The sequence below is a fragment of the Lytechinus variegatus genome, chromosome 5, assembly GCF_018143015.1.
Source record: "Lytechinus variegatus isolate NC3 chromosome 5, Lvar_3.0, whole genome shotgun sequence".
In the NCBI taxonomy this organism is placed as follows: Eukaryota; Metazoa; Echinodermata; class Echinoidea; order Temnopleuroida; family Toxopneustidae; genus Lytechinus; species Lytechinus variegatus.
The window spans coordinates 22,597,134-22,885,491 of NC_054744.1; the positions used below are offsets into that span (position 1 = coordinate 22,597,134).

General features: G+C 36.3%; 8 protein-coding genes across 9 annotated transcripts; 7 read left to right on the plus strand and 1 right to left on the minus strand.

The window, feature by feature from the left end:
• Positions 1-6,403: 6,403 nt before the first annotated feature.
• LOC121414951 (stAR-related lipid transfer protein 5-like) lies at positions 6,404-64,813 on the plus strand. The gene is made up of 7 exons (XM_041607997.1): positions 6,404-6,706; positions 39,867-39,938; positions 40,644-40,670; positions 42,468-42,517; positions 54,617-54,764; positions 58,532-58,746; positions 63,759-64,813. Exons 1-7 carry the CDS (start codon positions 6,404-6,406, stop codon positions 63,916-63,918), a joined length of 975 nt encoding a protein of 324 aa, XP_041463931.1. The 3' UTR covers positions 63,919-64,813.
• A 16,851-nt stretch (positions 64,814-81,664) lies between these two features.
• On the plus strand, positions 81,665-110,069 carry LOC121415746 (vacuolar protein sorting-associated protein 33B-like). Of its 2 annotated transcripts, XM_041609076.1 has the most exons (21): positions 81,665-81,811; positions 84,590-84,670; positions 85,169-85,230; positions 87,483-87,532; positions 88,929-88,996; positions 89,761-89,806; positions 90,498-90,592; positions 90,900-91,004; positions 91,774-91,951; positions 93,218-93,288; positions 94,106-94,192; positions 95,251-95,344; positions 95,819-95,896; positions 96,307-96,371; positions 97,826-97,840; positions 99,762-99,816; positions 102,411-102,646; positions 103,957-104,055; positions 106,468-106,561; positions 107,426-107,545; positions 108,505-110,069. In XM_041609076.1, the coding sequence occupies exons 1-21, from the start codon at positions 81,701-81,703 to the stop codon at positions 108,579-108,581; spliced, it is 1,887 nt and encodes a 628-aa protein (XP_041465010.1). In that variant the 5' UTR covers positions 81,665-81,700; the 3' UTR covers positions 108,582-110,069. The 2 variants fall into 2 exon arrangements, with proteins under 2 accessions (XP_041465010.1, XP_041465011.1); XM_041609077.1 differs by lacking the exon at positions 97,826-97,840.
• Positions 110,070-111,364: 1,295 nt separating this feature from the next.
• On the plus strand, positions 111,365-145,743 carry LOC121415747 (lamin-B1-like). Its single transcript, XM_041609078.1, has 10 exons — positions 111,365-111,893; positions 125,165-125,354; positions 127,350-127,442; positions 130,441-130,611; positions 132,840-132,965; positions 134,672-134,892; positions 135,815-135,998; positions 139,219-139,446; positions 141,185-141,238; positions 142,944-145,743. Exons 1-10 carry the CDS (start codon positions 111,484-111,486, stop codon positions 142,971-142,973), a joined length of 1,707 nt encoding a protein of 568 aa, XP_041465012.1. The 5' UTR covers positions 111,365-111,483; the 3' UTR covers positions 142,974-145,743.
• A 5,024-nt stretch (positions 145,744-150,767) lies between these two features.
• On the plus strand, positions 150,768-181,600 carry LOC121415748 (survival motor neuron protein-like). The gene is made up of 8 exons (XM_041609079.1): positions 150,768-150,850; positions 162,433-162,507; positions 174,743-174,847; positions 175,493-175,696; positions 176,253-176,537; positions 177,324-177,377; positions 178,578-178,712; positions 179,538-181,600. Exons 1-8 carry the CDS (start codon positions 150,809-150,811, stop codon positions 179,709-179,711), a joined length of 1,074 nt encoding a protein of 357 aa, XP_041465013.1. The 5' UTR covers positions 150,768-150,808; the 3' UTR covers positions 179,712-181,600.
• Positions 181,601-187,467: 5,867 nt separating this feature from the next.
• On the plus strand, positions 187,468-188,601 carry LOC121414952 (QRFP-like peptide receptor). The gene has a single exon (XM_041607998.1). The coding sequence runs from the start codon at positions 187,468-187,470 to the stop codon at positions 188,599-188,601; it is 1,134 nt and encodes a 377-aa protein (XP_041463932.1).
• A 59,790-nt stretch (positions 188,602-248,391) lies between these two features.
• Positions 248,392-251,209, plus strand: LOC121414819 (melatonin receptor type 1B-A-like). The gene is made up of 2 exons (XM_041607875.1): positions 248,392-248,494; positions 249,999-251,209. The coding sequence occupies exon 2, from the start codon at positions 250,038-250,040 to the stop codon at positions 251,199-251,201; it is 1,164 nt and encodes a 387-aa protein (XP_041463809.1). The 5' UTR covers positions 248,392-248,494; positions 249,999-250,037; the 3' UTR covers positions 251,202-251,209.
• Positions 251,210-256,759: 5,550 nt separating this feature from the next.
• LOC121415749 (melatonin receptor type 1B-A-like) lies at positions 256,760-258,376 on the plus strand. The gene has a single exon (XM_041609080.1). It carries the CDS (start codon positions 257,205-257,207, stop codon positions 258,366-258,368), a length of 1,164 nt encoding a protein of 387 aa, XP_041465014.1. The 5' UTR covers positions 256,760-257,204; the 3' UTR covers positions 258,369-258,376.
• An 8,200-nt stretch (positions 258,377-266,576) lies between these two features.
• On the minus strand, positions 266,577-273,246 carry LOC121415750. The gene is made up of 2 exons (XM_041609081.1): positions 272,817-273,246; positions 266,577-269,366 (listed from the first exon to the last, which is right to left on the minus strand). The coding sequence occupies exon 2, from the start codon at positions 269,260-269,262 to the stop codon at positions 267,661-267,663; it is 1,602 nt and encodes a 533-aa protein (XP_041465015.1). The 5' UTR covers positions 269,263-269,366; positions 272,817-273,246; the 3' UTR covers positions 266,577-267,660.
• Between the last annotated feature and the right edge of the window lie 15,112 nt (positions 273,247-288,358).

Sequence of the window (288,358 nt, forward strand, 5' to 3'; positions counted from 1 at the left end):
GTGAATTGTGACAAGAGGCAAGGAGGACTTTCCCATAGGCCATGTACTTTATTATCAGGGATTTTTATCAGTGGTTTTCTCCTCAAGTACCCATTATCCTGGAAAAATGACAGGCCTATGTAGCGTTATGAGGGTGTGAAAAACGATGATTAAAATACTGAAAAAGGGATATATTTCCACTAATTGTAGGGTGTCACAACCCAAATACTTGTTGAGAGATGTATTTTTATAATCTGGAAAAGACCTTCCCTTGTTTTCTTTTCGATACCCATGGTCGCGCCTGGTATCCACTCATCAATGGAAGTGTACCCCCCGGCAAACCCCCCATTTCTGCGGAAAAGTAAAACATACTGCCCATTACATTGTGTGCTAGAGGCATATCGTTTGTGTAGAAGGTGCAGGCAAAAGAAAAAACTCCGCAAATTTAGACGGTTTATGTATGGTGGCCCTGAAGGGACATCGCATATAGACCAAATCGCGAATATTTTCGACGAAATTGGCGACGAAATTCACGACGTCGCCAATTTCGTCGCGAATTATTCACGACGAAATTTGCGACATCGTGAATTTCGTCGCCAATTATTCATGACGAAATTCACGACGTCGTAAATTTCGTCGAGAATTTGTTTTGCTTGCCTGGGCGGTATGCGGCCGGGTTGAAACCAACTCGCCTGCTGCTAATTCGTCCACTCACAACAAGGTCTACATTCATTTAGTATAATGCAAGTCTGTCCATTAACTTTTCGCCTAACAACCATGGTCCAATAACCATTTGGTCCAGTCATCACTTCGTCTTATCACCAGTTCGTCTTTGACAATTTCGTCTCATAACTAGTTGATCTAATATCAATTTTATTTTCCTTAATTTCGCCCAATTAACACTTGGCATTACTAACCTATGCATAGCCGGATCCAGGGGGACGAGGGGCCCGCCCACCCCTTCCCCCCCCCTCCCATTGGCGGAGCAAAAACAGTTAAAAAGGAAAGAAAGAAAAAAGAGGGAAAAGAGAATAGAGAAAAGGAAGAGGAGACGAGTGAATAAAATAAGATGAGGGAAGACATGGAAATAAAAAGAGTCTTTCATGTCACTATATGAATTTTCCGCTCGCGCTTCGCGCTCGCATCAATTGTTTAATTACATAGCTATCCTGTTTATGATTACAAAAATTGATTAAAAATTTTCATTCTTTATGTAGAATGTCAAAAGTTTTTAGCTCGCGCTTCGCGCTCACATCAATTGTTTATTATATACCTATTCTGTTTAAGTTACAAAAAGTCCTTAGAATTCTAATTTTTTTAGGTAAAAGTGTAAAAAAAATCCAGCTCGCGCATCGCGCTCGCATTATTTGTTTTTAAAACATATAACGTCTTCGTGACTAACTGCATGCAGTCTTTAACAGGTACCTTCAATTTCCACCAGTTCATTTCTGCTCGCGCTTCACGTACGTAATAATTATTTATTTGCATGCACGTTTTTTAGGAAAACAAACATTGCAAAGAATGTTAACATTTTAGGAAAAAATACATAAGATTTCCAAAAAAATTAGCTCGCGTATCGCGCTCACATTATATAAATAAGGATTATGATATTATATATTTATGTTGATTTATAAGAATAAAGCTAAGAAGACTCCATCTTCACAGAAATAAAAAAATCATCTTCGAGCGGCCGATCGGGGAAAGAGAATAACAAAGGGAAAGTGAAAGAAAAAGGCAATAGACAGAAACTGATTGAATATTACTGGATGAGTTAAAAAAAACTAAGGGAATATTGAAAACGAAATAAAGGGAAAAAAACTGAAATAGAACAACTTAAGCATGTCAATTAAAAAACACGACCGGGCTGCCGAAGATAAAAAATGGAATACCTCGTAGTAATTCAGGCTAGAGTAGGCAAGACCCTTTCTCTTTATTCCTTCAGGAATATACATGTACATTTTTGTTCTTGTCATTTCAGTGGTGCTGATTACATAACTGAATGATGTCATTCGCGTAACCTCCGCAAAATATAATTTGGCGGCCATGCAATTTACCCAAGTTAATCGCAGAACTGCACACACATTGACAATAAAATGCCTGTAATTGTGACCCAGGAGTAAAATAATGTGTGATTTTTGTTTATACAATTTTTTTTATTTCCTTTATATTGGAAATGGCTGCCTTTAGACCCCTGTATAATCTGATACGTATAACTGTTCAATATTGGAAAAACAATTTTCACAAGAGTGATCACAATAATATATGCAATTGTGATGAAGTACTGTCTGAAAACGTGATTACTAACGATATATATATCATGACTTATGTCATGTATGTCGTGCATGATAAATGCTGTATTCCAAACGGGTGTCATACGTCACCTATAACTATATTGAAAACACGTTGAATGGGAACAAATAATTTTGTAAGATATAAGTTCTGCTTGACTTGAAAATTAATGTTCTATGACCGAAATGCTGTCTTAAAACATGACTTATAATTATATATCATTTCTCCTGCTACATAATAATATATGATAAATACTGTATTTTGATATCTAAATTGGTTGCTATAAGCCATTGCGGTATAATGTGCAATGCGAATGGGGAAAATAACTGTATAGTCACTTATATAATAGAGTGCATTTTATATAGTCACTATAGTGGATGGTCAAGCAGTGCTCGGAGCACTGATTGACCATAAAATGCATATGTAATTCTGACGTGTGAGAAATACTGTATGGAAACATTACTTCTAATGTGTTATAGGTGTTGTATTTTGAAATTCAAAATCAATATTAGCGGGTTTTGCCCCCTACCTGTATTACTGAATGGGGAAAACAACAATGTATACCAATCAAAATTCATTTTCCTTATTCATATCGTACATGATACAGTTAGGGTCTATTGCAGCCATTTTAAATCTCAAACTACTGGCATCATTATATCAGAAGAAGAAAGTAAAGATTGTGTAGCAAAATAGCATTTAATGGTCAAGCAAAACAAAATTCGGGAAAAATTATCTGTCCCCAATCGTAGATAAAATCGTAAGGGCCTATGGTGTCTATTTTGAATTTCGAAAAACCGCATTTATCACAAAAATGACACGAGATGTGATATATTTCGGTAAAAATCCATCTTTTCACACATTTTCTTAATACAACATAATTACAATGCATTTTATAGTAAAGCAAAGCCAAATCTGTCAAAATTATACTAATAGGCCATATGGTGGCCAATTATACATTTTCGTTAGAAATAATGTTATATTAAACAGTACTTCACTCATAGATCACAACTGCATGCATTTTAGTACCCACTCTTGTGATTTTTTTTCTCCTTTCATATTGTACATAATAGAGTACTAGTATAGGAGTCTATCATGTCTATGGCGGCCAATTTGAATAAAAATCAAGAAAAAAAATAATTTTCAGACATAATTTTACTCCTGGTTACAATGCAGGCATTGTCAAAGTGTGTACATTATTTCCATTGGTAGTTTCCATATTATTTTTGGGGGTATATTGGATTTGCCAGTTTGGGAAAATGCTCAAGGTTACGTGGCATCATTCAGATTTGAAATAGACTGGAGCCGGCATTGCTATTGGTGTAACGGTAGCGAGCGTTGGTTTAGCGGTGACTTGAGCGTTGATAGAGCGGCGTTCTGCGCATGCGGGCGTTGGCTCAGCGGGGGTTTAGCGGCATACCACTTTGACCACGGAGCTGAACGGATCGATTTGATAGAAGTTCTGATAGATTCCAAATGGGCTCCTGGTCCATTTATCCCCGTATTTATTGCAAAAATCTGGTCCCGCTCCAACACCTCCATACCAACGCCAAACCAAAGTTCATCACCGCAATGGATCGTTGCATCAACGCGCGACACCGTTCCAGCAATCCAGTGCCCGAACGTAAAACGCTTACAACCGATCGACCAAAGTTTGTGCAACGTTCAGTCACCGCCCGGGCAAAGCTGGTTATACGCAGCGGTGGTAGAGTTCAAGATTTCTGCGTTGGCCAAGCGTCCACGAACTTTGACTGAGCGTTGATACAGCAGTGGTGAACTTTGCCGGAGCGGAAACTTGCCCGCTCCTCACCGCTCGCAAGATTTTGTGCAGCTCCAAACTTTCGGAGCAGTAAGAGGGACCATCAGCGGTAGCCGAGCGTATACAGCGTTGCCTTAACGGCGGCCAACTTCTTTTAAATGGTGGTGAACGGTAGCGTGCGGCGATGATTTTTTTTTCACCGCTCCAGGAAGACTTCATCAAAGTTCTAGCGTTGTGACCGGGCCTTTGTTACAGGCCTATTCAATCTTTGCCCGCATTTCATGCCTACACTCGAATCAATGTAATCGTACCTGCAATATAGCATTGCGCCACGCACGTCCGATTCCGTACACACTTTCAGTGGATTTTGGTATACTTTCCACTCGAGATAATTATGCCGTGTGTTAAGTTTCTATTTAGAAGGTATACTTTTTAGAAATAAATCGAAATGGTTGTATGAAATGAGATTACCATATTATAAAGAATTGGGGAGAAAAATTCTTTAACCATAATCAATAATATATTTTGAGAATTCATGAACTTTTGAAAATTCATGATAATAATGCATCATAATAATAACCAGGCGGTTCTACCTCCCAGGTCCTCGGATTTGCCCCTGCATGCAGCTTTTTACCCTCCGGAAGTATTTCAAGGAATAATTTCCTGCCAAGTACTCATTCACCTTACCTGGTTTGAGTGCAGCGTAATAAATGGACCCACGACCACCGTTTTCAAGGTCAGGAGACTTGATAAACACGTCATTAAAATAACAACAACAATGATAATGATGTTGTTGATTATAATAGTAGTAATAAAAGTAACAATAATGATAATATCTATAATAATGATGATAATGATAACAATACAGAAATCCCGAAGATCTCAAGGAATATTCCTGAAAGCACGGTGTAATGTTTTTTGTTTTTTTAATCAAAACTTGACTTGTTGATAAATGTAATAATGATGATAATGAAAATAATAAAAATAACATAGGCTTAATTATTATCACCATTATTAATTACCCAATGTAGCCACATAACCTCTTTTATCACTTATTGTAGGCATATACTGATCTCCTTGAGGGCCCTGTATAACATACATGGCATAAGGTTATGGCTAGGCTTGAAGCTATATGAAGATAACAAAATACAAGATATTAAAATGTCATTTATTAATGTATTTTAGGAGGATCAGTTGCAGATCGAAATGTATTTTTCACCATATTCTTCCTCGCTCGGATAAAATGTTGAGTGTGACGGTAAATGGAGGAATCTGTAAGACATGGCAGAGAAATGAAAGAATTGAGGTTAGGTGATCTTTGGTCAGAGATCAATAAAATGTACCAGTATTTTATGAAATCATAAAGAGGGTGCCTATCTCTCTAAACAACATTATGAAATGTGGAGCGCGATCTAAATATTGTCTGTATGCTGATTTTAAAACTAGATATTTCAATGGGGATGTATAGGCCCTATCCGCATGGACATGACATAAATATGTGTTCCCCAAGCGCGAGGAGAATTTTTATTTGGACATTCTGACATGAATATTTAGATTTAGCTATCCCCATAATTTTATTCAATTTCCTTTTTCTATTCTAACTTTTCTACCTCTTCTTCTTTTCCATTATTATCATCATCATCTCTTCTATTATATCTTCTTCTTCTTCTTCTTCATCAATCAATTAACGTCTATCTTCAAACTTCTGGGTCATAAATCAAGTTTGGGCCAAACACAGAGGTATTTCATGGTCTAAACAAACCGCGAAGCCAGCACCCAATTATCCCCTGAACTATATTTCCCAGGCGCGAGGTCACGGGAAGAAATTTGACAGCCGTCAAAACAATAGAGACCGAGTCCTCGGTTGACCGTGGGCTCGCCAAAATATGTGACATTTGTCCCCAAGGACCTTCATTTCCATGGAAACGGATAACTCGATTAGCTTCCGTTTGTAAATCGTCTGGAAATACTGTGCCTCTTGTCATGGCTCTTATCCAGTTATCCAGGGGTGTCGAACGGGATGAGATTGAATCGGGGAATGGGATATGAGCCAGTGGTTATCTTTGCTGGCCGTGCGAGAGAGGTGTGAAGGCTTTCACTAACGGTCAGTTTAGCTATTGACTCCCCTTTGTGCTGGACACGCTGTGATTGAATAGAAACGACTTTCTTTTTGTGCATGCTTTGATTGAACAGTAGAGCACATGTGTTTTTGTTCGCGTGAAGAGGACATATTCATACAAGTCAAAGGGGAACGTTTTATCTGTATCGGTTGCTTGGGACTGTGCACCAACTATTGCAACCTCCTAGCTGTAACCAAATATTAGGTTTCCTAAAAATCGCGCTCGTTTTCTTTCACCGTCATAAATTATGCTCGCCCGTATGTCTGCTGGCGCGCTGACGGGGCTGTGCGCTGCTACGGCTGGTATAGTGCACCACCAGCGGCGCGGTACGGACCAGACAGACGAGTCTTCCTCCGGCCAGCATTCAAATCATAATCCGCATTCGCTGCCTCGCACTTCGGGAGACAAGACTGGTGGAAGTGGTATCTCGGCGGCCCCATCGGGTGACGGGATGGAGATATTGCAATCCTCAGAGATGGACTACAATGCATTAGCCGATAAGGTCGCCGAGAAGGCCTTGGAATTATACGATGCCAAGGACTGGATCTTGATTCGAACAGCAGTAAGTCAAAGCTTTATTTTACAACAGAAAAAAGGGGTTCTGATCTCTGAGTGCTTCTTTATGTATAGTTTTTTTTTTTAACAATTGTAATCTTGTAATTATATATATTTTTTAGGTCCACATTGATCTACTTTTTAATGTGTGCAAATTTCTTGATATGTACAAGTATTGTGTTGTGAATTGGTCGTAACCAAATAGAGTTACAATCATGCAATGTAACCCCTTGGGATATATTCGGGACACTTGAAATTTTTGTCTTCATTAGAATATAGGGTCCTTCTTATTAAATTAAAACATTAATACTGGCAAAGGAGCACGTGTGGTGGTGATTGAAGATGATGGGGATGATGATGGTGATGATGTAGATGATAATTTTTATGCCTGTGTGATGATGTACAATGTGAAAATGATGGTGATGATTGTGATGTTGGTGGAAGAATGATGATGACGATCAGGGAAAAAATTAATAATTTATTTTCCGGGGCTATTTTCGAGCTCACTAGCCCAAATATCCTAATTTGTGTTAAAGTTTACATTGGACCCTATATGAATTTCAGGGGCTCCATTTTAGTTTTCCAGGGCTCTTTAGGGCATTTCGGGGGCAAAATCGCCCCGAGCCCCCGTGTATTTTTTTCCCTGATGACGATGTAGGTGTGATGGTGATGGTGTGAAAATTATGGTGATGGATGGGATGGTGGTAGTGTGATGATGGTGATGATGATGGTGATAACGGTTGTGTGATGATGGTGATGTAGATAAATAGCCTATAACTTCAATCGACCAAGTTTAGCTAATGAGTGGCATGATGGTCAGCGGTATCGAGCAAGTTTTCGTGGTGATGGGTGAATGCTAAGGGGTGCCGGTGGTGATGATTAATGGGGGCAATTTCCGTTTCCGAGCGCAAAAAGGGGGAAACCCCTTGGATATCCACTCTCTCGAAGAACAAGAGCAAATGTCCGTGGACCTAGACCCATGATTTGGGCGGGTAACTGGACCTTGGTGGTATATGGTTCATGACTTGTGGAAGAAGTTTGGAGGGTTTTAAGATTTCAGCATTGCCCCAGGGGAGTGTTTCATCAACATTTTCATCCGACAAGTTGTCAGATCTGACATCTTTCTCCGATGTTGATTGGCTGAGAGGTACTGTTACTATGGTAACTGTCGGATAAAATGGGACTTGTCGGATAAAATGAAACGCTCCCCAGGTGTTAACCCCCCTCCCCCTCGATATTACATTTACTTCGCACGTTGAGCAGATAGTAGTGAAGTTTACTGATAAACTTTGAGAGTGGTACCTAGGTGGTTGTGATTTTTTGATGGTTTCTGAATTCGGTGGTGATGTTGATCATTGACGGCGACGGCGATGATGACGACGATCTGTTGCTCTCGACCTCTATCGATGGAAACTTGGCCCAAGTGCTAAACATTTTGAGCAGAAAGGAGTGCATAGTAAGATCATGATCATGATATTGAAATATCCCTGCATGCTATGAGCTATTTTGTCGGTGAGTTTTAAGGCAATTTGCTATAATGGCACCGATGTCTCAATGGATGCTTCTAGAACTGGTATCCCCTATGAAATACAAGTAGGCCTATACTGATGTGGTTAACTTGAAGATATAAGCAGGAATATATCAATCTCAAGTGGTCGATTCTTATTTCTAGTAAAAATGACGATTGTTGCAAAAGACGATTTGCATTTTTTTAATCAAGAAAGGCAAGTTATATTCACTCTGATTGGCGTCGAGTTTAGTATGTCTTTTTGATTGTTTGCTTCACTGACGTAAAAAAATGGGAGGGGCCGTTGGGGCGTGTTCCACCTAGGGCCTATATGATTCACGACTAAGGAAAAAGAGAAAGAAAGAGAAAAAAAAGACAGAAAGGGAAGGGAATAGGGTAAAAAATGATATCAATAATTGTCTTAATAGTATGTCAAAACTCAAATTCTGTCATTTATCATCGTATTTGTTTTTCTTAAACATATTATGTTACATAATCCCTCTTAGAGGAGTGAGACTGTTTCTGAGTCGATACCATGTCTAAAATTTGAGACTCTGAAGAGATTGAACTTGCTATTATTCTCCGCAATTTCTTTCTTTCTCTTTGGAAAATACATTGCTCTTTTATTAATCTATTCACAAGTCATGATCCATGCGGGGGGATTTCGTGAGATTGTGGACCTCTTGGAGAGAGAAACGAGACCACTCTCTCCCTAAAATCTGCATGCTGTTATTCGAAATTTGAGGGGGTGGGGACCCCTCGCGCCCTGCATCGTCGCCCGTGCATGAAGTTATTACAGTGTTTTATTTAGCGCTACCGTTTCCCAATCACATGTGTCAAATAGAAGAGAGGGAAAATCCTGCCTATTGAAAGAGATCGAAGTTAAGAAGATAACGATAAATCTCAGGTTGGGTGATAATCTGAAGTCTCGTCTGTCTCATAAAAAGGTTTATCTCGAATAAATAACATAATGACGGTGAAGACTTTGTGTACAAACTAAAAAAAACACACACAAACCTTAGATTTATAATTGAAAAGGAAGAGTTCTATACGGATTCAAAAATAAATATACTGTATGTGTGTAGACTGTCAACAGTCCTTTATCATATTTCCCATTTACCAGGATTTACACTATTCCCAGTGAATAGTCTCCTTTTTTCCCAAAATATATAAAACGTTTCCATTCTATCCGTTACATCGTACATGTAAAGAAATATCTATGTTCTCTTTCCTTTACCTCCTTACCACACTCCTCTCCTCTGTCATTCCAGCAGATGAGTTTTCCTCTTCATTTTATACAATGAAATTTGTTTCTTTTATGTTCTGTGATTCCATTTACTTTCAAAAATGCTATGCTATTATATTGGAAATAAATTAGTTACAACCTCGCCTCACAATTATTTTTGGTAATCATAAGTATTGGATCAAATATGCCTTCGCTTTTGCCCCTCTTTATAAAATGTAAATATTCAAAACAAAGCAATAGAAATGATCTGCGCTCCAATATGGAAAGATTTATCTTAATCTAATTCAGTTTAAGGGATTGTCCGGGCTGAAAATATTTATATCTGAATAAATAGAGTAAAATTCACAGAGCAAAATGCTGAAAATTTCATCAAAATCGGATAACAAATTAAGTTATTGAATTTTTAAGCTTAACTCAATATTTTGTGTAAACAATTATATATGCACATCGTCATGAATATCCATTAATTAGTTAGGTGAGCTGATGATGTCACATCCCCACTTTCCCTTCTCTTATGTTATTACATAAAATCATAAATGTTTCATTCTATCATACACGTGTAAATGATGTTTCTCCATTATAATGAAATAACTTGCGACAATAAATGACTAATGCACTTAATCATTTGTAAATCCAATTGTTTTATTTCTTGGTAGAAAATGTTTGAATAAACCTAATTTCATATAATAAGATACAAAAGAACAATTGGGGATATGACATCTTCAGCCCGCCTATTGAATATTCATAAAGACATGCCTAGAACTGTTTCATCAGAATAATGCTAATCTTTAAAATTCAATAACTTTGTTATTTGTCATCCGATTTTGATCAAATTTTCAGCATTTTGTCTTGTGAATTTTTACCTTATTTATTGAGATATAAATATTTCCAACCTGGACCATCCCTTAAATAACAATTAAGCAAATCTTGGTTTCTGTTTGTAATAAAAATGCACAGATTCTAAAAACGCCATGCAGAGCACACTATACCTTTCTATCACTCTGTCCAATTTCACATCTTATGTTCCTTTGTTGTATATTGGGTAACCGCACATGCACCCAGAGAAAGGGGAACTCATTCAGTCTTTGAGGCCAATCTACCATCCACGTACCACGGTGTTTTGACATCACCGTAAAACTAATGACATCTTAATCAAGCATGCGGTTCTCTAATTGGTCTAGTCAATCCATGGGGAAATGATTATATTTTTTATTATTTTTCATTGGATGATGTCGGTCCTTACCCTGTCTTTGTGTCTGGAGTTTTGATTGGGTCTACGATTATTCGGAGAGAAACAGAGGTGAAGAAGAGGAAGGAGGGAGCAAAAAAGAGAAAAATAGATTCGGGAAGGGGGGGTGAAGTAAGGGCGACAGACATGGTTTGATAAAGAGCTATGCTTTTTAATAGGCATTATAAATCTCTGGAACTTGTGCACTTTCATGTTAAAGTAGGGAGTCAAGAGACTTAACAGACAGGGACGGATCCATGTTTTAAGGAAAGGGGGCACATTTTGTTGAGGAAAATTTTGACAAGACAGAAAAAAGACAAAAAAAGGGTTTGGATCGTATTTCGTTCACCAAAAAAAAAAATGAAAAAGCAAAAAAAGGGGGGGGGGGGGTCTTCACTTTAAAAAGGGTTGGGGCACATGTTTTAATGGCATTTTTACATTATTACAAATTTTAATTGTGCCTCTCAAAAAAGGGCGGGGAACGGGCCGGCTGTGCCCTCCCCCATGGATCCGCCAGTATTTACAGAGTTGTTATACTGTTTGCAACACCATTAATATTTAAAATGTTATATGAATTTGTTTTGGGGAATGATGTAAAAGTATATGGCCTCTATATTTTGCAGGACCGTTAATCATTCATGTAAGAACTTCACGCGAAGGTTTCAATCATGAAGTTATATATAGACTGATGAAGTCTCCAGCTCGTATCGAAACATTCAACTTTCCATGCTCTTGTACTGATTTTAAGCTTATAATATTGATCCAGCTCTAGTAATATCATTTTATTTTACTGTTTTTAAACGAACATTGGAAATTGTGTCATTATCGTCTTGGTGATTGTTGGTAAATGAATTTTCGTTGATGTTGCATCATTCAAGTGTGGCCGTGATTTCGGTATGAATAATAATTATGTTCTATTTGTATAGCACAGCTACCATTACCCCGGCTGTAGCTGAACCGCCATACAGGCGCTAACGCATTCAAGGGATAAATCCTACCGGGTACCCATTCACCTCACCTGGGTCGAGTGCAGAACAATGTAGGTAAATTTCTTGCTGAAGGAAAACGCGCCATGGCTAGGATTCGAACCCACTCCCTCTGCTTGAAAGACGAGAGTCGTAACCACTAGACCACGATGCCCCACTGGGCACGTCATGAAAATTATCCCTATTGAAAAATCTAAAGTCATGTACCATAAAGTCAGTCAAAATTCACGTCCATATGTCACTATACATTGTGTAATGTGGATATGGAGTTCATTGTGTAACTGGGGCAATGTATACATGATACATGGCAAGTCGGGGTATTACTACAACAGTTGCAGGTGAGGTGGGTGGAACAGGGAGTAATCCCTGAGTGAAAGTAGCTTTAAGAATGATGACATGTAGATGGAGATTCGCATCGAAACGAAACGAAAAGAGCCTACAAACATGGTGCGTCTGCACATGAACGTGGCTGTCGTCTGGCCTTCTCTCATCACGTGACAGCGTTGGATTCCACTGATGAATGCGATGGAAGAGGAGAAGTACATTGATATGGCATGGTGTATTATTTGGCAAGTATGAATGATGGTGAACCAAGTAGGAGAGACAAAAATATTCCAGAAGTAAATAATAAAAAGGACATACAAATTTTGTGGGAGGGGGGATTGAAGGGATTCTCCTCAAACTGTCCAAGAATACCCATCTTACAGTCTTTTTTTGCAAAAGAGTCAATTATTTTATCACAAACGACAGCGCACAATACTTTAAGGCATGATTTCAATAAGAGGTATTATTCTATGCCACCCACAATTGTCAAACAGTGAGTGCAATTCCATGTTTCATCGGACCGCATGATCCAAATATTTCTCTGCATTGTAATCCTAGATGTTGACCACTAAGATGGTGAAGGAACAGTCACAATTGGGCTGTAGATATGCTGGACATTTTGCAATCGAATATACATTTTTAGTACATTACCAATATTGATCGTGTACAGAGCCCTGAACATTTGAAGCAACCCAAGACGATGTGCTGTTCGTATGGCCAGTCTGTCTCCTTTAGGCCTATTCGAATTTCTTGATGTGGCCAAAGCATGCAACTTTTGTTAATCAATGAACACGAAATATAGACAATTTAATTTCTTTACTTGAAGAACTGTCGAGAAAGGCGATCAGGAAAACGGCCTATACGCTCGTTGGCACACAAGTGTGAGAGCCCATATACATGTATATAGATGCAGAGGGAGACCTCAAGGCCAGCATGGCCAGCATGGCCAGTGGCAGGGAATGAGGATCACGGAGCTATTAATTCGTTAATAATCAATTCTCAGCCGTCGATGACCATCCACGCTTGTGCAACTCAAGGTCAAGGTTCCGTGCTGTTTCCCATTTGTATGACGTCATCAAAACAGGTCTTGAGATGATGTCTCAGAAGGATCTCCTTGTCCTTTAAAGGACTAGTGCAGGAGTTGGTAAAAAATCGGTATTTTTTATCTTGGCAAGCAATACTAAATTCTAAGTTCAATAAATGAGACCATTTGGGTAGAGCTGGCACTCTCCACCCTACATTTTGTAAAAATAACCTTTTTCTTGCAATTAGTCACACAATCCATGTGAAGTTTGCGCCAGATCCTCTTTTTGATTTGAGATTATAAACGTTGGGTGAACCTATACGGTAAAATGACAAGAACATAAAGAATATTATTGGGAAGTCATTAGCGTCGCAGTTGTCAATTTGCATCAATTTATGTCAATCAATATAGTATTACCTAAATAGCACAGGCCAATACAGCATACTGTGTGGATTCCTGAGTAACATTAAAACTGGCCGATACTTGATCGGCAGCAGATCGAATACCATACCAGTAGTCAACGGTTGCTCGGTTAGGAATAGTTGTGATCGGGACATGATTGAACGGTAAAAATGCTTGCATGCTCCGGAGGGTTACTGACATGCATCGGGGTGACATGTTTGCTTAAGACGTTTTCTTCTCTTAAAATCTGCAAATATGAAATCTGGAGCGAGGGAATTTTCGTAAGTACAACGTGGGTAAGAGGCCAAAGATCACTATTATCCCTGACTCGGTTCTCTTCTGAAAGTTGACTGAAGTGGCAGTGCAATGCCTCTTGCAAGTTTAAGGATTTGAGGTTGGTTTTGATAATTACTCGTGCATCTGTCGTGAAAGATACTAAAATGTGTGAGGCTCGATTGAGATGTCTGTTAAATTTTCGAGTAGCGCTGGTTTTGGTCTGGTCAATGCACTGAGGTTTATCAAAATAACATAAAGTCAGAAGTTCTTTATAGTGTTATATACTTTATCATTTTATAAACTTTAGTTTTTAATTTTGTAATGAGACCACTCCTATTGATTTTATTGATATTTGTTCTCCGTCGCTGTATAAGTTGAATATCTGTTCTAATTATTGTTTCAGAGGAGAAGAAATTCATGAAAATGAAATAAAAATCTAATCGTCAATTCTCAATGACTGTGGTCGTGCCTCCACGTTTAAAAGGGGTCAAACGTCTAGAACTGTGAGGGGTGAACTTGGTAATTGTTTAGCCACTGGCAAACCTAAAGTTGATCTTCGATTAACCTTTCAACTTGCAAACATTTACCCCCACCTACCTCTTCTCCATTCCTCGGTATTCTTTTTCATTTTTTACACTTTCACAGAGCGTTTCAGTACACGAAACTAAATCGAATTCTTTCCGAAATTTAACGAGGGATCGGGCAAAAATAGTAGAACTTCTCACGTACAAATGTCTAAGATTACAACAGTGTCAATGGCTATCCCCCCCCCCCCCCGCCTGATCACATCTGAACTGCAAGGCAGATACACATTTTTGTTACCCAGGTGTCGCCCCTGGGCAAGACCGCCAGATGACTAGGATATAGGCCCTATGTTCATTAGCAATATTATTTTAGAAATTACATAATATTGGACGATCACTCTTGCACGGACAACAACATTTTCAGTGAATTAACTCAAATTCTCGTACAAATAATACAATCTTAACATGAATCAATATTATGACAAGGCAAGTTGGAATCCGTTAATTGAGTCAAATTTTCAAGTTGATCATTATTTTTTTTACGAGAATTCTAGTATTCTACCAATTATTGTAAATACTGAAAATTGTGCCAAGTTTATTTCAGTCATTATTCCCCCTTCAAATTGTGCCAATGTGTGTGTGTGTTTTAATGTTTTTTGTACATTTTAAATGATTACGGTCAATTTAAGCACATTGTGCCCTTGATTGTGTTTGACGCAGTTGGTTTGTCTTAAAGGGGAAACTGTCGAATACAGACTAACCTTTATATCTAGACATTATGATTATGGGATCATTTTTGTGTTTTGTTTTCTTTTTGTGTAAATCCGTATATCCGCAGGTCTGAATGTGACATTCTTCTGACCACATTGTCGTATACTTCCCCTGTTTCTGGGAATTTAGATTACCGTCATCCACAAGAATGCTTAAAATTGAACAAAGTAAGGGTCGAAAAATTAAATACTATAACAATATCAGGAAATTACTGACGTCACATCCCTTTCGAATGATAACGATTATTAGGTGACTGCGCAACTTCCATGTGATTATTATTTCATATTTCACGGGCTGATATGACAATATTGTGATAAAACCAAAATGTACCGATGAGTCACAGACTTAAGGTCGCATTGTTCTCCCAGTATATTGTTCCAATTTTTTTTCTGACTTAATGATATTCATTACAGATCGAGCATGCGATCTTCACATAGGGGTAATGCCGAAAATTTGTTCACAAATTATTATTACCTCCTATTAAAGCCCCTTTATTTACAGTATATTGTTATAGTGATATTCTTTATAAGAGAGCTGTATTTGATTCTTATATACAGGATGTTCATAAAAATGATACCGAAAACATATTCAGTGCTTTTGGAGGATGAAAATGTTAACTTTTGTTTAATGGCTAGAAAAAAAGAGAACAATGAATAAGTCAAATTGTTGAACTAGGGTGAGACATTTTGATACACCCGTATATTATTTCATTAAAGTTAACAGTAATTATCCCAGTTATCAGTAATGTCTCGAGGATCACAAACTGTTGTAGTAAGAATAATGGCACAAATTGAAAAAAACTTACACAAATGATGACGATCTGCTAGAAAGCCTAGAACCACGAATATCCTGAAAATGATATTTAAAAAATGAATATTTTTTTTCTTCATAACTTTGTATCTTCCAGTCTCCATCAGCATTTATCAGATAACACATCTGGTCGCTGTTGACCCTGTGTTCGTCTCATTTCCCATGGAATGAGTTATGTTGTGTTTTAGCAGGGTTACGACGAAAGTATTAAGAGGAAATAAAAAATGTTCAGCTATGACAATGGGTCATAAATCTAGAGATGATATGAACAAACTAAAAAATAAAGGAGACTGACCTTAAATATTAATTCTGTGTTTAATTTATTTGATTATTTTAATTTGTAAACAACACTCTATTAGCATGATTAGCGTACAAATAAGGGAGAGGACTGCCCCTCCCAGAGTTTCCTGCCCGAGATTATAAAAAGAAATAGGGTAAATGAAGGAAAAGGGGTAAAATATGAGGTGCGATACGTAAGAATCAGTCGCAAAATAAGATAAGATTACGCCACTGCTAGACATGGTCTTTGCAGTGTCTTTCCTTGTTTCCTTGTATGGCTCTCTCTATGGTTCAGTCATACTGGTAATTTATGATGATTTTAAATTGAATAAACACGTCTCTGCACTGGTAATTTCGAACAGATTCGAATTGATAGATCTCTTGAATCTATGACTTTGTTGTGTTTTGTTATATACATGACTTGTATTTGATTATGTTACGTTCATCTTATTATGTACAAATGGGAAAGGGAAATAAGTCAATCAAATCAAATAAACATTTGAATCGGCCATTAAACGATAATTCAGTGTAATGTTGATGATAATATTATCGCCTTGTTCAACCGAGTCTATCATAACGTCAAAGTGATATTGTACTTGAAGGTGAAAAAAAATCACATGAAAACATGTTGTTCTATCAACCAGGTGTGTCATTCCATCTTCTTTAAGTTTTGTGAGAGTGATCAGGAGGTGAAAGGCGAATCAGGTTGGAAGCAAAAAAATCCAGGTTATAGGTCACACAAACTGCTCCCCCAGTGTCGTATGATTGACGCCTCGTCCGGTAATTCTGTAAGAGAAAAGGAAGAAAGAAATCACACGTCTGCTAATACGTTGGTAATCTGTGCATTCGGGTATTAAAATATCATTAAGTTGGTTTGATTAAAAGGAGAAACGCAACCGTAACGCGGAAAATTCTATCCAAGTTAAGTTTAATGTATTAAACATGTTAAAGTGTTGAAGTGTTTTAGCAATTTGATGTGACCAAACATTATTTTTATAAAACTGCGTTTATTGAATCATGGTCGTATACCATCAGGATGGCAGATAAGCTATGAAACTTCATAATTTGTTATTTGTTATCTGTGTATATATTATAGATTATCTTTAAGAAGTCTTGCATTTTGAATGGTATGTAAAACTGGGTTTTAATGGTTCATCGGGAGTCACACCATAATTATGAATGCCCTCGGACCGAAAATCAAGACATTTGAAATTTCAAAGTAAACACAAGAAAATCGTGAGTGTGGAACACCATCGTCAACACACGCTTAATGCAATGCTCGGTGTTGACACGTGTAATCACTTTTCTTAATAGAAATGAGATTGATAATGGAGTAGGGGCCTATACGTGAAACTTTGGCTTATTTCGTTGGGAACGTCTATCACTATTTTCAAATAATGTTTAAGGTTATGTACAGTTCAGCATGCTTAGGGTTGAAAGAAAATTTGGGTCAGGGAAGAAAATGAACGGAGTAGAATCCACCACTTTAAAGAGCCTTTTGTCGGAGAACCACGGTCTCACAAGAAGTTCATTTCACTTGTAGTAGTACAGGACATTGACATGACCGCTGGTAAGATTAAGCAATTCTTGTCGTATTGGTTTACGAGCAACATCAATGGTTACGACAAAGGAAACTCCGGCTGGAACGTACCGAATTTCATTACCGGAATGCATGGTTTCCAGCGTTAGCAATACTTTATTAGCCCCAGTTCATAATCAGGCTAACTCCATTCTCTCTCTCTCTGTCAGATTGAATGAAAGAATGGTTGGTTTACTCTTGACTGGCTTGAACTATGAGCGTGTGCCGGTGGAGGAAAGACACGATGGAGGATGATGTGCCAAGACGCGTAAGATCTTGGCAGTTCTGTCTGGCGGGCAGGAATATTATACCGTTCGGATTCTAGTCAACAATTGCTACCAGTTGTGGAATGCAATGGTGACCCATTTGTGGAGGATTTGAGTCAAGCTAGTACCAGATGTTAACTGTATAGAACCCAACAGTAATACAGATCGCTGCTACTTGCATGATCCGTTGCATGCATTTTTTTTTCAAATTACTCAAGGATATTGGTACTTAACATAGTTAACATTGACCCTACTACTAAAATAGAGAGACGTCAATAGAACGAGACACTAATATAACGAGACATCAATATTATATATCTGCTTGGTGTCGAATTGTTAAACTTCATACGAAATACATTTAAATATAAGAACTTTGAAGGATCAGGATGAGCATTTAGAGAAAGGATGAATTGGTAAATTCGTGAAGGTATGCATCCAGGGATGGTGCCAGAATATTTTGGGGAAGGGAGAGGGGCAGACAAGATATTTTTCTCAGTTTATTTACAGTGGGAATGTATAGTTCACCCCGCTCTTTCCATTCCATTTTTTCGTCTCAATTTTCACTACTTGAAAAATCGCACGGAGTAGGGACGGTCGCCAATGCCCTTTCCTTCAGCGCTGCCCAGCTTTCGAGTTAGAGGCAAATGACACATATTTAACAGAAAAGCACATTTCGAAATAGATAGGGTTTATCTATTATGACTTATCTTTCGCAGGCCTTGTTATCTGTTCACCTTGTCATAAAAATTAGTTTTACGTGGTAAGAGTATCAGACTCGAGTCGTGAATCGGGTCGCTGTTTTGCTGACTTGAGACTTGCCTTGTTAAATGCCCAAATGATTTGGGACTTGACTTGGCCTTTCAACAAAGGACGTGAGACACTTGTACTTGCAAGAAAGTGACTTGCATATTACTCAGGTAAGCAGTGTGAACTACAGATGGTTTCGGCATGGTAGAATTACGCTGAGACTTCGTCATAGCTCCCTTGGACAGTACTATATGAATATGTGAGCACCTTGTATGGTTTCAAAATAAAACACCGTCTTTTTTTAGATAATGATGATATGTTTACCTTGTAAAGAAATGTTAATGCTATTTACACAATAAAAATGTGACTTTTTTGAGTGATTAAATATTGTCTTCATAGGTTATCTGCCCTGTAAACTCGGTAATCGTGTAGGCCTATTGCTTTTTGTCTGTTCACTTGCCTCAGTCACTGTCTGCTGCAATTGAATCTTATGATACCATTTTCATAAGTCCTTGATAATATCAATCAAAGTCCAAAATTATTCGGAGGTCAATGCACGCAAATGCAGTCTTATTTAGAATGAATAATAGTAATGGTTTATCAGTTGAAGATGAAAATAGAACACGGGGGGGGGGGGATAAATTTTCTTATAGAAAATGGCGGATCCAGGGGGCACAGCCGGCCCTTGCTCCCCCCCCCCCCCCTTTGAGAGGCATAATCAAAGTTTTAAATGTAAAAATGTCGTTAACCCCCTCCAAACAGTTTCGAAAGTGAAGACCATTTTTTCATTTCATTTCTTTGCTTGTCATTTTTTTCGTGGACGAAATCCTCTTAACTTTTGGTTGAAACCCTTTTTTCGCGAGTCAAATTTTTCCTCGAGAAGATGTGCCCCCCCCCCTTCAAATAATCCTGGATCCAACCCTTCATACAAACATCACAATCGGATGGTAATTTGCCGGTGAATTGGGTCAGTTGGTAGAGCGTCCATCTTACAACCGGGATGTCGAGTGTTCAAACCCCGGCCAGAAGACGTAAAAAGATGGGAGTCGCTGCTCCAACATTTAAGAGATAGAGTTTTGTCGATGTGGTGCTGCACAGTAGCCTAGGCAAAAATCATTTTCGGAGTATTTCTTATTTAAGATTTGTATTTCGAACAATAATATATGGATTTAAATTTTCATTTTGCGTTTTCGTACACTTTTAATAAAGAAAAGTGTGTGGGAGTGTGAAGCCTCGTCCGTAGTTCCGTGTCCTTTGTACTTATCGCGGCAGTATGTTTCTATTTACATGATTTAAATGTAACAAAGACTTGCCTGTCGAGGACACCAAATGCATGCCCCATCCTCATCCCTGTTTCAGGTGCACCTCTCCACCATCTATACTTTCTACGCAGGTGTTGGTATTAGGGGTGTGTCCTTTACCCTCAGGCGGTGGCGACTGGTGAATGGGGGTGTGTCTTGTACCCCTGTCTCACCTGCTATGTGTTCAATTAAGCATTAACGAGCCCATCTCAAAACGACAAAAGACATGATAATCCTACACAAAATCGACATAGCGCAGTATACTGAGGTGTAATGAACACGCAAATTGGAGTAGTATACAAGTAATTGTACAATGAAAGAAACACATGCACGTTGCTTTGTGGTATTTTTCACGCATTGCTTCAAAATTGGGATGATGTATGGCATTTTTTTTATTGAGTAAATGTAGGTTTTCGGTCAGATTAGTGGCTTGGTACCCGTCATAATTGACCGGAGGGCAAATAATGAAACAGCCTGGATGTATTTGCATGCCTATTGTGCGCTTTTTTATTGACTGAAAATATACCAGAAAAATAATAGAAGAGGAGTTATAGCATTTAAAAGTCACATGTTAATCATGGTAAAAGCAGGATTGACAAAAAGACATCCATTTCTAAAATAATTACTAGTGATTTGTGACGTTGAAAAAGTGGCCCTTTTTAGGTCAAGTACACTTTTCAGCCCCCTTTTTTTTAGATTCGCCTATTTGTTTGTGTTTTATATAAACATATAACATTTATCAATTTAAGTTTGCATCATATACCTTGATAATCGAATAAAAGTTATTTTTGATAAATGCATAAAACAAGTAGTTTTCACATGAAGGTAAAAAGTATTAATTTGTGACGTCACATAGCTTTGTTTTCGTGACATCAATGTAAGCAGTGCCCCCACATGTGATACATAATTATATTATGATAAAAATAATGCAATTTTCTCAGAAACTTGAATGCGATTTAAAAGATCATTCATTTAATTTGACACAATAATGCTTTAGCAACTGTAATGGAAATAAATATTTATGTGCGAAAGGAATCGACAAATTATTCTCATCCTTGGCAAAATTTTTAAAAGGGTAGAACGGCTCTGCATGGGCAACTATAGTTATACGCAATTATTATTACATGTGCCTCAATATTTACATTGAAATTCCATGACATGGGGGAGCTGCTCGAATGCGACATCACTAGCACCCTAAAAAGTTTTGTATAAGTTATTTTTTTTTCAGTCTAACTTCCTTGACTGCTTAATATCATTGTTACATTTAACTCATTTTTTCCCCTCTTACAACCAAATTGACGTATCGGTGGGATTTTCCTTTAAATATTTTAATTTACCTTGTTTTACGGGCGACATGATCAGGCTTTTTTTTAACACAAATGTCGGAAAATGTTAAATTGTGATTTTTTTTCATAAAATAAGAAAAGAATAATGAAATGGCGGACATGACTTTATCAGCCCAACTATTTCAAATTCATGACCGCAGGGTTACCCTTTTTTCACAAAATATTGCCACACATTAAGTTCATCATTTTTATCAGATTTTGATGGAATTTTCATATCTATTTTCTATTATTCCGATATTATCAGCCCATAGTACCCCTTTAAGAAAATGCGTAAATCAGTTAAATGTAAAGGAGTTCGTCGACGACACATGGTTAACGCGTGTCAAGGGGGTTTCCCTGTCAAGTAGGACATTGCTATTTCCTCTTGATGTGTGTATTACGTAATATAATTTCCTCCGCTGAGAAAGCAGACTGAATAAAACAGTTAAAGGCCAAGCCACCAGCCTCAACTTATTTATCCGATGTAAATATATCTAGCAAAATCAAACTAGCTCAAAGATAACTTTCTATCGAAATTGGATGTAAAACATTTATATGTAAAAGGGTTATATATATTTCATGGAAGGTACGCAAATGGTGGAATTCTTGACATCCCACACTCGCTATTTATTACGTATTTCATTTGATTAATGATGAGATATTATATTCTTCCTGTAGTGTTAATCATGCTTTGTTTCCTTGACATGTGGAATAACGAAACTGCAGCATACTCATTGTTAATTTCTGCCAAATATACGTATGTGACCATGGACCTACATGTTGTGACTGCGTGAAGTCAAGTCCCTTATTTGCATATCTTTTTATCTTTCAATATTAACTTCAACAGTTACAAATTATTTACAGATACATATTCACAGGCAAATCTCGGAATGTCAAAAATTTTGAGCTCGAGTTTTGCGCTTGCATTATTTAATTGTTGAGATATGTATCGTCTTCTTATATAACTGCAAACAGTCCTCAACAGGGCCTATTTCGATCAGTCCAGAAGTTTATGTTCGCGCTTCGTGCTCGTAGTTATTAGTTTCATACGCATATTGTTCAAGACCACAAACATTGCCGAGAATAACAAATTCTTAGGACACCAAAAAAATAAAAAAAAATAATAAAAAAAAGCTCTTGCTCCGCTCTCTCACTATTTGAATAAGGCTTGTGAGATTATTGTATATTTAGGTGCGACCGATCGGGGAAATTTTGGGTGAAAAATATTACGGGGCCCCCTTTTGGTGAAAGCTGGATCCACCCCTGCTTATTTGCATACCTTGTTCAGTGACAATATCTCATTTCATCTCTTATGATTAATACTTCCTTGCTGTACAAGAAAACAAAAATCAATCTTGGCACTTCTTTTTAGTAAGAGATCAACTTAAATCATAATCTTAATTGCCATGATTGTAAAAAGGGTGCCCTTTAAATAAGCAGCATCGATATGCCAATCGATAATTAATCAACGTTGATAATAATTCATCGTGAGGCAAGTGATTATGAAGCCTTCGTCTAGTTTTTATCATCTCTCTTAGAAATTCGGGAAATCTAACATGTGCACCCGGGCTCCGTAACACAAAGATTTGCGGTTAATCGCTAATTTGAAAGAACAGTTCTGATTGGTTCCTAGTCATTATTCTGGGAAAAATGTGCATAAAACGAAGGTCTTGATAGGTAAGTTCATTTTTAGCGATTAATTGCTAACCTTTTTGTTACGGAGCACTGGACTGGGTGTAGCAGTGTGCAACAAGTCCTTCCTGAAGAAACTGCGTCATGACAGGGATTAGAACCCACGGACCTCTGTTTCAAAGCCCCGATACATAACAACTCTGCCATAATTTACCATTCTATTCAGTAAAGTATGCATATTGTTTGTGTCTGTATATTGAGTATAGACACACACAGACACACCCACCCCCACACAATCATTTATGCGTGTTTCAGAATACCGATAAGGACCGATTTCATGAGAAAGTCTATTTTTTAACAATGTTGATTATCACTATCGTAGATCTAGATCTTTTACAGTTACATTATCTAAAATCATGAAATCTAAGCTGAAAAAAATATGGCCACGATGAAAATCACTAACACAGATGAGCACTTATCATGCTTATGGGACTGTGTATTGTTTAGAAGACCGACATCGTTTTCTAATTTCATGCTTGCTTCGCTAATTTATCTGCAAATCATACAATTTCTTCAAAAATCCTTTGGCACATTTTTTTTTTCATTCATACAGACTCCTTGATAGTCCTTTGATGAAAATCCTGCGAACACATTTTGAAATTGTTACCACAACTGACATTTATCTTTAACCATAGCCATAATGTTGATGTAAATTGATTGTCGGGTGTTAATGTATAACGCTAATTTTGCACATGGCGATTTGAATCATCTCGCATGAAAAGAATATTGGATGACACGTAATTATCAGTCGGCGGCGTTGAAGTGCATCATGTTCTTACATGACTATCTTTGGTTCGTCTTACTTTTCATGCTTATTGAGAAGAACAATCCATTTGATGAAAATCGAAAGAGACAAAACCACCAAGAGTACAATACTTTCCAAACTTGGTTTCAAGCACGTAGCAGGTCATTGTCGAGTCTTGTGAGACATGCCACCTCTCTGGGTTTTCCGCGGCTGACGGGCGCCGCTCTCTTGTTGTGCTCCACGGCAGCGAAATTAGCGCTCGTTCAAATGCCAGACTTGGCCGCAAATGATCGCCTGCCGAGCTAGAGCCCAGACGAGATTATGTAAACGTTTGAGAAAGGCGGGTTGTAACATGATCAAGGCAGACTGCTACATCTGTCTGCTTTAAGTTGACTGGATTCATAGGATGCTCTCAAATATCGCTCCAACCATAAACCGCATGATGCACGGGCATGCACCGCTGCGCGCAATGTCAGGAGTTGTCATTGCGCTCATGACGTTTGTCTGCAGCGCCTGCGAGCGCAGTCAAGCTGGGCGAGTTGCACAACGGAAAAACAATAGGTGAATGCCATCGAATACCGACTGCCATGGGTGTTCCGCGATCGGGTTACGCCAATCTGACGAAGCATGCGATCAATGATCTTTAGTAGATGTTAAAGAATTCAAGTCTGAAGGAGGCGTAGAGCTTTGGCTCATCTTACACATGAAGCAAGAATATTTAACCTACATCTTGGAACTTAACTAATTGGACGGTGAAAGATATGAGTTGATGTTCGCAGCTGGAGACTGATCCGACCTTGGAACATTTTCGTTATTTCGTTCCACATCCTGCCGACAACTTCCCGTTCCCTGTCGGGTAGTATGGCAGGGGTGGGGGGGGGTGTTGACGTTTCATGAAGATGCTTGAAAGTTACCCACTACCTCACAAACGACCAGTCCCAAACATGCATGCTGAATGGAGCGAACCAATGGCAGTCTCAATAATTTCATGAATTTTAAATGCAATGTCTAAACTTGAATGAGGCCAATCTTTATTTCCATTTTTATTTTCAGTGTTGAACAATCATTATGATCATAGGCTTACATTCAAATCGTGGCCAACGACAATAAGATTCAATTGAATAGAATCTTTGAAAAAATTAACACTTTACCGTTTGCAAAAATAACTAATACATTTACCAACAGTTAGTACGTGATTGTCGGGGGAAGTGAGCTAAATAAGCATGACATTAATTTTGGTTTAGCTGCACTTGCCTTTTTTTTAAATAATGATAAGGTTATGATACGTTCTCACATGTACAGTCTCTGCCTGTGATTTTCAGCGTTTTCGTATTCAGTCGAGATCCCATTGTTTCTTATTTGGTCAAGTAAAGTTTGCTAGACCAGCACGGTATGCAGTCATGACAATTGTGATTTTGAAAAAAATCATTTTCTTTTGAAATTACCACTCACTGCGAGTGTATTTATTCCTATATAGCTTTAAAAGTTATTTTGTCTGAAATTGGCATTTCGTCACTTTTGTATTTTTCGAACGTTTTTTTTTTTAAGGAAAAATGACAAAATTAAAAAAAAAACTTTGAGTACATATATCTTGACACTTCATATCACTGTAGTATATAAAGTCACACATTAACGAAATACTGTATAATTTTTAGCAGCATAACTCGAGAAATGTCTTTATGTCTACCATGAAGCATTACATTTATTTTGTTCATAGTCAAGATCACCAATTCAAGTTTGAGCGATATTGTAACTTACCCTTTTATGCTTCTTTTAATACAGGAATTCGTTAACTCTTTTCATTTATTGCCGGGCGTTGACAATGTTGATTACTAAGACTGTGTATGACTATTAAACATCGTAGATGAAACGGGAATGGAGTTGAAAAAGTCTCCTCACAGTTTGTACTCTGGTGGCAGTTCTAAATTGTCTGAATGTTTTTGAAAATAAGCAGACGACGTAGTTTACATTCAATGTAAACACCGGGATGGATGATTTACCGAAGCTTATACATCATTTAAAACATGCTAAAGGACGGGCTGCAAATCACTACCCCACGCCCTTATGTTTATAGGCCACCCCCCCCCCCCCCCCCCTCCCCCGAATGCTCTACATGCTCTATGTGAATGATAAAGATCCACGCGTCCCCGTCATTTTCGCGATCCGGACGGGATCATTGATGGGTCGACCTGTGTCGGTAATTTTTTCAGTAGATCGTAATGCTCCCCAGTCTCCCTCAAAGGTCTGCGTCCCAGGGAAATAATGACATGCATGTTCTCCTTCGAAATGCTCAAGTGTGGCCAAGCCGAAGATCAATGTCATAGTCGCGACGGGATGCGAGATCGTGCATGGCGGGCGGGCCAGACGGATGGCGCGTCGCTCGAGTAGTTCGATCTAACTCGACATGAAAGGCAATCTCAACTCAACCCACTTTTTCATTCGCACATTCAATCCAAACAATGCGTGTGAAACGATGAACCCGCCGACATCGATCCACTACTAACAAGCACCCGACATACTTATTATGGATCGAGTTTTATTGTCTTTGAAGCCGATATTGTCTGGTGGAAAGGATGATAATAGCCGAGATCCATGCAGAAGATGCCGCCACGAAAAATGTCGCCTTATCTGTTTATGGTAAACTCGACTTTTATTTACACTGGAAATACATTCAAAGGAACATAATGGGAACAAAATTACTGAAAAAAAGATTACATCAGAAATATATATTTAAAAAAAAAGATATCAGTAGAAGATCAGTAATAGAAACAAAAGGAACAATAAAAGAATAGTCGGCTCATGCAGCAGGGTCCTAGAAGCAATTTCTTTTTGACTGGGGGTGCTGATGTAAATTTGAAAAGAAAAAAAAAGAAAAAAATGTTTCCACTACAAAATGGATATCAAATTGTTCCCGAGAAATGTAAAAGGGATTAATCACATTAGTATGTATCCTATTTGCCTTGAATTTCCGAAAATGATTTTTTGGTATAAAGATATTCCAAATAAGATATATATCAATATCTTCAAACCCATGTCTATCCATGTCTATCTGAGCTCCCAAAGTCAAATTCAGTCTTACCTGAATATAACTAGTTCCCGTCACATTCGCTTATAACTTTCATTTTTTGTGCATTTTCGAATCGCAAAGGAAATAGTTAATGAATGAAACTACAGGCCCATAGGGATGAAGTGATGGCAATTTTTACCTGATTGGTGAGAACGCTTGAAAGCAAATCGAGAAGGCTTCAGCTCTTTTCCGAAGAATGAGAGCTAGTGCATTAGAGTCGAACCCTGGTCCTCGATTTGTGAAACCACTGCTCCTATTGTAAGAAAGACGTTTCCGATATTGTAAGAAAGACAATTAGGGTGTGGAAATCTGTGAAATATGGGGAGCGTTTCACGAAAGGACTTGCCAGACGGTTTATCCGACAGGTACCATAGTAGGCCCTAACATTGCTTCTCGTTCAATCAAAATCCAGGAAAGTTTTCAGATCTGACAATTTGTCGGATGAAATTGTTAATGAAACGCTCTCCAGAAACCAGCAAACTACTTGTCATTCTAGTCGTATTGTTTTATCTAACATGACACGGTGTTACTCAATTGAGTAATTGTGTTATGCAGACTTGTCACAGCCAATCGGAAGATGCCGATTCGATTTAGGCAGACACGCACGTGTAAGTTGAGATGCTCCCGACGGTCCGACATCATTGAAGTGTCAATACAATGGAGAGGCGGAGTTCACTCGATAACTTGACATTTTGAACCGCGGGAAGAGTTGTCTGTACCCTTACTTTTGTGTTAATATGATGGGTAATGTATGTCTATGTAAACTCCGTTTCTGTATTGTCTCACCTGCGAAGCAGAGTGAGACTATAGGCGCCGCTTTTCCGACGGCGGCGGCGGCGTCAACATCAAATCTTAACCTGAGGTTAAGTTTTTGAAATGACATCATAACTTAGAAAGTATATGGACCTAGTTCATGAAACTTGGCCATAAGGTTAATCAAGTATTACTGAACATCCTATGAAAGTTTCATGTCACATGACCAAGGTCAAAGGTCATTTAGGGTCAATGAACTTAGACCATGTTGGAGGAATCAACATTGAAATCTTAACCTGAGGTTAAGTTTTTGAAATGTCATCATAACTTAGAAAATATATGGACCTAGTTCATGAAACTTGGACATAAGGTTAATCAAGTATCACTGAACATCCTGCATGAGTTTCACGTCACATGACCAAGGTCAAAGGTTATTTAGGGTCAATGAACTTTGGCCGAATTGGGGATATCTGTTGAATTCCCATCATAACTTTGAAAGTTTATGGATCTGATTCATGAAACTTGGACATAATAGTAATCAAGCATCACTGAATATTTTGTGCAAGTTTCAGGTCTCATGATTAAGGTCAAAGGTCATTTAGGGTCAATGAACTTTGGCCGAATCGGGGGTATCTGTTGAATTACCATCATAACTTTGAAAGTTTATTAGTCTAGTTTATTAAACTTGGACATATGAGTAATCAAATATCACTGAACATCCTGTGCGCGTTTCAGGTCACATGACCAAGGTCAAAGGTCAATGAACTTTGGCCGAAGTGGGTGTATCAGTTGAATTACCATCAAAACTTTGAAAGTTTATGGATCTGATTCATGAAACTTGTACATAAGAGTAATCAAGTATCACTGAACATCCTGTTCGAGTTTCAGGTCACATGATCAAGGTCAAAGGTCATGTAAGGTCAATGAACTTTGGCCATGTTGGGGTTTTTTGTTGAATAACCATCATCTCTCTGTAAGTTTATTGGTCTAGTTCATAAAAAGTGGACATAAGAGTAACCATGTATCACTGAACATCTTGTGCGAGTTAGAGTAGTATTCAAAGTCAGCACTGCTGCTATATTGAACCGCGTGATGCAGGTGAGACGGCCAGAGGCATTCCACTTGTTTAAATACTAAAGGGCAATTCCATAAAATATATATGTCCGAACCCCTGTGTGGGACCTTCATGAAATTTTCTGAAAGTCTCTGATAGTCTCTGATTTCTTGTTCATTTGACAGTCTGTAATGCTGTCAAGTGACCATCACTTGGTCATTTTATGAAGTGAAGTAAAACTTGAGAAAAATGGTGGTCGGACGTACAAAAAGGTTGATTATTTTTATGGAATTGCCCTAATATCAAAGCCAGTAGAATACTGGTCTAGATATGACATACCAGTCCTTGAAATGCGTCGTTGAATTGCTTTATTTTGCTGATTTTTTAAAGAAATTTTTAGATGTTACTACTGAGGATAACCCACTTATTCTTAGAAGTACACAATATGCAAATTATTTTACTTTTAATAGTCCCTTGACGATTCAAACCATGTATTACTTTATTTGAGAAAAAAATTAGAATGCCTGAAATGTCATGATATAATAAGCTTAAATGTATGGTTTGTGACATCATCGAATACTTCATTTTGCGTACTACCAGAGATATCTACATTATCACCTTTGGTTTGTAAAACGAATAACAACCAATTTTGAGAAAAAAATCCTACGCGATATGTATACCGGTATATTGTTAAATTCAATTCAGTTTGTTTGGGTGGAGCTTGTCTTAAAACAAAGGATGACGTCTTAGCCGAACAAACTTGTAACCAAAGTATACCTAGTTGCTTTGGTTTCGATTATAAGACCACCCCCCCCCCCTTAGCCCGAGGACGTATTTTGCCCGCACAAATGTTCTTTTCAGGCTTAAATATTCATGTTAATATTTCTTTTCACATCTGTTAAGTCTTTCGCGCGATGATTATTCAGTCTGCAGCTGGGATTAAACTTGAATTGCTTCGGGCTAAGTATTCCGAATGTTCAATATTTGCTAGTTTTTGTCCTTTGAAAACGAGAGAGTTTTAAAGCGTAATAAGCAGAGAAAGAAAGATAAAGAGAGTGAGTGAGAGAGAGAAAGAGAGAGATTCGGGGCGAGAGAAAGAAAGCAAAGTGCAGAAGGAGAAAGGGGGTATTTAATGCATGAAAAGTCTTGACCGGGCATAAACTGCGCAGTTCATTAACCCTTTCAACAACCGGGTTTCTATGGAAAATCCATCGTGACGTCATTTTTTTTCTAATATAGGCAGCAAAATTAGAGTATGAAAAATGAAAAATTGGTGAAAAACAACAAAAGAATAACAGAGATATGGAATATTCATTTTTTATCGTGTGACGTCACAAGCAGATTCTCCCTAACTTTAATTTCATAAATTGCCATTAAAAAAGTTGTTTTAATAAGTGCACTTCCAAGAACCTATAATCAAACACCTAATTCCCTGCGGCTTCTCTGAAAATGGACTTGATATTAAGGCGAAAACTCACCCTGATGATCATTTGGTTTTCCTTGAAAAAATGTGAAGGTTTGATTTGTAAAAAATTCATCAAAAATAAGAGATTTCTGTAATTCAGATTTTTTTTATTTGTGACGTCATATGCGAGCAGCTCAGTCCCTCGTTTACTATGGAATGTAAAGTCCATTTATTTAATGGAACATAATGAATTAATTTATTTCTTTTTATAGAAGTGGGTATGTGCATGTCTGATATTCATCCCACAAGTAATATCACTTTCATTTTTGCTTTTGTCAGAAATGCATTTTTCTGAAATTATTTCACACGACATAGGGATGGTCGTTCTTTCGTGATATCACTTTTTTTTTTACAAAATCAAATGTTTATAAATACATTCATAAGTCCGTAATTTTTTGATGGATATGACTCAAATCATAACCAGTATTTTTTCTCATTTTTCTGCTTTTATTAAAACCAACTTATCAGGTAAAAATTCTCTTTTTAGAGTTATTTAATATTTCATGAATTTGTTCTGATGTGAAAACTGTAATTATTGTGTCATTTAGACTAATTGATTCCTCGTCCGGGAAAATACTGAATCTCCAGGGGCGGGGCTGCTCGACGTTTAAAAAAATGAACAAAAAATAACTCATGTTATTCTTTGGTTTTCCTTCACCAATAATAAATATTTTATGTATTTTTTTAATTCTATATTTTTTTATATTTCGTCAATTTTTATTGCTTATACTGTAATTTAAATTGTTGTACTCTCTTGTTATTGTATCCATATTATCCTTGTACATATGTTTGTGTATTGTAAAGGATGTCAAATAAATGAATTGAATTTGTCTTTACGTAAACATACGTTGTGGAGTTCGCCTTTAAAACTCAGAGAAATTCGTGTATTCATCTTTTGAATGCAGGTCCATGCATGGTTAACGTAACCGAACACTGAAATTCGTCTTTTTTGGTATCAGAACTTCAATTAATTTTTACTTCTGATGTATTCGAAATTTGTTAATGTTACATTCTAATAGTTCTTATTAATTTATTCTTCATGCGATCCTACGCCTCCGCATTTTGGTTTGGAAATCTGTGAACATTATTTCATACAATACCACAATGAAAAACCACGTAATATATCAATATGTATCTAACTACGAATGCAGAAAAAGTCAAACATAAGTGATATTTCGTATTTCCAAAATGATAAGTTAATAAACTTAATTTTGAATGTTAGACGATGTGATTTCTTTTTGTTATAAACTTTTATATTACGTGCCCATAAGAAATTGGAGATTTTTTCATTTATTTGTATATTCGGAGCGAGTGAAAATGTAATAACTCATTAGAAATTGTGTTGACCACAACTTTGTGTTGTCTATAATAGCGTCTCTAATATGCCACTTGCTGAGGAAAAATCTGATCTTTCTCAGATCCTACCGCAAGAAAATGGAAAAAGAAGATGAAAGTGGAAGCACGCTCTTATACCCTCGCATGCATCCATGTAAGAGATGAAAAACAAAATTATGCAACACAGTCAGGTATAGGGATAGGGGGAGATGGGTGGAGAGATCAAGAAAAAGCAAGAGAAAGAGAGAGAAAGGGGGAACCGAATAACTTGCAATCTTCATAGTCCTTTAATTCTTCAACTTGGAGGCCTAAGAAAATAGAATCAATCCTAGGGAATTAGGTGCTGGATTCACTAATATTTCTTCCACATTCCTGGCAATTTAAATGTACCAATTGATTGATTTTTTTACATTCTTTTTTTTTGCAGCAGTATTCTTAAGTTGACAACTGGCACTCCATAAGACTAACTAAACCATTGCTTTTAGAATACCACCCATAGTATATCCGTTTGTAGTATGGGTATTTATGATCCAAAAGAGAGAAGGGTTGAAGGGTTGGGTCAGACAGTTGAATAATGTGGTTCAAAATTGATTCTACCCTTTGTCCTTTTAGTTTTCCAAATGGAATAACCAACACCAAGATCGTAAAAAAAATGTTCTCATGACAAGCTCAGGCGCTTTGCTCGCTCACCTAATCATTCAACATACTTCCCCCGAGGAGTAAATTTTCCATGAGCACATCTCAAGTTACGCTTTTAGTTATCTTGAGTCTTGGTTTAAATTTAGCATTGAACTATTTGTCTGCGCATGGGCAGAAGAAGAAAGTCGGTCATCTACCCAAGCGGCTTGCGATTCTGTATGTTTTGATCGCCCGGAGGAAGACAACATTCTCGATTACCTCGATCATAAACACCCTATCGGTGATCGCTTTCACGTTCTCGTCTACCCTGATGTTCCTTGTTTGACAAAGATGAAATGCTTCCCATTCCGTTTGGAAATTGATAGAAAAAAAAGAAGAAAAAAAGGGGGTGCGGGTGGGGGTGGTGCTACAAAAAGGGGAAAGAACGGAAGAAAAGACGTAAGAAATCAAAAGAATAAAAATAGGAGGAACGAACGAACTACAAAGAAAATGGAGACGAAAGGAAGAAAGAGGGGAGGAAAAACACGGGAAAGAAGACACAAAAAAACAAATTAATAAATTCATAATTAAGACAAAAATGAAAACGAAAATTAATTCATTTTGGACAGGTAAAATGGATACTCTAGCAGAATTAGAAATTTCTGGAACATGTTTTCATGCCTTGGAGCATTGACCTTATAGGTCCAAGCTTGGATAAAAGACTCGCGTAGTGAACGAATAGCATAGTAATCATGCTAATGAATGAATTATTATCTTTGTTTCCCATTTCTGTAAATATGTTTGCAAATACTTGTAATTTCTTGCTGCTTCTTGTAGTATAACTTCGTGATTGTTCACCAAAGTTGGAATTGGTCTTTAAAATCACATCCCCAGACACGTGTGTATTAAAAAGGCAATCATTTTGCGATCGTATGTCTTGGTGATCGTTTCATCCATAATTCACAGTAATAAGCAGCTGAATGTTCACACTCGTGTCTTGAATACTTATTACACAAGTGGCGTGCATGTGACTACTTCTGCCCAATTAATTACCATGCCCATCGGCTTTGCTTTTCCGAGTCTTCTCCTTTTTTCTTTCCACATTTTTTCCAATTATGTTGGCTATTGTTTATTTTCTTCCGTTCCGTGACTTTTATTTGATTTATCTTTTTTAATTGAAAGCTGTATTTCATGATTCATCGTCCATCGCCAACTTCCTACGTTCCTTTTTTTAAAGTTACATTTACTAGTCTTGGTGGACCATATTATTTGCTCCGCTCTTAATTGAACACAATAGTCGAATAACCACCCTTGGGTTTCATAGCCTACCCTAAACGTAACCCTAAACATGCTAAACCTAACATAAAACCCTACCATGCCTATTGCAACACTAACCCTACATCCTAGACGAAATTAATTAAATTAAATTTGTCTCATTTTCTTTCAAAGACACACGCCTAACACACATACACACCCCATACGCACAACCTCATCCATATCCACACACAATAGCGTACCCTATGGAGGGGGTGGGGATGACTCCTGACAGGATGTTGAACTGAGTTTTTATTTGTTAGAAATTCACCCCTCACCCCCCTTAACAAGAGTAAACCCATCTTAGCAACGGATCATAGTGAGGAAATCGGCTTACACAACATGACATACATGAGGTATGTTACAAAGTTACTGCTCTTCATCGGCATAATCCAATAAGCTCGAAATATTTGTGAAAGTTTCCATTTCGTGAAATACCGCATGGGATTGATTTAGAGCTCAGTATTGGTATTAGTGTAACTGTTGATGTTGGAAGGGATCTCTATCTCCTACATCAAATGCTGATTCCCCTACGAAAGTGATACGAATCAATAGGCCTATCTCAACAAGTAACGTCGGTTCAGCACCAGATCCCTTCAAGTTTGGTGTTACTGATGGAGTTAAAATAGGCTCAACACCAACACGACATGCCAACCCTGAATGTAAAATCACTCAGTGTCTTTTTAACACTATTCCCTGATTACGACTATCATTCTTCTTCTTCTCAATCAGTCAATCAAGATGGTAGAGTAGCTTCTTGTTGCACTTTGCCTTTAACAGTTTAACCCTCGTCTAATGATGACCGTCGTTTCTTGTATTGCTGCACTTCAAACATTTCAAGTACACGTGAAAAAGATGTCTCTGGCTTGCCGATCAGGTGCAAACAATTTGCTCTGTAAGTGGAATGATCAACCTCATTTATGGTGAGACGAATTCTTGATGAGCAGGATGAGAGCGCCATTGTTGGTTCATGAGTAGGGTTTGATACGGGCGAATGGCGAGTGAAGTAGATGGTACTTCCCACGCACTCCATGCGAATTACATCTCTTCAGTGGCTGAGGAGTTTTCCAGTTGTCTCGATCGACGTCTCGCACGCTTCAACCGTCCTCCTAGATTACCAGGGCCAGACGAGCAAGAGATTGTCGGAAGACTGGAAGAGGAATGATGTTAGATGAGGTAACCAAATGTGTGAATAATGTGCCCTCCTGATGATAAGTGATAGGTCTACATTGCATGCTTGATGAATGTAAGATTAAACGATAAGCAATTGTCACGGGAGCGCTGAATATTAAGCGCACTGCGACCATAAAATGCACATCCTTCTCTTTCGGGCGTTTGTAAAATGCGTCCACAGAGTGTGATGGCCTGATGTGTTACATAATATTCGCCAACTTCTTTGGTGACCTGAGATAACTTTTTTTTGTTAATTATGTAGAGTTAAACAATTGCTTCATAGCAGGACTGTCTTATAAAGGATATGAAATTTGATAAAGATGTCTTAACGATTGGTTGGATATCCTTTTCAGTGCATGTTTAATATCATGCAGGATCGGACCTCTTGAAGTACAAACTAATTCGAAGGTATTTAGATGCGAACATCCCCATGTATGTGCACATAAAAAAAATCAAACCAATCTGATATAATTCTGGAACATTGCCACAAACACTAGCCGTGATGTCATCCATGATAATATTGCACCAGCAGACTATATATTACGTGAAAAAGGAGTATTTCTAAAATATAGATGTATCGGGAATTCTTAATCAGCGAATGGATAATCCTACTTCACCTGCTCTGTGAACGAGAAGCACCAATCAGTCAATATCGACCTTCCTTTATGTCCTCTAGTCTTGATATTGGCCCGCCCTTACATGATAACAAATTTACTGGTATTCATAATACTCAATAGACAACCATAAATTTGTAAATCCCGGTTAAATGTGATTGTAAATGAGATATGGTTTCTGCTCCAAGTGAGAAAGATCTTTCAAAACCTATGTAAATTTTGGCAGATCTTTAAGGGCTTGATATTTACCCCTTTTAAAAATACTGCATTTTCTTTCTTCAGTCTTTCCAATTTTGCCAGTCTTTATGAGTATTGCCCTCTTTACATGGCCGAGTTCTACCAGTCTATTATGCACCTTGCCCCAGTTGCGTCGTCGGTTAAGATGTTGATACTGATGACAAATGGCAGTATTAGGCCAAGGTTAACGACTACGAATGTTGTGCTTTTTTAGGTCGTTTTAGAAGCACTTGACTTTTAGAACCAGACAGTCTACCTACATAATTAACAGCCCTCGAGATAGTTATGATCCCTGATAAATCGACACCCGAACTATTGGCATAGTTATGCATGTTTTAATTGTCGGAAATAGGATAGATATTCATGTATATCTTATACGTGTTATTATATCATGATTTAACCCTCAAGGAAAATATACATTCGTCGTCAACAATTCTGTTAAACGAATACGATGCATCCCGGGATATGGTACGAAATACACATCGAATCGATTATCTGATTATAGACATGATAAATGGGGCTCGTGTTACTCGATTTGTCACGGTAAATGTGCATCAATAAGAAAAACAGTACATTTCGCGATATGTTTGTGTTTTAGTATGTTGCTATCTACTGAAGATAGCAGTCCAATTGTACTTCCTATTGTAGTTTCCTGGGGTTTCTGTTTGTTTCCCGATTTTTTTCAGTTATTTATATAAAGAGTGTTTTATAGAAGTTAATATACTTTATTCCTCATACTTCATAACTCCTTCCATTGATTTAACTTTTATTCACTGTTGCTCGCTTGGGAATGCACACAGTACGAAGACAGTAAGACCATGGTTTGTCTAATGTCATCTACGTTTTTGTCATTCCCCTGAGAACACAGAAGTGCCATTTGTCCCACTTTTTAATTGGTGAGCGACACACGATATACATGATATAGTGGCCACTTTGTAGAGTGCTTACGTGAGATGACTGAAAACTTCAGCACGTTAAGTGGTCGATCTTGTGGCCCATAAAGAGTTTTAACTATTGCGACTTTGTCATTATGGAATATTATGGCATTGCTGTGACTTCCTCTCTCAAAAAGATTTAATTTCAACTGCATTCAGTTGTATTATTTCATAATCTTCATTTGTTTTACAGTTCTCATAGTATGTCGGAGCAGGGATCGTGCTCTTTGAAAGAGCACCTGAGTGGTCCGGACAAAACTAAATATATATCTGGTGAGAGTTTCGTGCTTCATCATCATGACAAAGAATCTTGTCACTCGATCGAACCAGATGGAGTGAACGGTTTCCGTTGCAGACAATGGCGAGACAGTCATGAATATTCATGAACCGTCGTCGCGCCCTCGACTCGTTACACCACGGATTCATGAAAATGGCTGCTAAACGATCGATGATTGTTCCACCGTGTTGCCTTAAGGCATATGACGGTACATCTATCAAAGGGGAGAGACAGTGAGTAATGAGGGTTGTTAAGAGGCTCTAGCGATCAACTACCAATTTTAAAATGGAGACAAGTCCCACAGCTAATTCGACAAATTGTAACGAATTTTGGGCAATCAAGCTTGAACAAAATTAATATACTGGGAACGAGTCGTCCCCACTTCACTTGGATATATATATATATATATATATATATATACATATATATACAGTGCGTCCCAAAACAAACGAAACCGAGATTTAGCGATCATTTATCATAACTTAATCATAAATAGAATAGACAAATGACCTACCAATTTAAAGCTTAGAATCTCCTCTCATCTTATATTACTTCGGTTATTTCTTATTCACGCATGAGTGAGCAAAAACAATTTGAAGAAAGGATACCAAAAACTCATTTGGCGGGGGGTATCTGGGTTCCAAAAAGAAAACCACATTTCTGAAAAGTTCAATATCTGCTCTTTAATTTGGTACCTCAATTACAGAAAATGGTCAAGAAATAAAAAAGTTCTGGTCATTAGAAATAAGGCTTGTATTTCCATAATTTCATGAGATAAAAGTGTTTTCATCGGTTTCCCACAGAAGCTTTCGCACGGTGAACGAAAGATTTAATGCATGGCTGATTGTCAACAAAACGGAGTGTCGAGTGAGTTTGAAAGCCAGCCTGGAGAACCGCTTCATTTTATGAAATTATTGAAATTCAAGCCTTATTTCAAATGACCAGAACTTTCTTAATTCTTGACCATTTTCTGTAATTTAGGTATCAAATTAAAGAGCAGATATTGAACTTTTCAAAAATGTGGTTTTCTTTTTGAAACCCAGATACCCCCCGCCAAATGAGTTTTTGATATCCTTTCTTCAAATTGTATTTGCTCACTCATGCGTGAATAAGAAATAACCGAAGTAATATCAGATGAAAGAGGAGATTCTAAGCTTTAAATTGGTAGGTCATTTGTCTATTTTCCTTATGATTAAGTTATGATAAGTGATCGCTAAATCTCGGTTTCGTTTATTTTGGGACGCACTGTATATATATATTATATAATGTTGAACAGCATATCAGATTTTCGTCGACGTATATTACTTTATTAAAAACAAACGATATTTTTTATATTTAAAGAAGTATCATTATTATAAGGACAACCACTTTCAAGTAATTCGAGAATTCAGATCAACATGAAAGACCATAACTTCTTTTTGATTGATACATTTACAAATTGATCTCTCGTTCATTTACACTTCTAATAAAATAGAAACCTATGAATATGTCAAATGGTTCCTCAGCATGGCGATTAGGACTCTTCAAAAAGGTCGAATGGGTGTCCTATGGAGTTGGGCCTCGTCCAGTGTCAATGCAGCGAAACCATCAAGATTTCGAAATGCTCTGGTTTCGGCATATTCGAGATTTGATATAAAATTTTCGTAATAATCAAACAATAAGGACACTGCAAGAACATCGGTGCTAATTTCAAGCGTACGATTACTGTCTAGCCTAAAATTGTGTTACGGGGCCCAGTTTAGCAGTTTATATTGAAACTGTTATTATTGTGACACTGACTAGTGTTTTTAAACACCTATCTGAAGCAAAAGAGGTGTTGGTTCGAATACTTCTCTGGTGTTCTCTTTTATCGGGATGGTATTAAATCAACACTGCCGTTTCTGCAGTAACCATAGACTAGCTTTGTAAAGATTGGTTTCTCGTGTATGGAAGTCGCCATTAGCGACCAAGGTTCTTTAAGAAACGTCGTCACAGTAGGTCCATGCCGCAACCGACCAAGTATTCCATCCCTCATCACCTAGTTGAAGCGAGAGTTAGGGAAGTGTGCTCCAACGGAGTTACCTTCTGCTTCTCTACGTCTGGTTGACTGTGATGTGAAAAGCGGTAGAGGAAATTTCCGTTAACTGCAAGATCTCCTAGCAAGATAGGAGGACCTTGCAGTGCTTTACTCTTTAAAACATTTATCATTTGGCGATCATCTGATCGCAGGTCTCCGATTACCTGAGCCCCTTCACGCGAAGAGTTGCGATTGACTCAAATAAAAAAAAACTTGCGATTGATCTAAATATCTTTAGTCAAGAGTTGGGTATTTTAGGTAAATCACACCGTGGATCTGTGGCTACTCCTTGTAAGACGGGAGCCCGGATCACATTTCATCCATGACATATTTTCTTAACTCACACACACACACGCCCGCGCGCGCGCACACCCCCTCCTCTACAAACCTCCACACAAACTTGCTTCCCACGGCTGTGAATCAATAGAATTCCTTGACATCTCAGCTTCCCGCCCCCACAGGACTGTCTGGATGTATTGCCATGATTGCAGACCTTGATTGATGATTAGCTTGAGTTCGTGGAGTTTGACGAGAGCGATTACTGACATGTACGTTAAGCAGCCCTGACCTACAAAATACACCACACTTAAGGTGGCATGTCGCAATAAAATATGGAAAAGATTCTTGATAAAGTAATTTCTTTCATGAAATAAGGAATTAGGCGAATGTGTTCAAATTTATTGCTTTCTTAGATATTGTTAAAAACCGTCAAAATGGTCATGTGGTCGGTTGATAAAATCAATTGATATTAGGCCACGGAATGTCGTTCAACTGTGGTGGCAATTACATGGAGTATTCAAATTGTATCCTGGTTATCCATAAAAAAATATCTCATACTCGAAATATTAGATAGGTTAGAACTATACCATCTTTACCTTCGAATGAAATGATTGAATTGTATGTATCGTAAATATATTCTGTTTAAAATGTAGGGTCGAAACGCTCCACTGAGTCATGAATTTCAAATATCGATTTCTTCTAATTGGGATTACATCCTACCTGTGACATGTCCGATACAGAAATTCGTGAGCCACATGCATGGTGTCCAACAGCACTGCACTGACTGACATTGATTCTAAGCTTGCATATAGCTATTACCATCTCATAGACATGATAGAGTGTTTGTCAAAATCTGAAGTAATAGGCTTTGTCCATGTTTTTTTATGCATAGATCATGACGTAATGTGATGAACATGACTGGTGGTTATTTATTTATCTATTTTATTTTTCAAAACAGTCCTACTCCTCAGATGCAGGCTTAGATCGTCAATCTTCAGAAGTTCGGGATATTTCCGGTTCGGGAGTGCTAGTATGTCATGTGTTTTGGAGTGTGATAATAACATGATTCGGTGTTTGTGAGGTGTATTGTGTGTTTGACTGTGCGATTAGTTGAGCTCGTGATTGTAGTAAAACTTCCAACTGGAATCTTTTTTTCGAATTGTCTAAAACACCGTTCTTTCCTTTTTTGTTTTTTCGCTCTTCGTAGTAAAAACTATTTGATATTGTTATACAACGCTGTTTACTATAACAATGGCAGCAATTTACACTAGTTTAAAATCTTAAACTACAATGTTTAATTTTCAGTAATAAATTATCAATAGATTAAGCATAGTTGATTAAACTGTTAAACAACTACTGTAAACTGCTGCCATTTTGTCAGTGGCGTATAAAACCAAATTGATTCCTGTTGGGGGACATAGGTGGAATTTCTAAACGGGTACATGTTCTTTAATCCTCACAAAGGCGCAATTCGTGTTCCTGTTCATTGAATTTTGATTGAAACAAAATAAACAGCAGCCTAATTCTTTGATAATATTGATCTTGTTCCCCCTTTCATTTTACGTAAAGGTATCCTGTTCAAAATTATCTATCATTGCGTCTTTACTTTTGATTATCAGAGTAATCCACAGGGATAAAAAGTTTGCGATGACTAATTCATGGAATTTAGATGTCGCAGTTCAAAATTACATCTATCATTTATTGTTGTTGTTTTTGCACCTAATCATTAAACAAGGAGGAATGCACAATTGAGGACTTCAAGGTAACTCGATAAGAAATTGTTCTGTGCAATCTTACTCATCTTCTTTATTTTTCTTGCATGAATTTCATTTTATGTGGCACAATGATGTGACATCCGTATTCCTACAATCCTATGCAAAATTTATTTTTATTCAATCTTCCGTCCTTCCTGATGCCTTGCACATAATCTCCGTGGGAGTGAAGATGTTGCATGTTCAGGAAATTGAAAAGAAAGTTTGCAAATCCGCCATTCGTGCTCAATTGTTTACTAACTATTTTCCTTTTTTAAGTGTCTTCGACTTGTTTTACCACAAATTATCAATGTCAAAATGTGTCGCAATCTCCTTTGCAAAATGCCATTGCTCCCAAACAAATGTTCTGAATACATTTTAACGTGTTTTATTTGTATACTTTATATGTATATGTATGTGTTTCTTGACAACTCTCCACGTATTTATTCAATGTAACTAGTAGTAAAATATTTATTTATTTATTTAATTATCATATAGTCAATTTGTTCGTTTATGAATATCCCACAACCGCGGTCGTTGTTTCAACGTTTTCTTAATTTTAAGTGTTCACATTTTATTTAGCTTCAATCCTGTTTGTTAAGTTAAATAAATAAATACTTTGGATTCATTTATACAGCCATATATTCTTTTGTTTTTCATATTCATATGTGCCAGTGTAGCTAGTGAATGCAAACTAGGACCTGCAGTTTGTGTGGCATCGCGCCTTTGTTTTGAACAAATTCAATGCTTGATCATGTTGATTGGTAATTGAAGTGTCGTTTAATTCTTTTTCCAATATCAAATACTTTGATTATTTTGGCGATACATAATCATTGATTGAAATGATCTCCCACGAATTAGTTCATGCATTTTGTAAAGGAATGATGAGTAAATGACATGTTTTCGTCACCAAAATCAGAATGTTTTGTTTTCTTTCTTGAGAACCAAATGTTCGAACGCACCAGTAATTAGGAAGTTTTTGAAACTGCGACGGGACGGATTTAATAGCAAAGAAAATCTGTTGACAAAAGTCCTTCATGACAATGCAGTCTTTGTCAAAAATCAATGAAAGAAAACAGCAGGATCGTTTTGTACTTTTGACAAACGACATATTTCGAATTTTTTCGTCAGCTCAGAATCGTACCACCATGACCACGATCAGCTGTCCTGGTTCATCATTTTTCGACAAAGACCTCTAAGCTGTCCATTATAATATGATGGGCATTTTCAATAAGTTTACTCTGTTGTAGAATCAGTCAACGTTGCAATCGCAAAATCTCGCTACTGCCTTGCATGTTACAGGGAGAGTATTATATATATATATATATGTATATATATATATATATATACATGTATATATATGTAATATTATTTATAACACTGAACGCTAGCATTGATATTTAAATAATATTTTGCATCCTTATATAAAGAAACTAATATTTCAAAAAGTAATATGAAAGTTTAGGCTTAAAAGTGGAAGGCAAATTTCAACACTGTTCAAACGCCGATCGTTAAGTAACACCAGTCCTACATCTATCATAGCCATACAGGAAAACACCAGAGCTGTTTAAACAGCACCAGTTTTGCTCTTGGCTAAAACCGGATATGACTTTGAATGACACTAGTAAGTAACGTTGGTTTGATTCTTAACTTTGGTTGTTTAAGCACTTCTCTTGTCATGCTTGTGTTTTCCGATATGGATACCGGCTACAGTTAAATTAACACAGGTGTTTTTTGCAGTGATTATTTGATTGAAATATTTTGTTGGCTTCCAAACTAATAAATTTTCCGGTATGATTGTATTTCAGAAAGAAGTAAAAGTCATGTACAAGAAGTCTTCCGAGTTTGAAGGTCACGTGTAAGTATTTTTGTCTATTTCTTCGTAAGTTTGTTCTAAGTGTTACCAAGGAGCTTCTAACAGAAAGCTCCTTGGTGCTACCCTGCAGTAATGCTCCCTGTATACAAACGCACGACAAATAAAAAACGGATATGTAAAATGTAAAGTGGGGGGGGGTGGACACGAGACTTAAATTTCGAGAGGACAGGGCCGCTTCCAAAAGGCACTTTTTTATATTTTAATGCAAATGGGGATAGTTACCAAATGCCATATATTAAGAAGGCCATTATCAGGGAATCCAAGGCTATAGACACGCGATGCGCTTCGACATGTTAGAGCGCTTTTAGAGTGACGAAAACCCAAACATTCGAAAAGGAGCCGTTTTGGTTAAAAACAAACAAGGGTCTCGTGTGTGTACAGTCGCGATAAAGTTGAGTGTCATGATGCTCATCCAGAAACGAGTGATATCAATCACCAAAGGTGGAATGAATTCTAGGGCAAATATGCGATATGCAACGTAATATATTCCACTTACATTACTAAGGAATAATTTCTTATCACAATGATCGACAATGTTCGAAAATGAGGTGAAGAATGTATTTCGCCTGGAAAGCGAATTACCTAGCTCCATTATTACTGCTAATTCTTTTCATTGTTTTGGGAGTTTGGTCTTGCCCACCAGAGGTGAAGGCAAGTCGTCCGTCGTTTGTTCGTCACAAACCTTATGACAAATAACTCCACAACCGTATGTCGCTTTTCAACCAATCTTGGATGGTAGATGGACTGGGGGAACTGCATGTTATGCTGCAGTCAGAGGTCACAGGGTATGGTTAAATGTCATTTTCAGGTCAACGTTAATGTTTACATGCAAGTCTATCTAACGACACCTAACTCCGCAACTGTAAGTCACGTTTCAACCAAACTTGGATGGTAGATGGACTTGGGGGATCTGCGTGTTATGCTGCAGTCGGAGGTCACATGGTAAGGTCAAAGGTCATTTTCGGGCAAACGTTAAAGTTTACATGCAAGACTCTCTTATGACACCTAACTCCGCAACTGCAAATCACTTTTCACCAAAGCTTGGATTGTCGATGAAGTTATGATACCTGCATGCCATGCTGCAGTCGGAGGTCACATGATAAGGTCAAAGGTCAGTTTCAGGTCAACATTAAAGTTTCCGTGCAAGACTTTCTTATGACACATAACTCTGCAACCGTACATCACTTTTCAATCAAACTTGGATTGTAGATGTACTTAGGGGTCCTGCATGCTATTGTGTTGGGAGGTCACATGGTATGGTCTAGTTCATTTTGAGGTCAACATTAAAGTTTATGTGCAAGACTCTTATTCCATCCCAGTCATTTCACAATGAAGTTTTGATACAATTCTGTTGCGTGCCCTCGCAAATCACGATATATCTTGTTATTTTCATAAGTGGGCGAGACACAATATCGCTTTTGCCTTGTGTTATGATCTACACCCGCCGACAATGCACTTTGCTGGGATAGCGAATTACTTAGCTGCATTATTGCTGGAATCTTATACCAGTGTTTTTCTTTGTCTTTTCAATATAATCTGAACCCCGTAAAAGATGACGAACACATGCCTTAAGTATGAGCAGTATACTTTCAAGTAAAACGCCATTCAACAGAGACGGCTCGGCTAATCAGATACACGTCACATGATTTCGAACCGGCGTGTGAGGCGAGGACAGATCACACTTTCCCGTGCATGACATCATCGCACAACTAATCAGACAGCTTTATGCTAACTAATTAATCCTATTGGTGCACAATACAGTAGCATCCCAGGCAGCCAGACGGACAGCGGAGATTAATGAAGCTGTATTATGTCCGAAGGGCTAGTTTGCAATAATTTGAGTAAAGTACTCGTAAAACGGATCAAATGCGAGATGGCAAATATATTAATCTCACAGAATAGACCGAGACGGACTAGTCGTAAATAGTGAGACAATGGGAGTAATGACGCGTTTTACATTGAAATCAGGATTCCATGACAATTGCTCCCATGGAAAATCTGCATGTTAAGCCATAAAACCTAACTTCCTTGACTAAATAAATCCGAATTCTTATATTTCCATTATCTTTCCAAAAACTTTATCCTCACTATAACCCTATGCCCTCTGATATATTAAGACAGTAGCATAAGTCGCAGGAGCAATTGTCTTGTTGAAATGGTAGCTGTTTTCGGCATATTTACATGTCACTTAACGTTCTCTTTCCAAAACATGCAGATGTTTTCCAAAACATGCAGATGTTTTAATCGTCAAGGATAATTATGAACAATCATTAATATGCTTTATATAACATAGAACCATGATAACTTGATCTATTCTGTTGATGTCAGAGATTGGAAGAAAGTTTATGATCACGTGCTTCGAGTATTGCAGCATGGAATGTTCCCTTGCAGGAAAACTTTGTGAACCAATCAGTATTACTATAATCTGACAGTAATATCTCTCTGCATCAACAATACTATTACTGTAATGGAAACGTTTCTGTATTTTCTACCCAGAAGTTTGATGTCGTTTTATTTCTAAAATTGTATTCCGTATTTGAAGAACTGACATGCTTGACGATTCAATATTTTGCGAAATTCTTTTGAATAACCTGGGATCCGTTGCATAAAACCTTTTACCTGAGAAAAGTCAGGTTGTTTTTACCGGAGTTTTTGCCCTGTGTTAAAGTCAATGGCAGAAATCAGACTAACCTTAGTTTTCAGTTTTTACCATAGTTTTCCCAGGTAAAAAGTTTTATGCAACAGGCCCGAGAAGCCTCTGTACAGAACTAACTTAATTCATATGATCGTTGAACTAGTATCCTTGATAAGAATAATATAACATTTCCAGTGGCATGATGAGGCAAAAACTATTTTTCTAGAGAGCCCGATATTAAGATATAGTCCTTTATGTTTGAATTTTGTTAGAGAACGGAACAATTAGCAATTAAAAATAAAAGGAAAAAACGGAAGGTTTGGGGGAGTAATTTGTTATTTCATTGATATGACACAAGTAATAAGTAAAAATCAAATTCCTTTGAGAATGTTAGGGGTCTTTAGCCTCTAGCTCCCACCATAATCACGATGAAAGTTTCATATTTTGAATATTATGATGGATTAATTGGGTAGCATACATACATGATCAGGTAATCCTTCAAAACGTGCTTGGTCGGCTCATGAATTTGGCAAGCTTTCGTTTCTCTTCTCGAGTTCTCGGAAAACAATGATCGTGCAAAAATATGAGATTGGAAAACCATGAAAAGTGGGCGAATTTAAACATCAAAGTTAATCAAATATACTATCAAATTCCGTGCTTTCTGCGAAAAGATTATGGTTCCTCGGCAAGCTGTTAGACTTAATGAGAAGTTATCCTAATTGATGTAGATACTGAGGTTGATCATCTAGGAGGGAAAGTGGAATCCCAATTTCTTCGAAATAAATTATTTGTATTACTTTTATTTTTAATCCATACAAGCTCATAATATCCTGGGAATGTTAATAATATTCTGTCCGTCCTCATATTTCCTCAGATTGAAAGGGACGACCTGTAACAAGATTGATTTCCCCGTCTTGCCCGCTTACATGTCGAGGCCGTCTGTCAGCTTTTTTTTGTCTGTTAATCTTGAATTGCTTATTTTAATTTGAAAATTATCTCAGTCTACTCTAACATTGTTAGTGCATTCTTTTGTAGTGTTTATACTGAATAGACTTGTATTCGAATTAGTTTAATCATAAAAGAGAAAGTGGGAATGTTGATTACGAAGCTTTATATTAGTATGAAATATCTAACCAAAAATCGACCTCCTCTTCTTCATAAGCTTTCATTATTGCCGTTTTTTATCTGCCGTTTTACCATTTCAAAACAGTTATTGGTTGCATTGACTTATCCATTTCTTTCGATTTCTTTGACCACAATATTCCGATTCGAAATTAATTTAATTTAATGCCGTACTTTGCATAAGTGAGTTCAGATAATTGTTTGTAATCCGCTTAATGCCTCCTTATATAATGAAGTGCCTCAAGGCACACAGGTAGTCCCAATATTAGTTTTTGATATGTTCAATGATGTATGTCAACATAATTTTTTACCATCTTTTAAATGTATCGATAAGATCTTCTTAAAAAATATGTCGGCATTTGTTATTCCTTCATTAAAAAAATTATGTCCGTGTTGCAACGTCAGCTGTATCATGCATAGTAAATTGGTCCTCTGACAATCTGAACTTAAAACCAAGAAAAAGTTACTTTTGCCAAAAATCCACCTTTACTTTAAACATGTATTGGAAACGGGTTTCTGGAATATACAGAAACTGTTAGATTACTTGTTTTTTAAAACAAATTGAAGTGCAATAAGCACATTTCCAATATTCTGGGCAGATGCATTGTCCAAATTTACAGTGCATACATTCTTTTTTGTATATGTATTACTATTGTGTTTTGTTTGGGGTTTTTTATATCGCCTTATAACGACTGGTAAAATAATGTACTTCATTGTAAGTATGCCGATTTACGACTTTCAGATTGGTGCTAATAACATGTATTGAAATACAAAAAATGGCACATTATTTCAGCCTGTCACTCTAACAGCAAGTTGTTTAAACTTTTTTTTCTTGCAAAAGTTTAAACGATAGTTGCTAGAGTGATGGGCTTAAACAACGTGCTTAAAATTTTAAACATCATTTTTAAAGTGTACGTAATACATCATTACGTGGATTGAATTGAGTTGATTTCGCGTGCAGTGCTATCGTAAGGTCACGTTAACTGGGTTACACAGTAAGCATGGTAAGCCAGCAGTCTTCCTATATCTCTGTATTCATCGAAATTCGTTTGTCTTCCCGTTTATACATTCACATTCCCGACCTTTCGTTTGAGGACGCGGACGCTTATTTACAACGGTCGTTGACTTTGGAAGGGATTTTTGGGGCCCGTCATCATGGTCGTAAAACTCAGTCCTGCAATGCAAATTGTGTGACATGAGATTTTTTTTTCGTTTCGCATCTGCGACGGAAACATTCAATATGCGTTTCGTGTGCAAAATTCTGGTTGCTACTATGGTAACAGCGATTTATCCGATTGAGGACGACTTTCCAAAGCCACATTTGACTCCTCCTAGAGCTCGAGAGGCCGCCCGGGGGGCCCACTTCCATTGATTAGTGGATACCAGTAGCGACCACCCGTAAAAGGGGACAGAGTGGGCAGGTACGTTACGTATATAGGCCTATGTAACGTTATAAGGGTGTCAAAACGATGTTTAAAATGCTGAAATAAGGGATATATATTCAATACTTGTAGGGTTTCACAAGCCAAATACTTGTTAAGAGATGCATTTTCATAATCTGGAAAAGAATTGCTTCCCTTGTTTAGCATGTTTAGGGTACTTTTCGAAACCCCATGGTCGTGCCTGGTATCCACTCATCAATTGAAGTGGTCCCCCCGGAATTTGAATCTAATCCCCATTTCTGGGGAATGTAAAACATAATGCCCCTCACATCGTGTGCGAGAGGCATATCGTTTGTGTATAAGGAGTAAACAAAAGAAACAAAGAAACAAAAGGAAACGAGTTCAAAGGTATCGCATATGATGTGTACATATCAACGCATGCGAAATGTTCGGCTGGAGAGGTTGATCTTACCCATGAAATCAATTGCCAGTGATCCACCAATAATCCACATTAAATGTAATATCGATTCGATGGACTGTAATGATCTATATTTAAGCCTTCATTCAGTAAGTTTTTCCTCACTCAATATGTTCTCGATTTGTTTGAAAAACCACTTTCTTCTCCATGTCACAAATCTATTTTAGGTCCTGCATTTTGAATATCTCCAGCCATCAGTCGTAATATACATGCATGTATGCGGTACGGGTGTCGCGGAAAGGGATTTTGCACACGAAAAGCAGATTTGTAGGGCCTGTAACCCCCTGTTACACAAAGCTTAGCATTGATCGTAGAGCAGTTTTCTACGTTTGATTCTTTTCACTGTAATGCACAATCAATCTTAAAAATCAAGTGTATGATTAAGCGTTAACTTTTGTGTTAGGGGACCCTAATACTAGCGTCCGTGATGATTGCGAAAGGTCCCAATTGTGTACCAAGAACGTATCTTTTTTTTATGCTTAGGATCCGTATACGACCCAACTTTAGACATTCAGTACATGAAGAGATTTAGATAAGGGGTAAGATGAAGAGATAGACAGATTATATATAGATCCATAAATGGATATGTAGAGAGAAACATATACTTATATGAAGACAGAAAATGACTAGAATTGAAAGATATGAGGATAATTGTATAGATATTATAGAGATATCTTTTTGAAAAATTATTAAAAAAACACACACCAACATTAGCTGTAACGAAGTTGAAACAGAAACAGCTTCATTTTTTATCACGGTTATTTTCCATATATCTATCATATAGCCCCGTTATATATGCATATATATACATCATTAGAGATGCATCATTAGGAATACATATGTAAAAGATATATGGGAAGATAAAAAGAGATGAACGGATTGGAGAGAAAAAACAGGGGACAGAGAGTGGGATGGTATTTTCGTATAAAATCCTTCCCCTTTTCATCTCTGTTCATCAGAATCAAATCAAAGGCCTATTCGTATATACAACCTCGCATGTTCATTATCCCGCAGTGAATTCTACATGGGCCTACATGGCATTTCTAACAAAAAATCTGGTGAGGCTTCTTGATGAATCCGATGACTCAGCCACAGGCTTAATCAAGTATGAAATCCCTTCAATGCTTCGGAACATACAGTTGGGATGAACACTGCCTGCTGCTCGCTTTATAGCGCAAGTATGGGGGTTACCGCCAACCTATATTGGCGAACATGAGGGCCACAATTAATGAATGTTGAAAGTAATTGGCAACCCCAAATAATCGATAACATTTCCAAGATCTCGTTTAAAATCAACATGTTATGAACACCAAATGTTAAAAATATGAATAGTATACTAAACCTAATCAATAGAAAGATCAGATTTTTCTTCTTTTTTTTAACGAACAAAATACAAGCAAAAGTTTACTTATTTTTCAAAAATATGAGAGCCTATGATGATAAAGTAATAACAAAAAGGCATTTACAGTGTGCCGCCTATTGAGAAACAATTTCGCATGTATACCCCCATAGCAATTAGGTTGATATGGGCGCAATGTGTCGTCATAATATTATGTCAAGCTTTTTTTTCTTCAGATTATTCTTATTGATTCCTGTTTTATTGAACAATCTTTAGAAGGATGATTGTTGATTGAATTTATGTTTTATGTAAGTCCATTAATATTTGCTCAAATGATCGCCCATTGATTTTGTTGTCAAAACTTCAGTTTTAGCTCTGTCGTGTGAACAGGTCCTCTGGAACAAGCATGCACAGAGTTGCTCACCTGCGCTCAACTCCATTTATGATCAATGAGTAATTATTGAGCACACATATAGCATGTATAGTGTGATTTCAAGTCCAGTGTTGGCCTTGGTGTTGGTGTTGAAATTTAGATTGCTTCCCTAGTTTTCGGGAATCATAACTTTATGTTTGGTGTTATAATCGTGTAAAAATTAACCTAACACCAACACCAAAAGGTCAACACTGACTTGAAATCACACACAGTTTGGGTAAATTCTGCAATATGCAGGCTAAAAAACGAAATCTTCTGGAAATACAGATATGTGAATTCATGAACCATTTTTGATAATCCTAAATCGTTTTAATTGTTCATCAGTTTCAGAGAAAAACAAACATGTATTCCCAATGCTATGTTCAGGGCTTCCATCTAGAGTATAGAGGTCCCCTTTCGAAATAATATCTTAAATGACTCACAACCAACAAAAATACAATATACCCAAAGAATTGAACAGGTACCATGGTTCAACTGAGCACTTTCAGGAAAAGGCACACCAGGGACATCTTTCATGGGTGCAAAGTTGCACCTAGAATGAAGGTGCTTCAAGACCAGGAAGGTTCCAATTTGCACCATCCTCTTAAAGTTGCTCCCTGTGTGACATGAGGTTGAACCTTTTAAAGGTGCAAAGTTGAACTTCCCACCTCCTCTCAGAATGTTGATAGTAGTCCACAAAAAGCAATGGTTTGCACTGGTTAGACCTCGTTCGGGTTTCTCTCTTTAATTACCGTACAATCAATATACACTGTTAGAAAAAATAAAAGAAGTTCCTGCAGCAGAGTCTCGAGAACACCTGTAATCTTACCGAATTGCGTAATCTTTCAGGAAATTGGTATTTGATGTTAAAAAACCGTGATTTTACAGAAAATAAACAGAAGATTTTGTAGAAAGCAATAACAGAATCATTCTGTAAATTCATAAAACAAGAATTTTTCTGCAATTTAACAGAACAGGTCTGTTTAAAAAGGGGAAAAGGGTGTTTTATTCAAGGAAATTTGTAAGATTCCATACATCAAATACCAATTTCCTGTAAGATTACGCAATTCTGTAAGATTACAGGTGTTCTCGAGACTCTGCTGCAGGAACTTCTTTTATTTTTTCTAACAGTGTACGCTCACGCCCATACTGTTATGGAAAAAAATACGCCCACGCACACGCACGTGCACCCACACACACACATCCTCACAACCCCCATCTCTCCACACACAAGATTCTACCTTTAAGCCAGTACACCGTGGAACCGTGAAAACCAGTTCACCGATAGCGATTCATGATGTGTTTTACTTGTATACAAGGACTCGTCAGCTTTAATAAGTCTAATAATAATCAAAATTCACCATAGCCACGTATCGCAACAAAAGTTCCCAACTTGAGTAATTCTGGCACTGATGACAGTTGTAAAGTACATCTAATTCTTCTTTTTATGCTTCAAGTTCATGTGCATTTGTGTTTTGTGCTTGGATTGTCGTGGCGCCGCGACGGAGGCGCCATTCTTCCATTTGCATGATGTAACAACGTCAAACTTTTGTTTCTTCCATCCTTTTCTCTATGTTTTTCCTTGTCTCTGCGGGAAAGACTGAGTATGTTAATTTATACATGCCTTGACTTTTGCAATTACATTAACTTGTGGCTAGGGCACGGTTATTCATTTGTAAAATTAAAGATCACAATTACAAGCAAAGGCCCAAAATGTGTCTGCTTGAGTGGCAAAGTTATGAGATAAAACGCTCTTCTCAACCACTTGATCAGGGTATGTCAATGTTGGAAAAATAAAAGTATTAGTCAATTTCCAGTAAAGATAAAGAATTGGCTTGCAAGGGGCACGCTCCACTGAATGAAAAAATGTATATCCTGTTTCTCCGTTTGATATAGAACGTTGTGTGTGTGGGTGGGTTTGATTGCTTTTGAATGTTTATAGTCAATAGTTATCACATCCATTTCAGAAGCTAATATTTCTTAATCAATAGACAGAAAATTCATGAGAAAGTGGTGAGATTATTTTGCCTATAGTTTTTGAAATCGTGTTGCCAATCCTAGCTACAATTTAAGTAATTATGCTGACATTCCCATTTTACAAACAATATTGGATAGATTTTCTTTAAATTGAAATTCAAAATGTGATCGTAGCCAAAGGCTGAATTGCGATTTTTTTTACAAAGTAAAATATGAAATATATACAATATCAATAATCGTATAAAAGTAACATGTGAAATTAATGATATAGTTTTTGTGTGTTGACAAAAAAGTAGAATAATTGCATATATGGGATAACGGTTTTCTTGGATATTTGTAACCACAACATGATTATATGGGAATAAAGTAAGAAGAAAATTAATGTGCTCCCATGGGTAAAATAAAAGAACAGAAATTATAAACAAAGGGTATTTCATAAAAAATGAAAATAATATATAACAGTGCCGGAATGAGGAAAAACCAAATAATGTTTATCTCGATGTAATAAAAATCAAATTTGTAGGCAAGGTTAACTAATCCCACGATCAATGTGATCCGTCGAATGTCAAGGGCACACTTTTTAATTTTCTCGTCTGGGAATATCTATCACGATACTGCACTAATCCCGATTGACGTATGCTTTCAAATCCTAGATTATTTGTATCGTACCTACTTAATCATCCGCGGATTACGATTCCAGAACATTCTCAAAATGTCACGAAAGTGTATATGTTTCGAAAAGAATGTTTCATTTGATGACTATTATCATTTTAGATAATGAAAAGAAAAACGGCTCGCAGTGATTGTTAATGTTCCTGTTAAACTTGTTTTTGTCATTCAAACTGGATTATTCGCTTGTGAGGCGGCTCCATCCAAATTCAAGGAATGAAACAATGGAGTTCATAGACATTGTATTCTATCAAGCAAATCAGAGGCGATCAAAAAATTATAGATTTTCTCCCATCCCTGCAATATTTTTTTCCAATTACACAATTCTTTGTAAATTGTTTTCATTTTTTTGTAATCTCACTGAAAAAGTGGCAAATTTCCGACACACACAACAAAATATTGACGTCATAGAATCCTGAACTGCATGCAGTACAAATGGCATTGAAAAAGTCAATATCCGAGGCTTACGAATTTAAGTATTTGTAGAGCAAATATTTATGTGGTAAAATTTTCATGGTATTAGATTCGGATCGTTGTATAATGAAGGTTATCATCTTTTCATTGGTGTATAATTCATCAACTTATCTTTTCCTCCACATATAAGATTTTCTTAAAAGTGGTAACGTTTCCTTAAATCATGAAACAAATAAGATGTTACTGCTTGATTGCTTGGCAGCAATCATAATCAGAGTTGGCATCGTCATACATATCCAACACTTTGCTCTGGTGTTGATCAAGTTATTAAGCCTTCTACATTTTTATTTTCGTTATGGTAAGTAAAAAGCGAAAATTAATTTGTTAAGTGATATTTTTAAATGAAAACTTTGCTTGAAACGAACACAATCTCTTTGTCCCCTTCTTTTTCCTGAATATGGTTTCTCGTGAATCAAAGATATGGATCTATTATAGCTCTATAAAATGCATCTTAAATATATAAAATTGATTTTTGATTAGGTAATCATGAAATTGAATGATTGATATTTCTGAATTCTGGTTTCGTTTCTCTCGTTGAGCCACAGTATGGTGTAGGCCACTGACAATTTAATATGCCAGTAATCTTGGCCGAGTGTAGTCTTCATTGAGCCAAATATGGTGACAAAGTCTGACACTTTAGTACAATTACTTTGCTCGAATAATGTATTTTGTTAGAAATTTAAGCATTTTACCACCGTGAGGTAATCTTTGTTGAAAAAATAGCAAGAAGACTGATCTATATTAAGGTATCATTGTAGTCACTTACACGGCTAACGGGGTTCTGATAAGCCGAAGGCACAACTTTATTTCCCTGATGAACTTGTACGAATCTACGCAGTGTGTACACAATGAACGGTACCACTGCCTCGCCATTCGTTTAGCACCACAACTGTCTGAAGACATTTGACAAGTGATGCATGCGATATTATTCTTCAATAAGTGGATCGTTAACCTTCGTGCTTGCTTAATCATACTCTACCATCCATTTTCTTACAAAACGTTCAATTATAACAATTAGGCCTTCGCTACCATCATAATTACTGTATACTTTTGAATAGTATAACCTTGCTTTTCATTAAAGGCGATTCCAAAAGCGTTTACAGTTTTATTGTTCATTGGCGATGCTCCTCTCATGTACAAGGCTGATTTAGTATGATAATTAGGAATCAACAATATCTGATGTAAGCTTTCGATTGAGAGCGCGTTCGAAAAGAAATTGGCGAGGTGAATAGCCATTTCAGGGATATTTAATTGCTGTTTTACGAGCTTTGTTAATGGGGTATAGACGTGGGAATTAAAGTATCAATGCTGGATTTAGAAAATTTAGGAGCTTTGCAAGGCCAAACATTGTTTTGTTTAAACATATTTACTTTTTTATGCATAGAGGCGATATTAAACTTTGGAGTCTAAGAATCTTGAACAAAAAAATGTCAGATAAATGATTCCATGAAGCGCAGCTGCAAAATAATTTTTTCATAGATTTAATTTTTTATTAATGCATAAACGATATACCACTGTATTGTCTTGTGGAGGCTAGAATGTTTTTCTCGTCTTATTATATTTCTGTTATTTTGTTTTATAACGCCTATACAGATATAGAGCAGAATGTACGCTAGATGCTACGCCAGAGAAGATCATCCAATATATACTTCCAACAAGTGAACATCAACTACCAAAGGGTCTGAGAGGCATATGGGACAAGAACGTCAAAGCTTCAAAAGTCATCGAACGTATAAATGACGTAATTATGACTATTCTTTATATTATTTTTTTAAGAGGGCGATATTTTTGCTTTATTATCATTTATTTTTTTTACTTTGAAGTAGAGGCAAACCGAAATTTTTGGGGTTAAAGGCAGGGGCGAAAAAAAATAATGTGTGCCGAGAAATCGAGTGCGAATTGCGAGCTTTAGTGGCTGGGGGATATGACGATCGAGGCCCCAAAAATAGTTTCTTTATTGTTTGCGGTCAAATTATGTGACATGAGGAAATTAGTTATTTTAAAGAGGGGATATTGTTGGGTATATTAATCAAAGCATTAAAACATTAACGATGGTTCTCTTTCAAACCAATTGTGAATTTTCGGGAGATGTTGAGGGGTTTGTGTGTGTGGGTGTGCGTGTATAGCGAGAGGGTATGCGCAAGGAGCTTGGTGTGGGTACAAATGCATATTATATGGTTTCTTTAATATATGAATTGTGCTGTCATCCAGAAAGAACAATGATTAATTGGTAGGAGAAACATGCCTAGCTACTGAACTCTAAAAGCACAACCGGGAGGGTCGTATGTTGGCCAGCTGTGTCTACGGCCAACGACTCCGTGAACCCGACTAGAGATAAAAGTCACTACAGCTACTCAGCTAGCACAGTTTGCCAAAGGAGTAATAAAAATACCTCCTTGCTTTATTTACCCTTATGACCAGAGTCATCAGACATGACATTTCATGTATGATCTGCAGAAAGCATTCGCCCAATATTTCTGAATTAAATCAAAAAGGATTTTTCATCGAACATCGCCGCGGCTGCTCTTCTCATTTAGGCCAGCGGTAATATATCATTTTCATAAACCAAAATACATCTTGCGTATGTCATCGATCGCACAAAGCGAATGAAGTTAGGATGGGGTTATTGCCATTCCTCTCCTATCTCCAGTATCCATCTTCTGTTTTACCTCCTTATTCCTTTTTTTCCTCCCTTTCTTTATTTCGTTCCTTTTTTATTTGTTTTCTTTGTTTCTTTCCTTCTTTTTTTTGTTTCTTTCTTTCCTTCTCTCTTTTTTCTGTTTGTTATTTTTTCTTTCTCTTTCCCCTCCTGAACGCTACTTTGCCTGCTTATCAGTCCTTTATTCTCCACAATTTCTGCCCTTCTCTCTCCCTTAGGAAGAAAAGTTCCGCCTTCATTCAATCTTTTACCCGATCACGGCCCAGTCTTACAAAGAATTTGAAAGAATTTTGGTAGATTCTAATGAAATTGACATTGCGATTAATTTGAATTATGTATTGAGGAGGTTTAAGATACTGATATGAGTTTCAATGAACCTATCTTAAATTAATAAGACGGGGCCCTGTTTTCCCTTTTTCATCCCATCTCACACTCCCTCTTCCTCTTACTCTGTCTTCTTCCTTCCCTTCCTTCTCTTTCTCATTAGCTGCCCTTTTCTCCTCCTTCGACCAGCTCTGATGTATGGTTTTTAGTTTCATCAATTTTCGTAGATTAGGGATTCGTCGTATAATCTAATTGCGTGCGCAAAGAAGCTCCCGATCTCTCGCATTTGTGCTTGGATTAGCAATCTTCGATGTCGAGATGCTTCCCCAAGTCTTTTTTAAGACACGGATGCCATGGTTTGGCCTTGAGTAGTAGACTAATCTAGTACGCAGACAGTGCAAAGTACGCTCACATTTATGTCAAGATCCCGTACAAACATTTTTCTTTCTCCTTCTTTCAATTTCCCTCTATTTTTCACCTTCTCAGGGATGAGTCAGCCCCACTTTAGCAAACATTCTTCCGTATAGTTCCGATGAAGGGGTCATTGACAAGTTTTTCAATGTTCGCCAATAATGAGAAAGTTGATGGGAGATATGATTCTAGAATGGGCAATATGAATGAAGATTCCTGTTACGTTTTGTTGTTTTTTTCTTTACCAATGTGGCTGTTACCTGGAACGTGTTTAGCAAAACATCAGACCAATCGTTATCTCATAATTCTTGTTTTATCTACATAAGAGGGTTATGACATTTATGTTTAAATGAAGTCATAAGTGATAATGGACTATTTGATTTTTTCTATCATGATATTTGAATCGTAGCCAATTCTTTCACTCAAGACAGCAAGCTTTTCTCTATCTTAGAGCATCTGACGTATGTTCCTGTCACACGTGTAATGCATGTTTTAGGGTGCGCATTCCTCTATCATAATTATGTATTGCTGGAAGCTATGGAAGCTATTTGTTATCATCTAATTGAAGAGCTAAATGGGTAAAGCTGCCATAAGTTTGTGGTAGACTTCTAAAGTCATCGCTTAGTTAGCTTTAAAGTTCCATTGGCCCCTTAAGTTGGCGAGATATGATTTTATCTTGCAGAGTCGACTTGATTAAAGGAAACCAAAACCCAAGCAAGTAATCTTATTGGAAAAAGGACAATTAGACAAACGGTTTTAAATAAGTTTCATCAAAATTGGGTATGAAATAAGCAAGTTATGGACATTTAAAAAGTCTTGTTGAACTTTCTAGGGGATCCTCAAATTGGCAAACGTGCTTCAAAATGGCCGACTTTGTGGACAACTCTCCATTTGTTTTATACACAAATTTTCAGATTTCCCCTTTATTATACATATTTCACATTATCCCCTGCTGACCTTGAGATCTATTATTATATATTATTGGTCTAACGCTGCCGGGACTTGATCCCCGACCTCCCGGTTGTGAGACGGACGCTCTACCAAATGAGCCAACACACCGCGGTATTACGTCAACATGGCAAAATAAAAATCTGTAGCCATCTCGTCAAGTCGATGCCACTTTAAAGCTTTTGTAAGGTTGGTGTTGATACAATTATATGTTGCCAATAAAGGACAGGTCCAGAGGGGATTGCCCTTCCCACTAAACGAATTATAGAAGTGATTATGGATTTGAACTCTTGGACTGTATAGGGGAATACGATCGCAATTCTTCTTTGCTTTCTCATTATGTCTTATTCTATCTTCCAGTCTACACCTACATGTATCTGTCTGCTATATCTTTCTATCTATCTATCTATCTAAATATCTAATTCTCCATCGATCTTTCTTAGTCTATCTACCTATCTGGTGATGGCATGCTATTCTGCCTCTTTCAAGATTTACGATTTAATTGCATCCGTTCTGAGAGGCGCCATGGCCGAGTGGTCTAAGGCGCCTGACTTTGCAAGTCCGGGGTTTGATCTCCCGTCGAGGCACCTATGCCCGTGAGCAAAAAAGCATTCAATCGAGAATCCTCTTTTATCCTGCATTCAAATAAATTGAAATGCTAAAAGCATCTAGGTGTGCATTCAAAAAAATAAAATGAAATAACGATATGTTTCCGAGTGGAATTGCGTTGTGTGAATTATTATACAAAATTATACCTTTTCCAATTTTATTAATTATCATAGTTTTATTTCCTCCTTTGTCTCCCATCCTCTGTCTCTTTCATTATCTACATTTCTATAACGATAACTTCCAATATCTTCTACCACTTTTCTCTGTCAACGTATTACCTCTCTACTTTATTATCCTTCTTTTTTCCCTATCCTCCTTTTCCTTACCTTTTTATTTTCTTCGCGTGCACTATGCAACTTCTATATACAACCACTACTGCTATAATGGCTTCTACTTCGTCATCCTTATTTTGTTATTTTCTTTTTCCTTATGCTACTTGCTGTTATTTCATCTATCTTCTTCTTTTCCTTCTACTTTTCTTCTTCGTATTCGTATTCTTTCATTCCCTGAAAATTTCATCCACTTATTTCTGTTTCCTGATATCCCTTCCCCCATAGCATCTCATCATTGCTCGTTCAGCAACGTACAAAGCCGCCATGGGCCTGATCGCATCACGTGACTTCGTGGATCTGATCACGGTCAGGAACTACGAGAATCGTGGGATATTAGCTACCAGTTCCCGGAGTGTCGAAAGGAAAGATATACCGCCAAAGGACGACTGCGTCAGAGGGATCAACTACCACGGGGGCACTTTCTGCGCTCTTATAGAAGGGTACGTCCTAGCCGGTTTCTTATGCTACTTTAAGCCACACAATCGAAATCGACCATTGCTGTGCCATCCGAAATAATGGCTTTGTTCTTTCTGGAGTAGGGGGTTTTGTGTGTGTAACTATAGCATCATCCTACTTTTATTTCAGAGCACCAACGAGCCGACGACGTATTTTATCGTTCAACGTATTACGTCGGCAAATAATATAAGTCCTAAATCCGTAACAGAAATTAAATGAACCCCGTCAGGCTCGTCCAAAATGTGGGTTATTTGTACACTATTTAAAATCGGCATGCTACGAACAGAGACTCCATTGACATGAACAGGCGTGTCACCTCTGTGATTGGTACTTATCTCAGTTTGGGTGCGTTTCCTCTCGGTTTTCCCGCTTAAGAGTGAGGACGATGGAAACAATTTCGAGTATGTTCCCCCTGCCAACTCTCCAAAAGTTCGAGAAGTATTTTCTGCATGCACAACATGAACATTTTAACCTGTTTACACACGACCCGTGTGTTGAATCCTCAAGCAGTGTCGAACGCTGCGAAGAGGGTAACTGTGATCGCGTTTATACTGAAACAAAAAAGACGAGTTCGACCCTGCCCGCGGATGACGAACGGAAGTAGAATAAACGTATACGGGATATGCCGAGTTTGACCTAGGTCATGTGGGTTCGACACGGCTTTCTGTTCACACACGAAAGTATGTCATGAAAAACGCTTTTGAGTTTGCTTATTCACAGATTTATTGAATTTGTATTGTTCTCTCACCCAACGTTCAAGCTCCCGTTTTTAAAGAGAAGTAGTTGCAGTAAACACTGATTTCATGAAAAAGTCTGTAAAACCAGGCTTAATTGTCAGTATATCATCGAGGATCTAGATCTGGTACAGTTACATAACTGAGCTTTGTGAAATCTTGAAATCTACGCTGAAAAATGTTCACAATGAAGATCACCAACACAGATAGGCACACGTGGGACAGTGTATTAATATTGCTGGAATAAAGACCCGACGGAAGTGACAGAATCCGCGCTTATTTTGTTTATTTCTCAGCAATTACACCATTTCTTCCAGAATCCTTTGGCACATACTTTTCATTCATACAAATATACACTTGGGTGGTCATTATATTAGATTCCGTCAAAAGTCATTTTGAGATCGTTACCAAAACTGGAATTTATCTTTAATCGTAGGTTCTTGCTCTCTTCTTAACAAATTTGTATCTGCAAGATGCTCTAACCTGTTTTAGACCATTGCGAACATGAGTATGGTGTAGTGCGATGTCCGCGTTTGATGTTCTATTTTAGAGCCACTGCAGCTGGTTGTAGACAATCAGTTTCATACTTCCCATATAATTTACTTTTTCGTCATTGATTGAACATGGAAAGAGAATTATTACACTAAAATCTGTTCAAGTGAAAAGAAAGGGTCCCAATATAGGCCCCTGTGGTAATCTACATAAAAGAGTTATGTAAAGCATTTTCAATTCTTAAAACCCAGTGCGATCCTTCAAGCACCATGAAGTTAGGCTTCGATAGCAACATATCATGGGATAAAGTATCAAACATTTATTCGATATAAATCTTATGTACTATCGAGAAAAGAGGGAGCATTTTGATGGATAATGAAATGGAAGGCGGTGGATCTGAGGCTTCCTGCTGTGGATTTCTCTCCCCAAAGCGAATGTTGACGTAATTAAAAAAATAAAGTGTTTGTCCTTGAGCGGGATAGTAGCACCAAAATGTTCATGTTTGTGCGTACGTCCCACAAATCTGATTCACTTTGACTCACGATGTGAGTTTACGCACGGATAGCTATGTCTTCGGCGATGACAAATCACGGGATCTGAAGGTTTTGTGCTTAAAGTGCACTGCTTGTTGCGACTAGCCAACATTTCCCTTTACTTATCATCACACATTGATCAGAAGTGTACACATTCAAGTACTAGCTCTATGGTCGTACCATAGCGATGCAACATCGCAAAGGGCTATTCATGGTTTCTTGTTGATCATAACAAAACTTTTCTATAGATTTAGATATTAATTTGATATATTTAGATTTTTCCGGTCATGCAATAAACCGTTGTGGTTGATAAATTGTAACTAAATCTCTGTAAAAACAAAATTAAACAAAGTATTTAAAATATAAAAAAGCGATCTATTAGTTACTTGAGTGTTTAAGAAGTGAACATTGTTCAACTGTGAAGTAATAAATATCACACATTGAATTTTCCTGTATAACATTTTGTTTGAGACTTACACAATACTTTATCAGTTTATATCATGATGTTAGGTAAGGGACCAGGTTGTATAAAACGTTTTTACTGTTAGATTAGCAGGACTTTTTATAGAATCCTTAAGGTTCTACATTAGCTTTTGTGCCGTGAAGTCAAGCCCGAACCTGAAGGAGGCAAGTGGTGGAATCATGATATATAGGCCCTACTCTGGTAGTGTTCGGTTCCCTTTGTAAACGCAACTTTTCAGCGTTTCATTTATGCATTTTCAAAGATGATGAAACGACGAAAAAGGGATCTGGCAAAAATGATTTAAAGATAAATACCAGTTGTGGTAACGATCTCAAAATGAAAATGGGTTTGAATAGAATCCAATGAAATTACCACCAAAGTGATTGTATGTATATGTAGGCCTACAAATAAAAATATGTGCCAAATAGCTCTAGAAGAACATTCATAATTGCTGAGAAATTAGCAAAATAAGCACAGGATTCCATCATAAGTATTTTTCGAAGCAATATTAATGCACTGTCTCACATATGCTTTTCTGTATTGAATTATTGATTTGGGGCTAAGATTTCATGAATTTACAAAGATAAGTTTAGATTAATGTACCAGATCGAGATATATGATAATATTTTGACAATCAACCTTGATTTAGAAGACTTTCTCGTTAAATAATTGTGTGCTGCAACTACTGTCTTTTACCTTTAAACTCTACCGTGGATTGAGATGAACGGGTTTGAAAACATTGTGTCCCAAGTTTAAAAAGAGCCAATTGAACCCAGCCTGGGTATATTAGAGAGCAAGACATTTCCTTCGATCTTGAACATGCTTATGAACGTGCCGACTTCCTTGTTATGACATGTGGTTTAGCGCAAACGGGATGTAGTAGGAGGGTCTGCGAGGGCGATAGGGGAAACTCACAAAAATACAGTGTGAATCATCGAAGTAAAGACTTGTTTTAAGTATAGCATAAAGGAACAAGCTGTCAAGCTGTTAAGCTCCTCCGACCACCCCGAATCGAAAGAAGAAGGAATGTGCTTCGGGCATGGTCATACATACCTAATAATATTTGTCCTCGGAGTAAGTTATGATACACAATACAAAAATAATAATCCATACTGCAATATGTTGCAAGCACGCTTGATTTATATTTACACATGGACCCAGGCAGAAATACCTCTGCCCTTCTGAAAACAGACCGAAGAGTTTACGACCTATACAGGGGTGGTATTCTGAAGTTGTCTTAACTTTTCTTATAACTTTTCTTGTAACTCGGCAAGATAACAGCTCCCTAATATTTTCTTAAACATGTTAAAGGACAAGTCTACCCCAACAAAAAATATATTTAAATAAAAAGACAAAAATCCAACCAGCATAACACTGAAAATTTCATCAAAATCGGGTGCAAAAGAGGAAAGTTATATGACATTTTAAAGTTTCGCTTAATTTCACATAAGAGTTATATGCACATTCTGGCTGGTATGCAAATGAAGAGACTATGATATCATCCACTCACTATTTCTTTTGTATTTTATTATATGACATTATTGACATATAATGAAATATTCTAATTTTCTCCTCATTGTAAGTAATACAACGAATAATTCCTCCCTGAATATGTGGAATCAGCATTGTTTAATACCATTCAGTCAAGGTGGTCCTTTATTGTCAAATCTATAGAAAATTAAAGATTGTATAATTCAAACAATAAAAAGCAAAAGAAATGAGTGATGGACATCATCGACTGACTCATCTAGTTGTGCATATCACTGTTTTGTGAAAAATGAGCGAAACTTTTAAATTTCATAACTTTCTTATTTTACATCCGATTTTAGTGAAATTTTCAGCACTATGCTTGTTTATTTTTCTCTATTTATTCAAGTCAGCATTTTCTGGAGTGGACTTGACCTCTAAATTGGTATTCTGAAATTGTCCTATCTCTGTAAGGACGTCCCCTATTTTATCGCTGGCACGTCCAATAATTTACCATCAACCAATCATTAAACTCTTTACTTGCTTAGGTCAACCAATATAGCATTTCCTCTGAAAAAATAACTAAGCGCAATGTTGTCATGAGGCGTAATTACACTTGCTCCCCTTGTTGCTTATGCTTGTGCGCTACTGTGCTAAAAATACACGTGGCTGTTCTCCGAGTCATATTTTCTTTGAAAAGATTCATCAGCTCGAAGACCAATTTTTCATCGTTGAAAGTCTACCAATCCGTCTCTGTAATGTTTACGGAATGTCACATTTTGTTGAACAAGGCGTTCTTGCGGGATGCAGCAAAAAAATTATTATTTTTGACCGATAAATATTGCATGCACCACAAAGTTACAATCATGGTTATAGAGCCGATGCATACCGCGCGCCGTGGTCATGACATCACTTTGCAAACAGATTGTATTACATGTCCATGTCGGTGTGATACGTTATTTCGACATGGCGACAAATCGATGGCACCTAAATTTATTGGGACGAGATCCGGTATATTCAGCTTGGTATGGTCGTAGGAATTGGGTTTTATTTAAGTTCTGTCAACAGGAGGGGGCGCTATTGATGAAGCGTATGAGCTGGGGTCTTGAATGTACTGGTGAAAGCATTCACCTCTTTATCAATCTTAACATAGGGAAACTTTTTCTAACCTAATGTTATGTGCATTTTTATCTCCTACTGATCTTCTTCTCCTCCTCCTTCTTTTCTTCTTCTTCTTCTGTTTTCTTCTTCGTCTTCTTTTTTCCCTTCTTCTTCTCTTTTTTTCTTCCTTTTCTTTATTTTAATAGGGAGAGCAATAAGAGTCACGTGGTCAACATAGTGCAGTCAGATCTTTGTGGGAAGTTGCCCCAGTCGCTTGTCGAGTCTGCTCTACCAAACAATCTCATCGAGTTCTTTGTGGATTTAGATAAAGCACTGAAGAACGAATACTCATCAACAGGCGTTTAAGTTATCTTGCCAGTAACATTGACTTTGCAGCTTTTTGTTAGTTATTACTATATGATTTTGATGCATTGTTGGAATATAGCAGTATCTTTTAATATACATTATCATGATTATGTTCATATAAATATTAAAAGCGGAATCATCTGATAAAATTTATGGCACTCGTATTTATTCGATACGACGATCAAAATAAATTTAACAATGTAAATGATCAATTAAAAGTTTGATTCAAATCATTCCACTTTTAAAAATTGAATAAAATTCACTTAGAGTAAAGAGTGAATAACATTCACTAGATTGAGAGGGACTTCCACTGTCATGACTGTATAGCTGTTTAGTCAATTTCATCCTTTTAGCAAGTTATTTTTGTCAAACGTATGTTTTGGTACTAATGATTACTCTAAATTCACTCCATATTGAGTGATCCATGTCGTCACTAACACGGAGAGAGAGCTGAAATCACGTTTTTTTTAGAGAGAGCACATTTCAACTTGGTATTTGTGTGAGCATCGATCTAGTGGTTCTGACTCTCGTCTTTCAAACAGAGGGTCGTGGGTTCGAATCCTCGAGGGTTTTCCTTCAGCAAGAAAACTTACCGATATTGTGTCGCACTCAACCCATGTGAGGTGAATGGGTACCTGGTTGTGTTTATTCCTTGAATGCACTGAGCGGTTACGAATAAGTCATAGCTCGAGCTATTCTGGATAATAATAGGAGCGCTTTGTGTCCTCGGGCAATAAGAGCTATATCAATCCAACTATTATGATTTAGAAAAAAAAAACTTTTTATTTAATTCAAAGAATTTTCGAATATCGAATATTGCATACTTTGTTTATTATACAATTATGAGCGATGAATGTAACACAATTTTATTTCGCTATGAATTAACTTTTCTCATTCTTTATTTGAAAAAAATCCCAATTTAAACATGATGATATATATTGGAAAAGAGACTCGTGTAATTCATATGGCTTTGCTAAATTTTACTTCAAGGATTCCTTGTCGCTGGAGTAATACTGATAATTGTATTTTTTCTTGGATGTTTCGTAGAAAGAGTAACTGTTGTACTAAATAGAAATTAATAAGATGTGTGATGGTTTGTACTGATCCTAATGCATTTTTAAAAATTATGATTCAGAGCTTGAAGAAAAGAGATGACTAATCTTTGTGAGAAAAAGGGCGAATTTCAGATATTCATGACATCGTGTGTAAAATAGTGTTATGATCTCTTGCTGAGGTCCTAACTGGTACAAAATGAAAATGACAAATAAGCTGTACATTTAAATGACGGGGATAGCTATAAGCACCTAATTCATTTAATTCGTATAATGTCAAAAAAGTTATGTGTAGAAAAATGTGCAAATTTAGGAAGCTGAAAATTTCGATGAGTCTAAATATGATGCAGACACTATAGCAAACATCGAATTCATAGGTAAAAATAAATAATGCTGCAAATTTATTTTTTTATTATGATAAAAGTTAATTGTTTATTATTCACATAATTGTCGTTGCTTTCTCTGTGAAACTTGTGACAATGGTATATGCTCTGTCACTCTCTCCTTTGTAAACAATAAATGTAGAAAACCCGTTTATACTGAATAAATGTAAATATTTATAGTGGACTCACTCTAAAAATAAATATTGTTGAACGTGAATGAATAGCATAGTTCTAGTAGAAATGAAGTAAACTGTCGGTGAAAATAAATGTACACTATAGTTAGTAAGTATATGAAAACTCACACAAATTTTTAACACCCCCCCCCCCCCCATTACCCCGAACAAATATAATTGAACGACAAAATAAGAAAACATTTTTGCTATCGGGTTAAAATACATTTCAGACAATTGAATTTTATTCAAGCTCAAATATTGTTACATCGTGTCATTTTTCCCATAAACATAATGTGTACTCGCTAAAACAAATTCCAAATATATATATATATATATATATATATATATATCAGCTATTAAGTGTATTGGTATGTTACCAATTCCTTAGCTAGGTCTTGGAGACCCCCAAACAGAGTACCGTTATACGATCTGCGAATCTGTCTATAAATGTCACCTGTCTCAAGTGGTCACTTTACTTGTTTCAATTTGGATGCCCTGATGGACTGAATATCAGTTTTCTTTACGGATGAAGTATACAATACTCGCATTTTATTTTCCTATCATTTTCCACTTAATATTCTACTTCAGATCAATTATTCTTCGCTTGTTTTCCCTTTAATTCTCATTTGTATGTCATATTGAGACAATTGTCCATTCATTTTCTTGATTTCCGGTACTGGCTTTGAACTCGTCATTGATTTTTTTTTACAGCATTAGTAAACTGTACAACTTGTGGTCATTGATACTTTGTAAATGCGTTGTTTAAAGTTGTAACCATGGTAACGATGTTGTGATTTAGGACTCTCTCCTAGATCCTCTCAACGCGTAATTTCACGTTACTCAGCCCTAGGTTGCTGTAGTGTACAATATTGCACGTTTTTATTTCTGAAATGCGTGCAGTAGCATACAGCCATCCATTGCATTTTTGTGTGGGTGGGCATTGGGCCTCCATTCTACAGAACGGAGACCATTGAAATACCATTGAAACTTGAAAGACTTAAAATTGGCGAGGTCTTACAGCGGTCTTCAAGATCACTGAAAGTTTTCATTTCTGTGGAATGGATCAGAAAACCCCCTCAAAGAACTCTGAAAGACTCATGGATATTTCTTGTCTTAGATCTTTCAATGGTCTTTCAGAGATCTTTATGCAACAAGAGATCTTTCATAATTCTTTCCTTTGACTCTGCCTGGTCTTTAAATGATCTTTGAATGATCTTTCAATGATCTCTCATGAGTCTTATAGTGATCTCTGCAATAATCTTGAGAGACTGCCGAAAGATCATTGAATGGAAGACTATTAAGACATTTGAAAGTTCATCGAAATACCGCTGAAAGACAGCTGAGAGATCACTGAAAGACTATTTTCCTGTAAGACCGTTGTAAGACTGTTTTGAACCGTTTCAAAAAGTTTTGGAGCTCATGAAGACCACGAAGACCACTGAAGGATTGGTCAGGACTCGTGTAAGACCTCAAAGACCACTGTAGGTTCATGGAGAGACCTCTGAAAGATCAACCAGAATTCATTATCTTTTCAAAGGTCTTTCAGCGGTCTTGTTCTCTGTGGAATGGGGGTTTAAAGGCGTGGGTGTGTGTGGTTTAGGGATTGATGCGCGTACTGCTATTAGAAAGGACAAGATATTATTCCATCTATCCGCTCTCGTTGCGAGCTATTACATACACAATCAGAATTTGCACGATAGCTCTCACAGCCTTAACTCTATGCGTAATTAACTCGTGCGCATGTAAAATATAAAACGAGTTCAGGATGTAGCCAGAATACAGTGCGTATCAAAAAAAGTTTACACTTAGAAAAAACCCTGTAAATATATATATTTGAAATATCATGAAGATTTTGTTTACATTTTAACATTGGTACAGATCCATTTATGCAAATTACGATATAACTGTCGAAAAATATTTCCTCTTGAATGAGCAGCACTTACTTTTGAAAAGTTAGTGAAAAATGATTTGCGCAGAACTTTGTAATAGTTATGCGAATAAAAGTAGACCTTAATCATGATGAACACGTAGAATTTAGCTAGTAAGTTGATTTGAAGATATCTTTTAGCTTTTTAAACTTGTTTCCTTGCCCGAAACACTTCGAAGAGTGCATTTCGCCCCAACCCACTCCCCCCATACACCGAGGCCATCGTGACGATATGTGCTTTACACTGAGCTGTGATTTACATGAAATGGCTACGGCTTGATTTTCATTTTGTTAATCATTCTCAAGCTTGGGAAAAGTGTGGAGAAACAAGTATTAAATGAAACATGAAATGTAAACACCCTTTAAATGATAAAAACTTAGTGAAAAAATGCTGGAGATGTCTGATAAAAACTTTTGTTCAGATTCAGTTATGTCCTCAGATCCAGCTGACACAAAAAGGGTAAAGGTTGTGCTTACTAAGTGTTGAAATTTCAATTTGGGTGGCAAAATTGTTACAAAATGCTTGAATGTATCCGTTTTATTTAAATTGACTAAAAGTGCAAGGGAAATGTATGAGAAATGTTTCGCAGGGTAAGTTTGATTTCGCCCTTTCCCCTTGACACAGCGTGAAAACGACCATTTCTGCGCAAACAGATTTCTGCGAGCTTTACAAAAATGGACCGTGCTCACTCAAGTGTAACATTCTGTCAAAACTTTTACTTTCATCGGATAAATGAGACCCATACCCAATATTATATATGAAAAAAATTACCCGCATGATGTATATTTTTTAATTCCCATGGCTTTTTCAAAGTGTAAACTTTATTTTGATACGCAAAGCGCTAAAACCACCCGTTGGTGAATTTATCCTTCGCGACCTTCCAGAAGTTCTTGAAGAAGCACTTTTCAATTTGTTGGCCTCTTTCATTTGCGATCTTAGTCATTTTTCGGGGTTTTCGACCTTTTCTCAGCTTTGAATTCATGTTGTCGACCACTTTTATAAAACAAATAATGCACATGTTTATGTTTGTGATATGATGTACCTATACCCCGAGCCTATATCCTCCATTGCACCCCATCGCCGTTAACCTTAAGGACCATCTGTTAAGCTCCTCCGACCATATTTTAAACCATAGTGTCGGTACACTGTATTCATTAGTTGTATCTATTTAGCTTTAAAAGCTAGTCGCTATTATTAAAAATACTCTCGTACTGTAAAACTTGTATATTATGCTATTGCTAATTGTCATGTTGAAAGAAAAAGATATGTAAGACATATGAAATCTTTGTGTATATAATTATGATCCACGAACTATTTGTATCGTAACCTGTTGATTCAAAGTTGCATCACTAGATGTGCTTCATAATATCTGTTGACAACGATAATAAACGAATATATTGTTCAGTCGCTGACACCCAAGGCTAAGCTTGTATTTTCTTGGAGTGTGTGTTTGTTGCTGTAACCGCTTCGTCTTACTGAATGAATGACATAATGATCTTATGTGAGTTATGGGTCGGTATGCAAATGAGGAGACTGATGATGTCATCCACTTACTACTTCTTTTGTATTGTATTATATAAAATATGAAATATTTTAATTTTCTCCTCATTGCCAAGTGAAACAACGATTAATTCCTCCCTGAACATATGGAATGAGCGTTGTTTAATACTATACAATTCAGTCAAGTTGGTCCTTGTCAAATATGTAAAAAATGAAATATATAATTCAAACAATACAAAAAAAGGGAATAGTGAGTGAAGGACATCATCGAATGTCTCATTTGCATGTCACCAAATTGTGTATATCACTGCTTTGTGAAAAATAAGCGAAACTTTAAAATATCATAACTTTCTTATTTTACACCCGATTTTGATGAAATATTCAGTGTTATGCTTGTTTGATTTTTCCTTATCGTTTCAAATCAACTTTTTTCTGGGATGGACTCAACCTTTAAAATGTTGGGAAATATACTGTCCACTGTGTTTGGAAATGTATGTTGATGAAAATATGTATGTATTCTGGGCAATTATTATCCAATTGAGCAAATTTATTAGTTTTTATTACCCAATTTGGACAGATTTATAGCAATAAGTTGTGAGGACAGTATTTGCTGCCATGGGTTGGTTAAAAAGTTGGGCCTTTTTTACCAACTACTTCAAGAGTACGTAATTACGCAGGAGCAATTAATTTGGTTTGATGTACTCAACATGATTAATGTGTCAATATTTCTGCCCTTTTGCAGCAAGCCACTATTTCTACATCTACAGGGCCGGTGTTCGATCAAGCACTGGCAAATGACTGGCGTACGGGGGGGTGACAGGGTTTAACTTAACCTAGGCTCATATAATTTGGTGTGTATAAGGCTATCGATTTTGAAGTAAAAAGGTCAAATTAGGTGAAGGTCACAGTGACATGTTTTCATCTTACTCTTCTGCAGTCCTTTTAAACCAGATAACTTCAGTTCAACTTAACCTGTAGGCTCATATAATTTGGTGATACCATGATGGATCACAGAAAGCCTAATAATTTTTAGGTCAAAAGGTCAAAGGCCAAGGTCACAGTTACATGCTTTCATCTTTCCCTTCTGCGGTCCTTGTAAACGCGATAACTTCAGTTTAACTTAATACCTAGTCCTATACACTGCAAAAATACGGTGTTGATTCAACACCAGCCCGGAATCTACACCAGATAAGTATTAAAACAACACCAGTTTGGATGATCAAACCGATGTTTTTTTTTAACTAATCGGTGTTGTATAAACACCTATCTGGTGTTAGACCAAAACGAAACTGGTGATACTTCTCTGGTGCATGTGGACATAATATTCCGGGCTGGTGTTAAATCAACACCAGAGTTTTTGGAGATGTATTTGTAATAGTTGTATTTGGTGTGTATGATACCACCATGGACCCTAATAATTGTGTCGATTTTGAGGTCAGAAAGTCAAAGGTGAAGTCGCCACCTTCCACTTTTCCTGCTGAACCAATAACTCCATTTTCAGCGTTTCAGGCGAGCGTATTATGTGCTCGCCTTACCGACACTCTTCTTATAGTATCGATCTATTAAACAACTTGTAAGTATTATTTCAGGTGCTTAAAATTAATTTCCGTTTTCCCGTGCTTATATTCCGCTTTTATAAAGAGAACAGAATGCATAGGAACTGTGTCTCTAAGATTCATTTCTTTCTTTCGTTTTTTGTCTCACCTGCACAGCAGAGTGAGACTATAGGCGCCGCTTTTCCGACGGCGGCGTCAACATCAAATCTTAACCTGAGGTTAAGTTTTTGAAATGACATCATAACTTAGAAAGTATATGGACCTAGTTCATGAAACTTGGCCATAAGGTTAATCAAGTATTACTGAACATCCTATTAGAGTTTCATGTCACATGACCAAGGTCAAAGGTCATTTAGGGTCAATGAACTTAGACCATGTTGGAGGAATCAACATCAAAATCTTAACCTGAGGTTAAGTTTTTGAAATGACGTCATAACTTAGAAAGTATATGGACCTAGTTCATGAAACTTGGACATAAGGTTAATCAAGTATCACTGAACATCCTGCATGAGTTTTATGTCACATGACCAAGGTCAAAGGTCATTTAGGGTCAATCTGTTGAATTCCCATCATAACTTTGAAAGTTTATGGATCTGATTCATGAAACTTGGACATAATAGTAATCAAGCATCACTGAACATTTTGTGCAAGTTTCAGGTCTCATGATTAAGGTCAAAGGTCATTTAGGGTCAATGAACTTTGGCCGAATTGGGGGTATCTGTTGAATTACCATCATAACTTTGAAAGTTTATGGATCTGATTCATGAAACTTGGACATTAGAGTAATCAAGTATCACTGAACATCCTGTGGGCATTTCAGGTCACATGACCAAGGTCAAAGGTCAATGAACATTGGCCGAATTGGGTGTATCTGTTGAATTACCATCATAACTTTGAAAGTTTATGGATCTGATTCATGAAACTTGGACATAAGAGTAATCAAGTATCACTGAACATCCTGTGCGAGTTTCAGGTCACATATTCAAGGTCAAAGGTCATGTAAGGTCAATGAACTTTGGCCATGTTGGGTTTTTTTGTTGAATAACCATCATATCTCTGTAAGTTTATTGGTCTAGTTCATAAAAGTGGACATAATAGTAACCATGTATCACTGAACATCTTGTGCGAGTTAGAGTAGTTTTCAAAGTCAGCACTGCTGCTATAATGAACTGCGTGATGCAGGTGAGACGGCCAGAGGCATATGTTACACCCACAAATGTAATAATCGCCCACAAATGTAATAACGCCCACAAATGTAATAACACTTTACCCACAAATGTAATAACGTCCACAAATGTAATAACACTTTACCCACAAATGTAATAATTTTTGATCGCCCACAAATGTAATAACACTTTACCCACAAATGTAATAATGCACTTTACCCACAAATGTAATAATGACTTTACCTACAAATGTAATAAATTTGAAGTGATTTTTGGCGAATTCGTTCTAAACTAATATCCTATAGTAATGCGTTCATATAGCACAAAAGTTCAAAGTCTTTTTTCCAGACCCGGTTAATGAAATATTACAGTACAAGTCCAAGTCTTTTTCCAGACCCGGTTTTTCAAAATTATAATATACGTCCAAAGTCTTTTTACCAGACCCGGTTGTTTCAAAATTATAATGCAAGTCCAAAGTCTTTTTTTTTCAGACCCGGTCGTTTCAAAAGTTATAATATACGTCGGTGAGGGGTAAAGACAACACTCTAAGCCCAAGCATTTTAAGTGGGTTTAATTTTGAAGATTGGTCTCAGCTGTCATTTTTTTCAATATTTCTTTATCTTTTAAATAACCGGGTCCAGACGAAAGACTAAGCATAATACTCGTGTTATTCCACAAGAATAAGAATATGAGTCTTTTGTTTTTAGGATTGTTTAAATCATTTTTAAATCACCGGGTCTGGAATAAAGACAACGCTCTAAACATGTGCTTTTCTACATGCATGGTCTTAATTTGGAGGATTGTTGGTTCTTAGATTCGTTGTTGGGGGTTGAGTTTTATTGATTTTTGGGTATTCGTTTTAGAATATTTGTAAAAACTATTTTATTTTTCAAATAGTAACCAAGTCTGGAGAAAGGATGTCTGCTTTACCCACGCGTTATTACAATGTTTTGTAGGGGTAGTAGTATTATTTATAAAAAAAAAGACATATTTTTACTGGGTGAAACTTTGGAAATTTGGTCTTAGATTCGAAGTTTTTCAGTTACTTTTTTTAATAGCCGGGTCTGGAGGAAAGAGTACGTTTTAAAACTCGTGTTATTCCACGAGAATAAGAATATAAGGTCTTATGTTAGAAGATTTTTTTTTCGTAACTGTTTTAGGTCTGGAATAAAGACAACACTCTAAACCTCTTTTAAAACAGGTTCTTAGGTTGAAGGTTTGTTTGGTCTTAGACTTTGATTTTTTTTTTAATTCTTACTATTAGCGTTTTTTTTTTAAAGAAAAAAATGGTCGGGCTGAAAGACTACGCTATATCCAGCATTAATAAGATTATGGGGTCTTTATACTGTTTTTAAACTGTTATTCATAATGTTTAAATAACAGGTAACCGGGTCTGGAGAAAAGACTACGCTTGATTCTCAATTTTCTCTTAGTGCATATATTCACAATATACACCGTATAAGTTGAAACAACAACAAAGACATTAATTCCACCAGTTTTAATTAACTGGGTCTGGAGAAAAGACTAAGCTCGATTCCCATTTTTTCCACAGGAATATCATTATCGTATCTTAGTTTGGACTTATATTATAAATTTTGAAATAACTGGGTCAGGAAAAAGACTTTGGACTTATTCAAATTCTTGAAACAACCGGGTCTGGAAAAAAGACTTTGGACTTATATCACAATTTTTTAAACAACCGGGTCTGGAAAAAAAAACTTTGGACTTTTATTATATTTTTTTTAAACAACCGGGTCTGGAAAAAAGACTTTGGATTTATATTATAATTTTTGAAACAACCGGGTCTGGAAGAAAGACTTTGGACTTGTACTTTGATGTTTTATTAACCCGGTCTGAAAAAAAGACTTTGCACTTTTGTGCTATATGAACGCATTACTATAGGATTTTAGTTTAGAACGGATTCGCCAAAAATCCCTTCAAATTTATTACATTTGTGGGCGATCAAAAATTATTACATTTGTGGGTAAAGTGTTATTACATTTGTGGGTAAAGTGTTGTTACATTTGTGGACGTTATTACATTTGTGGGTGCAACAGGCATTCCACTTGTTCTTTCTTTCTTTCTCTCTCTTTCTTTCTTTTTTTCTTCTTTTTTCTTCTTCTTCATCATCATCTTCTTCTTCTTCTTTTTCTTCTTCTTCTATTATTATTATATTTTTTCTTCTTCTTCTTCTTCTTCTTCTTCTCAAGTACGACCCAGAAAAAAAAGGAAACTCGGATTCCCTTATCTTTTTTTTCTTCAGAGGCAAATGAAATTTCATTTACATCATCAAACAATTCAATTATTCCTCTACCCTTTGATACCTAACGAACATTGCACGCAATGATGAGCAAGGCGAGTTTGAAAGTTTAATGTCAAAATCAGGTTGAGCAGAGAAAATTGACAAGATAGGTCCATCATTCGACAAATGTGCTTTTTTGACGATTGCCTCATAATTTCTTTTGCATTCCTTGATATGTTTCTGACCCCTGAAATGAAAGTGTATTCAGATTAACACGTGTTTTTCTGTGCAAATTCTTTCTGATATACAGTAGGCCTCACTTTTTATCATTTTAATCTGCCATGCATAAATGATTTCCTAAGCTGTTTGTCTCAAATTAAAGATATTCCACTAATATTAAAATTACCATAATAATCAAATTCATAGTATATACATGTTTAAAATTAGTGTGAAATCTCTATCTGAAAACGAGTTTCCCTTTTTGTTGGACGCAGTGTACATGCTGTATAACAGCTAGGCCTGCTTCGTAAAGTTATAAACGAGAATTCACCAGAAATGCGTAGCGTAATTAAAGTTTGTGTTTTTAAGAGAACTTAGATTTCATATGGTTGTAATATTATTTTCTTGCCATATGGGACCAGGGGAGATCCCCAATCCTTTTGCTCTCCGCTTTACTTTGTTCTTCCTTTCACTTTGCCCCCCCCTTCGGTCCATTGTATTAGGCCCCGACATATTGAATAACGCAAATTGGGAAAATTACATTATATATTCATAAAACAATATTATATAGGCTAAGCCAAGTTTAGTTTGATAATTGAGCCATTGAAGATCACCCCCCCCCCCCCACCATCATGATTTTTATCACTAAATACCGGGGTACACAATCGTAAATATAGACAATGCATATACCGTAACATTCAGGGGCGTGCACTTGCTCACCATGCCCACCGCAGCTATATAGCTTTCTTGCGAAGTGCTGCGCAAGGTGTTTTTTTTTAAGGATATTTTATTGTATTCTCTCAAATCAAAATACTCTTTCACATTTCATGAACAGGTTGTACGAATTATTTGAAACATGATTATAAATTATACAACAAATCCATAACCCATATAATTATACAAATTTACATCAAACTTCAAAGATACCGGATATTAATACTGACAATTACTAGTATGCGTTTCAACAATTACAAAATGAAATATTAACAAAATGATAACGTAAGAATTATTAATAATACAAGTTACCGGGCTCATTCTATGCCACTCTTTTATTCATGTAATGTTCTACAAATCCATGATCTTTATGCATTTAACCTTGGAATATTTATGTTTCAACTCTCAAGAAAAGAATTACCTACCACTCATCTTCTCAATTTAGAAGGAATGATGAGATTCACAGCTATCCTATATACTCGTCAAAGTCATTATCATCATATATACTCGAACAGCTTTTTCACATAAAACAATTATTGTCACAAGTCCATTATTTAGGAATGATCTACTAACCGACTTTAAAGATTGCATATACTTTTAAACGTAAATTGAACATTTATATTTTAAACAAATATTATCTAAATGACAATTCATCGGCTCCCTAGTACGTGTTCCTCTTAATACTATTGTCAGTCCACCTCCCTTTGTTTTTTTTTTCTTTTTGTCTCCTTCTTTCTCTCGTTTTGGGGAAATATTTTTTCTCTCTCTTTCTCTTTCTTTTCTTGTAACATACTGATATCAAAACAAGTTGACAATTACTAATAATTTTGTTAAAAGGGAAACTGTAAATTACAAGCTCTCCTTTTTAAATAGTTTGCCCTTCATATCCTCATCTTATTGATATATCTGACTCAAATCCGAACGTTCAATTGTATATTTGTCTCATTTATTATGAATTATGGTGATGTATTGTATTATTTTAACGATGGACGTTACATTCAATTTGATATTTTATGATATATGAAAATAAACCAAACTGAAATGAACTGAATGATCAGGTATAGAGCACCCTCCCCTTTATGCCTCCTGCCTACGCATTTTTTCATCAGTGCTTTTTATCTGCAAGAAAAAAAATAAGAGAAACACATGTGTTTTTGTTGGTTTTTTTTGTCTCTCGCTCTATATATAACTTTGCCTCTCTCTCCCTATATATTCCTTTGATTTAGATTTTCTAATTTCCTTAAATGTATAGACATCATGCCTCTATCTAAAGCCAGCCTTTTTTCTTCCCATTCTTCTTCTTTAACCCTAAATAGACTGGGCTATTTCGACGCCTAAGAAGACTGGGGGGGGGGGGGCTGATTCAGCCACCCCCCCCCCCCCCCCGTTATGATCTCGGCCGTCGATCGCACGATCGCGACAAAAATTGGCACACGCGTTACCCATGGCATTATCTACAAAACTATAACATCAAATTCTGCAAAAAATCTCATGTCTCATTAATTATGCTAATTTATGCGTAAAATCATAAGTTTGCTCTAATCAATAAAATAATGCCCTTGAAATGCTAATTTTTGTTTCAGATACTCTAGATAGGCATCTGATCAAATTGATTTAAAGAAAAATTCAAAATCACATTCATTTTCTTATGTATTCTATTGTTTTCTAAATTTCTTATGTATTTCTTTGTTTTTCGACTTTTTGTTTTTTTCAATGGAAATTGTCGGGGACTTTATTGTGACCATAAAAAAAATAAAATTGATTGATTTTAAGCAGTAAAAGGAAAAAATAATGATACATTTATGAAATTTGGCTAAGTACACTATTTGCATTGGATTTGTACACAAATTCACGTTTATTTTGGGTCTGCATGCACTTACGAAATATTGCGTAATTTTGGAACCGCGTACCCGGGGGTCACAATTTTGGTCTCAAAAGTTGCGTGAGACTTGAAAGTAAAAAGTCAACGAGCGACGCGGCGGTCAAAAAATTTTGCGCGGCGGATTAGTAGTGCGAAAAATGTCGAGGGGGGGCCGGCATCAGCCCCCCAGTCTTTTTATGGTTAAATGTCCTTGTAATTTAATCCATGGTTATGAGAGCGCTCCCCCCCCCCCACCCTTGAAGATTATTATTTATTAATATTATTATTTTTTACGAACATTACAAAATGATTGAACAACTGACGTTTCTTTCCTTCTTCCTTTAGGGCTACACACATTTCATCCCCAAATTAAATGACCGATATATATAAAACCAAACATCTCCTTACAATTATTCCAAACCAAACAAGCATATTCACATTCCAAAAATAGATGGTGATATGCATGTTTCCTCTTTTTTTTATTTTTTTTTACAGTAACATCAAATTTTATTTTCGCGGCGAGATTTTAAAACGGAACAAGTGTTGACTTGTATTGCCGTGCAACATTTTAAATGAAGTCTCTTAATTTGCTGTTCAAAGTAAATTGTCTTGGTCTCATGAAAATATGTTCAATCTTTTCACAAGAAAAACCATATTTTTCAACTTTTTCGAAAACACCAGGTAATGTGAAGTTACATTTCAAAAAATCTAAATAAACATTTTTAGATCATCTAAACTGATAAAATTCTCTTTTTTACAGAACCATTTCATCCATTCCCTTCCTTGTTTCTATTTGGCAATAAGTCATGGTTGACTATTTTTGCCACTCATTGTATAAAGAGAAGCGTAACAATTTTATTCATTATTATTATTTTCATTTTTTTATCTTTGTTTTTCCCCCTTTTTTATATTCATTCTTTTTCTTCTATGAAAAAACGAACAAAAAAAATATTTCATACATATAAGAAGAAAAAACGATATAAGTTCGATTATCGACGATCTATGTAATATTATATAAGAGAAAATCATTCTAACAAGAGGGCTAACATTTTAACAAGTTTTTCGGTACTTTGAATTCTCAGTGTACCAAGCATCATTTGTGATATATTCAGTTTTTTATATTCGATATTTCTTCCCAGGCGCGTACGCAGGATTTTTGAAAGGGGGGGGGGTTCGAGCTGATTTTTTTTTTAAATCTCCCGCCCAGTCTCTAAAAAGTGATGAGCGGGGGGGGGAGGTGATGAATTTTTTTTCTTTTTTTTCAGCGCTGCAAATAAGACAATAACATTTAAGTGGGGATGGGTATGTAACAGTGCGGTCATGACCCGCGAGCGAGCAGAAATGTTCTCGTTTTTGCGTTGCGCGAAGCTTTTAGTGTTTCATAAATTAAAATGAAAAGGAGCCGTTTCTCTTGTCTCTAGTACCTCCAATTCGGTTGACTATATTGCGATTTTGAACCTTGTTTTCAAAAGTGATTGTAAACGCACAAAAGAGGTATACAATGGAGGAAATTAAAATGATAATAACTCCGCGCGAAGCGCGGAAGCTAAAGTGATTTATCAATTTTTCTTGCCATAAAAAGGGTCCCGAGAAAAGGGTATTCTCAAAGATATATTGAAACTTTCTTTGGAAAGATCAGATTTGATTACAAACAATTTAGCATCAGTGCATATTTTTAACTTGCAAAACAGAGGAGAAGATTGGTAGAGGAAGATATTCCTCCCCGCGATGAGCAATGAAACTCTGAAATTTCAAAGGGCGGACGTTTCATCAAATGTAGATATCTCTAATACCCAATCGTTTCTAATTCAATTGATTTTCTAAGATTATTGAACTTCATTACAAGGAAAATAGTGCGCATAAAGTTGAAACTTCTGTGATTTATTGAAATTATCTATCTATATAATAAAGGATGATTAATTTTTTTGACTTATCCTGAAGCGCTTCATTTTGAATATAAAGAAACTTAAGTGTCATTCAAAATTTCAAACTGAGGGCGCAAAACAGGACAGGAGATGAATGTATACAGGGAAATGACATGAAGTTTAATACAATTTGATGAAAAAAATATTGTACTTTTTTATTTAATACGACACGAATTCCATACCTTCCTCTTTTTAAATTAGGAACCTGTTTGCCCCCAAATTATGGTTGTTTATAGTAATGAGCTGAAAAGCGGGAGAAGCTGACTTTATGGAGGTGACGGCAGAAACTGATATAAAGATTTTACCCGCTCGGAGCCGACCAGACCAGAAGTTGCGCGATCAATTGAAAAAAAAAGATAACTTCATACATTTACTTCGGCCTAACCTTACTCAAATTCATGCCCTAATGTATACAATTTTAACTTTAACTGGCAAGAAGCACATAGCTGAGGTGGAAAAACAGGGTTAGAGAAAAGGTGGGGGAACAATGGAGAACTTCAATATTGTCATTTAACCGCGCGCCGCGCGGTTAAAGCAAAATTCATATTCATATATTATTTATTTATTTTGTTTTATTTATTTTATACTGCAGGGTAGGCCTGTTCAGTTCTTAAAACTGCTTTACAAAGGCGCCCTGCAGTTTAAAATACATGTTAAGATAAATATAAAATATATCATCAAAAAACATTCAACGTCAAAAATACAAAATACAAACTATTTAACATCAGAAACAATTAACATAAAACAATTAAGAGTGGGAAGTGACAATCTAAACATACAAGTACATAGCATTGTAAATCAATGGAATATCATTTCGCTCTTCATCAATTCGTATGAAAGGCTTTGCATAATTTTTTAAAAACTAACAAGGAGGTACACGTACAGGCTTGTAAATTTGAAGGAAGTGCATTAAATAATTTGGGTCCGAAATATGCGAAAGATTTTCTTTTATATTCAGTTCTAGCTTTGGGAAGCTGAAGGGGGCATCGCAAAGAAAACCGTGTCCTGTATTTCACGGGCCGTTTACATACTAAAGGTTTTAAATAATTTGGAACTAAATTGTTCATTATTTTATATACAAAAACACAATACTGATATTTTATACGCTGATCTACTGATTGCCACTTCAGTGACTGCAACAGAGATATTTGTGATGTATTATAATCTTTTTTCAAAAGCATCCTGGCATATTTATTTTGAAGTTTTTGTATCTTATCTAAATGTATTTTTGCACTGCTTCCCCAAGATGTACTACAGTAATCAATGTAAGGTAAAATCATAGAAAAGTACAGCTTCTTCATGATATCAAAGGACAGTAAATGCTTAATCCGCCTTATACAACCTATTGCTCGAGATATTTTACAAACGATATTAGTAATATGTTCACACCAAGTCAAGCCCGGATCGAGCATGACACCTAAGTATTTAATCTTTTTTACATTTTCTAATTGTATGTTCCTGAATTTCACTGGCAAATGAGCACCCCTCAACTTTTTCTTTTGACCAAATACCATATATGAATTTAAAGCAAGAAGAGTGAAGGAGTTTCTCTTTTGAGAAAAAAATAAAGAATAAATAGAAAAAACACAAAGCTACCTTTCTTCTCTTTCCTTCCTTCCCTTTTCCTTTTCTCCTCTCCTTTTTTCCCTTCTTTTTTTTTCTTTTTGGGGACGTTTTTTTTTGGGGGGGCGACCGCCCCCCCCCTGGCTACGCGCCTGGATATGGCCTTGATCAGAACACTAGAAACTTGAGAAATGTCATGAATAATTACGAGCGAGCGGAGCAAGCGAGCCGAAATGTTTGCGTTTTTCCGTCAAAACATACAATTCTTCTCAATAGCTTGTTGGTAATGATTACATATTAGTTGATGATACATGTCCTTCTGCTCGTAAGTCTCATGATATGGCCTTGATCAAGAGACTAGAAACTTAAGAAATTTCATAAATGATTACGAGCGAGCGGAGTGAGCGCGAGCCGAAATTTTCGCGTTTTCCCGTCAAAACATACATTTCTTGTCAATAGTTTGTTAGTAAATCAAGTATTAGTCGATGCTACATGTCCTTCTATTCGTAACACTCATAATACGGCCTTGAACAGGAGACTAGATACTTATGGAATTTCATAAATTATTACGAGCGAGCGGAGCGAGCTAACCGACATTTTAGCGTTTTCCGTCATTTTGGTTTTCATATTGGTAAAACACATTTTGTAAGAAAACGTATGTCTTTGTCTTGGTTCACTTGTATTCATAAGTATACATCATGATAATCATGTATGGCCTTGTTAATGGCGATACCGTGATCATGTCGGCGACATGCGGAAATAAAAGATATAATAAAATGGAGCGAGCGAAGCGAGCGGAAATTTTTTCTGTGTTTTTCGTCGGAAACATGAGATTCTGTTCATTATTGCTGTCATATACATTATTGGTTAGGGGAACTGTCCGTAACCAGACCAAGGAGTTATCAGGCTCTTGCCCGATAACTCCTTGACCAGACCGACCTCTGGGGAGACAAGCAAAAAAAAAAAAAAAAAAAAAGGAAACGAAAAGGGGGGGGGGGGGGTTTGAACCCCCGAACCCCCCCCCCTTGCGTACGCGCCTGTTTCTTCCCTATAGCCTCTTGCGATCTGTTTTCATGATTTTTTTCCAGCTAACTGGAATAGCTATATAAAATAAATGATCAATTTTCTTTATCAAATGAAAATATCACTTATGTTTAATCACTGTCTGACTCTTTGGAAGTATGAAAATGATCTTGATTTTCCATCATATTAAATCCATAACAATCAATCTGTAAATCACTAAATGTGTTTTTTTTCATATAATTTTTGGTCAAATATGCATTTCCCCTTAATTCGTACAAATTTATTGTTAAAAAATATCTTATTTCCTTTCAAGGTTTTCAGATTTAAATCGAAAGTCCTTCTTATCCATATATATACAAGTCTATATGAATTTGCGGCCTTAGAGATAAATACGGTATCTCCAATAATCTATCTCGTTAATTCTCGACTCGACTCGCGATCGATCGATCGCTCATCAGCTGAGCTGTTTTAACGAAGATGGCGACTTCCATGGGCAGCAATGGGGCTACGCCTTCCGCGAGCAGGATGCCTGATTTCTCAATTTTGAAGCAGTTATCGAGAGAACATTTAGGTCACCTTCTTGAGTCAGTAAGTTTGATTATTGCATTTATTCTATTCGACGTGAAGACGACTAAAAAAAATATACAAATAACAGAATAAAGTTTGTTTAGGCTATAACACCAATTGCAGTGAATGGGACTGTAGTAAAAATTAGTTGATGGGTGTCCAGACAGGTTGTGTGTATGGACAGTCGATTTTAAACAGCCAATTGAAAAAGTTGGCATTATCGTGATATAGGTAACCACCATTCACTTCATACAGCAGCGCTTCATTCAGTCGCACGCACGGTTCCCTATTTCCACCTCCATTCAAGTTTGTACACAAATGCGCGTACACAATGCACAAATCTATGAGTGGTTTCCAAAACCACGATTTGGCCTAATCGTTCACAATTAAAATCTCTTAAATGTTTTAGTGGGGGCACTCAGTATATAATGCATAGTCAGTGGGTATGTGCCGCGGAGGGGACCCCTATTTTGCCCCTATTTTTACATTCAAATTTCCGTTCCAAATAATCATGCATAGCCTATTTGTCTTGAGAAAAAGAACAAAGAAAGCCGCTCCCATTGCATTTTCTTGTCGAGAAAAAAGAAGAAAAAAATCCACCCCAAACTGAAATTTAAAGCTTCACATATTTTCTGGTCAAATTGATCTGCTACAATGAGCCGCAATTTTGGTGTAAAGCGGCCACAGAGCGCTGTAGCTGTTCGACCATCGCCTCTGCGTTAGCGCACTCTGCGCCCTACCTCAAGCGAAGTTCTTGCAGACTCCACTTCACTACTGTTACACTATGCTCCACCTACATGTACCCTAACTTCTAGACCGTGAACTCGATCTGATATTCCAAGTGTCAAAGGTGGGATTTTATGGGGAGCAAATATAAAATTCATGCGACATCACGATCTTTAAAAACAATTAGACTAATATTCTTACTTTACACAAAGTTTCACTTCTTTTCCATGCTTCTATTATTCTCATATTGGTGATTTAGAGCCATCATGAAGTTCCTCACACATAAATAATTCGCTGCTGATTTCAAAACATCGCATGCGCGAGGATCCGAGCTCAGACCCGGTACATCGCGCATATATCATCTGCATGCAATGTTTTGAAATTGGCAGCGAATTATTTATATGTGGTATTTTGCTGACTCACCGATACAAATTTACTGATAAGGATACAAAAATTTATCACATTTCCAAAGATCTAGATGTAGATCTACATGTAAATCTATGTAACATGACCATTTGTACACTTCCAAAATTATAAACTCAGTCTCCTATGCTCTCATGTACATTCAATCTCCTAAGCTCTCCTTACTTTAATTAAACTAAAATGATTAAACTGAAGATAGGGTGACCACAGAATAAATGAGAAGTTAACATGATGAAGTCCAGATCAGCACTGCCAATGTACCCACATTGGATAATCATAGAAATCAACCAATCAAATACAAGGCAAATAGTATGAACTATAAAATGAACTAACCCTATTTAAAAATAAGAACAAATCAGAGAATAGAGAAGGGTGGTCATGAGTTAAACTGAATCCTAATGAGAAATAAACAATAAGACCATGGAGGGGAAAGCTAATGGAAAACCAGGAAGCATGACTGAGGGAAACTGAATGAAAGAATGAAATGCAATGAACCTGTGTTGCTATGTGAGATGTATTGTGGAGATTTGAATGAAAGATGAGATCATGACAATGCATGTGGATTGTGAGGATGGAAGAAGGATGAGATGAGTTGAAATGGAAATAAACAAGTTGAATGTAAACAAAGTATGGAAAGCCAAATGAAAGAGTACAGATTAAATGAATAAACGCAGCAAAATTTACTGAAATCGGCAGCGGATTATTTATATGTGGTATTTTGCTGACTCACCGATACAAATGTACTGATAAGGATACAAAAATTTATCACATTTCCAAAGATCTAAATGTAGATCTAGATCTACATAGAATGATAAATATAAATCTCTGAAAAATGACAAATTTTATAAACAGCTTGCATTTAGACTTCAATGTCATGTCATATAAATAATGTCTCATGTGTATGATGCTGCCTCATTCTAACACTACAGTTAGTATTCAACCTCTCATATTCGGTTATGACATTGGAATGTAAAGTTACTCCCACTTTATCATTACAAAACTAGATTCTAGATCTACATGCAACTTGATCGTTGCTAGTGCAGTTTCGTACCCTGGCTTTGACTGTAGAATGCGGCCGCACAGGCCAGTAAACTTACCTAAACTTTCTCATGTAAATGCCTTAATATTATTACTGGCTCTAGACTGGACCATTGTGGCATTGATCTAGTGTAGAGTCAAAGAAGCTGCGCCTGCAATGTTCAGCAACACCTGGGATCTCCAAAAAGTTATGGAACATTTGTTGCAAATATCATCACGGTCTGTTGTCTTCAGTTCGGTCTAGGCCAACAGTACTTTTCCCTCTCCAAACAAATTCTGTTGCAGACTTGGCCAGTGATCTGGTCTATGATATAACGTTACAAGAAGATGATTCAAGCTACATGTTGAAAATTGAGAAATCCTGCTCAGTCATTTCACTTTCAAAGTTGTACTTGGTTGAGTAAACTTTGATTTATATCATGTAAAAGTATAGCTATGGAAATTTAGGTCTGAAAGTGGTTTAATATGTTTCTGACACTGATTTTCTTATGCATTGTTTGATATCACTCGTTGACTGACTGGTCTATGGCTAAAAAAATTGTAATTGAGCTCTTCTTCAGGTCTTTCATAATTTAATCAATTGATTTACATCTGTATTTATATTTTCCCCAGATGCCAAACAACAAAGACCTAGTGATTGAACCTGATCTGATGAAGCCGCTCGATAGGATAGCTGGTGCACAGCTCCTAAGGGTAATACTAATTGGGAAATAATTCTACTTACGCTGTATCCATTTAAAAAGTTATGTATTGTAATATAAAACAAGTAAGTTTCATGTGGATAACAATTGCCCTTTAATTCAACTTTTTACTTCAATAAATTATCTCATTCAAGATTGATGGAAAAGAGGAGGTGCTGCCGTGCTGGTCAATGCCTGACTGAATCGGAAGTACAATTAAAAGACTTCTTGTTTATGCATTTAAAGCATAGAATACAGCTATTATTGATTTATCAATTTAATCTATACATGTAGGGTATACGGCTTTAACAATATTACTCGCCAAGCGAAAGTATTAGAGTGCAGGATAACATGGAGTCAATAAAATTGGGGGGGGGGGGTACAAAAATCATGATTTTGCCAAAATGTATTAAACTTTGAAGCAGCAAAGCTTAGCGATTGATTGATATATGCAATAATCAAATGTAAGGGCCCAGATCTCACTTTCATAGTCTATTTTTTTCCTCTCCAGAAACATGGTGTTGAAAAGATTTTCAAACTAGATACAGACACACTAGCTGGAGGAGGATATGGGTAGGTACTACATATTACCTAGTTGTATTAACATGTTTTGATTCTCTAAATATTTGCATACCAAAGTAGCAATATACATGTATATTAAAATTGAATCCCATACAGCTTCATTTTTTGTGTGGCTTGATAAAGGAATATATTCAAATGCGGGTTAGTTGCTCAGACCTTGGGTTCCTCTCACAGCCAAAGACTTGAAAATCAGACCTACTGCCGTCTTGTCAGGTGCTTGATATGCATTTTGTTATACAGGGCCTGTGCAAAGAATCCAAAGTGGTTACCATGGGTTGCTATCAGCCTTATTATTTTTTAATAAATTACCCATAAATGATGCACCACGCCGTACACCGGGTACCGTAGTACCCCGGGTTACGGCGTTGTGCAGCGCCATCTCGTGTTGTAATAGTGTACAGTTACATTGTTGTCATGGTGATCACGGTCGTACGATTGGTGCGGCAATCATGACAATGAATGGGGACAATGATCACAGCGCCTATTTCTCCTTTCTTTGATACAATCTAATGCCAATAATAGTAACAAATTAATATACTTAAAAATTTAAGTATACTTTTCGACAGCTAACTTACACAAAAGATTAGCTTATAGTCCCAAAACTCGCCCTGGTACACGTGGTGGGGGTGGTGTAGGCTTATCACACCCTTGATTTTCATTCACTCACACAGTGCTGGAAAATTAATGAGAGAAACTGACACTGAAATGTTTGATAATGAACAAACATTAATTTCCAATCTCATTCAAATATTCAACTAAATAATTGAATTGAATTGAATTCAAAGACATAAGATCAACAATGACAACTACAGGTATCATTATTGAACAGTGAAGATTAGAATAGAACATGAAAATTAGAATAAAGTTATCATTTGCATGCATTAATTGTTACATAAGATCACTAAAAAGAAAAAAATATACTTGTACACATTTTTTGGTAACCCAGGGTACAGCGCAAAAAATAAAATAAATACTTCAACAAAATAGCGGATTATTATTTCGTACCCCAGGGTACCAAATACTGCATCAAATATTCACTGAGGTGACGTCAAAACCATGAAAATCATGATCCTTTTTTAATAGCTGTGATCATGTGATGGCATATTTACTTAGATACATAACCTACGTAATATTTATGTAATATTGACTGGTTTTGATGGAGATACCATTTATATTTCCTGAAGTAGTCTCATATTGCCAGAGTCCTGATGAGGGCAATATAGGTCTACTGAGGGAAATCAAAGCCACTCAGCATTGTTATTATTATTATTACCTGTAGGCCTACAGCTGTATGATGTGTAATTTTATTCAAGCTATAATTTGTAGCAACTTCTGTCTATTTGCCTGTTGGTATTTCTGGCTTCAGGTTATTCATGGACTCATTGAAGTACAATGTAGTCCTCACTAAGTAATAGTAAAATAATCCAACTGTCATGGTTTCAATGAGTTAATGAATAAATAAATAAATATTTAAATAAATAAGTTAATAAATGAACAAATGGATGGATGGATAGATAAATAAATAAAATAGTGACGTACATGTAAAGAGTATATAGCGCAGGTGTGCACCAATTTTGGCATACACCACTTTTGGCGCATACATGTACTTTAACGTGTGCATGACTCAGATTTTGTTTGATGAAATAGGAATACGGATATTATGGACAAATAATTTCCTAGATAGGGGAATAAGGAAAATGACAAATTCCTGGATTAGGGATGTATGAATATTATGGTCCGTAGTCACACATCTGAACCCTGGCTGGCCATTATGATGTATTTTGTATTGAGTGACTAATCAATTATAGACAAAATACGCATTTATATCCTGTGTCCAAAATGCCTCATTCAGGTAGTATTATGCAATATCTCCTCTGTGATATCGGAAGCTAATGTTCATGATAAGAATATATTATTTCTAACATTTGGACAAAAGTATATTTTTGGTGATTGGTTATGGAATCCTTAACAGATAGTTTCACTGTACATGTAGATTTCTGATGGATTTCCATGTAGACTGTTATTTTCTTTACAGAATTAAAAAAAGGTGAATTACTTTTCCTTTGAATTTCTACTTAGAAGTTAATATGAAATTATCTGTGATGTTGAGTTTGATGCGAATATTATTCTTTTGATTGCATAATCAATACAGGTAGTGTATTGGCCAGACCAAAAGCATTTATGCCTGATTTTTAATGTGTGGTTAATTTGCATTAATTGATAATGCCTTTTTATGTTTACAGACGCATGTATTTGGTCAGGCCATCTGTCCCAGTCGTGAAGCAGATAGCAAGTAAGTTCAATATCTGTGTACAGAAGGAAATGAGAAGGAAGTTAGTTTTAATTTAATTGAAAAGATGGTACATTGTATCTTTTGTGATGAGTAAATTAGGGACTTACACGGCAAAAAAAAGATTCATGCAAGAAAATCATATTTGCACTTTCTTTTTTAATTATCAGCATGTATTACCATCCAATATTGAAAATATTGGACACAATGAATATTGTGCCCCGCCCACAAGCTAATCATTGGTTAATAAATGATTGTGCACATTAAGCTATTGTTACGTCACAATGAAATAGAATTGCATATTAGTTGCCAGGAGGTGTGGTAAAGGAGTGTCAATTTATTGAATTCAAATGTGCTTGCACTATATGCTAGCGCAACTTTACTTTATTACAGAGATTTCTTTTTTTTTCTAAATGACAACACTAAGGCGCCATGTTCACGATTTACAGGATTGCCAAAAATGATATTTACTAAAAACATTTTCGGGGGGCTTCATTACTTTTTGTTAGATTTGTGGGGGTATCTAAATAATAATAATAATATAATGGATGACCAGTTTTCATGGGATGCGTAGAAATATTGTTACTTGCTGAAGAACAATATTGGATTCGTCTCCAACTCATCCAATATTCCTCTTGAGCTCGTACAATATTTCTTCGCATCCCACTCAAGGCCATCCAATATTCCCTAGATATTGGTCCTTGCTGTTAAAGATGATATTGGATTTTTCAATCATGAGTCCAGTATTTTATACAGCTGTACATTATCCTGCACAAGGCAATCCAGTTGAGATTTGTATCCCGGTATTTCCTTTTATTCTTTATTTGTACCTGACTCATTTCCTTCTTTTTTTATGCCCCCGCAGACGAAGTCCAGAGGGGGCATTATAAAGCATCGCCCATCTATTCGTCCCCCCACTTGATTTCCTCACAATAACTCAAAATATATTTAATGATTGAAAAAAAAATCATGTGTAGGTAGATGACACCAAAATACTGGCTAAATTTGAATTGGGAGTCTGTAGGTCAAAGGTCACAGCTCATATATGTGAGTTGGTTCAAAGGTCTAAATTTGTTCATTATATATATGCATATTGGTTTCTGCATGATATTAAATTAAATCATATTGAATGAATTTCTGATTGCGTTAAGCGGGGGCGTCAAATTTCTAGTTTTGATCTCTCTCTTCTTCAATTGCTTTGTGAACATTCTAACAGATTTGGTGCATTATAAATAATATGTATTATTATTATTGCTCTTATTATTACTATTGATGTGTCATTGATTTCTTATCATTGCTAAATATATTTAATGAAAAATACATGTGTAATTGTGTAGTTCTAAAATCTTAATTTCATTATTTTTTATTTTGAAAAAATTGACTTCCTTCCCCTTTACAGGTCAGATTCGGAGTGACAAAATAAACGACAGGCAAAGGAAATATTCAATTATTTTTGTTCCAAGAAGGGTAAACATTACAATAAAAAAAAAAATCTTCTTGCATTGTTTAATATTCTTTTCTTGTTGAAATATTGATATACTGTACTGTATTTTAAGTTTAATTTATTTAATCTATGCATTAAGACTAATTCTTTTGTTACTCTCTGATATTTGTTAGCAGTTCTTGATTTGGCTGCCACAGCTGAGATTATAAATCCAGCTAAATGTTTATTTTTTTCTATTTCAAGCTTGACAAATTTCAAATGATATATATAGGAAATACACTTTTAATGTGCTTGATATCAGGATAGGGTTAAGATGACTTTGCATGATGAGGTAAATATTCGCCCATGTCAAAGCAATTCTTTGAATCAGGGGGGGGTCTTTCACATAAATTAAGTTTGAATGAGAATCGCATTTAAATTTACGGATCATGCATACAGGACACACCACTGTGTACTGAGTAGTCAGCAAAGGGGTTACGATTGACTTGTTGTTTCTTCGAGCTTTTGCCTACAGGTTTCTGCAGGCTTCTTCAGACTAGATCTGACTTGCATTAGTTGCCAATAATTCTTTTGGACTGTCACACTGCCAATACCCATCTATGGAAAGTTAGTGCTGGTCTGAAAAAACTTTCAGAAAGCAGTAGGCAAAAGCTAACAACAAATCGATTGTGAAAAGATCAAAATCTTTGTTTGTGTTGATACCTCTTCAAAGTTAATAAGTTTTTTTTAAGTCAAGCGGATTTCTGATTTGACTTAGGCTTGTATTATATTTCTTATTTTCCTCCAGCTTCATGTTTGTGATCTGATTTTGGAAGAAGAAGGTGTCTTTGCAGGTAAAACCCTAATTTGATAATTTAGAAAAGAATATGAAAGAGACAAATCAAAGATTTGGGTGGGGGGATTGGGCTGTTTACGAGGTGGGCAGGGAGATGAACAGATAGGATCAAGTATTAAGATTTGTCTTGTAGAGCGAAAAATGTTTTGATCATATTTTCCTTGACTGATATGATTTATTTGCTTGAAATTCTGCTAAATTTAGGCTATGATAATGACATTAATTGAATAAATACATGTAAGGGCCTTATTTACTCTTTTATCCTTAGCCTTTCATGTTGTATTTCACCATTGACTACTATTGTATTGTGTATGTCAGTATTTTATATGTGTCATTTTAGAAACGAATTAAACAAACAAACATACAGTGTATCTAAGAAGTAATTTAAATGCTCATTAAATCAGATTCCAAATAATATTTTAAGACATATCTTACAAGTTTGTATTAGTGTTTGACAGAGTTTTGCTACTTCTGTCATTAGATTTTATCAGTCATGCCTCCACACAATAGCATCGCTACTGTTTACCAAACGTAGGAAAATTAAGATTCTGCATCTGCTCTTTTGATGGAGTAAAATTGAATGCTCATTCAGTAAAATATTTACATTCAAATTTTGGTGATGTCTTTTTTATTTTGTACCTCTTATCCCAACATAAGAAAATTATATTTTCATATCTTATCATTTTAAGATGTGACGATGGAAGAGTTTCATCTAGATCTCTTTCCTCTGGACTATGACATCCTATCGCTAGAGCTACCAAACTTCTTCAGATTATTCTTCCTCGTAAGTAAACACATTGATGTTAAAATAAGAATGTCTAAACAGGTTGGTTGGATGGGGCAAATATTGTTTTTATTTACAATTATCCTTCCTTGTATGTTACCCCATTGATGTAAAGATAAGTTTGTACATTTTTGGTGGGATGAGGTAGGTGTTGTTTTTATTTATGTCTTTGTCACTAATATGTGTATTTCATAACTTATCTGAAGCCAAGTATTTAAGGACACACATCTTCCATTATGTTACTCCCACTTACTGGTATTGTAAATAACATGATGTAATTTGTAAAAATCATTGCTATTGTTTACAGGATGGCGACCAAACGTGGATCCATTCGGTATCTACATCCTTAGCGAGCATACAAGCCTTATATGGAACCATACCCCACATCTACTACACAGGGAGGTGTTCTAAGGTAAGATGTTGTGGTTTATTATCAATTGGTCTAATGCCAATTCGTCCAATTACCAACTCGTTTTATCATTTGGTCTACCATGAATTGTCCACTATCCACATGGTCTAGTTGCCATTCCGTCCACTCACCATTTCGTCTAATATCCAATCGGACCAATGGCCATTCAATCCATATACCATTTGGTCCAATTGATAATTGGAAGATATGAAAGAAAATTAAATGGATATTATACCAAATGATTATGAGACAAAATGGACATAGACAAGCCTGCGATTAGATGATAACAATGTGATTGGTCACATCTTTATATTTACAGGATTGTAAACTGGGGGTGCTTCGCAAAGATTTAAATGTGACTAAATGCACAATCTCATTGATTGATACACAGTAGTGTGTGTCTTCTTAGTGATTGTGACCAATGTGGTGATGTACTGCATGCAAAGTCTGGGAAGTTTAGTGCCAATCTGTAATAGTCACACTTAACTCTTTGTGAAACACCCTTGTGTCATATCATATCATATACCGGTAGATGTGGTGTAAGGCTTGGGCATCAGAGCTGTGTAATTGAGTCTACGTGATTATTGCTGCCCAAGTCTAGGAGTCAATTCCCATTCTGACAAGGCTTATTACCTGAGTCGGAGGGATCTAAAATTCTTCAAAAGAATTCAAATGAAAGCCCCTGTACAGAATGATATTGACCATCTCTTCTTATTCTATGGAACTATTACTACGTCATCCATCATCAAAATTTCTCTTTTACTTCATGTAGATGGTTTGGGATATGATGAACACTTTACAATCCCTCCAAGGAACTCCAATGAAAGCTCCTGTGAAGAATGAGATTGGCCATCTCTTCTTGATCGACAGGGAATGTGATATGGTCACCCCCATGTGTACGCAGACCACCTACGAGGGCCTTGTGGATGAGACCTTTGACATCAGCAGTGGTGAGTCTGTGGTGAATAGGAATCAAACCTGTAAAATGAGTAAAGATAAATGATTGCAGTTGCTGTAAACACTGATTAACAAGAAAATCTTTAGAACCAATATTAATTGTTACTATATTATTATCTTAGATCTAGATCTAGTACAGTTATGTAAACTGAACTTTGGGAAATTATGAAATTGAAGGTGGAGAAAAATCAAATTCAAGATCCTCTACACAGATAAGCACATGTTTCAGATTTACCAACTCTCATGTCAGATCGCAAAGCCTGGCGTAGCATTGTTGATTCATTCTCAGATGCGTCTGATTTGTAGTGTTGTAGTAGTACATGTGGGACAGCGTGTTATTACTTCTTACCACAACTAGCCTAAGCTTTAAGCCTTTTGGGGTGAGGGTTACATCTTAAATTCCTTGATAATATTGACCTCAGATCCGTGTTTTGTTAACATTATCCTGCTCCATGTTACAAAGTCAAATAATCACTGTATGAGTCTGAAAAAATACACATAAAGATAACCAATTTAACAAAGAACCTATAATATATATCCTGAAAGACTATCTTCTCCCAATATAATTTGATGTACCATTTTCATATATTGTTTATTTACCCTTGTGTACTCTGTGGCCCATTTCATTTCATAAAAGTTGTAATAATTGTTTAAAGCTACTAAAATCCATTAATTTGATTGGCTGACAGTTTACCTTATGAAATGGGACCAAGGAGGTATTCTTTTTTGTGGTGTAAAATAAATGAATCCAGGGCCCCGTCTTACAAAGAGTTGCAATTGATGCTATCAATTACAACTATGGACGGCCAGCAACATCAACATGTATTATGCGTGTTTGTTCAAAATATTTTCTAACTATGATGTACATTCATGCATACATTGCTTACTGGAAAATTCAGTGTGCTCGTCTTTAATTACAAAGGACATCGTGTATATTTCCTGTAGAAAAAATTATGACACTGATGGATTTCGATATAGTTACATGTACGATTGATTGGAACAATCGTAACTCTTTGTAAGTCGGGGCCCAGATGTCACTGTTATAATTCTACACGAGTGGCAAAATACATGTACCTTTTTGAATAATCGACATGAACTTAGTATCATTTCTCAAATTGATTTAATTGCACATAGTAGGTCATTATCTTTCTTTTTCTCTCTGTGATTGTTACCAAAACAAAATTTATCTTTAATGAAAATTAGAATATTATCATAGCATCAAATGCAAATTATAAACTACTCGTCTTTTTTATTGATAGGTTATTGTGAATTCGGTCCTGAAGTGACGGGTGGGAAACCTCTCAGACTGCTTCTCACTGTTGAGGATCAGGTAAGTCAGTTTATGGCACAGTTTGTCCCAGCTCAGTCATATTCAGACCGACTCTATCACTGAACTTCCCGTAAATTGACCAGATCTTCTTTTCAGTGCTCAGAGTATTCAAATTAACTTTTTGTTGGGGTAGACTTGCCCTTAAGCAAGACCAAAACAAGGTAAAAAGTTGACCTTGAAAGGGACCATCCAAACTTGACGTTCTAGCAAGTATGTTCATGCCTTAGTTCGGTGCTCCCAAGTACCACTCCTTTCAAATTATGTTTCGATAACAGAATTTATAGTAGAAATTGAGGTTCATGGCTTATATCTTGTTCTAAACCTGATACTTTTTTAACACACCATGTAAGTCTTTACTCCAGTTTAATCTTGTTATAATAATACATTTTCAATAACAGTTTAAAGCTGCTTATATCCTTCTATTTGATTGGCTGAATGTGAAATTTTAATAGAAATTGTGATTTGATACTAGAACAAGTCTTTAAAAAATGGGGCCTAGATGTTATTTTGAGTTATACAGTTTCTCCGCTCTTATCTGGTACAGGAAACTGTCACACCTTGTATATTTTTATTGATATAAATAGATGTATATGATAGGTATGATAGGTATACAGTGGAGCATTTCACAAACAGTGAGTGATCTTCTCTGCTGATTGTTATAAGCTACTGCAAATCCTTGCATCTGACTGGTTGAGAGAGAATTAGCAAGTGAAAGTCATTTTATGGAACTCTCCATGAAGTGCTCCCCTGGACAGTCGTATCTCACAAGTGTGATTTTCTTTGAATTTTATGCTTTCTGCTTATCCCCAATCACCAGCTCTTTGAAGACATCCGCAACCGCCATATATCAGATGTCTTCACTTACCTGAGTTCTACAACAAAGACAGTACAAACGGGGTATAATGTGAGTTTATCTGGAGGCAAATGATGATGATGATGATGCTGATGATAAAGATGATGATGATGGTGATGATGCTAATGGTGATGATTCTGATGCTGATGATAATAAGGATGAAGAAGAAGAAGATGATGAAGATGATGGTGATGATGATGAGGATGGTGATGATGATGATGGTGGTGGTAATGGTGATGATGGTAATAATGGTGATTATGATGATAATGATTATGATGCCAGCAGGGAATGATTATGACAATGAAAATGATGTGATAATAATAATATGGATTAAGATGATAATGATCTTTACTTCAATGACTGTTTTACATTCTTTCCTTTCTGGAGCCAAAGACTACATTCATTTATTTATTAGTAGTAGTAGAAGTAGTAGTAGTAGTAGTAGTAGTAGTAGTAGTAGTAGTAGTAGTAGTAGTAGTAGTAGTAGTAGTAGTAGTATCACTATCATCACCATAATTATTATTATGTTGAAATAGAATTCTACTCACAGATTATCATGCTAAAGTAACTGAGTGATTAGCATTTTCAACCAGAATCATTTGGCATCTAACTTTTATTTATATAATTATATACAAACACCTGGGAATTCATTTTGTTGCAGTCTGTTTGTGTTATTTTTTGTAATCATTACCACAACCGGAATTATGGGCTTGTAAATTGCAAGAATATAGATTTACATGCACATTGAATGTATCAATGTTTGAAAACTTAAGGTCAATTCATATTCTGTGGTAAGAAACGAGTAATATACATGTATCGTCTTTCAGCACGTAAAGGACAATATAACACTATTCCTTGTGAGAAATGATACCAGTTTAAATTGCCCTTCCTTTAGCCATAATTGGCAATTTGACCTTCATATTCAAGTTTGTGCAAATTATGGTGATTTTAATCATTTTGAAGATGTCACCAAAAGGGTTTTCAATACCTTATCAGAAAATTCAAAATATCTGCAATATTACCCTTTTAACTTCTGTGTCATGATATAGTGATATGTCTCTTATTCTTCTTCTTACCAAAATGTTTGATTTATTTTTTTTACTTTGCAGAAAGGGAGACAGTTAAGTTCAGTGAGTGACATGAAGACGTTTGTACAGTCTGAATTGAAGGATCTGAAGCAGAAATATAAATCACTCACAATCCGTAAGAGAATTTTAAACAAATAAATATATTTGTTTGATACAATCTCACTTTATTTCTCAAATATAGCTGGAAGAAAAGTATTACATTATTTCATTAACCATTAAAAAGTGTGAGTTTATTAGATTTATATTACTTAAAATATTCTACACATTGCATGTGAAATCACAAAATCAATCTGGAAATTCAAAAGTGTACATATTTAACTGATAATATTTTTGTCATAACATTACCAGCAGCTTTCCCTCATCTTTTTTCTTTCATTTCCATAATGCACATTGAGACCTTTGAAAGGTATAATGCACTATGCAAGAACTGTTCTATTGCTATTATTATTATTGATATTATAACTCTCTTATAATTCTTTGATTGATTTCTTCAAATCTTCAATAATAATCTCTATTTTAAAAATACTTTTATACTTATACTTTTGTAAGGATGATCATCCCATTTAATAATATTCATTTCATTAAACAGATATTGGAGCATGTGAGGTGATTATGAATCAGAAAAATACTCAGCTGGATTTTGATGAGCATCTTCAAACAGAACATGGTGAGTTGATTATTCTGTTGAACTTTGGCTGCACCAACCCCTGCCCCTAAAAAACACTTGAAAGGCAAAAAAAAAAAAAAGTCCCCTACCCCCGAAAAGTCATTATTTTCTGCATTCAGAGTTACTAAAAAAGGAAAATAGATTCTTTTTTGTTATCATAATCTTGCATTCAAAGGGAAATAACACAAAGGTAAGTAGTTGATTTGTACACTTGATTACTCTTAATGATCAATGCAATCAGTTATGATAATCAGACTTACATGTACGACCAAGTGCTAAGCTTTGTGTTAATGATATAAGGTGGTAATTTATTATTAATGATACCAAGTAATATGATCAATATTAGAATTGAAAAGTAATCCTTATTTCTGCATCTTGTTTGATAATTGCATTCTTGTATATTCCTACAGCGTTGCTTGATGGAACAAATATGAAAGACAACTACACATTCGTTGAGGAACAAATTGACAAACAGGTATTTATTGTAATGCTCACCTTGAAGTTGATAATTTTTGAGGTGTACCAGATTTTTAGCATGCTTGAGATTATTGGGAGATATTTTGACAAAATCTGTTTGGTACCACAAAAACTAAGAATGGTTGAAAGTAGAGACATGCTTGAAATTGGTCAAATTCCCCTTATTATGTGCAAGAATGGATAGAACACAAAAATCAATCGAATTCATGTATTATTTTATGTTACTTTTTTCTGTATTGTTTTGGAGAAATTTTGAATAAAGACTTGATTTGACGAGAAAAAAAAGTGAAACACCGGCTAAAATGAAAAAGCAGCATAACAAATTAGTGAGTTCTGATTGTCCAGCAAAGATAATGGCAAACAACGATGTACATGTAGTGCCAGTTGCTTGTAGCGGAAAACCACTAAAATTATACAAGGTGGAACAGGGAATAATTTCTCTTTAACAATTTGATTAGCATATTTGGTCAGTCTGGGAATTGATGGCACTGTCATTCTGTACAGTTCTGTATAAAAACGTGCTACCTAAAAGAAATGCGTAGCAGAGTGGAACAGTGATAAAAAATGCATAGCAAATTGCGATACCAGGAAAAATATTCCATGCTGTATCTTTCTGTTGGCATAAATTTTGAGCATGTCTTTGACCGCCCCATTTGGAGATAGGATAATATCAGTAGCATATTAACGAGAAATGCTCATTTATCCTTTTTTTTTTTACCTTCAAGGTCAGGATCAGGGTTGTGCAGTTCAAATAAAACTCAAAATGACACTGCATTGCATTGCAATTGTTCATTGTTTCTTATGCCAATCATTGTCATTGTTATAACTTGTAATATATTCCTTCCATGACCCCAGGAGGAGCCATTATTGAAATAAAATTATTGTCATGTTTTAGCTCCAGGATGTACGACACAAAATGAACAATGCGGATTAAAACTAACACCCTTCTACCTGCCAACATAAACCTATATTGACCTACATGTACTACTGCTCTTCTGCCAGCCAGAAGACCATTGAGTAGTGTAGAGAAAAGAATCTCATGTAGGGCCATGTTTTTTTTTTCATTGGACACTGAATAAGACATACATTCTAAACTGTTTATGTTTGCAGAAGATGTTAAAACAAACATTTCCTTCTTTCACATTCTTGTATCATAGCTGGACTATTAAATCCATGTGTCTCAAATTGGAAAAAAAATGATGGCAACTCAGAAAACTCTTTATTTTGAAAATATGGCAACCTCACATTGTGTGAGCATAGCTTCCCAATTTCTGTTAAAGAATGTTGCCACTTTGAGCTGTAATGAAGCTTTTTCTGCATTTTGAGATGCAAGGTTTTTAAAGCCAGGCATTGATACTCTATTCATTTCTGCATAGTTTTGATATTTTCCCCTTCATTTTCTTATTGTCTTTAACTTTGAATATCCAACTGTTCTCTTGTATGCCTTTTCAGAGTGATATTTTCAAGGTTGGTGTGTTTTTAAATTCAAGCATGTTAATAGCAGTTTTATCTGCTTCAAGTTGTGTGTTTGAGTCTAGTACATGTATAATGCATGAAACTGGTCAAATTTCTTGTTTTGAATATTATGTTGTGGAAACGCAGTGTACATGCTCTTGTGTGAAACTTGGCAGAATGCTGCAGCATGCATACATTTAGATGCATCTTGAATAATAGGTTTCTTTCCCACATCAAAGTTATTTCATTGAATTTTGGCACCTTCAACTTTAGTCATGTTCAAGTAAAACTTTATTTATTTGTTATAATTTTTTTTGGGGGGAGGGGAGGGACGGGGGAATATCTAATGATAATGATAATGTGGATATTTGTAAGATTTGTAATGCACATCTTTCATGAAAAGATGTTCATAGTTCCCTCTCTAGAGTACAGATAAATATTATATCCCAACATTTTCAGCTCATTGCATGGTTGAGAAAAAAATAAACCTACATGTTCATTTTCTTAGTGAATTTTATGCAACGATGCAAAATCTATTAAAGTCACTTCTGTATATCATGTCCCTCCGCATCAATACTGTTTTAGGATAAACACATTCATACTTATCTAGTAATGATATGGACATTTTGGAAGGATTTACCAAAGCCGAAAGTGCTTTCATTAAAATGCATACTACAGTATAAGATGCATGTCCTCTGCAACGAAAGATTGATTGTTATTGATACTGCTGCTATGCTATTTTCTGTTTTGTTTTGTCTTCAAATGGTTTTGAATGTTATGGCTATCTTCAATTTTTTTCTAAATTGTATTTTCTTTGAAAATGTTGTATGTGAAATGGTATCTACATTAAAATAGCATGTATTGAAATCGGGGGGGGGGGGGGGGGGGGGGGGGGGTGGGTCTAAAAGATCTTTATCAAGGATTTTAACTTTTAAGTGGTCGGTAAAAAATCACAGAGCAATCAATCAAATAGCCTTGCTATACTCATCCTAACATAAGCCAGCACTTAAATGAGGAAGGGGATTCCAATCCACATAAAAAGTTGTTTTAAGAGGAAAAGAAAAATCAGACAAGTTGATAGGTGATAGTTTGAACTATCGGACAAACAATAAGAAAGTTATGAATTTTCAAAAGTTGTAAATATTGGTAATCACTATACCCAAGGAGACCTCAAATTGGGCGCATATGTGATGTCATAGTGATGTAAGGCAGGACTACTCTGCCATGTACTCCAATACAGAAAATGGCTTATATGTAATTTTTTTCAAAAGTTTTACTTCAAATTCTATTTTTCTTTTATGAGGACATAAAACAATATACTACCTGGGCTATATTTAGATTACTGCCCCAGGGGAATGGGTACTTGAACCACAAATCCTTGATGATTAAGTACATATCCTATGGGAAAGTTGTCCTTGCCACTTTTCATTATTGACTTACCCAGTTGCCAATTTGAAATCTACATAATCTAAGGGATCTCAATTCTAAAGCAGCCATAACTTTCTCAAGTGCTGCTTGTCTGATTTATTTCAAACTTTCACCATTTTGGGGGTTTTTTTTCAATTTTTCTCCTTTTCCAACACAAATTTTTATGACCAGAGCTGGATCCCATTTTAAGCATTTTTCAAGAAATGGAAATCTTAGTGTTTGAAATTACCCCTCTACCACATATTTTGTATTTATTTGAAAAATTCTTTGAGGGAGGTGGATGGGGGTAATGCTTTATTTATTTTGGAGTAAAATTCAATTTTTGGCCACACTTAAATCTTTGTTAAACACAATCCACAAAAGAGAAAGTTGATAAGAACTTTGAAAATAATAAAGAGAAAATAAGTTTTATGCAAGGTAAACCCAGTGGAAGAAAATCATAAACAATAGTGAAAATATATAATATAGTAATAATTTGCAATTGACATATTTTTTCTCTCTATAGATGTCTATAACAAGAACCCTCAGACTGATGTGTTTACTGTCACTAACACAGAATGGTGAGTTTGATTGGAAATATTTTAACTGGTGTGATAGTCATTGATATTTTAGATACAGAGATTGATGAAGCAATGTGTATTAATTGAAATATCATTATTGCAGTAGAAGTGTAGATCAGCTGAGAAGTCTTGGCAGTGAGGGATAGATGAGCTTAGGAGAGATGAGGAGTCTCAATGTTCCAGGCAGATTGACTGTACATCATTAGGAGACCAAGCCCAAGTCATCACTAAAGTGTGACTTAACCCTAAAAAGACTGGGGGGGGGCTGATTCAGCCCCCCCCTCGACATTTTTCGCGATAAATCCGCCGCGCAAAATTTTTTGACCGCGTCGCTCACTGACTTTTTACTTTCAAGTCTCGCGCAACTTTTGAGACCAAAATTGTGACCCCCGGGTACGCGGTTCGGAAATTACGCAACATTTCGTAAGTGCATGCACACCCACAATTACTCAAAAACGTGAATTTGTGTACAAATCCAATGCAAATAGTGTTTTTAACCAAAAATTCATAAATTTATCATTATTTTTCCTTTTACTGCTTAAAATCAATTAATTTTATCTTTTTTATGATCTAAATAAAGTCCCCGACAATTTCCATTGAAAAAACAATAAAAAACAAAAAGTCGAAAAACAAAGAAATACATAAGAAATTTAGAAAACAATAGAATACATAAGAAAATAAATGTGATGTTGAAATTTTTTTTTAATAAATTTGATCAGATGCCTATCTAGAGTATGTGAAACAAAAATTAGCATTTCAGGGGCATTATTTTATTAATTACAGCAAACTTATAATTTTACGCATAAATTAGCATAATTAATCAAACATGAGATTTTTGCAGAATTTGATGTTATAGTTTTGTAGATAATGCCATGGGTAACGCGTGTGCCAATTTTCGTCGCGATCGCGCGATCGACGGCCGAGATCATAAGGGGGGGCTGAATCAGCCCCCCCCCAGTCTTCTTAGGCATCGAAATAGCCCAGTCTATTTAGGGTTAAATTTCTTAAATTTCACTTGTAGTATGTAACGCATCACCTCATTGGTCAGATCATGCACAAGGGACACACTCTACCACGTTTCCATCAATCAGATTGTACATGTTAATTTACATTGTGCATGTTGGCATTTAAAGATTGTTTGTTTGTTTTATTTCCATATATAAAATAACAAATACAAAGTACATATACATACAATATGAGATGATGAGGTCAATGTTATTGATACAATAATAAAAAGGTAAGGAATAAAGTTAATTATACGGCTGGTAATCCATATTCAGCTGCAATTATGTATTGCTGCTGGTCTTCCATGGAGCCAGTTTACTTGCAAAATAGCTAAGATTACCATAATGTAAAGGAGTTCACCATCAGACATAAAAGTGAAATCATTATAAACAAAGTAAAAACATATAACCTACACCTACTCCCCCCCCCCCCTTCCCCCGTAACAAATCAGTGATTTAATTTCATTTAGCATTTACAGTTACATAAACTGAACTTTGTGAAATCTTGAAATCTACGCTAAAAATGTTCACACTGAAGATCACCAACACAGATAAGTGCATGTGGGACAGTGTATTATTATTGCTTTGAATGTCGGCCCGACGCTTGACCCGAATCCCGTGCTTATTTGTTAATTTCTCAGCAATTACACAATTTCTTCCAGAATCCTTTGGCACATATTTTTTATTTATACAAACAGACACTTTTGTGGTCATTTCATTGGATTCTGTACAAACTCATTTTGAAATCGTTACCACAACTGGCATTTATCTTTAAGCACATCACACTTAAGTCTTTGTGAAACACCCCATGGTTTAAAACTTTGTTAAATCACTTCACCTTACCTCACTAAAGATACATCTCACACTTATATTCCTCTTTCTTCCCTCTCAATTTTAATCTCAACACTCCGCCATCCTAACAGTTCTTTTCAGGACTAACCACATGTTGAATCCTAAACCTCCTCCATGTTGTCTGTACCATCATGCAAACATTTGTAGAATTATCCATTGCATTGAGCAATGATTTAATGAGAAAGACTTCAAAATCTTGATTAATCGTTACCACAAGAGAAACCTTTCATATCTTGTGTGAATATTACATATACTTTGCAAATATACCAGGCTTTGAAAAATAGAAATATTGTCATTCCAAAAGAGGATGAGTAACTCCCAACAATGCTTTCAAAAGAATTACACGGTATATGTATTTTTTATCCCTTCTTTGAGTTTGAACAATAAATATTGGTAATCTTTTCCGAAGTGGTCTCTCACCCTCACTCTAGACTACATTTAAATATGTTCTGGCACTGTTTTCAGTAGAACCTGATGAGTGTCTGCGCCACTACATCATAAGGGTTGCCCACTAGAGACAACCCGCTGTTTGGTGAGCCCCAAACACGGTGAGAGCTCCAAATATTTTCTCTTTTTTTTTTTTCTGGAGCAGAACTGATCATGAAATATTGAGCATGCCCCAGAAAACATATTGAAAGTCCTCTTTTACTGTATGAGCTCCATTTGGCAGATCAGTTATTTGAAATTCTTCATAGAAGGGATATGATTCTTATTATTCAGATTTACTTTTCTCTTTAGGTTTACCCAGCAAAGAATACCAGACATTACTAAGGCACTTCCTTCAGAGTCACGGCTATGAGCACCTCCTAACCTTTGCCAATCTGAAGAAACTGGGTCTGTTTGTTGAGCAGCAGCCAGTAGAGATCAACATGGGAAAGATGACTGTCTCTGGGGTCACCACCAAGATCAGTGGCGTAGCGGACAAGGCCATGAAGAGGGCGGGCTTCAGGCAGCTTTCAAGGAAACTCAACTTGGTAGGTTAAAGATGCTGTGAGAAGAAGGAACTTTTGCACAACCTTGATTGGAAACAATTAATTATAAAGCATCTAGGACTTGGTGCAACTATATTTTCCAATTACCTTAAGGGGAGTCCACCCCAACAAAAAGTTGATTTGAATATAAAGAAACATAAATGAAAACAAAAACATAATGCTGAAAATTTCATCAAAATTATATGTGGAGTAAAACAAATTGTGATGTTTTGAAATCTTTCTTTCCAGATAAGAGGTCTATGTACAACAAAGTGATATGCAAATGAGAGTCAATGATGTCACTTACCAATATTTTTTCATCTATTCATTCCATCTGCTGTTTTGATGGACTTACCCTTTAAGAAAAGCTATTCTAGTTTTATTGTGATTGGTTTGTATAAGAATCAGAACAAGTTTCTAACTGATCATGCATTGGAAGAATCATTCCTTTACATGTGCGTTTGCTTGGAAAATAATGTTTGTGCTATTATAATCCCACCGTAAATTCATTTTATTCTTATTATTACTTAACTTCTAAAATTCGTTATATTGCTTTGATGAATTCCTTAGGTTTTTTTTTTTTTTTGGGGGGGGGAATGGCAACTATGTTTTAGGTCACTTTAAAGAAAATTAAAGGTATTTTTTGTAAGCCTTGGCTTAGGACTCATACCTTGAAAAGATGAAGCACATGAATAAATAGAGCATACCATGAGGAATCGTTTCTGTTCTTTTTTAACAGACAAATATGCCATAAGTTATAACAGTGGTCAGAAAAAATCATGTAACGATCTCTCTTTAAAACATCAGTACTTTCAAGTCATGAAGTCATTGCCCGACCAAGTCATGTTATCAGAAAATTGCTATTTATTGTCATAAATTAACATGTATGTACATAAATCAATTAATCTTACCAGTTCGAGATTTAGCCCCCAAAAGGGCACTTTGCCCACTCTTGTATGAACTCTCCCCCTGAAGTGATAACCTTTTTTTTTAATTGATTGAAAGTTAGCCCTATTTAAATGTAGAAAAATAAAGACAATAAACAAAAACATTGCTCCCTTATTTAAAGTAGAATTTTTATTTAACCCTTTGACTATGATACCTGAATATTAGTTATGGAAAATTCAAATCATAAGGAACAGGGTCCTTCAATGTGGGGGGGGGTTACAGAAATCCTATTCCATTCTCTGGTGACTACTTTTTTGTCGGAAACCATATGTAAAAGAAAGAAAAGAAAAACATTCAGAGATTTGGAAAGATGACTCTTTACTATTGTACAATCTACATCCGTTTTGGTTGCCTCATTTCTTCAGATTCCCAAGGCTTCTGAAGTGAACCTTAAGGACCCAAATGACATGTCTTACGTATTCAGCGGTGCCTATACCCCCATCACGTGCCGATTGGTTGAACAGGTAAGAAACTTTAAAAGGAACGTAACCTGGGGAGCGTTTCATGAAAGGACTTGTCGGACGTTTTATCCGACAATTACTATCGTAACGGTGCCTCTCAGCCAATCAGAATCAAGGAAAGACGTCAGATCTGACAACTTGTCAGGCAAAAATGTTCATGAAACACCCCCCAGGGGGTGTTCATTAAATTTGTCAGCACTGACAATTTTGGTGAAATCCTTGGTTTTGATTGGCTCAGAGAAAGATGACTTGTCAGTGCTGACACCTTTCATGAAACAGTCCACAGACCAACACCATGTAAACTATTAATTTAGCCTATAATCTTATAGGTACAAAAAAATACTTCTTTTTCTATTTGGTACTACGTAATTATTAAAGGACAAGTCCACCCCAACATAAACTTGATTTGAATAAAAAGAGAAAAATTCAACAAGCATAACACTGAAAATTTCATCAAAATCGGATGTAAAATAAGAAAGTTATGGCATTTTAAACTTTCGCTTATTTTCAACAAAATAGTTAAATGAACGAGCCAGTTACATCCAAATGAGAGTTGATGACATCACTCATTCACTATTTCTTTTGTATTTTATTATATGAAATATGAAATATTTTTATTTTCTCGTCATTGTCATGTGAAATGAAATTTCATTCCTCCCTGAACACGTGGAATTCCATTATTTTAACATTTTGTGCTTCAGGCAATGAGGTCCTAATCATCAAATTCGTAAAAATTGGAATATTGTATAATTCAAACAATAAAAAACAAAAGAAACAGTGAGTGAGTGACGTCATCGACTCTCTCATTTGGATGTAACTGGCTCGTTCATAACTATTTTGTTGAAAATAAGCGAAACTTTGAAATGTCATAACTTTTGATGAAATTTTCAGCATTGTGCTTGTCTGATTTTTCTCTATTGATTTAAGTCAACATTTTTCTGAGGTGGACTTGACCTTTAAGGTAGGCATGCATTATGTAGTGAATTGGTGTGTTATTCAAATGGGCTTTTATTACAATACTACACTGCCTAGATTATTATATTGCTGGTCAGGAACCTGGCTAGATTTGAGTAGTAGAGGAATTGAGGTGGTGCTATATACATGTATGTTGTACAAAGCTGCCGGTTTGTATTGGCTTTAAAGAATGGAACATTGTTTTTTGCACTTCCATTGCTCATCTTCTCTTGTTTGGGCCAACAGCCCTCCCCTTCCCCTCCCTCTTCCCCTATGCAGACATTAATATTTTTTTTTACAATTTCAACAGGATTTCTTGCTTGTTATATAAGTTAAAACAAATGTATTCTGTACCCAAAATTACTGACCTTAAATCATCTCTCCATTCTTCCCAGAACCTTTCTTCCTTGTTTCTGAATTATTTTTTTTATATCTTTTTTTTTAACCTTAAATAGGTACACTATATGTTTCTGCTTTTTGCCTTTATCAGTTTATGATATGAATGATAATACAGCTAGCCTCCTTTGCAAGTACATTTCTCATTCAAAGAAATCTTTGCAGAGTAACAAGAAAGAAACTCACATATATTTATTCATTTCCACATTCTTAAACACAAGACATTTTGGTTTATTTACTCATCTATCTTTGTCAGGTAACATAAGATGGGGGAGCAAACATCATTAAATATTATCAGATTACACTGTCGCGGGGGAACAATGGAATTGTCTATTTGCTCTGCTCTTAAATTTAATGATTCATTGCCTCATAGTCTAGATAATAGCTGATAAACTAGCACATGCTTGTAAATAATCCTAAGCTTACAAATAATATCTACATGTAGGCCTACATATGGATTCGATTCTGATGTGATTTGTGAGTGTCAAACATGAATTGACCACAGTTGTGTAGGTTAGATCTAAGGATGAAAAACATAAAATCATGGTGAAATATAATTTTTTTATTTTATATTTTTCTGAACAGGTTTAATCTAATCATACAAATATATTTTTTGAATTACATTTTAGCTAAACATGCTTTGGTAAAACAATTTGGCAGGAATATTTCTACATAACCTCTGTGTGAATTCTACAGTTAAAGTGAAATCCATGCCATTTTCATCAAACTTTGCACAGAATTATTTTAGAATCTATTGATTAGCCAATATGCAGATAAGAATATAGGTTTAAGTGCTATTTTTTTTTCTATGGAAAGGTAAAGTTTTTGCAAAATTGACGAGTCCGTAAAATGGCGGAATCAAGAAATTAAGGTTTCCATTACCGTATATACCTCATCATGAGATCACAGTCAAGTGTTAAAATCCTCATTCCATCTTTATTTTGGACATACATGATTTGTAGAATCATTTGTTCTCAAATACATTTTTATCAGTCGATGGACTGTCTGCCTTTTTTTTGCAGTTTTATGTAAATAAAGTCTGAATATTGTTCTTATTTACCTAAGGTACTTTCTAGAGGGAGTTGGGCCAGTCTTGATGATGTGACCAAGTTATTACCAGGACCATCCTATGCTACACACAAATCAACATCTGTTAAAGGTACTGTATCTCCTTACAAACTACAAGGTGTCCCATATAATTGGACACTACAACTCTTGGGTATTTTCTCAAACATAGAGATATTGATTCATCAGATTTATCAAAGATTTATATAAAAAAAGTTGTTTTGGGTGTTAGGGTTAACTCATTGTAGCTACATTTTATTTCTTTTGAGTAGGGTCCTTTTCAAATGCCCCTGCCAACTATAAATTGTAGGACATTAAGTTTTAAGTCGTCCATCCGTGCATTTGTCCGTCCATTCATCTCATCTTTGCTTTCACAATAAATAAAGTGCCATTTAGTGGATCAATCTCAAACTAGGTCCTGGTATGTTTATAGAAGTGGTGATGCTTTAGTAGTTTTGATGTATTAAGGTCAGAGGTCAAAGAGGTCATTATATACCCCTAAGTACCATTACAGTAAAGAGCTGTTTTGACAATTTAACTTCAAATTTGGCAACTAGAAGCAAAGGAAATTTATATTTATCTGAGTATATTTTAGGTCATGAGGTGAAAGGTCATTGCATACATTGAAATTTCTTGCATTCATGATGACTAATGAATAATATGAGGGATTATCTTCAATCTTGGCTCATATATTGCCGGACGATGACCTGAATTAATAGGGGGTCAAAGTTCATGGTGGTCATTATGGAGAGTGTTAGTTGTGTGTGATATAGTTTGTGTTTGGCAATGGTGGATGCATAAAGTTTGACTGCATGCAGTCAAGTATCCATCTAGCTTTTACTGTGTGATAGAGCAAGCTGTCCTATATGATTGATGACTTTTGCCTAATTTTAAATTTCCTTAAAAGGAAACTTTTTTTTTTGCAGCAAAGAATAAAAATATATTTAATATTTGTCAGGTCATACAGGAAGCAGTTCCATCAGTGGCCCTCCCTCAGAGAGGGTTGTAATGGTGTACTTCATAGGAGGCTGTACCTTCGCTGAAATCAACGCCCTGAGGCTTCTTGGAAAAATGAAGAGTGAGTTTTGTATGTGCTGTGAAAGTGGCATTGAGGACAATTCCATGAAAAATACATTTTGGCCACGCCTTACAAATAGTTACTATTGATCCGGTCAACCTCAGATATACAGGAATTCATCAATGTAAATTTTTCTTCAGAAAATTTGCACAATGTCCTTTATCAACAGAGAGAACCACACAGATTTTGAATGAAGGAATGAATTTGCATGATATCTAGAAAAAATTTTAAGAAATATGCATTTTAGATGTTGCTGGCTTTCCAGAGTAGTGGTTGATTTGATCAATTGCAACTCTTTGTGAGACAGGGCCCTGACTTCTGTAAGTGGGACCTGAGGGATTTGTCTCCATTTTCTAGTTTGTATGGCAAGATGTAATGCTGTCAAATTATCATGGCCTGACAAGTTTATTATTCAATGTAAGAAAGGGGTAAATGGTGGCTGAATGAACAAAAGGATTGATCATAATGGAATAGCCCCGTATGTTTATTTGTATGAGGCTTATATAGGTATTTTGAAATGTGTTTATAGAATATAAAGTTGCACTATTTCTAATTATTTTGATTTGAAATACTAAACAGACATTTCAAAATGATAAACTCACAAATTCTGCTTATTATACATGTCCCTTGACAATGCCAGAAAACAAGCTGAAGAATGTCTATGCTTGGAATACCTAATGTAAGCTAAGCCACAAAATGTCTGCTCAATGCTAAGTCACTGTACCCCAATTCCCCCCCCCCCCCCCCATTTTAATATAACAGGTAATAACTTCATTCTACTCTGCTCAAATCTTGAAAATTGAATACCTTTACATTTAATTTATATATTGATGGAAGGATTTTTATTCTCAAAAGTTCAGAAAAAATCGCAACGGTCATGTATTAAACATAACTTTATGCAATAGCACAATATTCAGAATCCATGACTATGTGACACGTTTACCCCTTTTTCTTTGCAGATTACACTTTCATCATTGCCACTACATCTGTTATCAACGGCAACAAACTGATGGCATCTATCAAGGAGCCTTGTTGATCTATCTATGATGCAGCTTGAAGGACACAAGACTTAACAGTTCCAAGAACTTCTAAGGCATCACCAAGGACAATGTTCAACTCAATGTAATGGGTTGTCTGTGGTGGTGTCGCTCAGTATCATACACAGTGAGGGTGCGGAAGGGATAGTTGGCCATGTCTCCAGTAATTGTCAAAGTATTCCCTTTTTATAGCGCATTTTTACAAAAGTCTGGGACTTACAGCTACAATAGTTCCCAGAACTGCAGAGGCACCCCCAAAGACATCACCTAGCACATTTTACATTTCAGTGTAATGAATCTTCTGTTGTGGATAACAAGGCTCTCTCAGATAACGCTCAGGTCCATAGGCATAAGCAGCGAGGGTGGTGCAGTTATGAAAGTTAACCCTGTCCTCAGCAATTTTCATAAGCCTACCCCTTTTTTTATTGCATATTTTCACAAAAGTTTTGACACCCAGCTACAGCAGAAGCATCAGTATAGACATCACCTAGGACATTTAACAACTCAGTGTATTGGTCATTCTGTGATGGTACTGGACCAGAATTAATAAGGCTGTTGCGGATCAAGCCCTTAGCCATGAGCAGTGAGGATTAAGAGGGGGATAGTTCTTCCCATCCCCAAAATATTTTTAAAGATCATATTATGGAAATTATTGGTTTACATCACTGTTGAATCAAAATAGATTTGTATAATAACAGTACTATATTTGTATGAAATCTAGCTGTAAAGAAGGCCAACATTTATACCACATCAATTTATTTATATATTAAGCACATTTTATGAAAACGAAAATCCTGTCTAACCAAGAGTTGTGATTGATCCAATTAACGTCAACTATATGGAAATCCATCAATCCTACCGGGTACCATGCATATTTACATGTTGACGTTGCTGGCTTTCCATAATTATGGTTGATCGCAACACTATATAAGACAGGGGCCCAGCTGGTTGTTGAAAATCGTGTTACGCTAAATTTCAAGAGTTGTGTTTGTTTGCAACTCTTTGTGCCATGGGTACCAAATTAGGATGTATAGCACAGTTTTGATATCATGGGAGGAATATGAAATTTACAACCACTACATCTCAACCGCTTTCTCTTGCTATTCTTCATATTAATTGTTATTGAAGTTTAAAGTAACTATTGTTCAGCCTGTATATGGTTTAAAGATAGGAATTAAAATTCAATTTGTTGATAAAATGATGAAAGGTTGGTTACTTTAATTTTTACTATTATGGACCCTTCACAAAGATTTATATAATTAGCTCATTGAAATAAAGAGATAAATTAATTCATTCTAGATCTAGGTGAGTATGAAAGGGTAAAATTTGACATTTCTGTAGTTTGCAAATTATGCCAGTGAATGAAAGATGAATAAGAAAATTTGTTTGCTATATGATTCATTAATTTAATGAGAACAAAATCCTCAGTTCGTTATACATGGATGGGTAGGAGACGAGGAGGCCACGCAGAGAGAAGGGACCCCCCCCCCCCCCCCCTCCAGATTCAAAATGATTCAAAATAGAATTCATAGATTCAGTAAGTCATTTTCTTAGAGTGAAATAATGTATAGATACTTGTCTGCATGATTTTTATATTCAAACAACTTGAATTATCCGGTTATTTGTTATGCCTTTGCCACCAAAGAGGGATGGATTGTGCAATAAGTTTTTTTTATGTTTTTTTTCTATTATTTGAATGATTTTTATACTTATTCTATCATATAGGCAGGATTTTTTTAATCAAATATTTGAAAGAATAATTCAAGGAAAATGATAGTTAACCAACTGCATTGTTGATGTATGTTTATACTTCACATATTTATTGTTCCTTAGTAATCTTATTTTATTTTCATTATTGTATGAATATATATTTTTCTTCATCTCCCTTTCCATTTCTTGTTCGTTGTAGAAATTGTCTTTCCTTTTTTCTTCTTTTAGAAATTATTATTTTTCTTTCCATATGTTTTGAAACAATATTTTACATGTACAAGTAAATAGACATGATGTATTTGTATATTGTGCAATGAAAATTTACAAATCATGCTCTGATGAATAAACTATATTGAATTAACAAGAAATAATAAATTGGTTCATTTTGTTATTTTGCTTGGTCTATTTAGTGTTGTATTTTAAATACACAGTTAAGTATGAAGATTGTCATAGAGTTGATGCAAATTGTAATTATCTATTTAGAAAAAAAACCCATTATGAAGAATGATTTAACACCTAAAATAACAAAATGACAATATTTGGATGGATAAACATGATAAAAAGCGATTTTGGTATATTCAGGAGGCATCTTCTAAAACCATATATCTCTATAAATGACACCCCCTTGGGTAACTGCTATGTAGATGCCAATGGTGAAGTAAAGAGGGGAACACATTTTCAGACAAGCACAAAAATTAAATAGAAGGTAACTGCCTATCCTGAATTAACACTTCCCTGTCCAGAAAATTCTGTCAATAAAATTATATTGAAAAAGGGCAAACAAAATAATCAAAATTCTGTCAGGGTAGGAGGACACTCCCCCCACCCCCTCAGGTAAGCTAGTTCTAAAAAAACAAACGTAACTGGCACTGTAGCTGGTCCCAACCATCACCGAAGTATCACCCCATCTCGAAATCCCTCAACACAGGCGCGCGGCACCATACAAAATACGCCCACGTTCGAAACAAATTTCCCGCTGAACGAAGCGGTTCTGGCTATCGATTTGTTAGCTTCTACATCACGTGATATTCAGGAAGGTTGAGTTTACGTTTACCGTTAGATTTTACTTCCGGGCTTTTCGCGTGCCGGGGAAAATCTCGCTTCAGTGCATGCAAAGCACGAGTGTGTTCACAGAGCCCGGTGCAGTCCGACGTGTTTGTTTTCGTGAACCCAATTTAATTTTTATAAATCATGGCGTCCCAAACGAAGAGTCAACGATACGAAAAGCGATCTACTCGGACGGAGTTTAGGTCAACTTCAACTCCAAAGGCTTCTTCATCATCACCTTCAAAATCAGGATCTTTATTGAGTCCAACGAAAATATCAAGGCACGAAGAAAAAGAAGAGCTGATCGGGCTCAACGATCGCCTCGCAACTTACATTGATCGAGTTCGTCAACTCGAATTTGACAATGGACGACTTCAAGTTCAAATTTCTTCCTTTGAAGAAACACAAACCAGGGAATTGGATAGCGTGAAAGAATTGTACGAAAAGGAATTATCTGATGCCCGAAAATTGCTTGATGAAACAGCTGGAGAAAAGGCGAAATTGCAGATTGAATGTGGGAAGTACAAGACGGAGCTTGACAATTTGAGACCAAGGTTAGTCTTTTTTTCTTGTTTAACGAAATTTCGTAAATCGTGCGACAGAATGTCTAATTTTGCATATTTATTAAAAACCTTTGATGTAATTCACTTTCAAAGTTCAATAAATGGCTTATGAGGAACGGAGTTTTGTAACATACTTTTCTCCCGATACTATTTTTCATGTCTAAATCAAGAAGATGTGACACTTGTCATTTGTGATCGTGGTGAATTTGACTAAACAGCAGGATACCGATAATGGAGATGATGCGGCCCGGCCCCACGCGAACAGTTGAACCGACGCTTCAAGTTACGGCCGAGTGAGGTCAAGCGTACCGTTCGCATTGAGTCGAGTATGTACTTGTTCGTTGCATGAACAAGAAAAGAGTCACTGTCTGTCACGTCTGTATGGGAGTGTAATTTATCATAGCAATTTGAAATTATAAATTTTATTTGTAATAAATTTCTTTTTTTTGAGGATTGGAAAAGAGAGGATTCCATCTTAGACTTAGGAAAATCAGCCATTTTCACAACACTTATTATTAATTTTATAACCTGCTGTCCGAACAAACATGGACACCATAAATATTGGACTCTTTCAAATTCAAAATCACTAAAAAAAACCCTACATGTAGTACCGTTCAGTACCAGTATAGACTATAGTGACCTGCTTATCTGGTGATCTCACACACTTCAAACTGGCAGAGTACAGCATAGTAGTTTTCAGTGACCAATCCCACAAGAAGCATCCTGTACCAGATGATGATGATGATGCTTTTTTTGCCATGTTGACTTTCCAGATTTTTAGCTTGAATTCAGTTTTGCTGTAATACTAGTAATAGATTCATTATTTTTGTTAGAGGACAAGTCCACCCTGACAAATAGTTCTTTAGAATATAAAACAGAGTAAAATTCAACCAGCATAACAGTTAAAACACTGAAAATTTAATCAAAATGGGATGTAAACTAAGAAGTAATAAATTTTGCTTAATTTCACAAAATAGATAACTGCACATCCAGGCCTGTATGGAAATGATGGGACTGATGACATCTTCCACTCACTATTTCTTTTGTATTGTATTATATGAAATATAATTTTACCTCATTGTCATGTGAAAGAAATTCCTCTCTGAACATGTGGAATTACCATTAAAAGAAATGGCTCAGTCAAGTTTGTCCAGGATTATTGTCAAATTTGTAAAAATTGAAATATTGTATATTTCAAGCAATAACCCCCCCCTCAAAAAAAAAAAAATCTGGTAGTGAGTGAGGGACATCATCGGCATTCTAATTTATGTCACATTTTCAAGTTTTGTAAAACTTCAAAATGTATGTAACTTTGCTATTTTGAATTTGATTTTGATGAAGTTTTGGCGTTATACTAGTTGGATTTTTCTCTATTGATTCAAATCAACATTTTTCTTGGGTGAACTTGACCTTAAGAAAACCTGAACTGCTAATCCATAAAGGTGTGAAACACCATCTTTTCTACTGGGTAAACTCATTCATGATCATCAGTGAATATCAAGGTGCTTTTAAAAGGGAAATATTGTCCTATTTGAGAGGTGTCCTATTTAAATACACCATGTAGTAACTGCGTAGTACTTGAACAAGCTTTAAACCTGAAATACATGTAGGCTGAATAGAAGTTTTTAACAGTACTGTATGTATACGGTACGGTACATGTATGTATCCATTTGCTTTAATATAGCAGTAGACAGACATGATAAGTACAGTACTTCTTTTTTGTTACATGGTAAACAAGGTCAATAGTCTGTTTAAGAACTTGTGCATACATTCTGAAGTCAACAATAGCCATCAATGTAAATGCTAGAATGTCATCTAAACTTTGTTGTGAATTTGTGATACAAATTGCTTTAATCAGATGAGCCAGCTGATATCCTCAGCATAGATGTACACACATCTAGTATAAGTATCTGCACTGTACAATGCACATTAGGCATCATTGCAGCTTAAAAAAAATGTTTTCAAGGGAGCTTGGCATTTTAAAGGGTAGGCCTACAGTATGACTGTATGAAACATTATGCAATTGAATATCATCTTATACATTAGGTTCTATATCTACATACTGTCTTTTTTATTAATAATGCACAAGCAAATTTAAGAACAATATTGACACTATTTTTTTAACAATACTTTCTAACAATATTTTTTAGCTGCACATAGAGTCCATTGTAGAATCTTTTTTACTTGCACTGTACCCTCAACACTTGACAAGCACAAGGTACGATAATACGCCAGTGGCGGACTGTACCAGACTGGAAGAAGAAGAAGACACTTTACAAGTATCCCCAAACTCCAGGGAAATTATAAAGTTTGACGATTGTTGTGATCTGGGGGTAATAATGCCTGGAAATTTGAAGGGATTGCCAGATGATGGGGGGGGGGGATTTCAGTCATGGTAGATGTTCTCTCAGAAAGATATTCAATTATTCTTGATTATTTTAAAAGTCCTCTGTGAAATTTGATATCCTCAAGTAATATTCTATTCATGAAAATGCACAGTACATACATACTATTTCTGAATGAAACTCATTTGACAATATAATTATGCGATTAAACACAGTGGGATACATACAGTGTACATTTGTGTACTTGAATGCAGCAGCCATTAAAAAATGTACTTGTACAATATTAAAAGTTCATAATTATGATGTTGGCAGAATTTTCACTCGGTACACAGTGTGGTGAGAGGTGACACATGGATTGCTGCATGTATGGAAACTGACTTGGCATTCTTCCAGATATCAGCATCCCATTCATGAAATATCAGCACAGTTGTAAAAAAAAAGAGGAGAGAGAGAGCAGTCAGAATTTGAAGTTGCAGATGGTCAGATTGGGACCTCCAAATTTCCTAGGTCTGATATTAAAAACATACATTTTGTAGTCAGGCTGTCAGGGACTTCCAATACCTACATACATGTATACATGTAGCAGGGTTATAGCCTGCACATACCTGTACTGTATTTACATACTATATGCAGAAACAAGAGTCAACTTCCAAGTGCTGACTGCTGTTTCTAAATTATGTATTTCAACAATCAAAACTATGCACAGTATACAGTTTCCTCTAGTCAAGTTTGATGAGTTTAAATGTCAGCACTCACTTCTCTGTACAGTTTTCATTCAACTTGTGACTGAAGTTCTTGTTCAATAGCAATAATTGTTTGGTGCTATTAGCTGGTATTTTGAGGTAAGATGAATTTGCATGGGATGAACAGTACTAATACATTTACATATAGGCCTACATGTAAATATTATAGGCTATATTATACATGTAGGCCTACATGTACTGGATGTGTAGGAAGCAAAGAGTCTTGATTCTGGATCATTATGACTTCAAGAACTGGTGTTATATGTTCATATTATAGTTTATACCATGAATGATACAGCTAAGTTCCCTTTTTTTAGGCCTGATTACAAACTTGTGATTTTTTTTTATTATTTGGCAGGTGTGAACACAATAACCTTTCACCTCCAATACCATTCATGATAACCATTTCCCTGTACTGTACCAAGGAGCTTCCATTTTTACAATGTGTGCCACCTTTCCTGCAGTTTCCTCAATTTCCAAAGGACCAGGAAGGAACATCAATTGCAAAGCTTCCTGCGCGGGTAAAGAATTTGAAATCCGTATTTGAGGTTTTCAGAGCATTTCCTGGATGCTTATTGCATCACACATTACTTGAGAGATCAGGAAAGGAAATGGTCATTTACTTGGTATGAAACATCCTCACACTGTCTTTATTAGACCTACATGTACACTAGAAGGCCTACAGTATAACAAACCAAAAAGCTATTTGTTCTTGTTTCGTATCTGACATCTACATGTACATTGTAGACCCTGAAAGGGCCTGATACTGTATGCCTACTGAAACTTCAGATACATGTATGATTTATAATTATTCTTTGTGGAACTGAGAAGAAAAAAAATCATGTCTGTATTTTTACACAAAATTAAAGTCTGATTTTTCTGGTAGACATATACATGTAATGACCAAATGGCGCATACATTCATGAGCGTTTATAGGGTATTACACGTTTACAATGTCAGTTTTGGGGTCAAGACATTGTAATTTGCTAGAGCATGGACCCTATCACGGCTAGAGCAAGTGAAGGTGCAGATGCATGTTTTGGGCCTTTCCATTCATACAATGTACATGTTACATGCAAACTAGATCACAGTTTGAAAGAAATCATATAGGCCTAGACCAGAATTCCAAACAAAATCTTATCTTTATGTTTTTGTCCTTGGGTAGTATCAAATTTACGACTTTTCAAATGGACTCCAAGACTCCAAGGCCTATACAACTTTACAAGCAAATATACATGTAGCCAGACAACAAATCATTTTGGGGTCTGATTACATGTAGGACTTCAGCTTTTATAATATTGTTTGAAAGTCACTTCCCTGGGAGAAACTACATGTAGACCAGGGGTTCTCAAACTACGGCCCGCGGGCCGGATCCGGCCAGCAGAGCTTCTCAATCCGGCCCGCGAGATTCTATTGGGATTTTTTAATCACTTTATAGCTCAATATGATTACATTGTGTATCTACGTAGACCTAACCATAATAAAAGTAATGGCAGTCAAATTAATTTGACTTTTAAACAAAGTTTAGTGGAGTCCTTACTGTCTGTTCGATCTACTTTCTTATTAGACGACCAGCGCTGTTGACACCATGTTTGGATCTACATAGAGGTGTGAAAGTACATTTTACATAATGAACATTTCAAAGAACTAACTCATACCGAAGTACCTTAGGGGCCAAATGGTTTTCAAATGGGGTTCTGGTCATGCAAAAAATCACAATCATATGGTCAGTTTTAAGTTTTTGTACATAGTTTTTGAAAAAAAGGGGGGGGGGGCTGACAGCCCCTTCCAAGGCCCCTGCTTGCCCCATCCTTGTTATAATCTACAACAGACATGGTCTATTATTCGTTCTACCTTGACTACAAAAAATATTGATACCTCAAGACATTATCTGTCTCCCCAATACCAGGTATGTATAGGTACAATCTAGATTCGTTTTAATACTGGTGTGTTGGCTCAGTTGGTAGAGCGTCCGTCTCACAACCGGGAGGTCGGGGGTTCAAACCCCGGCCGCGTCAGACCAAAAAACGTTAAAAGATGGGAGTTGCTGCTACCCTGTTTGGCGTTCAACGATTAAAGGGATAGAGCCTCGTCAATCTGGCGCTGCACAGTGGCTGCCAGGCCCACGATCAATTGGGCAAAGCAAATTTTCGGAGTATTTCATTTCATGTCTATTTCGAACGATAAATTATGGATTTTTTTTTATATGTTTTAAAGTTCTACAATTTTTTATCATTAATATTGACTTTGAAATCTTTTCTAATTTTGCCCGCATTCATTATGAAACTGTTATAAATTTGTTGGATTAAATGTTCTCAAAATAAAGGCCAGGTTGCCCATGAGGGCATCTAGGACCCCGACCGCAAGGGTCGTTGCGCTTCGCGCACAATTTTTTTCTAAGTATCTACTTCACCCTGGCCCTTTCAGGTTTACTTGGAGTCTCATCTGGCTCTTCAAAGAAAAAGATTGAGAACCCCTGATGTAGACAATGCCTTATTTTTTAAAAGTCTTAGAGTTAAACTGCAAAAATGGAGGGAAGTAGATTTACACCCCCCCCCCCCTCCTTTCGCTTATTGTGGACTGATCTGGCAGAAAAATATTCAAATGATGAGCCACTAAAAGAGATAAGACATCTTCCTTTAAAAAGTACATGTATGATGATCATTAGTTCATTTTATATACACTGTTGATCAGTTGATATGACAACCTGTATTGGTGAAGCTTCTGTGATGTGCAGCAGAGACCAAAGCTTCACAATTTTCAATGGAGTCTAGAAAGATTTCACCTTGAAATGTTTTGCCTTGAAAAGATGGAAATGTAGATCAACATGTTTACATACTGAAGGCCTACACATACACACGAATGTTAATGCCAGACGGAATGTGGGGGATTCATATTAGAAGTCTTCTTTAGGTCTTTTCAGAAGCAGGATCTCACTGAATAACAAAACGCATCGAAAGAAGATGAGCACAACATCTCAACTATTTAAGTCTTAGTCCAAACAAGGGTCCCTTTGATGACACCCTCTTTTAAAATTTGAATTCTAGGGCTTGCCCGGCCCTCCCCCTCCTTCTCAGATTTAAAGAAAGGACTGAAGGAGTCCAAAGTTTTGTTATCAGATCTACATATTGACCAACATTGATCTACATTTGAGCTGATAAAAACCAAGGAGTTGGTAAAACATTTATCTACAATTCTACAAACCTGTTTGTCATATATGTACAATTGTACATGTACAACTGTACAACTGTATGTCATTTTCTATGATCAGTTTTATTGCAACCAGTCTCCAGAATCCAGATGAATGTATCACCCTTTTCACCATGTGTTTATTAAGGGGAATCCATATCAGCTTGATCCATACACACATTTGCATTGAAGTTTGAATAAATTAAAAAGAAAGAAAAAATGTGCCCAAATACATGTACATGTACATCTTGGACACACACTGAAAATCTAAAATGTGATGGAAAATAAGACAAAGGTAGATTGTCATATTTTTGCATATTTAATAACGGTAGGCCTACATGTACATGTCCATTCATGTACATTGCCTCCTTGTCAGTATGCAAAATGGGGGAGACAATGACATCCACTCACTATTTCTTTTGTATTTTTAGAAATATGAAATAAGGATGTTCTTCCTCTTGTCGCTATTGGTCTATCGCTTCCTGCTTTTTTTTTTTCTGCTGTTAAGTTTTCAGTCTCAATCCTCAACTGCTCGAAATAACCAAATATTTCAGTCATTCTGTACGTAAACGGGGAGTGTCTGAGCTGACACAAAGACGACAAGGACATGTACATGGTTGATTGAAGCGTCCTTAGCAAATGGGGTTCATTGTGAAGGGCACACATCTCATTGATCTCATTCACATCTGCGATAATAGATTTTTTTTTCTTTCATTTCCATCCCTATTTGCCTGCCCTCTCTCTCTCTCCAAATCTCTCACTATCTCTCCCCCAGCTCCCTCTCTCTTTCTGTCTGTTTCTAACCTAAATGTATTTACACAAAAGCTGTGTTTTTTAAGCCTACAGAATTAAGAATAAGAAGTAAAGATTGCCGAATGGATACAGTTGTATAATAGCATACAACTTGAAAGGTATTCAAATAAACAACGCGAATGGTATTTTCATACAGGTACATGTATTAAGAACAAAACAACCTTTTGTCACCCAAAAGCAGAGAATTGACAGTTCATGTCTCTGAGAACTCCATATAATTTCTGTGCTTAAGCGATTATATTACATTTACATACATGTAGGCTTAACCCGTACAAAGTTGCAAGTATTTTAGTGAATGGAAATATTATTCACCAAGAAGTTTAAACCCATTTTGTATTGACAATCAACAGGGTGCTCACCAAGATGTTAATGTACATGTGTTGATAATAGTACATCTATCAATAAGATAGGACACAGTGCAGTGAACTTGCAATTCATTCAGCTTGAAGCATGAGCTAAAGATATTCTAGGTCAACTTAGTATACAGATTATGAAGCACAGAAAAAGAAATAAAGGAACCGAATACAGAAACCATGAACTACAAATAAATTGTGCAAACAAATAAACTACAATCAAGATATTCAATGAAAGAAATTGAAATTAAATGTTTTTCGGGCAATGCTTTGAATGAAATAAACACATACAACATACCCCTTTCATACTCCGCTTTTTCTTGGGAAAGTGTCCAGTATGAAAGGTACACCGGAGAACTTCGCCAGTGAAACAGCCAGTATGAAAGCAAACTGGAGAACTTCTCCTCTTTCATGATGTCAGAGGTACTAGTAATTTTTTTTTCTCCAAAATCCCCTGATCTGAGATTCCATGCGCTAGCTAGCTACATGTAGCGATTACAGTGTATTCCTGTGGCTTAATGTAGAAGGCCACCATTCTACTTCTACTTCTACATGAGCGATTCAATCATTCCAGCGTTAAATACCCTCGAACATACTTTTGTTTTTTTCACTATTATATTTTGTGTTTTTTTACATGCTTAAAATGTGCTTGAAATATCAAAATACTTTGATTTTTTTTTCGTCTTGCTTCTAATATTTCTAAAATATGTTGTAATTATTTTACACCTTTTTGTAATCGGAAAGAAGCAATGTTTACAATTTTCTTTTCGTTCGTTCTATTGCACGTGCCAAGTGAGCTGATCAGCAGCAGCAGCTGAGAAGTGTTTATCAGCCATCATCTCCAAAACTTCACTGATAAAATTGATTTACATGTATCTGCAATTAATACAGAAATAGTACGATTAAAATTTTAAAAAGCGCTTTCATTGACACTGGGTCTGCGCTTCTGCCCAAGCAAATCACTCGTTGACTTTCGCCGGGGAAGAGATGTCAGTGCGAAAGGGTACATTGTTTTCTTCGCCGGGGAAGTGAGGAATGCATGTAGGAGAAGCTCGCTGGGTGGAAATCGAATAGGCCAGTTTGAAAGGGGTATCAGAGAAAAACGAATGTACGATGTTCTCTGACCCGTTTTATTTTTATTGTTGTAGAAGATTGATCATCTGTATGCACAGGGATGATTGATGATTTATCATATCAGTAGCAAAAACGAGCACTAATGAATATTGACTTCTTACTGGTACATGTCTATGTTCTTAGCTCATCATGGATCATGAGGGGGTTTTTCTTTTCTTTTCTTTTTGTATCTACACTCCAGTACGTACATGTACATGTATATGTAGCTAAAGATCGGGTTTTATGGTATTTTTACTGTTTTCTTGACTATTCTTCTTTGTAGTATCTGAGCCTATTGAACAAGATTGTGTCTTGCACAGTATGTACATGTATCTCTTCCTTCTGGTACAATACGTCATACTGTACACGTGGAATACACTACACTGTACAATAAATTATATTGCTGCACGTGTTCATGTATTGAACTTGTGACCTCTCTCTGATTTTCTCATTCTCAGACTCTCATCTCTTTCTCATTCCTCAAGGTTCTGACCACCAAAGAAATATCACACAATGTAGTATGCCAATTACCAGTATACTGAGTACATCTTTGTACAGCCAGTACAGGATGTCCTGAAATCTGTTCTACATGTAAAAAAGTACATACCGCAGAAGTTTCAGTTTGTAAAATGAAACTATCAGTTCCATAGTTCAGCAAAGAAGATTGAGCAATCAAATACGTAGTCATCCGATATTTCTATGGCATATTTGTCTGATTTCCAGTGGGTGTGTTCACACCAAACCATTTCACAAAAGTATCTTATTATTATGCATTCCACATTCACACAGACCTGCCTGAACCAGATATCTCTGGGCCTACAAGGAGACTGTGCCATTCTTGTGCCCCGGTGTATTACTATTGAAATCAAATGGTAGTGTTATGCCACAGAATCCTTGATTTTGATTCAATTTGGTTAGGCATTGCTACCCTAGTATAAAAAATACCATATACTTTTTAGTACCTGTGGAACAGGGCTGTGAGGCAAGGGTGTGAATACTTCTTTCCTCACATCAAGTGATCAAAATTCTTTGTGATTTGTTTTTATGCAGCAAAAAATTTCTTCAAGGCTGCAAGGTTCCTCAAAGAAATCCGAGTGAAAGGCTTCATGTACAAGCTGTTCTGGAATTAAATTTGAGAGTATTTTCATTCAGAGAAAATCCTTACGGGCATTAGGTGCCCCAAGTTTGTGCAGTGGCCCTTGACTGCGTATCTGCAATAAGAAGACTGTACACTGTACAACGACCACAGTCTCAAACTCTCAATACATCTAGATGTCTAGTAAACTACACACAAGACAGGTACATGTACAGCGTACATGTATTCTTAAAAAGAATACTGTTTACTGTACAAGAACGATAGGCCTTATTTACAGTTTACATGTACCCTGTATTTTTGTGAATGAGCAGGTGTGGAACACCCTGTAGTGACCTTTGCCTTCAGGATCCAGGCACTCCTCCACTCTCCTCAAACTTCATGAACTAGACATTCCATGCTTGTTTGTTCTGTGGTTACCATGGTGATTGTTATCCTTTACCAATTCATTGAAAAACATGAAACCATGTAGTTTTTATAGCCTTTTTATGAAATCAGTTGTTGTGGGGGGGGGGTATTTTTTATGTAGGAGGCAGGGTTTTTTGATACTGTGATGTTTTTGGGTTTTTTATGTTTGTTACCCTGTTTTCAATGGTAAACATTTTTTTGTTCAGGAATCAGGAACTTTTTTTTAAAATTGGAGGATGTCCACTCTATTTGATTACAGAGCTCCTTGAAATACATTTTGCTCTGGCTGGCATCAAAAGATGTAAAAGTATGATGTATTCCGCCTTCTTTTTTTTTTCTTCTTTCTTTTTCTTTATTTTCTTGATCACTCCAATCTTCTGTATATATTTTTATTTATCCTTGAAATTTGATGTAACTTTTATAGTGAAATTTGATGTAAATGTTTTGTATGTTTATGATTTATCAATAAAAACATAAATAAAAAAAAAGAATGCAATAAATGCAGAGTGTGTAGAGTTTACAAATTGCAAAGAAGTTCATTGACTTTAAAAGTACACCTGGGCTGTACTGATGCACGAGCCGAGTTATTAATCGTCCTTTCTTCTAGAACTTTTTAATAGTGTACTGTACTATCTTGAGTATTGATTTAACCTTTCAAGGGGAACATCCTTTGTTTTGCATCTTGGAATTCCACAAATCTAGACAGATTATTGATTAGAGTATTCTACCATAAACGAATCTACTTATAAAACCATACACATTTCTACGCTTCACATGCTCAGTTTCTGAGCTCTTCATAGCCTGTGACAGTTTTAGAAAACAAAAAAAAATCAATCGACCCAATAACTTGATGAGGACTTAAAGGGGAATGAAAGCTTTGGAACAAATAGGCTCGTGTAGAAACAGAAAAATCAAAGAATAAGAATAAAGTTTGAGAAAAATCGGACAAATAGTGAGAAAGTTAGGAGCATTTGAATATTTCAATCACTAATGCTATGGAGATCCTCCCATTGGCAATGCGACAAGAATGTGTGATGTCACTGATGAACAACTTTCCCTTTGGTGGACTATAAAATACCCTCAAAATGTATCTTTTTGCTTTTTCTTATGATGATACAAACTCTTTATCCATGATGTATTCTTAAACAAATATGTATTACATGCCCTCATGTAGAAAGAAGTCAGAGAACACATGATTTATGGATAGATGTGGTAAAAGAGGCAATTCAAGTGAAATATATACTAAAGTAATGGGGAGAGTTGTTCACAAGTGACATCACACATCTTTGTCGCATTGCCAATTTGCTATCTCCATAGCATTAGTGATCGCAATATTCAAATGCTCATAACTTTCTCATTATTTGTCCGATTTTTCTCAAACTTTCGTTGATCTGTTTCTTTGATTTTCTGTTTTCACACAAGCTATCTTGTTCCAATGGTTTCATTCTCCTTTAAATAACGGGAGTTTGATTGCATAGGAGGGGTGGGTGTGGCAATTGATATCTTTTATAGGAGAAGATGCTGGTAATTTAAAAGTCACTTGAGTGAACAACGGTACAGGTGTCCAATACTCTGTAATGCTGCACATATATTCTTTCAATATATGCCTTCACTCTTTCTCTGCCTTAAATACAAATTGAAAAATCAGAAGAAAAAAATGTTTCTACATGTAGTTCAATAGACTAGCTACGTGTACAGGTAGCATTTCCTTTTATAAGATTATATTGCTTTAAAATGTTTCCATGTGCTGTACGAGTACCGTTATAGCGGGTAGGCCTGTACATGTGTTCAAGCATACATGTACATGTATCTTTCAGAAATTGAATTAATGAGAATCGAGCTATATCACATCCATGATTTTTTCATATTGATATGGGGTAGGCTACAGCGACAGCCCTCGTATTGCATTTTTGTATCACTGTTTGTAATTTTAAAGAAAATGACATATACAAGTAGACACAGTACCGTGTCATCTGCCTTGTAGAGAATTTACTCTTTAATTGATTTCTGAATAACCTACATGTATTTGGTAGATTGTTCAGAACTTCATGCTCTATTGACTATTGCATCGCTCACTGACTATGAACATGCAGAACAAGAAAGACACTGTACTGTCTTGTGTGGCTGTGGGTTCTATGGATTAGTGAAAAATCAATAAGCAGCTCTGTGAATTAGATGTTTATAAATAAAGCAGACAACTTCCGTTTAGCTTTTTGGAAGTATTAGTATTTTATTTTTAAAAAAAAGGTATATGTATATACATGTACCAGGGAAAGTGGGATAGATTTTTGTGTTTTTCTTTTTATTTTCCTTTTAGTTTTCTGTATATTATTTTCTTTTAATTTTCTGTATATCATTTGCTGGATAATGTGCCAGTATCCATCATAAAAAGATGCTCATGGCACAATAAAGAAAATTAAAAAAAGAAGGAGGAAAGAAAAGAAAACATACTTAAAAGAGGGGGGGGGGTAACAATTAACTAAAAGCTTGTGTGAATAACCAGGTTTTATTTTTGCTTAATTTTTTTCATTGTTTTAATTATTGATTTTCTTTTATTATTATTAATATTATTTTCTCTTTTTTTTTGGGGGGGGGGGGTGGGGCTTAAATAATCGAAAAAGCTTAAGTTTATAATGACCATTGAATTGTGATTTTGTGTATGAGCACCCTCCCCCCCCCCCTTCAAAATCATTCTATGGCCCCTGTATTTAAAAGTGTGCATGACTGTTTTCTTTTGAATGATTTTTGTTCTGATCATTGAAACTTTGTCATGAGCCTAATGACTGTTTGATATCCTTTCACTTGAGGAAAGTACTTTAATATCGTTGCTGGTATTTACTGGTAATATTGAACTTGATTTCACAAGCTACATGTATTTGACATATAGTGTACATTTGCATGTACTTGTAGAAATATATACACTAGTATTTTTGTTGCAATATTGCTTGAGCAATTTACAAACAAACAAAGCATTATAATATGAAAGGAATTAGGCCCAATTCCTACCAAGAACCCATGTTTGGGTTGATCGCAGAACAATTTGGATCAATTTCTTATTTAACACTTTGTTGTACATTACATGTACGCTGGCCATTGCTGGGATTCAAACCCACGGCCCTCAGATTCAAAGCCCAGAGATTTTTCCATTGGGCCACAGTGCTCCACACAATCCACATACAACTAACCATTCTTTTTTTTTTTACAGAGTTGGGAAGCTCGAGAAAGAATTGAATGCAGCAAACAAGCGTGTATCTGCACTCGAGGCCCAGATCGCTGATAAAGATGGTAGGATCCGCTCTCTCTCCAATGACAAGCGTTCTCTCGAAGAGGAACTCAATGAGCTCAAGAAGGACCTTGGTAACAAGGAGAAACAGCTCAAAGTGGCCAAGAAACAAGTGAGAATCACTCTTATTCTGTGACCATTTGAGAAGCGTAGACTCCCAGTTGTGTAGACCTACTAGAGTATAGACGTTCCTCAAAAAAGCGGTGATAATGATGGATAGAACAGCGTTTTAACAGACAAAAACAGCAAATCTGGAACTGATATTTCAAAAATAAACTTTCATTAAAACTATAAAATGATACCAATACCATTATGTAACTTCTTCACTTTTATTCTGTAGAATATTAAATTCAAAGTGTATAAAGATAAAGAATATAAAACAACGAAAAGGAATGTGGAAGCGAAAGAACCGTGTTTAAAATCCAATATTATAATCCGGTAATTACAAGCCCTTTTTGTATTTTTTGAATCTGTACATTTAAAATACTACAATCCATCCTCAATTCATATTTAACTTTATACGGTACATTTAAATTTGTTGACTCTCCTACATGTATTATATAGTTGCATAGAAACAGATAAGATATCTGTTGTAGTGATATAGGAGGAGGATGTGCAGTAACTTTTTTCCCCTTACTGGGGGGGGGGGATTACTCAAACACTCTGTTTTTTGACATTTGGACCATGGACATACATGTACTACCTTATTGCGATGTTTTCAATTTTAGCGAGGATGAAACCTTAGAATCAATGACACACTTATAAAGAGACCTGGGGAAAATATAGCATCATTCAATTATAATTCATGAAAAGAAGGCTTAGTGTCCTACATGTAGCTGAACCAAAATGGGATCAAGGGACGCCACAACAAAAGTTGGTAAAAAACCACAGGTAACGCATGATTTAACAAAAGGAAGTCAGAATTAAAGGGCCCCAGAGCTCCTTTACAAACCTCTTTTGTCAGATCTTATAAAATTGAATCCCTAGCAAGACAAGATGCAGCATTTGTATTAAAAGGAATTAGGAAACCTGTTCCAGTGACAATACGGTACATTAAATGCAGATCAGCGTTTGTGAAAAATTTGTAGCATAAAAATGTAAATAGTTTCTTGAGCATTGTTTATTGTTGCTACATGTAGTTCTATTGATAAAGTATAAGACTGGTGTTAGCTTGTCTATTTTAAGATTCATAAATGAGATGAACCACTTCACTGTCAATACAGAAAGTGTTTAAGATTTTAATAGCAAGGAGATTACAACATCTTTGAAATGTATTTCCTTGAAAGACATTTTTAATAAGTGTCTGGTAGGTTTGTTCTTTGAAGATAGAAAGGACTATTTGATTATCACAATATCAAAAGTGTATTTTTGACTTTATAATAAACTTTAATACATATATGTACACTGTATATACTAGTACATAGTGATTTTTTTTTATTTGTACACAAATGTTTTCAGTCGATGAGTGCATGTACATGTATGCAAGTCTGTCTTCACAGTCTTTTTCCTCATTCTATATCTATGGATGACAAAGTAATTGATTATCTTCACACATTAATAATCTTCATTGATTACCAATTGATTGTTTAAAGGTCAGTATCCAGTCAGAGTAAATAATTTCTGATTATTAACGAGATGCAGAGACTTAAAGTTCCTGACCTACAGAGGGCACTATGCTCTTTTCTAAAATACTTAAGATTGGGTGCTGCATTAAGGGAGGAAAGTGTGCAAGAAAAATCTTGATGTATGATGACAATTGTCTCACATTTTTTTTTTCATGAATTGTAAAAAGATTGTAAAAGATTAAAATGGCGGGAGTTTCTCATAGTAATGATAATGTGTGCATATCTACCAAGCCCCCCCCCCCCCTTTCCCATTTTGTAACGGCTACATGTAGGCTCTCAGTGTTCGATGCTCAGAACTCTTAATAAAAAATTCCTTTCTGGCTGCCAAATGGTACGCTGTTTATACCTTACCTGGGTTGAGTGTAGCAAAAATGCAATGGATGCCATTCTGAATTCATAGACACAATTGCCCAAAATTCATTATTGATGTAAACAACTATTTTATGTGCTTTTTCATCTTATACATGTATGTTTGTTTCCAGGTTGAGGAGGAGACCCTTCTTCGAGTGGACCTGGAGAACAGGATCCAGAGCCTGAAGGAAGAGCTCGCCTTCAAGGAGCAGCTCTACAAGGAGGTTAGTACAGGATATCAAAAGATCCTTCCTATCGATCATAGTTTATCACATCTAATACTTTATCTAGATTATTCAATAGAAAATGCCTTAAAATTCTCATTTAAAGTGATTGATAAAATCCACAATTTTGGATTGTCATCAAAATATCAAACCCAAGATACATGTACATGTACATGTAGTATAGTAAGCGGCAGGATATTTGTCAGTGTGAAAATAAAGTTTTCCAAAAGAAAGTATCAGTACATGTATTGCTCTGTATGAGAACTTTGGTGGAGGTAATTGCAGTTTATAGAAAACAAATTATGAGAACTATGAATATGAGACAAGAAGAATTCCAATTGTTTGTATACACTGTAGGAATATGAGACTTATGGAAAACTGGTTGAAGTATATATCTGATTTTTTTCAACGATTATCCATTATTTGAGGCCTGATTAAGTTCTTGAAATTTACAGGTCCTTATGTGACCACAGGGAGGGTATTTAAGAATTACCTGCACAAGGAACCACAGTGAGACGGTCCTCCTACCAAGTGTGGTTAAATCTGCAAATGCGAGAACAAGACTTGTTGTGTAAAATGATATTGATGTCCAGAGTCTGCTTATTTATCATATCATCCTCATATCTTGGTACTTTGGAAAGCAAGGTGATTCCAGCAGGGGACAGGCTGCATGATGCCTGTCACCCTTCCTACAATACTTGCAAGATCAAACCCAGTGGTTTATTGAGAACCTTGGTATCCATTCAGTGGTGCCAAGTGGTACAAACCTCTCACAAAGAAATTCAAATGTTTTTTTCAGTTTTTTTGTTGTGTTTTTGTGGGGTGTGTTTGCATTCTAGTGATTATTAATACTATTTATTTATTTTTTCATTTCCAGGTACACATTATACTCATAAGTCATAACAATAGTCAATTTCAGTATGTACATTAAAAATAATCAAACAATATCCACCATACAATATCAAAGTGAAAACAAAACACACACTGTACACAGGAAAGAACACCAGCTAATGCATGGGGCGGTATTCTGAAAATCGTGTTAACTTTTGTGTTGAATATCGTGTTATCTCTCTCATTTAACACACCCCTAACATACCCCAAATCCTTATTCTGAAAACCTTGTTATCTGCGTGTTATCTCATTTTGTGTTATCTTCGGCTCCTCCCACTCTGCATCTATTTAATCCAATAAAATGCGCTGTTAAAGAAACAAATCCCGCAAAATCCATCCGAAGCATATAGATTGACTGGCGGGATAGATGAATCAAGGATAATAACCTAGAAGCATTGAGAGTTTTAAAAATTGTAATTGGACTATGCAACCATTGGAAAAGGGGAAAAAAAATGGTGAATATTATAGAAGAGTTCCCTAATCGCTAATTCCATTCTTTTTAATTTCTGTTAGTGCTTTTTTGAGACGTTTCAAATTTTTTTTATCTTTTTTGTATTTTGGCAAAAAGTAACCAAATAAATTAATAACCCATGAGCATTATGATAATAGTTTTAATTAATCCAGATTAAAGATGCATTTGAGGTGTATTTTCACAGGAAATTCCAAAGAAGCTGTTGTTTAATCATTGTTAGTCGATGGATATTTTCCTAAAGCTGGAAAAATGAAAGAAAATTACAGTAAATTCTGCCAGACGATAGCTATATGCTTGTAATGTTCCTTTTAACTTTTGTGTCTGCTAGAAAAAAGTGCAGCCATCGATCGTCATAACTTAACCTCTCCTAAATAATGCAGTGTTAACTGTTCGTGTTATCTTTGAACCAAATTTTAGCTAACACCATTTTCAGAATACCAAATTTCGTGTTATCTTCCTCGCTAACACCTGCTTATGGGGTTTGCGCTGCGCACTCTGCCACTGCGTATTTCATGACTGTGCGCGGTGTTACCACTTGGGCCACGTGTTTTTCATGCTTACACGATTTTCAGAATACCAATAACACCGTTTTTGTGCTAACATGGTTTTCAGAATGCTGCCCCTGGAGATTATCAAAATAAATCAAGTTTCTGTTAAAAAAGACTCATTTAGCTGGTGCTATTAAAGAACACTAACATTAAAATACAGTTCAACAAATAACACATAAAAATGATATTAGATTTAATAGGCAATTTCAGGGTACATTGAGAACTTGAATTCAATGTCCCAGAAGATTGTTTACCTGTGCAATCATTATGTTCTTATTATGACTGTTTTTGTTTACATTTTCAAGAAATATGAACTTCAAACCTTCATATCAAGAACATTGTTTTCCTTTGGTCCCAAACTATCAATGATGTGACAAAATTACATGGAAAAATTGATTTATTTTTTCTTTGAAATGTCATTGTCTACTCTTAACAGTTTAAGGGTTCATTTTCGGTATGGTGAGGTTTTATTTAATGGATGTAAAGGACAACTGGCTAAACACTTTCTTTTGTTTGAAGGATGTCAAAGCCATCCATGGGCATTTTACCTTCAATAAAAATTATATTCTTACTTCTTACTGGTATCTTGTTGTTTATACAATTTATACTGCAAGGTCCAGGCACATGTTGTTTACAGTATGGTACTAAATTTTTATTTGATACAGTATTCCATTCTGTATTCTGTGCTATAATTTTCTTTGAATTTGGGGCTTCGTGAGACGTTTGTAAGCTTCTCAATGTGCAATTTTGAAATAGATTTGCAAGTGTCAAATATATGTAGTTCTGCACTTATCATTATATCCAAGGAATAATTGCCAGATAGATATCCAAGAGCAATCTCTTTTCTCAATTCATCAGCAGCTTTGTTCAAGGAGAAATCATTTTGATAGAGATACTTTTCATAAATTTGTCCACCTCACAGCACTCGTCCTAGATAATCATTCTCTGATTATCTGTTGTTTCCATGTTTTTGTGTAATGTTTTGATATTATTTTCAATGATTAAAAAAAAAACTTGAAAGACTTTGATGATAAATCTAATCAATAAACCATCTCTTTCTCTTTTTTTTTTTGATGGTCATCACCAGGAATTGAAGGAGACACGCACCAGGCGTCAGGTGGACATGTCTAGCATCGAGGGTCAGAGCATCGAGGAGCTCAACAACTCCCTCTTTGAGAGCCTCCAGGAGCTCAGGGAGCAGACCTCTGAGCAGACCACCCTTCTCCGCCAGGAGACAGAGTCCCTCTACTTCAGCAAGGTAAAGATTGGTACTCTTCAGGTGAAAAAAAAAATCACATGGCAGCTTGGGGTGAATAAGCCCCTGAAATGCCCTACAAAGCTCGGAAAACCTGAAGAGCCCCTGAAATTTCCATAATATAAACTAATACCATGTGTAGCAAAATTGGGCTGTTGAGCTCATGAAGTAGCTCTGGAAAAAAAAGGTTTTTTTTACTCTTCTTCCATCAGTTTAACACTTTGGTATAATACTGCCGCTGGTACATGTATAAAAGAGTTTATAAAATCCCACTCCTCTCAACTTTAGATGCTGGGGTAAAGGACTCATTTTGTGTACCTTTAAACTCAAGAAGCAGGTCCTTTAAAATGTTATTTCAAGAGATTAAAATTAAATAAGTTGTTCCATTTTTTCCTTACTTTTTTCATGGGGCCCCCCTAATCATCCCTCAAGGGCATATGCCACTCCCCCAATGGCCCACAGTCTGGCTTGATTGTTACCCTCATCAGTAAATAAGTTTAAAAAAAACATTACTATAGATGGTGGGATGATGATTTGATCTAGTTTTGCCGGATAGCGCCATGTATGGAAGCCCTTGAAAGGGACCAAATATTTTGTAGTCTTTTTCCAAAAGAGAATAAATTTCCAGAAGAGCTGGAATCAATTGAACTCTCTCAGAGTATTTTTAGTTCTGAAAATAAAGTTAGTTCTTGTTTCAGACTGCAACCAGCGTGCTTTGGTTGTCACTAGGGCTGGATGATATTTGGTCTGATATTTTCCTATTTCTCTGACTCCAATTCTAGGTTTTGACAGGTCATGTGGTCTACTGTGGTGATCTACTTTTTATTTTATAAAACCCTGTTTTGTAAAAGGAAATCTGGGTTTCCCTACTCCCATTTCATTCCAGAAAATAAGTGTTGTGTCTATTTCAAGGATTGTTTGTTACATTTTTTCATAGACTTGTTTTTATGGAATTAGGAAGGGGAATGAATATATTTTGATGGGATGAGTGAACATGTCCCATTCATTTTTATTTGCGTCTGCAATTATTTTGCCACAGATATATTTATTACTCCTTGTTATTGCTTTGCAGACTAGAGAAATCAGAGTCTATTTGGTGGTTACATAATGTATTTGTTGATTCTTCAAGCCCTGGATAATCTGTTGATCAAACTTTACTACAACCCTGGCCTTGGATAAACAAAACAAAATATCAAAGAAGATGTATGCTATGGGGGCAAATTGCTCAAAGTATTTTCATTTGATACTTTTGGCCACACTGGTCAGACAAGACACTGAGTGGTTGAGGTCTACCAAAACATCCAGGTCCTACTTGAATAGAGAGTGCCCAAACACAATAGTTCATTCATAAACCACCTTTATATCACATGTTGGCTTATTGTGCCGGCCTGATAATGGGTGCACACAGACTAGGTGGTGCTGTCATACACTATCTACATGTACTAATAGATGATTATCTGATTGGATCAATATTTAAGATGAGCTAAGGAGCTATTGTAAGTAGTACTATTAGTAGAATATCCCTAGCCCCACCAGACTGCTACATGTAGTGCAGTGGGTGTGTGCACGTGCATAGGATTTGGAGCAGTTTTAAGAAGAAGCCATGAGAGTTGTAACGTCTTAAGACATGGGGACTAGTGCTAAGGTGAGGAATAAATGACAGAAAAATGTGTAGAACTGCATTTTAAAGCTGCATATACTGTACTTTGCATTTGGTAGCAAGCATAGGGTAATGCGCCATCCAGTCAGTCTGGTGCTATCTCAACACACAGTGTGATTTTGCAGTCATGCTTGTACATGTACACAAATGTGCGCATAACACCCTTTGAGATTGAGAATAAGCTTGACTACATGTATGTGGTATAAATGTGATATGTACCACATGCAAATGGGAAGTTAAATGTGAGTTTTAAGTCATATATCATTCACAGTTTTATTAGAAACAGGCATCTCAGGGTAATTCACCGTGGACAGTTAGCTTGTTCTTTGTGCCTAGTTTCAAAATATTCTGGAAAAAAAAGGAGTGGGACTGTTAGAAAGGAGAAAAGGAGGGGGATTTGTTGAGCCGTAGAATTAATGTACATTTCTCATATGATGATAATGATATATTTTGTTTTAATATGCATGCATGTAAAATTGCTTCTCAGCAAGCAAAATGAATAGTGATGACCCATAATGATGAAGTGGAAATAACAATGTTATCAATGAATTCATTTTTTTTTCCTGTGCAGTTGGCTGATCTGAAGGCTCTGGCAGAGCGTCACAGGAATGATGCCGTCAACTCTCAGGATGAGGTCCGCAAGCTCCGAAGCACTGTTGATGACCTCAACTCTGAGATTACCACCATCCGTGCCCAGGTAGGTCTCCTGTTTTTTTGTTTTTTTTTTAATGAAACATTTTGTCTGCATCTTTATTTTGGAGCATGTACCATAAACATGCAAGCATAGAAAGTCAAGCATAGACATTAAGCTTGACTCTACGGATGACTGGAATGTAAATTGTTTGTGACTGTGTTTCAATTGATCATGAAATTACTACTCCTACTACCAGTTTGAGTGTCACCAGTCCTTGGAAGGGATTCTATCAGGGTAGATTTTCTAATTGTTTTTGTTAAGCTATTTGAACATCAATATGAAATGATTTTGCTAGATTAATGCTAATATTCTTCACATAAGAATTTATGTGGATCATCTAGTTTTTGTCTCAATTTAAAAAAGAAGGAAGATACTTATTCATGAGCAACATGCTACAACAGGGAAAATCATTCCAATACCAATCTTTCTTTCTCTCTTTGGAAGTGTCAGCTACAGATTATCCAGTTTAATAATGTTGCAGACTTGCAGTTGTCTTGATACTTATCCTGTAATTGAAAGCAATCCCTGCATTTTATCAGCACCTCTGTGGTATAAACAACCCTTTTCTGGCTTGCAACATTTCCTTCTGTTATTAAAAACAGGTTCTTCAAAAGATCAGTTCTGTCACAGCTGAATATAATATCCTCAGACTACGAGAGGTTTGTGAGCTGAAATAAAAATTCACAATGCCTTCAAATGCATTAAAGCCTCTCTTAAAAAAAAAAGGTGGCAGTATGCATCCCGGTGGCAGGCCTCTTATGTGGAAACTCTGTTTTCACTCATGTTTTACCAATTTCAAAGCTCTTCATTTTTTCTCAAATACATGTATTTGTATACTACCTTGGAAGCTAATTATATCAGGCCCTATTCTGTCTTCAAGTTATCCTTTATGATATGCGCAAATGTAGTTTTGGAAATGTATATTCGCTTTCTTTTGCACATTCTAATTGTGGAGCATAAGACTCAGATTGTGTGGCAGTTTAGCTCTCTTTTACATATAGCAAGTGTTCTTGGCATTTATTACATGTTTCCTGCAATGGCTTTTACTTGGTTCTTGTTTTTACAAACACCTTGTTAAAAAAAAATCTTTCAGGTGTGTCATTGTAGTGATTTTTTTCATTGTGCACATTTAATAAATGTCATTTAACCTCTCTGTAATCTATATACAGTACACATGTACATGTAAGTTGTTCCCATCCTCATCTACACTGTAATAGTCTTTCTGTATACCAACTTCTAAGCACTGTAACTCTGCAGCAAAGTAAAGGAAAATGCACATTTAGCAGGTGGTTTTTAACATCAAGGTTTTACGGAACGTTTTTTAACCACGGCTTTAATGTTAATGATCTACTTGAACAGTTCAGAAGTGATTGATTAGTATGCTTTGGGGCAAAAAATCCTGTCCAATATATGGTTTGGAAATTTTTTCTCATTTAGAAACCTGTGGGTTTATAGAGAGTACAGTGTATATCTTTATCAGCAATATATTTGTTCCTATCTTTGTTTGAAAATGAATGCTGTGAAGAGAATGTGCCCAAATAAATAGGAGTTTGAACTTACTGGACAATAGTCGTAAGATTTCTTTTCATCTTATAGTTAAACAACGGCACATACATGTACATGTACTCTGCAACATTCTAAAACTTTGAAAGACTAAATAAATCTACAAAATCATTCAGAATACCCACCTGTTTTAAAACCTCTTGCAGAACGATGCCCTGATCGCCCGTATCAAGGACCTTGAGAAACAGCTTCGCCAGGAGCAGGATGATCACCTTGAAGCAATCACCCTGAGGGACAAGGAGCTTCAGCAGCTCCGTGATGCTGTGGCCGAGCAGCTCAGGGACTACGATGACCTACTCAACATTAAGCTCAGTCTCGACAACGAGATCGCTACCTATCGCAAGCTTCTGGAGGGAGAGGAAACCAGGTTAGGATGAATGCAATTGATATATTTTAAAAAGAATTTTAGCATCCTTTGACAAGGCATTTATCTACAATTACCGCTCTCTGCCCAGGTGTACTGAATGGGTTCCCGATCACAGAGTTTATGGGCAGTCTTTGAGATACAGGCCAGTATTCTGAAGTCAGGTTTAACTTAGACTACGCTACAGTCTAACACGGTACTAATATTATGGGGAGCCAAAAATTCAAAAAATTGTTTTTATTGTATATTTTTTATGTTTACTATTTTATTTCCTTTTGCTTTCATAATGAAGAAAAATACTTCAGTTCTCATTCCCGGACATTTGTTAACAATTTGAGTGTCATAATGAATTAAAACCTTGGATGTTTACTATTGGGTGTTTTGTGCCCCGATTGGCTCTTCGGTAGTTAAACCACAACTTAAACCAGGGTTTCATTTAAACCCAAGTTCAGAATACGGGCCATAGGGTTTGTATTTCCTTGGTCTAAAAGCTATTGCTCTACTCAGATAGTCTAGTACCACTTGGGCTAAATCCAATTGGTATCATTTTGGTCCAATTGCCATTTGGTCTACACTCCACATAGTCTAAAAAATACTAGTCTAATCATCATGTATTCTAATGGTTATAAATATAAACTAATTTCATCTAGGCCTACTAAGTATTTTGCAATTTGTCAAGTAAAGGTTTGATTCTCAGATAGTTATCTAAATCATATAGACTGGGTGGTTTTAGATTTACTTGAAATTAGATGAAATGGGTTAAGTCTAATTGGAAATCAGGCAAATGGTAAATGGTCTTATTAGCAATTAGACCACATAATTATAGATGAACTAGGATTGGACCGTGTGGGATGAGTGCATGATTGTATTTATGTTTGATGTCTTTTCTTGCCTTGCCTACCCCCCCCCCCTCCTTCCCTTTCAGGCTGAGAATCTCCACACCCCCTCGCAAGACAAAGGCTGCATCCAGGGACCCCAGGCCAAGCAAGAGACGTCGTGTGGAAGACGAATCCAGCATCACCCAGAGCGCCACCAACAATGGTGTCGTGGCCATCGTAGAGAGCGACCCTGAAGGAAAATTTGTGAAGCTGCACAATAACTCTGAAACGGTAAGTCCTCAGGGATATGCAGTTTTGAAACGCTGGGCTTAGTGGCGTACTCATTGTTCCCTTCATCCCAGTGTGAACCTGTAATCATAAACTAGTAGAATTAGAATCTTCTTTAGGATATGTACACTTACAATTTCTCAAATTTCGGGCAGGTTGACTGTCTGTTTTTAGGACAGAAAACAGAGAGCCAACCTGCCCAAAATGTCAAGTCCTGTCATCTGCTCTACAACTCCACTCTCTGACTCAATCCAGCCCTCTTTCATCTCTTTAAATCAAGCCAGCCTTGTAGTGAAGCCTCTCATCTTGCCGACTACTCAAGCTACATGTATTCTACTCTTTCTGGTTTACAGACTATTTAACCCTATATAGCCCGGGCTATTTCGAAATTGCATAGCCCGGGGGGGGCCTATTTGCCCCCCCCTCAGATCTCGGCCGTTTATCGACCGATTGCGACCAAATTTGGTGTGTTGGTGTCTCATTTTGTATTTTACAAGAATGCGTTGTCAAATTTGTGATATTTATTATCATTTTTTATTTATCTAATTAATTATGCAAATATTCAAATTTTTCAAGGAATTTTCATTTTTTTGTCTCACCTGCGAAGCAAAGTGAGACTATAGGCGCCGCTTTTCCGACGGCGGCGGCGGCGGCGTCAACATCAAATCTTAACCTGAGGTTAAGTTTTTGAAATGATGTCATAACTTAGAAAGTATATGGACTTAGTTCATAAAACTTGGCCATAAGGTTAATCAAGTATTACTGAACATCCTATTAGAGTTTCATGTCACATGACCAAGGTCAAAGGTCATTTAGGGTCAATGAACTTAGACCATGTTGGAGGAATCAACATCGAAATCTTAACCTGAGGTTAAGTTTTTGAAATGTCATCATAACTTAGAAAATATATGGACCTAGTTCATGAAACTTGGACATAAGGTTAATCAAGTATCACTGAACATCCTGCATGAGTTTCACGTCACATGACCAAGGTCAAAGGTCATTTAGGGTCAATGAACTTTGGCCGAATTGGGGATATCTGTTGAATTCCCATCATAACTTTGAAAGTTTATGGATCTGATTAATGAAACTTGGACATAATAGTAATCAAGCATCACTGAACATTTTGTGCAAGTTTCAGGTCTCATGATTAAGGTCAAAGGTCATTTAGGGTCAATGAACTTTGGCCGAATCGGGGGTATCTGTTGAATTACCATCATAACTTTGAAAGTTTATTGGTCTAGTTCATTGAACTTGGACATTAGAGTAATCAAGTATCACTGAACATCCTGTGCTCATTTCAGGTCACATGACCAAGTTCAAAGGTCAATGAACTTTGGCCGAATTGGGTGTATCTGTTGAATTACCATCATAACTTTGAATGTTTATGGATCTGATTCATGAAACTTGTACATAAGAGTAATCAAGTATCACTGAACATCCTGTGCGAGTTTCAGGTCACATGATCAAGGTCAAAGGTCATGTAAGGTCAATGAACTTTGGCCATGTTGGGGTTTTTCGTTGAATAACCACCATCATATCTCTGTAAGTTTATTGGTCTAGTTCATAAAAAGTGGTCTAGTTCATTAAACTTGGACATAAGAGTAACCATGTATCACTGAACATCTTGTGCGAGTTAGAGTAGTATTCATAGTCAGCACTGCTGCTATATTGAACCGCGTGATGCAGGTGAGACGGCCAGAGGCATTCCACTTGTTGTAGTTTTCCCCCCATTTTTTGAGAAAATGCAATGGAATCAAGCATGTTAGTAGCCAGTCATGTAATCTAAAAGACAGCTCACTCAACTGTATTGAAATTGTATAATTATTAGATTATAATAGTAATTAATTATGCGCATATGCTAATTTTTCTCGAAATTCTGAATTTCACATATTGATTACCACGTCTGGGCATAAATTTTTTTTTCTAGTTGTGTACTGAAGAAAGGTGATATTTACTTTATATTTTGACATTATATCATCAAAAAGTGAAAATACTTATGCAAATTAGAGATAAATGAATATTCATTACATGTAGCAGCCAGAAAGTTGAATGTTTCAAAGTAATTTATTAGATGTGACTTATGATTCAGCAAACTTAAGAGCAATCATGAATGGCATGTATATCTGGTTTTTGTAACTCTACTGATAACAAATCATAAATGTATGCAAATCATTTGCATAATTGTTTACAGGTCACATAGTATTTCATAAAGTGTCATCACAATCCACTATAAAATGTGAAATTATTTTTCAACTGACACCTTTTAGGCTATTTTGTTGGATAATATTCTTGTTTCCTTCCGTGTTTTGAAATCTCTATTTTTTATTGTTTTTTTTTAATCTAGAATAGTTGGTGATAGCCCAAAAGAAAGTTATGTGAGGAAAAACAGAAAAAAAACATTCATCTGACAACACTTCTTGTAAAACCCATACATTGTACACACAAAAGTCGATGGAAATTGCCATTTTCGGTGACATTGGTCACGAATATGTGCTATATCTCCGCAAGTGTACCCCCGATTTTCGCAAACAGGGTCTCAAAATGTGCGGGAGATGTGAAAGAAAATAGTCATGAAATTTCAGCGCATTATTTTTATGCATTTAAAAATTATCGTGAAAAATGTCGAGGGGCTATATAGGGTTAAGGACTCCACTAATTTCCAAAAGATATTCTTCTTTCCAACCTCCATTTTACTTCTTTCCCTATCCACTTTCTCTTAGTCCTTGCCAGTGCTTTACACATGGTTTACCATAAACCACTTCACATTTGTTCATACCACCTTCCAAACCTTCAAACATCATCTGCTATCAGGGTTCCCAGCCCATCAGGGAAATCGGGGGAAATAATTTTACTTTTTTCCAGTCAGGGATAGATCAGGGACTTTTATTTTGAAAATACCTCAAATCAAGGAAAAATGCCTCAAATGAGAGAAAATCAGGGATTTTGATCAGCCCAAAAGTCGAAAGCATGGTTGTTAGTCAGACTCTGGTATATTTTGTTGCATCCATTGAATGACTGGTTATAGTGGCACTAATTAGTTTTACATTAATTTTTTTACTGAAAATACATGTAATTCTCTGCAATAACTTAGAAAACATACAAAACTGGGAATGGTTTTAAATAATTATCAGGGAATTTTGTTTTCTTGAAAAGCTGGGAACCGTGACTATATAATCATTTTGATCTTGATTTATCTCCTTTTATTTCACTGCCTCTCCAGGACCAAGCATTGGGCGGCTGGCACTTGAAGCGCAGTGCGGACGGTGGCAGCGAACAGTCCTACAAGTTCACCAGCAAGTACGTCCTGAAGGCTGGCCAGGAGGTGACTGTCTGGGCCTCTGGCAGTGGCAAGTCCCAAAGCGCACCCACAGACCTGGTCTTCAAGAACACAGAGTCTTGGGGCACCGGGGACAACGTGGAAACCACTCTGGTTGATGCTTCTGGGGAGGTAAGTGTTGCCAATTTGGGAAGTTCTGAAATGGCATGGATACATACTCTGCACTTTTTCTCAGACCTCATGTGGTATACTAAGGGAATGTTGCAATAAACATTTGCAGTCAATCGCAAATTCACAAGTGATAAACCCGTTTTGCTTAAAGCAAATTGGTTTATACTTGTTGTTGCAAGAAAAACAAAATTTCAATTATAAGAATTTTGATTGATTTTGGCATCTAAAATGTACTTGAAATTGATTGAGAGATTCTTATAATGTACAGTAAGTGAAATAGTGATCAGACCAATCAAAACAAATTCTTTGGCAAAGCTTGCTCAGCCTCTGGGAAGTGTAAGGCCAGGGAAAAGTGAGATATTTACTTAACCATAGGGCAATATCCAGTAGCATTAACCCTAAAAACCCCCTCAACATTTTTCGTGATAAATCCGCCGTGGGAAATTTTTTGACCGTGTCGCTCACTGAGTTTTTACATTTAAGTCTCGCGCAACTTTTGAGACCAAATTTGCGACCCCCAGGTACGCGGTTCCAAAATTACGCAACATTTCGTAACAGCATGCAGACCCGAAAGTGCACAAAAACATGAATTTGTGTACAAATCCAATGCAAATAGAGTTTTTATCCCAAATTCGTAAATGTATCATTATTTTTCCTTTTACTGATTGAAATCAATTAATTCCATCTTATTTATGCTCCAAATAAAGTCCTAAACAATTTCCATAGAAAAAACAATAAAAAACAGAAAGTCAAAAAACATGGATATACATAAGAAATTTAGAAAACAGTAAAATACATAAGAAAATAAATGTCATTTTGATTTTTTTTTGTACATTTGATCAGATTCATATAAAGTGTCTGTGTACCATAAAATTAGCATTTTAGGGGCATTATAATGAAAGCAAAATTTTGATTTTATGCATAAATTAGCATAATTAATTAACAATAAGATTTTTTGCAGAATTTGATCTAGTAGTTTTGTAGATTATGCCATGGGTAACGCGTGTGCCAAGTTTCGTCGCGATCGCACGATCAACGGCCGAGATTATAAGGGGTGGGCTGAATCAGCCCCCCCCCCAGTCTAGGCATCGAAATAGCCCAGTCTAGTTAGTGTTGAATAATGTCTGCTGGTCAAATCTTGATCTACTCTGGATTATTTATATCTGAATGGTATCAAATTCTCCATGAAAACAGAATAATTGGCATTCAAAGAAAAAGTTGTGGGAAAGATTGACATTGTGAGCTGTCTAATTCTGTCCATGATTTTTATGAACAATATCATGAAAAAAATGATCCACTGCAAAAGATTACTCTTCAGATGCCGGCTACATTCGATTTATAACAAATCAGATCTGAAACTGTCAGGCTGACAATTGAGATGTAGTCCCATACATGCTTATCTGTGTGAGATCTTCAGAAAATTGGGCCCTATGTAGCACCTGAGAACATGTTCCAGTTGTGCGTAATGTCATGTGTAATTTCAATCTTATGAAACATTCACCAGTACCCTGTCCTCCAAAGAGTTGAAAGAGATGAAAATCAAACTCAAATATCGTTTTATTTGAAAATCTCTTAACCACACAAATATAGATCAATTGCAATTTTGAGATTGATTTGATTCTGTCACAACTCTTTGCAAGATGCGACACAGAAGTGATAATCATAAACAATAGATAATCTCAAACACCAGCTGTTATGGTCTCACTCCCTTATCATATATCTTATTGTTTTATTGCAGGTGATGGCAACTCGCACAGTGATAAAGGAAGTCACAACACATGAATACAGAGAGGTATGTGTGCTTTTCTTATCCTCAAATTCCTGGATTAATGTTAGATTGAGGCACTAGTCTCTATTCATGATGCGGCACCAAAGAACAACAAGAAGTACCACTGCGTGATTTCAAGTAGAGCTCATTAACTGTGTTTCTATACTAAAAACCCTACAAGTTCCCGGGAGGGGGGGGGTTCTGCATCCTTCTCCTTTAACCCTAAATAGACTGGGCTATTTCGACGCCTAAGAAGACTGGGGGGGGGCTCTCGGCCGTCGATCGCGCGATCGCTACAAAAATTGGCACACGCGTTACCCATGGCATTATCTACAAAGCTACAACATCAAATTCTGCAAAAAATCTCATGTCTCATTAATTATGCTAATTTATGCGTAAAATCATAAGTTTGCTCTAATTAAATAAATAATGCCCCTGAAATGCTAATTTTTGTTTCACATACTCTAGATAGGCATCTGATCAAATTAATTTTTTAAAAATTTCAAAATCACATTTATTTTCTTATGTATTCTATTGTTTTCTTAATTTCTTATGTATTTCTTTGTTTTTCGACTTTTTGTTTTTTATTGTTTTTTCAATGGAAATTGTTGGGGACTTTATTTTGACCATAAGCAAGATAAAATTAATTGATTTTAAGCAGTAAAAGGAAAAATAATGATACATTTATGAATTTTGGCTAAGAACACTATTTGCATTGGATTTGTACACAAATTCACGTTTTTGAGTAATTTTGGATCTGCATGCACTTACGAAATGTTGCGTAATTTTGGAACCGCGTACCCGGGGGTCACAATTTTGGTCTCAAAAGTTGCGCGAGACTTGAAATTAAAAAGTCAGCGAGCGACGCGGTCAAAAAATTTCGCGCGGCGGATTTATCTCGAAAAATGTCAAGGGGGGGCTGAATCAGCCCCCCCCAGTCTTTTTAGGGTTAAACATTTTGCACAATACGGCCACGCTGGGTCTTAACCTGGCTCTGTAAGGGTTAAGGTGGTTTGATTGCAGGTTGTATTCTATGACCGAGTGTACTTTTTTCTGTGTACTGCAAACATTTGGGCACGCTAGTCATCCAAATGTGCCTTTTCGGACATGTATGAGACCGATTTCCCATCGTTTTAAAATTATGTGGTATAGTTTTCCTCTCTGGAAGAACCCCTCGAAACATTCCTCTCACATTGGTCTCTCATGAATTGCATTCATGCATTGATACTTGTCAATACCAGTGAACAGGATGTGCCTAAGTAGTATACCAACTTGGGGGTAATTTGAGGACTCTTTCAATGCGATTGTGTTATTTATAATCCCCCTTTTGTCACTTTTGCTTGGAAGGGAGGGTGTGAGTTGTTCTTTAGACTGGCACAAGTTAATCCCTTGATATCAAGTTATACTTGAAAAGATGCAGAGAATCTTGTGTACTAATAATGCATTTTGGGATGCCTGCTTCTTCTGGAATTAAGTAAGGTAGACCCACATGATGGTATTTATGTCCTTTCTTTTATCATGTTAAAAATTCATAGAAAGAGCCCAAGACCAACATGTACCAATTGTGTCCCCATCATGATAGTTACATGGTTTAGATTTCTAATTCAAGGATATGATCTCTATGATGTATTTTTGTCACATTGTAAAATAAAGTAAATGACAAAAATAAAACACTTACCACAAAAATGTAATATATGTTTTTCTTTGTTCTGTCTTTTTTCCAATACAGGGTCGAGAAGACAGATGCACCCTAATGTAACGTGTACTGATGAAACTACGACAGCACTTTTTAATCACTGTAGAATTCAACATTACCACTCGTATCATTATAATCGTCACTTGCGAGGTTTTAAGAGTAGTTTTGTACAAATTTTTTGTAGGTATTAAAAAGTTGCAGAGGATGTCCTAGTTTTGCACTTGGTCAACAATCAATCATGTTTAATCAACTAGTAAATGGAAACTTTTAACCAGCTGCTTTTTATACTTCTACTCGTAGCAGAGTGATCATGCCTTGGATGATTCAAATGTTATTTATCCAATGTTAATATTGTAGGAACAATCACAGATGGGTATTTTGGGGGAATTCTGTATAGACCTTACTGCTCAAATTTCATGAACTGGAAATGTTGAAATGCCATGTTTGTCAAAGTTTGTATCCTGATGAAAATCCATAATCTTATATCAAGGGCACACATCCATAATATTGGATGCTCCGCAATTATTACTCTGGTTTTAGCATGGCAGTGATTATGATGCTCATGCATTCCAAAGCTTACGTCATATAAAAACTAATGGATCACTATCATGTTTTTGGCATATGTTGTAGAAATCAAATGTCTTTGTGGTTCCGATCAACGTATGAAAGCTAATTGCAGTAAAATATTCTTGAGAACAATGGCAATGTCATTTTACCTTCTTACCCATACCATGAAAATCATGAAGAGGTGAATGCCTTATTTTTTCTTGTCACGCTTAATTAAGTCTTGTCTCAGGTTATTTAGTAGTTAGACTTTGGATTCGGGAAAAAAAAATCTGTATTGCTTGACCTGGATCCCCTTTTAAAATATGATATAATCATGAACAGGCAAATGCTTTCAAGTTAAGTTAGGAAAATGCATAAATCTTCAATGATTATTGAATAAGAGAGACGATCTCCATATACATCTTCAGTGTCATTGCATGGACATCATGGTTCCATAACGTAAAGCCTATTGGCTGATTGTATGTATGATGGATCTTTGTTATTAATGTTACATTGTAATCAATGCAATCAGTGTAAAAAATTCTTTTATGATCAAACACCCTGCTTTTTGTTATGGAACACTGGCATTATGTTCATGAAATTTTTGGTCATGTTCCAAATACTACAAGCGTAATATCGACTCAAAATCTTTCTCTTTATCAAAGGCTGAAATAGGCAGGTTTCTACATGTTTGTGTGTTTGACATAGTATACTGACAATTTTACGGTACTAGTTCTTTGAAGTTAATGAGAGAAAAAAAATTTGGTAACGCCATATTTGCAGACATGAGAATCATGAATGCTAAGACTTTGAATGAATTAACCATTTGCTATTTCTGATGCCATACTTACCACTTTGTGTTGCAATTGAATATCACAGTGTCATTTTTACTGCATAACCATACTGAAATTGCCTGCCGATTTAATTGAAAATCTGTAATAATTCTGTAAGAGATCTACTTAAAACATCAAATAAATGTACACCGCGGCAACAGAGGAGTTTCTCCATTTCCCTTGTGAGTTGCTAGTGTGTTTTTTTTTTCTTCTGATTATGCTTTCATAATGAATATCAAAATCATTTGAATGTGTATTGAAAGAAATTGAATATCAAACAGTGACATTTTGGAAACTGCAAGTTTGCCCAGAGCACTGCTCCTTAAAAAAAGGATATTTCTATCTTGTTGTTCTGGTGCATTGATCCAAAAATTTTGTTGCAGATTTAAGAAACAGGCTCGTGTATTAACAGTGACTTGGACAACTCCAATACAAAATGAAAATGATCTTATCCTTCCTATTTTAAGGTTCGACACCCTCTCCCCTTTGAAGCTCAACAATTTTATTGTAAATTGTATATAGTTGTAGTGATTAATTCTCTTTTTAGTTGTTTTGATAATCAGCATCTTATTTATACACATTTCTTAACTAATTGATATTACTCATACTTTTGAAATCAGATTGTCAGTGTTTGTCTAGATTTATTTGTTAAGTTTGAAATTGTTGGAGAATGTAATCTACGGAACTTATTATTTGATGCTACTTAGGATAGCAGAACACTATCAGAAACAACTAAATTCCAACTTGAATTAAACATGATAAAACTTTGTTCGTCATCGGTATATTTTTAATTAACATCTTCTGTTATGTAGTAATATATTCATGTATGTTGCTGTTTGAAATAATTCTTGGTCGTCTTATTATGGAGAATATATTTTGATAATCAGTTAGATGTCTGGTTTTGTGACTAAAATACTTGTGCAAGATTTGTTAAAGAACTATGTGTATTCAGTGAATATGTTATTGCAGTATACTCCTTAACATTTCTTTGTTGGCATTAGTGGTGAGCACTTGAAAATTAAAGAATTAAAAAATGATCAGCAAATTTTACACTTTTCTATTTTCCTGAAATGTATGTTCTAATTAAGATTATGTATTTCACTTGCCTTTTCGACAGTATGACTGGATATATAGGGTTTAGACAGTAGGTTATCTGCTGTAAAACAGCTAAGTGCATAATAAAAATGCTATGAAAGTAGTCTATATATAGGTTGTCATTTTCAGTTTTTATATGTTTTCTTATGTAAATAGTAGCAGTTTTAAATTAGAAGTAACCATATGTAGCCTGATTATGTTATATCCTTGTTTTTAGTACTTTTTGTGTAAATATTAGTGAATGTGAGAGACATAAGTAAGGGTTTTTAGTCACTTTAATACCACTTATGGTTGATATATTTGCTTCTAGTTAATGTCAGCTAGGTGCTTTTATAGATTTTTACAAATGCATCTATGTGGAGAAAGAAAAAAAATGCATGCAACCCAAGTACATAAGCATACAATAAGAAATAAGTTATGACAGCAATCATTTTAAAAGGCATCTGAAATGATATGAAGCGAGCTTCTATTCTGTTTGACTCTTAAGTAGGAAATCAACATTTGTGCTTTTAAAAAAATCTCACTTTGTAGATGAAGCCATGTGTATCGGATTGGTTTGTCTTTAATATTTCAGATGGCTTGAATCCTAAATTTGTCTTATTTGTTAATTGCACATGTGTGATGCAAACATTACCATATTCTTCAGTTAAAATGATCATCATGATCATCTTCTGAATAAAAATACAAATTTGTAATTCCAGGATTTGTACATTTAATGTCAATTGTCATAAACATTTGCTTCTTCATAAACTTTACTTGAGAACATGCCACAATAACTTGACTGTGTCAGGTTTAAAGTGTTTGAATAATATTTACCTGGAACTTTGTGTACTGAAATGCTTCTTGTCCTGCACCTCAAACTGAATTCATTGCTGTCGATTATCAGGGTTTGTCAAATTTTCAATAAAGAACCAGAACTGTAGTAATCAATTTCAAAGAATTATTTTGTATTTTGATTGTATGAATTTACTCCCTTACTGTCCCACTTACATTGACAAGTAGATAACAAAAAACACATAAAAAAGAATGTTTTTTTTAAGAAAGGACACGTTACGTAGGGTAATAAGGGTGTCAAAAACACTGAAATTATGAAAAAAGGTTATCTACTTCGCGAGGAAAGCTATGTGTTTAGGGTCAAATTTGTGAGGGTTTAAAACAAAATGTTTTATAAAGGATGTACTTTTTGCCCCGACAGTCAACACTAGGTTAACGTTACATGTTTAGAGTATGATTTGCGGGAGGTGGGGCCATACTTAAGCCAATGATGTAGGTAAAGGTAAAAACCAATGTCTGGCGTCCATGACGTAGCAATTTAAAGGTCAAGTCCATTACAGGAAAATGTTGATTTGAGTAAATAGAGAAAAATCAAACTAGCATAATGCTGAAAATTTCATCAAAATCGGATGTAAAATAAGAAAGTTATTGCATTTTAAATTTCACTTTTTACAAAACAGTGATATGCACAATTCAATGTCATGCAAATGAGTCAGTCGATGATGTCCATCACTCACTTTTTCTTTTGTTTATTGTTTTAATTATACAATGTTTCATTTTTTACAGATTTGACAATAAGGACCAAGTTAACTGAACCATATAGTATTAAACAACGGTAATTCCATATGTTCAAGGAGGAATTATTGTTGTTTCACTTGACAATGAAGAGAAAATTAGAATATTTCATGTAATAAAATACAAAAGAAATAATGAGAGGATGATGTCATCAGTCTCCTCATTTGCATACCAACCAGGATGTGCATATAATTGTTTTGTGAAATTAAGCGAAAATTTAAAATGTCATAACTATTTTATTTTACATCCGATTTTTAAGAAATTTTCAGTGTTATGTTTGTTGGATTTTTCCCTTTTTATTCAAATCAATTTTTTGTTGGGGTGGACTTGTCCTTTAAATATTGCTGTACTTAATTCAGGAAATACTTTCCAAGAATATTGTTTTGTTTCCAATACTTGTTAGGGGTAGGGTTTCACACACCAATACTTGTTAAGGGGTGCATTTTGAGAATATGGAATACTTAGGGTGCTTTTTGAGACCCCATGGTCGCGCATGGTATCCACTCGTCAATGGAAGTGGCCCCCTGTGTTTGCATATGATAGTGGTTCTCAGTTCAGATTGCTGAATTCATTTTGAACCTTTCATTTTTGTGCATGCCATTTTATCCCTTATTTAAAAGCATGTAAAAGGCATGAGCAAATAATGTGTTATTTTGGTGTATAATAGATGTATTACAATATGAACAACTCTGGTTTTTGTCTCACCTGCGAAGCAAAGTGAGACTATAGGCGCCGCTTTTCCGACGGCGGCGGCGACGGCGGCGGCGGCGGCGGCGTCAACATCAAATCTTAACCTGAGGTTAAGTTTTTGAAATGACGTCATAACTTAGAAAGTATATGGACCTAGTTAATAAAACTTGGCCATAAGGTTAATCAAGTATTACTGAACATCCTATTAGAGTTTCATGTCACATGACCAAGGTCAAAGGTCATTTAGGGTCAATGAACTTAGACCATGTTGGAGGAATCAACATCGAAATCTTAACCTGAGGTTAAGTTTTTGAAATGTCATCATAACTTAGAAAATATATGGACCTAGTTCATGAAACTTGGACATTAGGTTAATCAAGTATCACTGAACATCCTACATGAGTTTCACGTCACATGACCAAGGTCAAAGGTCATTTAGGGTCAATGAACTTTGGCCGAATTGGGGATATCTGTTGAATTCCCATCATAACTTTGAAAGTTTATGGATCTGATTCATGAAACTTGGACACAATAGTAATCAAGCATCACTGAAAATTTTGTGCAAGTTTCAGGTCTCATGATTAAGGTCAAAGGTCATTTAGGGTCAATGAACTTTTGCCGAATCGGGGGTATCTGTTGAATCACCATCATAACTTTGAAAGTTTATTGGTCTAGTTCATTAAACTTGGACATTAGAGTAATCAAGTATCACTGAACATCCTGTGCGCGTTTCAGGTCACATGACCAAGGTCAAAGGTCAATGAACTTTGGCCGAATTGGGTGTATCTGTTGAATTAACATCATAAGTTTGAAAGTTTATGGATCTGATTCATGAAACTTGTACATAAGAGTAATCAAGTATCACTGAACATCCTGTTCGAGTTTCAGGTCACCTGATCAAGGTCAAAGGTCATGTAAGGTCAATGAACTTTGGCTATGTTGGGTTTTTTTGTTGAATAACCATCATATCTCTGTAAGTTTATTGGTCTAGTTCATAAAAAAGTGGACATAAGAGTAACCATGTATCACTGAACATCTTGTTTGTTGAATAACCATCATATCTCTGTAAGTTTATTGGTCTAGTTCATAAAAAGTGGACATAAGAGTAACCATGTATCACTGAACATCTTGTGCGAGTTAGAGTGGTATTCAAAGTCAGCACTGCTGCTATATTGAACCGCGTGATGCAGGTGAGACGGCCAGAGGCATTCCACTTGTTTAAAAATTATGTAGTTATTCTTGCAGACTATTTACTGATGGGGAGGGGCATTTGTTCCTCCTCACCCCCCCCCCCAAAAAAAAAAAAATTCCACGATGGAGAATAAAAAAAATCACTAGTACGGTCCTAAGAAATGAAAGGGTAAAATTTGAAATTATATGAGGAATATTTGATACAAAACAATGTCTCACAGATGCCAACCTGATCAGTATTTTGGCAAGAAAACTCGACAACCATAGTTTCAAACCAGACTCTTGGCGGCAAATATATATATTATCTGCCTATTTGCTTCATAAAAAATGGCCTGGCTCTGAGCTTCATTGGAGAAAAATTCATGCAGTTTCGTTGTAGATGAATACCCAACTCTCACATACAATAAATAAATAAATACATAAATAGCAAAAATATATTTTGATTAAATGGGTGACCCAGGCTGAAAGTATATATAGCTTAAAATCCACAGAGCAAAATGCCGAAAATTTATTTTTAATGCCGCAAAGTTATTGAATTTTAAAAGTTTAGTAATATTTTGTCAAAACAGTCGCCATGAATATTAATTAGGTGGGCTGATGATGTCACATCATCACTTGTTCTTTTGTACTTCATTGTATGAAATTAGATTTATTCAATTTTTTTTCCTTCAAGATCTAGAAAAATTGGATTGACAACTGATTTAGTGCATTAGATATTTATTGCTGCAACTTATTTCATTATAAGGCACTTGTTCACTGCTACCATCCTGCCTGTGGAGAATCTACAGGTAGGACTATGGTATGCCAATGCTGTATTGAGCACACACTTTAAAAAATCATTAAAGTATCACTTTTGTGACCAAAATTACTAATTTCCATACAGTTGCAATTTATTTTTCATTAGTAACTTATGAATAATTTTTGTATTCACCAGAGCACTGAAAAACTTGAAAATTTTGGGCATATGTTTGTGTACGCCCTCTATTGGTGGAAAGTAATATGGCAAGAAAATTTTCATTTTTCAATCTCTATTTTTAATCAAGAAAAAAATTTACAAAATGAAATTTACATAAGAGCCAAGTTATGTGATGAATAGATGTAATGAAAACTGACAGTGTAAGAAAATCAAGCATTTGTCCCATAGAAAAAGAGAAAATAAGCCAAACATTGCCACCCTTATTTTCCCACACATGGAGATGTAAGTGAGAACAAGGTTATATCATAACCTTGTTCATTGAATGAGTGTTATAAGGGAGACATTTTATTCCCACAGTATGAAATAATGAAAAAAATATGATTTTATGTAATAACCTAAGAAAACGGAAAGTGGAGATGTGACATCATCAGCTCGCCTAGTAAATATACATGACTGTTTTCACAAAATATTGCTTAACTTTACACTTCAATAACTTTATTATTTGTTATCCGACTTTGATGAAATTTTCGGCGTTTTGCTCAGTGAATTGTACTCGGTGTATTGAGATAAAAATATTTTCAGCCTGGATCAAATAATGAATGGTCAGGGAGAGGAGTGGGACGAGGGCCGGGCATGCGTTTAGTAAAATTTTGTAGGAAGTTGTTAGCTTTCAAATGGCATTCCACTTCTACAAAGCAAAGCCCAATAAAGTCGCACAGTACTGGGGCCCGTTGCAGAAAGAGTTGCGTTTACACGAAAGTCAAAAATCAATCGCAAGTCAAAAATGCGCACTGTTGATTGGTTGAAAATCAAGTTACGCATGATTTTTAGAGTTGCGTTTGATTGCAGCTCTTTCTGCAACGGGCCCCAGAGCAGATAAACGCTACTATGGTGTCCTTGAAACTAGCCTTTAGCTAGAGCTCTAGCTAGCTAGCTGCGCTAGCTAGCTAGGAACGTAACTGAATCGAGGCTAGGCGCGCGCATGCATATCGATCCATGCTCTGCATATAATGCATATCGCATCTGTGAAACGATATCCGAGCTCCGGGCCGAGCGACATGGCTGAACGTTCTGGCGACGTGGTTTTCAGGGTTGATCAGGTAGGAAATTCTGCTTGGATGTTTCGAAGTTAACACATTTGGCTTTAAGAATGCACATGAACTTATTTAGAAGTGCAATTTGGTTTGCCGTGGTGTATGGACTGGTTAACTAGTGGTAGTAGACGCAGTCGATTGAAATCAAACTTACTCCAGCCCCACATATTGAAATATGGGTGGTGTTCCAAAAGACAATCTGAATTATGGTCAGTTCCCCCATGTCTGCGCGGTCTCCCAAGTTTGCGCACCCGTGTATCTGCGCGATTCTATTTCTAGTAAGAAAAGATACGCAACTAGTACGAACTTTACACATGCAATACATAGACAGATATTCACTAAAAAATCTGACTCAAAATGATGGGAAAATAATGAATTTAGATTTTAGGGCATTTTGTGTGATGCCACAAAATTCCTGAATCGTGTGCAAAGTGAATGAGTGCGCAGACATGGGATACCATTTTTTTTTCAATCTGAAAATGACAGCCTGAGGTTTTTTCAAGAAAATCCTATATTTTCTTTCCTTTTTTTTCATTTTTTCATGAGAAATTTGGTACACTTACAATAATATTAGGCACTTCAGTCGGGCGCGCGATCGCGCGGACAAAGCGCTAGACGTCGATTTTTGCATTGCAGTGAATGGCAGGCGTATGTCTAACACACACAGTTCGCTCCGCTCGGCACTTCGGCCGAGTGCTTGAGTTGCATTCGGATTTTGGCCGAAAAGACAGAGTCATTTTCTTCCTTTATTTCCGTGATTTTGATTGGTCAAAACTTCTCGCAGTTGCTTCGAACATCTTCGGTAAACGTCGGAAATACTATAACACAGAGTTACACTTACCTTCTTGCGAGGGAAGGACCTAATATCGAAGTATTTATTTTTCTTTGCTTGAAATTTCCTTCTTGTAATCATCAGATCTCTTGATAACTTTGGTCATTTATAAGTTTATATATTTACTTCAATAACTCCATACATCTACTTGATTTGCTAGTTCAGCCCTCTGGACTGCCATACCCGAATAGAACTCCCAAGGATTTAAAAAGCGCGAGCGCGCCCTCTCCCGTTCAGGCTTACTACCCATGATCACCGCGCAACTAGCGTCCATCTTCCTCTTTTGCTTTCGGCAAGCCACCTGTCAAGACGTGCTCAGATAAGTCTCCTAAGAGCTCAAATCTTTTTGAGCTTTGGTATTTTATTTTCGCTTATCTGTGGTGCTTTCTCCCTTTTAATTTCAATCTTTCCATTTGTGTGTAAGATTGTGTTCAGAATTTACACTTGGCGTGACTTTTTAGACATGTTTTTGGAAGACACTTAAATTGTTTTTCTAACGTTTGAGTTCTCGTCGCGCCGCATCGCTAGCGCGTTCGCGAGGCACCGGGCTTGGCCTGCCTACGTGGCAGCAAGCCTTCACCACCTGTCATGGTTATTGTTCTTCACGTTCAAAGCGTGGTGGCTTTTGGTGCCGTTTTTGAATTAAATTCTAGACAGCCTCTACACTTTGTTGTCGAGGGTGTTATTGTTATTTCTTTTTGCAGGTTGGGATCTTCAACTCTGTTCCTTCCTTGCTTTCTGGAATTGATTTATTAAGATTTTCGATTGATTATTGATTGATTAATTCTTCAATTCTCTTTCCTTTCTGTTCTGAATAAATTTCTTAATTGATATTTTATTCACAGGCGGATCTTAAAGCTCAATTCCTTTTTCCTTTTGTTCTGAATAAATTTCTTGATTGATATTTTATTCACAGGCGGATCTTAAAGCTCAATTCCTTTTCCTTCTGTTCTGAATAAAATTCTTGATTAATATTTTATTCACAGACGCTTCGGGGATTGTTTAATTCGGCTTACGCAATTATACCTGATGATTGTTTGGTTATTCAATCCCCCCTAAAAAAAAAAAAAAAAAAAAAAATTTTTTGTTCTTTACAGGTGGGGTCTCCTTCCTGTTAGAAATTTTTTTTTGACCTGTCCCGGAATTGTTTTCTTCGTTCAATTCCCTCTTCCCTCCTAGTCTTATATATTTTTTTATTTCGACAGGCGGGCTCTACGATTCCCTTTGAGGATTTACTGTGTCGTTCTTCCTCTTGGAATCGTTACTAGAGACGTTCCTTCTTCCTCCTGTTCTGAATTTCTTTACCTTTCCACAGGAGGTTACTTTTTTTTCCTCTTGGAAATTATCGTAAAATTTCTCTTATCTGGAATTATTTGTCTCTCAATCCCTTTTCTTCCTGCTCTGAAATGCTTGTTTTTGTGTTTCTTCGCAGGTGGAAACTTCGTTCTCTTCTGAACTTGCATTCATTTTTGAATTTTTGTTTCGAATTTTTCCTTCGGGCACAAAAAAAGAGAATATAGTAGGGGAACCTTGTAGGAGTTTCTTTTTTCAAAGTCTCCGACCTCCTTTTTCTTACAGGCAGATACCTAAACTATTCTTAGGTTCTTCTTCCTCCCTACCCCTCCCCTCTTGTTTTGTTCTGTTTGCTCAAACAAACTCCTTTTAGGAGGAGGGAAAGACCACTCCGGTCTCCACTTTTAATCTAAGCGAGATCTTTGTAAAAAAAAAAAAAAAGAAAAAGAAAAATTCTTGTTTTTCCTTTTTCAGGGTAGAGAGAGGTATCTTTGAATGGGACTAACACAGCCCCAGAGGACCTGGTGCCCTCCACGGGGACCGCCCCGATTGCAAGTTACAGAAGTCGGCCGCCTCCAGGCGAGCAGGAGGGACGCCGCGGTGAGCACCCAGCGGCGGTGAGTATGAGGGTGCGTCGATCAGCATTCCGAATTTGCGGTCGGATGCTAAGAGAAGGAAGCCCGAGACTGTGGTGCCACGGTCTCGGACAAAGGAAAAAGTGGTAGCCAAGGCTTCCAAGCCTAAACTAGGTCCTGCCGCCGCAGCACCCATAGGGCTATGCGACCCACCGGCTACCGGGTCACCAGAAGTCCGGAGGGAGAGTGCGGTTCTCTCCCCCCGGCACAGGTCAGGATCTCTGCCGTATAAGTCGTCCTCCGTTGACAGCATCGGGAGAGATCGCCCAGCCCCTGACCGCGAGAGGCGTCACACAGACTGTAACCACAATCTGATCGTGACCACAATCTGACCCCGTCAGATTCGGGTGAAGTTTCGTTGTTGGCGGCCGCCCTGCCAGGGGCGGCAAATCGTAAGAGATCACCCGTGCCTCTTGTGCCTTCTTCTGCTCCGGCCACGCCGGCGGAGCCCGCAAAATAAGAAGAAGAAGAAGAGGTCGAAGGAGAGGTCGGCCAGCCCTGTTGCCATGGGCATTCCTCCTTCAGACCCTCTTATCGGTGGCCAGATGTTACAGTCATACATGTTATGCTGCTATATTCTGCTACCGCGAGAGGCGTCACACATCGGGCTGTGACCACAATCTGACCCCGTCAGATTCGGGTGAAGTTTCATTGTCGGCGGCCGCCCTGCCAGGGGCGGCAAATCGTAAGAAATCACCCATGCCTCTCATGCCTTCTTCTGCCCCGGCCACGCCGGCGGAGCCCGCAGAAAGAGAAGAAGAAGAAGAGGTCGGAGGAGAGGTTGGCCAGCCCTGCTGCCATGGGCGTTCCTCCTTCAGACCCTTGTGTCGGTGGTCAGATGTTACAGCTATTCATGCTGCTACATTCTGCTACCGCGAGAGGCGTCACACATCAGACTGTGACCACAATCTGACCCCGTCAGATTCGGGTGAAGTTTCATTGTTGACGGCCGCCCTGCCAGGGGCGGCAAATCGTAAGAAATCACCCGTGCCTCTTGTGCCTTCTTCTGCCCCGGCCACACCGGCGGAGGCCGCGAAGAAGAAGAGGTCGAAGGTGAGGTCGGCCAGCCCTGTTGCCATGGGCGTCCCTCCTTCAGACCCTTGTGTCGGTGGTCAGATGTTACAGCTATTCATGCTGCTACATTCTGCTTTTGAGTAGTGCGGGTTCACCCCACCCTCGACGTCTACTCACCCCGCTGATGCCCCTGAGCATCAAGCGAGACAAGTGGGCAATAACCACCAGACACCCGGGAAATCCTCGAGCGATTCTGTTAAATCGCCAGCCAGTGCACCGACTAACCGGGTGCCCCAAGATCGCGTGTGCTTTCCAGCATTTTCGTCGATCTCAGAGCACGTGTCCCAGCCGACACGCGGGGCCACCCCGGCGCTTACTGGACAACCCCCCGGTTCAGTCCATAGAGCGAGACTCCCTTTACGAGGACAACCCCTATCCCGCGGTCGACTTTTCAGTAAGCGCTCAGGCGCTGCTTGACAAGTATCTACCTCACATCTACCCTCCGAGCGGGGGTATTGATGAAGCAAGGGAGTCCATATTTTCTCGCCCCGCCTCTTCAGGCGCTCCGAGCTCAATCGGCCGAATTGGGGGTCTCGGAGATTGACGGGGTCGCTCTAGACGAGGCGGCTCCTACGACGAGGAAGCCGCCAGCTCCGTGGGTGTAAACCCACCCCCGCTCTGCTGCTGCCCGGAAGCGCCAGGCTCCGGCGCCGCCGTCTCGAAATTTTTCAAGCCTCTCGAGGCTAGCGAGAAGGCAGAGGCAGGGGGGGGGCGATTATTATGCAGGTACTCCCGAATTCGCCCTCTACGTCAAGCTCACATACGGCGACGACTCCTTCAGCGGTAACTCTCTCCATTCTTCCCCCTAAGCGGGCCCGTAGATTGGAGGTATGAATCTCTTACATACCGCATGCCGCACTTCTCTCGTGAGAATGTTTTGCTGCTTTGAGAGGACAACCTATCACGTCCGCGGACCGTCCGCCCAGGCGACGGGACCGTCGCTTTTCTGGCCTGAACCTCACTTTCTATTCGAAAGTAAGGGTGCCCTGTCTTACTTAGCTCCTACCCTTGCAACGCCAGAGTCAGGGCTAGTACAGACACCCGTTCTCCAGCGATCGCCGCTGAAGAGAGGGCGACTCTGATATGAGCACCATCACCGCTCAGCGGTATGTCTCACTATCTCATAGCTCTCCGAGCTTATGAGTATGTATATCGGATCTGAATGTCACGGCGATTAAAAGTTCTCCTGTGCTTAATAATCGCTATGCCTTCACCACCCGGTGCATTATGGTTATGTTAACCTATTTGTCTCGTATTCGGGCGGCTCGTACGAACCCTGCCCGAGCTGCCATCACCGGTCGTCCCCCCGGACACCGCCGGCAGCACCCGCACCGAATACGTGGAAGGAATCAGCTTTTCATATGCTAGATATCCCTCCTGTTGACATTCACAGCTGTTCCCCGAGTCTTTCCCGGTTGGGTAAACATCATCTCGGAGGAAAGTAACCGCCGTACATCTCATGAGATTGTTGGCTATGTACGCGCGTTCAAACTTGTTTAAAGCCCCAGGATTCTCTGTCGGCATTCTATGCCTACTTTCTGGGCACACCCACCGTACCGGGTCGGCGAGTTCACACCAAACTGTACACCGCCAGACCATCGGTCGAGCTCTGTCTATCTTATAGACTGCCCTCTATGTGGGTCAATCTTGCGGGCGTCTCCGCCGCTCCCTCCTTGTGCGGAGTGGTCTACGGTGGATGTCTTTACCGTGCCCGTTAGTCGAATCGGCTTCTTCTTAGAAATTTTTTCACGGCACACTCGAGTCGCCCCGCATGCTGCTTTCATCCTCCTTCCATGCAAGGCATGTGGCCAGGGTCACCGCACGACCGAGGATGATGTAACAGTGGATGGATGTATGCTTATGCCTTCCTAACCACGATCACTACGACCCGCCTTCTCTCGGGCCGACTGTGGATGAGCCTCTCCATGTAAGTGATTTACTTCACTGGAGTTCTTCTTTTAGAAATTTAGATTCTCATCCCCCGCTGCTTAGGGCGTCATTTTTGCCGCCCCCCCGCAGCTTTTTGGAGCTCCTTATCTTACCGATATCGGACTGTTCCACGCTGCCGCAACCGGCGCCGGCGGTGCTCGCTCTTACGATCACCTGAGAAACAGGCCTTGTGACTGTTTTCATAAACAACTGGTTCTCACCGCAGACTGATGGAAATTTTGTGATTACTTCCTCAAGTCTCCTTCGCTTGTTTCTTCAAGCGAGGACTTCGACACTCTTAGCCAGTTTCCGTCCCTAACTTGATAGGACAGGGCCGTTGCTACCCCATTCGATTCCGTTGGGAATGTAACGGTTGAGGTATCATATCTGGCGATGTCTGTTCGTTTAGAGCATCTCTTGATGGTCGTTTACACGTAATATCGTGACAGATTTTTTTTTTTCGCCAGCTCCCTCTGGCGTACACTTGCTGCTGCTAGGGATTCCCCCGCCCAGCGGACAGCCATCGCAGCCTAGCCTCACGGGCTCTCTCGGCGATGGTGGCTTGAGCCAAGCCACCTCTTCCACCGCGGGCACTGCACCCTCAGATGGGTGCTTCAATCAGTATGGGAGAAAGGGGATCCTGAGTTCTCTCTCGATCACTCGGTCTAACACACTTTTGTCGTGATGTGTACCGCGCTGTATCCCTGACACGCCCGGTTGAGCTGTTTTGACCAGACTGCTCTATTCTACATAGGCAACATGTCCGCGGCATTCCTTATTAACAGGATGGCACTCAGTCGCTTTCTCGACCCTTGTCTGCCTTACGAGTGGTTTTCTTCCTAAATCCCTACTCTCCGTCGTTCCTAGTCCCCTTCGGACCGCTAGTAACTTTTTACCACAGCTCTCTATCAGAATTCTGCAGATTTCTGCCCTCACGCATTTGAGACAGATATCGAATTCTGGGCGCTTTCTCCCACGCGGAGGCTTCCCCTACAGAAATTTCCAAGCTTGCGGGAAGCGTGCGACTAGCTTGCGCAAGCTTGCGGCATGCTAGTAACTAGCATGCGGTTAGCTTAATAAGCGTGTGATATGCGTGCAGAGTAATAGTTAAGCGATCTTTTAGCGAGCAGGGACTGTTCGCTAGCATGCACTCGCTTATTAAGCGAGTGCCCTGCTAGTCGCATGCTAGTTACTAGCAAGCGGCACGCTTAAATTTCGGTAGGGGTTCTGAGATATCTCGCCTTCTCAGATTGGTCGATTGATCACTTACTGAGCCTTAAAAGCTTCAGTTTTCCGATCACGATTCTTGTTGAAATTTTCAACAAATTTCAATTCTTACGCTCTAGTCAGCAGGTGATGTTGTTCTCCTGACACTAGGCCGAGGGCCCATGATACTTAGTATTCCTGAGTATACAGGGCATTCCTCTCGAGGACATTTTTGAGGGCCGCCTTTTGGCGCTCAACTAACTCCTTCACTTCTTTCTACTTGAAGGACATTCCGTCCAGCGAGGCGAGATTTGCTGCTTCGGCGCTTAAAGCAGCTGCGGCTTTTTCCCCCTCTCCCTAAATTTCGTTGTTTTTGTTTTTTCTTTTAAATTTTCTTAGGCTTACAATTGAAAACATGCCTCCCTACGGTTTGAGTCCGTGCTGGTCTAGCAAATCAAGTAGATGTATGGAGTTATTGAAGTAAATTATGAAAATACTTACCTGATTTTCTTATTTACGAGATAACTCATACATCTACTTGATACCCTCCCACCGACCCTCCGCCTTGCGTAGCAACATGTTTCAACGTATGGGCTTGCGAAAGGTGAGGAAGATGGACGCTAGTTGCGCGGTGATCATGGGTAGTAAGCCTGAACGGGAGAGGGCGCGCTCGCGCTTTTTAAATCCTTGGGAGTTCTATTCGGGTATGGCAGTCCAGAGGGCTGAACTAGCAAATCAAGTAGATGTATGAGTTATCTCGTAAATAAGAAAATCAGGTAAGTGTTTTCATAATTTGAGAACATTTTGTGAAATTTTAATCGAATTTGGTCCGTAGAGAGACTCCGAATATGAGCTTCAAATTTGAGTGTCATGAGGCGTTTGCGAATCTGACTTGACGATCGAGCAGGGTAGTTTTGACCGTGTGCGCGATCGTGAGAAGCTGTGTGTGACGTCATCCCCGTTGCGATGGGCATCGAGATTAGTCTGGATTTTCAGACACATTTCGTTTTGTTCGTTGTATATATTTTTTTAAATTACGATTTGAGCTCTATTTATTATGAAATTTGAATTGTTTTTTGAAAATTAATTTGTAGATTTTTTGCGAAATATGTATTAAGACAAAAAACTGCGAGTAAAATTCAAGAATTTTGATTGATAAGGGATTGTTTTGTATCAATGCGTCTGAGTGCATAGAATATGGAATTGTCAACGGAAGTCGTATTTTTAAATGGCACAGAAAGCCTTTGAATTTAAACATGTTTAAGATGTGTTTCATGAATTTGATATCTGATTTATGGACCTTTTGGTGTTAATTATTAGTTTGAAGACAATAATGAGGCAATAGTGATGAGACATTAATAATAATTAGACAATAAATGTTGAGACAATTATAATAATTATTATTACAATAATAATTATTATAAAAGGATTTCAATTATATCAATTATAATTATAATAATTATGATTGTAATAATTATTGAGACAATGTTAATGAGACATCAGTAATAATTATAAAATAATTATAATTACATAGATAATGACAATTCTAGTATTTATTGACAATAATAATTATTATTACAGTAATCATTATTATAATAAAATAATTGTAATGATAACAATTATAATGATAGTACTTTTAGTTGTAATAATTACTGAGACAATAATATTAATGAGATATCAATACTAATCATAACAACACTCATAATAAAAATAAATGTAATTGTAGAAATGATTATAATTATAGTAATTATAATTATAGGCCTTATAATTATTGAGACAATGATACATTGTAACTATTATTACAATAATTATAAAATAATTATAATGATAACAATTACAATGAAAGTAATTATAATTGTAATAATTACTGAGACAGTAATATTGATAAGTCATCAATAGTAATGATTATTATAAAAATGATTATAATTATAAAAATAATCATAATTATGATTAAAGGCCTTATAATTATTGAGACAATACAATAATAATTATTATAAAAGAATTATAATGATAACAATAATAATGTAAGTAATTATAATTGTAATAATTACTGAGACAGTAATATTGATAAGTCATCAAAAATAATTATTGTCATCAAATTATTTTAATTATAATTATAAAAATAATCATAATTATAATTAAAGGCCTTATAATTTTTGAGACAATATTAATTATTATTTCACTAATAATTATTATGAAATAATTATAACAATTATTACTATAATGATAGTAATTTTTATTGTAATAATTATTTAGAAAATAATATTAATGAAAAAAAAATAATTATTATTATGATAATAATAATAATCATAATAAAAATTTGGACAATAATGAAACGATGATGAGACAATAATAATATCAACAATTTTATTGAGACCACAATAACAATAATGAGATAATAGACAATTGAAATCAATCTGTTTTTATTTTTTCAAGAAATCCTAAGATTATTTTAATTCTCTTCTTTGATTACAAATTATATTAATTGAAAACTTAATTTCTAATGTTCAAGCAAAGAAAATCAAAATCAAGTCATGTTTACCCTGTGCACAAACCTACCACAGGGCAATTACCCCCGAAATAGGCATAGGTTTACAGTATTACAGTATAGTTGTCCGGGGGGGGGGGGGGGGGGGGGGGGTAATTGTCCGGGCGGGGATGGGGGGTAATTGTCCGGGGGTGGGGGAATTGTCGGGGGGTGGGGGAATTGTCCAGGGGTAGTTGCCCTTGAACCAAAGACATCATATGCCAATATGTCAAATCAATCTGAGTACTTTAAGATATATTAAAAGATTGTACAATTCCCCATAAGCTATGTGTTATAAATGTGCCATGCCCAAAACAAAGAAAATAATAAGATTTCGCAATCTTCTTTTGTCCACAAAACGCCCTGTTTTTTCATCACAAAGATGACAATAACTCGACTTCTAGATATCGGAATTTGAAAATTCAAACAGTTTTGTGAATCGTAGATATAGGGCCTCATTGTGAGCCTATCAAATATGCTGGAACAGTCTTTCCTAATTTTCACCTGAAGTGCCTAATAATATAAGGAACATTATTGATGCGATGAAAGATTTTGTGAAATAAGAAGGAATTTGGTTAAATCTTAACTCAAATTGTTAGGTGCGCAGACTTGGGGCCCACCATCATATGTTTTTCAGTTTTTCTTACCCCGGTTGGCCATTCCGTGCTTTTGGGAATGGGAACTGGACACCAAATGGAATTTGTACCTCCAGCTTAGACCAAAAGCTTCGGTCTCCGTTATGTTGGTTGTTCAGCTGAACTCCGTTGGCTTCACTCACCAAATACAGAGACCGAAGTTCTAGCGGGATCTGTACAGGGGACTCAATGGCCATGTGTTTATGTACTTAAGATCGGATAAAACAGGGAAGTGAATTTGGGCGACAGCCGAGATAAGTCACTATTTTTGTTCCTTTTAACTTGATTTTTCTCTGTTTTTTGTCAATTAATGCCAAGAGGGAATATTAATTTGCATTTTGGTCGCATTTTCAAAAATTTTATTCATTAAAGACAAAAATTGAAGAGCCCCGACAGGGGGATTTTGCATTGGTGGCTGCACAATAGCGAGCCGTCTGTGTACGAGGAGAAATTTAAAAAAAAACGTTCAAAAACTCCTCGAAACAGATGGCTACCAGCTGTCTACCTCCAGCTATGCTGTTTCCCATTTTCACGAGTAGATAAAGACAGTTTACTAGCTAGTGAAATTTAGGCATGATCATGATATAGTCCCCAAATCCAAAAGTGGGGATTATTAGAATCACACCTACCAGAACGCATGAAAATCACGTCCTTTCTCCAGAACACAGTCCCCAACTCTCGCACAGCTCTGTAGCAAAATGATAACACACACACAAATGAAACACACTGTATATACACTAGGGTTCTCTCCCTATTATATACTCGTGATACAGTCCCCACTCAATGGGAAATCAAGTTTGATTTTCACGGCGGTGGGGACAGTTTCAACAGTATAGTATACTCGTGACACAATCCCTATGCTATGGGATACACAGTTCGTTTGGCACGCAGTGGGGATAGCTCCAACAGCATATCATACTCATGATACCGTCCCCTCACAAAATAAAATCGTGCTCGTTCAACATGGGGATGGGGACAGTTTCCCGATGCAATGTGACAAGGATAAAACATTTTAGGGTATGGCTGCGGATGGGGGGGGGGTACTTCATCCCCTACCTTTTTCCAAACATAAACGTAAAAATATGACCATAGGATTGTGATTTTATGTGCAGCTTTTTCAAAAACCGTGTACAAAAATGTGAAAATTAACATATGATTGTGATTTTTAGCATTGCCCCCCACTTTGAAAACCATTCCGCTGCCCCTGTTTTCTATTTCACGGTTCTGTGTGAAAATACAGACATCAATGTGAAGCACTTGTCTTGCTTGGTATTTCCTACCATATAATTTTCTAGCAATAAATATTTTGTAAGGTTTAGGACAAAAGTCCATATTATAGTAAACTTTGAAGTTTATTTTCTCTGAAATTGGAATCGCATATGATGGTTCAGAATTCAGATGGTGTACATGTATGATAAAGTTCTGTACTTTATTTTGTCCATTTTTGTTTGTTGCAGAGTGACAATGACTCAGACCTGTGGGATGATTCTGCTCTGATTAAAGCCTATGATAAAGCCATTAGTTGTGTTAAGGTAGGTGCTAAACTTTCATTGTGCTCCATATTCAAACAAATAACGTTATATGAGGTTGAGTGTTCTGTTTCATAAGAAAAAAATTTATAATAATTCTACAGTCTCTTTAATGAAAAAAGGCGGATATTTCATTTGGGATTGATGAGTTTGGTAACCCTGTTTGGTAGTGAATGAAATAACAGAAATTATTATTGTATAGATCTAGTCATATATTTATTCTTCTCGCCATTGCCAATGATTTCACAAATCGACTGACTGGACTATTATTTCTTAGAAATTGGAGGAATTGCATTTGTTGATAATTAAACCGCAAAGATATGCACGCACAATGTACATGTATGTCTCTTACAGCCCCTAATAAGTAACTGGGTTATTATGGTTAGGTAAAGTGATTCAATTCAATAGGATGGTTTAATTGGTAGAGCCCATATCCCAAATGGTATTTCCAGGGTAGTGTCTGTAAATTACAATCTCTTCCCCCAAATAGCTCAAGAATGATTGACTCTAATGTGTGAATTGCTTGATAACATATAATATATAATGATTGAAAGGCAAAGTATTTAATTGCCTGAAAGGCAAAGCATGTAATCAATAGAATCCCCAATTATTGTTTTAATCATCTATAAGTGTGTGATATTTCATTTTTGATAATTTCCATTTTTGTCTCACCTGCATATTGAATTGAATTGAATTTATTTTCATACTTCACAAGATAACAAAATAATAACATAATACAAGAAATACATTTGGTTACATAGAAAAATACAAAGATAATGGCAGTAAATAAAGTGAAATATGAAGGAACCTGCATGAAAAGCAGAGCTTGTAGTGTCTGCAGGTTCCTTAAAGTAATTATGAAGTTCGTAAGGAGATCGGACACTAAAGAATCATTATACTACAAAGGAAAAGCCAAACATTAGCACAAAATCAAGGGGTAAAGAATAAGAGGAAAAGTGAACAATGTGAAATATAGGAGGGGGATGAGCGAAGAATGAAAAAAAATATATACCACATTATACCTTTAAAAAGGTACAAATCAAATATATTACATATATTCAGCCAGTGCGTCTTAACGGTGTCCATAACTGGACAAAAGAAATGATTTCAGTTTACATTTAAACATACTTAAAGATAAACAGCTAGTTATTTCGATTGGAAGATTATTCCAAAGCCTTGGTCCTTCGAATACAATTGTTCTTTGAGCAAATAACGTACGAGTACGTGGAAGGTGAAATGAGTCCCTTTGGCGGGTAGGGTAAGAATGGATAAGGTTGTTTCTTTGAAACAAGGAAGAAAAAATTTCCGGTAAATCATCTTTTGAGAGTTGAAACATGAATGTACCCAAATGAAATTCGTAAAGATCATGAATTTTCAGGATTTTGTTTTTTATTAATAATGGATTTGTGTGTGCATAAAAGTCAGATTGGTTAACTACCCTAATTGCCCGCTTTTGTAGTTTGAATAACATTTCTAATACAGTCTTGTTTGTATTACCCCAAGCCAATATACCATAATTTAATCGTGATGAAATGAGAGTCATATATAAGTTTAATAGTATATAATCAGGGAAAAAGAATTTTAGCTTGCTTAAAATACCAATACTCCTAGAAGTCAATTTACTCAAGTAATTAATGTGACACTTCCAAGACAAATCATGATCAATATAGAGCCCAAGAAATTTGGTGGAATCAACCTGTAATAAATTTACATTATCCATGACTACTTGACCAGGTAAACTTTTGAGAGAATTACTAAAAATCATAAAATTAGTTTTCTTAACATTAAGTGACAACTTGTTAGCTCTAATCCAAGACTGAACTGATAGAAGTTCTGTATTCAAAGTATTAAGTAGCGTATGTGGGTCACGATGAGACAGAAAAAGATTAGAATCATCAGCAAACAAAATAAATGACAAAATATTGGAAGAATTCTTAAAATCATTAATGTAAAGAATAAAAAGTAAGGGACCAAGGAGTGATCCTTGTGGTACTCCGCAAGATATTGATTTCAAACTAGAATTTATACCTGTATAAGAAACAAATTGTTTACGAGAACTGAGGTAGCTCCTGAACCAGTCCAAGGCCTTCCCACGAATACCATAATGTGATAATTTATATAACAATATATCATGATTGATCGTGTCGAAGGCCTTTGAAAGGTCCAGGAATATACCAACAGTATGTAATGACTTATCGACAGCACATGCCACCTTGTCAATAAAAGAAAGTAAGGCATGAACGGTTGAATGTTTTTTCCTGAAACCAAACTGAGAGTCACTTAATATTTGACAGTCGGTTAAAAATTTGATTAAGCGTGAGTATACTATCTTTTCTAATAACTTTGAAAGGGAAGTGAGAAGTGAAATTGGACGATAGTTGCAAACTTCTCGTTTATCATCTTTTTTGTAAACAGGTATAACTTTTGCTACTTTCATATTGCAAGGAACAACTCCATTTACTAATGATAGATTAAAAATATATGTCAAAGGTGAGAGTATTTCATTAATTACCCTTTTCAAAAGAAAATTTGTTATTCCATCACCACCAGGACTCTTATTGCATTTTAAATTATTTACAATATCTTTAACTTCGTATTCGACTATAGGGGTAAGGAAAATAGATTGCGGATTAGGATTCTTTAAAAACGATGTAAATTCTCTATCAGATTCAGGGATATTCCCTGAGAGATTAGTACCAATGTGAACAAAGTAATCGTTGTACAACTCGGCTATTTCAGTAGGATCTTGAATAATTCTCCCGTTGTGTGAAATTTCTTTTGTTGGTTCGGACTTTTTGTTTGATCGTAGGACCTTGTTTATCACCCTCCACGTACTCGAAATATCGTTCTTGTACTTGTTGAATTGATCAGAAAAATACATTTTTTTGGCGAGACGTAGGGAAGTTGTCAGTACATTACGATATCGAATATATTTCCTTTTAAGTTTATCATTACCAGGCAGTTTCTTGTATTTGCAAAATAAATTGTTTTTACGGTTGATAGACTTAAGGAGAGATTGAGAGATCCAGGGGAGTCTCGGTGTCTTTTTATATGTGGAGCGGGAAAACTTCTTAAGGGGGATTGTAGCATTATAAGTAGACATAAAAAGATCCAAGAATTTGTCAAAACAAATATCCGGGTCTTGAATGTTATAGATTACATTCCAGTCGATCTCATTTAATCTCTCCCTAAATCTATTTAAATTTTCTTCTGATATGTCTCGAACACTAATTGATGCAGATTTATTTTTATCTCTGCCGAAAAACACCTCAACAAAAATTGGGAAATGGTCTGACAAATCAGACACCAAAATGCCAGATGACGTACTAGATAAACTATTTACAAAAATATTGTCTATCAAAGTTGACGACGAGTCTGTAATTCTAGTTGGTTTGGTAATTGAGGGTATAAAAGAGCTAGATAACATGACATTAAGAAACTCCTGGCAAGAAGAAACAGTGTTACAATGCAATAAGTCTAGATTGAAGTCGCCCATAAGAAAGACATTCTTGTTGTAAAGAACAGGAGATGACAGTAAGTTTTGAAGACAATCCAAAAAATCTTGAGTGTTACCTTTTGGAGGCCTGTATATTTCGCCAACAACCATTTTCTTCTTGTCAGGCATTTCAATTTGAATAAAAATACATTCAATAAAATCAGACATTTCATTTAGCTCTTTTAGTTCTCTGACATTTAAATTATTAGACACGTAAAACCCGACCCCTCCCCCTCTTTTATGTTCTCTGTTATTAGAATAAAAGGTAAACCCATCAACAGAAACAAGAGAGTATTGAAAATCATTCAACCAGGTCTCAGATAAACCAACAACACAGCAACCATAATGGAGATGGTGAATAAGAGAATGAAAGTGATCCACATTCTTATTGAGACTTCTCACATTATGGTGCATGAGAAAGAGTTCGTCCTTTGATTTCAATGAGTTACTGATGATGTTGTCAACTGAAAAGTATCTGGACAATAATTTGTGTAAGGGTACATCGTTGGAATCTAAGTCAAATAAAAGATCAGGTGTTTGGAGGTTTAAATACCGTGGGAGATCACCACGGTCATTTACGTCAATGTACTCATTACCCATATACAATGAAATAAATGTAGAAAGGAATGTGTGGAGGTGATTGAAATTGACTATCAAAAGACGAACTCTTTAATACTGTTGAGCAACCATCAAGAAGAAAAGACTGTGTAAGGCAGTAACAATACAATGAAATGCTATAAAAAGTGATTAACATATAAATGCTGTAGAATTGAATTGATTTCAAACCAAGAAGTAATAAGAATGGCAATTTCATTAAGACACAAAATACATGTAGAGAGAAAATACATTGTAAGACGCACTGACTGAACAATAATACCAAATACATGTAAAGCCATGAAAAAACGGCAATAATGTTGGATGAAACATCCAAAGTAATAAAAATATATTTAGATAAATTCAATATTAACAATTCATGCACAGAAAATGTTGTCCTGAGCATTGTATTGCAAATAAATCAACAGATTTGCAGCCAAATTATTGTATAAGTATAGGTACGGTCAAAAAGAAAATTGAAACACAGAAATCTAAGAAACTAGTTGAGAATCATGCAAGTACAAAATCCTAAAAGCTTCTCAATTAAGTCAAAATAGTAAATATTTTACTTTCGTATGAACATCTTTATGTGATATAGCTATAATTGGTATAAGAAAAAGAAAAAAGGGAGATGCGTAAACAGTGAGCATGACAGGCTAAGAGAGCCAAACAAGATAACTTGGCGAGCTGAAGAATTTCGGCAAGCAAGGCTTATCTGTGAGCAAGACAACTTCAAGAGCCGAACAATTTCGGCAAGAAGACCTATCTCCTGCTATCGACAAATCATGCAATATTGCATATAGAAAATGCAATATATACTCAAATAACATGTATATGAATTACATAATTTTGTGAGTAAATGTTACATGTGGTAAATAGCCTCATATAGAAAAGATGACAAGCCCAAAAACAAGAAACCCAATGATCGGTATTCAAGAAAATGTATCGGCAAGCATTGCGAATTTAACCACAGGAGTTGAATAGCTAAAATATCAATAGGATTGAACCTTTCACTCCAGAAGAAATGTTCCAAAAGCATATATAGATTGTAATTGTACAGCCATTGTTAGAGACATGAGTTATTTCTGGCCAAAAAAGAGATCAGAATGTTTATGTTAATAACATCAGATAGAAAAAAAGTATCTATGCTATCAGAATGTTAATATGTCTATATTATACACAAACAAAATGCATTATAAGCACTCAAAATTATTACACTGTAGTATTTAAACAGATTAACGATCGTTGACATAGTGACAAACATAATTATGAAGAGCGTTCATGTTTTAAATGAACAAATATATATCGTAATAATTCAAGGTGAGTTATAAGTAGCTTCTGGTTGGAGTGTAGAAAAAACAGGAGTATTGTTAATTAACATCAGGCAACAGTTATTAATTATACGTGGTTTATAATGGAAGTTGCCAGTTGCTTCAAGAAGAAGGGAATGAAATAGTAAGTAGATGATGTTGCTAGACTCACTCAGTGAAGCTTTTCCACTCTCTAGTGTTTTTCTCTTTCCATAGCAAAACGACTTTCGTGCCAACTACAGAGAGGACACTTTTTTCGTAGACAAGCCTAGTGCGGTACGGTGTGTCATCCCGTAGGACTAGCGTGCCAAAATTGATTTTTTGGTTGTTTTGGCTTCAATAGGGTCCCCTTAGACCAAAAACGATGGGGTTCAAATTTTCAGACCCCTCCTTCCCTTTGTGGGGGGTCCTTTTTGGCGCCATATTGGCCTGTACAAAGCCCAATAGGATAATCCATTGTTTTTAACGTTATTTCTCACTTTTCTTCGCCAATTATATTTTTAAGTTGTCTGAGGTGTACAAGAATGAATATTTGATGATGTTGTGATGTCAATATTTTTTTACTTTGCCATAAGGGGGCGGATTTTGCGAAAAAATGCCCCAAAATTGTAAAATATTACCCCAAAAATATAATTTTCCCCCTTTTTGGCACTAGAATTGGGACAAAAGGATTACAAAATGAAGTGCATATGTCTTGTTGTACAGTCCAATAACAGAGGAATACATCACATGTAATTTATATGATTATTCTTGGTAAATTAATGTAAAAGTCACCCCCATTTCAGGATTTTATGCAGTGAAAACCTGAATACAACACTAGAGGGCGCCATAACTTATGATGATATTAGTGTGGTACAGTATATCATGACACAGCTCCTGCAGGATTTTTGTGCCGAAATTGTTTTTGTTTTTGTTTTTTATTCACTTGGGTCCAATCTATCAGGAAATGGTAGGGTTCCAATTTTCCCCACCCTCACCCACTGCCTGAGGTGGGGGGGGGGGGGTGGTCACCTATAACAAGACCCACTAAAATCAGGAGTATTAGTAATTTTGCGCCCGGTTAAAAAATGAATTGTTTCATGGTATTTTATCATCCCTAGACAGCTAGAATGCCTATATCTGAAGGCTTCAAGTTAGACGAGCATCCTACCAACCATATCCCCTACTCCCCCCCAACTGACTGGCATACAACTTTCACCATTCGGCCACTCGTTCTAGAGTACAATTTACGATTAAAGGACTTCAATTCGAATTGTCAATTATATACTTCTCGGCGAATTTCCAATTACTGATAGACAGAAAGAAACACATAAATATATTTTTTTACCCCCCCCCCCCCACATCATTATTATTATATATTGAAATAACATGTGATGTTTAGAGAACTTTCGAACTTACATTGTTTTTCAACAGTTTTTAGTACTAATTGACCTCAGGAATAATATACTAAAATCTGCATCAGGGAAAGTGGTTATTTTCAAGATAGTATCCAAGATGGCCACCATTCACTTAAAATTAATGAATACGACTCACTCATTATCCACCCTACATGTAGAATCCTAATTAGTTTCATACTCCATGGTCTAGGAGTTAAAATAATTTGTTGACACAGGATAGAGTGAATAAGGACCTCAGGATACCTGGAAAATATAAGATGTCATCAAAAAGGCTGATGTTACTAAGATTATTTCTCATTCATGCATGAGTGAGCAAAAACAATTTGAAAAAAAGATACCAAAAACTCATTTGGCGGGGGGTATCTGGGTTTAAAAAAGAAAACCACATTTCTGAAAAGTTCAATATCTCCTCTTTAATTTGATACCTAAATTACAGAAAATGGTCAAGAAATAAAAAAGTTCTGGTCATTTGAAATAAGGCTTGAATTTCAATAATTTCATAAAATGAAGAGGTTCTCCAGGCTGGCTTTCAAACTCTCTCGACACTCTGTTTTGTTGACGATCAGCCATGCATTAAATCTTTTGTTCACCATACGAAAGCTTCTGTGAGAAACCGGTGGAAACACATTTATCTCATGAAATTATGGAAATACAAGCCTTATTTCAAATGACCAGAACTTTTTTATTTCTTGACCATTTTCTGTAATTTAGGCACCAAATTAAAGAGCAGATATTGAACTTTTCAGAAATGTGGTTTTCTTTTTGAAACCCAGATACCCCCCGCCAAATGAGTTTTTGGTATCCTTTCTTCAAATTGTTTTTGCTCACTCATGCGTGAATGAGAAATAACCTAAGTAATATCAGATGAAAGAGGAGATTCTCAGCTTTAAATTGATAGGTCATTTGTCTATTCTATTTATGATTAAGTTATGAAAAATGATCGCTAAATCTCGGTTTCGTTTATTCTGGGACGCACTGTATAAGGATAAGTTACAAGGACAGACAGTGGTCTGGTATGTACAAAAATCAAAGATGAATTCCAAAAAATTATCTTAAAATGGCTGCTGATAGTTAAAGCGGACATAGTTCATTTCATATCGGCCTGGGGGATATCAGGTGGGTGTTTCATAAAGCTGTTCGTAAGATAAGAACGACTTTAAGAACGACTGGTGATCCTTTCTTTTGGTAAATGGTATACACCATAGGCGATGGTTTACCGCGTAAGAAAGGATCACCAGTCGTTCTTAAAGTCACTCTTAACTTACGAACAGCTTTATGAAACGGCCCCCAGTTTGGTGTTTAAACCAATGGTTTCAAGGGTCAAATAAGACATTTGGATAAGTAAATAAGGGCTGTCAGTGGTCTGGTATGTAAAAAAAATGCGATATGGCCTCCAAAATGCAGGGTCTAAATTGACTGTGGTTCTTAAAAGTAGACCTATTTCATTAGAAATGCACATTGTGGATTTGATTTTGGTGTCTACACTAGAGTTTAAAGGATCAAGTATTGTTTCAAGTTGAAAGAACAGTCGGATGTCAAGTTTATCAAAAATCCAAGATTACTTAAATGACTGCTATTACTTAAAAGTGGACGTAGAACATTAAACATACACCTGGGGATATTATTTTGGTGTCTACACTAGAGTCAAGAGTTGAAATTAAAAATATTTATTAAGGACTGGCTACAATGACTATGCAGTTATCCATTTTGCCTTAAAATCCAAGTTGGCTTTTAAAAATTGGTTCCAAAATGACTATTGTTACTTAAAAGTGGAGACATTATTCAAACAATACCAACCTGTGAGAAATATTTTGGTGCCTACACTTAAATGTATGGGATAAGTTATCATTGATTCGTGAGTTTGTAATAGAACCCATTTGATGATTTTTTTTTAATCTACCATGGATTTTAGACAATATGGAAAACTAAATATCCTTGTTATTTGTTGAATGTATTATCTGACCCTTTATACCACCATGTAGACATCCAAATTATTCCTCACATATTAATATTGTATGAACTCTGACCATCATTAATGAGTTTTAGGAATCATTTTAGATGCCATTTTGAAAACTTTCTTGGATTTTTAGGCAAAATGGACAAGTGCATATCTTTGTAACTAGTCGAAAGTATCATTATTATCATGAAACCATTGAGTGGACACCAAAATTATATGTCCTTGGTGAATTTTAAATGAACTATGTCCATTTTAAAGTAACAGCATTCACTTTAGACTCAGATTTCTTCACGCCATCTTGGATTTTCCGACATAGACCAATGACTGTCCTTGTTATGATATGATATTAATAATATAGGTATATTTACATAGGGAAGCCACTTCAGTTCTAAAAACTGTTCTCCCAGCGGGCCTTGCCATTATTATTACCCCTGCCTTAGGTGGGCTGCCTAGGCGCTCTAGCATTCAAGGAATTTCTTTGCGCATTCAGGGAATTTCTTCCTACCGGGTACCCATTTACCTCACCTGGGTTGAGTGCAGCACAATGTTGATAAATTTCTTGCAGAATGAAACTATGCCATGGCTGGGATTCGAACCCACGACCCTTTCAAAGTCAAAAGACCAATCCACTGGGCCACAACACTCGAACGGTTGTAACTAATTTTCTGACTTTAAAAATCATGGTTTACATTATGAAAAATACGAGACATCAAACCATATTTAGTCAAAAGACCAATCAACTGGGCCACAACACTCGAACGGTTGTAACTAATTTTCTGACTTAAAAATCATGGTTTAGACATCAAACCATATTCTTGTCTAAATCATGGTTTAGACATCAAACCATATTCAAGGAATTTCTTTGCGCATTCAGGGAATTTCTTCCTACCGGGTACCCATTTACCTCACCTGGGTTGAGTGCAGCACAATGTTGATAAATTTCTTGCAGAATGAAACTATGCCATGGCTGGGATTCGAACCCACGACCCTTTCAAAGTCAAAAGACCAATCCACTGGGCCACAACACTCGAACGGTTGTAACTAATTTTCTGACTTAAAAATCATGGTTTAGACATCAAACCATATTCTTGATGGATATTACATGTCCACTTGTAAATAACAGTGGCTATTTTATACTCTATTGTTTAACATACTCGACCAACGACTCTCCTTGTAACTTATTCTAATGTATTATTAGACTCACTTTTCCATGGTAGTCACATTCATATTCCCGGATATTGAACAAACTATATCGGTTTTTCAAGCAGCAACAGCAATTTCAAACTCCATTTTTGGAAGCCATCTTGGATTTTTTAACATACCGGACCACCGACTCTCTCGGTATGTTGAGTGCAAGATGGCCTCCAAAAGTTAAATAAATAAAAAAAAAGGAAACGGTATTCTTGTCCCAATTTTGATCGTTGAAACCATGGTCTAGACACCAATTCCATCTATCTCATATAAAATGTGCTATGTCAATTTAAAGTATCAACAGCCATTTTAAACTCCATTTTTGGAAGCCATCTTGGATTTCTGGGTCCTTGTAACTTTTCCCGATTTACTTCTTTACCCTTAAAAATCTTTGAATAGAAACCAAATTAAGGTCACTTAAGTAACAAAAATAAAGAATCCAGGATTTTTTTTATTTTTAGCCTAAGGCAGCCATTTCCCCGGGGGGGGGGGGGTAGAATCAAAATGAATTAGATGCCCATACTATGAATCGACATTGGAAATAATTGCTCTTGAAATGTGTCAGCTTTCAAATTTATTGATAAAATTACAGTGCCTAGAATTTGTTTTTTTAGGGAAGTGCTTATCATAAGTTATGGCGCCCTCTAGTGTTGTAGTAAGGTTTTCATTGCATAAAATCCTGAAATGGGGATGATTTTTACATCAATTGACCAAAAATAATGATAACCATTACATGTGATATATTCCTCTGTTGTTGGATTGTATAACAAGACATATTCATTTCATTTTGTAATCCTTTTGTCCTAATTTTAGTGCCAAAAAAGGGAAAAATAATATTTTGGGGGCAATTTTTTACAATTTTGGGGCATTTTTCGTAAAGTCCGCCCCCATATGGTAAAAGTTAAAAAACATTGACATCACAACATCATCAAATATTCATTCTCATACACCTCAGACAACTTAAAAATATAATTGGCGAAGAAAAGTGAGAAATAAGGTTGAAAACAATGGATTATCCTATTGGGCTTTTTACAGGCCAATATGGCGCCAAAAAGGACCCCCCACAAAGGGAAGGAGGGGTCTGAAAATTTGAACCCCATCGTTTTTGGTCTAAGGGGACCCTTCTGAAGCCAAAACAACCAAAAAATCAATTTTGGCACGCTAGTCCTACGGGAGCTGTGTCAGTGACATACCGTACCACACTAATAGCAGAGTGAGACTATAGGCGCCGCTTTTCCGACGGTGGCGGCGTCAACATCAAATCTTAACCTGAGGTTAAGTTTTTGAAATGACATCATAACTTAGAAAGTATATGGACCTAGTTCATGAAACTTGGGCATAAGGTTAATCAAGTATTACTGAACATCCTATTAGAGTTTCATGTCACATGACCAAGGTCAAAGGTCATTTAGCAATGAACTTAGACCATGTTGGAGGAATCAACATCAAAATCTTAACCTGAGGTTAAGTTTTTGAAATGTCATCATATCTTAGAAAATATATAGACCTAGTTCATGAAACTTGGACATAAGGTTAATCAAGTATCACTGAACATCCTGCATGAGTTTTATGTCACATGACCAAGGTCAAAGGTCATTTAGGGTCAATCTGTTGAATTCCCATTATAACTTTGAAAGTTTATGGATCTGATTCATGAAACTTGGACATAATAGTAATCAAGCATCACTGAACATTTTGTGCAAGTTTCAGGTCTCATGATTAAGGTCAAAGGTCATTTAGGGTCAATGAACTTTGGCCAAATTGGGGGAATCTGTTGAATTACCATCATAACTTTGAAAGTTTATTGGTCTAGTACGTTAAACTTGGACATTAGAGTAATCAAGTATCACTGAACATCCTGTGCGCATTTCAGGTCACATGACCAAGGTCAAAGGTCAATGAACTTTGGCCGAATTGGGTGTATCTGTTGAATTACCATCATAACTTTGAAAGTTTATGGATCTGATTCATGAAACTTGGACATAAGAGTAATCAAGTATCACTGAACATCCTGTGTGAGTTTCAGGTCACATGATCAAGGTCAAAGGTCATGTAAGGTCAGTGAACTTTGACCATGTTGGGTTTTTTTTGTTGAATAACCATCATATCTCTGTAAGTTTATTGGTCTAGTTCATAAAAAGTGGACATAAGAGTAACCATGTATCACTGAACATCTTGTGCGAGTTAGAGTAGTTTTCAAAGTCAGCACTGCTGTTATATTGAACTGCGTGATGCAGGTGAGAGGGCCAGAGGCATTCAACTTGTTTATATATCATTGTTTATATTAATATAGGGTATGACTGATGATGGAAGTGAGAAGGACGGAAAAAACAAACCTAAGAAAAAGAGAGGAGGGAAGAAGAACAAGAAGAAGAAGAACTTTATACCAGCACAAACGGTAAATTTTTGCATGATATTTGTACATTTAGTTGGTTCTCTAGATTTCACAATTTTCTTGATTCCTAATACATGATCTACAAGCATCAGTCTTTCTGCAGACAGTTGTGACTTAGTCATGGTTAAGAATCGATGCCAATGTATTTAATGTACATGTAATGCATCTCATTCAATATCTTTAATTTTTTATTGCAAATGGCAGAAGCAGACATACCTTGAGCATAATCTTGGTCATCCTTGCCCCCAGCCCTGCCTCTGGATTTTTGTAGTTTTCATTATATCATAACTATGGCCCTCCATTACTGTCTTCCACCATTCTGATTACGATGACTCTGCCTAGTTCTTTGTTTGGATGACCCTCTGGAATAAAAAAGACATTATTCAAAGACATTGAAAATATGAATGTTTATTATATCTGACTTGACGTAGAAGATCAAATTTTTTTGAAAACTCTGTTTGCAAGAACTACTCAATATCATATTCAATAAAGGGCCGAAATCAACCTGCCTATCTTCCATTGTTGATTAAAAAAAATACAACACAAATTTGATATATGTTTTTAGTGTTAAATGTAGGCCTTTTTCTTGCTGGAGAAGTTTCTTTGTAATTGTAGTTTCCATTCAAACTTGACCTGTCTACCTTTCAGAGATGGAAAGTTGGGGATCGCTGTAAATCTGTATTCACAGAGGATGACATGGTGTACAGTGCCATGGTAACGAGCATCAACAATAAGAAATCGTCTTGCATCGTTAGATACTCTGGCTATGGGAACGAGGAAGAGAAGAGGCTCTCTGATCTTTTCACGGAATCCGAGGCGGAGGCCTCTGTAAACTCAAAAGCAGAGCTTGAGGTATGTTTCTGCGGTAATTCAATTTCATTGGGGTAGACAATGGTTCCTGTTGTTTTATTCCAATGGTTGGACGTTATCCATTTATTTAATCTAGAAATGACATTCATATCTGACTTGTGCCCATGGTGATGTTTTTCCTTTTTAAAGATTTTAGTTGAGTGTTCAGGTTATTTTTTCTGTAAGATAAGCTATATTTCCAATCTAGCATGTAGAAATTTTCCCCAATACCATGTTGACCAATGTGCACAGTACTTGTTCTTTTTGTTTCTGATTACATTTTAGTATTTTAATGTATAATTGCTGTGATTGGCGTCATGAGATAAATTTTGTTTTTGAACAAAGAAGTGGTGAATATGTTTTCAATATACAGGTGATGAGACTACAGAATGATTTACAGAATGCAATGAATTCATGAATTACCCCCATATCTACTTACTGCAGGCTGAGACGCTGATTGGAAATCCAGGTCAGAGCCTGTAGTCTGCAAATTCAGATCCTTTTCAAGCATAGCAAACTAATATCTTTACTGTTTTCCTGTCATTTTGTTCCTGTACAGAATGGGTATGATTCCATGGAGTGGACAGACCACAGTCAGAGCCCCCTGCACCCCAGTGGAAGTGGTGCTGGCCCCAGGAAACGTTCCCACCATCCTTACCCACCACACCCGCCACATGTTCCACCACCACATCCAGCAAGCATGCCTCAACCCCTTGGCTACCCAAATCCCTACGGCGGGACATGGTATCCACCCCATCCAGGACCCCCACCTCCGATGCCACCACCACCTCCGATGATGTCACCGTTGCCCTTTGCTCCATGGGGATCCCCAGCAACTACACAGGTGAGACCATGAATCCTGAGACCAAGGGTCAAAGTTCCGCATTGAAGAAATTACTAATACTTTTCTAATATATTTTTATACTACAATATAAATTAAGTAGTAAGTGGAGCAGATGATAAATACCAATTTTTTCATCTCATTTCATGTTGACTAGAATCAAGAGTAAATTTTCCACATTGGAATTACTGATAAGTTTAGGTTGGTTCTTGATTACATATAAATGGTATTGCTTAATATAGGATCTTTTCCCTGATATATCAACAAAGTGGGGATCAATTTCCTGAAATGTTAATCAAATTTGACAGATGATAAACTTGCTATCAGATTTTGTCAATAAGAAGCATTTCAATCTTATAAAAAAAGTCAAATTTAACTATTAGAAATTTTACATTCCCACTTCAGTGTTGGTGGTAGGATAAATTTGTACATACAACACATCACCAAATTTAAAATCAGTGATGTGAGTTGGATTATTTATGTAAACTCACATGATGCGTTCAAGCGAAAGATGACCAGCTACATTGTGGTTCTACATAAACACCAATTCTAACACCAAACTCAAAATCACCTAACATCTCCTAGATTTGACATCTGTACATCACTGCACTTAAAAAACAGCCCTGTCCAGGGACTAATCATGCTAGAAGTTGAACTATTAATTACATGGTTTGGGTCAATTGGAAAATAACATGAGGTGTTTAAGCTGGGTACAGCAATCTGAATTTTGCTTCTATGAAAAACACCAACACCGAGGTTAGAATTGACCAATGTCTCTTTATTTTTTAGATGATGCCTGGTTGGGGAGGAACTTCACCACATCCTGCTTCTCAAACACCCCCAGTAAGTACATGTACATTCATTTTAAAACCTATATATTTATTTATTTAAAATAATGCATTGCAAGAAACTTACTATGAAAATCAATGGTAAACAGGTATTTTCTAATTTTTCCTTTTTCTCTTATCCAAAAGTTCTTCTACAATCCCGTTTAATAAAGAATGTCCTTTTAAAAGGAGGATAAAATGGGGGTAGAAAAGGGGGTAACATTCCTCATAAGGCAGTAAAACCTTAACAGATGTTTGCTGAAATCCTTGCAGTGACGGACCTGTGAGTGGCAGTCGCTTCGCAGCGATCAGTTTTCCAGAATCACTTTAGTTCTACAAATCACATTGACAGAATGCAGATAGCTTGCAAAGAAGTCAGCAAAATAATTAACAGGCATGATCAATCACATACCTATGTTGGCTAGCCTGCAACTTTTATTTATTGCTTTTTAAGTGTCCCTTTAAATCAAGGAAAAGTACTACAGTTGTATGTCACAACTTAATCATGAACTTAGGTTCAGGTATTATATTTTATCTTGATTTATCAGTAATGCCAAATCTATAGAGTCCTTCAAAGCCAAACTTAAAACATATCTTTTCTCATCATATTTCAAATAACACCCCCCTCTCTGTGTAATAATTCCCTCTGCGCCTCTAAATAGGAAACTAGATAGAAGGCGCACTCTAAATGCTATATATTATTATGATAAATGTTTAATAAAGGATTTGGATTCTGTCAAAACAATGGTTTTAATGGTTTTACAGCTTTCTCTTTTTAAATAATAATAATAATGGGTATTTAGAGGCGCTAAAAACAAAAAGTACCATAGCGTGTACAAAAGTAGGAAACAATTTAATATTTGCAATGATTACTACAATATTCAAGATAAAAAGGGAAATATTAATTATTGAGGAAAAAGGTATGTCTTAAGGGATGATTTGAAGCCAAGAACACTGGAAACATTTCTTATTGAAAGAGGGATAGCATTCCAAGTTATGGCAGCTGCTACAGCAAACCATTTTTCGGCAGAGGAGAGTTTTAAAGATGTGATGTTAAAAAAAAAACGGCTTCTGAAAATGCAAATCTTTTCACCATTGCTCAACTTTTACAGAACTTAGAACTTTTACCCTCAGTTTTAGACAATTGCACAATTTTTACACGAACTAAGGCACAATTGCTTAATTGAATCAATATGCTTTGTTGTACCGACACCAGCGGATTCCTTCAATGCCGCCCACACCACCTCCTCATCCCCCTCTGCCGGATGATGTTGAAGATATGGACAAAGAGGCTCTGCATTCTATGTTGATGTCTTGGTATATGAGTGGCTATCATACTGGTTATTATGAGGTAGGTTCGTGTCCTTTCTTTAACCATTGAGGGGCACATTTCGGAAAGACATATAGGATTTATAAGTTTGCCACTTTGAAAGCTACCATGTAAATCTTGATTTTTATTGACTACTGAGTCATATGTTATTCATATTCACCCAGATCATTTGGCACAAGATTATCATTTATATATATAGTATGCAAACACCAACTTGGTGGTCTTTGTGTTGGATTCTGTTACAGTTCTTTTTTATGCCGCAGCCCATTTTACATGTACATGTACGTGTAAGTGATTGCCACAGGTATTATGTTTTCAGGTCATTTGGGGGATAATCAAGTAGTTTAACAGATCAACCTCAGACTTTGGCAAAGTATTCTTATAGGAGTGACAGTATTCTGATTAGTTTGGGGGTCATGAAAGCAAAGGTTATTAATATAATTTGTTATCATGAAAACCTAAGAACCTTTCAACAGATAAACTTCAAACTTGGTTTATGTATTTATGTATATATGTGAATGATGATGATCTGCTTCAATTTTGGGGTTGCAAGCCACAGAGGTCATTATTTGAAAGCTTAAAAGTTACGTGTGTAATATATTCTTCATATATCTGGCAATTGCAGAGGCATAAGTTAGAGTATCAGTCGAGAACCCATTTAGGGCAATTTTGGGGTTGCAAGCCACAGAGGTCATTATTTGAAAGCTTAAAAGTTACGTGTGTAATATATTCTTCATATATCTGGCAATTGCAGAGGCATAAGTTAGAGTATCAGTCGAGAACCCATCTAGTTTGTGTTTTTCACCACAGCTTTTAAACTAATTTCCTATTATCATGATACCTTAGGGTCTGAAGAAATCAAAGAAAACCAGTGACAGTACTACCTCAAAGATTAAGGAAGATGATACAACCCCAAGGAGAGCGGGGCAAGGAAGACAGTCTAGGGCAAAAGACGAGGTCAAGGAAGCAACTCCATCTCAACCTGACGAGAAGTCTCAAGACATCAGCCAGGAATCATGACAATGAAATGAAATGGGGGTATGAAGAGGATGAAGTTGGTTTCCTCAAGTCAAGGTAGTAGGTAGGGGTAGCATTTCTCTGCTTATTATTGTGAAAAGTGACAAGAATTGTTTGAATTGGTTTATATGTGAGAAGAAGATGGAGTAGGGAATAGAAATCGCTCAGACATCGGTTTTTGTTCCATGTTATTAAAGTGAAGTGCATGTATTGATTTGATGAGGAAAGTTAAGGCAAGTCTTTCACACAGGGAAGCCGCGTTTGGCTTTTCATGACCAGTGCTCACATTTTATCAGAGACAAATTAATTGAGAATGCAGGAAACCCACTATGCATAGACGCCTTTGTGGTGGAATTCGTACTTAAAAACTCTACTCAGTCTTTTGACTAGTGGCATAGGTTATCTGAAAAGGATTTGAGAAATGAAGATATGATTGTGAACAGAAATCACTGTGAAACCATGTTTGTTCCATGTTAAGTAGAGTATTGACTTGCAGAGGAGCATTATCTTGCATGATGTTGGAGTTGTAAGGTTGATGAAAGGATGATGTCATAGAACTGCCTTCGAATAGTCTGAATAATCCGCCACAAATTTGTTTAGTGGCTGGTTAAAAAGTGAGCTTAATAAATGACTTTTATTTGATCATAGCCCATATTTTCAAGCGACGGATATGAGCCGAGGATGTGACTCCAATCTGCCGCATTTCTCATATGTGAGACCAAAGTGGGATTGAAATAAATTAATGAATATTATTTTCTGAGATTTGATACTTCAAACATAAAAGTGGTCAAACAAGCCATAAAAATCAAACAAATTGACTCAATTCGTTTTGATGTGAATAATAAGGGAAGAATGTTGACCGCTCTGTGACAACATAGTTCCTGATCAGAAGATGATTAGGAATTTCTAGGTACTCCATATAACAGTATTTTTGTGCCAGTTGACTGTAATAGCACCAGCATTACAAGAGGTTTTCAGAATGTTACTGTACATTAGTGTTCTGGCACATTTCCTGAATGATGACATGTATATTTGTTATTTCATTCAACCCCTACTTTTTTCAGAGATGGAACAGCAATACAAAATAAATGTTGGCAATGCATTTGATAATGTTTAAGAAATGGTATTTGATTTCACTATTGAATGAGAACTTATCTTTATGTTTAAATGGTCATTCAAAGGAATATCCAGTGATTCAATTATGAAAAATCAATAAGGTTTTCATATACACTGTATTGAGATAATACCCAAGCAAGGGATATACTTTAAATAATGTTCATTATCCAAGGAACCAAATTACAATCAACGAGGCTTGACATCTTGGTTTCTAATCCCAGTGACCCAAGAACAACCATATTAATGTGCTATATTAATACTTATTATTGTGTGCCTTGTAGAATTCTAAAGGAGGATCTCCCTGAGTCCCTTCTCTCAATCACCCCATTCTTTCTCTCCCCCTCTCCCCATCCAAGTCCTTTCTCCCTTCGCCCCCATCTCTCTCCCTCCCCTTCTCCGCTCTTTTTCTACATCTCTTTCCAATCCCCCCCCCCCCGCCCCACTTTCTATCTACCACTCTCTATTTTATAGTTGGTCTTTTCAACTATCAGAAAAAACACGGTTATGAATACTGTCTCAATTTAATTATGGCTTTTATGTGTTTTGCCTGACCAAACAATTACAACAACTTATTGATGGACTATATTTAAATCAAATAATGAAAATATTATTCCCGGGCATGTTGATCATTCATTTTAGTAATCCTAACTCTTCAAATTCATGAATTGATTTTTACAATAAATGACTTATAAGCAAGTGAATTATAAGAAGAATAAATATGTACTGCTATAAAACAATATGAGTTTTTCTTTAAGCTGGTTTCCTCCTGAACCATTTAAAAACAAAATTCCTTAGCCTTGGCTGTTTTTATCATGAGTTTTGTCTGATTTTTATCTTAATGAATATGGAGATGATGAAAGATACGCAGATGAGAGTAGAAAAATAAGATATGATAGATTTTTGGAGAGAAGGTGATAAGAGAGAACAAGAAGAAAAAAAATAATAATGGCCTAACAGGTCTCTTTTAAAAATGTCACCACTCTTGAGTGTCTCAATTGTTTTATCTAATGTCCAGAGCAATGTTCATTGCTGTTGTTCATTGCTGTTGAGCATCAGATGAAATAGTCTCTTGAGGATGTAACTGCTAATGGTGTCCATACAATAAAATGGAAGAAAAGGAGAAATGTTGCCCGTCACAAAAGAATGTTGGACACTTTTAAAAGTGCATGAAGAGATATTCATTTTCTGCCTCATAGGAGTGAATTAGAAAAAAATATTTTCAGTATGGAAGTTGTCAAGTACCATTCATAACAATAAAGCTACATTCATTAGAATCACAAGATGAGAATAGTAGAGATTCTGCCACTTCTCTTGCTGGTCACCCACAATTTAGAGAATACTGACCCTAAAGAAATGTTGTAGTATTACATGTCCTAATGCTCTCGCAGACCCCTTGAAATTGAACAGTATAGGCCTGATTTAAAATAAAACATTTTCAATTATACAACGCTCTTCCATGCATTAAAAATCTATATTCAACATATAAAGTGTCAAGAAAATTCATAGTTATTAGAATGTTGAGTTAGCAATTAGTGTAATTTTGCAAAAAATACCCAAAAAAAATATTTGCCAAGAAATATTTATAAATTCAATGTCAGTGGGAGGCTACATGTATATTGTTAATGAGAATTATATAAACCCCTCAAAAAAAGTTTTGCAACTCAGTTTTGGGGGATGATTTCTTTTTGGTTAATGAAGTATAAAAGATGAAACTGGTATCATTGGAGGGCTGAATTATTCCTTTTTACAATGACATGCCATTTGTCATGATTATGTAATCAAGGAATATGCAGTCACCCTGAACATTGAGAAAAGTCAGAAGTGAAATGTTGCAAAATGCATTGATATCTAACAAGAGTCTCCATTTCTATAGAATTTCCACCACGCAGGTGACAGTGAATGCACTCGATCCATCCTCAAAACAATTGGAAATTCGCTATTTGAAACGACGCATTTTGCAGCATTTCATTTCTAACATTGCTGCGTATTATTATGTCTGTGTATTTCATGATAACACTAGCATTACAAATGACACATGATTGTAAAGAAGAATAATCATGCTTTCTAAAAATATCACTTTTACACATGATGATGGCACATTAAGAAATTTATTAACACTCAAACTTGCAGTTTGAGTTGCAGAACTCAAACATGACATGGCAACGAATTTTGCAACATTTCATTTTTTACATTGCTGCTTATTTATCATGTCTGTGTATTTCATGATAACACTAGCATTACAAAAGACACATGATCGTAAAGAGGAATAATCATACTTTCCAATGATACCACTTTTATGATGGCACACTAAGAAATTTATTAGCACTCAAACTTGAGTTGTGGAACTTTTTTTGAGGGGTTTATTTGATCAGTATAGAATGAATGAAGGAAACTGTATGAAAGAAGTATTAATATCATCAAAACTGTTAGAGCAGGAGTGAGAGAGTGTGATTGAGTAAGAAATTAGTAGAAAAGCAATTGTTCCTCTTGGATTATGATAAGTTTGGTTCTTATTTTGAGTTGTGTTATAATTCTTGCAGGCTGAGTGGATACAATACCTAAAGATCATATAACATGCAATTATTTTTTGTGTAGCCCGGCAGAGACCTTGCGACCACTTTTCCTGTCTGTCTGTTGGTCCGTTGGTCTGTCTGTTTGGTAGTTTGTTTGTTCGTCTGTTACACAAATGTGAAAGTTTTGTTCAACCTTGCTCTCATTTACTTATTTCTGCATCAATTATGTTCACACTTGGTACATAATATGATCTTTGAGTTTGAGTAATACCATATGTGTGTCCATGAGGATGATGGGGTTAAAGGTCATCAGGGGTCAAAAGGTCAAATGTTTTGAGGTCGTGTTCATCCCTTGAAATTTTCAACTTGCTCTCATTTCTTAATTCCTGCATCAATTTTGATCACACTTGGTTCAAATGACCCTTGGGTAAAACCATTATTTGCGTTTATGAGGATGATGGAGTTAAAGGTCATCTAGGGGTCAAAATATCTTCTTTTTTAAACTTGCTCTCATTTATTTCCTCATCAGTTATGTTCACAGGTGAAACATGTGATCCGGGGGTAATACCACTTTTGTGTCTATGAAAACGATCGGTCAAAAATCATCTAGGAGTCAAAAGGTCAAATGGTATGGGGTCTTGTTCATTTTGTTCGATTTGCTCTCATTTCTTTCTGTATCAATTGCATTTACACATGATGCAAATAATCCTTGGGTATAAACAACACATGCATATTCATGAGGTTTATAAGGTCAGAGGGCGTTTATGGGAAAGAGGATCATACTGCATATTTTATTGGTCTCAAAATTAGATGAGACTCAGAGTTTGTGAACCACCTTGTTTTAGTAATCATCCTACTTCTGAGAGGGTTAATGTCGTAAGAGGTAATTATCCTCGAGTGTATATATCTCGAGGGATGGGTGGTATTTGGAGGTGGTTGACTATTCCAGGTGTATGTCTCCTGATGCAATATATTTGACATCTCATATACTTGCTTTTTTGTTACCCATGTTATGTGTACTGGCCCCCTTTTCATAGTGCCCCAACACCCCCCCCCCCCCCCCCCCCCCCGCCCACTTTTGTTTGTTCAATTATTTTGTCTGATTTTATATCATAGATAGAATACATTCTATGCTGGACCTGATCTTTAAATGAGTTTAGGTTTACACAACGTCTCTCAATACTGGATACATTACCATGCTAACTGTAGAATATTGTTGAAAAATGGCGCAAAGAATAGTCACTGCTCAAAGCACACATCAAATTTGTTTGCAAAACGTGAGTGAATGTATTCTGATGTGTAGCTTCTGCAACATTATTACCAGATCAATATTGTCTGAAAAGAAGGTTTATGATGTGAGAATAAATTAATGGGCCATTGAGAAGAAAATGTGACAGGTTGACATGTGCTCTTAAACGCGGTTAATTTAACGTACCAGTTAATCGTTCAAGAGAAGATAGAGAGGAGGAATAATAAGAAGTTGAAGAAGAAGTAAAAGAGGGGGAGGATGGGGGCAACGAGGAGGATGAGGATTATTGTTGAAGAGAAGTAGTGGAAGAGGGGGGAATGATTTAGAGGAAGAAGAAGAGAATGGGAGCAAGGAGGTGGAGGGAAGACGGAAGATCGTAAGAACAAGCATGTTCAGAAGATCGAAGGTGAAAGAGGCAAAAGAGGAAGAACAAGAAGGGAAAAGGCAGGCAAAAGAGGAAAGAAGAAAAGGAGAAGATGAATACGAATTTAATTAAGAATATGAATACGAGGGAGAAGAACAAGGATGTTCAGAAGATCGAAGTTGAAACAGGAGAAGTCTAAAGTAAGAAAAAACAAGATGAGGGATGCAGAGGGAAGGAGAAGACTGGAGGTTTGACATGAGTCTCTTTGGGAGAAAATCCATATGGCGAGCGATTCCATAATCCATACGAGTCATTTCAACAACAATTCCCAGTCTATTAATTATATCGGGTATTTATATTGCGCACCTTGTTAGGTGCTCAAGGCGCTCCTATCATGCCTATATTACCCGGCTAAGCTAGTCGTTCACAGCACACACAGCATCTTGAGGAATTACTTCGTACCGGTACCCATTTACCTCACCTGGGTTGAGTGCAGCACATTGTGGATCAGTTTCTTGCTGAATGAAATTACGCCATGGCTAGGATTCGAACCCACAACCCTCTGTTTCAAAGTCCGAAGACTAATCCACTGGGCCACAACGCCAGTTTATTTGTTTGCTTGAGCAATAAAAATTCATTTATTTTCTATAAAGTTATACTAGGTAGTCATGTGAAAAGTGATATCCAAAAAAATGTCTGATTTTGGGTGAATAAAAGGTATAAATGTATGGGCTGTATTTCCCGTACTACAATCAAAATTTCACTTCCAGTTCACTCATGAGCAACATATTTTGTGTTGGTTTCAATCTTTTTTTTTATATGACTACCCAGTAGTACTTTATTATTACCACAAAAAATGGAGTCCCTCATTTGTTTGGGCAGTTTGTAAAATGTTGCGAATATGGCTGATTTTTCTAGCATGGAATCGCCCAATAGTGGTTCCCCTTTTCCAGAGGCGTATCCAGGATTTTCCAAGGGGGGGGGGGCAAATTTTTCAGAGGAAAATTTTGACAAGCCCCCCTAAAAGGTTTTCAACCACAAATTAAGGATATTTCCTACCCGAAAAAATTGGACAAGCAAAAAAAAAGGTCTTCAATTTCAAAAAGGAGGGGGGAGATTGGCAATGGCATTTTTACATTACACATTTTAATTTTTCTTCTCAAAAGGGAGGGGGGGGGGAGCATGTGCCCCTTGGATCGCACCTGTCCTTTTCTGCCAAATTACCCTTAACACTTTCAACTGCACACCACGTCCTACCCCAATATTAGTACCCCTACCCCGGATCGGACAAGGATTCATATTTATTTATTCATTTCCGTGACGTCGTCATTGACGTTTCAAATTTATGAAGAAATGAATGATTTGCGAAAGAAACTTGGAATTTGATTCTTGTCTAGAAATGATTTTCGTAATATATTGCGGATGTGAGGTTGTCTACGAAACTTGTAAAGAGATATTTATCTGGCCAAACGTTATCAAACCCAATGTTATGCATATATCTCATCAGGAATCAAATCTTTTGAAATCGTTAGGGTACGTTCATCATCACTATGTTTGCCATGCCGTATTATCTGATTTGTAACGATATGAATTTTAAAAGTTGCAACTCGTGTTACTGAAAAGGCTTGGAATATTATGCACTACATTCGAGCACCCAAACCCCTCCCAACACCCAACCAGATTATTTCATTCAAACCCGCGTCTTCCTCGCGTCTCTCTTTTTGAATGATTCGATACGTGTATGACAACAAAGAAGGCAAAATAGGCTCGTGTTTAGGGAGAATACGGAATGTCTTCGCAAGAGAGTAATCTTTCATTAAAATTCAAAGTTCATTTTCGCTTCGATTCTACTGCGATTAAACTGGTTTGCGCGTGTCGGCTGGCGTTTTCGGCGGAGTGCATCGGACTGCACTGATCAGTGGCCGCACCGCGGGACTGGCTTGTCACGAACTTTTCTGTCAGACGACACTGATATGTCTCATTTGGACTTATTCGATTGGCGGGTCGCGAGTTGCAGTTGCGAGTTGATTGAGAGGAGTCATCTTTCACGAGTAGATGAAAAGTGCACTCGTATCCGATTGCAATTCAGCAGAAGTGTTTTTGTTCTCGCATGAGGATGCGTCTGTGTCTCAAAATGGTGAAGTGGTTTGAACATGTTACACTGTGAACGCGAAAATGGAGCCCCCTGTTCCAAACAGAAAAAATGTAGTTAATTTTTCAGTGTTTACGGAAGTCATCACCGAAACTTGGATTAATTTTACGGACGGAATATACATCACATCGAGTGAGACTGACGTGTTTCCGACCTCAAATTATTCTGACCTCAAAACTTTGGTCCACCCGTCAAGTACAAGCGGAGTTACGCTTTTTAAAACAACGATTCCTTCAACGTTCATTAGTTCATGCCGTCCTGGGACACCTCTTGTAAGACAGGTATGTCGCGATCCTCTGTTCTACCCACATGTTGCCACGTTCTTTATGTTTGCTTTTGGGTTCATCATCATTGCCGCCGTCGTCATGAATTCGCTGGTGCTCTTTGTCATGGCGAGATCGCCCCGCGGTCGGAAGTCGTCTCACAACGTGTATGCCGCCAGTCTTGCCTTTTCCGATCTCATGGTTGTGCTCATCGAGTGCCCAATGGTCTATGCACAATTCCTGTTGCCTGGCGATGTCTCGAAAATAATCTTCAACCCAAAGACATCCTGGGTTTGCATCATGTCTTTTTACTTCAACTCCTTTTTCGGTACTGCCTCAATCATGACACAGTTGGCACTCAATATCGACCGTTACTGCATGATCATCCACCCGCTCACCACAAGGGCATTTGCGACGCCCACGAACACTCGAGCTGGATTTATTCTGGTGCTGGTTTGGTCGATATCGATGATTCCACACTTTGGAAACATCTTCCTCTTAAAAGGGGTAGCCAGTGAATCGTACGAAATGCATGGTGGAAGAAGTGCATACCAGGTCAACTTTTGTATAAGCCGCAAACCTAGTGATAATCCTTACACGCCGCACGTTTACACCGCAACCGTCTTTACAATCTTCTATCTGTCAACACTGGTCACAACAATTGGTCTGTACATTAAAATAGTGTTCTCTCTGAGACAAAGAAAACCATCTCCAGCAGCCGCAGACGATCGAATATACTCCATATACATGCGAAGAGACTCGGTGCGCGTAAGCCGCCAAAAGTTTCACCGTGCAGCTTCGCGAAATATTTTGCGGATAATGGGTTGTTCTGTGCTGTCTTACTGCTTCTGCTACTCTATCTACTTCTACATCAACCTGTACTATATTTATTTTGGATTCTTGAGAAACAACGGTTTCTCGTTGTTCGTTATCGCGAACCTGATGGGCGCGTTCAACGCGCTTGTGAATCCAACATTGTTTGCTTGTTACAGTGACGAATTTAAGAAAATGGTGTTCGCGAAGATCGGATGCTGTGGGCCAAAGAGTGGAAACGCGCAATCACTGCGATCCAGTTACCGGAACTCGAGTGAGAGTGTTCGACGCGCATCCGTGTATCAAACTTCTTCGAACTCGTCGGTCGTTAGCACTGCGACGTCGAATAACGATGTTTTGCCAACTCGAAGTCAGACTCGTATACATTCTGAGTCAACAACAGTGACAGAGACAGAAGCCTAGAGAAAATCGTTCAAATATGTCGAACTATGGTCGAACTTATTGCTGTTTAAATTTCTTTCAATGCAATGATTCGGTTTTATCTTTAGTTTTCTCATACCTAAAATCTTGTTGTAATCACGATGTTACCGTAACATTCAACTTGAACTGGGTGCATAAAGAATTCCAATCAAATTTGAATTAATTACTAACCAAGTAAAAAAAAAACCAAGCTTTGAAACTCCTTCATTTTAAGTTGCGGTAAATGCAACTATAGATAAATGGGGAATGATGGATACACTTTTCTGGTATATTTACACAGTAAGAAATGATGAGTATGCACAATAATCTATGATGTATTCGTGCTAGATCTTTTTTTTCAATATCTCATTTGAAAGATTTATATAAAACTTCTATTTTGCTAGTATATCGATGTTTATCTTATTTATTTTTGCACTTGATTTGAATTTATTGGATTGAATTATAGAAAGTTACGGTGGTACAGATTACCAAAAAAATGCATAAACACAAGTTAGTATTGTGAATAATATAGAGCAGGCCTAGTCGTTACATGTTTTCGCAAAAATACAAACATTTGTTTTTTATTGATAGGACTTGGATGCTTGACAAGCTTTGTTTTATATTATAGCGCTTACCACAGTAACAGTCGTACAATTTGGCCTCCCAACCAATTTCAACCAACGATAGTTGTCAGATCTTCTGTTTCTGTTTATGGTAACTCCCGTAGGAACTTAGCAGAACAGCATTTTACTGGTAAACGCCAAGCTGGTATATAACCAATTACCTAGGAAACATTTTACGTCTAGATTAATCAGTCATAGTGGCTGACCTTATAGACGACAGGGGCCTTTTTGTCAAAGTGGAGACAATGGCAGAGTGGGGATTCGAACTCACAACCTAGCGATTGTGAGTCCAATGCTCTGACCACAGGACCACAACTTGCTGATGACAAATATTGTTGAGATGCTTCCCAGTAGGGCGTTTTATCATTTTTTTTATCAGACAAGTTTTCATATCTAACAAATTTTATTGGCTTACAATCCCACGTGTCTGACTGTTGCTGTGGTTAAATGAGAATAAAACATTTGGAACAAGACAGCTTGACATGTGTGAAAACAGAAAAATTAAATAAACAGATAAATGAAAGTTTGATAAAAATCGGGCAAATAATGAGAAAGTTATGAGCATTTGAATATTGTGATCACTCATGCTATGGAGATCCTCAATTTGGCAATGCGACAAAGATGTGTGATGTCACTTGTGAACAACTCTTCCCATTATTTTAGTATATATTTCACTTGAATTGTCTCTTTTTTCACATCTATCAGTAGATCATGTATACTTTCTATAAGAGGGCATATAATACAGATTTTTTTAAGAATACATCATGGATAAAGAGTTTATATCACCATTAGAAAAAAGCAAACAGAGACATTTTGAGAGTATTTCATAGTCCATCAAAGGGAAAGTTGTTCACATGTGACATCATAAAACCTTGTCGCATTGCCAATCTGAGGATCTCCATAGCATTAGTGATTGCAATATTCAAATGCTCATAACTTTCTCACTATATGTCCGGTTTTTCTCAAGCTTTCCTTGTTCTTATTCTTTGATTTTTCTCTTTTCACACAAGCCTACTTGTTCCAAAGGTTTCATTCCCCTTTAATGTCGATTAAAGCACCAGACAGGCCCTTTCATAAAATCCCCTTGGATGTCACCGGTATAGCATTTGTAAAAAGGAGTATCGTGATAAGTTTGGTGATTAGTTTTGTTAAATAAATCGAGTTTATATCCAGTGAATAACAGTATATTCTTATACAAAATATAAGTTTTTTCATTAAAAAAACTTGATGGATTTAGCAATTCAAAATAACATGATGAAAAAATCCGGACATTCAAAAGAGAAATGTAAAGCAGCCTTTGTCGAAAATCGATGAATCAAAACACCGCGTCCGTGACTCTGGAAAAGCTATCTATTGCCATTTTTCGTCCGGTCCGAAATCTTACGACAAAGTGCTGTCCCGGTCCACCAACTTTCGACAATGACCTCTCATCTATCCATTGTGATTTAACGAACACTTTCAATAGATTCTCAACGTTCCAAAAAGCGTCTGCAAAGTTGATGGTAAAATACGCCTGTCTCTCTGTTGGTACATAGGCCTACGCTTCGGAAAGATAAATCACATGCTACATAATAATTATTGCGAAAATACATGAAAGAAGAAGAAATGTAATGCAATGTGATATCAGAGATACATGTATGTAACTTAAATAGTTTTCGTGACTACACAACCTAACTGGGTATATAGTCTGTAGGCCTATTAGGTACACGAGTTCACATTTTGTAACAAAGATGTCTCAGTGTATTTTCTGTCATTCGTCAATATATAAGCCAATACCCCATGGCATTGATTCTAACTACCATGCATTTTTTAAGAGAATGCACACTATGCTTGAACAAAATTATGATACATTTTAAATTCATAAAATATCACGTGGTACTATCTACAGTAGATATGAAACAAGTTCATTCTCTTTAGTATTTACCTGCTTCCTTTTACGAGATATGTTGGGCATCACACAATATCTTGCATTGATATCAGTGTAAAGGGGAAATACCCATGGGCAGATGTATTTTGTATCGATTTTGTCGAAAATATTGATCTTTACGTTCGTCCTTTGCCTCTGCTTGGTTAAATCAATTCTGAGCCAGATAACTAGAACGGAAACTTTAAAATGCCATTTTCTTGACGAGATAGGAAGATATTTTATTTTTCCATGTTGATTTGATAGCGTCATTTCTTCGACATGACGAGATTATTTATCTTATGACTATATTATGCTTATCTTGACACGTCAAAATAAAACAAATATATGATGTCTTGGCAAGATTTGTAGTAGATAAAAATGACGTAATAAGTTGGCATGGCAATTTTTCATAAGTACTAGACTTGGCAAGATAACTTATTTTGCCACGTCGACATGATAAGGCTGTTTGGTCGAGAAGGTGAAATAAAATATCTGGCTTTCTCGTCAATTAAATAACACTATAACGTTTCCGTACGAAAGTAACATAATTTTGCAAAAGTGAAGCATAACACTTGACTAAGCACAGGACTGTCTACTCGTTCAGTCACAGAGTCACAGATGCCCTACTGACTAGAGGATTCTACAGGGGGAACAAAAGAAAGAAATCCTTTCGTCCCGAAGTGGTGGATAAAATTCGAAGGTTTCAAAGAGCTTACCTTTGTAGATCAAGGCTTGCATACATTACTTCCCCCCCCCCCCTGTGAAATATAGACCTCCACTCAGGTGCGGATCGGGGGGGGGAGCATGCCTGCTGTTCTCGAAATTCATTATTGCAGGTTACCAATTCGAGAGTTTTCCCCTTTTCTGCTTTGGATATATTTTTGTCCTTTTGCGAGGTAAAAATATTTGCTATTGCTTGTTCGAAAATTAAAAATTCTGTGCTCTCTTTCATGAAATCTTGCTCCGCCCGTGACCGCATTTGTTGTATAAGACATCGGGGTGATGACCTTATCACGATTATCAACCATGCGTGAACAAAAACTATGTGTGTAAATTTTATACAACCGAGATATGAATTTACGGTACCGTTTTAGAGGTTGAATAGAGTTTAACATGCGTTTTGAAAGGTAAGCAGTCAGTCAAACTTTATAAGCGATAGATATTCCTATTTACCTATATACCATTTCAAACAGATCACTGGGGAGCTTTTAATGAAAGAACCTGTCGGATGTTTTATCTTCTCAACCAATGAAATTCAAGGAAGGTTGTCAGATCTGACAACCAATTATTAGGATGAAACGCCCCTAGGTTGTAAAAGATTTTTTTTTTCTGGAAATACCAGATGTAAGTATTGTCCACTTGCATGACTTGATTGTCTCAAATTGCTATAGAATCGAAAGAATTCAGGTCCCCTATCATAGTCAGGCAGTCTGTGTTTACTATGGCGAAATTAGCGACAATGCAATATCAATGCACTATTCATTAAACTTTATGATCCATCTATCACGTGACTTTGTGTTGAATTCTAATTTGTCTTCGTCTCGTTTGAACCGCGCGACAGGTATGAGGTATTGAGGTATATTTTTTTAGGAATGTCGGAAAGGAAGATGTTTTTTTTTAAGCGGAATTGCCGTGAGCCGTATAGAAATAGGGCACCGCTCCTACGTGCTTGAGTTTTTATATGGTCTTTGCCCCACAAGGCATCGCTAGTTGAATTATTTTGCAAGAGAGAGAGGGTGAGGTTTATGAGAGGCACATATGCAGAGGTTCCCAGTTGTGAAGACCACAATTATGTCGTTAACTAAATTTAGAGACATAATTAATTTGCAACGGTCTCTTTCAAAAATAAATGACCGTTTTCATCCCACTTGCATACGTGAAAACACTTCTGTCGCTGTGTAAATGTGTTGTTATGATACAACCAGGGAGTTGGAACCTCCTAACTCCCTGCTAAAAATAAAAACCTGTTGCCTGTTATTGAGTTGACGATTTATCAAAATAGAAAAAAAGTGTGTCAGAATTACAATTCATATCAAGAAATCTTTATTCTTACTTATTATTATATTTTTGGGGGGAGGGGGTAGTCTCTTACCTGTTGCTTAAAATTCAAAGTGATTTGTCTATGTTCTTTAAGTCTTTCAAATAATAAAATATAATTTATTTTTGTTATTATTATTCATGCGGTTGATTGTGATATTATATGAATCCCAGCTTTTTAAAATATATTTTGTGATTTTCTTTTTTATCTTTTTTGTGATTTTTCTTAATATCTAAAGTGATATCATCATACAAATTTTGAATGTTTTAACCAAAAAAGAAGATATTTATTGTAAGGATATGTATCGATATTCATACATTCATCGTTATTGGATCTAGAAATGACTTCCTGAGTTACGTTGACTCTAAAATCATTCGTAACTTAATGAATAGCTTATATTAGGGCCTTGTTGCATGGTTTAACTTTTTACGAAGTAAACTATTTTCATCAGAGTTTTGTCTTGATTTTCGGAATCGATGTTTTCATCTTTTACCCCTTTTTTTTACAGCTATACAGCCCCATTATCAGAGATTTTTTTTCTGAACTATTCCATGCCAAGGAATGTTATGATTGGACCAATATTTCTTATCTTGGAAAACAGAATCTCTGATTATGTTACCCTGAAATTAATTGAGAGTGTTCATTCGGTTTTCCAGTTAGTTCGAGTGAATACATGTATGTTAGCAAAAACCTTGAATCTGTCTTTACCGATGTGTTTCGCGCACGCAATATTCCACTTGAAAAATTGATTTGGTCTTTTGTGCAAATATGACTAGTTCATTATTGGCGGCAAGTCGTTAAAGTAATTCGGTGAATTTGAAGAAAACGTAAGTTGTTGGGCCCCAAATGCAATCAAATCATCATCATTATTTAATATTCCTATGCTACGAGTGATGAAGCAATATTAATAATAAAATCAATAAATATATAATTTAATGAATTACTAGATTCAAAGATAGATACATATAGATAAACATATATATGATAGATAAAAAGATAGGTAGGTAGATACATACATACACACACATACATACATACATACATACATACACCCTTACATACATACACCCTTACATACATACATACATACATACATACATAGATGTAGATAGGTCTTTCCTTCCCCTTCCCCTCCCCTCTTCATCCACCTTCCCTTGGAATCGTCATTTGATGCTTCACGCCTTTAAGTATTTGGGATGGAGATGATCATTCAACTAAAAATAATTTTCAATCGGTTGCATCAAGAGGAGGTAAAGAATATTGGATCGAGATGTGTTTTAAGGGCCGTCATCACGTAGCAATCATGGGCATTGGAAAGTTGGATTAAGAGATGCACACAACGTCTGGAAGCACAGCTCGATCTCTTAATCTAGATTTCTCTTTCACTTATTTCTTATTTCTTTAATTCTCACTGAGATTTGACTATCATTTTGGCCTCTATTCATCTATTACTTTTGTTTCCGTCCATTCATGTATCTTACATGTATATTCAAAGTGTATTCATCATATCTATCTATAAATTCATCTATCTATTCATCTTTCTATCCATTGATTGATAGTATTGCTGTAGCTAGTAGATATTTTTTAACCCTGGCTTCAATACAGATGACTTCCTCTTACAAAATAAATATAAACATTGTCCATTTCTTACGTCTTATAACATGAAACTATCGATTTTCTTTCACCTTATGTCTCTCCTTATATACCCCGATTGTTGCAGATAACCCGTTCATTTTTGTCTCACCTGCATAGCAGAGTGAGACTATAGGCGCCGCTTTTCCGACGGCGGCGGCGGCGTCAACATCAAATCTTAACCTGAGGTTAAGTTTTTGAAATGACATCATAACTTGGAAAGTATATGGACCTAGTTCATGAAACTTGGCCATAAGGTTAATCAAGTATTACTGAACATCCTATTAGAGTTTCATGTCACATGACCAAGGTCAAAGGTCATTTAGGGTCAATGAACTTAGACCATGTTGGAGGAATCAACATCAAAATCTTAACATGAGGTTAAGTTTTTGAAATGTCATCATAACTTAGAAAATATATGGACCTAGTTCATGAAACTTGGACATAAGAGTAATCAAGTATCACTGAACATCCTGCATGAGTTTTGTGTCACATGACCAAGGTCAAAGGTCATTTAGGGTCAATGAACTTTGGCCGAATTGGGGGTATCTGTTGAATTCCCATCATAACTTTGAATGTTTATGGATCTGATTCATGAAACTTGGACATAACAGTAATCAAGCATCACTGAACATTTTGTGCAAGTTTCAGGTCTCATGATTAAGGTCAAAGGTCATTTAGGGTCAATGAACATTGGCCGAATGGGGGTATCTGTTGAATTACCATCATAACTTTGAAAGTTTATTGGTCTAGTTCGTTAAACTTGGACATTAGAGTAATCAAGTATCACTGAACATCTTGTGCGCATTTCAGGTCACATGACCAAGGTCAAAGGTCAATGAACTTTGGCCGAATTGGGTGTATCTGTTGAATTACCATCATAACTTTGAAAGTTTATGGATCTGATTCATGAAACTTGGACATAAGAGTAATCAAGTATCACTGAACATCCTGCGCGAGTTTCAGGTCACATGATCAAGGTCAAAGGTCATGTAAGGTCAATGAACTTTGGCCATGTTGGGGTTTTTTGTTGAATAACCATCATATCTCTGTAAGTTTATTGGTCTAGTTCATAAAAAGTGGACATAAGAGTAACCATGTATCACTGAACATCTTGTGTGAGTTAGAGTAGTTTTCAAAGTCAGCACTGCTGCTATATTGAACTGCGTGGTGCAGGTGAGACGGCCAGAGGCATTCCACTTGTTTGTTTTACTCACCTCTTCATCTTTACGGCTCTACATGGATTCCATTTGGAGATTTCGTTGCGAGTACGGCTCTAGCTATACTAGCTACGTTTCGTTTGTTTTATGAAATTCTATACCTCCATGATGGAATGGACCACTGTCCGAAGTCGATCAAGGCTGTTTGTACACAGTATATAACTAGCCATCGTCCATCAGGGAAAGGGTTGAATTTAATTGTGACGCTTTTTTTTGTTCTGGAAAATAAAAGAGGCAGACACAGAAAACAGAAGGGAGTAGAGAGGGGGGCCGAGAGAAGGAGGGGGAATGGGAGAGGGAAAGAAAGGGGGGGGGCTCTTCATTGAATATCTATAATCCTATTGATCCCATATATTTTGTAATTTATGAATGATTAATGTTTGATTATTATTTCAATGTTTGTAGATAATTTATGATGTGATGGGGGGAGGGGGTTGGCCTGAAGCGACCAAGTTACATGTTTGACCATTGTTTTTTACGGGTTTCCAGTATCACTTTTGCTATAAATATCTTCATTTTATTGCTTTATTCTTACCTGGATGGAGATGGGGAGGTTTAGGGAGGAAGACCCGTCACGCCTGTGGGTTATGGTAATTTCCATGCCCAGACAGCCTCTCCAACTCTCATCCAGGTTTTATTTTCTTTATCATGCAAAATTGTAATCGATCTTCTCTTTGATTTGTTTGTAACTCTGTATTCTCTGTTTTGAAATGCAAAATAAAATAATAATGTTAATAATAATCTTTCTATTTATTTATATATCTATCTATATATTGCAAACTACAGTGCGTATCCAAAAAAAGTTTACACTTTGGAAAAGCCCTGGGAATAAAAAAAATATACAACATGTGGGTAATTTTTTGTTACATATAATCTTTGGTTTGGGTCTCATCTATCTAATGAAAGTAAAAGTTTTGACTGAATGTTACACTTGAGTGAGCACTGACCATTTTTGTAAAGCTCGCAGAAATCTGTTTGCTCAGAAATGTTCGTTTTCACGCTGTGTAAAGGGGAAAGGGCGAAATCTAACTTACCCTGCGAACTTTCTCATCCATTTCCCTTGAACTTTTAGTCAATTAAAATAAAACGGATACATTCAATTGTTCATTCATTTTGTAACAATTTCGCCCCCAAACTGAAATTTCAACACTACGTAAGCACAACCTTTACCTTTTTTGTGCCAGCTGGACCTGAGGACATAACTGAATCTGGTAAAAAGTTATATCAGACATCTCCAGTATTTTTTTCACTAAGTTTGTATCTTCTGAAGTGGGTTTCATTTCATTTTTCATTTAATACTTGTATATCCACACTTTTCCCAAGCTTGACAATGATTAACAAAATGAAAATGAAGCCTAAGCCATTCAATGTAAATAACTGCTCAGTGTAAAGCAAATATCGTCACGATGGCCTCGGTGAGTGGGGGAGTGGGGTGGGGCGCAATGCACTCTTCGAAATGTTTTGGACAAGGAAACAACTTAAAACAAGCCCAGGATATCATCAAATCGATTTTACTAGCTAAATTGTACGCCTTCGTCATGATTAAGGTCTACTTTTATTCGCATAACTATTTCAAAGTCCTGCGCAAATGATTTTTCACTAACTTTTCAGAAGTAAGTGGTGGTCACTCAAGCGGAAATATTTTTCAATAGTTATATCGTCATAGATAAAAAAAAAAGAGGCTTTAATAGGAGGTAATAATAATTTGTGAACAAATTTGCGGCATTACTCCCTATGTGTTTAAGATCGCATGCTCGATCTGTAATGAAAATCATATTAATGAGTCAGAAAGAAGAGGATCGAGAGTATTTGTATTCCAGTTCATCATGACTAAGCCATGAACCTGAACAGCTTGGTGGTTGAGTCGCTGCCCGGCAAGCAGTAGATGACAGATTCGAATCCCACTGGTTCCATTTTTTTTCTGACTTATGATTTTTATTACAGATCAAGCATGCGATCTTAAACACATAGGAGTAATGCCGAAAATTTGTTCACCAATTTATGCAAACTATAGGATCGCATAATGAGATGGAAAGAATATAAGTATGATCTCGGCGTCATCCGACCCCCCCCCCTTCTCCTAATTTGTAATGAAAGTGGATTGAAAGAAAATAGCTGGCTATTAGAAAAACAAATAGACTGGCATGAATCGTTGTTAAATCAAACAAAAAAGAGAGGAAATAAAGAAATTAAAAGACAGAAGGGTGAATATGTTATTATTTTCTTAATATTATGCCAAAATCTATGACGAAGATGGGTTTTTGTAATAAAAAAATGTCAACAATTTGGTTCTCTCGCTTTGCTCGCTAGCAACATTTTACAAACTGCCCGATACGCATAATCGCTCCCAGTCTTTTTTTTTTTGCTCATTGCGCCACCGAAACGAATATTCACGCCGTCACCATCATCGTCATCATAGCCACCACCACCACCAAGACGTATGCATAATAAAATATGCCATCAACCCAGACACCATCATTTCTACCAGAGGGTTACCTGTGACACCTATTTAGGGGGACAAACATTTTCTGCCACCTTAGGTACCCTAGTGAACACCATCGTCATCAATAGTATTCTCATCACCCTCATCGTCATGATATGTTAGTCCCTTTTGAGGAAAAAAAATCGTTTCACCATTTCATTAATGGTGAATTATAAATAATGATTGTTTTCGACATAAAAGTCTCCTTATTTCCAAAATCATCAAGGAATTTAAAGATCGTTAATTCAGTTAAACATTGCCCCCATCCCCCACTCACTCCCTATCTCTCTCTCTCTCTCCCTCTCTTACCCTAAATCTCTCTCATTCGCCATCCCCATTTTCCACTTGTCTGTCTCATTTACCATAGGATACAAAAAAAACCAAATAAATGTATTTTCTTTTTAGGAAGGGGAGAGTGGCCAGATATGCTTATTTAGAGGTGTTGGTTAGTAAGGAACCTCGGCCGACTAATGCACAACTTTAAGGGGGAACATCTCATAGATAATTACCACTCACAATTTTGCTATGATCCTAGTACTAGATGCAATGATTTCAGTTATAGTGAAAAATCACTGGGTATGTGCTTCATGACATTCTCCCAAGAACAACTTTAAGAAAAAAACAACTTATTTTAAATCTTAATGCTTTTCATTATTCATTTCCTTTATTTCTGAGCATGCATATATGTTTCCTCTGAAGGATTTTTAAGTTAAGAATGTCGAAATTTGTGTGCTTTCTTCCGACAACTCATAGCCTCAAGTTCTTGTGGAGTGCTTTACCGGACTGCACTGTCCGTAGGTCAGGGGATCGTCTGATGACTGGTTATGGACCATTATCGTGTTCCTTTGAAATTCTCCAAAGATGACTCTTTACCTCCATTTCGACAGCTTGTCACAGTTGTATCTGTTTCACTAAACGAACCACACAATTCGAACACAACTTGCAGGCAACCCCAACAAGTCGACATCCTGGCATCCATTTCTGGCATATCTATTGCCAGTCCCGGTGGACGGTTGGTTCTCCTCGTCGGCCTTCTTATCTATACTTTTTATTCTCTCTATTTCAAGAATGTCATAGGTATTGCCTCCTGGCTATGCCTGTCTCCTCAGTCTCCCCCTCAGTCTTCCTCATCCTCGGTGATTGTTGCAGGGATCTTGCTCCCCAGTAAGACCTTTACCTTATGGATATCTAAGCGTCCTTCAGCGCGATTATCAAGGTAGAGATCAGCCAAGTCTTGTTTCCTCCTTGGCAGTTCAGCTGGTTTGGGACTTGCAACAGGAGAAGGTGATTTCATGTTGGCTTTGATGGAATCCACAAGCCGTTCTTGCCTCTCTTCGATGTCATCCAGTTGTTCGGTGACGCAGTAGAAGTTGAAAAACACCTTGTTCATCTCTTCTAGATATCTTGCAGTCTCAGACCTAAGTCCAACAGTCTTGTCATCGACTACTTGTGCCTTGGTCTTGTACTTTCCTGGCTCTCGTGGGAAAGGACCCTGGGAGATTCTAGACCATTTTTTGAGAGCCCTCTCCAGCTGGCGTGTGGCACACTTGGATAGATTTACTGCGGACTGAAGATTACTGATGACCTCAGACTTGGGGCATCGATCAAGAAGGTCATCGAGGTTGACGTAGTCATCACCTTCTTCACTGATTTCATCGAAGAATCTTATCTCTTCTTCAAGATTGTCCTCATCTGCATATGGCACCTTCACGTCCCCGCAGGTTGCAACACGGCCAGTATCACTATGATCCTCTAGTGTGTCCTGTGATTTGACATTCTCACATGGTGATGCAACTATGTCCATATCTGGCTTTCCTGTGGTGTCCTTCAAATCATTGTCCATAGAGCACTCAGGTTCACAGATAACGGCCTTTTCGGTTGCATTGGCTGGCATTTCATCATCAGAGCTAGAAGGGCTTAATGTAAATTTCTCCACCAAGGTCAGTTCTGGAGATTCACCTTGAACATCCTGCACACAGGCGTCTTCTTTGATTTCTTCATCGCTGTGATTGATGACCAGGATATTCACTTCATGAACAGGGGCAGCCTGTCCAGTAAATGTCTTTTCATCACAATAGACATGGCTTGGCACTGTCTCATTTGAATGGATTGATCCAGGGTTGGCCTTATTAGTGTCCATTTCACTGTGGCAAGATACCCTTGGACTCCCATCATCAATGGGGCAAGAGTTCGATTCAACTTCATCGTCAATCACTGCACCAGGAAGGCTGAAGACGCACTTGATGGGTCCTTGCTCTGAACCTTGCTGGCTTCTCCTGCTTGGTGTTGACCTTGTCTTGCCCTTCTGCGCACCAAATTCTATCCTGGCAAAGTGGTCGGTCACTGCACCAACTGACTTTGACCCCTTCAGTTCCTGGATGCAGGTCACCCCATGATCTTGTGTGCCGATGAATGGGACCACTGGAGTTGAATGACGTTTTTTAAAGAGGCTGAAGAGGGAACGGCTTGCTCCCACCGGGCGTGATTGTGACGTCACAGAAGTGGAAGCGCGTAGCCTCATCTGAAATGACCTCACGGCGGCTGGAATGTTGGGTCTGGGCATGCGCCATGGACAGCATGAAATTGGCTTGTCGTCGTGACTAGAGTCAGGTGACATGGAAACTGGGAAATGTTTGTTTCCTTTTGGTGACGTCACCTATGACAGATATCGAGAATATAAAAAGCTTCCCATTATTTAATGATTTTCATCTAATTTTTTTTTCACACTCCATCCCTACCCATCTCAATAATAAATATTATGGCCCCTTTGTCATGTCCATAGTTTGTTTTTATTATGGAAACAAAACAAAACAAAATTATTATTTGAGATTTTGAGGCAATTTTTAGTCATTGTAAATGTAAAACTTTCACATACTTGAGGTGCCTGTGTGTTCTACGTTTCGAATAAGGTATATTGACTTCTAATCACCTTTTTAACCATCAGACATTCCAAATTCTATTTTTATGAAGACGTAGTTTGACACTTCATACATTTTGAGCTTACAAAGCTTGCATCACTTACCAAATGCATCATTTTGTAAAGGCTTGAAAATACTTCTCAGTAAATAAAGCTAAAGAAGGATCTCGGAAACACGTCCTAAGCTCAGAAAGTCAAAATGACAGAGTGAAAAAAGTAAACAAAATCCTACCTAAAAATGAAGCACTTTCCATTATGATGTCATACCAGATGCGCGTATCCTGGTGCGCAGTTATATTTTTTGTGATATGGATAAATGCGTATGCGAGTATTCATTTCCTGAACCAGGCCGACTTACGTAACAATGTAAAAGGTAACCAAACGCCCGTCTCTATCTATTTTCTAGTCCTCTCCCTTCCCTTTCTCTCAGTCTTTTTTTCTCTTTCAAGATTTTTTTATTTCTCAACTCATTGCATACATTGGTATCACATGCCCAGATACATTGTAATGGAGAAAACAGCATACAGTTCAAACTAATTCAAATAAATGGTTCATTTTGTATTTAAAATTAATATTCAATTTTTCTGATTACGTTTAAAAGCAATAATTCTCTCGGGGTTTTTTTTTATCGAGTTTCTTTTTTTCCAAACCAAACATAAGATAAGCAAAAGTGGGTTTAATATTCTTGTATTTATATGAATGAATAAAATATTTTGAAAACAACAATATGCTTGGCCTTCAACCACTTCTGAACTTCGTTCCAAAATGAAATTACATATCCACATCCAGGCGCGCCGGAACACTTTCAGTTTTGGGGGGGCAAAATCCCGAAGGGGGCACAATATTTTTGACAGCGTGAGATATCGAGGGGGAGAGGGCGTGGGACCCCCCCCCCCCCCACGATAAGGACTTTGTGTAAAATGGAGTTTAAAAGTTGCGTTTCTAAGAGAATTCAAAAATAAATTTCTTGAGAATTAAACATAGAATTTACTACGAAAAACTATACTCAGAGTTTATGAGAACCTATGAAATCTACGCGCAAAACGATCGCTTAATTCGGAATGTGGTTTTCGTGTCTGATCAATTAGATTACGTAATACGCTTATATTGACTCAAAATACCAGAAATTACATTTTTCATGCAATATCCTTTCAGAAATATTGATTTATGTACATTTACATACACAGACGACGCGAGAGAGCACAATTATCATAAGTTTCAAGGAGTGTATTAAGCAGAAGAAGCGTAACAACAGAAACAAAATACATTCTAATGAATGTCTTTTTAAATTCAAATGTCATACTGTTCTGACGTGGCAGACGACGATAAGCGCTTAAATCCCCATTCTTTTTAAATCATTTCTGACCTCAGCATTGGAGAGAGTCCCTGATTATCCATGCATAGGCAAAACGTTTCATATTTTGTAACTGGAGGAAAAAGAAATATGACCTGCTTAATTATTGACTAACAATTTAAAACTTTTCTGAAAATTTAAAACATTACTCGATTTATGTGTTTCCTTTGGCATGTTTTGTATGGCTGGGAAGCACTTTTGGATGACCCCTTCAAAATCTTCTTTTTTCTTTACATATTTTTTGGGGAAAATGTGACCATAACTAGGAAATGATGAATATCAAATTCCAGGAAATATCCATTTGTAAATAATCATGAACTAACAAACTACGGCAGTTCATAATGTACATTATGTAGCATTATTTAGAAGAAAACAATTACATTCCAACAGCGGATATGGTTGACGGTACACCATGTGGGGTTTTCGAAAAAAAAAGTGGATAGAGGAAGAAGTGAAATTGATAGGAGGAAGTAGACAGTTGATAGTCGAGTAATTTTTTGTTCAAACGAGCGTAGTCCTGAGTAAAAACAGTAAACCAGAAAAGGTTGAAGAAGAGGCTTGATTAGTTGATAGAGGTACTCCTGCTCTGCACTCCATTCGCCGACTCAAGCTAGCATCTTCTCATTTATCCAATAAGCAACTACTCAATCCTTTATAACTCTTTCATGTCTTTAAACTATTCGGTTTTACAGCTATTTCCAGATTCCATATGTTGCTCGAGTAACTAGCGTTCACGCGCGTTGGTGATATCGGGTCCGGGGAGCGTTTCATGAAAGGACTTGTAGGACGTTTAATCGACAAGTCATGTTTTATCCGACAGTCATGACAGTTACTATGGTAACAATGCTTCTCAACCAATATCAGAATACAGGAAAGTTGTCAGATCTTACTTACAACTTGTCGGACGAAAATATTGATGAAACACCACCCCGGTCTGAGCGTTTCTGGGCATTTGTTAGCTGACACAGCCAGCATGCAAATTTTTTAGTCTGAAATGTATTCATTAATAGGCCCTCATTCCACAGAACGGAGACCATTGAAATACCACTGAAAGACTTAAAATTGGTGATGTCTTACAGCGGTTTTCAAGATCAATGAAATTTGTCATCTCTGTGGAATGGCTCAGAAAGACCCCTCAAAGAACTCTGAAAGACTGATGGATATTTCTTGTCGTACTGGTCTTAGACTAGTCCTCTCGAGATCTTTCAATGGTCTAGCTTTCAGAGATCTTTTATGCAATAAGTGATCTTTCTGAATTCTTTCCATGGACTTTGCCTGGTCTTTCAATAATCTCTCATGAGTCTTGAGTGATCTCCGCAAAAATCTTGAGAGACTGCCGAAAGATCAATGAAAGACTATGAAGACCTTTGAGGTTCATCGAAAGACCGCTGAAAGACTGCTGAAAGACCACTGAAAGACAATTTTCCTGTAAGACCGTTGTAAGAGTGTTTTGAACCGTTTCAAAAAGTTTTGGAGCCCATGAAGACCACGAAGACCACTGAAAGATTGGTCAGGACTCGTGTAAGACATCAAAGACCATTGTTGGTTCATTTAGAGACCTCTGAAAGATCAACCAAAATTCATGGTCTTTCAAAGGTCTTCCAGCGGTCTTGTTCTCTGTGGAATGGGGGTTTAAAAGGTTAAACGTTATCACACTGTAATAAGATGGAAAAGGGGCTTATCAAAGGTATGTTTCACAGAGGGACATGTTCGTCAAAAGACGCAAGGCTTACTAAGATGTGTAATTGCCCCGTCAGGGGCGAAATTTTTTCATTTTTGACAAAAGAAATGACAATTCTTAGGCAGAAAAGTGCCTTCATCGTTTACTTTTGTCCTTAAATAATATAATTTTTCTACTTTTAGGGGGGCACATTGGGGGGGCAAAATCTCGTTTTGCCCCCCCAAAATTTTCTTTGGGGGGGCAAGTGCCCCCCCCTGCCCCCCCGCTTCCGGCGCCCTTGTCCACATCTAAGAAATAGATGAGCAATTGTTTGAACGTGGTTTGCACAGAAATTACATGAAGGAGAAGCTCTTACTACAATTTTAAATGAAAATATTGTGTTGAAATTATTCTGTAAATAAATTTGATTATGAAGTTTATTATCAATTGATGACTTATATAAAAGAGGTAAGCGAGAATCCCAAATATGGTCTGACAAAATTAATTATCACTCAGATCGTTTTACCATTTGAATTATTGGTTCGTCATCGAAAGGGACATGTTTCTTTCTATAAAAAAAAGTATTATAACGCAATATCGTGACCTTTTTACTTTTCGTAAAACGACTTCATCTTTCATCTCCAATTTGATCATCGTAATTGACGTCATGAACATTTTTTATTGCCCATTCCATTCTAATGGTATAGCATGTAAAAGAGAAAAATAGTATACAGACGGTTCATTTCCAAATTTATCACATATTTCTTTATAAGACGTTAAACGAATAACCGTCTACATTTAAAACATCTTTCGCATATCGCATACCAGCTTGGAACCAGTTTCTGTATAAAATGATTTTTTATCAACTTTGATATGTGAGTTAAGCCAAAGAGTGTGAGATATATATATTTTTTTTATAGGGTTGAAGTATTAAAAAAATCCATGCATCAAGAACGTCTTTCCAAATTACATTGTCAAAGTTGATATGTAAGTCAACAGACTTCATATTACATTGAATGAAAAACTTGAACATCGTTAAACTTGCCAACTAAACGTTTCAAAAATAGTTTCCACTTCCCATTGTTATCCGTGTCTAAGTAACACTTTACCCTATAGCTGTTGTTTCTCATTCTCCCTAGATTTCCTTTTTTAAAAGAGAAATGCCAGTAGTTGCAGTAAACACTGATTTCATGAGAAAGTCTGTAAAACCAGGCTTAATTGTCAGTATATCATCGAGGATCTAGATCTGATACAGTTACGTAAACTGAAATTTGTGAAATCTTGAAATCTACGCTGAAAAATTTTCACACTGATGATCACCAACACAGATAGGGACACGTGGGACAGTGTATCATTATTGCTGGAATAAAGACCCGACGGAGGGGACGGAAGTAACCGAATCCGCGCTTATTTTGCTTATTTCTCAGCAATTACACAATATCTTCCAGAATCCTTTGGCACATAATTGTTATTCATACAAACAGACACTTGGGTGGTCATTATATTATATTTTATAAAAAGTCATTTTGAGATCGTTACCAATACTGGAATTTATCTTTAATCTCGATATTATAGCCCTTTTGTGCTTGGCCCATTTGAAGTATTTTTGTGCAGGACAGGGAATCGTATGTCTAAATAATAATCCTCCTTTTAAATGATATAGGGCTTTTAAAAGAATAGACTGTGTACATTTCTCGAGTGTGCCACATTTATGAGTGAACAGTTGTGCTATGCCATTAACAAATTGGCAATATATCATAAATGTTACAATTTCCTTTTTATACTAAAAAAAATCATTAAAAAATCAAACGTTTTAAAATGCATGACGGCAAATAGGATGTCTGAAATAATGGCATAGCACAACTGTTCACTCATAAAATAATGTGGCACACTCTTTGCCCTATTTTAAAGGAGGTTTATTATTTAGACATAAGCGTTATGATTTAAGAAGGCTGCTTTTAATACTAGATCAAAATCACTATTACCTTTGTGACCTTGTTGGGCAAAAATTACCTCGATATTCCAACAAGTTATTTTTTAAATACATTTTTACTTAATATTCAGAAAATAGGTAAATATTTCAGACATTCCTTTCCGTTTCTTTTCCCTCTTTTTTTCTTAGGAAGTTTTTTTGAGGGCCCATGGCCCCCAAGTCCCCCCCCCCCATTTGTACTCCAGTCGCAGTGGGTGCGGAACTTTAATCTTATCATTTTATAATAGCGGTCAAATTGACAACTTGCGGGTTACCACCCCCCCCCCCCCCCCCCCCCCCCATGGAAATAATGCACAATAAATAGATGACCATTACAATTTTCGATCTGTCGAAGTGTTAATCGAATTCAAAATCATTATTGTATGGATTTTCCAAATGTCGACTTCTGAAAAGAGACATCTAACAGATTTATCGAGGATTGATGTTTTTAGAAGGCAATTTCCATCAATCACTGAATTGCTATTTTGTATTTTGTCATTGCCAAATTAAAATTTACCATGGCATTTCAAAGGGGATTTAGTCTGATCCCCGTGCGATTAAGAATATAATCTTGGAGTGAATCAAACTTCCATCTGTTTGATTGATTATAAAGGGTTTATTTTGTTTGCATCGTTTAAAAATATAAACAAATCGTTGTATGACAGGTAACATTAGATGATGGGAAGGGGAATCGAGTGTTTAAACCAATGATACGGTAGAGAAAGAACAAAGTAATAGTTCACAGTGTGTTTCATATTGGACTATGTAAAATGTGATTCACACTGCGGACACCTCGACAGTGTGGGAATTTCACAGTGTGGACATTGTGAAGATGTGACTAAACAGTTTGTTCCATTTTTGTTCCACACTGTTGATACGCTGTGAACGCACTGGGTTTCGCGGTGAGGGAATGGCCGAATACCCCCCCCCCCCCCAATAAAAGAGAGAGAGAGACACGATTGTGACTTATCAAATCGCTACTCTATGCAGCATGTCAAAGGGAATTTAGCGAAAATGGCTCTTGACTTGACTACAAGTTGGAAATATTTATCATCTTGATTTATTTTGTTGAATTAATTTTCATAATTATAATATCCATCTATCTTTCTATCTAGCTTCTATTTCTTTATTTATTTAGTAAATGTATATTTGATTTTCTTGGAGCGCCATGAGCACCAATAGGTGGACCTGTGCGCTGTATAATAGCGACCATTATTATTATTATTATTATTATCATTGTTATTATTATGATAATAATTATTGATCTATATATCTATCTTTGGTTAAGTATAGGCATATACTAGGTTTTAATTTCAATTTATGCCAAAATGTGTAGCATATTTATGAATAATCTTCAGTTATTCTTTTACGGAACTATTTTAAAAGCTGAATTTTACATGATGGTGATTTTTATAGCACTATGTTTTCAGGATGGTTAATATCCCATTATTACAGTCCGTTAAAAGTATTCTGAATAATCATCAATATCTTTTAATCAATAATACATTTATGCATTTCAGTTATGTGTTCAAAATAATAAAATATAACATAAAATTGAATAGAGGAATACAATGTTTACTTTAACATACGTGACAATCTGTGATCGCATATTAAGGCAAATATGATTTATTTAGTAAGTCAATTTTGTGCCAAATTCGGTAAATATGTGAATGATGTTCGGAGCACGTACAGAACATGGGGGAAGGTATGTGAGGACAAAAAAATAGTTGAATCGAAGGATGGTGTTCAAATGCTTCATGTGAATTGGTATACTTTACATCAGAGGAAAGAGCTGAACTCATATATGGCGTAACATAGAAGAGTGAAACAAATACACAATGAAAATGTTACCAAATAGAGAAAATTTTGTTTTCTGCTGAAGACGGCACTTTTGGCACTTCCCAATATCAAATTTATGTAAATTAAAGGATGTCGTACACGATGTCGTACCATTCTCCCAGGTCGCGTGCATATGGTTTAGACTTTTTAATTGATGAAAATACTAACTGAGAAAGTATAGAAAGGCAAATCATTTTCAAAACCAGTGACAGATGAAGAAACATTGAGAGAAAGACAGTTTCTGGGGGGGGGGGGGCGGGATGAGAGAGAGAGGCTGGGTGCATTTTGCATTGTGACGAAAATAGGTCGCAGTTGATTTCTCGTATGTTTATTCTGCGCAATGTTGGGAAACGCGCAGTAGATATGACATCACAATGCAAATATACCTTGTTTTGTAGGCTTTTGTTTATTTTTATCACTCTGTCATTCTGACTTTCCGAGCTTAGGACGTGTTTCCGAGTTCCTTCTATCTTATTACTGAGAAGTATTTTCAAACCTTTGCACAATGTTGCGTTTGGTAAGTAACGATATGTTATATGGGATTATTTTTTAATTCCCCTATATGCAAACAAACTTAATAATACAATATTACAAAACGAATAACTCATCTGATTAAAATTACTGGGAAGTTAAGACAGAATTAAACAAAAAATAAAGATGATAGGAATAAATATTGTTTATTTATAAAAGGAAATCAGATTAGAAAGTAATCCAGGGATAGTGAAATTTATGATTTGATTAAGGCACACTGAATCTAATATATTAGCCAATAAGGATATCAAGATTTTCTTTTCTCTGATGATTGTATTTTATGCAATAACATTAACAAGACTATGTGGGAAATAGTAGATTGGGTCTGTGTGTTAATAAGAAACAGATTGTGAGTAAAGAGAGAAGTAGTACTTTAGAGTTCTGATGAGCATAATTCGAATGAAGAAAAAAAATCTTTTCTGTTCTTCATCTCTTCCAAAGGTGACGTCACCAAAAAACAAGAAATCTTGTCAAGTGTCCAGCTTGCCGTCTGAATATTGTCATGACGATAAGCCTGTTTCATGCTGCCCATGGCGCATGCCAAGACCCAACATCCCAGCCGCCGTGAGGTCATTTCAGATGAGGCTACGCGCTTCCACTTCGGTGACATCACAATCACGCCCGGCGAGTACCAGCCGTTCCCTTTTCAGCCTCTTCAGAAAGCGTCATTCAACTCCAGTGATCCCATTCTACGGCACACAAGATCACGGAGTAACCTGCGTCAAGGAACTGAGGGGGTCAAAGTCAGTTGGTGCAGTGACCGACCACTTTGCCAGGATAGATGTTGGTACGCAGAAGGGCGAGACAAGGTCAATACCAAGCAGTAGTAACCAGCAAGGTTCTGAGCAAGAATCCATCAAGTGCGTCTTCAGCCTTCCTGGTGCCGTGATTGACGACGTTGAGTCGATCTCTTGCCCTATTGATGATGGAATTTCAAGGGTATCTTGCCACAGTGAAATGGACACTAATAAGGCCAACCCTGGATCAATCAATTCAAATGAGACAGCGCCTAGCCATGTCCATGGTGATGAAAAGACATTTACAGGACAGGCTGCCCCTGCTCATGAAGTGAATATCCTGGTCATCAATCACAGCGATGAAAAAGTCAAACAAGGCGCATGTGTGCAGGATGTTCAAGGGGAATCGCCAGAACTGACCTTGGTGGAGAAATTTACATTAAGCCCTTCTAGCTCTGATGATGAAATGCCAACCGAAGATGCCGTTATCTGTAAACCTGAGTGCTCTATGGACAATGATTTAAAGGACACCACAGGAAAGCCAGATATGGACATAGTTGCATCACCATGTGAGAATGTCAAATCACAGGACATACTAGAGGATCATGGTGAAATTGACCGTGTTGCAACCTGCAGGGACGTGAAGATACCATATGCAGATGAGGACAGTCTTGAAGATGAGATTCGATACTTTGATAAAACCAGTGAAGAAGGGGATGATGACAACAACCTCGAAGACCTTCTTGACCGATGCCCAAAGTCTGAGGTCATCAGGAATCTTCGATCTGCAGTAGATTTGTCCAAGTGTGCCACACGCCAACTGGAGAGGGCTCTCAAGAAATGGTCTAGGATCTCCCAGGGTCCTTTCCCACGAGAGCCAGGAAAGTACAAGACCAAGGCAGAAGTCGTCGATGACAAGACTCTTGGACTTAGGTCGGAGACGGCTCGATATCTGGGCGAGATGAACAAGGTGTTCTTCAACTTCTACTGCGTCACCGAACAACTGGATGACATCGAAGAGAGACAAGAGCGTCTTGTGGATTCCATCAAAGCCAACATGAAATCCCCTTCTCCTGTAGCAAGTCCCATGCCAGCTCAGCTGCCAAAGCAGAAGCAAGAATTGGCTGATCTTTACCTTGATAATCGCGCTGAAGGACGCTTCCAATCCCACAAGGTAAAGGTCTTGCTGGGGAGCAAGATTCCTCCAACGATTGCCGAGGAGGAGGACGAGTGAGAGGAAACCTTGAACATACAGGCGAGAAAGGAGCAATAACTAAAGAAGGCAATACCGATAGCGTGGTGGATAGACGAAACACAGAGATATAGCAGGCTTTGGCTCTTACCCTGACAAGGTGGCAAGGCTAACCCAGTCGACATTACGACGAATTTACTATCATATGTGAACAATTGAATGAAAGATAGCAGAAATGCCAGATATTGGTATCAGCGTACTCCTAGGTCTGGATCGAAAGATTATCTGAAACTGAGCTAGTGCTATTTCGACGACCTATTTAGTAGGATGTTAAAGAAAAACCCATTAGCGGAGCACTGAAAGGATCGTAATGGGTCATATCATTCAATCATCAACTAACTTGCGGCGATATAAGATCTAGAACGAAAGATCTTCAAAGGAGAATGAACGAAATGCACATGCCTTTAGACCGAGAACCACCATGACTAAAGAGGACCTAGTGAGAATATCTCATTCGATATAATTATTTAAGCGGACACACCAACATCTCTAAATTTGTCCTCTCTGAAAACGTAGTAAAAGATTACATGAATGCCAGAATGGGTAACGACATTTCTACGGGTGGCTACGTTCCTTTCTCTTGAATTAGAAGGATCCGTGCACCGTGCTCACTGTGAGCAGCCTGACGAACTACATGTAGAGTGAAAGATGATAAGTATTAGGGGATTCACCGTATTTAGATTCTCCTATCGTAAAATATTGGACTTGAGCGAGCGGAAACTAATCTAGGCTAAATGCAAAGATGCCGCCGAGATAATGGAGAACCTGGAATAAGCACAATCAAAACAACTCAGGAACCAAACTCGTAGATGAAAATAAAGGAAATGAAATTAAAAAGAAAGCAGAATTACTATGTCGTCAATATTGTTTTAATGATAGTCATGTTCAAACATGTTAAAAGATTTGGTTTCTAATTATTAGAGAAGGTGATTGGTGGGGATGGACGGGGGAGTTTATCATCTATCGACAGTGATCATTTCAATCACTGCAATCTTAAATAAACCGTGCATGCCTGGGTAAACCATTCTTTTCTCAATAAGCCTCATAGAGAACTGGGAATTGATTTTTTTTTAGTTTGATTTCCGTCCGCAGCTGGTGCGTTGTCAAAATGTTCACACTACTTCCCTCCCTTGCCAATCCATGGAATTGAGCCAATTGGACAGGGTATGTTTCACTGAACTGTTTATTTCCTTTATGAGGCGTAGCAAGAACATTCCAATCAATTGCAAGTCAAATTTAGGTCACAAAATCAGTCCCGAGTCTGGCAATTAATTGCAAATCCACACTAGATTGCTGGTCTGCTTCTCCCCAACTAGTAATAAAAATAAATTTCGTATAAATAGTAGTAGTACTACTACTACTACTACAAATAATAATAATACATACATACACGATTCTTTTTTTCTCGCATTCACAATATCCACATTCCATTACAATGTATAATTTCTGTTTGCGCTATGGATGGCTGCTTGTCTTTAGTAATGGCCCTCGAAGCGGCTATTGGACCTCTTCCAATACGTTAATATCTTCAGAGGATACAACAAGGATGTATCCGATTGGAAGAGGTGTGTGTGTGTGTGTGTGTGTATGTGCATGTGTGTGGGGTGTGGGTATGGGAGAGACAGATAGACTGGTTGAGAAATACGAGGATGAGAATAGACGCAATCAGTGTCGATTTTGGGTTTGTGTGTGTGTGTGTGTGTGCGAGAGAGAAAGAATGTCGGTAATGGACCTCATATCAAGTTCATATCTTCAGAAGATGTAATATTACAAGGACGTATTCCTTGGGTGAGAATGAGAGAAAGAGATGGAGAGAGAGAAGAGCAATTAGGGGGAGGTGTGAGAAATGTAGAAAGAGAGAGAGAGAAAAAAAAGATGGGAGTGAGGAGAAGTGAAGAAAGAGACTTGGTAGCAAACAATGTAATGTGCGTGAGGGTTAGTGTTTGAGTGAGGTTAAAAGAGAGATGGGGTTTATGGCGCGGTGTGAAAGTAAGAATATTAAGATAGATCGGCATAAAGTGTATTTTGACAGCTAAATAATAATACCGGATCCATAGGGAGCCATTTCGAAACCTGCACATGTATTCCAAGGTCATTTGTTGAAAAAGGATGGGAACAGTTGGTATCACATCCTTCCATCCGTAAGTATCAAGGCGTCGATTTTGATTCTGAAATTGGCAGGGGGATCGTTTTATTTTTATCATTTTACATGGAGAAATCGTCTATTAAACGGATAAATTGATTGAGCAAAGTAGTGCTATACAGATATCGACAATGACCAACTCCATTACCGGGGAATGTTACTGAATTAGCATTGGTGTATCTTGGGAGCAGGCTTAAAGTTCTCCGGGTTGCACTTGGAAAGGGTGCCAAAAATAGAAAGCATTGAAAGATGATATTTATATGACCCCCCCCCCAAATCTATTAAAACTAGTCTTTGGATGGTTTAATGGGCATTAATATATTTCCATATTTTTAAGTTGCCCCGTCCAATTCGAAGGTCAATGTAGCAAAACTCTTTATAGTCTTTATAGTATTTTGAATAGCTCTGATTTATTGCACGATTCCTCTCAGGGTGGCATAACTTTGTGCCCTTCTAATTGGCATGATTGGCTGTAATTGTCATAAAAACTATATGTTTTTAAATGAGTTTGGAGCATTTGGGAAGTTAAATCATTAATATGCATGATAATTATGTAAGCTTTGAGAGTGGAACACTCTCAAATGTCTTCCAGACATGATGTTTTACTGATGAGATGAGCTGATAGCGAGTTGAAGATAATTTAATTTCATTTCAATTTGACTTTATTCCATTCTATATTAAATATTTACATCAATATGTATGAATATTGTAATCAAAATATAATATTACAATGATATAGATAAAATAACATGGTTAAGATATGAAATGATAAGTATAAAACTCCAGAGTGTTTGTCTTGGCATATGAGCCACCACAACATTAAACATAATAGAATTCCTTGAACGCTTTAGCGCTTATTAATATGGCGGATCAGCTACAACCAGGGTAATAATACGATACCAAGTATCAAATCGCAATTGAGTATATGCACATTGTAACTGCGCTATATAAATGGACATATTATTATTATTGTTAATAGGAAAAGAAATAACAAAAAATAAGGAGCTAAACATCACAATAGTTTGATTGTATAATAAGAAAAAATACAACAAAACAGCCCCAAAATATGACAAAACATAAGAAAAACACCAAAAACATTTTTTGTTACCCCGAACAATCTTAGACACCACTGTGGAATATAACACAAGTATCTATAGGCCTACTTTCACACTGCTCACACCACTTTTATTCATTGATATTTCAAACTTTTTGTTTAAAGTAATTCCTACTTTTTATATATCTGCTGGCAGAGAGTTCCAAAGTGATGGAGCTTTGTTTCTAGAAGAATCCACTTCATATTGTATGAAATTGTTATAAATGGTCCTATTCGTATTTCTGGTATTATAACTATGCACCGAACAATTTAATTGCAACATGTTACATAATATTGTATGGTAATAGTCCTAACCTATGTTAAAAAAAAGAAATATTGCATTCAATGGCAAATGTTCAGAATACCTTAATCCTCAAAAACATAAGTGCAAGATATTTAGATGAGGATGCTATTCTTACAAATATCTTCTGCAAGGAAAATGAAATGAAAATTCATAATCCCAAAATAGTAATCTGAAACAGAAATACTCCGAAAATTCGTTTTCTCCTATTGATCGTGGGCCCCGGCAGCCACTGTGCAGTGCCGGATCGATATACCTCTATCCCTTGAACCGATTGGCGCCAAACAGGGAGCAGCAACTCCCATATTTTTGGTCTGATGCGGTTTGGGGTTGGAACTTCCGACCTCCCGGTTGTGAGGCGGACGCTCTCCCAACTGAACCAAAACACCTGTCTCTCTCACTCTGTCTGGTATTCTCCCTCAATTAGTGTCAGCGATCGTCAGCATCACCCGTAATTTTACTTCACAAGTGAAACATATTTGTCAGTTTGACAGTCCTCTCTTTGAAAGATACAATTGTCAGTACGTTCTTCTTTTCATTCTGATTTGCTTGACCTTGTCTTTAAAAATCAAGCTATTGTATGACCTTTAACAACTCAGAATGGCTCGAAATTCTCCCACTCGCCACCAGTAGATAAAAGCATTTGCTATCGTATTCAGAACAGTTGCAATTGATAAAACACTATATACACATCCAAAAATATTCAAGAAATGTAAAACAAAGATCACAACGAAATATATGAGATGTGGTAATGTCAAGAGGAGTAAGTTTGTTATCAAAATAAGTGCGTAATTCCGCAACACTCGTTTTGCATTTCTTCTCCACATTTGTTGCTGAATATCAGTTGATCCAGCATGTCCAGGGGGTGTCCTAGTTACAGTCTTATATACGAAGACATAGACGATTCCTGTGAGGGTACCGAGAAGAACTGTAAAAATGTGAAAACTCGTATAATACCCTTTTCTGGAAGTCCACGAATAACTGTATACAGATAGCATAATCAGCCAGGTTAAGACACAGACGACGATTCGACGAAAGTTGGTGAGAATGTTCCTTGTGCCGTAAGGGTCCAGTTTGAAGGCGATGAACTGATCAAGAGCCACACATAATACACTGGAGCTGGATACTTGTTTTGCCGCTCTGTAGATTACGAAATGCATCATATAAAGCAGGAAATTCATCTGCAGCTGGGGAGATAAAATGAAAAATCTTGACAGTCAGTGTGTCACACAGCAGCTGCTCTTCCAAAACTAATAGTGATGATGATCATGATGATATAAGGATGAAGATGGTGATGATATTGATGACAATGGTTATAATAACGATGACGATGATAATAATAATAATGATAATAATATAACTTATAAAGCGCCAAAACCACTCTGTATAGTGCTCAAGGCGCATAATGATGATGATGATAATGTAAGGATAATTTGACAATGATGATAGTTGTCATTATTAAATATTACTATTAAAAATAAAAATGATAATAACAATCCCAATCATCGTAATCATCATTGTGTATAATCTTTGTCAATGCCGTATTTTATAGCATCATCTGCTGTCATTAACAAAATAATTATCATTTCTCAAATCGCTCGCGCGTAAATATCCGTCTAAGACAGTTTAGAGTCTAGAAATTACAATATTAACAATTATAGACCGAGACACTTTCTAAATTAGTATCACATCATTGGTTGTAAGTTGAAGGTAACCTGGTTAAAAGGTAATAGGTTGGCATGTGATTTAAAAAGTCTTTTGTACGAATTTGTGTTCATATGTATGCATGAATGTAATATTTTAGATGGGAGAAGGTTCATTCATCTATAAATACTTCATAATGGAACGTATATATTGATCGCCACGGGTACCTGTAATGACAATGACTGTGCACATGAACTCCAAGGGCCCTGCCTATATAAGCTCACCTCAACTTTTGAGATTGAAAACAAAGATCGCAAAATCAAAACAAACCAGTAAGACTGGTAGAACAAAAGAACAGCAATTAAAAGTAGAAAAAAGACAAAAAAACATATAATAAAACAGGCAAGCCTATTCATGAGCAGTACAATTATTTAACAGGTAGCGATTTACATTTTCTTTTGAACGAGATTAAAGAAGGACATTGTTTCATTTCAAGGGGCAAATTGTTCCATCCGAGTGGTCCACTATAACTTATGACTGTTCTCGAGAAATTGTGACGGTAAAAAGGAATATATAATTTATCAAAAACAGATATTGTTGTACTATGTTTTTATACTTCGATTTGTTGTAAAATAACCGCCAAATGTTTCAGGCAACTTATTCATGTAATATGAAAACATAAAACACGAAATTTTGAGAGGGTGTGTATCATGTATTTTCAAGATCTTTAACTTACATAATAACTGATGGCAATGAGCTAAGTATGAAGAATTTGTTATTATTCAAATTGCCCTTTCTGTAAGCTAAATAGTTGTAACATTAAAAAAAAATCGCACAATCCCCCATACGATATTGCAATATTAAATGTGGTAGTATCATTGTATTATAGAATTGTACAAGAACATGCAATGGAAGATCACCTTAAAGTCTATAAAGTACACCAATGATTTGAGAGATCTTCATGGGAATTTTATTTACATGTTGTTTCCAACTTATATTGTCATGAATTAGAACATCAAGGAATTTTGTGTATTGCACTACCAATGTTAGATATATCATTAATATAATTTTATTGTGTTTTCTTCAATTTTCTTACTTTTGGGGCTTAAAAAAGGAGATGTCTTTTTGTATTTATTTGAAGTCTGTTTGCTTGGAACCACAAATTAGTATTTTCAATTTCATAATTTATGATATTTTTTTGATTGAACGGGATCCTTATCTGATAAGAATAAACTTGTATCGTCAGCAAATAAGGTAGTCTCTAAAATGTCACTTACGTGTTGCAGGTCATTAATGTACAATAAAAAAGAGAGGGCCAAGATAAAGGAAATAATAACATAAAATAGATTTCATAAGTCTGATAATTATTACAAAGTCCTCTATCCTGGTTTTTAATCAAATGATTATGATAATTTAAACTTCATTTACCAAAACGGAATTGATGCAAAATTCTTTCATCTTTCCTGCATAAACCTTTTATAAAACATTTATATTTCACCTCTGGTTGTTGCCTTTCTCCGCGTTTTCCACTATCTCTGCCATTTGTTTTTATAAAAGTCTGACCTTTCACTCAAGTATTCTCGTTTATTTTTCTTGATAAAAACATTTATTGTCTCGCCCACCAGAGGTGAAGGCGAGAATTAGGGATCCAAATGTCGTCCGTCCGTCACAAAGCTGTAACTTCACAACCATAAGTCGCTTTTCAACCAAACTTGGATGGTGGATGGACTTGGGAGACCTGCATGTTATGCTGCAGTCTGAGGTCACATGGTAAGGTCAAAGGTCATTTCAGGTCAACCTTAAAGTTTACATGCAAGACTCTCTTATGACACCTAACTCCACAACTGTAAGTCGCTTTTCAACCAAACTTGGATGGTAGATGGACTTGGGGGACGTGCATGTTATGCTGCAGTCTGAGGTCATATGGTAAGGTCAAAGGTCATTTTCAGGTCAATGTTAAAGTTTACATGCAAGACTCTCTTATGACACCTGACTCCGCAAACGTATGTCACAAAATTGCTTTTGAATTGTGTTATTTTTTTTTAAGCGGCTTGTTTGGGTAAAGAGTCTGTTCCTCATTGCCTGCTAGGCCGCAGTATGCTGGTACCCATTCCAAATTTACTTCTATTCCATACCTTTTGATTATCATTAATTGTTTATACATTTCAATTATCATACTTCTTTCCTGGAAATTTTTAATGGCTTCTAATTCAGAACTTGTGTCAAAAAAATTACTACCGCTCTTGGGAGATATTCCTCTACCGATTCTGCGATCATCACAATCCTCATTATCGCCATCATCATCATCATCGTCACCACCAGCATCGTCATCACATGATGAAAAGAAATACATCATTCCATCAAAATGGAAATAAAACGTGTTTTTTTTAAACGAGATGACCTTTTTCTTTTCTTTTTTTTGCTTGTCAAATTTCTTTTGGTGGAAAGGGCTTAACATTTGGAGTGATAACCCTTTTTTTTTCTTTGCTTGTCAAATTTCTTTTGGTCGAAATGACCTTACATTAGTGGTGATAACCTTTTTCAACTTTTTTTTTTGCTTGTCAAATTTTCCAGCCCCTGGTCCCCCTACCTTTGGGGAGAGATTTCCGCCCTTGCTTGTCATAGTTTACTTACACACTTGCCTATTTCAAATTTTTCATAGTTTTAGGGTACTCAATTTAAAACCAGGCATAACTTCTCTTATTGCTTATTCTTATCGTCCGATTTCCTGTAAAATGTCACCATTCTGTTTTACCTTATTTCTATCCTTTCACACACGACATATTATATGACCAAGGTTGGATTCCCCTTTACATACAGACTGACTGTGCTTTGAATTTCAATTCAATTTATTCAATTTATTTAATTTATGTCGCATGATACCTACCATGATATGAGTATAAGGATTTATACATTCAAAGAGGATCATGACATCCAGCAACAAATCAGCGAGGACGATGTTTAAGGCGAAAATAAAGTGTTTCTTTCGAAATCGGCGATTGCAGGCGATAGTTAGTAATGTGATGGCCGTGATGATGATACCAATGACTGAAATGATCCCGGTGATGGTATAAATAACCTTCGACGCGTATCCATAGACAATACGAGGAGGATCGTAGTCTCTAATGTATAAGATACATGTCCCTGGCTCGTACCACTCGTATGAAGATGAATTTCTCTCATATTCAGAGACGTTTTCATCCACGTCCATCCTCAAATCTTTTCTTTTCGACGTGATAGTTCCAATATAAATAAGTAAATTTGGTTTTCCGACCAACGTATCATTCATACATGTAAAATTTACAAAATTAACCTAAAGTGTCTTCTTCGTATTTATGCTGGTATATGACAATCGTCATAAATCTCCATTAAAACGAATTCGTCCCAATAGGATTTTTATTTAAAATGAAATTAAATAGGTTTTATCATTATTGCACATTCGCAGCCAAAAGGCTGAATTGTATACAATTTACAAGTATATATGGCAGTACAACTGGTTAAAAACCATCAAACGAAATAATTTAATGTGAAGACAGCATGACTGATACAGATAAGAGCAAAATCTGTCCTCAAAATCAATAAATATCCTCCTGTTTATTGAAAGCTCAAATCAACATGATGCTGCCTGCCAGGCGCCATATAACTTGTAAGGATGGTAAAATAGTGAAATAGGCTTACTATAGCTGTGGGCATCGTAGGAAGGGTGTCGGGAGTTTGTAAATTTGATACTATAATAATCATTTACCCCCCCCCCCCCCCCCCCGATCTCCTCCTCTGTTCTTTGCTGTCATATAATCTGGCGAAACTATTGTCATGACTGTGTGACTGAGTATAATTAGCGTCCGCCTCGTGTGTACGATTCATCCCTCGCTTACTACGCTCCCCTGTATAATCATATTTAGTAAGATTTAGTCAGTAGTGTAAAAATAAAATAAAATCAGTGGCCGGACGTGGCATAATATTGGAGGCAATATTCCTATAAAGCGAGCGAGTAAATTTTTTAAACCTTTTAGTACATAAAATTTACATTTGATATTGTAGATTGTCTCAAAATATTAAGAAAATGATAATATCATAGTTTACACTTTTCCTCGCCTTCTTTTCACTTCATTTTTTTTCTTGGTCTAGATTTTCCCCCTTTTTTTGGGGGGGGGGTTCTATGGCCCCAAGCCCCCCCCCCTCTCTTATCTGTACGCCAGAGGATTCAATATAGAGTACCAAAGTATGACGTCATGCACACAAAACAAACCCTCTTTTAGCATTTCAGCGTTTGTTATACCATATTTTGATGAAATACAAGTACTACCAAAATTTGGTGGTAATCTGTCCGTGGGGGCCTTAAATATGACCTCATGAATACATGATTAGCCCATTGAAGACTGTTTATTTAATTCCTAAAATTTAGATCCTGGCCAATAATATATTGTCTCCAATGGGGCTAATTATGTATTTACGAGGTCATATCTTGGAGCCCCATTGACTGATTCCCACCAAATTTGGGTTGAGGGGGGTTTTCATCATGCTCTACCAAAATATATCAAAAACTTTGATATGCAAAAAGTTAACATTGATGACGTCACACTGCGGTACTCTACAGTGCGTATCAAAAAAAAGTTTACACTTTGAAAAAGCCCTGTGAATTTAAAAATATACAACATGTGGGTAATTTTTGCACGTATAATCTTGGGTTTGGGTCTCATTTATCCAATGAAAGTAAAAGTTTTGTCAGAATGTTACACTTGAGTGAGCACTGTCCATTTCTGTAAAGCTCGCAGAAATCTGTTTGCGCAGAAATGCTCGTTTTCATGCTGTGTCAAGGGGAAAGGGCGAAATCTAACTTACCGTACGAAACATTTATCATACATTTTCCTTCCACTTTTAGTCAATTGAAATAAAACGGATATACATACCAGCATTTTGTAACAATTTTGCCACCCATAGTGAAATTTCAACTCTTATTAAGCAAAACCTTTACCCTATTTGTGCCAGCTGGATCTGAGGACATAACTGAATCTGGAGAAAAGTTTATATCAGACATCTCCAGCATTTTTTCTTAAGTTTTTATCATTGAAAGTGGGTTTACAATTCATTTTTCATTTAATACTTGTTTCTCCAAACTTTTCTCGATTTTAGCAATGATAAACATAAAGAAAATCAAGCTTTAGTCATTCCATGTAAATCACACCTTAATAGTGTAACACAAATATCGTCACGATGGGCTCGGTATGTGGGGGAGTGGGGTAGGGCGGAATGCACTCTTCGAAGTGTTTTGGGCAAGGAAACAAGTCTAACAAAGTAGAAGATATCTTCAAATCAATTTTAGTAGCTAAATTCCATGTGTTCTTCACGATTACGGTCTACTTTTATTCGCATAACTATTTCAATGTTCTGCGCAAATCATTTTTCACTAACTTTTCAAAAGTAAGTGGTGCTCACTCAAGCGGAAATATTTTTTGACAGTTATATCGTTATTTGCTTTAATGGACCTGTACCAATGTTAAAATGTGGAAAAATCTTCAGGATATTACAAATGCATAATTTTACAGGATTTTTTCAAAGTGTAAACTTTTTTTTGATACGCACTGTATATCAAAGCAAATTTATCCAGATATCTCATCTTACATAGAGGTATTGAGTATTTGGGTAAGGAAATTACACTTCTGCCACCAAATATAAAATCAAAACACCCCCCCCCCAAAAAAAAAAAAGTTATTCCACTTCCAGCTTTCATCAGCATTCAGTTTTGTGGTCCTACTGGGGTCTTCCTTCTTATCCAATTTGATTTTATTATTTATTTAATTGGCTGATTGTATGGACTTGGCCCAATTTTCTTTACACAAAGCAGCTTTTATCATGCCTGTTTCACAATCGAAGATTCATTTGTACTTTTTAGCATGATGACAAAAATTATTCGTTGATAGATGAACCTTCAAAACTCGAGAGCAAATAGGCGATCTTACTGTCACTCCTCGAATTTGATATTACACAGTTTTCTACTTAACGTCAAATCGTTCGGGGGATATTCATCTGACATGTTTGAGGTTCTTGATTTCATTACTGATTTATTTCCTTCTATTTATGCTGGTATGATTATCATTTCATTTCATCGTTTTGGAACAGCCTTCCTGCAGACATTAAAACATGTTTAACTTCTGAAACTTTTGCATAACAATTTCTGTTCGATTCATTTCAATTCTCTGGAAAAAATTTTTTTTCAAAGCGCCATGAACATTCTACAGACTGGCGTACAAGTCCATTTATTATCATCATCATCATCATTATTACTGATTTATTTCCTTCTATTTATGCTGGTATGATTATCATTTCATTTAATCGTAATCTGCCTAGAGGAGCAGTATCAAGGTCACGCGAAGCTTATCGATATATCAAATTATCTTTTCAATTTCATTTTATTCAATCATTTAAAAAAAATCAATATACCAACCAAAATAATATACAAAAGCATACATGAGTGTACAGTATAGTTTAAATGATTAGGGTGCCCCTAAAAGCAAAGGCTTGATGAGTGGGACACCTAATATATAAATATACAAACGTACATATAAGTAAAAAGGTAGCAATAATAAACACAAACAATACATAAGAAATAAGACGGTAAACCTACCGGAGAGGGGGGGGGGGGGGGTCAGGAAAAGGTGTGGAAATGAATTATGTGATTAATTGGCATACATAATTACAAGTGAAATTTTGAGTTTTGCTGTAAATGCAGTAACATTTGTGCTATAAATTACATTGGAAGGGAGGGAATTCCATATTCGAGGACCAGTGGATTTAAATAAATAAAGGGTTGACTGATTGAATGCTACAGGATGATGGAACTTAGAGTGGGAACGAGTATTGTATTGACGGTAGTCTTTATAATATTTGAATAGATTAATCATATTAAGGGGTGCTAAGTTCTGATTTACGTAATACATTAGAATTGCAATTTGAATTTTATGAATATCAAAAATTGTCAGCGTGTTTAATCTAAAAAATAATGGGCGTGAAGGAGATAGGTAGTGGGAGTTAGAACAAATACGTAAAGCCTTTGTTTTTTGGAGTATGTGTATGGGATTTATGTTTGTAGTGCCACAACTTGCCCAAGTGATATTACCATAATAAATATAAGGAAGAAATAAAAAAAATCGTAGAGCATAAGCATTTTTTATGTAGGATTATTACGTAATTCAGCTAATATACCTATATTTTTTACATCTTATTACTAACAAAAAAGCGGTGTTCATTGTAAGACAATTTGTCATCAAGTACAAATTCTAAGAGTTTTACGGAATTTACTAATTTCAAAGTTACATTTCTAATTTTAATACTGAAGTCAAAAGATACATTGTGGGATAAATGAGGTCTTCGAAAATACATGATACTTGTTTTGTCATAATTGACAACGAGTTTGTTTGCATCGAATCAATCACAAATCATACAAAATCCTTTTTTCCAGTAAATATATAAAATTGCTTTGGGTAGAAATAATAGTAGTGTCATCAACAAATAAAACATGATTGAATAATGAAGATGCTGAACATAAACCATTTATATAAATAAGTAAAAGAAGCGGGCCGAGTATGGAGCCTTGGGGAACTCCATACTGGGCGATTTAAAAATATTGAGAAACATAATTGTTAAATGAAGTGTAGTTTTTTCGATCAGTTAAGTAGCTCTGGAACCATTCCCACACTGCTCCCCTAATACCGTAATGAGATCATTTATAAAAGAGAATGTTATGGTCGAATGCTTTTGATAGGTCTAGGAATTTATTCCAAATGAGTGGTAAATATTATTCATATTAGTTAAGAGGGTGTTATTTAAGTCAATTAATGCATGCTCACGTGAATGTCCTACCCTAAATCCATATTGACAGTTGTTTGATATTCTGCTATTATCTAAATGGGAGATTAATCTTCTGTATAAACAATATTTTCCAGGATCTTAGAAAAGCATGATAATAATGTAATAGGTCGGTAATTATCAGGAGGAAAATGATTCTTCTTCGCATTACCTCATTTCATTGATTAAAAGGTACACCCTTTTAAGATCCTTACAATCCACCAGTCCTGTTGTTACCTCCAAATCTTCCAAAAAAAACTAAGGGGGTCATTCTTCCACTCCTCGTTTTCTAAGTTTTAGAACAGCCTTCCTGCAGACACTAAAACATGTTTAACTTCTTAAACTTTTGCAAAACAATTTCTGTTCGATTCTTTTCAATTCCCAAGAAAATTTCTTTAAAAGGGCCATGAACATTCTACAGACTGGATTTTGGGCGTACAAGTCCATTTATTATTATTATTATTATTGCTATTATTACTATTATCATCATCATCATCATCATTATTATCATTATCATTCACAATACAGAGGAAAAAAATTATTACTTTTGAATTCTCATAGTTTGTGTTTAATGTAATTTTATTATGTTTTCTCTTTCAGATTTATGTTTTTCTCCTTTCACCTCTTCTTTATTTAGCGTCTAGCTGCTGCTCCATCAATGCAATTTGGTTGTTCCTGTTTGTTTTGTTTGGGGATGTTAGAGATTTAAAACAAAACCCTTATTGAGACACGGTCAATTTCACTTCGGTGCTTTATTACATGCACATGGTTCCGTCAATGAATTCAGGGGGACTGTGCTTTTTTTTTTGCAGTTTTCATTTATAGAATATTATTGAACTCAAAGCATCATTTCAGACACATACATTTGATGTAGAGTTAATCGATTGTTCCCATTGTTCCTAAACCATGATATTGTATTTTTAAGTATTTATTTGTACCCAATTCACAACTTATTTCATTTCCTATATTTAGATCTACATTTGGTTTTGTCGACGGAATTTCTCCTAGGAATAATTGCTAGATATCAGAGCTAAAGATCACGCGTGACCCATAATGGTTTATATGTCACGTCTGTTTCTGTATAATGCGCTTATGAACCCATATCGCCCTATATAATCTCAAATAATAAGTGCAAAGTCAATCCCGGGACAATCACCAAGTTCCCTTGCTCGCCCCCTGTGGACCCCAGTACCCCTTTATTTCCAGTATCGTTCTTGAATTTAAATGATGTAAATGATGTGATGATACAATACATTATAGAAGCAATATACTATAAAAATGTGCTAATTTAGCACTTGACTCCTTGTATAGTGACTGCACTTTGAGTGCTTATTTTCGAGTTCAAATTTGAATGACTAAATCAGCACTCAAAATGCAGTCACTATACAAGGACATTAAGTTCTGAATTAACACTTCATTTTTTTAGTGTATCACTTAATTTACTAATTGCAAATTTCTGGTAATATCAAAACAAAGTTTGCTTTTAAAACAAGTCATAATGGACATTATTTTTAATCAAAAGAAAAATATGTTGCTATTTAACAAACCAAAATGATTTTTAGCAGCGCTTCTGCGATTGCATCCGATGCCTTTGACAGACGGGGAAAATGAAATATCATGTGCGTAGTAATGTACTTTGTATAAATCAGAAATCAATCCTTATTTAGACTTTTTAACGAAATGAAAAATACCAATGATTTTTTTTGTAGAGAACCCTTATACTTGTATATGAAGGTAATGAATAATTGTTTCGGTCTTTCGATATTAGACTTTTCTAGCTCAAACTGTAATCATTATATCGGTCGTGAATATGGAAGAAATGAGAGACATTTATTTATTTATACCGGTATAAAAAAACATTACACATAGCAGCCTTACGGCTGAATTGTGTAAATTTACAAAGATACAAAACACAAACAATAGTTGATAAAAATATAAGATAATGAAATAAGACAAACATAATTAAACTCTGATCTATAATCAATGAATCTATGATTTAACAAATGAATTTACTAATGAATATTTTATGATATAATTCGAAATGGTTGTATTGGGATGTCAAATAAATATGCCATCTTTGATATAATTCATGTACCCATTAATGCAAACCAATCACATCTGTTGCAATAATTATATTATATGAAGCCAACTGGTCTGCGTGTGTTATACGGCCATTTTTTCGGTGCAAGTATAGGATTATGGGATACAAAGTTTAAGGTAATATAATTCATAATTATTGATTGTAAATAAAAATATCGACAAAACACCGATGAAATGGGTATAAATAAAGAGAGCAAAGAAAGAGACAGAGAGAAAGAGAGAAAGAAAAAAAAGAAAGAAAGAAAGAAAGAAAGAGAAAGAGGGGGCTAGGAAGGATGGGGGAGAGGGCACCGAATCGTTCAATAACTAACGTTCTTCCTTTTTCTAGCCTCGAAATTATTTCCGTTATCGGGTTTGGTCAGAATAGAGCTAACTTCTCATCTGACCTGCACTGGCCATGCCTATCCTTCAGGCTAAGAAATAATTTTTTTTCCAAGTGCATAATGTCTATACAAATCTCATGTCAAAGTTTAAGGGATTCGATTGCAGCTATCGGGATTCTTGAGAAGTATTTAAGTTCAAGGTAAATTGTCATCATACCATTTTAAGTCTTGATCTGGTTCATGTAAATACACCTAACTCTGTAAAGCCTGTTTATTTCCGATTGGTCTAATGCCAATTCGTCCAATTCCCAACTCGTCTACTATCATCTGTGGTCTACAGTTCGTCCACTATCCACATGGTCCAATAGCCATTGATAGTCAATACACCATCTAGTCTAATTGAAAGTGTTAATTGGGCGTAATCAATGAAAGAGAAATGGATATTAGACCAAGTGGTTATAAGACGAAATGGTCAAAGACGAACTGGTGAATGGACGGAGTGACTATTGGACAAATGCTTATTGGATAAAACGGCTGTTCGATGAAATGTTGATGGACGGAATGGCATTAGACTAAATGAAGGTAGACCTTGTGATGAGTGGACGAGTTGGCAATAGACGAATCGGCAGTTTACCGTAAAATCATATTAATCTAAGCTCAAAAAGACACTGATGATCGCTGACACGGATAAACTCTACTGACATGAGGGACAGTGTATTTTTATTTCTTAGAAAAAGACCCGGCATTATTTTGGTTGGAACGCCATGCTTATTTTCTTCTCAATTGTCAGGAATTAAAATTTTGTTCCTGAATCATTTGGCACATAATTATTCTATTCGTTTTTACAAACTAACACTCATTTTGAGAGCGTTCCACAACTTTAACCCGTCCCTATCCATTGTCGAAGATTTGTTGCATTGATGTAAAAGCGATTGTTCTTGCTTTGTAGTGCATTTATTTCTTTTAATCCTCATATTTGTATCGCGGTTTATGGGTATTGATAACTATTAATTATACAATATAGGCCCTTGTCTTGGTCATCTTAGTAGTGTAAAACATTTTTTTAAAGGAATAAGCCTTCATTATACATGATATAATTTTAAGCAAGTGGAGCTAAATGACGCATTTTATCGTAAATCTATATGTTTCAGGGGCTGCGGAACGGTTTTGAAAGTGAGGGGGTGGGGCTGACCATGCAATAAAAATGATGTCCTTTTTTTCAGGCCATTCCATGCTATGAAACGGGTTTTACTTCAAATATTACTTCAAATAGAAAAAACGGAAAATCTCGCAGAAATTTCATTTTGAAGGACACTTAGTCGTCAGAATATTTCAATTTAAAATCGCTAAATTTATCCAGTAACATATTTTTTTTTTCATTTCCTATCCACCACCGCATCGTCAACATCGAAATCTTAACCAAGGTGTTAAGTTTATGAAATGTAATCACAAATCATATCCATGAATTGGAATAGTAATATACATAACTGGGGAAATTTACCATCGCTATAAAGACATGTATGCTTTCCCAAACAGCGAGAACTCAATAAATTACCTCGTTAATTTAACTGTATAAAAAACAACTCATGTAAATTCAGTACTAATTGAAATCAATTCTATCTACCTTACCCCCCATCATTTGATGACAATTCAGATCACCAAGAGTTGTTAACCTTCATTCGCACTTCTATTGATCGAGTCTAATTGAAACCAAATTTCTTGCGGGATCTAATGATGTTTGAATTCCATTAAGTATTTATCTTTAGAAAGCCTTTTGAGGTCATTTGGATTATCATAATAACCTCCATGCCTCTCAACACCATCAATGATTAAATACCGTTTGAAACATCTATACCGCTGCTGATGCTCATATTTATGATCTTGATATTATAATGGGAAACCAACTTTAAGTGACATGATTGTAAACTAGGTAAAAGGCAAAAACACGCACTAATTATAATACCCTTCAAATCTGCTTGTTCGTATGAGTTGGTCGATGATAAGTTGTTCCAATTCCAAGAATATAAACTTCCCGGGGACAGAAATTATCATGAAAAAAGAACCGACGGGAGAAACTTGAAAATGACGCTGGATCTGCTTGCGTAATATACCAAATTCTATTCAATTTGATATGGAAATAACGTGTTTTATTTGGAAAGTGTGCAAGAATATGCATTTCAGACGTCTGGGGAGGTCTGTGTTGGCACTATCACTTTTAGGAGACATTCTTTGTTTGCGCGGGGAAAGAATTATCACTGTCGTCCGTTTGTATATCTTTTTCATCTGACACAACTCTGCTTTGACGCCTATGAGCGTTGCCATAATAATCTCATATTAAGAATGGATAAGCATACATAATTGTGATGAAAGAAACCCTTACACGGCAGAAGAAAGAGGGAAATGGAGGAGGGGGAGAGGGGTGTGGGAAGGAATATACATTTTATTTTGAGATGGTCAGAGTTTACCCTTTCCAATTGCCTGTTATAATATTCACACAACTATCTTCATTGTTTTCTTTTATTTTATTCGTGAATAGTAATTCTCATTCATTATTTTCGTTATTTGAAATCATGTATTTTTTATTTTCAATCAATCAAGATGATAATGGACTTCAACTAGAAATGTTGAGAATCGGTATACAAATAAGCATATTACAGATTTCAAATTACTTGACAAAATTAAAATGAGGGGCTTGTCGTAAAGCTATAATCCTCTAAGACATGAATTTGAGTAATGATCGTTGATATTTGTCTCATTGTTAACATATCGATAAACAAACCTATAATTTGATTTTTATTAGAATTAGAGAATTCATTTATTCATCTAGCATAGCTATTTATCTATTAGTGCATTTATCTTTCTATTCATTTAGATATTTATTTTATCAAATTTATAAATCTATCAATTTTCAAATTCACATGGATTTCTCAAAATACCGTATTTAGTGTAGTTAATTGTTCTCTGTTACAAACTTCTGCCAAAACGGCATTGATTATTAACTAGACAGTTGTACCTGCCGTCTCCACCATATTCTTGAAATAAATATTTTAAAAAATGCATAAAAATGCATGTCGAAAACTACGGGATATACATTTCGATTTTTTTTTCTCAAGCAGATGGTTTAGAATAGATTCATCACATGCATGACGTTAGAACACGTTCCATTTGATCTTAAAGTCACGCGTATCTGTAGGATCAACGTTTTATGAAACAGTCCCCCGAACAGACAATAAGTCCTGTCTTTGGAAGATATGAATGTCTCAGTACGTTGTAAGAATGGAAAGAAAAATCCCTTCTCATACACTAAGACTTCCCCCTTATACCACTCTACAAACAAACGTAACGTACCAACCAACCCCCTTCCCACTCCTCTGTGATTACATATATACATAAAGGCCTATATACATACATATCTATATATATATATATATATATATATATATATATATATATATATAGATAGATAGATAGATAGATAGATAGATAGATAGATAGATAGATAGATAGATAGATATATACCTGTCTCTCGTTCCGTTCCGCTGCCTATACCTCTTATCTCTTATTAATTTATATTTTATGCTAAGATCTACCCCCCTCTCGCGATAATAAATGTTTACCGTTTTTAAGGTTCCAAGTGGTAAAACTTTTAGACTAAATAAATTACATTGAATCGCATACACTCTTCTATAATTCTGGCATCATTGCGTTTTTTTTTCTTTAATCCTTCAATATTGCATTTAGATAAGGGAAGGATGATGACATGCATAAATTCTCTTAATAATCGAGAGGACAAGTTGAAGGGAAATAAGTCACGCGCTGATAGGAATGTTTATCCTTAACCAACTTCCCTCATTTTGTCATGAACCTTGTATGGCAGTATTCAAAAGTCTTGCAAATTATTTTCCCCTCCATGGTCGTATAATTGCCGCAAACGAATGAAATTATACACTCGGTGACTGGACGAATCGGGAACGCGGACTAAATAAAGTGCTTGGGGAATTAAAGAAAGGTGTGGTTTATTGAATTAAGATAAGCGAGCAGGCAAGAGAGGTGCGGGCTTGATTGTTGTAAATTATGAGTCGTGGAAACGAATTTATTGCGCCATAATGACCAACTCAAATAGAGAGAGCCCCTTCCTTGCCTACTTCATCACGAAAAAGGCGGGAAACCCTGGAGAGAATATGCACTTGAGAGACAACACGTGTATGTCGCCTGCTATAAAATTGCAGCCATCGGAGCAGGTTATTGCAATTCCCAAGGGCAGACATGAATCGCCTTTCCTCAAACAGCTAGTCGTTCTTCCCCGTCCTTTCCTATGCCACACCTACAGGAAAGTGATTTTTTTTTCTTTAAACAGGAATCTCGTTTTTGTAGTCGCTTTATCATTACTACTCGTTTTCCAAGAATCTTTTCACTGCCCTGAACTGTTGTCTTGGCATTTTTCGTGTTGTTTTTTTACACTGCGACTTACATCTGAAAGTACTTTCTTATCATTGTCATTATTTTCTTCCATGTATTAAAATGCAGAATACTTGTAACAAAGAGTAATAATTATATTCTTTAACAATATGTTATGCCATATAAAAATCATGAATTTATGTGTTTTCCCCTTGGTATTTTCGAGGAGGAAGGTGCTTCTATAATCATGACAATTATAATGTTAACAATCAAGTGCAAAATTCAGCACAATGAGGAGATGACAAAGTGAGAGCATTGATTTTCAGCACTTTTTGGAGCAAAATCAGCACTTCAGGCTCTCATCATGCTCATTGTAGCATGTCAAGTGCTGCTGTTAGCACCCAAACATGCAAAAATGCAGTGTCTGTACGAGCTCTTCAATTACATAAATTAGCACTTTAATTTTTAGATTTTTTCCTAAGAAAAGAACATGAAAATTGTATTTACCTGGCGTTTTTCAAAAGCGAATTTCGGTAGTTCAATGTAATGGCAATATAAATTGAGAAAACAAAACAGAAATTTATGTAGATAAGATAGGAAACAGTAAAAGTGATCACGAACTTGAATTATACAAACAATCAAGAAGTAACCCTTTTTCAAGTTTGTTGAGAAAAGAAAATTACTTTTCAACGGCTTGGCAAATAAGATAATGACGATGGGCAATTTGATAAATATGTCAATCTTGGCGTAAATTTAGACCTCATTTTATTTAGATTTGTATGTTAATTGTTTTCAAACGTTTGCAATGAAAATTAACTTTGAAATGAACTGGGGTGGAAAACAGACTTGTAAGGACCCTGAAATTATAAATGATAATGCAATTCATATATAATTTCTATGGCACAGCAATTATGAAATATGTCGATTCTAGATTTAATTGCAATTTAGATCCTACTTTTAAAATTTCCTGACATTTTATTCAGAATTGTGCAAATCTAAAGAATCATTTGAAACGAACAATGGATGTTCTAATGATTCATCAGATACATACATAGACCCTATATATTTTGCTATAGAAAGTATTTGTGTACGGACAGCCAAAAATAATAGAGGTTTTTTTTTAAATCACCAATCACTAATGAAAGGTGCATTGTTATTACGTGACGTGTTGCACTGTGGTTAAAGTAAAGGCAAACGTTTATGTAGTATTTTTTTTACTGAATTCAAGACACTTGATATTAAAAAGAAAGAATACGAGTGATTATCAATATATTTGCTTGAATAGTTAATACTAGCGCTGAAATGAATTAAAGGTGTTAGAATTATATGATGTAAATGCACTGATCACGTATTATTTAATTTAAACAACAAATATTGTTCAAACAGCAAAGCTAACTATCAATTATTTCTTGCTTTAAAGTGGAAAATTGTTTAATTCAGTTAAATAGATCTCTTTGAATGAAAAAGTACACTTCGTTTAATTCGGTTATTTCTTTGTAGTATATCTGCCATAGGATTTTCCTCAAAAAAACCTTCAGATTTTGTAAAGGGTCTCACTCTCATTTTTAGAGAATGCCACAAATTTCCCCCACGCGACCCAATTGCATCTTATTTGAGTTTGTCAAGAAAAAAGGGTTAACATTCTGACAGAAAATCAATTCAGTAAATTTGTATTTTCCCTTGAAGGAGAGATATCGATTTTTGAGCAACGTGAATTCTGCAAAAACACGAGAGATCTTTAAGTCTTTATTTTTGTTAAAAAACAGTGGCATTTTTTTTCGTGTTTTGGTAAATTTTGGTGTGTGCTTGTGAGAGGAAGGAGGGGGCGCGGTCAAGATGTGTTGACTCGATGGGTTCACGCAGCTATAGGTCTATAGCAAGGAGCTTAGTTATGTGCTTACACATTTTGGGATAATATTAAACTAACTCGAAATTTTAGAATAAATGGAAATATCTTTTGATTGATAATATAGCATCTTGGCAGTATAATGCCACAAGACACATTCTTAACTAGGTTAACAAATTTATCTTTCGGGAAATTTGTCATTTTTATTTTTGAGTAAGAAATGGGGAAATGGACATTATGAATGCTGCTATTCAGCTATAATGTATTACTGTTTATTCGTCGAAACTTATTTTGTCAATATACGGTATTTTGATGAAGTCATGCCTTTTTTTGGGGGGGGGGGCAAATGAGTAAAATAGTTTTCATACAAAATTGCTATTTTATGTAAAAGGGGTCTTTTATTTATCTGGGAATATATATTCTCGCTTGCTCAAATCAAATTACCACAACATTGAACGAGGTGGGATTAATTGCATAGAAGCCTACCCATTCATAATTATCCTCAGATAAAAGAGGGAATTTCACCCTACAAAAAATGTGTATTTGAATAAAAAGAGAGCATATAAAAGCACATCACTGAAAATTACATCTAAATCGGATATAAAATAAGAAACTTTTAAATTTTCGCTTATTTTTTCATGAAGCAGTTATTTATGTCCAACACAGTAATGATGTCACTCACAGTTCCATATGCACAGGGAGAAATTACACTAATTTGCGTCATGCATGCAGCTCAAAGATAAACAAACATGACAACAGTATGAAGTTATTACCAATTACATTACATCGATCACTTTAGAGTAGATTTCGTTGGTGTAACTGTACATTATGCTACAATTACATTTCCCCTATATATATATGGGTAGTCGAAAACAGCCGTTTTATTCCTTTTCATGTATCGCCTGCATAGCAGAGCGGGACTAGGCGCCGCTTTTCAGACAGCGACGGCGGCGTCGTCAACATTGAAATCTTAACCAAAGTTAAGTTTTTGAAATGTCATAACTATGGACCTAGTAAATGAAACTTGAGCTTAATGGTAATCAAGTATTACTGGACATCTTGCTTGATTTTCAGGTCACATGACTAATGTCAAAGGTCATTTAGGGTCAACGAAATCTGTTAATGTTGAGGGCAATTATGGAATTGTCATCGGAACTTTAAGAATTTATAGATCTAGAGTATGAAACTTGGACATAAGAGCAACCATTTATCCCTGAATATCCTGTGCACGTTTCAGGACACATGACCAAGGTCAAAGGTCATTTAAGGTCAATAAGCTTTGGTCGTGTTAGTGGTATTTGTTGCATTGGCATCATAACTTAGAAAGTTTATGGATCTAGTTCATGAAACATTGACAGTTAAGGGTAATCAAGTATGAATGATTGTTTTGCACACGTCTTAGGTCACATAATCATGGTCAAAGGCCATTTTGGGTCAATGGACATTTTTTAAATAATTATTATCATATGAATGTTTTCTTATTCCATAGCTGTTTTCAAAGTCAGCACTGCTGCTATTTCTCATCACGTAATGCAGGCGAGACTGCAATTGAGCGTTCCACTAGTTGTTCAATCCACATATGCAGCTGGTACAAAAATAGTGAAAGGCTATTTCGACTCGCCGTGCGGCCGCCGTATGGCAAATGTGACTGAGGTATTAGGGAACATGGGTAACGAGAAGGATGGACGATCAATCAATCGACTACATTACTGCCGACGTCAGTCATAGATTAAGACGATATTTACTCAAAATACTCAAGTGTATGTGGACCAAAAAGGTTAAAAGATCCTGTAAAAAAAAGAGAATGAAACAGAACAAAGAGAATAGAAAAATGTTAATAAAGAGAAGATCGGGGGATGGTAAAATGGTATGAGGGAGAAAGACAGAACAGGATAGCGAGGAGGAAGATACATGAGAGTCAGTGAAACAGACAAAAAGAGGAGGTGGGGAGAGGGGGGGGGGCGGTGTGCGGAGGCACAGTTATTGATGGGTTCGCCACCTTTCTACACTGGCAAAGAAACACATCGAATTCCTTTTTTTTAATGAATCACCTTTTCTGAAAGAAAACTTCCTTGATCTCTATAAAATGAAATGTGGTCACACTGGCAAGTATTCACATTATTAATTGAATAATTTAGATGAATCTTGTTTTCTTCTTCGGTTGGAATCCATGTCTACACCCCTCCCCTTCTCTCGAAAAAAAAATAAGAAAGGGACGAGCCAAAATTCCCCAAATAGACAAGGACCTCTTAAAAAAATACATTTATTTTGAGAGGGGGTGAACACTGCATTCTTGATTGAAAGCACAACGGACACAAGAGGGGAAAAAAGTCCCGGGAGAGAAGACTTTAAAACAACATTAAATGATCAAACCCGTTACTCGATCCATTTTAGATGTGATGACGCTTTCGTTGTGCAATTTAGAGGTATCGATTCCAGTGTGTGCTCTTGAATGCATTGGGAGTATGTTTATGTAAGGGTATGTTTACACTGCGACATTGAACTCTAACTCAGTGCTTGGGGCAAAAAATAAGAATACAGAACGCAAATCTCTCGCCATCCCCCCTTCTTTATCAGACGGGGTGGGTCGATGTCGTGGCCGAGTGGACTCTAAGGCCTCTGAGCTGACTAGACAAATGAAAGTTCGGGGTTCGATCCTCGGCCTCGTGCAAGTCAATTTCATCAACAGTACTTTTCTTCATTACACATGTACATTAAAACAGGGGGAAATAAATAGAAATGTGTACATTTGTACCGATTTTATATACCCAAAATGTCTTCTCGCGTTTAATGAACCCCGCTCTGGAAATGTCCATGATTGAGAAAACAAACTGTTACATATTAATAAACAATCTTAGAAATGCATTAAAAGTTAGAATACCCCCTCTTCCAAGAGGAATTTTTATGAAAAGGTATGTTCGTGAAAACCTTTCTGTCGGAGACCATCCTGGATTGGTTCTGAAAGAAAATATAGAGTTAAAAGGTTTAGAAAGCTCCAATGAATAACGAATGTATACTTGCTGATATTAGTTGTGTAACATATTACCGAGAACGAGATCATGTTACAGGCTGTACCAGTTCAAGTGAATTTTATGCGCACTACGACTTCGCTAACATGGCTAACGCGACACAGTATACGTGGTATATTCAACCACGTGGACCACATGCTTGTGCTATGTCGGTATCCATGCCATTCAAATATATTACCCACTTTTTATCATAAAACTTATTTTAATCTTACATCATGGTAGATCAGGCGCTGCGGAGGGGGGGGAGGGCTGTGGGGCTTCAGCCCCCCCCCCCCCACTTTTTTCCAAAACCATGTACAAAAACGTAGAAATGACCATACGATTGTGATTTTTTGCAAGGTCAGCCCCCCCCCCCCCCCCCATTTTGAAAACCGTTCCGCGGCTCCTGTAGATGATGTAAGATTTTTTTTCTGAATTAAGAAACCCGATAAACAGCATGAATTTTCAATTTTCTCTAGATTCAGAATTAGTAGCGTAAACATAACGGGATGGGGGACGCTCGAGATATTACATACAAAGATATAAATACACAAAGATAGGAACTGGTCAGGGAAGGGAGTGCATCCAAAACAACCTTCCCTTCTTTCTTCTTCCGTTGTTTGGTAATGGTAATTTTTTCAAAATCATATTTCTACCTTTTTTCTTTTAGAATTCACCTTTGATATTTCGTATATTTATACGTATTAAAACTAAAACCTGGTAAAAAAAAATAACGAGCACATGCTTCGCGCTATATTCTCCCATTTATAGATAAAATGAAATGACGCTTTATGGACGAGATTTTAGGAAGTCAACAACGCCCTCATGTGACGGATCACATTAATGCCCCAGACTTGTTTTTTTTCTGTACTCGAAGGAGAACCTGGGAATGGGATAGGAAGCAGGAAGAAAAGGAGAAGAATAAGGAAAGGGGAAAATAAAAGGTGGAAGTATAAGACGAAGAATAAAAACGTGAGGAGAGGAAGATAAAGAAGGATAAGAAGAAGAAGAAAAAAAGTAGGGGAAGGAGAAGAATATGAAGAAGAAGAAGAGAAATGGGAAAGAGAAGGAGAGGGAGGGGTAGACATCGTGGAGGAAGTAGACGAGGATAAGAAAATGAATACTTGATTTGTATAAATAATAATCAAAACACCTTCGTCGCGAACATGGATACAAATAATAAGTCCTCTGTTGTGAGTAATATGGATGTGTTCCCAATTTATTTATTTATTTTTTTACAAATAAAGCCCAGCGCACACTATGCTACCTAATGCGACGCGATTTTTAATAAATTGCACTTTGCAGCAAATGTGAAAGTTACAAGAAGCAAAATTATTTCATTTTAAGTTCGGCATAATGTTGGGAACAACAAAACCATAATTTTGCTTTGCTGCAAGCCCTGTGCTGGAAATAAAGTTCAAATCGGCTTCAAGTCGCAGCCGATGATGACGTCATTACAACTTTAGATTTGAATTTACTTTTAATTCTACAGGGAGGCTCGAACTAGACTGAATTTCGATTTCAGTATAATTATAGTCCTACCACTATTCTGAACTCTGATTGCTAAGACTTTTATTTGCTAGAATGTTCATCCCAAATATTACAATATCTTTGAAATTCGGATCACAACGAATCGCATAGTGTGCGCCGGACTTAATCGGCGTTGGACGGGGACAGGTCCGAGTTTGCTTGCGAAAGTTGGGGTGGTGATAACAGATTATCTTGCCGTTATCACTTAACTGGTTCGAACTGAATTTCACTTTTTTTTAATGTCATAACATAATTATTTACAGTATTTCATTATCATATTTCAGTAGCTAAGTAATTTCATTTTTTAATGTCTTAACATAATTATTTACAGTATTTTTGTTATCATATTTTAGTAGCTAAGTTTAAATATTTCTATTTATTTTTGGATCATGATATTATTGTAATTTTATATGTTTTTATCCTTGTTAAATCATGACATTGATGTAAAACAGCAATTCAGCTGATCTTTTTATCCTGAATAAATATTTTCTAATAAATAAATAAATCAGACATTATGGACCAGAAGGTTGGAATACCATACTTGCTAGTACTAGGAATATATTATCAGTTCAATCCATTCAAAAGTGCGGTGAAAAGCATACTTGTCTCTACGATGTAATTCTCTAGCAAGACACATTTTTGTTGTACTGTATATTTCAAACTTAAAGATTTATATAATTTCAATTTTTATTACGCCTTACACACTCCATGTAAATATTTGTAAATAACTGTGGCACATGATAATTTTGTTTTTCTTTGTGTAATCGTTAGTTTTGAGTATTTCTTTTTATATTTATGTGTGCATTTCATAATATGCAAAGGTGTGACAACAGCTCGCGCATCTGCTTATATTGTCATACCACTGCATGTCTGCAACCTTGGTATAATCAGTTATGTAAGTGATCATAATTATACATCTTTTTATGTAAATTCAAACCAAAAGGGGTTAGACAAAATGTTAATATGTGAATACATGGATTTTCCCTTTATTGTCTTTGGGTTACGATAACAAAGCCGAGAAGATACCTATAATTATAAGGGTTATTAACATAACCTTTCTTTGTGACCTTGTTTTTCAGCGACTTTGATTCGTACTTCACCTTCGCTATAATTGCTCTTGAGAAAAGAAACCCTTGCTCTTCAACTTGCCTGGCTCCGTTGTAAACAGGTGTCAGATTGCACTTCGTTCAGCATGCGATGATATGGAATATATGACTGAAAGAAGGGAAATGTGCACCCGAAAATGAGTACAAAGGTTTATTCTAAACGGAGTTTAATTTGAAATGAGTTTAGCTTGAAAATGAAGTGAAAATATTTTTTTCGATAAATCTTGGAGTGAGCTATAATAAGGGTTACTCGACGAAAAAAAAATATAGTCCGCCCTAGGGGCAAGTCCGTCCACTACGTGATTGTCCACTTTGCTGTGATCGGATATAAGTTTTGTTGATGATGTAATGACAACCTGTTCGAAGACGAAGGTATATATCAAAATACCTTAGCGAGAGAATGCCAGAATTTTTTTTTTCTATAGAATGAATGCAGTTATAATAATTTTTGTTGTTAGCAAGGTGTGATATTTTCCGTAGTGAAGTATGTCGTTGATAATTCAACATAGGTTGTACATTTTGCGAAGAACAAGAGAAAAAATGGCTGCCCGTGGGGCAGGTTCGTCCCTCTTGTGACAGGGCAAGTCCGCCCTTACTTTATGTACATAATAGGCATTTAGGCATATACAAAAAAGTTTTTGTATACATGACATGACATACTTAATACGTCGGTTATTGGTGCTAAATCATATAACTTTTCACAGATTATCAAGAATTTTAGTAGTTGTGGTACCAACATAAAAAAATATTTTGTGCCTTTGAACCCATCATCTATGTTTTTCCCCTGTGGGCTAACTTGTCCGGCCCCAATGGGCTAGCTTGCCTCGGGGTAAGGCAAGTTTGCCCTATGGCTGAAATTTTCTTTAGGGCCCGTCTTTGTCAAACCGTGCACTGTGCATGTCCTCTGAGAAAATACATGGGCCTTTATTTATGATAAAGCACGACATTCCTACCAAAGAAATGACGGCTGTAGAATAGAGGGGAAAATGTAGCAAAACCGCCCCGCTCTCCCCTATGACCTGCCCACCTCGCCACAAACATTCATTCATTCACTCACTCGAGTGAGTGAATGATTGGTACGTATTATACCATCACTCACTCGGTCGAGTGAGTGAATGAATGAATGTTTATGGCATGAAGGGCACGTCATACTCCCCTATCATGCCTATCTCCCGCAGTTTTTATTTAGAAAGTGTATGGCAATAATAATTTTACTTCAATATGTTCACTATCATTTCATGACTTGTAGAGGAAGAGTGATTTCTTTTCCCCTTCACAATCATGTAAGGAACAATATATAGGTATACACACATACACCCACACACACACACCCACACACACATATACATATATATATATATATATATATATATATATATATATATATATATATATATATACATATATAAATATATATACATATATATATATATAGTGTTGACGTTCCCTCAGATTCTCGGATTTAATTCTTGCATGTTTTTAAAACAAGTAATGACAGTTCGGCTATTTGCAATCTTGATTACTGCGCTGAGGTGAATGAAAAAATACCCATAGCCGTTTAACAATTTGTTTTCGCTTTTATTTCTGTAGGTTTTTGTGAGATTTTTCTTGCCCACTGTGTAAAACGGGCTAATTGTTACGTTGGAAACGCGGAGTGCGTAGCGGGGGGGGGGGGGAGTTCTATGAGCATATCCATTCTGACCGTTATAGTTTGGACAAACTGCTTTTATGTTTAGACTTTTTCCACACAATGAGAATTTCTATTTTAAAAAAAGGTCCTGCAGCAGCGTCTCGAGAATAGGTCTAACCTTTATATTGTGTAATATTACATGGAATTGACATGATGAAACCTCACAAAGTCCTGTAATTTATTTTCTTTTTTCCCCATTTTTTGATAGACATGTTCGGTTAAATTGCAGGAAATCCTTGTACTTTTTCATAAGTAAAGTTTTTCATTTTTTAACAGCGTTCCTGCTTACCCGCTATAGTTTAAAAGCGGGGAGAAGATTGGTGGATTATGTAACACCCTTCAGTATCCGTGATTTACAACACCCGTTATTACGAGAATAATGGTGTCAGATTTATCATTAAAAAAAACCACCCCATGCGCATTTACATACCTTGAAGCAATATTCTTCATCCATGAAGTGCTATCCATAGTTTCAAATCAACGTTCGTATCCTACCAGTAAATCAAAGTCTTAAAGCTAAATTAAATCAAAGGGCGTATATAATAGCGAAGATCTGTATGCAGGTGTGTCCTCTTCTTATTTAATCTGAGGATCACAATATAAGGGTATAAAGGTGGATTTGGAGTAGTTTGCTGTGCAAGCCCTTCACTCGGGGAAGGAGGTCTGAATAATGCAGCCTACAAGTTTGTGTGTAGAGGAGGTCCCTTTCGCTCAACAACAAGTTATATCCGAGCTAGTCGTGTGTGAAGAAGACCAACTTGATGATCAAAGTGCAGGCTCTGTGCCTGATAGCGAAGGATCTCCTAGAGCGGTCGATGATCATGGTTGTACATCTGCTAATATATTTTCAAGCCCGTCCTTAGCATTGATAAATCAACAACATAATTCCAATTCATTATTATAATTTATGAATTCCTATTCCCAGAAACAATTAATAGTAACAAGCCTGAAAATACAACTACTTAAACACTCGTCCTTTGGGAACTGGGGTCGAAAAAAATATATAGCTAGAAGCCTTGTAACACGCCGACCCCAGCGAACAAAAGTCAAAGCAAATATAATATTGCAGAATAAAAATATCAACAAATAAACTATTAAAAACAAATGGAGGGGAGTAGACATGAACGTAAGCAAAGAAGATTATAAATCAATCAAAATCATGCTAATTCATAAGATTTAGCTTTAATTGCATTTAAAGGGGAAGTTCACCCTGAAGAAAACTTTGTTGTAAAAATAGCAGAAAAAATAGTAAAAAATATTGAAGGTTTGAGGAAAATCCGTTAAAGAGTAAGAAAGTTATTAGAGTTCAAAATTTTGGATTTGTGACGTCATAAAAGAGCAGCTGCCCCATGTGTTATGTAATATAAAATGCATGAATTTCAAATTTTGTATGGTTCCTGATGACTTAATTTTATTTTCTTTTCATGATCGGGTGTGAAACGATTTGTCTATTGATATACAAAAGTTACAGTGAAAACCATTTTCAATTTTCTAAGAAAATGACATTTCATTGATTTTTTACCATTCGCTATGTAGGAATGCTGCTCGCATATGACGTCACAAATCAAATAATTGAAATTCTAATAACTTTTTAATTACTCGATGAATTTTTCTCAAACCTTCGGCAATATTTTTTATTATTTTTTCTGCTATTTTTACAATAAACTTTTTGTCAGGGTAAACTTCCCCTTTAAAACTCTTGAAAGAAGGGATAATTCTTGGATACATTGAGATATTATTCAAAACTAATAAATTCATTTTCTTCAACTTTTCTCGTTATCATGTTTATCGTGGGTAAATGAAAATGTATGGCACATGCACAACAAGTGTTTTATTCATGAACTTTATTTATAAAATAAAATCTAGAATGTGTGTACGATGGTAATACATGGGGCACTTAAACATGAAAGTTGCAATCAATATTCAAATAATTTGTCTCATGTTTATCTTAATAGATATTGACGATGAGTGGGTATTGTAAGGTTGTCTATCTAATTATTCTCATTTATATATGGCAGTTATGACTATCGCTTTGTAATCGGGGCGTGGCCTAGCATCCTTTGGCAAGCCATGAATTCACACTTTGCCACTCAACCTTTCACTGTCTTGCTAAGCTAGATGGGGGGGGGGGCGGGAGGGGGGACACTTGCCGCCAAGAAATTTCCACTTCCAACCAAAAAAATATATTATAGGGAACAGTTAAAAAGGAAAGAGAGAGGGTGAAATGAATTATTTTTTAAATCATATGTAGAAATACATGTATATCACAACATTATATTCTGAGCTTACTTGCTTCTTGCTTTGCTCGCTTGCGATTTTTTAGATAATAAATTTGCCCATGTGCCCCATGCCCCCTTCATTTATTTTGGCCCATAAGCCACAGAGTCCTTTCTTTACATATAGTGTGATTGATACCATACAACAACCCCAAGGATCCCGTTATCTTTGTGTTTACACTACTAATTGTTCGATCATTAATGTCTTCAATTTCCTCAAACACAACATATTGGAATCTCTCTTTTATTTAGAGAGCAGCTTCCCCCCCCCCCTTCTCCCAAGGAGTAACGAAAGATAATATTACCAGGAGATCGAACAAGTTAGATGAGCGATTCGCATTATGCAGGTGTTACTGGCAGGATGCTCCTTGAAGTGGAATACTGTTTCACGATTAAGGTACTTGAATATCTCAGCCAGGTTAGGCATGAATCCTGCATGGCTTTCACCAGCCTTGGGTCTTCAAAGGCCTTGCCATGTTGTGTCGTAATAAAAAATAATGTCTCCGTCCATCTCGATACGAAGCAGCTTTAGTTTTGCGACGCAGCCTCTGCGACGCGCTTAATGGCAAACATGATAGTTATATTAACTGGACATTGAGAGGCAAGTTACGAAATGGTGCAGAGGGTCGAGGTTCGAGCCCTGGTCAAGTCTTATCGGCCTATGGGGGTAGAATAGGGCAGAAATTATTAATGACTGGGAACGAAAAATGGGTCATCTTCAAAATTTCCCAACGAGCAAAAAAGGAAACATTGAAACATAATATTTTATGGAGCTGTAAATTTTATGACCTATGTAATTTTAACGATAGTAACACTTTCGTCCAAGGTTTTTGTTTTCTATTGATCTACTGCCTTGAGATAATATTCAATAATGCCAATAATCATAGATAGTTTTGGCAACCAATAGGCAGACGCTTTCTGGAACTTTGTGAATCCATTGGAAATGGCCGTCAAATCATAACTGAGATATCATTGTCGAACCGGGACAGCAGATCGTCATACGAAAAATTGCATTATGTCCTTTGTCCAGAGTCCAGTAGGCCTACTTGACATGACTGACCGCACAGAAACCTAAATTATTAGTACTCACACAGCGCGAACAGAGGCACTGTTACGATCGGTAAAATGGCGACGATGCCTAATGTTACAACAGTCGTACTTACACACCTTAAATTTAAAAAGAAATGACTTAGATATCCGAAATATGTGTCAGGGCTTATTGTTAGCGCTCTCGTTATTTTCGACAAATGCTAATTGGTCATGGAGGACTTTGACAATAGATACTCAAGGCGTCTGCGTAGTGGTTGCGAAAATTACCCTATAACCCTCATGGGGGTAGCCACTAGCTGGGTTGCTCTTCATCAGTTATGTATATTGATAGATTAAAGGCGTACGTACTCCGGGATGAAATATTTATATCTAAATAAATAGAGTAAAATTCACAGAGCAAAATGCTGAAAGTTTCATCAAAATCGGATAAGTTATTGAAGTTATTGAATTTGAAAGTTTAGCAATATGTTGTGAAAATAGTTATATGTACGTTTTCATGGATATTCATTAGGTGGGCTGATGGTGGCACATCCCACTTTCTTTTTTATTATGTTATTACATGAAATCATAATTGTTTAATTTTTACATACATGTGTGAATGATGTGTCTCCTTTATAATAAAACAAGTTGCAGCAATGAATATCTAATGCACTAAATCAGTTGTCAATCCATTTTTTCAGTTTTGGTAGAACAAAAATTGAATAAACCTTATTTCATATAATACACAAACGAACGAGTGGGGATAATTATGACATCATCGATTTGCTCATTAAAATGGTATAACTTTGTTATTTCTTATCCGATTTCGATCAGATTTTCATTGTTTTGTTTGTCTGATTTTTCTTTATTTGTTTAAATCATATTAGTTTCATCCCGGAGCATCCCTTTAACGTATGGCGGTTATAGTTGGAGCCTTTTTTAGAGGAACAAACTAAGAAACTTTCATTGGATGAACCAGGTGCGTTGCTGCGTTACTCTCATTAAAGGGAATTAAAGTAAATCCAGATGAACTGTAGATAGGGACCAATCGAATTCTGGATTTAGTCTTAATCCTTAAACTATATTTTTAAGTCTCGGAGATTCAAATATAAATCCTTTGGGATTTAAAAATGAATCTTTTTGATGAAAGACATATCCGAATTCGATTGGTCCCTAACAGCAGTCCACCTGGATTGAATTCAAATCCTTTCAATTTCAAGTGTAACGCATTGATGATATTTTTTAAGGCACGCCTGAATTAAGAAATTACAAAAACAGAATTTTCATAAAAATATTATCCCTATCCTTCAGGTGTTCCTGCACCAAAATAAAATGTAATGCTCCTTCTAATTATAATGCACCTAAATCCCTGGAAGAAAATGCAAAATATCTCATTTTCTGTTAGAATATTTTGGTATACCCCAGACTATGCATGTGGAACCTGTTACCTCCTATTCATGAGGTGGGCGCCTTTTGACTGAGCTACATGTACCATGCCATACACATCATGATTATGGGCGGTGTGATATCTCCTTGATTTTATTCAATATTACAGTGTTTGGAACAACCATTTATGCTGTATTAGGTCATTGTTATGATAGCTAAATGGTAGTTGGGTCATTTCGAGCACCGTCGTGACCATGGAGCGCAAAGGCCCGATTTTTTCGACGGCGTTGTGTTCTTACAGGTTTAAATAACTAAATTCCGCCAATTTTTAAAAAATTGGCACACCCGCTGAAGAGAAACCCGTCGACATGGTCGAGAAACGAACCTCCGCGTTCCACGGACACGGAAGTGCTCCAAATGAGCCAACTGCGGTGCCGGTGAAGTTTGAAGAGGAATATGACCCTCAATCAAGTCGTTCTAGTTGGTATTTCGCTGAATCCCTGGATTTATTCACTTACGTTAATCAACATGATCAATGCCAAACTTGATGTCATGGCCGGCGTCTGTACTTTACCAGAAAAAAATACATTGATTAACATAATGAAACCTATAAGGCCTATACCAACTGCTGGCCAAAAGAAGTTTGCGTGCAAAAACAAGCTGATAAAAGGTTATTTTTATTAACTAGGAAGTCCAATCAACCTTATAAGTGGTTAACCTGACTAAAAGTGAGAGTTATGAACTGATAAAGATTAAACTTAAGAAGCAATGTAGAGCCTGAGTCGCGTCTTTGGATCGTGAAGTTAAAAAATCGGAACCAAGACATTGCTTATATCTAGTTGATTTGTGTTTTAAAAAAACTATAAATCAATGAGATCAATTTATGGATCATTGTCGATTCTGAAACTGGCTTCAAAACGTAGGGTTATCTAGACTGAATTCAACCGCAATTCTTTGCTCATTATCTGGCATGTCTGACAATGTCCATTGTTCATTGTCAGAATGAACAGTATGAAACACCTTTCAACCAATGAAAGTTGAAGGGAATCAACAAGTGAAATCTCGTCATTAAAAAATAAGGTTGATCCGAGAAGTGATCCCTGTGGCACTCCACATCATTTCACGTAGGTTACAATGTTTCTTAAGATGCATCGCAAAGTAATGCTGCCTTATCAACATTAAAAAGTGTCACACATCGGGATTTTGAGCCGGTTCCGTTTGTGGGTTCCATGACATTTGCTCTGGCGAAAATTGCTCCAATGGAAAATTTGCACGTTAATCAAAACATAAAACCGAAATTCCGGGCCTAAATAAACCCTAATCATTATATGTACAGATAAAGCTCTATTACAACTCTAACTCTAACCCTATGCCATCTGAATGAGATATTAAGACCGGAGTAAATGTCACAGGAGCAAATGTCGTGTCATCCGTTGATGTGACTGTAGCTGAAGAATATCTATAAAAGTCCAATCATGGACCTACTTCTCTGAGTAGTAGGTCCATGGTCCAATAAACGTTCACATTGATTTTCCACAAGGTGTCGTTAGGCGACAGTATAACATCATGCACTACTCAAGATTTAGAAATAATGGGCACAGGAAATGGGTCATCTTCAAGTTTTCCTGACGTCGAGCAAAGAACAAAAACGAAACATAATTTTTTATTAGGCTATAAACTTATCCATAATGTTTACGATATTAGCGCCTTCTGTGGTCTACATGAGGTTCTTTTCATCCGGGTTTTGTTTTTCCTAGAGTTTGATCTAATTTTATGAATCTGTAATGATACAAATAATTTACGTACGGTACCCGCTGTGGTAGCTGATGATTACGCTTTATCTGTATGAGAAATAACTTATGGGAGGAGGTTCGGCTTTTTAAGAAGATTAGCACCACTTGATTTTGAACTAATGAAATTTAATTTGATCATTTTTCTTTTCTCATTTCTGACAGTCTGACATTGCTCATTGTTCTTACCCAGAATGGAGAGTATTAAATAATTTTTCTTCATGTTCTTAATAAGAAAACTAAGAGGCTGTGAATAATTTGCAATTGATTGCAAATTAGGCAGATTTCCAAATCAATCTTAATTCAGCAATATTCGTGTTTGATATTGAATTATACACTCTAAAAACAAATCAGTCAAAAATGACTAGTTAATAGGGTCAGCTGGGAGCAACTGTTATTCTAGTCATATTTGACTATTTTCTAGTCATATTTTACTAGAACGGAGTTATTTCCGACTAGAATATATGTCAGAAATTCGAATATCAGTGATTGCCATATCAGTTGCACCCAGCTGACTACTAGTCTAGTCAATTTGACTGATTTGTTTTAAGAGTGTATAGTTTGCTAATTGTATCCGAAAGTATAAGGTGATTTGCTGTCGCTAAAATTGATCTATCAATTCCAAATGCTAAATTGATATTTGAAAGCGAATGCATAACATGATCATGGGAGTGTCATTATTTCTTCAAACTTAACGGCATAGATTAAGCTTGCCGCCCTTCCACACAGTAAAAATCGTAATTTGAATGATGATTCCATCATTAGAAATTAGGATAATGACAAATATTTAGCACAAATTTCAGATATTATAAAAAGGTGTAACAGAAAATTGTATATGTTCAGACTTGTCAAACAATGTAAACTCCCTATGTCAGACCTTGTTCAAATTTACATTGGATATATTCGTCCAATTTTGGAGTATTGTGTACCGGTTTTTAATGGAGCACTAACTGCTAAACAGGTTAAAGACTTAGAAAAAATACAAAAAAGAGTCTGCAAAATAATTCTTGGCTCAGATTTTATAGACTATGAAAGTGCATCAACAAAATGTGGATTGGAATGTCTTGAAAGAAGACGAAAAAGACTGTGTTTGGAGTTTGCTAAATCTCTTTAAAAAAAACCCTCACTGTAATAACTGGCTACCAAAAAGGAAAATGTCTCAATCTCATTAAGGAGTGTTCCAAACTTTGCTCAGTTAAAATGCAAAACAGATCGCTTTAGAAAAAGTGCAATACCATATTTCATTGATTTACTAAATTCTAAAGAATTTTTTTTCTTTTCATATCCTTGAAATCAACTCAAATGTTTGCCATTATTTTAGTCTCCATTTCAATCCAATTGATATTTGAATTTTTAATTGTCTAATATTCATCAATTTTTAATATCGTATTTCTTTTTTCGTTCTATTTTATTATATTTAATGAATTTTTATGTACACTTGCTCTCTGAAATTTATTTATTATCAATGTACATTGTAAATTGTAAATGTTTGCTTTTATCCATGACTTGTGAACGTTTTATTGTAAACATGTTAATTTCAGCCTTCTGGCTTTGTAACATGTATTGTTTTTTATATGAAATAAACCATGATTGAATTGAATTGAATTGAATTGAATTGAATTGAATGTGAAACCAAACTAGAACATGATTAGAATCACGAACGCTAATTACAGTCACGATTACAATGGCATGATTAGATATCCACGTGTGGAAAGGCCCTTGCTCGTACTTGTTGAAATAATGACTATTTTCTCTGCTTCTTCATCGACATCATCTGCCGCCATTGCAAGCAACACATTCGTACGTGCATGGCTTCCAGCTGATAACAAACAAGCCTCATAATATTTTAAATAATTTCTAAATACTTCTGGCACCAGTCCTCCCTGATAGCCTATAGCGTTGTCCGGTATTTTGATGTCAATACCCGGTGATGGGGAGACGATAAAACTCTTGAGAGAGGGCACATGATGATGCACCTACACCATTCCGGTAACCGTAGCCTACAATTATTGAAATCAATCCGGTCTTTTGCTGGTAGTTCTCCCAACAAACAAGGTTTTTCTGGTTGTTTGAAAACCGGTGGTCTTGGTGAGAGTCGATTCATTCTCCCAAATCACTTCATTTTGGCTTACATCACAGTGGCACCTGGTTGAAATGCTCTCATGCGAACTGAATTATTACATCTGGACCATACCATTTAATATTCTTGGATTAATGCTCGATAGGTAAGTCCTCGCTCTGAGGCTATATTCATTATTGTCCTTGTAGTTTATCTAATGAATAATTTGTCCTCAAAATGAGAGGGAAAATGTTTTTTGGAAACTTTTTGAGGCATCTTTTAGGCCAAAAAAAAAATATTCAAAGAGGGTAGGGTACTTTCGTGGAAATTAATGTTGGCATAATCTCTTTAAAAGGGTACTCCATGCATGCTAGAAATAATGTGATTTGAACAGATAGAGAAACATCAGACAAAGAAAAAAAAGAAAACTGAATATTTCATCAAATTTGGGCAAAAGATATTGGTTAATTTCAAAATCCAATAACTTTGTTATTTGTTATCATATTCTGATACTAAAATATCAGCATTTTACTCGATGAGGTTTCCCCCTTTATTTAGATATATAAGCAATTTTTTTTTTACTACTCCGGAGTACCTCCTGAAGCACACATAGGTTAAATTCAGATAACTCAACTGTATGGAATTCGATATAAACGGAGGCATTTTTCATTTTGAGAAACTAATTTATCCCTACTATCGGAACACGTCGGCCCCCTTCCGAGACTTTGTTTTAAGGTGAAAAAAAACCTAGCTGGTTTTAAGAAAGAAAAAAGGTGGGATTATTTTTATTCTACGTCAAAGCAGGACTTTATGATTTAATGACATTCATATCCGGGACTTTGACTAATGTTTCATTCGGATCGACATCATTTTCATCAAAGGAGTTCATCGTCTTCATGATAAAACAGGATTCGGGATGTGGGCAACTTATTATGCAATACTATTTTTCTCAATTTATGTTTAAAGAGCTCACTTGCAAAAGGGGTTAGGTGCCTGTTTCATCAAATTAGATTTTTCATGTTGATGTCTCAATGTATGATACCAAAGAAAAGTTGAAATTCCGATAAAAACGTGAACTAAAATGGCAAAGAAAAAAAAATCACTTTTTTTCAAAAAGGGTTAGGTCCATTTCAGTTTTGTTGCAAAAGGGGTTATGCCAACACAATTTTTTGGGAAAAGGATGTCTTAAAAAATATGAAGACAGGTAGATTTCTTTTATATCCAATTTTATGATCCCATGATAGGGTAGTACGTCATGACAAGTTAGTTTCTCATAAGAGTATTGCAACAAGTGAGAATAAAAATCATGGCTTTTCTCGGAATGGTCCAGAGTGGACCTAACCCCTTTTGCAACTTAACTCTTCATTTGTTACATGTATCATGCCCAAGGAGCTAAACGTGACATCAAACCATTCTCATCTCAAGCATGAGATAGCAGTAACTGAACTGATTTAAAAGATTCCATGCTAGCCGTCTTTCGCGCGATGGACATAGCTCGGTGCGAACAGACTTTGCACAATCTCAAAGATTATTAGGGCCTCCCCTTCATTAGGATCGTCATTTGCCCGAAGAAGCCTCTTGGTAATTGGCGAAACGTCGCAACATTGAGATTATTTCCATTTTTTTAATACTTTCTTTGCAATTACTTCTAATGTTATTTCATTTCATAGAGACCTGTTCTGCTGATAACGTGACGTCCATCCTACGACATGGATTCATCAACACCTAGTGAGGAAACAGTTCTCCTTAACACAACATCGGCTAGTAACGGGACAGATTGGGAATTCACGGACTACAAGCAAAGAGTCTTCATTGGTATTCTCTTTATCTTGATCTCAGCTGTCGGGCTGGTTGGCAATCTCATGGTCATTGTCGCCGTCAGTCTCTCCCGCAAGCTGCAGACGGCGACCAATGCCTTCGTTCTCAACACCAGTTGCGTCGACTTCCTGAACTGTCTCTTCCTGCCGTTCAATGCGGTGTCCATGCTGAGCAAGTCTGGATGGCCACTCGCTCCAGGAGTTTGCACCATAGCTGGTGGGATTACCATGGTATGTCTAGGAGCTACCCTGGTCAACCTGGCCCTCATAGCCATCAATCGTGCCTATTTGATCGTGAACCCGAGAGATAATTATTGCAAACTCTACAGTCCTGTCAAGTTGGGTCTAATGGTGTTCTTTGCCTGGTTCTACCCCATCATGGCGTTTGCCTTACCGCCATCTCTGGGTATTGGTAAGCTTGGATATTCGGAGGCATACAAGGTTTGCTTCTGGGACGATGACCACGAACTTGTCTATATCAACGACTACATCGTCGCTCTCACCTTCTTGATCTCATTCATCATCATTATTGTCTGCTATGCGATGATCTACGTCCACGTTAGGCGTCACAACCGTCGTCTTCAGGTCTTTTATTCCAACAACCCAACCAAGCCCAGCGACGCTGCTTCTACCCGTGAGCTCATGAACGGGTCGTCCGTTAAAATAACCGAAAAATGCCACAATTCCACACTGGAAACACAGGCTAAGAAGTCCCGCAACAAACGCGAGATACAGATCACCAAAAATCTATTCTATGTGGTGTGCGCCTTCTTCTTTTGCATCCTTCCCTACCCGATCTCGCTCACCATCCCCTTCAAGAGCGTTGCGGACGTCTACGCCGGTGTTCTCCTCATGGCCAACTCCTGTGTAAACCCTCTCATCTACAGCTTCAAGCATCCTCATTTCAATATCATTTTCAGGATGATGTGTCGAGGTAACTGGGATGAGATTCCTCAACCATCCACTCTCCTCAAGTTTGTTCTGAGGTCATCTGGCATAGAGCGTCAGCGTTCTTCGTCCAACCTTCGTACGAACGAAACGGGGTCGACGCGTTAAATGTTTTCCGAATTATCCAAACGAAGATTTCTTTCAACAATATATAACCACACCTCATCATGTTTGCTTCACGCTTTGTAATTTACTCTATGACTGTCGCATTTTGTTTATAAATCTTTAGCGTTAAGCTATGCATTGAAAACACGAAATGTGTGATTATGTTCTTAACAATAATGCGAATACAACACTGCATACTAAACTGTAAACGTAGTAATTCTGACATGCCTTACATCCTGAGTATAGGACACATCGAATTCAGATTGTAGAGAGTTGGTTCACTACAACGATGAGCCATGGCGTAATTTCCTTTGGCAAGAAAATCATCCACATCGTGCTGCACTCGACCCAGGTGATGTGAATGGGTAATCGGTAGGATTTATTCCTTGAACGCTTTAACGCCTATTGATATGGCGGCTCAGCTACAGCCGGGGTAATAATATGATACCAAGTACAAAAGCGCAGTTGAGTATATGCATATAGTAACACTGCGCTATATAAATTGACATATTGTTATCATGAGTCGCAGCGTTACTACGAGGAGAATGCATTGCAGAGATTTTTTTTTAATCGTCCATTTTCCTTTCTCTGTTCTTCAATTCAAATTATCAACCAAACACTTAAATGCATATTTGCATTTATGGTTGATCTAAACACAACATCAAAAGAAAGTTCCCGGAAAGAACCCTATTACACATTCCAATGTAACAAATTATTCAAGTTTATACTAAGCCTGGGATATTGCTAGAATCATTGGGAAGCGGTTTTCCGAAAATGAGGGAAATCCGTGACTTAACGGCTGAATGAGCACAAGATAGGGATTAAAAAAAATGCAACTGTGTTGTAATTCATGGGAGAGAACCAGGCAGTAATTTGTGGATAAGAACTTTAATGTTGATATTAGCTAGGTTTCAAAGCGTTCAAAAGTTACCGAAAATCTTACATAATAATCACACCAAATTACCTTTGTCAGCACATGAGGTTTTTCGTCAACAATAAATACGTCACAAAATATCCATAATTTGGTGACGGAGATTTCAAAATGGTTACACTCTCCAGCATGTCCAGTTGTACCTTCTAATCTCTATTCACTTTTGATAATTTTCTTTCCGATTTTTATTTCACTTTTACTCTCAAAACTTAATTTCTTTGGCATTCAATTTATAAGCGTCCTGGGCTCCGTAACACAAAGATTAGCGATCAATCGCTAAATGAACTGACCAATCAAGATCAATGTTACAGGCGCATTTGGTTTAAAATACTGACCAGGGGCCAATCAGTGCGGTTCTTTCATTTTTGCAATCCATAGCAAACCTTTGCGTTACGGAGTCTAGGTTTTGATATAACGTTGTTTAATATTTGATGTTGCAGTAATGACCCTTCGAAATAGCCTACTGTATTGTTGTGTATCATGTATATTAAATAAGAACGGATTTGTAAAAATGGATTATTATATATTTGTATAAGGTTGTCACTTATAAACATGGTTGAAATTAAATTGTCGTTACGAATTGTACATTTTTTCACAACATTCTGTATTTTGATTTTGTAATGAACACATACACACATTTTATCAGTAATCCATGGAGCATTTTCATTTATTTGAATGAAGATTTTAAAAGCCATGTATATAAGATGCCTTGCTCTAGAGCATAAATTGCCTTACTGGGGATCAAACCCTGGACTTTCATTCGTGTAATCAGGCGCCTTACACCACTCGGACACGGCGCCTCCTCTATCATTTTGGCTGTAGTTGCATGAACATGATGAAGCGCCATCTAGCCATCAGGCACAGGCAACCTTGGAGATGGACAGCATTATGTCAGCCCGGGATGTCAGCTACATGAATTTGATTTTTTTATGTGCATATTATGTGCCTTATGTCACATTTCTATTTATTTTTTTGAATTGCCAGTATAAAACATGTAAATTGGTGATTGTTATTGATTTTTTTAAGTGAAATTGGTCTGCTATATACCCCTACAGAGCGATTTTGTGGTGTTGTTCTAATGAAACGTGCATGGAACCATTATATTGAATGTGATAAGTAACATGCTAACAATGAATGAGGATGAGAAAAGAAAAACCTAGGCCAGTGCCAGATTTCAAATTAATGATCTGTACAATGTTTTGTGAGACGCATTAAGTTTTAGTTATTAAACTTTAATGAAATATTGGTATTTCAGATCCAGCAATGATTTAGATTTGTTTCTAAATGAAAAGGGATTAAATGGGGATAACAACGTCTTATTCGTTTTGCATTCTGACTAAAATGTAAAATAATCTTTCCGCTTCAGAATGTTTTTTGGCAATTTACCTTTCAAAGTTGATAGCCCTACAGTTTTGCTCATTATAGATTCACTCCTCATCATTGCCATAAAGAAAATATTTTTCACTAAGTTTTTTGTCTTGCACTTTATCAATCTTTCATTATATTTAGCTGCGCTTGAGTATGTACGACTCCTTTTGTGAGTCTTAATACATCGTTATACCTTTATCACTTATGTATTCGTATAGTTTGTACATACACTGCAGTTCTTTAAAGTAACATAAAACAATATCCTAGACAGATCATTCTATCCCGCACGTCAGTCTTGCATGTGGGCCGTACGATATGTAAATAATTATGTAAATATAATGCAAGGAAAACATACGATTTTTTTTCTTAAATGAATGAAATAGGCTAATTGACATGATTGGTCTAATTACAAGCAGGTTTATTCAATTAAATTTATATAAAACCCATATGAAACATTTTAAATAGGAAAATGTAACATTTGTGCTTATGATGTAATAGACCATACAGTATTTTTCTCTTTCCTTCTGATACTATACTGTTCCATCTCGCCTGTCACCCCTCTACCTATTTTTCCTCTTCTCTTATCTCTTTTATCATATCTAGTTACATCTTTGCACATGCATTTTGCCTCCACTGTATATGGATTTATTTTTAACTTTAACTGACTTTATTGTTTTTTGTCTGTTCTATACTGTGTATTGATACGTCTATGCTTTTGATGATATTTTTACAACCAAATTGGTTTTTATGGAGACAATAATGCTTATCTTATCTATGAAATAAGTAAAGGCCTATAATAAGCTACAATTATATGGCATTGAACAAAAGTTTACACATATTTCCCCAAGAAATTGATACGGGAACATTATTATCTATATACATGCACATAATCACTTGCATTAAATCCACGATAGAAGAGGAAAACTACCATTCCATTTCCATTAAAAAAAAACACTTCGAGAAATGTAAATTTAGTATGGTACGAATTGTACTACCCGTTTAATTATATTTGTCACGTGGTTGTAATCCAAGACATAATTGTGTTTGAATTAACTTTTGGTTGTTTCATTAATAATGATATAGAAAAGTGAAATTGATTTTATAATGCCCGTACTTTGTAATTGTTATGTAAATAGATCTTGAAGCCATGGGTATATTTTACTATTGTTTGTATACGAACCATTTCCGTAAGTTAATGGTTAATTCGACATGTATATATTATTGTAATATAATGTTAATTGTTAAAAAAATAAGAGTGGGCTTCCCGTCGTTTCAAAATAAAAATCAGTAATTTGATTGCCATTGGTTAGGATATCATTAGTTGTGGTTGTTACGATGGTTAAGAAATTTGTTGATGTTGATGGTGGGGGAACTGATGATGATGCGCCGGCAGAAGTGATGGTGGTGGTGGTGATGATGATGACGACGATTTTGTGGGCGATATTGATGATGATGGTGATGATGATAGGGATGATAAGAAGCATGCAATAACTAGCAGTGGCGTAATGATTCAAAAAATGAAGGGGCCCAAATGTATGTGTAAAACTTTCGAAAAGGCTCCGAGTGAACGAAGCGAAAGAGGGGGAAAAATCCATTCAATACAATTTGGTTATAGAATTTGACATAATATTCAGAAAATAAGCATCAGATATCAACCTTTTTTCTTTCCTCTCCTTTCCTTTTCTTTTCTTAATTTTGAAGTTTTTTGGGGGGTCCATGGATCCCAAGCCCCCTATTTATGCCAGTGATAAACAACATGCCTGACATTTCATCTCTTGCGTGAATATTCTACAGGGGGTGCGAAAATTGCATGCGTGTGGGCAAACCATGCATAATCCGATGATAATATGAGTGACGCAGTTCATTGTCCGGAGCCTGATATGAAAAAGAAATATCATTATCATTTCTAATTATACAATAATTATTGTTCCATCGTTTTCACTATTTGAATATCATAATTGTGAACTTTCATAGCAACCAATTTCTATTGGTTTCTTAAGAGTTCAATGATTGTCATTATAGTAATCTAAATTAGTTTTTGCTTCAGGTTTCCACTTACCATTATTACGGGATCAGATGACCAAAAATTATTGCAAATTAACGACGGACAAGAACCATTGACCTCCTTTGGCTGAGGAGGGTCAAATGATAGTAATATACAAATAAAACACTTCAAACGGTGAAAGGACTGGTCAGGTAGTATTATATCATTTCTACCGCTCAATGGTCTTCCTTGATATGACTTGGGCCATTGTTTGAACAGGTTACACAACATACGGTAACAGATCCAAAACAGCAACCAGACCCTTCACCCTCAATAAAAAATAAATTAATAAACAATCAAATGAATAAATGAATGAATAAAGAAATAAATAAACAAACAAACAAATCTATAAATATATGAATAAATGAACAAACCAAAATTAAATAGATAATAGATAAAATAAAGAAGAGAGCAAAATGTAGAAACGAAATGAGAAATAAAAAATTAAAATGATAACAATTATTTAAAAATCCAGAACTATGCACAATGCATATGACCCTGACAAACTAAAGATGTGACAGAACTACATGAATTATTTCAATGTAGTTCTGTTATTTTCATCAAATTTGATCTGTCATGTTGATGATGTCTCAATATATAGATTTTTAGTAGCTCTATAAGATGATACCAAGTTGAAATTCCCATTAAAAAGTGAACTAAAATGGCAAAGAAAAAAATTCAAAAGAGGTAAGGTCCATTTCAGTTTAGTTACAAAAGGGGTTATGTCCACACAATTTTTTTTTAAAGAATATCTAAAAAATATGAAGACATGTAGATTTCTTTTATATCCAACTTTATGTTCTCATGGTAGAGTATCATGAAAATTCAGTTTCGCATAAGAATATTGCAATATGGGAGAATTAAAACAAATATTTTTTTGGAGTGGGCCTAACCCCAACTCATTTTTCAAAAGGAATTATGTCAATTTTTCATAAATTTTATTTTTTTTTGTCTATTTGTCTAAATTTTCAGTCGCTCTGATGATACCAAATAAATTTTGAAATTTAAATGAAAACATGAATGAAAGTAGCAAAGAAAATTCACTTTTTTATCAAAAGATACATGTATTAGATTTATTTCAGTTTGCTTACAAAAGGGGTAAGGTCCACAATGATAATTTAAAAAAAATATAATGAACAAAATTGAAGACAGGTAGATTTCCTTTGAAACCCAAATTTATGTTCACATGATAGCGTAGTGCATCATGACAATTTAGTTTCTCATAAGAATATTGCAATAAGTGAGAATAAAAAACATGGTTTTTCTCGGAATGGTCCAAAGTGGACTTAACTCCTATTGCAACTAAACTCATTTGTTACATTTGTTATCATGCCCAAAGAGCTAATAGTGACATCAAACCATTGTCATTTCAAGCATGATATAGCAATTACTGAACTGACTTAAAAGATTCCATGCTAGCCGTCTTATTCGCGCGCTGGACATAGTTCAGTGCGAACAGACTTTGCACAATTTCAAAGATTATTAGGGCCTTCCTTTCATTGGGATCGTCATTTGCCCTAAGAAGCCTCTTGGTAATTGGCGAAACGTCGCAACATTGAGATTATTTCCAGGTTTTTTAAAATAATTTCTTCGGAATTACTTCTAATGTTATTTAATTTCACAGAGACCTGTTCTACTTTTAACGTGACATCCATCCTACGACATGGATTCATCAACACCTAGTGAGGAAACAGTTCTCCTTAACACAACACCGGCTAGTAACGGAACAGATTGGGAATTCACGGACTACAAGCAAAGGGTCTTCATTGGTATTCTATTTATCTTGATCTCAGCTGTCGGTCTGGTTGGCAATCTCATGGTCATTGTCGCCGTCAGTCTCTCCCGCAAGCTGCAGACGGCGACCAATGCCTTCGTTCTCAACACCAGTTGCGTCGACTTCCTGAACTGTCTCTTCCTGCCGTTCAATGCGGTGTCCATGCTGAGCAAGTCTGGATGGCCACTCGCTCCAGGAGTTTGCACCATAGCTGGTGGGATTACCATGGTATGTTTAGGAGCTACCCTGGTCAACCTGGCCCTCATAGCCATCAATCGTGCCTATTTGATCGTGAACCCGAGAGATAATTATTGCAAACTCTACAGTCCTGTCAAGTTGGGTCTAATGGTGTTCTTTGCCTGGTTCTACCCCATCATGGCGTTTGCCTTACCGCCATCTCTGGGTATTGGTAAGCTTGGATATTCGGAGGCATACAAGGTTTGCTTCTGGGACGATGACCACGAACTTGTCTATATCAACGACTACATCGTCGCTCTCACCTTCTTGATCTCATTCATCATCATCATTGTCTGCTATGCGATGATCTACGTCCACGTTAGGCGTCACAACCGTCGTCTTCAGGTCTTTTATTCCAACAACCCAACCAAGCCCAGCGACGCTGCTTCTACCCGTGAGCTCATGAACGGGTCCTCCGTTAAAATAACCGAAAAATGCCACAATTCCACACTGGAAACACAGGCTAAGAAGTCCCGCAACAAACGCGAGATACATATCACCAAAAATTTATTCTATGTGGTGTGCGCCTTCTTCTTTTGCATCCTTCCCTACCCGATCTCGCTCACCATCCCCTTCAAAAGCGTTGCGGACGTTTACGCCGGTGTTCTCCTCATGGCCAACTCCTGTGTAAACCCTCTCATCTACAGCTTCAAGCATCCTCATTTCAATATCATTTTCAGGATGATGTGTCGAGGTAACTGGGATGAGATTCCTCAACCATCCACTCTCCTCAAGTTTGTTCTGAGGTCATCTGGCATAGAGCGTCAGCGTTCTTCGTCCAACCTTCGTACGAACGAAACGGGGTCGACGCGTTAAATGTTTTCCGAATTAGTCAAACGATGATTACTTTCAACAATTATTATAACCACACCTCATTGTGTTCGCTTCACGCTTTGCTATTAAATATATGACTATTGCATTTTGTTAATAAATCTTTAGCATTAAGCTAGGCATTAAAAACACGAATTGTGTGATTATGTTCTGAACAATAATTCGAATACACTGCATACTAAACTGTAAACGTAGTAATTCTGACATGCCTTACATCCTAAGTATAGGACACATCGAATTCACATTGTAGACAATTAGTTCACTACAACGATGAGCCATTGCGTAATTTCCTTTGGCGAGAAAATCATCCATATCGTGCTGCACTCGACCCAGGTTTGGTGAATGGGTAATCGGTAGGATTTATTCCTTGAACGCTTTAACGCCTATTGATATGGCGTCTCAGCTACAGCCTGGGTAATAATATGATACCAAGTATCAAAGCGCAGTTGAGTATATGCACATAGTAACTGCGCTATATAAATTGACATATTATTATTATTATGTGAGTCGCAGCGTTACTACGAGGAGAATGCATTGCAGTGATATCTTTTCTAATCATCCATTCTCCTTTCTCTTTTCTTCAATTCCAATTATCAATCAAACACTTTAATGCATATTTGCATTTATAGTTGATCTAAACACAACATCAAAAGAAAGTTCCCCGAAAGAACCCCATTACATATTCCAATGTAACGAATTATTCAAGTTTATACTAAGCCTGGGATATTGTTAGAATCATTGGGAAGCGGTTTCCGAAAATGAGCGAAATCCGTGACTTAACGGCTGAATGAGCACAGCATAGGTTTTTTTTTAAATGCAACTGCGTTGTAATTTATGGGAGAGAACCAGGCAGTAATTCGTTGATAAAAACTTTAATGTTGACATTAGTTAGGTTTCAAGCATTCAAACGTTACCAAATATCTTATATAACAATCACACCAAATTACCATTGTCAGCAAATGAGGTTTTTCGTCAATAATAAATACGTCACAAAAATATCCCAAATTTGGCGACGGACATTTCAAAATGGTAACACTCTCCAGCATGTCCAGTTGCACCTTCTAACTTTTCCGATTTTTATTTCACCTTTACTCTCAAAACTTAATTTCTTTGGCATTCAATTTATAAGCGTCCTGGTTTTTATATAACGTTGTTTAATATTTGATTATAAGTTGTAATGTTGCAGTAATGATCCTTCGAAATAGCCTACTGTATTGTTGTATATCATGTATATTAAATGAGAACGGATTTGTAAAAATGGATAATTATATATTTGTATAAGGTTATCACTTACTAGTATTACATGGTTGAAATTAAATTGTCGTTACGAATTGTACATTTTTTTCACAACATTCTGTATATTGATTATGTTGTAATAAACACATACACACATTTTATCAGTAATCGATGGAGCATTTTCATTCATTTCAATGAAGATTTAATAATCCATGTAAATAGGATGCCTTGCTCTAGAGCATAAATTGCCTTACTGGGTATCAAACCCTGCACTTTCATTCACTCGCACATGGCACCTCCTCTGTGATATTTGCATGTATATGAACATGATGAAGCGGCATCTAGCCATCAGGCACAGGCAACCTTGGAGATGGGTAGCATTATGTCAGCTACATGAATTTGATTTTTTTTTATGTGCATATTATGTGCTTTATGTCACATTTCTATTTATTGTATTTTGAATTGCCAGTATTAAACATGTAAATTGGTGATTGTTATTGAATTTTTTAAGTGAAATTGGTCTGCTATATACCCCTACAGAGCGATTTTGTGGTGTTGTTCTAATGAAACGTGCATGGGACCATTATATTGAATGTGATAAGTAACATGCTAACAATGAATGGGGATAAGAACAGAAAAACGTAGGCCAGTGCCAGATTTTAAATTAATGATCTATACAATGTTTTGCGAGACGCATTAAGTTTTAGTTATTAAACTTTAATGAAATATTGGTATTTCAGATCCAGCTATGATTTAGATTTGTTTCACCCCTCTTCCTACTTTTCTTCTCTTATCTCTTTTATCATATCTAGCTACATCTTTGCACATGCATTTTGCCTCCACTGTATATATATTTATTTTTAACTCTAATTGACTTTATTGTTTTTTGTCTGTTCTATAATACTGTATGCTTTTGATGATATTTTTACAACCAAATGGTCAAATCAATTTCTCACTGTTTTATGGAGACAATAATGCTTATCTTATCTATGAAATAAGTATAGGCCTATAATAAGCTACAATTATATGGCATTGAACAAAAGTTTACACATATTTCCCCAAGAAATTGATACGGGAACATTATTATCTATATACATGCACATAATCACTTGCATTAAATCCACGATAGAAGAGGAAACTACCATTCAATTTCCATTAATAAAAACACTTCGAGAAATGTAAATTTAGTATGGTACGAATTGTACTACCCATTTAATTATATTTGTCACGTGGTTGTAATCCAAGACATAATTGTGTTTGAATTAACTTTTGGTTGTTTCACTAATGATGATATAGAAAAGTGAATGTGATTTTATAATGCCCGTACTTTGTAATTATTATGTAAATAGATCTTGAAGCCATGGGTATATTTTACAATAATGTTGTATACGAACCATTTCCGTAAGTTAATGGTTAATTCGACATGTATATATTATTGTAATATAATGTTAATTGTTAAAAAAAATAAGAGTGGGCTTCCCGTCGTTTCAAAATAAAAATCAGTAATTTGATTGCCATTCGTTAGGATATCATTAGTTGTGGTTGTGACGATTGGTAAGAAATTTGTTGATGTTGATGGTGGGGGAACTGATGATGACGCGCCAACGGAAGTGATGGTGGTGGTGATGATGATGATGACGACGACGACAATTTTGTGGGCGATATTGATGATGATGATGATGATGGTGATGATGATAGCGATGATGATGAAGATGATAAGAAGCATGCAATAACTAGCAGTGGCGTAATGATTCAAAAAATGAAGGGGCCCAAATGTAATATGTGTAAAACTTTCGAAAAGGCTCCGAGTGAACGAGGGAAAAAAATCCATTCAATACAATTTGGTTATAGAATTTGACATAATATTCAGAAAATAAGCATCAGATATCAACCTTTTTTCTTTCCTCTCCTTTCCTTTTCTTTTCTTGATTCTGATTTTTTTTTTGGGGGGGTCCACGGCTCCCAAGCCCCCTATCTATGCCAGTGATAATCAACATGCCTGACATTTCTCTTGCGTGAATATTCTACAGGGGGTTGCGAAAATTGCATGCGTGTGGGCAAACCATGCATAATCCGATGATAATTATGAGTGACGCAGTTCATTGTCCGGAGCCTGATATAAAAACGAAATATCATTATCATTTCTAATTATACAATAATTATTGTTCCATCGTTTTCATTATTTGAATATCATAATTGTGAACTTTCATAGCAACCAATTTCTATTGGTTTCTTAAGAGCTCAATGATTGTCATTATATAGTAATCTAAATTAGTTTTTGCTTCAGGTTTCCACTTACCATTATTACGGGATCAGATGACCAAAAATTGTTGCTAATTAACGACGGACAAGAACCATTGACCTCCTTTGGCTGAGGAGGGTCAAATGATAGTAATATACAAATAAGACACTTGAAAAGGTGAAATGACTGGTCAGTAGTCATATCATTTCTACCGCTTAATGGTCTTCCTTGATATGACTTGGGCCATCGTTTATTTATTTAAAGTTGAACAGGTTACACAACATACGGTAACAGATCCAAAACAGCAACCAGACACTTCACCTTCAATAAAAAAATAAATGAATAAACAATCAAATGAATAAATGAATGGATAAAGAAATAAATAAACAAACGAACAAATCTATAAATATATGAATAAATGAACAAACCAAAATTAAATAGATAATAGATAAAATAAGAAGAGAGCAAAATATAGAAACAAAATGAGAAATAAAAAATTAGAATGATGATTTAAAAATCCAGAAACTATGCACAATCCATATGACCATGACAAACTAAAGATGTGACAAAACTACATGAATTATTTCAAAACTGATAATTTCACACAATAGCATTTATATTACGAAAATATATGCACAAAATTACGATAGATAGCGAATGTGGTGAGCTATGTTGTTCTCTCAGTCATTTGAATAGCATTTGCTTAAGCAGTTAAGTGAAGAAATATTGATGTTTATACTATTACAGACCCGTAACAGGATATTCCACGAGGAGGGAGGGGGTTCCCAATTACAAGGAGCGGCCCTTTTTAATTTATGATCAGTTTCGTTATTCCCCGGGATCCAACTTTCGCCAATAGGGAGGGGGCAGAAAAAAGTCATCCTAATTTCCCCGATCGGCCGCTAAAATAATAATGAGAGGACAAGCTCGAATATTTTGATATTTTAAGTATTCAGACCTGAAAAGTAAACTCGGCTCAGAGCAATTTTTGTAATGATGATCAAGATGCGTATCTAGGCCCTACAGACGAGCTGAAATTTGTTACACAAATTTTTTTGTGCCCCTTTGATGCGAATGAAAATCGCTGGAAATAACTGATATAGGCCTACTGACCTGAAAAAGGGACATTTCAGACACTCTTCCTTAGGATTGAGGAGTGGGTGAATTCAGGTGATGGAGCCCCAGATTGAATCACGTGTCTGTCTAGTCAGGCGCTTTTGTCCACGGCACCTCCACTCCCCTCCTTTCCATTCACATCCTTACCCCCCCCCCCCCCCATCCCCCTTCTTCCCTCTACAGTGCGTATCAAAAAAAGTTTACACTTAGAAAAATCCTGTAAAATTATACATTTGTAATATCCTGAAAATTTTTCAACATTTTAACATTGGTACAGATCCATTTGAGCAAATGACGATATAACTGTCGATAAAAATATTTTCGCTTGAGTGAGCACCACTTACTTTTGAAAAGTTAGTGAAAAATTATTTGCGCAGAACTTTGAAATAGTTATGCGAATAAAAGCAGGCCTTAATCATGAAGAACATATGGAATTTAGCTAGTAAACTTGATTTGAAGATATGTTTTACCTTTTTATCTTGTTTCCTTGCCCAAAACACTTCGAAGAGTGCATTGCGCCCCACCCCACTCCCCCACACACCGAGGCCATCGTGACGATATTTGCTTTACACTGAGCTGCGATTTCCATGAAATGGCTTAGGCTTGATTTTCATTTTGTTAATCATTGTCAAGCTTGGGAAAAGTGTGGAGAAACAAGTATCAAATGAGAAATGACATGAAAACCCACTTTAAATGATAAAAACTTAATGAAAAAAAGGTGAAAATGTTTGAGATAAACTTTTCTTCAGATTCAGTGATGTCCTCAGATCCAGCTGGCACAAAAGGGGTAAAGGTTGTGCTTACTAAGTGTTGAAATTTCAATTTGGGTGGCAAAATTGTTACAAAATGCTTGAATGTATCCCTTCTATTTCAAGTGACCAAAAATCCGAGGGAAATTTATGAGATATGTTTCGCAGGGTAAGTTTGATTTCGCCCTTTCCCCTTGACACATCGTATAAACGAGCATTTCTGCGCAAACAGATTTCTGCGAGCTTTATAAAAATGGACAGTGCTCACTAAAGTGTAATATATTCTGTCAAAACTTTTATATTCATTGGATAGATGAGACCCAAACCCAAGATAATATGTGAAAAAATTTCCCACATGTTGTATATACTTTAATTCCCAGGGCTTTTTCAAAGTGTAAACTTTTTTTTGATACGCACTTTATTACCATTCATCCAACCAATCAGTGTACACGCCCAGTCCCCTCCCCAAACTACTCTCCACATTTGCCTGTCCGCTGTCTCTGACAGCCACTTGAAGATTTTTGACAACCCTGTCATCTATAAAGTATCATCTGATAACATGGGTACAGAAAGTGGAACTATAGCCTCTTGAAGATTTTTGACAAGCCTGTCATCTATAAAGTGTCATCTGATAACATGGGTAAAGAAAGTGGAGCTATAGCCACTTGAAGATTTTTGACAACCCTGTCATCTATAAAGTATCATCTGATAACATGGGTACAGAAAGTGGAGCTATAGCCACTTGAAGATTTTTGACAACCATGTCATCTATAAAGTATTACCTGACAAAATTGATAAAGAAAGTGGAACTCGTCATCCAGGAATTCTTCATGACCTTCAAGCTCTTAACTAATTTTGCTTTCAACCACTTATCATTAATGATTGCTACTGATAACATTCTACCATCATAACTATTATCATATCTGACATTACATTACCCGCCGTTTTCAGAAGGATGTCGTATAAGGCTAAAAAGAGATTTTAATTCAAACTTCCAACGCACTGTTGGTTGTAAATCGTAAAAGTTCTTTTGTTGAAGTAACTGATGGTAATTTCCTTACAAACTTAAAATGAAATATTCAATATTGATTTCTTTAACAAAGTTCGAAATAAAAGTTTGTATAAGCAGATATATGAAAAAATGCTAGCAATTTTAGATATGTCTTTTTTTTTTAGATTTTTATATTGAAAAGGGGTCTTAGATACTAAGTCCATCCATATTCAACTCTTTTACAAATGTATTTATTTTGACAAATGTGTATGATTTCTGTATGATTATGAACATTATTTTCGTGCTTGTTTGTGAGAAAGTAAAACATCTCCTTGGATACTATGGGAATTCGTTTGACGATAAAGTAGTAAAAATATTATCTGAAAAGCTGTTTATGTAGGAGTACAAACATCTAATTTAAGTAACATAATAATGTTGAATTATTTTCATGCTGCTAGCCAGCTCTATTTCTGACATGATTTCAGTATATAGTTTTTAACTTTCTAGCTTTTCAAAAACCATCATCTTGACAGTGACATGTTTAAAACAAAGCAAAAGATGACAGACCTTTTGACCTCGAAATCAATGGTTCTTCAGAATTACAGCTTGCACGCAAAGTCATGTTTTTAAAAACAATCACGTGCACCATCTTCACTGCATGTAGGGAGTGTTGCCATGGCATTGTGACAAATGCTATAGGGGGGTAAGGCGACCAAATAAAAAGGGGGTAATTATAATTTTATAGTTGCAGCACTACATTTTTAAAAGTCTTCTTCATAATCTCACTTCATGTTCTTTATAACTATGTTTGTTTTCTTCTCTCCCTCATTTAGCACTTGAAAAGTTATGGGGGCAGTAGCCCATTTCCCCTTTCATGTGGCACCGTCCCTTATACTAGATCTTATGTATATGACATCATAATCTCAAAGCGCCCTCCCTCAGATGATCAATACGGGTAAACGGTGTAGTGAGAAGTGCGTCATCTGCAGATCACGAACGTACAATGGCCGTACACCACTGTTCTCCGGTTATAAGACGGGGAGTTTCCCTTGTCCCGTAAAATTTAAAAATACGTCATACATAGAAGTAAATTGAATGATGCACATGTGAGAACTTTTTATCACATGAACATGAATTGAGACTATTGCTACTTTACATAAATCCAGTGACGTAGTATCATTTTAAGTCTGCAGGCACAGACCCTGATTGGAACTTTGACCAACAAATGTGCCTCAACGCATAGACTAGCACATACAAAATTGCTGAAAGCCTTCAGTACACAAGGCATGAGTAGGCTGCACATTCAGACCCTTAACTCGAGTGAAGGGTTTGCCAAGCAGACTATATAATTTTAGCATTTTATGGGGACTGGTAGTTGCCAAAGAATACCTATCACGACGATTGCTGTGTCCAAGTTTCAGAGTATTCTGGGTTTTAGACCCTCCATCGAGTAGAAAATCAGAATAACATACATGTATTCTAATATTCTCAGGAAATGTTACATATGACATGGTATAAGGATATTTGATGATCTGTTAATGACGCTAGGGTATGAATTTGTGTTATAATTAGCCCTTATTTCTGGTGATTTTATCAAATCTCATTTTTTAACCTTTGGACCTATGTGAAGAAATAAAAGTGTGTGGCCAAAGGAAAAATACAATGACAATGAAGGGGGAAAGGTGCAACAACAATCTTATTCTGAATAATAGGTTAAACTCTGTCAAAAAAATTACACTTCCTTTTTTCTAAAATTTTGTCCCATACGCCATGTTTCGTTAATTATGCAGTCATCAGAAAAGAAGAAAACAAACAATATTTTCAATTTCTTTTCAATTTCTTGAGATGACTCTACTTTTATTCCAACTTCACAACAAGTGAAAGTAATCTACTATAATTAGTTACACAGTGGCAATCAAGCGAAAGCTAGGAACATGAACCCCTCGACCAGTTACTCGGTAATATGAAATACTCAACAGTTCAGAATGTTATCACGAAGCTTGGCTCTTTAAAACGTTTGAAATCAATTATCATTCATATAATCATACGCCTGATTACAAGCTCTTTTTTCAAATTAAAATATCAAATTAACATCTTACCATACAATCTTAGGTTGGCCAAAAATCAATTTAAGCAAGATTTTTTTTCACAGCCATTGCAATAACACTAGATGGCGCTGAATCACTAAACTTGCCGAATTAATTGAGTTTTTGTAAAATCACAAGTAATATTTAATATCAAGCCGGTCAATTAAAATGGTAATAATTTTAAAAGAAATTTGCACATCCTCGCTGTCACTGAATAATTCTAAACTACTTGGAACATATTTTTTTTAATATAAGTGCACGTTAAACCTACATGTATCTAAACTATGGACCAATTTGCCATTTTAATACCGAAATGTCCCAATTGTACGTAGAAGGGCAAAAACAAGTTTTGACATAAATCAATTCAGCATCTGAGTTTTGACTTTCAAAGTATGTGATTGTCTGAATTTCATTCTTATACAATAGCCACATTTGCTCTACGGCGGCCGTACGGCGAGTCGAAAACAGCCGATTTATTCATTTGTATTCAAACCACATAATGTAGCTGGTACCAAAAACAAATGTTAAAACGGCTATTTTCGACTCGCCGTAGGGCTGCCGTTGAAAAAAGGTGACTGAGGTATTATACGCTGTCGTCACCGTCAACCGACAACGCAGTTCAAACACCGATACCCTTTTTTCTCTATTTTGCTAAAGTTTGCCGACTTTTGCCTCGTGGAACACTTCATGGGGTGACGTTCATCTTTGAACAGTAAAGCGTAAAACAAAAGAGAATTTTCGATTTTGGACGGAAGCATGAGAGATTTTAAATGGGAAAACAAGGGGGTGTAACAAAAATTCATTTAAAATGTAGAAAAGGGACAATAAAGACAATAGGTGCATACTGGGATTGCGATTATAAACCAGTTGTGTCGATAAATTCAGTCACATTCACAGTGATGTTGCTCGCATCGTGTAATCGGCGATGGGGATCGTCATGAACAAGCGGAGGTGATATCGATAATACAATATTTTCGGATATCTTCGGAAGTTTGGTGCCGAGTGGTGTTTTTTCGACACTGCTCTTGTCTTCTGTCGTCTGCAGCCAGTTTTGAACTAAATCATCGGAATCTTTTCGTGATGGTTTGCTCTCAAGTGCGCGAAGGGCTTCCTCAACGACAAGGCTTATGCGAGGTGGTTGAGCACCGTCTTCGTCGTTTATTTGGGAATCACCTTCTGATCGTTCATCGTTGCCGGCACCACTTCCATGGCTGGTATCGTTTGACTTATCGGCATTGTCGTCGCTTTCGCTGGCACTATCTATATGACCTGGAGGCAAAGTGAACCGGACGCGCCTTTTCTTGTCGTTTGACGAAACACGCTTCAGTAACTTCTTCCTCCTTTCTAAGAAAGCCTGAAGCGCTTCTTGTCTCCGACGTTGCCACGGTGACTGCGTATCCTGTTCCGACTCATTCTTAAGTTCAGTATAATGCACTGTGATTGGATCATGAGGGAACATGATATCTCCCGTTTGGGTTCGTTTGTAGACAGATTTGAGCTTCCCGCCGGGCAATCGAGGTGGAATGTAACTTTTGAGTTCAGACTCCAGAACGTTCGAGTACAAGAACTGCTTCTTGATTGGGTGACGTCTTGCAACTTCTTGCTCGTGGCGGCGGAGAGCTGCAAAGTTTATCGGACGTTTCCGCTTAAAAGGCTTCTTCGCTCTCTTAGGACGCGGCTTCGGTGGAGGAGGAGGCGCTAGCTTTTCCTTCTTCTTTTTCTTCTTTGGCTTAATCGGTGTCGCTGGTTTCGGAGGTGCAGTATCAATTTCACTTTCGTACGGGGACCTTTCTGATTGATAAGGGAATGGATCGATTGTAAGATTACTGTTATCTTCTTCATCCTCTGAGGCGGATTCCTCCAGGGATACCCGGCTGAGGAATGTGTCTTCGTCCTCCTCATTTGTGACGTCATACACACCGCTGTCTGAAGCAGAAGTACCAGATGAACCGGAAGTCATTTTTTCAGACGAAATGGACGGCAAACTCATAGGTCTGTGTGCCCTTATCTTACTCTGCTCCTCAGAATCTAGAGACTTTGCAAGTCTTTGTTGAGCTCTTGTGATGCCCACTTTGAATCGTGTTGTCGGACTGGTGTTATCGGCTATCCGATGTCGAGTTGATATTTGAGGCAGATAATTTGACCTATCAGGATTTGGCACCGGCATGTTATCCGCCGTAGTGCGACTCGTCCCCAACCTCTGCTCCCTCTCAATAGATCTTCCTTGCACGATCCCAGGAAGGAACTTTGCACCTTGAAGCAATCCACGTGACGACTCACCGTTTACCATGGCAACTGCATGGGGATGAGCCGATTCTTGTGGAAATGGGCGATGTTCGTGTGAATGGCGTCCCTTTTCGGCTGCGTTCATGGTGACGCAGCTGTCGCATTTAGGAAAATTATGAATCCAGGTCATGTGATGCGCAAGAGGCACTATTTGCTCCTCCGAGTCGATCATGTCGAATTTGCTTGTCCTCGTTTAACTCTGAGATTTATCACAATCTCTCGCAGAGTCCGCTAACATCTTTGTTGTTCTCGGCCAAGATCCATCGATCGCTATATCTGAAAGACAAGTGAAAAGAAAACGGTTAAGACAGGTGTTTCGGCAAGCTGTTTCGCTGAAAATGACAAATGGTATTTAATCGAGCTATATATGTCCACAGAATCACTGATGCCGGTTGTATATAGGTAAAAACAGAGCACCGTAGGCCATTTCAGGAGCTCTACATTCTTTTCATAAAATTATTGACATAAATTATCATACAATACAATAGAAAAGGAAGAAAAGAAAATGGAACAGGGAAAAAGGAGGAGAAAGACGAGAATAATCCAAAGAATTATGCAAAGAATAAGAAGTCAAAAGAAAAAGATGAATTAGAGGGGCGACCGTAGGCCTATAGAAAAGTATTTTTTAAAAAGGAAGAAAGGAAAACAGGAAAACAAAATGACAATGACGAAGGAATGATAATATGAGCAAGTAAATGAAGAGGGACAGAACGCAAATGCATGGATTGTAATAGACCAGTTCGTAGTTACTTCATGGACAATTTTGTTCAAATGACCTTTCATTTCTTTCATTATGATAGGCAGATTTCAAGCAAGATATTACGTAAGCTTGCCTTACATAGCAGGATGAAGAAACTGATTAGACTAGGTGACTAGAATAGCACACCAATGAACACTTTATGAAGGTATTTGTTGCATTCCTACTTTGAATGCATATCATAACATGTTGCACAATGTACTTGGCAAACTGTGAAATACCAGTCGTTCGTGGACGCATTGTTGTATTTTGTGGATGTAAATGAAAATCACAATTCAAAACAATATATGAATAATCAAGACATCAAAGTTGGTGCTTATCTCATTAGATTTTAAACCACCATGTCACTTTAGTACAAATGACCTTCCACTGATCATGCGTAGAATCTTTTGATCATGCGCAGAAAGGAACTACGAACTGGCTTATTAAAATCTTTCCTGCGTTTCAGATTATGGTGAATATAAAATATCACGACTTTACGCATTAATTTTTTAGGGGGCGTTTCATTCAAAAATATATCTGACACTGATTGGCATGGCCTCTAGAAGCGGGGCTGCTAAGGATGCTGAGGCACCCCCCCCCCCCCACCCCGATATTTTTCTGGGGCGTGAGGCACCGCTTGGAAATGAAGATGGTATGTTATATGATGTAGATATTTGACCCAAATTGGGAGCCCCCCTTGTGTGTGTGTGTGTGTGTGTGGGGGGGGGTTGCCAACTTAAGGAGTTAGAACTTTTTTTAGCCTGTCCTTGCTAATAATGGGAACATGCATGCGAGGGAGTGACGCGACCAGGCGAGAGCTTATACTGAAATGGACTAGTTCGGGTGGGTAGCCTAATCAGCATTTACTGAGATACAGTCGACCTGCTATCTCCTATTGCATGCTGAATTATACTAAAAAGTAATGCTTGCTATGAATGGTTTATGATACGTATTGATCGTGTTGATAGACAATATGTCCTTATATGTATTTTCGCTAAATATAAATCTTTTTATAAATATTTTTCTATTTATGACAAAAATAAAGTATATCACGCATCGGTGTACTAAACCCTAAATCAAATTCATTTAAATTTGATAGTTCCCATAGAAATAAAAAAATGGTTTGGATATTCCTGAGTAATTTTAAAAGAAATCCGATCTAAGAATCACCGTGCGAAATAAGTAATCATATTTACAAAAAGCGGGTTATATTATGGTTCTATTATACTAACACGACTAAGCATATAAACAAACAATATAAACCATTGAACTAAAACTTTCGTCTGAATTCATGTAGTCTGTGTAGTTGAGGTGATCTTTATCACAAATGATGAATATACAATAACATTTACGGATTTATCCAATTTCATCCCATTTAAGAGTAAATCTCTATCTGATCATCAAATGATACTATCATTGATGCAACATTATTCTTTGTAGTCATGGTAGTAGTAACTTGACAAATTAGAAGGTTTCCTCTAGAGAGATGTGATCTTAACTTCTTAATGGTGATGGTATGGTATCTCTCTTAAACAAAGTTTCTAGACATTTTCACATCGAACATTCTCTCTTAGAAAGTGATATACAGTGCGTATCAAAAAAGGGGGACAGATTTGAAAAGTCTATGAAATTTTTGTTTCAAATTATGATCTCTATATTTTGGTGTCAATAGGTGCTCTAAAGTCTTATCCTTCAAATGCCATTAAAATAATTTAGTTTCGTTCATGCTTGAGCGAACACGGAATGTTTTTGTCTGGGGTTAAAAAGGAGGCTTGCGCCAAAATGGCATAAAATGATCAATATGATGGTCGGACTTCTTGCTAATCAGCAGACTTCCTCTTAACCTTTTCATTATTTTTGCCATAGTTTTCGAATTATCCGGTTAAAATTCATTTCCAAATCTACTTATTTGCTTGAATATTTCTGTTATTGTTCCTTTTTAATATGTTCTCTTTTAGCTTTGAATATTCCTTTTTTAGACAAGAACATTTTTTTAACCGAAGTATGGGAGAGCGTGTTTTTTCTTCAAATCCTTTCTTTGATTGCTACAAAGGTTATGGTGCCTTTGAACAGTGGCATACTGATGGGCGGGGGCTGGGGGTGGTCCCCCCCCCCATCAAATAAAAAAAATCACGACCAAGAAAAAAAAGTGGATGAAAAAAAACAGAAAACATAGAAAGCGAATTATGATATCATTTTCTGAATATTATGTCAAAATCACAAAATTTGATATTTTAATAAAACGAAGTGGAAATTTTTGCTAAAATTTTTGTAAAATACATTTTACCCGATCTGCCATATTTTGCTCCTTCAAAATTGACTCAATACACCATTGCCATTGAGAGACATGAATTCCCTTCCTGTTTGTCCTGTCAAGAACATAATTAAACTTGGTGAGGGATTTGATAACCCCTTAAAATAGGATTCATGTCTTTTATAAGTACCATAACATAATCTGTTTCACATAATAATATTATTTGAATAATTACAAATTCTCCCAATTAATAATGCAAATTTTCTCACTTGGGTTGAAAAAAAGTCTTCTTATCTTACTTATGAAGGGAAATTCAAAGGTAAAAGAAGTTTAAATAAAAAACAAAATATTTCAGGTAAATAAATAAATTTGTAAATGAAATTCGACAGCATAATTCGAAAATTATGGCAAAGATAATGAAAAGATTAAGAGAAAGTTTGCTGATTAGCCAAAAGTCTAATCATCAAATTTCTCATTTCTGCCATTTTGGCGCAAGCCTCTTTTTGAACCCCCGACAAAAACGGCCCGTGTTCGCTCAAGCATGAACAAAATTTATATTTTCAAATGGCATTTGAAAGATAAGATCTAAGAGCATCTATTAACATCAAAATATAGATATAATATTTTGGAACAATTTTTTTATAGACTTTTTAAAACTGTCCCGTTTTTTTATACGCACTGTATAATGATTTCGTCGACTAAGTACTAAGTGGCGACATTTGCAGTGACTGACCTTATCTCGAGCTGCGACTCTGCGAGGGATTTCTCATTTTCCAAATCACCGTCTTGTCTTTCCGTTGATGTCCACAATCATAACACCTTTTATTGGTGTAATAAAACACTTGTTCAACGTAAGGATGTTAACACTGACACAGTACGTAGCACTGATTTCTTCTCTCGCATCACCAAAATCGAGATTTTGCATTGATTTCATGTAAAAATCAATCCCACGTATGCCTGCGTGAAAAGGGGGCGAGAGAGATTCCACACTTCCAATTGAATGACTCAAGACCGTGATTGAAAAAGAACATTATTACTATCGACCCATCGCATCTAAGGACCTTTTGTCTGTTGTGAATTCCACGAGACAGTGGATTATTGATTGACAAAGCGTGTACACAGTCGTCACCAAGGTGAGTTACGTGTGTCTCTTATTTGTTTGCACTTTCTGCGCTGAATCGAAGACGGATTTGAAGGAGCGCGACAAATAATTTCGGCGCCGTCGCTCAACCGTGGTGGTATTCAATGCAATGTCTTTTACAGATCGACAATGAGAAGGTTTTTGTCTCCTTTCTAATTCATTGTCAATGATAAGATCTTGTATGTGATATTGGATAAGTGGTGAAGGTTTCTTGAGAGAGAGAAAAGGGAGGGGAACAGAGGCGGGGCATGGGATGGGACGGGGGTGTAAGAGAGAGGAAAGTGGCGCTTGAAAAACTAATTGAAACTTAACCTCAATACATCTCATTCACGGAATAACAGATGCCATTTAAGTTCATAGACTCGTAACTGTTCAAGGAAGGTACGTTTGAAAGCATTTTAAACTTTTCAATTACATTCATTTCAATTCAATTCAAGGGTGACTAAGGTCGTTTTCATTAGATTATTATGAAAGAAAATGTACGTATCAAAAAATTAATTTGAAAACCCTATTGCAGTCTTCGATAAACACCTGTATCTTTGAATGTATCAAGGATTATGTCTGATGATGATCACTGCTGCCTGACATTCTCCACTTTTCATCAATATGTCAACCAGGACAAGTTCTGAAATCTAAGAATTTTCCTTCCTTTTGATTGGGTGAGGAGCACAGTTACTATGGCAATAAAAACAGACGTATTCTAAAAAAACATCTAAAACTATAGCCTGATTTTTACCCATCTCCACTCAAACCTATTTATCATAAAACGTCCAAACCGGAATTAGAAAAGTCATTCTCTCCTTCCCCAGGACGCCATGAAATGTTTTTAAGATGGTGTCAAAAACACCAGCCACCATCTTGTAACATATCATCACCAAAGCCAGTTAAATGCTCGTGTGGAGTCTTAGCAAATATGTCTTTATTTGCTAGATATATTCTCTAGACACTCCTTAGCTTTTGTACTCTACGGTATTGCAGAAAAGCAAACACGCGAACAAAAATGGTCTTTCTTTCTTTTGAAAGACAGAAAGCAGAATTGGTCATATTTGCAGGCAGTAGGCATATTTATTCTGTTATTCCCAAGTTGAAACTGTTCTACACACTTTCGTAAATGCATTTTAAATTGCTTGGAAGGTATTGTCTCCCTTTCTGTATTCTCTTTTTTTCGTTGTTTCCTCTCTTCGTGATATTTTTTCAAAAATATTCGTATTTTATTTCATGGGGACGTAGCTGAAAATTGAAACCTTGAGACCCACGGAACATTTATTTTAATATAAGTGCAATTCTTTGATTTTTAAATACCATTTTTATACCTTTTAAATATTACAAAGATACTTTTTATATTGGGCTTCTGATCCGACTGCGACCCGATTTTTAAATACGAATTTGCATTTCAAAAAAGGGTCTTAAAAAGGGCATAAGCTGAATTTAAAGTTTGATTTGATTTGATTTGATTTGATTTTATTTATTTCTGCATTCACATCAATATCAGAATTACAAAATACATAACAATATTTACAAAGGTAATACATGACAAAATAATAGAGTTACAAAATACATATATACAATATTTACAAAGGTAATACATAACAAAATAATAGTCGCATAGAATATATATTGTAAATAAATATTAACAAAAAAAAGATGTTATATATTTTTTCAAAACAAGGTTATAAATGAATGCAGGAGACCGCCATCGTGAGCGATTAGGCTTGATGATGATGGAGGCCTCATAAAAGGTACGTAATAGTTCTTCATTGATCAAGTGGGTGCTGTGCAGGTGTAGGTGCAGGTGCGGCAGAGAGCAGTTGAGATATTAAGTTTAAGAGGGGGCTGCGTAAGATGTAATAATGTTACGTTTAATATTAGCTTTCAAGGAGTAGATTGTTAAACATGATTTGATATTGTCTGGAAGATTGTTCCAAATATCGGGACCGTAATGTCGAATGGATTTGTGGGTTATTAATAATTTGGGGTTAGTGAGGTGGAGGTTTCCAGATATGCGGGTTGGGTAGGAATGGACAGACCTGTTGAATCTAAACATATTATTAAAAGACTGAGGAAGTTGATTATTAAAATACTTAAACATAAATATAGCAATTTGAATCTTATTAATATCAAAGATTTTTAATGTTTTGAGTTTGTGAAACAATGGGTCAGTATGAGCCAAGTAATGTGAGCCTGTACACATACGGATAGCTCTTTTTTGTAGTTTAAATATAGAGTTTAGTTTAGAAGAGCCACAGTTTGCCCAAACGATATTACAGTATGATATATATGGAAGAACTAATGAATTGTATAATAAGAATAAAGTTTTATGAGGAAGAAGGAATTTTAACTTTGAAATGATTCCAATATTTTTTGAAACGCACATTGTAACATGGTGTATGTGTTGGTTCCAAGACAGAAATTCATCCATAATTACACCCAAAAATTTTGAATTGGTTTTCTGTTCTAAAGGTGTACCGTCAATGTTAATGTAAATTGGTGTGTTGATATTATGAGATTGATGTCTGAAATACATAAAATGAGTCTTTTTTGTATTTAAAGAAAGTTTGTTGGCCTTAAACCAGTTGGACACCTTGTAAATTTCACGATTTACTACATAGTTTAATGAATTAAGGTCTTGATGGGAATAAAATATATTTGTATCGTCAGCAAATAAGACAAATGACAAAATAGAGGAGGTTTTTATAATATCATTAATATAGAGTAAAAATAAAAGAGGACCTAAAATCGAACCCTGTGGAACACCACATTGAACTAAAAGAGAATCAGAGTCATTATTATTAAAAGTGACATATTGCCTTCGATTATTCAAGTAATCTTTGAACCATAAGAGAGATTGGCCTCGTATTCCATAATGATTGAGTTTGGAGAGTAAAATATCGTGGTTAAGAGTATCAAATGCTTTACTTAAATCACAAAAAATACCAATTACGTGTTCTTTATTTGCTATGGCATTACTTATTTTGTCATAAATTTGAAGTAAAGCCGAGTCTGTTGAATAATATTTCCTAAAACCATATTGATTCGAATTTAGAATATTGTGTTTATTGATAAATTTGTAAAGTCTTGTGTATACTATTTTTTCTAGAATTTTTGATATTGTTGGAAGTAAAGAGATGGGACGGTAATTACTTATTTCGTGAGGATTGTCTTTCTTAAAAATTGGATTGACTTTAGCTATCTTAAATAAATCTGGGAAAACGCCTTGAGATAAGGAGTTATTAAATATGTGAGCCAAGGGGCTAGCAAGAGGGTGAATTATTTGCTTAAGTAAAAACATACTGATGCCATCAGACCCAGAAGATCTAGAACTGTGAAGGGTACGGGCAATGTTGACAATTTCAGAAGGGTTCGTTGGGGTTAGAAAAAGAGACTCCTGATTTGGATCTGACAGATAATCTGCAAAATGTGCATTGGGAGTATTTATTTGATTTGCTAATTCGGGTCCGATATTCGTAAAAAAAGAATTGAATGAGTTTGCATAAAGACTGGGGTGAAGTATTTTAGATCCATTGAGAGTAATGTTATCATTAGGTGGAGGGTGGGTTTTTGTACCCAAGACTTCTTTAATAATTTTCCAAGTTATATTTGTATTACCACTGGCATTATTTATTTTGTTAGTATAGTGCAATTTTCGGGATATTCGAATCAATTTAGTTAGTTTATTACGATATATTTTATATGTTTTTAAGGAATTATCAGTTGGATTGCGCAAATGGGACTTATAGAGTCGATTGCGTGTCTGTATTGACTTCAGTAGACCTTTTGTTATCCAAGGATTTTGGGGTTTATTACGTTTGGTTTTAGCTTTACCTAAAGGGATATTTTTTTCATAATAATGTTTTAATTTATTATTAAAGTGATTGTAGGCAATATTGGGATTTACTTCATCGTAAACGTCTTCCCAATCTTCTAAAAATAAATCTTGCTTTAATAGTTCAATATTTTGTTTAGATTCTTTACGATAGAAATATTCTTTTTTGGATTTTGGGTAAGATAGTTTACATTTACAAGTTAAAAATATAGGTAGGTGGTCCGAAACTTCAGAACAGAGGATCCCTCCGATAGCTTTGCTATTATGGATGTTCGAAAAAATGTTATCAATTTGAGTTGATGAATTTAAATTAATTCTGGTGGGTTTATTAATGATAGAAAGGAAGCCAAATGAGTACATCAATTTCATGAAATTAGTTGTATTATTATTATCGGTTGAGGGCAAGAAGTTAATATTAAAATCACCGAGTAGAAAAATATGTTTGTTTTCATCCCCTATTTTATAAAGAAATTGTTCTAATTCATCATGAAAGAGGTCTGTATTTGAATTAGGGGGTCTATAAACCAATCCTATGATAATGTTTTTGGAACTAGTATTTTCGATCTCTATGAACAAAGACTCTGCATGAGATAATTTTGCATCAGAACGAACTGTGAATTTAAGATTATGTGAAATATACAAGGCAACGCCACCACCTCTTCTTTCTTTACGGTCAGTCCTTATTAAATTATAATTAGGTAGATTAAAAATATCAGGGGAATTTTCATGTAACCATGTTTCGGTTAAGCCAATTACGGAAAAGGGAAAGTTGTTTAATGAGTGTAAGAGGTTAACTAAATATTCAAAGTTTTTATTTATACTTCGTATGTTTGCATGAAAAAGTGAAATATTGTCTGAAGTATTATTAAATTTGTTATTAAATTCTTGGGGAGTGTAATATTTGCTATCTTGCGAATTCTCAATAATGATGTCCGGGGTAAAGGTATGTGACTCAGACAGGGGGGCGTGAAAATGTAAAGTACCGGAGGTTTGGAGAGAGGTCAACTGCAAGTGTGCAAGTGGTGCAGGTGATTGTGTGTGTGCGTGAAGGTGTGTTCATGTTTGATAGTGGTGCTCGTGTATCAGCAATTGGAACATAAGATACAAGTACAAAATGAATAAGACCCATCTTGGTCAATGATGAATAGGCAGAAGAGCAAAGCCCGACCACCAAAAAAAAATACAATAAAACAATTTCAGCAGCAATACTTAGAATTAACAAAGGGGAATCGAGACAAGACATAATTAACAAACAGAGCTTAAATTCAGCTATATCGAACATTTGATTATTTACAGTGGTTTCTATCGGTAAAAAAAAACTGTTTTGAAAGGACATGAATTGGTATGCTTGAGAGATGAATATCAAGAAAAATGAAAAGAAGGGAAAAAAGCAAACATGATGTCAGATCCATTAGCCAGAAACGATTAGGTATCTCACATCTTAGAAAAACAAAATACTGCTAAGACAGTCATAAACGAACATAAAAGTTTAAGTTTTCGATCATTTAGAGTAGCTGAAGTAAATGTTGAAGTACAAAAACAAACAAACAATTGATTTAAAGAATGATAAGCACTGTCAAAAAGACTGGTGGGGACGACAAGGTCAGTGACTACACGAACCCGCCAACTATTGTTTAATCGAAAGTTTCATTGAGGAGTGGGAAGTGATCAGTGGTGCATAACCATGCCATCATGGCCATAGTGATTGAAACCTGGGGATGAGATAAATCAAATTGATTACATTGAGTTTACATGAAATGAAGGTACAGTACAAACTTTTGGCATATCTACACCAGCAGACCGTTTACAAGTCAAACAATGAATTTGGTTATCCGCTTTGAGACAATGCTTAATTGGATAGAGACATTGAGCGTTTGGTACACAAAAAAGGTTCTTGTAAATATAGTGATGAATTCGAGGAGTGGCGGGAAAAATACTATATGGAAAAATGTTAAGTACGTGACTAAAGATAATGGTACAACTATGTAGTAGGAAGGACATATAATGCACAGTTTATACACTTGTATCAGCGTAATCAACATGCATAAGAGGGTAGATTTTTCCCCTTCTGTCTCCCTTTCTTTTAATCAAAGGATAAAAGCAATTGAATTAACAAATTTTCGTCTAATAACAATATAAACAATAAAAGTTTGTTTTATGAATACCGTTGAAGAATGTAATTACAGTGCAAGTACAAAAAAGTTCACTTGCGGTATTCTGGTTTTGCTAGCTGTACATAAACTTCATTACGTAATGATTTGTAATTGTAAAGGGACAGAGAACAGAACAAAAAATGATTAGGCAAATGTCAATGAGGTTTGCCCATGGTCAGTCTTCATGTTCTTACATGCTAACGTATCGACCAATAATAACCATGGAACATTTTGGTAGGCGGGGAATGATCGATGGTGCATGATAATCACGCCTACATGAAACCTGTGGATGCGATAATTCAAGGTGATTGCATGCATTGAGATTAAATAATTGAGAACAACCTTTTATGAAATAAAAATATGCTAATCGTATCTTTCCTGACAGTTTAAAAGTCCAAGAATGAATTTCGTCATCCAATTTGGGACAAAGCTTAATTGGATAGAGAAAGATAAAGCGATTGATACACAAAAGGTGGGCTGTATGTACGGATGAACTCGAGAAGTGGCGGGAAAAATACTATATGAAGGAATGTTAAGTACGAGACTAAAAGTAATTGTTCCAACCAGGTAGTTGAAATGACATATTGTACAGTTTGCATAAGTATAATCAACACACTGGCAATGATACATGGAAGGGTAAAATGTTTCTCTTCTCTTTCCTTTTTTTTCAAAGTGTTTTTCTTATAATAGGAAAAAAAAACACAATAAAGTTTGTTTTATGAATAAACCATACAACGTTGAAGAATGTAATTACAGTGCAAGTACAAAAGAAGTTGTTTCTGTTATACAGATTGTCACTAGACTTTGCAGTATGCATTACGTAATGAATTTTGCCATTGTAAACGGAAAGAGAAGAGAAATAAATAAAAAGATCAGGCAAGGACTATTCAGTTAGCCCAGGGTCAACAGTCATATTCTTATACATGCTCGCATGTCAACCAAATCTTTATATAAAAGAAAAAACCGTTTAAAATATTTTGACATGTCAATCGTAAACTAATTTGGAACAATGCTTAATTGGATTGACAGATTAATGGTTGACATACAAGTTGTGGGCGTATATAGGGATGAAATTTGAGAAATGGCGGGGAAAAAAATACTAAAAGAATGTTAAGTACGATAATGGTTCAACCATTTCAGTTAAATAGACATACAGTTGTATAAGCATAGTCAACATACTGGTGATGATACGTGAAAGGGTTTTTTTCCCCTTCTCTCTCCCTTTCTTTCTTTTTATCGAACAAAGATTTTTTTTTCCTTTTCTTTTCTTTTATTAATAGCAAAACAAACAATGGTTGTTTTATGAATAAAACCAATAGCGTTTGTAATTACAGAGCAAGTACAAAAACTTGACTTTCAGTATAGGTTGTCGTTCGATTGTGCAGTATGTGTTACGTAATGATTTGCCATTGTGAAGGGAGAGAGAAGAGAAATAAAAAGATTAGGTAAAGGTCAATGCAGTTTACCCATGATCATTAGTCATGTTCTAATACATGCTCACTTAACGACCAAATCTTTCATGACAAACCGTTCAAAAGATATTTGACAAGTCAATCGTAATCCTATTTGAGACAATGCTTAATTGGACGGGTCAAGCCAAAAAGAGTTGTCGTTTATGGGATGAATTGAAAAAGTGACGGGAAAAATACTGTATGCATGATCGCAAAATTCAAGACTCATAATTTCAACAGGTTTACACACATAAGAGATCATAAATCTAGGAATATTTATCTGTGCAAAATGGCCATTTGGTAAATAAAAACAAAGGTTTATAACAATAATAGTCGAGTGACAAAATCCATATCAATTACAATATTCTCGATGTGTGCTGGAGGACACCTCTTAACTGGTCATAAAACATATTTCAGAATGATAAAGCAATGCGTATCGTATTCATGGTAGTGATGTAATCAGTAATAAAATAAAAAGTGCGAAATTTGCCGGAGGGGCTGGTTTCTTTGTTTTGTTTTGTCTTTTTTTTTTTTTACCAAAGTTAATTATTATCTTCTTTGATGTGACTCGATCGAAAACCATATCCATGGCAAACAAGCAGCATTATCAATACTGAATATCGAATATCAATTCGACTAAACTATGTTTTTACTACAGTTACGGGTACAATTTGGCTTGACTGAAATTGGAATAGGATTTCCAATTGGAATAGGATTTCCAATTAAAGAATAATGAAATGAATAATTAGAGAAAAAAAATGTCCTTATGACTATGAATAAAATTTCCGTTTAATTTTACAAAACAGCATAAGTGATAATTCTGAGCAACATAGATAACATTGTCTGTTGTTTCATTTGTAAATCAAATCATTTTATTTTATTCGGAGGGGGTTGGGGGCAAACTAAAACAAGAACGAATAGCATCATGTTCAGGTAACTTCAAATTATAAATAAAAAAAAAATGTCCGATGGTTATGTGGACAAAAGTTTTGATGACTTCAATGTTTTCTAAAGTAAATCTTGGGTTCCAAGCTATATTGAATTCTCTTTCTTATGAAAAATGATACAGACATCTGGATTATGAAATAAAAACGGAGTTTTTCTTGTTTTTTTTTTTGGGGGGGGGTTAACATGAAACTGCAGATGAACGAGAATTGACCCTTGAAACATATTTTATGAGTACATTACTATTCAATATTATTACATTATAAGTATTATTCATGAGAAGATGTAGATATCACCTGATGGAATGTTGATGTCCCTTTTTTCATTTCCTCCTCTAGACGATTTGACAATTTTGAAAACAGTTGACAGGTTCACTCCGTTCTGACTTGTTGGTATCATGGGGTATCACGATTATTTCCTATTTATACATACATTTTGAATTCCTCAAGAAAGGTTGACGATAATGATCTAGATGTGAAGATAATGCAGCTTAACTACTCATCGTATGCTTTCCACGTCGTTGTGCCCTTCTCTTTCCACTGGAGGATTATTTTAACTCCTTGTAGTTTAATTCTGGTTGACAGGTTTTTCTCCTTCCGTAGCTTGTAGGCGACCTCGGCGAGGTAACCGCGGCGAGCCTTCAATGTGGGTGGTAGGTCCGTCCTTACCGTTATGCGAGGGGGGCGTGGCAGCATGGCTGAGGCCGATCCTTGCGGCTGCGGGGCGGGCTGCGGAGTAGGTCGCTTCAGGTTCTCGAAGGTGGAGAGGATCAGGTCCCGGTCGGGCATCCGAACAAACTTTGCGATGATCGGGGCGGGGGCTGCTCGGCCTGATGAATGGGTATCTTGGGTTCCAATCGGGTTGCGTCGGGGCAGCCTGTGGGCGTTCACGAGTTGTATGTCCTTGGCCTTTTCCTCATCGATGCCGAGAATAGTGAAAACTTTTAGCAGAGTGTTGTAGATGTTTCCCTGATCTTCTTCCTCAACACCATAAAATAATAAATTAGATTTCCGGTTATATATCTCGGCCAGCAACAGCTTTTCCTTCAAATTTGAAATTTCCTCTTGCAGGGGCGCGATTTTGATAGGGATTGCATTTTCGACATCGGTGATTTTGGCAGAGTTAATTTCCACAGTAGCTTCTACATCATTCAAACGATGATTAATTGATTGAATCTCTGCAGTAATGCTGTCGAGTTTTGCCAGAGTTTTGTTCGAAAAATTCGAAATATCCCGTTGCAAATCGGCATTCGATGGCATGGCTGTTGTAGGTGAGGTAGGTCTATCTTTATCCGATGAGCCGCCAGCCGTGTGCTTGGCCGAGGCTTGGCGGGTGTTGGGGCGTTGAGGATGAGGTAACATTGCAAGTTCGAGCTGAAATCAATTTAAATATGTAAGGCAATGGGTGGTCAGAGCTCCGCTCCAAAGCGTCCTTCCACTACGAAAGCATAGTACCGAAAAAGTTCTTCTAGTACTTCGAATATTTCAAAACAAATTGTGTGCCTTGTCATGTGTCGGAGTAAAGTCCAAATCGTGTCAAGATTGCTATCACTACACGACTTCGATTTCGATTCGTTTTATTCCCTGTACAGAGAAGCTCGTGATGGACTGAATTTTTGAATTTTAGTATTTATATAAATCATGTCAAATAATGATCATTATTATTTTACAGGCTGGGCCATGCCATAAGGAGAGAGGGGGCTGGACCCCCTCCCCTCGCCAAATGTAGGACCATTACCCATATATGAACCCCTCATATTTTTTTTGGGGGGGCTCATTACGCCACTGGGTACAAAGTAAAACAAATATACAACGCTGTTCACTATATGAACCTTACATTAATTGTTTAAACAGTTTAAACAAGTGTTTAAATCTTAAGCAACAAAGTTTAATTTTAAAAGTCTAATCTTCAATAATTAAACATGATTGTTTAAACGGTTAAAGGAATACTGTAAGATTCGCATATTAAACAGCGTTTTTACTGTGTAGGAATTTTTGTTTAAAGATATTATTGCATTTTTTCTTCAAAGATCAAATTGCAAACGATTATGGTTTGGGTATTTCACCCACTTACGTCACCTAATCAGCTTAAGATCATTCATTAAAGTCATTGATGCACTTCATTACGATAACTTACTATAAAGTGATACATTTCTTTGGGATGGAAAATTACGACCATCCTCAATGAACCCGTGAGGAATAAATCGGGTTTTTCTGAAAATATGAAAATATATCTAATGAGAACTCATAGCAAGACTTCAGACAATGATTCGGATGTGTAATTGTAACATAAGCCCAAGGAATTTGACAAGGATCATAAGTAAGCATGCCCTTTTATCAGCTTTTGTTATTTTTTACAGTAGGAAGAATCAGCACGGGGGGGGGGGCACTTCCATTCATGAGTGGATACCAAGCGCGACCATGGGGTCTCGAAAAGCACTTAAACATGTATTTTCCATATACTGAAAATGCATCCCTTAACAAGTAATGGCGTGTAAAACCCTACCCTTAACAAGTATTACAAAACGATATGCTCTTGGCAAGTATTTCCTGAATTGAACCCCTAAACAAGTTACAGGGATATTTCAATTAGACGTGGATCTGTCGTCCGTTTTACATTTACCTACATCATTGGGTTTAGTACAGCCCCACCTCCCACACCTCGCCCATATCGTACTATAAACACGACTCTTTGGGCAAAAAGTAAATCCTTTATAAAACGTTTTAGTCTTAATTTTTTATAACCTCGTAAATTTGACCCTAAACACGTAGCTTCCTAGCGAAAATAGACCCTTTTTCATTATTTTAGTGTTTTTGACACGCTTATTGCGTTACGTACGTAAAGTGCCCTATCTTGAAAAAGACATCCCTTTTACGTGATTTTTTTTTGGGGTCGCGCATGGTATCACTCGTTAAAGGTCAAGTCCACCCCAGAAAAATTTTGATTTGAATTAATAGAGAAAAATCAGACAAGCACAATGCTGAAAATTTCATCAAAATCGGATGTAAAGTAAGAAAGTTATGACATTTCAAAGTTTCGCTTATTTTCAACAAAATAGTTATTATGAACGAGCCAGTTACATCCAAATGAACAAGTCGATGATGTCACTCACTCACTATTTCTTTTGTTTTTTATTGTTTAAATTATACAATATTTCAATTTTTATGAATTTGACGATTAGGACCTCCTTGCCTGAAACACAAAATGATAAAAATGGAATTCCACGTGTTCAGGGAGGTATGAAACTTCATTTCACATGACAATGACGAGAGATAATAATATTTCATATAGTAAAATACAAAAGAAATAGTGAATGAGTGATGTCATCAGTTCCTCATTTGCATACCGACCGAGATGTGCATATTACTGTTTTGTGGAATGAAGCGAAACTTTAAAATGCCATAACTTTCTTATTTTACATCGGATTTTGATGAAATTTTCAGTGTTATGCTCATTGAATTTTCTCTTTTTATTCAAATCAAGTTTTTGTTGGGGTGGACTTGTCCTTGAATGTATTTTTTTCCCAATATTCAACCCATCCGGGGTTTTTTTTGTTGCTTTGATAGCCCACATCCTATTACCCACATTATCATGATTATGTTCCACATTATAAACTTAATTATCGAACCTGTTTTGGTGGGTTCTCTTTACTGCCTTCCTTAATGTAAAATACTATGTTATTATGTATAATGATTATTGCTACCATAACGGATGTACGGAATGTTCCACTTTTGATGCCATTTTTATGTACCTTTGCTCATGTAAGCAGGTCTCAATTTTAAAGACATTTTTTGATGTTAATGCAAATTCACTTAGGCTATTCAGTTTTATTGTACAGTCATTGCTTTCTGCTTGCAATCAATCTTATGTCTTTGTAATTTTACTTTTTATGTACATTTCAACCTGCCTTGGACCAGTATATAACTCCATGGACCTTGTTTGGCTTGTGACTTTTTCATTGTTTCACTTTGTTCATTTGTAAACTGCTTTCCTTCGAAATAAAGAAATGATTACAATCTTCATTTGAAGTTCAAATTAAGTGTAAGAATACTATTTGGATAATTGTAAGCCTTTACTTTAGATTATGAATAGCAAAATATTTGTCAAAACGTAGCCGGTCGTTATAATTATGACGTTAGTATGATTGTTAAAAGTTTGTGCAATAAGGCATTAGATTTCCTTGTACAAACTTTTGACAATCACGATTTTGATCCGCTTGTATTTTTTTAATATGAAGGGTCATATGATTGTTACGGATTTGAACAGAAAGTTCCCATGATGAGTTAAAAACTTAACGTAAGTTCAGTGTGTCAACATTCGGACAAAGAGTTACGACTTTTTATTTTAAAATCTGGTTGTGAGCGGGGCATCGTCATATAATCACAACTTCAAAATCGCAGGTTTTGATAAAAGCAGGAAAATTTGAGAAACATATTGGTGAAGGTTCGATGAAAATCCATCAAAGAATAAGAGAATTATGATTTTTATAAAGTTTTAATTTTTTATCGTCATACGCGAGCAGCTAATATTCTATGATTGTCTATTCTTTTTTTAACTAGAATATGATGAATGCATTTATTTGGTTCTCATAGACTGGGGTATGAAATGTTGTGTCTAGTGATTTATTCTCCGCATAAATTAAATCACTTTCATATTTGTTTAAATATACTTGAGGGATTTCTATCACACGACGCAATGAGGAGCTACCCGTCTGTGATGTCACGAACTAAAACCTTGTATGTCAAGTCCACCCCTGAAAAATGTTGATTTGAATAAATACAGAAAAATCATGATCATAATTATTAATGCTGAAAATTTCATCAAAATCGGATGTGAAATAAGAAAGCCGGGGTAACACAATACGAATGCCATTGACATGACTGAATAGCTACTAGATAATCGGCGCCTCATAGATGCTATAGATGATTATCATTATTAACGTATATTCCTTTTAATTCTCTTGATCAATTCGCTATTCAGCGTCTTTTTTTTAATAACAATAAGTGCGTACTAACACACACCAGACCAAGTGATGGCGCTCTAACTATTTCATTGTGAAATCACATTGATTTTGTCAAGACTACATTCAGGGCGCACCATCTTGGTCATCGGAAAAGATTCTGGAGAATAAAGAAAAAGATTGCTCACCGGATCCCAAGAGGACAATTGTCAATCGTCTTTTTATGTTTCTGTGATTCTGAAATTATTCTAAATAATAATTTGGTGCTATCTGATTGTTAAACAAAAAAGAGTATTACTAAATCGATTTTTTTTTTTCGTTATTTCGACTTTTCTCCCAGCTAAAGCACCTGATTTATCTTATTGGACACGTAAGTATGTAAGTTTCCTATCCTTTTTTAAGAACAAATTTGTGTTTGGTATTTCCTTTAGTGATAACGTATATGTTTTATAACTGACAGTGGGTATGAGCAGTGGATCTCGATACTGGGAAGGCCTATTTTAACGCCATTTTGGATCATAAATGTGTCAAATGTATTAATTGCTCGAAACAGACTAGATTCCCATCTGAAAGGGGCTAAAAGTTCAGTTTACAGGCTGGTAGCTGTTGAGATGAGGGGGGGGGGGGCTACATACCCACAACCCCCAAATTACGCACCAGTTTACAAGCTGAGCAAGTTGTGTTGACATCAGTTAGTGCATCACTCGTGTCCTATATCTTGAGGTTTGAAACAATTATATTGAAGTGTATCTATAGACGGACTTCCCTCGCGTGCTGCGGCAGCGCGCGAAGATGTCGATTTAATAGTACATCTCTATGCCACTAACGTTGTAATAGTACACACTCGGTTGTAGAGGGCTTGTGCGAGGGAGTGAATAAATAATAACACAGCGTAGAGTTAAACTTCAACGTGGACTTTCGAACGAGCGGCGGGAATTGCCCCAGGAATTGCTCAACAAAATTGTAACAGCTGATTGTGGATACTTGAACTATTTACAGCAGTAGGGCCTAGTTCTATGAGAAGTGATTTATTTCCAACCGAAAGTGTCACCCATTTTCGGGCCTATTCGTGGCCTCTTCTATACTCTGCTTTCGAATTTGGTCGCAAGAATTTTTCCCAGCTAGCAGACGACACTAGCTGTCACAACAAACGACATGACAAACGCCGTGGACAGGATTTTGAGCCCGCTGCAAATTCGCAACAAGCTTGCGAAGGAGATCCTAGCCGAGGCAATCGGTACCTTCATTTTAATTGTAAGTAGTGAGGTAAAAGATTACCATTCCTGGGCTGTTGTAGAACTTAGTTGTCGGGCTGTGAAATAGAATAGCTTTAAATGCACTTCCAGATGGTGCTTTATTTGACAGAGCAAAGTTCGATTAGATGAGTGTCAATACTAATTTATCACCTTGTTCTTATCTTTATTTCGTGTAGGCCTACGATCTACACTTATTACTTTACTTTGGGCATGCATTATGACTGAGTAATCTTGGGCAAGGCATACAAACCTACATTGTAATATTCCATTGCTTGCATAAATCATTGTATAATCCTAAACACTGCCAATTCATCTTTCTGTTAAAATTCCAGGAATCATTCTCATTTATTGTCGATACGTTGAGTTTAATTCTGTTTAAATTGTCAAGTGATTATCAATATCAAACCTATGCAGTATTAATTTCTCAGATATTCATTTTCCCTTATTGTATTGAGGTGCAAGTTCTGGCATCAAATAGCATAAAAGAAGAAAAAAACGTCATATTTCAGGAGTGCCAAACATGCCTCGCTTTCATAATGATCTCGT

Excerpts from the sequence above, each read along its gene's own strand:
- LOC121415747 (XM_041609078.1), top strand. The coding sequence starts at position 111,484 with ATGGCGTCCCAAACGAAGAGTCAACGATACGAAAAGCGATCTACTCGG. Across the intron at positions 125,355-127,349 it reads TCAAAGTGGCCAAGAAACAA|GTTGAGGAGGAGACCCTTCT; the intron begins GTGAGAATCACT and ends GTTTGTTTCCAG. Across the intron at positions 141,239-142,943 it reads CAACACATGAATACAGAGAG|GGTCGAGAAGACAGATGCAC; the intron begins GTATGTGTGCTT and ends TTTCCAATACAG.
- LOC121414819 (XM_041607875.1), top strand. The coding sequence starts at position 250,038 with ATGGATTCATCAACACCTAGTGAGGAAACAGTTCTCCTTAACACAACA.
- LOC121414951 (XM_041607997.1), top strand. The coding sequence starts at position 6,404 with ATGTCTGCTGGCGCGCTGACGGGGCTGTGCGCTGCTACGGCTGGTATA. Across the intron at positions 42,518-54,616 it reads TCCGAGTTTGAAGGTCACGT|ATATAGAGCAGAATGTACGC; the intron begins GTAAGTATTTTT and ends ACGCCTATACAG. Across the intron at positions 54,765-58,531 it reads TCATCGAACGTATAAATGAC|CATCTCATCATTGCTCGTTC; the intron begins GTAATTATGACT and ends CTTCCCCCATAG.
- LOC121415746 (XM_041609076.1), top strand. The coding sequence starts at position 81,701 with ATGGCGACTTCCATGGGCAGCAATGGGGCTACGCCTTCCGCGAGCAGG. Across the intron at positions 85,231-87,482 it reads CTAGCTGGAGGAGGATATGG|ACGCATGTATTTGGTCAGGC; the intron begins GTAGGTACTACA and ends TTATGTTTACAG. Across the intron at positions 94,193-95,250 it reads CAGTACAAACGGGGTATAAT|AAAGGGAGACAGTTAAGTTC; the intron begins GTGAGTTTATCT and ends TTTACTTTGCAG.
- LOC121415750 (XM_041609081.1), bottom strand. The coding sequence starts at position 269,262 with ATGATCGACTCGGAGGAGCAAATAGTGCCTCTTGCGCATCACATGACC.
- LOC121415748 (XM_041609079.1), top strand. The coding sequence starts at position 150,809 with ATGGCTGAACGTTCTGGCGACGTGGTTTTCAGGGTTGATCAG. Across the intron at positions 174,848-175,492 it reads ACTTTATACCAGCACAAACG|AGATGGAAAGTTGGGGATCG; the intron begins GTAAATTTTTGC and ends TCTACCTTTCAG. Across the intron at positions 178,713-179,537 it reads ATCATACTGGTTATTATGAG|GGTCTGAAGAAATCAAAGAA; the intron begins GTAGGTTCGTGT and ends ATGATACCTTAG.
- LOC121415749 (XM_041609080.1), top strand. The coding sequence starts at position 257,205 with ATGGATTCATCAACACCTAGTGAGGAAACAGTTCTCCTTAACACAACA.
- LOC121414952 (XM_041607998.1), top strand. The coding sequence starts at position 187,468 with ATGAATTCGCTGGTGCTCTTTGTCATGGCGAGATCGCCCCGCGGTCGG.